Below are 286998 nucleotides of genomic sequence, written 5' to 3' on the forward strand. Positions count from 1 at the left end.
CGCCGCGCCCCATCACCCCGATCTCCCGGCTCGCTCGCTCGCTTTCCCAAAGCTGCCGTCACCTGGAGCTCGGGAACCTCCACGGGGCCCCGCAGAGTGGTGGGAGCGCGGCCGCCCGCTGTCCTTGGGAAGCCGGGGCTGGGAGGCGGGGGGCGGGGGGCGCCGGGGCAGGAGCCGGGCGGCCGGGGCTCCGCGGCTCGGCGTTCGGACGCCTCCCGGCCCTCTCCAGGGCTCCCCTTTGGCCCCAAACCGCTGACTTCAGCCCCGCGGCCGCGAGGACGCCCAGAGGGTTAGAGGCGGGACACCCCGGCCAGACAGGTACTGGGGGAGGGAGCGGGAGGGGGGGAGCGGGGGAGGGCGAGCAGACGAGAGAAAAGGGAGAGCGGAGGCTTGGGGGGAGGGAGAGCCGAGGAGAGAGGCGGCCGGGAGAGCGCTGTTCCCAAGCAAGGCGGACTGGGAGGGGGGGTGTCTTGATTTTCTTCCCTCTCCACTTCCGATCGCAGCCACAGAGGCGGCGGCGGCAGCCACAGGGAGCTCGGGCTCTCGGGCCCCTCGCGCTGGGGACGGGACCCACGGCCAAGGGCGCCCCGCCGCTGGCCGCGAGGAGCGGTCACGGAAGCCGGGGCGGGGAAGGTAGGAGAGCAGCGGAAAGCCGCGCGGGCCGGGGGCACAGGGAGGCCCAGGGAGACCCCGGCGGCCCCTGCGCGGCAGCTTCCCGGCTCGCGCCCCGAGGGGCCCAGGACAGCGGGGCGCTGAGCGGAGGGCATCTGCCAGCAGAGAGCCGAGCCCCGCAGCCCGCGCTCGGCGCCCCGAAAGCCGCTTCCCCGCTTCGCTCCGGAGTCCCGGCGGCCGCCGAGGCAGCTGCGCAGCGCGACCATCCAGCCGGGAGCAAGCCCCGGAGCAGCCGCTGGCCAGGTGCGGGCGCCGGGCTCCGGGGGCACCTGCCCGAGGGGCGCACGGGCCCGGGGGGAGGGGGACACCAATGGGGCTCGCCAGGGGCCCTCGGGCGAAGTGTCTGCCTCGCGGCCCCCGGCGCCCCCGGAGTCCCCGCCATGCTGTTACCGCCCCGAAGGAACCGGACCCTGTACCCGCCGCTGCTGCTCCTGCAGCTGCAGCTGCCCGCGGCGGGGGCCGGCGGGGCCGGCCGGGAGCTCCTGGGGCCGGCGCGGATAGTCACGGGCAGCCTGCTGGCGCTGCTCATCCTCTGGACCCTGCTGGGGAACGTGCTGGTGTGCGCCGCCATCATGCGCTACAGGCACCTGCGCTCCAAGATGACCAACGTCTTCATCGTGTCCCTGGCCGTCTCCGACCTCTTGGTCGCGCTCCTGGTCATGCCCTGGAAGGCCGTGGCGGAGGTGGCCGGCTACTGGCCCTTCGGGGCCTTCTGCAACGTCTGGGTGGCCTTTGACATCATGTGCTCCACCGCCTCCATCCTGAACCTGTGCGTCATCAGCGTGGACCGCTACTGGGCCATCTCCAGCCCCTTCCGCTACGAGCGCAAGATGACCCAGAGAGTGGCCCTGGTCATGGTCAGCGCGGCCTGGGCCCTGGCCGTCCTCATCTCTTTCATCCCCGTGCACCTCAACTGGCACAAGGACCAGGGGGGGTCGGCGAGAAGCCAGGCCCCTCCACCCCCCTCCGGCAATGCGACCCCCTGGGGGGAGGGGCCGGAGAACTGCGACTCGAGTCTCAACAGGACTTACGCCATCTCCTCCTCCCTGGTCAGCTTCTACATCCCGGTGGCCATCATGATCGTGACCTACACGAGGATCTACCGCATAGCCCAGGTGCAGATCCGCCGGATCTCCTCTTTGGAGAGGGCCGCGGAGCACGCCCAGAGCTGCCACAGGAGCCGAGCCGACTGCCAGCAGCACAGCAGCCTCAAGACCTCCATCAAGAAGGAGACCAAAGTCCTCAAGACCCTGTCGGTGATCATGGGGATCTTTGTCTGCTGCTGGCTCCCGTTCTTCATCCTCAACTGCATGGTTCCTTTCTGCGACAGGCCCGGGGACCCCCGAGCCGGCTTCCCCTGCGTGAGCGAGACCGTCTTTGACGTCTTCGTGTGGTTCGGCTGGGCCAACTCGTCCCTCAACCCCGTCATCTACGCCTTCAACGCCGACTTCCGCAAGGTCTTCGCCAAGCTTTTGGGCTGCGGCCGCTTCTGCGCGGGAACCCCGGTGGAGACGGTGAACATCAGCAACGAGCTCATCTCCTACAAGCAGGACACGGGACTCCCCAAGGAGATGGCCACCGCCTGTGTCAGCATGATCCCCAACGCCGTGGACTCCGTAAGTGGAAACGAGGCCGGGTCCTTTGACGGGAGGTCTCGGCTCTCCCAGACTTCCCCAAACCCTGACCCGGCCACGGCTTCAGGGTGCGAGCTGGACTGTGAAGGGGAGATCTCCCTGGGCAGAATCACACCCTTGACTCCAAACGGTTTACATTAAACTGCGTAAGGGATCTAGAATGGTCCTAATACTTAGTGGGGCACGTAAATCCAGACGTACACCTGCTGGCCTGCCTGGGCAGGTGCCCCGTGCCCTCCCTGTATTTCCCTCTGGCGTCTGTAGTGCTCAGTGTCTGGAAGTGAAGGGAGCAACTTCAGTCCCACCATCTTGTCTCTTCATCCCCAGGGAGGACATTAAAGCAGGGTTTTTCCACACTGGCCAGTGACTTGTGTTTCGATTGGTTTTAAAACACCGGAGACCCAAGGGTGCAGTGGGTGATTTGTCTCGGTGTGACTGGCTGTTGTGATGTGTTTGTGCAACCTCTGGCATTTCTTTATCGGCTACGGGATCCTTCCCGATTTGCTCCGAAGGACTAATAAATGCAGGTTATGCTGATAAGGGGTTATCTTTCCTTCACTGTTGGGATTTTCAGTGTGGGGTCCTTCCTTAGTTAGGATTCTAGGAACCAGTTTTTGTAGAGTGTTTTTTAAAGCCGTTTTCCTCGTCCAAAAAATCTGGCTTTCGTGTTAGCAGACAAGTCTGCCTTAAAGTTGTGCACAGGGCTGCATGATTGCTTTCCATCTGCCTCTTCGTGCTAGTCGCAGGTTGAGCTGGGGGCTGGGTGGGTTGCGATCTCTGCCGTGTTATGTGTCTGTGCTGTAGCTCTGAATTAGTGCTGCAAACCCATCTTAGATTTATTGTAGCAAATGCCTATTTACCAGGCGCTGAATTTTCATTGTATTTCTCTGAATTATTTCCCTGAAAAATAGTCAGAATGGTGAAGATGAATTGTTTCCTTGATGTTCCAGATATATGCTATTGATTCCCAAATTATGCTAAAACACTGCATTAAAATCAAGTATGATTAAAATGGTTCATTTGCTTTTTCATCTTGGTGAGTGTAACAATATTGTGACTTATTAATTGCTCTTTCGAAAAAGCTTGGGAATGGGTATGCTTATATAGTTTGAATAAAGCCTTACTGTCCTAATGGAACTTTTCCTTTGGAGCTGATGAGAATTGAAGGGCAGAGGGGGTAGACGGTGATTTCACCGGTACAGAGACCTCCTGGGTGAGGACATTCGCTTCCTGAGTAAGCTGCCACCTTCGATCCTTCAGTCCTTAGACTGCCTAAAGATCTGAGGAGTCAAATGAGCCACCCAGGAAGTATGGCTCAGAGGGGGATTTGAACACAGGGCTTTCCTGACTCCAAAGCTGGACCCCCATCCACTACCTCCAACTGGCTCCAGTGCTTGAGAATATAAAGTCCATTAAAAATAAGATAAAGGCACCAAAGATGAAATTTGGGTGAGAACATACAGTATTTGACAATCTTTCGATTGCGGTGCTTTAAAAAATTGCTCAGTGGCTTTGTTGGGCAGTGCTCTACGCAGGGAAGAGACTGTATTTCATCTCAGAATCATCCCGCTGGAGAGCAAGTTATTATTGTGATGGATGATGAATGCAGGTGTTATTAATAGAAGGAAGTGAGATGTGAAGGTGTAGCTTCCACATAAATCCCAGCGTCGAATCAGTCTCCTGGAAAACAGATAATCAATTTCTTGCCTTTTTAAACAATTTTATTTTCAGCCTTTGAAAGTGCTACCCCCCCCTCTCCCCCGGCTTCCTTAGCATCGGGGACAATCCTGTTTTCTGTTTTATGCATTTACTTTCAGAAAACCTTAGAATGGCAGAGTAGGAAGGTACCTTAGAAGAAAGAACACAGAGCATCAGAACTGGAGGTAATAACCGATATTTCCGAAGGAGGGACCTTAGGGATTATCTGGCCCAATCCTTTTATTTTCCAGATGAGGATCCTGAGAACTGCCTTGTTCAAAGGCACAGAGAATTTGCTAGGACTGTCAGCAGATCTCCTTATCCCAATCCAGTGTATTTGTATTATAAGACTTTCAGGAACCCCAGGACATGCTTGGGTTGATTCTATCACCTGTTTTGGTCTGGGAAAAAATATTATTCAGGGGATTTTTCCCTTCTGGTTGTTATGGCAGAGGGAGGCTCATTTCAAGACCCCGGGAGACATTTTTCTTTAGGGATGCAGAATTAGCTGCCCGAGAACTCGGCAAACCTTGCCATGAAGTTGTTTAAAAAATGAATATTGCTAATACTGCTCCTGCAGTTAAGTGGGGCTCCCTAAGTGCACTTGTTTGTTCATTCAGCAGATATTGATCAGATGCCATTATTTCTTAGCCCGGCGGAGTCTGATGCCGACTGTGGCTCAGTGCAGCCAGGCTCCAGCATTTTACTCAAAGAAATGTTGCGATCGTCCTACCCTCTCCATTGGGGCCGAGCCTCAGCCACCTCTACGGTTCTTAGAACCGGTTTCCAAGACGGCTGGAGGGGAACTCTTGTTGACTCATGGTGTGGACCCCACCGCCATCCTGCTCGAATGCATGCAAGATGCTCTGGGGATGCAGAGGGCACGGGGCACGGTCCCTGGGCCCAGGGAGCATGGAGTCTATTTTAGGAGCGAAGACCCATACGGACAAAGTACGTAACGGCCCAGCATCTGTGGGGAGGCACACAGAGGATCCTGCTTGGGGTCTCCCGGGGACTAGTGTCAGTCACACAAAAGCCCATCAGACCACGCCGAATGAACACGCTTAGTAGATGGAGGCTGTTGCAGGTGACTCGGACAGGAGATCACAGGGTAGAGAGGGAGCTGGGGAGAAGCTTGGGGAGACTTTGAAAGAACAGCAGTGGTGGCAGTGGTCTTAAGCTCAAATTGCTTTTTGTTGCAAATGTTTGCATTATGATAAGCTATTTCTCCAGCCCAAATCCTGTTAATACTATTATTTATTTAAATTTATGTTCAAGCTCCAAGTCTAAGAGTCATCCCTGACTTTTCCCTTCATATTCTCCACCCACCCACACAACCAGTTAGTGACTAAATTCTTTGGGTTATAATTGCCAGGGTCTCCCACAGGTACCTCTGCCTTCCGTCCAGTCCTCCACCCCAGGGTGAGCCCTCTATCCCTCACCCCTGTCTTGTAATGGCCTCAGAAAGGTCTTCCTAGTCTCTGACTGCCCTGACCTATTCACCCCACAGCTTTCAGATTAGCCGTCCCATGGCACTTCCCTGCTCCCGAATTGTCAGTGGTTCCCAGTGATTATTTAGTGAGGCTGCTAGAGCTGGGGAGAGAGTTGGGTCTGGAGGCAGGAGGACTCGAACTCACATCTGGCCTCAGACGCTGACTGGCTGCGGGATCCCAAGCGTAAGTCACTTTTTACTTACCCCCAGAGAAGGAACGGCGGCCCACTCCCAAATCCTTGCCAAGGACCGCTCACAGACCGTAGGGTTCCCCGGCTCATGGAGAGTTGGATACTAGCCAACAAGCACCAAACCCAGTTATTACTCAGGCTGGGGAGGGGTAGGTGGGGGCTTTCTGAATTCAGAGTGGGGAAACTCAGAAAAAAATTACCCATCACCCCGCCTTGTAAGGGCTGAATTACAGAGCTGGGCGCCATCTTTTTTCTGGCAGGATTTCCTGTTGTTTCCCTTCAGGCCCTTTCACCTTCCAGCCAAACTGGACCCCTGGGCCTTCCCTGGAGAGGTCCCCCATCCTCCTGCCTCTGTGTCCCTGCAGACCGCCCGCCATCTATGCCCATGCCTCCTACCCTGTTTTGGCCTTTGATGTCCTTTTCTCCCTTCCAGGCTCCTCTGGGTCGCCCCAGGTTGCATTTTGCAGCTGAAGGTGAGCTCTCCCTCCAGATTCTCCTCGAGCTCTGTAGCCCAACCTCTCCCGCCCAGACCAGTTCCCCTTCCATGTGCTCACTGGGGCACACGCTGCGTCCTTCCGGCCTCTGGTCCTCTTAGACCATGAGCTCCTCCAATGGAGGGACTCTCCTCCTTTCCCTTTTGCATGGCTAGGACTTAGCACAGGGCTAATGACTAGCGCTTGATAAATGTTTTCTGAATTGAAGCTGAGGGCAGGGAAAGGGCTGCCCGGGTGGCTTGGAGATGCGAAGCTTGGGTGCAGACTGAGGTTGGAGATCTGATAGCTACGTGGGGAAGAGGAGAGTGCGATCCAGGTAAGGGCCAGCACTGGGACAGGGCCAGAACCTGGGGGGCGAGTCCTGTGGAACTCCCAAATCTGAGCCGGAAGGTTCCTCAGGCCGGGAAGCCCAATTCCAACTTGAACAAGTATCCTTTCCACAGCCTGGAAACCCTTCAGTGCTGGGGACTCCCCCCCCCCCAACAAGCCATTGTGCTTCTGGGCAATTCTACTTTGTAGGCAATCAAGAACATGGGGAAGTGTAAGCTGGAGAAGAGAAGGTCTGGGAGGCAGGAGAGGGACCCAGCACTCATCTCCAAGTTCTACTAGGAAGAGGGACTGGACTTGGTCTGTGGGACCTCAGGGACAGCATGATGCCCATGGGGCCCCTTAGTGTGGAAGGTCTTCTGGTCCCCAAGCCAGCCAGCGTCAAACGCGCGCCTCAGTGGGGCCGCTTGCTAGAGAAGCAGCTGCTGATCTTTTACATCCCAATAACAAACTTCACTGGGCTCTAAAGGAGTCCGGCTGCGCACGGTCCACTTTGTTCCAGCCCGTTCTTGCTGTGTTAGGGAGCAGTACCCAGAACGGCGACTGCTTTAATCAAGCTGCGGGCGCCCGGGGGCTATACAGGACACACACGCTGGGGAAACACCAGAAGGAGGGACCCAGGGATGCTCTAGTCTGCAGAAGGTCCCACTCAGAGGGAAACACTCCTGTCTTCAAGCTCTTGAGACCGGAGAGAGAGGGAATGGATTTACTGTATGTAACATCAGAGGTGAGAAGTAGGAGCAGCGAGTTGGAGCTACAGCAAACCAGCACAAGCTGCTTCCCAGCAAGGGCAGCCTTGATTCACACCATGACAGCTGATGCTTTTACTTCATTCCGGGGCCCACAAAGTGCTTGACAGATTTGTGTCATCCTCCCAACAGCCCCGGGAAGGAGTTGCTTTTATGCTCCTCCTTTTAGAGTTAAAGAAACTAAAGATCAGAGAGGTTGAATGCTTTACCCAGGACAATACAGCCAGGGAATGTCTGTGGCAAGATTTGAACTCAGGTTTTTAGGACTCACTTCCTCTACTGTATATGCTGTATCATCTTGGTGCCTTTAATAGGAGCCTGCTCTACAGCTTTACCCCAAGAAGTGGTTACCTAGTTTCTGCCTCAGTGATGGGGAATCCACCACCACATGAGATAGTCTATTCCGTTTTTTTCTGTTTAGGCAACTGGGGTTAAGTGACTTGCCCAGAGTCACACAGTTGGGAAGTATTTGAACTCAGGTCTTCCTGACTGCAGGGCTTGTGCTCTATCTAGCTGCCCCTTATTCTACTTTTAAGATAATTTCTATTATCACAATTTTTTTTTTACTTCTTTCTTCCTCTCCTTCTTTCTCTTTCTTTCTTTCTTTCTTCTGTTAGAGATACTAGAGAAGGGATCCCTTCCCTTCCTAGAGACTCGGATTCCCGAGGAAGCTGGGGGGATCCCTGTATTCAAGGAGATTGGGTCGGCTGACCCCCAAAGTTGTTCTGGACTCCGAGTCCTCTGATTTGCCTCCAAGCATTGCCGATACTCATTCCATTTGAGGTTAGATGAATCAGTAAGTTACATTATGTTTTCCTAAGGGTGCGACTATGGACCTAGTCCTATTCTCTTTCCCAAAGCCCGTTGGCCCCAGCTGATAAATGTCACTTCTTAGGAACTCACTCCTCCTTCCATCCACCAAATAGGCACTAATGACCTTAGAGCTGACATCCCGTACGACATTAGGGAAGACAGACCAATCACAGATTTTACCCACCACTTCCTCCAAAGCTAAGATTGCTATTTATCCTTAAATATGTCTGTTACTCGTCTTAGCTTCCTTCTGGCAGGACATGTCACCGCATCCAAGAGGCCACTGTGGGGGCAGCTGCCATAAACATTTTCGTAATGTGGGCCATTATTCTTCATTTTCTGATTTTGTTGGAGTTCGAGGCCTGTTAGGGTCAAAGCATGTTCAAGGTTTGGCAACTTTCTGGACAGAAATTGCTTTCTAGATTGATTGGACCAGTTCACAGCTTGTGATCAGTTTTCAGTCATTAAATCGCTTAAACGAGTGTTCACTAACTTGGTGAGGATTAAATGAGACCGTCTAGAAACAGACTTTCCTATGTTAGCTTCATAATTTCTCCAATGGAAAAGTGGACAGCAAGTAGCAACAATCGCCCATTTTTCCATTGTGAGGAAATCAAGGCCATAAGCAAAAAAAATTGTTCCCGAGTGCCCAGACAGGATTATTGTAAGATATAGAAAAAGGCAGGTAAAGGAGAGTTCACCTTTCCACCACTGTCTGGCTGAGCTGTCCATCGACACTGGATGGATCTGCGAGAGTTTTAATTGGCTGCAGCAAATGCTTGTTAATCAGATGCTGATGGACAACTCTGGGAATTGTGACAGAGCATCCGAGGAAGCTGGGGGGACTCTGGCTGCCTCTTCCCTTCAACTTTCACTTTCTTTTTCTTGGGGGAAAAACGGGCACCAGACTGTACTTAGAGTCTGAAAAGTGGTCACAGTTCTAGAGATGGTTCACAAGAGATGGCTAGGAGGTGTAGTGGACAAGGCACTAGACCTGGAGTCAAAGAGACTTGAGTCTGGGATCCTACTTCAGATAGTTATTGACTGTATGATCTTGGGCAAATTATTTACCTGATAGCTGCTACTTCAGTTTCTTCATCTGAAAAATGGGGATAGGCAGGACTTTCTTTCAAGAATATAGATTATAGGGGTACATGACTATAATTAGCAGTGTTGGGAAAATATATCCAACTTGGCAGTCAAGCCATTCGTTCATTCGATAAATATGGATCGACTATTGTGCGAGGTCCTGTGCTGGGACGCCAACATCGATACTGGCACCGAACGTGGTTGGAAATCATTTATCTTGCTTGTGGTTTGATTTCTGGGACTGAATCAACCCAAACAGCATTTTGGCTACAGCAGTGAATATACTATTTTTTCCAGCAATTAAGAAATAGCCAAGATTATTACAGATCTTTTGAAGCTAAAAACATTCGTTTGCCAACCAAAAATAATTGAGAGCTGTTCATCCCCTGCCGTTCACCTTTTTCAAAACTGTACACAAATGCGATGAAGATTTCTTAAATACTTATGTGAAAATATACTAGTGCTGAGGGGACATGTAAAACAGTCTCTATCCTTGGAGATTTTTTTATTTAATAGGGGGAAATAGTATTCAACAGTTAGTGAGCTAGAAAAATATAATAAAAGAAGAGCTATCCAGGCAGAGGGTTGTTAAAAAAATTTGATAAGGGAGAGGAAACTTTATCTGGGAGGAATCGAAGGAAGTGGAAAGTCAGCTGGGCTTGAAGGGGCGATGATGATACTTGCTAATATTATTTATTTCAACATAAATAAAACATTGCAAGTCCTATCTGTCAGATTTTATTATGTTAAGAGATTTCTGTAATATTTTGGCTGATAGAAGGGCTCATGCCATTGCTTTAGGAGATTAACTTCCAACCTAACTCTGTTCAGTTGATGTTAGTGAAAATCAACATTGTGCTGGCCAACACCATCTAGGCACTGGTTTTCAACACAGATCTTGCTCCCCTCCAAGTACAGAATGCAAAGGACATTTTAAGCACCTCTAAAAATCAATACTGTGAGTAGTAGTGTTGATGTTGGGAGATTTGTATAAAGCTCGTTAAAATCTCTGTACACAACAATCTGAAAACATTAATTGCTGACACTAACTTTAAAAAGACATTTCTCCGTGTTCCTTCTTCTAGACTTAGAGAATCACTCTGTCATTTTTCCTTCTCTAAGAACACTGTTTTTAGGAAATCAGACAAATACACTGAAGGCTCGTTAATCCAAGCCCAGCATGACACAAATATCTCCATTCCTCTTTTCCTCATTTACAACTAGGATAGCTTATATTTTTATTAAAGCTTTTTTTTATATGAAACATATCCATGGGTAATTTTTCAACACTGACCTTTGCAAAGGCTTCTATTCCAAATTATCCCTTTGTTACCCCCCTCCTTAGATAGCAGGTAGTCCAATACATGTTAAATATGTTAAAACATATTAAATACAATATATGTACACATATTTATTCAGTTATCTTGCTGCACAAGAAAAATCAGATCAAGAAGGGAAAAAATTAAGAAAATAAAATGCAAACAAACAACAACAAAAGGAGTGAAAACGCTATGCTGTGCTCCATCCTCGGTTCTCACAGCTCTCTCTGGGTGTAGACGGGCTCTCTTCGTTCCAAGACCATTGGAACTGGTTTGAATTATCTCAGTGTTGAGAAGAGCCACGTCCGTCAGAATGGATCGTCATATGGTTCTATTGTTGCTGTGTACAATGATCTCCTGGTTCTGCTCATTTCACTCAGCATCAGTTCATGTAATTCTCTCCAGGCCTCTCTGAAATCTTCCTGCTGGTCGTTTCTTACAGAACAGTAATATTGCATAGCATTCATATACCACAAGTTATTCAGCCATTCTCCAGCTGCTGGGCAGCCACTCAGGTTCCAGTTTCTTGCTCTACAAAGAGGGCTGCCACAAACATTTTTGCACATGTGGGTCCCTTAAGATTTCCTTGGGATCTAAACCCAGTAGGAACACTGCTGAATCAAATGCTAAATTCGATAACTTTTTGAACATAGTTCCAAATTGTTCTCCAGAATGGTTGGACGCATTCACAACTCCACCTACAATGCATCAGTGTCCCAGTTTTCCCACATCCCCTCCAACAGTCCACATTATCTTTCCCTGTCATTCTAGCCAGTCTGATAGGTGTGTAGTGGTACCTCAGTTGTCTTAACTCGCATTTCTCTGATCAGTAGTGGCTTGGAGCATCTTTTCATGTGACTACATATAGTTTTAATTTCTTCATCTGAAAATTGTCTGTTCATATCTCCTTCGACCATTTATAACTAGAATATCTTAGAGCCAGACCTGGAAAGTACCTGGACACATTGACAGTTAAAGCTAGAAATGATCTTAGATATCACTTCAGTCACATCTTCTCAATTCCCAGTTAAGGAAGCTAGAATTGGAGAGATGAAGGGACCAAGCTCAAACACTGAGATGTTAATAGAGCTCCAGGATCTGGGCCAGTTCTAGTCCATGTGCCACCATATATTCCAGCCTGCCTTCATCATGAGTATTCTTGAGTTCTTATATTAAGGGAATTTGTAATATTCCCCCTTCCCTCATCTTGAAAAGACCATAATAAAGTAGCTTCACATTAAATAGGTACATAGTATTTTATGTATTTCACTGGAGAAATCACTGATTTTATTAGTTTCTGTGCACAGAGATGCAGACATTAGTTGTATGATCTTGGGTAAGATGCCAGCTGTGTGATCATTTAAGCTTGTTTGCCTCAGTTTCCTTATCTGTAAAATGAGCCAAAGAAGAAAACAGCAAAGCACTCCAGTATCTCTGCCACGAAAACCTCAAATGGAGTCACAAAGACTTAGATGTGACTGAAAATGAAGAACAAAAGTGCATAGAGAGGAGAAAAATGGGAGAAAAACAACAATTTAGGTGGAAGAAATGTTGTTTCTTGGGTAGGGAATGTTGTAGCACAGTGGGGAGAAAAACTTGTATTTGGACTCAGAAAATTTGGGTCCCAGTCATGACTTTCACACTTATTGGTTTAGATGAGTGGGTAATTCTCTTCCTTTGCTGAGCCTTCGATCCCTCATCAGCCAAAAAGGGGAAGTCGAGTCTGGTGTTTCAGTGAAGTGTTGGGGAGTGAGAGGATGTAATGACCTCAAACTCGTGAGCATTATTATTATTTCCCCTGAATTAAAGCAAGTGCTTATTTGCTAAGTGGCAGTTAATAATGGGGTGCCAAAAAAGAGACAAGAGGAAGGAACGGGAATAGAAATAACAGCAGTTGAAAACAAACAAAAAGACTCTCAGACGAGGTAGAAAGTAAAGGGCTCCTCCTCTGTAGTGCTTTTTCTTACTCATCTTTCTCCCTTTTTTGTCAGCTTTTTTCTCCTTTCATGTTCTTATCTCCATTTTCACAGCCACTGCTCAAACTCAGGCTCTCACCAGCTTTGACCTGGACCGTTGCAATCCTATACTGGGATATCAAAATAATATCCAAGGCACAGAACAATTTTACCCTATTCCCACCCCCATTCAAAGGTTTGGCTCTTTCTCCGTCACCTATAGGAAACAAGTCTACAGGGATTGTCAGGGAAGTTCCCTGATCAATGAGAGGAACTTACAAGGTGATAAATCTTGATTTGGGACTTAGATTGTACCTTTCAATGGAGGATGTCCCTGTGAAACTCAGGGAAAAAACAGAAAATCAATCAACAGAAAAATATTACATTAGCTAGTCGACTAACTGTAATTTATACCATACTTTGGATAGCAGCTCTCCTTTTGAAGGGACTAGAACCATGCCATACGTGGAAGAAAAATGGCAGAATTAGCCCGGAGAAGGGAAGATTTAAATGCTAAGTATTTAAGATAAGAAAATTTAGCACTAGGAGAGGTCTTAAAGATTATTGAAGGAATTAGAAGAAACTGAGGGCCTCAGGGAGGCAATCCCTTTGCAAAGTCACACAGCCAGTAGCAACAGAGCTGCCCACATCTTCAGACTCTAAATCGGCCGCTTGCCCGTGATTCCACACAAGCACACAGTGTTAAAGCTGATGCACCTTAGGCATCTCAGAATAATGTTTTTAAATGCATAAAATCACGAACTACAGAGGATTACAAAGGAAACTGATTATGCTGAAATACAGTCGCCAAACTCTCATATTTTTAAAAAAATCAAATTCACAGACAGACAGCAGGTCAAGAACCCCTAATTTGCCTGCCCATGTTTCCTCTGGAACTAAGAGGGATCAAGGAGTCAGGCTGACTCGCTGAAATAAAGTTCCCTCAAAAATTAAGACATCACATTGTTGGAGGGGATGCAGGAAAACTGGGACATTGATGCATTGTTGGTGGAGTTGTGAATGAATCTAACCATTCTGGAGAGTAGTTTGGAACTATGCTCAAAAAGTTATCAAACTGTGCATACCCTTTGATCCAGCAGTGCTACTACTGGGCTTATATCCCAGAGAGATCATAAAGAAGGGAAAGGGACCTGTATGTGCAAGAATGTTTGTGGCAGCCCTCTTTGTAGTGGCCAGAAACTGGAAACTGAGTGGATGCCCATCAGTTGGAGAATGGCTGAATAAATTGTGGTATATGAATATTATGGAATATTACTGTTCTGTAAGAAATGACCAGCAGGATGATTTCAGAAAGGCCTGGAGAGACTTACACGAACTGATGCTGAGTGAAATGAGTAGGACCAGGAGATCATTATATACTTCAACAACAATACTATATGATGACCAGTTCTGATGGACCAGGCCATCCTCAGCAACGAGATCAACCAAATCATTTCCAATGGAGCAGAAATGAACTGAACTAGCTATACCCAGAAAAAGAACTCTGGGAGATGACTAAAAACCATTACATTGAATTCCCAATCCCTATATTTATGCACACCTGCATTTTGGATTTGCTTCACAGGCTAATTGTACAATATTTCAGAGTCTGATTCTATTTGTACAGCAAAATAACGGTTTGGTCATGTATACTTATTGTGTATCTAATTTATATTTTAATATATTTAACATCTACTGGTCATCCTGCCATCTGGGGAAGGGGGTGGGGGGAGGGAGGGGAAGAATTGGAACAAGAAGTTTGGCAATTGTCAGTGCTGTAAAGTTACCCATGCGTATAACCTGTAAATAAAAGGCTATTAAATAAAAAAAAAATTAAGACATCACCATGTGTCTGTCTCTCCACGGTCCCATTTGGGGTTTTCTTGGCGAAGATCTGGGAGTACTTCACCATTTCCTTTCCAGCTCACTTTACAGGGGAGGAAACTGAGGCAGACAGGGTGAAGTGACTCACCCAGGGTCACACTCGGGGACTCCAGGTCCAGCGTTCTGCCCCAGTCCCTGTCACTGCCCCAGTGAGGAAAAAGTCGGGCCAAAATGGGTGATGTCATGGGTCCTCTTGGAGAGAGAGGGACAAATAACAAAACAAAAAGTCAGTCAGCATTTATTAAGTGCCTACTGCATGCTGACCACTGTGCTGAGCAGAGGGGATGGCAGCACTCTCGCAGTAACGGGGAGGGGAGGAGAAGCCCGGTGGGTTTGGAGGCAAAGGTGGCAGATTCCTTTGGGATGTCCAGACGCCCGGTTTGCAGCATCTGGAGATGGGAGAGTCGTTAGGAGGGAGCCAGGACCGGACTTAGAAATCTGAGAATCCTCGCCCAAAGACATTAGTGAAAGTGGAGACGCTGAACACCTCGGGGAGGGCTGAGGGAAGAGAGACACTGAGGGCATCTCAACCAAGAAAGGGAAAGAACACTAGCTCATGCTACAGAGGAGGAAACCGAGGCAGTTGCCTAACTTGCCCAGAGTCACAGAACCTGTCTGAGGCCGGATATGAGTTCAGGGCCTTGGGCTCCAAGCCACTGTGGCACCTGGCTGCCCGCAGAGGTGACCCCTCATGTCATCCTGCTCGTGATCTCTCCTCTTGGGCCATGTCGGGCGGGGGCCCTGCCTTACCGGCTCCCCACAGGGCGGCCGATTCCCCCAGACTCTTGGGACTTGCTTTTTCAAACCTTTATGAACTCCAGTTACTCGGCCCACACTCGTGAGCACCTTATGCCGGGGCCCTGTGAGAGCGAGCACAAAAACCAATCCTTCGGCCAATTTCAGGGAGCTAACGCGTTCTGCTTCCTCTCATGCTGAGGTTCTGAGCACGGGAAGTGACCGGAGGCCCCCAAGGGCCCAGCTCCTAGGTGACTCCCGAGTTGCAAACAGTCTTGGGGCGATTTCAAAAGAGCAGGTGCCTTGGGGAGCTGTCTGCACGCCAGCACGGGTCACGGGGGGGAAAGGGGAAGTGTCTCCCTGCTGTCCCCGAGGGCTGGAGGTTACCTCATCTCCCCCCTTATTTCACAGATGAGGAAAGGAAGCTCCGTGCGGCGAAGAGCCTTCCCCAAAGTCGGACAAATGGCCAGTAAGAGCGCAGGGACACGGGGGAGGGGAGAGACTTTTCTGCTGGCCCCAAAGCAGGACACAGCAGACTTCCGACAGAACTCAGTTATAGGGAGAAAGGAAGTCCAGGGGAGGCAAGCCTTGGGTCAGAGACTGCCATGGCACGCAAGCGCCAGACACGGCTTGTGGTTCCCCCCCCCCCCCAAGCTGAGGAAGTGCTTCCGTGACTGTCACTGCCCTTTCCCCACAAGTACAACCAAGTCGGCTCCTCTGGTGAAAGTGCTCAGTGCCCGCCCTTAGAGAAGGGAAGGCCCACCGAGGGCAGAAAACAAAAGGGGAATAAGGAACCATCTCCAGGGAGTCCCTTCCTCGAGTTCTGGCCTTGCAGGGAGCAGGCTGGGGCTGGGGCTGCCCCGGGATAATGGGCTCACCTCCCACTCTAGAAGCTCTCTGACTAAGAGCCTGTTCCCTCACGGCTAGTTTCCCCCAGAGTAGCCAACAAGGCCCCAGCCAGTGCTCCTAGGACAGTGGGGATGCTGTGGCTGGAACAGCTCGGATTGCACTAAATAAGACATGACAGGCCAGGAAGAGAAGATGATTGAAAAGCCCCCGACATTTCCACACTGGCTGGGGCCGAGGACCTTGGTGGGGCGGCCCGATCCACGTTTCCCATCTTCCCTGGGCACCGTCCGGGCCATTCACCCTTATTGCATGAGGTGTCAGGGGAGTCCAGAGCCCCTCGGCCCGAATTTTTCCTCACCGGGGCAGTGACGTGGTGCAGTGGATAGAATGCCGGACCTGGAGTGTGACCCCGGTCGGGTCACTTCACCCTGTCTGCCTCAGTTTCCTCCCCTATAAAGTGAGCTGGAAAGGAAATGGCCAAGTGCTCCCGGATCTTTGCCAAGAAAACCCCAGAGGGACCTGGAGAGGCAGACCCGACCCAGTCACAACTTAATGCTCTGTGGAGGATTCACTGCTCACGCTCCCTGGGGAAACCCAGTCAGTCCCCACTTCTCAAACTCCAGATTGCCTCCCCCCCACCCCAGTCAGCAAGTGGCCACTCTCAGGAGCAGGAATCCCATGTGCGCTCAGGAAAGAGAAGAGAAAAAGGATAAAGGAGGGGGGGCGGGAGCCAGATTGCCCACACACAGGCCTCCGCCTCGCGGGCTTCAGTGGGCTGGTCTCCGCCAGCTCCCACCAATGTTTTAAGGCACAACTTTGTGTCCCTGGGATTGTCCGCTTTTCCCAGGCCATTTTCCTTCTGCAGCCGGAGCCTGTGCCTCTGCAATAGCCATCTCTCCCCGCCAATGCCATCTCCTCAGGGGCTCCTCCCAATGCCTTGGGATTTGGGGGGGCTCCTCCTTTGACAGGGCTGCGGGCCCTGCCGATGACTTGCTCCAGGATGGAATCAGGGGCCGATTCACTGTAAATGCTGACCCTCACAGTACCTGGCAGCTCACACAACCATTCCTCCTCCCTCTTCTCTTTAAGAGGCGACTCACGGGGTCCGTTCATAAGGATTCCAAGTGACTAAATTCATGCCACTAAAAAGGGCAGAGGAGGGTTCCGGAAAGGAAAGGCTTCTGGGCCCTGGGACTGACGCGGCTGGATCCCGCTCCGTTCAGTGCCTGGTCTTGGACCGTCTCCCCTGGAGCAAGAGCAGGGACAGCGGCCGGCAGGCGGGCAGATGCCCTGGCTTCCACTCTCCTTTGGGTCACTGCCAGTTGGAGCTGCTTTTATGTTTGCAAACGCTTTGAGTGAATGGCGGTTTAAAAGAGTTGACACTTTTCTGTAGGAAAAAGTTCATTCACAAGGCAGCTAGGCTGACGTGCAGCAGCCAGAACGCTGGGCCCGGGGATAGAATTCAGACTCGGACCCACTCACTGGCTTGTGCACCCCTGGGCTCTCTGCAGGCAGACACCGTACAACGGACACAGTAACAGCATTTACTGCTGGGGTGGCCGAGACAAAATGAGGAAACTATTTGTAAAGTGCTTAGCCCGGTGTCTGCTCTATAGCAATTGCTCAATAAAACCTTTTTCCTTTTCTCTCCCCCCCTTCTGCTCCTTCTATGCCCTTCTCCTTCCTTCTCTTCCTCCATTTCTAGAGTACTCAAGGCTTAGAAAGTCCTTTTTTCATGATAGCCTTGGGAGTTGGGTATTTTTTTCCAAGAACATTTCATTTTTCCCAATCCACGCAAAGATAGTTTTCCACATTCTCCTCTGCAAAACCGTGGGTTCCAAGTTTTTCTCCCTCTCTTTCCCCTCCCCCAGAGAGCAAACAATCCACTATAGGTTAAACATACATTATTCTTCTAAACGTATTCCCAGGTTCATCTCAGTGCAAAGATATGGCCCATTTTATAGAGCCGGAGCTGGGCTTAGAGAGCTTAGAACACCGTCCCAAGTCTCACTGCTCACTGTCAGCCAGACTGGCAGTCCTCGACTCCAACGGAGGTCTCCCGACTCCAACTTTACAGCTCTTTCTCTTTCAGAAGATACAGGCCCTGCCCCTTGGAGCCATCAATGGAACAGGGAAGAAAAGGTCTCTACACGTAGCCCTGGTACAGAATCAAACCTAGCAAGGAAATGGGAGAAATGGGACAAAACGCGGCTAGATTCTCAGGAGGAAAAGATCAGCTCTGATAGCGGTGAGAGAAAAGAGAAAGGTGCTGCAGGGAGGAGAGGGAAGTCTCCGGGGAAAGGATTTGTAGGGGAGGTGCTAGACGCCACAGTGGATAAAGGGCTGCACTGGGAGTGAGCAAGACCCGGGGCCGAATCTTGCTCTAGCTGGCTACTACTGGACGGCTCTGGACATGTCCCTTAAAGCTCCTTCCATCTAAAATGTGGGTGGAATAGCTCCTGGCCGGCAGGGTTGGTGAGAGAATCAGATGAAATAATTTTAGAAATAAATTGTAAAGCACCATGTAAGTATGATGTGGAGGAAGAGGAGGAGAAAAAGGAGAAGGAAGTCTTAAAGCATGGGGAAGCAGTGTTTTAGGAGCCAGAGGAGCTTTCCACTCATGTATCTGTCTTGTTCTATACCAGCTGCTCTAAGGCAAGAAAAACAACATCCCAGTTCCCTTAACTACTCTTTTGTAGTGGAGATCCTTCCCAGGCCCGGTGATCTTACTGTGGATACTCTCCAGCTTATCTCCACCATTCCGAGGCTCAGTTATCTGTGGTCTCTTCTCACTATTAAGCCTCTTAAAACCCTTAATTTCCTCTGAGGACTCTGCCCATTCTCCACCTCTCATGTGAAGCCTTTGTAGAGCCCCTTCCCCCAGCTGCCCCTCGAATTCTGTGGTTGTTCTTCAGTTGTTTCACTCGGGTCCAATTCTTCATGACCCCATTTGAGGTTTTCTTGGCAAAGATCCTAGAACTGTTTGCCATTTGTCTCCAAATCATTTTATAGATGAGGAAACTGTCCTCCTCCAATCAGAGGAACCTCTCTCTAAGTCTGACCTCTCAGAGTTCACTGGTAATGGTAAGCTGGAACACCTGTTAGTTCCCTCAGTATTTAGGAATGAAGTTCAGCTGGATCAGGTGACTTGAACTCATTAAAGGCAGCTAATTGCTCCCCTACTATCTCCTTACTTATCTCAGGTATCAAGTCCCTTGTAGTCATTTTTGTTCTTTTTTTTTTTTCTCATCCAAAGATCATTCTCTTTGGCAGAAAAACAAGAAAAATGGGTCGAGTGGCTCTGCCTTGTCTCCTCTCTCTCTCCTCAGTTATTCTCATTCCACCCAAAAGATTCTATCTAACCTTTCTTTGATCTTCCTCCTTGAATGGGTTTAATTTGGGATATATTAAATCAGAAGGAACAATAAAAAATCAAGTGGAGATATCTTTTCGTAGCTGGAAATACGGGAGCCCAAGTGGCAGATTTTGGTTTGGGGGTTATGTTTAAGTATAAAAGCCGATGAATTTTAAGAGATCATACAGAACTTCTCCGATGAGGGCAAATGCGCTGGCCATGGCTTCCTCAAAACCTTGAAGAAGTGATAGACAAAGCAAAGAGCCAGTAACAGGGGATGTGTGGAACAGAGGGAGGAGAGGGGAGAATTAAGGAAAAAGACATCACAAAGAATAAAAAAAAAAAGAACAGGAAGAAGTAGAAGAGAAGGAAGTAAACGTGAGAGACAGAGATGAATGAACGCTTCAGCAAGGCTCTGGCAAAATATTTACTTTTTCCTCTGTTTCAAATGTCACCTGCAATAAAGTGAGCATTTATTTCACTTAGGCGGATTTCAGGGCAATATAAGGAAGTGACATCTAGACTAATCTCCCGCTTAATAGCGAATTCCCTCTATGGCATCCCTAGTTATTCAAACACTTAATAACTCCGGTGATGGGGCCGTAATAAACTTGAATACCTCAAGGTATGTTTCCTTTGAAATTATTGCAAAAGTGACATCTCCCCCATTCTTTACCAGTGCTCTTGCTTTTCTGAAACCAAGTATACCTATACATTTAAAGTTTCATTTCACTAGATTTCGCCTGTATTTATTATCATTCAAGCTCTTTTTTGAGATCTTTAATTATTTTTGTAGAATATTCCATAAAGATAAAAACTAAGTCAAAGGTAACCTTTATATTGCTCCCAGAACCCAATAGAGTTCAGTGCACACTCTGCTTAATAAAATAATAAATCTGTTGTTGAATATTTCCATCAGGATGTCCCTTTGGCATCATTATTATAACAGTTCTCAAAATAAACTGGATTATTCTCCCCCTAGAATCTATCTCTTTTCTTAATTTTTTTCTTTTAATGTCATCAGCATTCTTCCTTTCATCTATGCTTTGGAGTCATAACTGTATCTTGCTTCTCCTTTATCTCACACATCCTATTACTAAATCCTATTCAATCTACCTTTGCTATATCTGTCATAATGGAAGAACTGCTCCAATTCTGGCCCTCGTTGTTTAATCTTCCTTGAGAAATATTCCTAATTCTCTACTCTGATAATGTCACTCTTCTTCTCAAATTCCTTCATTGGCTCCCTAGTGTCTACTGAATAAAGTTGGATGAATAAAAAATGGCTCATCACAATCAAGTTCCAACTTTAGTTGTTCGTTTTCCTTTCACATACTTTACATTTCAGATACACTGGACCGGCCTCCCTTTATCCCTTGTTCTTATTGTGCCATCTCTCATTTCTATGCCTTTGTTCATACAGGTATCCATGAACTACTTGAAATCCTTCTCTGCTGATGGCAAGCTTTCCCTTCTGTCAGGGTCCATTTCAGGTCCTAGTTCTCCATGAATTTCCCTCTTCCCCTTCAGCATGTTGACAGTGAGTTAGTCTTTCTAAAACTGACTGTAATGCTTTCCCCAGATCTCTGGCTTGTACTTTATCACATTTTGACTTGCATATCTATTTTGTGTAATGAAGTCTCCTCCTTTTAAATGATAAGATCAATGAGGGGAAGGTCAATGTCAAATCTGTCTTTTTATTATACACATCACACGCCTTACATGTGGTAGGGGCTTAATACTTCTTTGTTCAAAGGAAAGTGAAATGAAAGGGAACTGGATTTTGAGATCCAATACATTAACTAACTTTGTGTCATTTTCAGATTTGATAAGCATGCCATAATGACATCCAAGTCTTTGATAAAATTGTTGAATGGAAAGGGGCCAAGAATAGCCTCCCAGGACATTCCTCTAGAAATTTTCATCGTGGTTATCATCTCATTAATACCACTCTTTGAGTCTGCTTATTCAATTAATTCTGAATTTATCAAGCTATGCTATCCATTAGGTCTTATCTTACTGTCTGGTACATGAAAAACTGTCAAGTATTTGCAGAAATTGAGATAAATGTTCTATCTTTTAGTCGAGACATGCTGACATTAGTTCTTTCAATATTAAAAATCTTTTCACTGTTATTGTTTTTGTATAATCTTCATGTCTGAATTTGTCTCTCCTTTCATTACCTACCCAGAGAACTGTCCCTTTTAAAGAAGATTTAAAAAGAAAAAGGAAAATGCAGTTCTGCAAACCTGTCAAGTCAATTGTTTCTGACAAGATTCTGCAATCATAATCCGTTGCCCTCTGAAAAGAAAGGGGGACACATTTCCTTGATTCTTCTCTGGGGTCATACTTATTATTATTACAAAGCATTCAGTTTCATTTTTCCAGTTCTTCCCCTTTGTATTGTTACAGTCATTATGCATGATATTTTCTGTGTTTTTGTTTCATATTCACTTTAGTCTGCATCACTTAATGTAATTCTTTATGAGTGTCTCTGAATTTGTCATATTTGTAATTTCTTATGGTGTGATAATATCCCATTAAGTTTCTAAACTACAATTTGCATAGCCATTTACAATCAATGAGTATCTACTTTGTTTCTTATTCTTTGCAACTACAAAAGTGTGGCTATGAAAGTCTTTGGGTATATATAATGTTTTGTTCTAATCCTTAGGGGATATGACCAGCAATGAGATTTTGGGTCAGGGTAAAAACATCCTCATCAATTTAAAACATCATTTCAAATTGCTTTCCATAATCTTGGACCCTTCCATACCGACAATTTCTATCATTTTTGACAGTTTAATGAGTGTGAGGTAAAACTTCAGTTATTTTTTGTCTCTCTTATTATTAGAGATTTGGAGGAGTTTTTCATGTATTGTTTGAAATTCTTTCTTAGAGAATAGCTTTATATCCTTTGTTTATGCACTAGGGCATGGTTTTTGTGTTTTTTATATTTTTATTAATTTTTTATACAGCTATCACTCTTATCAGAAATAGTTCATACAAATTCCCTTCCCTCCACCCCCATTCTATGCTTTCTCTTCTTATCCCGGCTGCATTGATTTTATTTGTTCAAAAACTTTTCTGTTTCATGTAATTCAATTTTTGATGTAAGTTCTTTTTTTTGTTAAATCGTGTTAAGCTCCCTTCTGGTTTTAAGTGCCCACAATATATCTCTTTAATAAAAAGTACTAGAATTTTAACATGAATTTAAATCATATTCACCAGCCTATAGCTTATATAATTTTTTCTCTCCCTTTTAAAAGGGATGTTTATTCAACATTTGTCTAGCTGTAGTTCTGTGATAGTTTTCCACATATTTTTTACCCCAAAGATTACTAACTATAGCTCAGCACTCAGATTGCAACACTCTATGATGTAGTTATTCAGGGCCAGTTAGCTTCTTGAAGGTATCTTGCCATTTTCTCACTTGTCTTGGATTTTAATTTCCTGTTATTTTTGTTCTATTATTTCCAGCATGAGTTCCATTCTCTTGGCAATATAAGATTTGAATAGTTCTACCTTCTCTGTGTCCTTATTTTTCATCATTTCATCCACTCCAAATCAAAGTCTTATACCTTCTTTGAATTTTCTTTTTCTCCCAGAATTCTTAATAAAGCTTTTTTGAGTTATTCTTAGTATTTAACAAAAGTCTGTTGAATTGAGGGCTTTAGCATGCATGTCTAGCAGTTTTTTAAAATAAGGTTTTATTGATATTCTGAATTAATTACTAGAATATCCCATATATTCTCTTTCTTTGCTTGCCAGAGAGCCATCCCATATGGCAAATAATATTTTATTACAGAGGAAGGGAAAAAAAGTCAGTATACTTGATCAATACATTGGAGGAAAAAAAGCCTGGAAATATGTTGTGTGTAATATCTGCTGACCTCCCAACTCCACAAAAGTATGATTAGGGATGTCTTCTCAAATCTCCATTCACTTTTAATTTTTTTTGATGTGTTATTGTTCTTTTTCATTAGAAAATGAACAGTAACAATCGTTACTGTGTATATTATTTTGTTGGCTTTGCTCGATTCTCTCTGCAAGATTTGTATAGACCTTTCCCTGCTTCTCTGTATTCATCATATATATAATTTCTCCCGGAACAGTACTTTAGTATTCTATTACATTCCTGTGCCATAATTTGCTTAAACATCCCCCAGTCAGTGGGCATCTAATTTGTTAACAATTCTGAGTATTGCAAAAAGTGTTGTTCCAAATATAATATGGTTTTTTTTCTCCTTATTGATGACTTCTTTGTGGCATAAGTCCAGTAGCAAAGTCTTTGATTCAAAGGGTATGGACATTTTTGTTACATCATCTGCATAATTCGAAATTTCTTTCTAAAATGGATGTACTGCTTCTGAAATCTACCAACAGTGTATTAGTGAGCCTATCTTTCCACAACTCTCCAATATTGCTGCCATTTTTTCCCTGTCATTTAGGCCAATTTCAGGGTTTAAGGTTTGACTTGCATTTCTCTTATTATTAGTGATTTGGAGCTATTTTTTTCATGTGGTTGTGAGTATTTTACAGTTCTTTTGAGAACCGTTTGCTCATTTTCTTTGACCATTAATCTATTGGGTGATGGCCATTAGCCAAATCTATATTTATTATCTATCTATCATTTATATATCTTGGATGCCAAACCCTTATTAGAGAAATCTAATCAAAAGATTTCCCCCCATTTGATGAGGTTTCAAGTGGTCTAGATTCCTGGTGGTCTAGAGGTTAGTGGCTGTAAGAGAGTTATTGAGAATCCCCTTTAAATCGGCCGCAAGGTTTAGGAGTGAAAGAATTCACTCGTTCCTGAATATTAGTGGCAAAATGAAAGTTTATTGTTAGATAGAAATCAGTTTACCCAGAGACTGACTTCTAGAGTGGCAGATCTAGGGAAATGGAGCTTTGCACCGAGAATGCAGTTCTCAGTGGACAGAAAGTCTTGGCAGTAAAGAGGCTGCCAAGGTCCATCAGCAAAGACTTTAGTGGATGGAAGCTTATTATTATTATATTGGGTGTCGTGGTGGGGTTTGGGAAGCCCGAGCAGATCAGAACCATTGGGGGATGGGCAGTCCAAGCAAGTCAGAATGGGGGCTGGGACAAGCTTGGATCTCCTATTGGAATTCAAAGGGGTGCTTTTGACCAGGATTTGTGAATCAAAGGCCCTGCTTCCTGGACTGAAATGCCTCAGCCAGGAGGGGCTGGGAATCTGAAAGGAATCACAGATCAATAGGAAATACAGTTTCTTAAAGGGACCCCAACCCGCTTCAGTCTGAGATATGAAAGTGCAAATTCCCCTTTGTCCCAATTCTTTTCATAATTTCCTCTGGTATTCGACATCTTTTGTTTTTCCAGATGAATTTTTAAACTATTTTATCAAGTTCCAGAAAGTGTCCCCTTGGAAATCTGGTTGGTATAGCATTAAAAGTAGAAATTCATTTTGCTAGTATTGTCATGTTTATTATATCCACATGGCCTAGCTTTGAACACTAAATATTCCGTCAGCTCTTTAACTTGTTATTTCTTAAAGGAGCCTTTCGGAAGAGGAGCCAGGCAACTTTTTGTATGTGTGCTTTGGCAGATTAACCCCTAAACATTTTATGCATTTTATAGTTATTTGGAATAGAACATCCCTTTCTATTATTGTCTGGAGCTGGAGTCTATGGCATGGGATAGAAATAGGGAGAAGTGACCAGGGGCAGGTTTTAATATAAGTCCTTGGATCTGTATGCAGCTAATGCCAGTAGCAAAGGAGTTAGGGGAGAGATGTTGAATAAGTTCAGTCAGTGAGCATTAATTGCTGTATTTTTACCTTCTTTTGAATTCTGAGTGTCTTAGACCATTGACATAGCTAAAGCTGCTTTATCTTTGGTGCATATTTTCTGCTTTGCAGAAGTTTGAGAAGTTGTGGGGATAGAGAAAAATGTGGGGATTGTCTAGTTTGCCATCTTCTTTAGCATTATTCTTAAAATAACATGCTCCTCTTTCTATCTGTCCAAAGTGCACTGATTTTGCTTTTATTTCCCCTCCATATTTTTTAGGTCTGAATTTGTCAGGGAGGTCCCTCTGTCTTTCGTGCTCTAAAATCCCCTTTTTTGCCTTGATGCTGGAATACTTTTTTTGGTATTTTGCATAACATTTCTTTCTTGAGAACATACTGTTTCTCTTTAGCTTAGACTTCCCTCATAGAATCTTGGATTTAATGAGCCTTTTAAATCCAGCTTCTCAGAGTTTCTACCAGTGGGCTATAAGTAGCTAGCTGATTTAAATAACAAAACAGTCATCAATAGTCTGATTTCTTCAGCCATTTTAATACTGATTAGGATGATATTCTTGATCAAAACAATACAATTTGCACACAGTGGATTCTCAGTGCTCAGAAAAATATCTAGCAGACTGAACCAACCTCAATATAGGGGTCATTCTAGCTTCATCAGGTGAAGCCATGGCAGGAAAAGATTTCTGTCACCTCCTCTGTTCCCTCCTTTGAAGGAATTTTAGCCATTTTGAATGTCGGCTCTCTGTTATCTCAAAACTACAGCACTCAAACAGAATAATACGAGTCACCCATGTGTATGTAAAAAAGAAATATTGGCCAATGAATACTATCGTCTTGTATGTTCTGTAAAAAGACCCTGTAAAAAGCCAGATAGGACATAAGGATGTTCTGTTCTATGAGCAGGCAGTAAAAAAAAATCTACATAAACCCATTATCCCAAATATCCAATTTATGTAAAGAACTAAGACTGTTGAATTATAAATGACATCTTTCCAATCATAGGCAGGCAAGATCATTTACTTTATTAGCCATTTTCTAACAGTAAAATCCATATAGGGAGCAGACCAAATTTATGGTGTAGGCTATTTATAAAGGTCTTAAAATGGAAGTCACAATGTAAATGAGGAACAGATATCCCCAAGGATGGAAATTTATCCATGTCACTTAGGAGGCATCCGTGGGGTGGCGGAAAGAGCTCTGAATTTGAAGCTGCAATATCTAGGGGTTTGTAGCTTGACTCTGTGACTATTATCTGTGTGACTGAGTCAGAATCATTTCCTTTCTGGGGGCCTCAATTTTCCCATTTAAAAAAAGAGCTTGGCTTAGCTAATCTACATAGTTTCTTCCCATTCCAAGTCTCATAATTTTATGATTAGTCTACAGTATGAACATAAAGTTCTTAGATGGTGAAATAGTTCAGAGGTTATGGAACATTGTCAGAGGCAGAATGGACTTTATGCCATAGGATGTCAGCATTAAAGAAACCTTAGACAGAGAGAGATTACATATTTCAACATCCTTATTTTACAAAGGAAGGTAAGGTCTAAAAATGTAAATGCACTTTCCCAATAACACACAAATAGTCAGCGGGAGAGAAAGGTCTATGTCCCAGTTCTTTTGTCCCCTTTTGCTGTTGTTGTTGTAGTTTTAAGTCGTGTCTGACCATGACCCCCTTTAGGGTTTTCTTGGCAAAGATACTCGAGTGGTTTCCCATTTCCTTCTCCAACTCATTTTAGAGATGAAAAAACTGAGGCAAACGGGGTGAAGTGACTTGTTCATGGTCACACAGCTAGTTAGTGTCTGAGGCTAGATTTGAACTCAGGAAGGTGAGTCTTCCCGATTCCAAGTGTACTACCTAGTCACATGTGTTCCTCCAACATACAATCCTTTATTTATCTGCCTGTGGTGAGGAACTGAAACTTCAGATAGGTGAGAAGAAGAAGGAATTATTGCATTTCAGAAGATGGGAAAAATCCTATGATATCCCTATTCTGATCATTATTGTATGGTTGAAATTTCTGACTAAAAAGTTCCCTTTCCTCTCATCTCAAATATGGCCTAAGACATAATATGATCATTTGGTCTCGTGGAAAACTCCTCAAACAGGACCACTTTAGTAATTTAGTAAAGCCCACAGACTCTGTTTTAGAACAATGGTTTTAATTGTATAAAATAAAATACCTGGGCTTACAAAATAAACCAAACAAAATGTTTTCATTGAAATCTTCCCAGACCCCAGCTTCAGGGCTTTTATTCTGGATCTGTTAGTATGCAATTCTTGGTTCTTTCTGTATAAATCTGGCTTACTCTTTTAGCAAATATTTTATTAGTGCCCGTTGTTATTTTTGGCTACAAAAAGCTGGACCAGGAAAATAACTAGAAGTTGTCAGAGGAAGATTTAAGCATTCAGGTAGTCAGTAAACATTTGTTGAGGACTTATGTGCCGAGTACTATGCAGAACTCTGGGTATCTAGAGAAAACCTTCCTAATAATTAGAAAAGTGCAAAGTAGAACCTGTCCCACCTCAGGGGGAGGTTCCTGTTCTACCTCAGGAACTAGTGGGTGATCATACCTGGAGCTTTGCAAGTCCTCGGAGGCTGCATGAGATGGCCAAGGAAGTCCTTTCCAACCGAGATTCGGGGCAGAAGCCTTGGTTAGACACTGGGAAAAAAACAACCAATAAATAATTAGCCGCCAACTGCTCCAATGGTCAAAAATCTAATCCTTTCGAAGTTGAGGTGCCCCTCGTTCATCCTGGTGGTTATGGTTTGGACCTCGATGGTGCATGTTTGGGGTATGGAAGGGACTGGTGAGCAAAGCAGTGCCCTGGGGGACAACATCCTGCCCCTCCTGGAACTTATTGTCTCAGAGTCGTGGCACAAGGAAGTGGCTAAAAGATATCCTATAATGTGCTACAGTGTGACACAATATGGTACAGTGTGATATGGTATAACATAATGTGACAAAAGTGGACTGGGAAGTACAAAACGAAGGGCTGTGGAGGGAAGGTTGTTAACAATAGGAGACCCATTCTTTGACTATTTCCACACACAATTCCTCACCACACTTAGAGAGCTTCTTTTCAATGTCATTTCTCATTAGATGTGACCAGCTGTGGCTCTGATACCTTGCCTTACGGGGGCAGGTTTAATCAACCAAAGAATACTAGACAGAGCTTAAAATAGTAGAGTGTGTGTGAGTGTGTATGTATGAGTGATTGTGTGTATGTGATTGTGTGTATGAGTGTGATTGTGTGTGTGTCTGTGTGTGTGATTGTGTCCATACGCACACATGTAGAGAGAGACAGAGCAGGCAGCAACGGCATACACTACAAAAAAGCTGAAGTAGCAGCAGATGGGCTATTACACCTGTTCTCCAAGGTTCGGGGAAGTGGAAATGATGACTTAATGGCACCTCTTCTTTCCCATCCTACTTTCCTACCTCATTTGCATTCCAGTTTTTGCATGTATTAGAGTCAGGAGGCACACCTGCAGGCTGAGAGCACGAGGTCCACACTGACGCTTCTTCTGCAGTCAGACAGCCCACGACTCCTGGGACAGCTCTCCAGCCTTCCAGCTGTGGGGACAAAGGACCATACCTAACCACTGGAGGGTGAAAAGGTAGGTTACTGCCAGGCAGGTCCAGGGACAGGCAGGCCTGAGAAGAACATCAGTGACGCTATGGGCTGTGAGCAGTTTGACATATGGGGAAGGAGCCAGCATTGAGATAAGGTCAGAAATATCGCAGCGTTTGGGAAGCACCAACTTTAGTACAGTGCCTGGCACACAGAAGGTGCTTAATAAATGCTTATAGACTGATTGACCAAGAGCCATAAAACTTGAGAGAGCCAGAGAGAAAGACTTCAAGCTGGAGGTAAAGATGCAGAATCACAAAATCACAAAAAAGCCTTGGATTTGGAGCGGATGGAGCCGAGTTCACATCTCTCTATTACATGCTACAGAGGTGATCATGAGTCAGTAGTTAAGAACTAAAGGTCTAGAGAGCATTCATTTTCAGAATGAAGATTTTCTGCCAAATCCTAAAGCTGCTTTTTAAAAGGTACAGGTCCATAGAGCCAATTAGTAAGACATGAAATCCTGGAAATCTCATCTGACAACCCCAATTAGAGAGACAGCCTTTATTTTAATGCAATGCTGGTTCTTCCCTCTGACTCTCATTACATGTAGCATTGCTCCAATGACATGACATATTGAGTATCTACATAGTATCCATAGAGTCTTAGGGGCAGGACATTCAGAGCTTAAATATTTTGACTTTATATATATTCATATCCTCAGTCCAGTGGCTTTTGGAAGACAGTTTTAAATTTCTTTCTAAAATGGTGGAACTTTCCCCACTAGTGGGTTAGTGTACCTGTTTTCCCACAGTCCCCCTTTCATCATCATTGCAGCTCTGGTGGATGTGAGGTGGAACCTCAAGATTCCTCTGATTTGCACTTATCTAATAATGATTTAGCACAATTTTTCAAATGGTTGTGACTAACTTGCATTTCTTCCTCTGAAAATTGTCTGTTCTTATTCTTGGACCTTTATTTTTGGGAATTGACTCAAATTTTTTTTTTTTTTTTTTGTAAATTAGAACCAATTTCCTATACATCTTAGGTCTGTCAGAGAGACTTTTTGCCACATTCCCCCTCATTTACCTGTTTCCTTTCTCATTTTAATCACATTAGATATTTGTGCAAAAGCTCTTGCTTTTTATATAATTACAACTGTCCACTTTATTTTATGTGTTTGTTCCTCTCTCTCTTGTTTAGTCACGAACTCTTTCCCTGTCCATATATTTGAAAGGTAATTTTTTTTCTTCGCTCCTCTAATTTGTTGATTATATCTAGGTCATATTTCCATTTGTAGCTTCTCTTGGTAGATGGTGTCAGGTATAAATCTAAACCCAATTTCTCTCATTTCTGGTGCCTAGTTTTCTCAGCAGCTTTTGCAAATAATGACTCTTTCCCCAAAAAACTTGAGTCTTTGGATTTATCAGAGACTGTGCTGTTTATTTGCTTCAGTATTATATACCTAATCTGTTTCAAGGATTAATTGGCTTTTGGGTAATCCCAGTCATTTAACTGATTTTTTTTTGGTAGCCCAGTTTGAAATCGGGTCCTGATATCTCTCCCCCAACCTCCTTTATTCTCACTCCTTTCTTATTATTCTTGGATTATTGAGTTTTGTTACTATTTTTCTGTTCTTGGTAGTTTGGTAGGTAGTATTGTCATTTTTATCCTATTGACTTGATCTATCCACAAATAATTAGTGTTTTTGCCTGTTAATTAGGTCTGACTTTGTTTCTGCAAAGAGTGTTTTATGGTTTTACTCATAGTTGCAGTTTAGTAGATGTACTCATTGTCTCTTTCTAGCTTTTCCTTCTGGTTTTTTGTGGGTAAAACAAAGGAATGCTGATGATTTATGTGAATTAGAAAAATATTCAGCGCCTTTGCTGACTTTATTGTTTCAATTAATTTTTGATGGACTCTTTAGGGTTTTGTAAATGAATTATATTGTCTGCAAAGCGATAATTTGGTTTTCTCTTTGCTCATGCATGTTCTCTTCATTCCTCTTTCTTGCTTGGCTGTTCTGGCTAGAATTTCTAGTCACATATTAAATATTAATGTTGATAATGGGCACTTTTGCTCTACCTCTTTATTAAGAAAGCTTCTAACTTTTCTCCATCACATATGATGTTTGCTCTTAAATTTAGAACAATATTATTTATTTTTATGCTAAGGAAAGGTCCACTTTTTGGATCTGGAGGAAGGGCTCTTGGCTTTGTGTATCTGATCTGCTCCAAACTCTGTGATCTTAGGCAAGATATTTAACTTTTGTGGGCCTCAGTTTCCTTATCTGTAAAAATATGAAGTTAATTTCTAGAGTTCTTTCCAGCTTTCAACCTATGCTTCTATGGGCGGGACTTGATATCAGGACACTAGGTTAGAATCAAGGTTCTATTTTCTAACTATACAATGTCCAGTCCATGTCTTAACATTTCTGTACCTTAGTACTCTTATCAAGAAAACAAGAGAGATGGCTTGATGAACCTAGTTTTATTGTGAGGATAAAATACTCTAATTCATCTAAACTTTTAACTTCGATGTAAATAGAAGCTGTGATCTCCAAGATCTTTCCATGTGAACTATATGAAATCATGCTTGTTATATCCTGTATTTGTGCAGTTGGTTTCTAACCCAAACCTTTTACATTTATTCATAGTAATCTCATTTTTTAATTCAACTCATTATTCTTATTTTTAAAAAAACCAAGTCTTTTGTGACTTGACTGATGAATAGATATTTTCTAGCCACAATCTGGGACTGCTTAACTTTCCTTGCTATGATTCTTGCTTTCTTTGTAAGCAAAACCTCAAAGCCCCTGCCCAGAAAGTCAGTCTCTTATTGATCAGCTATGATGGCCTGAGACAAATGGTTCATTAAATGGAGTGATGTTCTTAAAATTGACGTGGCTGACTATGCACTTTATAAATAAAGGCAATGGGTTCAAAACTGGGGTGGGAGAGGCAAAGTGAGCAGACGCACTGCTGGGTACAAGGCAGGGGTGGAAAGGGCCGTGGACCTGGAGCTAGGAAAACTGGGATCAGGTATTTTCACAATGAGCGTGTTACTTGGTGAAAATTACAAAGGGGGCAGATTTAGGACTTTCCATCTGCATTTTCCCTCTACACAAGAGGGTGCTTTGCCTGATGGTGAAATCAACTCCTTTGTGTCTGGAAAACACTGACTTGTTTCTTGCAGAAGCAGAATCCCTTCTATGGAATAGGAAGTTAAATGGTCAGGCTGCCAGAGGACGCTCCCGAGCCTTACTGTTAGCAGGAACCTAAAATCAGGGCGGCAATGGGTGGGCCCACTGCAGACTCGGACTGGACCACACCTTGTTAGATTGTGGTGACGTGTGTGGCCCTCACAGCTTCATAAATTATCCCTGTGAGATTTCTATCCCATCTCTCCCTTTGAAGGGTATTTTTAAGGCACTCATTCGCGCAGAGGGGGAGACGATGATTCTCGTGACACCATTTGTTATTTATATGGATTTATGCCTTAACTGGATATTGATCGATGACTTGACTAGTTTGTCGATTGAAGCTATTCCATTACTGGGGCTTGGCCATGGTCAGCAGGACTGGTTATCTCCCCACAGCCACATTAACCTGAACAAACCTCTAGAGCAAGAGTTTCCAAGAGTTCGTGTCCAAGTGCAAGGTGATGTTGTTATAAACACAGAGGCCTATTTGTGTTCATTTGCTGCCCCCAAGAATGAAGTAATTACTTTGGAGAATGACATAATGCGACTAAGTTGTTATGGCTCCAAGTAGGAAGGGAGAGATCTGAGGTCTCAGGCAGTTGGGGCTGGAACAAGAAAGGGGGGAAAGAGTAAGCTTGGGAAGACATTGTCCATGAGATGGAAGGAGAGTCAGAAGGCAAATCTTCCTGTTTTTACCGAGAGAACACTTTTCTTAATTTCCACTTGTTACCGAAAAGGACAACGATCCCCAAGGTCACTTCTAGCTTTATGCCTTGTTACCTTGTCCTTGGGATCAGAGAACCTGAAGAGTCTGTGAGAAGGCCTGACGGGCTTCGGGAGGCAGTTGGCTCCTGGCTGTAGGACATTTGTTAGGGCTGAGCCCATGACCTTGTCTGAACCTGGTTCCTTTTCTGCATAATTAATAATAACATTTGCACTGCCTGCCTCCCAGAGCTATTTTAAAGAAAGTGCTCCATTCATGTGAGCTATTGGATTCGAGCCCTTGGAAATGCAGGAAGCCGCCTTAATGAGACTCCTTATCTTCTTTGTTGCTTGCCCTTCATCCTCAAAGAGAACCGGGACGGCAGGAGGGTGACGATGTCTTGACTTGTGTGTGAGCTGGCCGTGGCGGAGGCAGGGCCGCACAAACCCGGCAACCTCCCTGTCTCCTCCAGAGTCCAGTCAAGACCATGGCAGGGCCCAGAGATGCAGGGGGGGGATTTTGAGATAAGGGGGAATCCCTCAGTGACCGGGAGAGCCCTTTGCACAGGGCTTAGGAAATGCATTTTTGATTGATTCAAGAAAATTCATTTCAGTTCACTAACTACTAAGTGCCCAATCCACATGCGTCCCATTTTGAGATGATAGAGCTATAATACATAGAGGTTCAGGATTAGAATTCTGCCAGCCCAGCCCCGCCCAGCCCCGATGGTTATAGGATACAATGAAGGTTCAATTCTACAGTTGTTTTTTAACCATTTTCTTTGCTAGGTTCTTTAGCGGGAAGATTAGAGAAGTCATAGAATTTTAAGCATCTTAGAAATATCTAATCCAATCCCATACTTTAAAAAATAAGTTTTATTAGTGCCTTTTGTTTTTGTGTTACAAGTATTTCCAGACATTAGGAGGTAGGATAAGTGACTTGTCCAAGGTCACACTGATAATTGCTGAAAGTTAGAACCCAGTTAATAGTTGCCCAGTGCCATGTTTGTTTTTTTTTTTTTATTGCATCACTAAATTTAAACGTTCATTAAATGTCTGCTCTCTGCTCAGTGTCAGGGATACAAAGGCAAAAAAAAAAAAAAAAAAAAAAAAAAAAAAAAGAATGGGACTTGTATTTATCCAGGGAAAACTGATGTAAGTAGGTAGCTAAATGTCAAATCCATAGAAAAGAAACACAATGAAAAAGAAAAGATCCACAATGTAGTTTGGGGAGTTGGTAAAAAGTCTCTTGCAAGGGGTAGCGGTGGAGCTGGGCTTTGCTGGGAGCCAGTATTTGCGAGAGCTGGGAGCGAGAAGGGCCCCCTGCCGCTATGGGGACAGCCTGCGCGAGGTCGGGAGGGACATTGTGGGTCACTGAGGGCTCGGCTTTGGAAGCTGCGTGGAATGTGGAGGGCGGCGTGAAATCACTGAAACGGAAGCGGGTCGGAGGGGGAAGAGCTTTCAATGCCACATGGGAGTTCAGATTGCATTCTAAAGGTCCCGGACCCCTGGGACCAGGAGAGGGATGAGATGGGACTTGTCTTTGGGAACATCAAGTGGGCAAATGCTGAGGATGAGTTGGGGAGGGGCAAAGGAGAGGCAGGGAGACCGAGAAGTGCTGAGCACTTGAACTGGGGCTGTGGCCGTGAGGGAAGACAAGGGGGGTGCGTGTGAGAACTTGCCCAGGCAGACCGGGTCAGAGAGGAGGTGAGAGCGAAGGCTGGAGGGTCACTCCTGCTCAGGACTGGGTCTCAGGACACCTGTCCAGAGAGGACAGAAGAAGACAGGGCTCTGCTCCCTTGATTACCCCTTGATCACATGACTCATAAAGTCCAAGTCAAGAGTGAAACTCTAGGTCCAGTGTTCAGCCGACCACCCGGAGCTGCTGCTCAACGGCTGCCTGCCCTGGAAAAACCCATTGCATGTAGTGATTTAAGCTACACAAAGCCCTTTATTTCATATTTACAAAGACCAATGAAATCCAAGGAAGGATCTAGAATTCGAGGAGGAGAGTGAGTAATGAGATTTAATTAAATCTCCCAAAAGATGGCTTCTGATTGTATTAGGAAAGTGCTAGGGCAGGTACGGGGGAGAGTGGGGGACCTAGAATCAGGAAGACTCACTTTTCTGAATTAGAATCTGGCCTCAGATACTTCCTAGCTGTGGGACCCTGGGCACGTCATTTAGCTCTGTTTGCCTCAGTTTACTCATCCGCAAAATGCGCTGGAGAAGGAAACGGCAAATCCCTTCCGTATCTCCGCCAAGGAAACCCAAGTGGGGTCAGGAAGAGTCGGACATGGTTCACGACAACAACAGCAACAACAAAGGAAGGAGCTGGTTCCCAACTGAGAAAACTGAGCAAGACTGAAAAAAATTGGGAAGTTCCCCCATGAACAAACCAGAACACAGAAACGAGTCACCCCCATCCCTTCTTCCACTGATCCACGGAGAAGGCGGCCAGGCAGTGCCCCAGGAAGAGGCCACAGGAGGGCCAGCAAGGAGAGCAAGAAGGTTCCAGGGACCAGCAAAGAGCCTTTTCTGTCCCTCTTGCTGTCGGTACCAAGGAAGGTGTTTGTAGGTGGGTGTGTGAGAAGGGGAAGAGACAGAAGGGACCCACAGCTTGTCAGGGAGGGAGAAGTCCTTCTCGCACAGCTGGGAGAGCTTCAAGAAGTACCTTGGGACGTACGGAGAGATTGTCCCAGCCTCGGGGAGCTTGAGCTCATCGACTTAGCTTGGGTTCCCTCTGTAGAGAAAGGAGCTGGACCTGCTCAGGACTAACCAGGATGTCCTGCCCTGCTGGGGAGGGTTTATGTTTTAATGAGCAGATTTGTGGTCTTGGGTGACTCCTTGCCAAAGCGGAGAGAGGGGCTGTTTAGGGATTTAAGAAAAGAGAAATCTTTGATTTGTCCTCCCTTTAAATCACGATCCAGTGATTTCCATTAGTTCTTGAGCTTTCCATGAACTTTAGCAGCATTTTGGTTTGTCTTTCACGATAGTTCCTGACTCTGTGTTCTCCTGTTGGGATGAATGGTGACATCCGAAGGAACCTAGAGAATTTTGTCAAGGATCATGAAATCCCGAGCAAGTCACCGGAGACTCGGGGACACAAACAGTATTTTCATCTCGGCTGCATCATGTCGGAATGAGATTGGATTTGTTTTTCTTTCTCCCCGGGAGAAGAAGTAGGAGAAGTAGGTGAAGAGGGGATAATTTCATGGAAAGGGCAGTGGGTTTGGAGGCAGCACACCTGGATCTGATGCTGTTACTTGGGGGATTTCGAGCAATCTTACGTTAGCTCTTTGGGGCTCAGTTTTCTCATCTGAGAAAGCTGGAGATGATGCCCCTAAATTTCCCTTTACTTTTAAATCTATGAAATTCAATGGCAGAGAAACAGATTCATGTCAACATAAGGAATACTTCCATATCCATATGTATATATACATATGCATTCATACACACACACACACTCTGTACTCCAGAGTGCAGAGTTCATTTTAATAGTCATCAAACATATGTCGTATGCTGCAAGAAATGTTATTATTTCTCTTCCTGCTCATGGAAATAATAGCAAAAAGAGTTCAGATTTATAGTTTTAAGATTGAAAAATGCCTTTATTTTTAGCCAGCAGAAGACCTGAGTGGTGCTTATTTGCATTGTGAGTACTAATATTTCTCTGCTTAGAGATATCTTAAATCATCTTGCTTTTGCTGTGTGCATAGGGTTTGAACTTTTCTTTGCCTCAGTCTATCTTCTAAAGGCTAAATGTCTATCAACTTGCCCTTGCATCACAAGAAAAAAACTGGGTTTTTTTCTAAAACTGTTTTTTGCCTTAAAAATGGAATGATTTGTTTTATCTGCAACACTGGCAGTGGGGGGAGGGCAGAAAAATGAAAATCAGCAGCCTGCTAAATCTGCTGTGCAGATAGGAGCCCTCCAGAAGCCCCAGCTCGGGATTGAGGGCAGTCATCCTGAAGTATTTGAGATTCTCAGCCTTCCCCAGGAGAAGGAGATAGATGAATGATTAAAAAGCCCAAGAAAACATTCCAGCTCCCGATCCACAGTTTGTCAACTTGGAAATGAACTGGATTTTGTTCAGGGTTCAGAAGGGGAATGTCTTGGTCGCCCCTGCTGAATTCTACAAGGTCCCAGAGAAACGGGAAGGGGGGGTCCTCCAGGCCAGAGGAAAGATGTGGCTAAGATGTAGCAAACGGCTGAGCACCTCCTGGAAGGTGTCCATCATGGCTCCCGTGCATCATGACTTCTTGGGGAGGAACAACTAAGGCTTTTGTCTTGGTCTAAGTGTGTGTGTCCTTGTTCCCTTGCAAGGATTCCGTGGAGGCAGCAGTGACTGTCCCAGAGCTCTCCGCTAGGAGTCGGAGTCCAGGCTCACCCTGCCCCACCTCGTATCTCTTTGTCGTCCGGGTACCTTCAGCCAATCACCTCCTTTCTGTACATCACGCTTTTCCTCATCTGTTTGTCTTAAGATTTGTAACAAGAGTTTTGTTTTTCTTTTCTTTCCTCCCCCCAATCTTTCTGGAGGAGGGAGAGGAGATATACTTTTATTGAAAAAACATATATAACATTTTTTAAAGTAAAAATAAATGATAGGATTTGGATTAAATTACCTCAATGACATTCAATGATTCCATGAAATAGAAGGGAAAAAACCACCTTAGAGTAAGAATTTAGCCAAATGTTCAATAAATTGTCACCCCCAGATCTGGGAGAAGGGCGGCTGAGCCAAGGACCGGAGCCAAACTTCCAAGCGGCTTCTTGGGCGGCCGAGTTGGGAAAGGCCCAGCGGCTGCACAGAGAAAACCCCTTTCTCTGCCCTGAGTCCATGCCTTTGCCCTGTTTCATGTGGCCCCTATGGCCTGAACCTTGAATACAAAGTCAGATTTTTTGACGTGTCGCTCCATTTTTTCCCCTTTTTTATTCTTTATTATGAAAGCGATGACTTTTCCAAAAACCAGCCAGAAAATGTTTCTTTTCAATAAATGCTACTTGGGGGAAGGGGGTCGGGGATTTCAGCGGCACAGACACGCCCCTCTCCATGCCGGTGCTTCTGTCTCTCGGCAGACGGCCTTCTAGGTTGCTCTGTCGGAAGGACCCCTGACCCTGTGGCCAGTCCGGCAGTGAGTCTCTCTGGGTGCATCTGGGCTGACCTGCAGAAGCAGGTGGGGGTGAGGAGGGCACCCGAGCTCTGGCCGGGTTAGCAGAGTCCACCAGAGCTTTTACTCAGCAGAACCGAAGGAACTTGAAGAAGCAAGAGCTGCCTCCATTCCACATGGAAGGGCCCTTTGCTGGACAAATAATAACACAGTGCTTTCATCCTCTATGTGGACAGCATTTGTGTTATGGGGAACTCTCTGGCATGTTATTTCTGCTTCACCCCAGGGACTGTAATATAAAAAAGGGCCGTTGCCCTCAGAATCTGAAGATGTGTGTGATTCCTGACTGTCACTGGCTCAGTGACCTTGGAGAAGGCAATTTCCTCCAAATCTGTTTCTTTTTGTAGAAAATGGGGATCCTGAAAATGGCGAAGATATTGTGAGGGAAGAGGTTTGTGCATCCCAAAGTGCTACGCCAGTCAGGTCAGTCGTGGGGGCTCTAGGTCCAGGTGCGGACTTTGGGGCGGCCTCCCTTACACGATTACAAGTCGCTTTCCGGACTGTGAGTCCACCGTGGCTCTACCAACAATCCGTTGGCCAGAACCACAAGGATTATTCACATCCTTTTGTCTTCTCCTCCAGTTGCTGGTGTGAGGGAAACTTCAGAGCTGTTTTTAAATGTGCATTTCTCATAGTTAGCAGTTTCAGGGCATTCTTCGGGTGGTTATTAATAATTTACATTTCTTTAAAGGTTGCCATTATGAGGATGACATTTGAAGAAGCGTCGACTGGACTCCCCACTGTGGAAGCCAGCACCGAACCAGCCCTTCCAGAATTCGTTCTCATCACGAACGCCGCTCTCCCCACTGTTAATTAGCCACGTTTCAGATGTCACAAAGCCCCATCTGAGAAGGGCCTGTTATTCTGCAGCATCTTCTGTCAGGCTTCCTGACTTCTCTGGATGGCATCTTATGCTTCATCCACTCTCTGAAAAGTGCTTCTCATTAGAGCCCACTTTGGTGTCCAACAGTTTTCCCAGAAATGACTTGTACTCGCAGTGAAAGTGCCTCCTACAAACAAACAGAGGGTGAGGTGGGCTTCTTTCCCATTGGCGTGAAGCACAGCATCACCTCTCTCACAGGCAGAAGGGCTTCTTGCTTCTTTTCGAAGGGGGCAAAAATATCTATTTGGGCCAACTCAAAAAAGAGGTGGCAAGACAGTTCAAGAAGAAAATAGTAAAGGTTGTAAGATCCTTATGGGCAAAGACTCTGTTTTCTATTTTTAAAATATTCCATTCTAAAGTATTGAATATAATCTGATCACTTTGCAAATCAAGCAACAAGCATTTATTAAGTACCTACTGTGTGCTAGGTGCTATAGATGCAAAGACAAAAGGAAACAGTTTCTTGCCTGGAGGAATTTATAGGGGCTATCCCCAAACCTTAATCTTATTAAAGCTTAAAACGACACTAAGACAAAGTGCACAGAGAGCTTCCTTCCTAGAGGACCAACACTTCCACTGAAAGCCCGGATGTACGTACAGGCTTGTGATTCAGATCAGAGTTCTCCTTCAGCCTGTTGCTTCACTCCACGCGTTACTTTGGCCAAAGACTTCCCCCTGGGGATAAACTGCTTTGGAGCTGCCTTTGCCCACTCGTACCAACCACTGGATGGAAGGCTCCATCTTCCCAGGATCCTCTTCAAAGCCACTCTCACCTTTAGCTTCCTCAAGCTGTTTACAATGTGGGAACCCAGGAAAGTGGTTCTCCTTCTTCAAGCCTCAGTTTCCTCCTCTGTAGACCTGTCCAAGTTCCAAGTTCAGAGATTCTGAGCCTGTGAGCCCAGGTTATCTCCATGGCATGAGGAAAGACTTCAGAGGCAGAACAATGGCAGCAGCTCACTTGTGGGTGTGTTCTGCAGCTGGCTAACTGGTGCATCTTGGCTCTCCTCTAAGAGAAGCAGGGAAAGTGTTCCCCAATCTCATAGATCTGCAGGGTCTTACCCCCGGTGTGGACCCTCTTCTTTTTTCACTCTAGCCTCTTTAACTAGGATGGTCATCTTTGTTCCCAAGAGTTTGGTTATCATCTCTTGGTCAATGATTTGCAGATTCTCTCTCTGATTGTCTGTCTCTCTCTTTCTCTCTCTCTCTGTCTTTATGTATCTCTCTCTCTGTCTCTGTATCTCTCTAAATTGTTGTCTCTCTCTTTTTGTGTTTTTAGGCTTTTTAGAAAAATTGCCATGCCCAACTTTTTGTGATTCCATTTGAGCTTTTCTTGGCAGAGATACTGGAGGGGTTGGCCATTTCCTTCTCCAGCTCATTTACAGAGGAGAAAACTGAGGCAAACAGGGTTAAGTGCCTTACCCAGGATAATACAGCTAGTAAAGTATGGCCACGTCTCAGCCGTCATGGTAAACGACCCCCAGTATAACCCCAATGGCATCACAGGGCAAAGCTGCCATTGGGGTTTGGAGCAGCTACTGAACTTTAGCTCGATGCTCACTCAGAAAGTCCCGTTCTTGCCTCCAACTCCCCTCAAGGCCTCAGTCATCTCTTGGGGATTTTGTCTTCGATCATACGACACGAGAGCATCTGGGAACAGAATTGCCATCTCCGTGAGCCAAGAAAATTGATTTGTGTTCTCTTTCGTGAGCTCGACTCGCTGTGCTATTATCCTCCATTTGTTCCTATTTTGGGAACTGTCTCCCAAGTGCTGTCTCTTCTCTCCAAACCAGATAATATTTGGGAGCCACGAATGGTGGCTGAGAGAGGAAAGAGTGACGGGCAGGGACGTGACTGATGGAGGAACACAAAGATGATGCAGGTAGAAGCTGTCATTCTGGGCTGGCTTCGGGCACCACAACGAACATTTCCCAGACTGCCATGGCTCACAAAAGCTTTCTATTTCTATTACACGGCTCAGAGTTTGAAACACCCCCCCCCCAATACTGCTTTAGCTCTCTTATTTAAGAAAATTATTTTCAGTTCCAAATTCTTTCCCTTCCTTCAGTCTCTCTCCCACCCGTTGAAAAGGCAAGAAATACAAGAACCATTATTCTTGGGAAGTCCTACAAAACATGGTTCCATCTTAGATATGCTGCCCCCACCCCAATCAAGACAAAGACAGTGAAAAATATATTTCATTTTGTTTCTCTCTTACTTTTTTAAGGAAGTTAGGGTAAGAACTCTACATTTGGTGTTTTCCCCACAATCCCACAGTTTGGTGGGACTGGGGGATCTCTGAGGTCCCTCACACTGGAGGTGCTTTCAGGCTATCGTGTGTACGGCCACGTGGCGGCCATCCAGTCCTTCCATCTTCCAGAGGAGGAAGCTGAGGCTCAAGGAGGGACTGACTGAGTTTTCTGGGGATGGGGATAGGATGGCGACGTGCACTGGACACAGGAGCTCGGCCGCTGGGCTTCACTTCCAGGATCCCTGCATCCTGCATCCTGCTTCCATTAAATGGTGGCGGCAGCCAGTGGGGGCCCGCCCAGGATCCCCCCGGGAAAAGCCATTCCCATGGGGACGGGGTGCTGAATGTTTGTCTTAGAAGTGATGGCTCCAGAGGGGAAGCAGGGCTGGGCCTTGGCTGGGACCCTCCTGCTCTCCCCTCATTTACAGCAAGTGGGATGGAACGGCTCGGTCCCGGTCTGACCTTTTCCCCCTCAGCCTCATAACCCCCGCACGCCCGTCTCCTCCAAGTGCCTACTTTACAATGGCTCTGGGGCAGCTGGGCGGGGTAGTGGGTAGGGTCCCGGTCTGAGCACCATTTCCCTGAGTTTACATCTGGCTCAGAGATGGTGAGTGTGGTACCTGTCAGCAGGCTGACACATACAATTAAAGACGATCTCCTTGCCCTGGTCTTATAAACGGACTCAACAAATATTGCTATGTGACCCTGAACAAGTCACTTCACCCCGTGTGCCTCAGTTTCCCCATCTGTAAAAATAAGCTGAAGAAGGGAATGGCTCCCATTCCAGTGCCTCTGCCAAGAAAACTCCAACAGGGTCACGAAGAGTTGGACATGACCGAAAGGACTGAGCAATGGCAAGAGGAAACAGTCCAAGAAGCTGAAAAGCTTTTCTGAAGTCGCCCAGGCAGCAAACAGCAGAGCAGGACGCTCTGATGGCCACATGGTCTCACACGTTACCTTGAATCTTGGAGGTGTTAGCTCAGTGCCCCGTGATATCTCAGGGGAGTCCCAGGGATTGAGGACTGGCCTGCGGGGACCCTCGTGACTTAGCGGCTCCCAAGTCCGCTGGAGCTCGATGCTTCTGCTCCGAATGACAGTCCCCCTCGGCAGCTGGCTTTTACTCTGTCTCTGGGGAATGACGGGAAGCAGGTGGGCCGCACCTCTCCATGGGCTGACATGTCCCATTAAGGACAATCACTCTCCCTGTCCCCCACCCCGTATAAACCGACTCGAGGAATGACAAATGGGGATATTTCTCGCTCTGTTCTCGCAGAAGTTTGCTGGGGCTTTCCTTCTTCCTCAAGCCCTGGATGAATGGCTCCTTTTACTGGGGCACGTAGGAAAAAGCTTTCAAGGGATGAATAAATAGGCTTTGTTATCCTGAAGAAGAGGGAGGCTCCTCCTGCAGAGGAGTGAAGGATAACAGGCAAGGTGAATGTGGTTGTTTTCTTGGTTGGGAAAATACAGAACAAAATGCCCCCACATACATCAATTACCACGTCTGAGAGAGATCAAGGAAGGGCATTCTGCCTCTCACGCCTTAATGATAAGAACTTTCTCTTTTTTCTTTTCCCGTTTTCTTGGATTTCTCCGAAGGGATCTTCCAGCCCATGCAACGTGTCAAAGAATGTAGCCGCTCAATAGCTGGAAGGCTGTTGGAAGTCACTAGTCTCACTCACTGGACAGTTGGAGAAACCAAGTCACAGAGTGGCAGAAATGATGCTGTCCAAGTTCCACAGTGACGGCGTGAGTTGCAAAGCTCAGGCTGGAATCGCTGGCCTTCCAGTCCAGAGGTGGCTACCTTCTCTTAACCTTTCCTTTGGGAGTCCGTGTCTGGGTGTCTGCTGTCTGACACACAGTAGGCACCTAATAAATGCTTTTGTTGATTCATTGCCAGAGAGATGTTATTTGAAGTCACCAAAGGGAATCGTTAAGTGAGAGAACAGAGAGGGAAGACCTAACACACAACTTTATGCAAAAGATATTTAAAGAAAAAAAGGGAAATAGAGAGCCAGAAAAAACAGAGAAAAAGCTGCGAGTGGGGGGGGGGGGAAAGAGCCTCAAGAATGCAGGGTCAGAGGAGAAAACAGAGCCGAGCTTGGGGCACCACTGAGCCCAGCAAGCTGCGTTGCTCAGAAAAGGCTTGGAGCATATACACACCATATACAGAGGATGGAGAGATGGGAACTGAGCCCGGGGTCAGTATGGGGAGCCCCCCCCACCGACGGAGACGGGCACCCCCTCTACAACTCCTGGTCTTAAAGAATTGCCTACAACACCATGACTGGCTCAGTCAGATACGTACCATAGATATGTACACACAGACACACAGACACACACACAGACACACACACAGACACACACAGACACACACACACAGACACACACACAGACACACACACAGACACACACACACAGACACACACACACAGACACACACAGACAGACACACACAGACAGACACACACACAGACACACACACACACAGACACACACAGACGCACACACACACAGACACACACACAGACACACACAGACACAGACACACACACACAGACACACACACACACAGACACACACATACACACACACGCACACACATGCACACACATACACACACACGCACACACATGCACACACATAAATACAAGGGGATCATGACAGTTTGCACCTCTAGGAGGTGACAGGTAAAGTTTGCTCTGCAGCAAACTGTTTCTCAGAGCCAAAAGGGAGAAGGCCGTGGATCTCGGGAAATGGGGACAGTCCGTCCAAAGATCGGGAGATGGAGATGCAAGGGCATGGTGGAGGCCAGCATCCCGGGAATAACAGAGTTTGTGAAGGGGAATAAGGTGAAAGCAGCCTACGAGGGAAGGCTGGGCCTGGACTTCTAAGGCTTCAAATGGTAAATGGGGAAAGGATCTAAAATCTCTCTCCATCTGTGGCCTCCCTAGTGAGTCCCGGGGAGGTTCCGCCGCATCTTGGCTCTCTCTGGCAGGTCGTTCTGCAGCCCCTCAAGCTCCTGCCCAGCTGGGTCACTTTGCTCAGTTTCTTGCTACCCACCAGGCTCCAGGCATGTCCGGCACTTTCTTCTCCACCACCCCATGCCTCTAATGGCTCACTGCTCTTTCTGTCTGCATTATTCATTGCACTAGGACCATCCTCTCCACTCCCACCACATTAATCCCAATTCAGGACTCATCTCCTTTTACCTGCAGACTATTGTGAAGGTCTCAAAACTGACCTTGTCTCCAGCCTCCCTCCTTCTCCATCCCCCTCCATTGTTGTCTGAGTAATTTTCCTCATGTACCACTCAAATGACACTCCTCCTTCCCTGCTCACAAGCTTTCAGTGGCTTCTCATTGATCACAGAATAAAGCCTCAAGTCTTCATCTTGGTCTTGAAGGCCATCAGTGGGGCAGTGAGGATGCACAGGGGGCTGGGGATGGAGTCAGGGACACTCATCTTCCTGAGTTCGAATCCAGCCTCAGACACTTCCTAGCTGCGTGATCCTGGCAAGGCACTTAATACGTAACACTTGCCTCGGTTTTCTCAGCTATAAAATGAGTTGCAGAAGGAAATGGCAAAACCCCTCTGAGAAAACAACAGAGAGGATTACAAAGAGTCAAACACGACTGAAAACCCTTGATGGGTTAGCGAAGACTTGGACATGACTGAAAAATGACTGAAAGGCAACAAGTGCCTTAAACACTGGGATAACAAATTGAAAATAGTGGCAGTTTCTGTTCTCAAGGAGCTCCCACTTCTAATGGGGAAACAACAAACATAGGAAGTTTCAGTGGGAAGTCAGAAAAAAGGGCCGTGGTACAGCACCAAAGCAGATGGCCTGGATCTGCTTCAGTGACATTTCTATTGACAACATCATAGCTGTTCTGATTTGGACCCATTTCATAGAGCCAAGGACATTGGTGCTGAGGAGTCTTTCTGGGTCTTCAGCGGCTTGGGGTGCTGAAAAGGTGGAGGTTCTACTACCTACTGCAGCTCTCCTCTCCTTGTGGTCATTTTCCAGGATGAGAGTTGGGGGCTGGCGATCCAGTAAAGCCCCTGGAAATTCCCAGGCTCTTGGGCTTACCTGCCCAGCGGTGGGTGGTGATTTAGCCAGAGCTGAGCTCCTCTCAGTCATGGCTATGGAGACTAGATTGGGAGGAAGGCAAATCGACTGTGGATGATGGAGCTTGTTATTTTCAGGATTCTGGGTATCAGGATCTTGGGCCATCTCCATGGGAATCTAAAGGCAGAGGGTGATAGTGATTTTACTCCTTCCTGTTTCTCCCTTTCATTTCCTTTTACATGTTTTCCCCAGGATATAATTTTTTTATAGCAAAGACTCTCTTTTTTGCTTGTATTTATAATACTTAATGTATATTTGTTGCCTCAATGGGAGGAAAGGAAATAAAAGTAGGAGAAGTCTTCTGAGAGGAAATGGTGTTTCATCTGGGCCTTAAAATATGGATAGGATCTCAGTAGATAGAAGGGGGGTGTCCTAGAAAGAGCGAGCAAACATAGAAGTAGAGTGGGAGTCAGAGAAGAGTCTGGTTTGGGTGCAAGGCAAAGTAGTGGGGGATAAAGCTGGAAGATGAGGGCAGTTCCTCTGCGTGCCAGAGCCAGCTTGTTTGTGTTCACAAGAACCAGTTTTTAAAATTTTCAGTGTGAGCTTTTATACTCTGGAAGCTAGCCAGTACTACAGCTCCGGGCTTGATGCATTGTTTAGGTGATTGTCTAGATTTTAGAAAGTTAGAGATAAAATGTTAACAATACAGATTAAACTTTAAAGTGTGTCTTGGGTCTTTGTAGAGTCGGTTGTTAAAAATATTGCCCAGCAGCCTCTTGGATAGTTCTATTCCACAGAGGGTCTTGAAAGCTAGGTGGATGAAGGTGGACTTTATCTGATGGTCAGCGTGACTTTTGTCTCTTTGCTCTAGCAGGGGTAAGATCAGATCCAAGCATTAAAAAAAAAGTCTGGGTGAGTATAATGGATTGGAGAGGGGGGAGGCTGGAAGAGAGAATTGTTAGGATATAAATAGGGTTGACTGAAAGAACTTGGGTGATAACAATGGGGGAATAATAAGGAAGAGCTAGATAATGGGGAGAGAGAGTGGCGGTGGAATCAGTAACCGTAGGAGAATTTTCCCTCCGGTAGCACAAACTTTATCCACTTCAGGAGGAGCTGCATCAGTTAAATATTAAAGAGCTTAAAGATTCATAGAAGAATAAATCTAGTCTCCCCAGGCTTGGGAATGTCATTATTTCCTCCTACATAGGGGGAACCCTGTTGTTCTTTTCTGGGAAGGCGGAAAATAGTTCATGAGGAGTTTTCTACCCCCTTTTTATAGATCACATATTTCTTTGGATAATTTGGGCTGATTCATCAGCTGGAAGAATGTCTCTGAGGTATCTGATCACCTCTCGGTGAAGTGGTTTGAAAGGCAAAGAATATTAGCACTGGAAGGGATCTGGAAACAGAGAAGGGCTACGAGCCTTGTAGCTCATCTACTTTAATGCCCCTATTTCACAGATCAATGAGATATTGTACATAAAAATGCTCTGCCAACTTTAAAGCCCTCCCCAAATGTCTGTGCTTGCACCTCTCCATTTTCAGAAGTGACAAGTACAAGGTCACACGGTGCTTTGTTTAGGGCGTGGGAGAATCCAGTGCTTCTAAGCCCTGACTTTATATCGGGACATTTTTAAAGCAAGGGAAGTTTATTTTTAGAGTTCTCTAGTCCACTGTGGGTTCTTTTCTCTTAGCTTTTGGCCTTCGAGGTGCCCTATGCCTTTATAATGACTAGGTCGTGCAATGGATGGAGGTCCAAGTTCGGAATCAGAAGATCTGAGTCCCACCTTATTCACTACTAATTGTATGACCTTGGTCAATTCACTTGCCTCATCTTGTCATTTGTACAATGGGAACATACTGGAGAAGGCAGTAGCAGACCTCTCCAGTATCTCTGCCAAGAAATCCGAGGGATTGCGCCGAACTGGACAACAGGGAAGAAGACATCATGGTGTCTACGATTCCCTTCTTAGCCAGTCTAGCTCACACTGCCCTTTGTCTCGTCCCTGAGGTGACGCCATCCCGGGGAGACTGGCCACCCTGATGGGAGAAGCACCCGACACGCTGAGTTCTGCTGCATCCCCTGGGGCACGTGTCACACCGGCAACAGACAAAGCAGTCGGATGCACAGGGAGCCACAGGGAGCCACGTGCCCATCGCTCTTCAGGACCCGAGTCTGGGGGGCAGGTATCTGCAGGTATTAGAATGCTCCTTGTAGAGAAGGAATCTTGGGTTCAGAAGGCCTTGTCCATGTCTAGCAGGGGGGGGTTCTTTTTAAAATCATTTTTGTGGGGTCACAGACCCCTTCTTCAATCTAGGGAAACCCTTCTCAGAACAGTCTTTTTAAATGCATCAATATGTAGAATTTCAAAGACAACCCAAAGACAAAAACCATCGATTAAGTACCTCCTATGGACCAGACCCTGGGTTCAGCCTTGGGGATACAAGTCTGAAAACGCCTCTTATTTTCCAAAGGAGGTGACTGAGTGCTAGGACGTTGCAAGAGTCCGTAAAGAAGCCTCCTCCTGAGGTGTCATGTGCCAGGACAAGTGCCAGGCTCAGATGAGAAGTGAACCAGCAGAAATCCAATCTGCAGTCACCAACCAGGAGTCTTTTTTTTTTTTTAAAGGGAAGGCAAGGCTCTGGGATAGCTCATACCCCATTGAATGGGGAGGAAGTAGTCCCACCAGAGTGGAGGCAAGGGACCTTTTGGGATGGGATTGTCAGCCCCGATTCTCCACCCTGGCTGCAAACTCCAGGGGTCCCCTTCACGCTAGTTAGAAACATCATGGCATAAAAGGCTATTAAATAAATAAAAAATATTAATTTAGAAAGTGAATTTCCATGTAATATATGAGGATCTGTACTATTTAACATTTTTATTAATGACTTGAATAAAAGCAGAGATGAGAAAAAAAAAAAGAAACATCATGGCAGGTGGGAAAAGCACTCAACTCCGTGTCAAGGCCGACGTTCAAGTCCTATGTACACCTGCCACTGGCTGTGTGATCTCTGGCCTCTCTCTGGGCCTCTTAGCTGTCCAGTTATCCATTCCAGGTCCAATTTCCTACAAGTTGACTGGTTCACCTCCTAAATGTTCCTTCCGGTTCCAACATTCTCTTGTGTGTGATCCAAGGTTACTCAGGCTGCAATACTTCAGCCGTTCTTGGGGCTCTGGAAAATGTCAAAAAGGCTGATGATGGGCTGCCCGTGTCCTGATGTGCCCCACCCCAATTTGGCCCCATAGCCCCCAGCTATGGTCATGGTCTCTCAGATGGTTTTCCCATGCTCTCCTGCAGCAATCCCTCCACCAAAGGCCCTGGCGGCCTCTCCGGCTCTGGCGGAGAGTCATTTCTCACTGCCTGCACACGCCAGCTCGCCAGCCTGCCATTCAGTCACCTCATCACAAATGGCCTTCCCAGGCTGATCTCCTCTTGGGCTCATCCAAACCTGATCCCTCAGTCTCCTCTTCCCATCTGGCCCTTTTCTGCATTTGTGCCTTTGCTCACAGGACCATCCCCATGGCTGCAAGTGGCTGATGATCTCTCTCCAGCCCCAGCCCTGGCCCTGGCCTGCCCATGCAGCCCTCCCTTTAAGCTTTGACTCAGAGCTCCAGTATTTCCTTGTGCCCGAGGCTTCCCCTCCTCCCTTCCTTTCCTCTTCTCCTCTTGGCTCTTGCCCTGGACCTCTCTTTGGCCCAGTCCCACTTTCTCAGACTTCCCAGATTGCTCGGTCATTCTCCCCACGAGATCATGAGCTTGGTGACTCAAGAGCGGGCTCTGTGACTTTGCCTGTGAACTCTGTCCCATCTTGGGGATTCTTAATGAATGGCAGATTGAGCCAAAATTGTATTTATAAAGAAAGAGGCAAGTTATGAGAGCTTCATTTCCTCATTTTTTATCCAACCATCCATCTATTTATCTACTTCTCTATGTATGTATGTGTGTCTGTCTACACAACTGTCTATTTCCACATCTGTGTATCTCTCTGTGTATCTATGTATCTGTCCATCTAAAAACAAACTCTGAGGGGTCACAAAATAGTCTGGATGAGTCATAAACCTCACAAACAGGCCCAAGTTTAGGAAGTTGTGTCGATTCTTCTCATCGTGAGCTCCTTGAGGGCAGGGACCATGTTTTTGCCTTTCTTAGCATACTATTTGGTACACAGTAGATGCTTAATAAATGCTGCATCTTCTTGTTGATGATCATGATGATCTGGCTTCGTGATATTAATCAATTAACAAACAGGCACTTATTAAACACCTATTACACGCTATCCACCATGTTAGGAACTGGAGATCCAGCCACCAAAAGAACAAACAAAAAGAAACCATTCTTGCCCTCAAGAACTTTACTGGAAGTGAGGTCCACAATGAGTCTTCACTCCACTGGAAGTGAAGGGTAACCTTGGAAGTCACAAGGAAAGAAAATATCACTGGAGGGACCAATAATCCGGTGTATAAGTGCCAATATGTGAATTTTCCTTTACCTTTGCCCTTGAGAGATTTTCTATTTGAAATACTTGAGGTACAGCCTGGAGAGACCCTACAGAAAGACCAAGGTACTTGGCTTGCCAGGTTGGCTGATGGGTGGGCAGTGCAATGTTAAATGATAATGTAGCTGCTGCTACCCTCCCAGACCAAGAAGAGTGTGGGGGAGTCTGGAACCCAAGACCTGTAGCAGAGACACAAGATGACAAATCAGGATCTAGAATAGGAGTCTAGTACCTAATGAAAACCTCATTCACTGGTAAAAGGGCTGGAGGGAAGTTCCTTTTCATAGTATCAAATTTCCTTTGCTGTCTACTTGATTGAAGTCTTCTGAAACAAGGGCCCCCTTCATCCTTCTACTCTCCTTCTCCCTTTAGGTCCACACACATCCACACTCATAATTCCTTTCCTTAATTTAGGGCTTCCCACCCTTGGGACAATTTGCCTCCAGGGGGTACAAGAAGCTTGACAGGGGTCAATGTTTCCTTCTGCAAAAATAATCTTTTTAATATGTTTATATGAATGTTACAATAAGTATTTCATGTTAAATAGGAGTTTATTGAAAGCCAAGATCAGGGAATGAAAAGCTTGGAAACCTCTGACCTAATCATTCCAAGCCCTAGAGATCTGGGAGGGCCCATGGGAGATGGAGAATTTTTGTGTAATAGATGATGTGGCCATAGTACACTGATTATTCTGTATTATTTGGGGGCAAGGCCTGAGAATAGAAAATGTGAGAATCTGGCTGAGGGTTCAATGACCTAGCAATTTTTCTATTTTTAATTATTTTGGAAGCTTATATCACATCAAACCCTAGATGGGCTCTGAACCACACCAGCTTCTATTTTTGTTTCTTTCTGTTTGTTTTTTAAATTCACCAAACTCTCTCTCTCTCTCTCTCTCTCTCTCTCTCTCTCTCTCTCTCTCTCTCTCTCTCTGTGTGTGTGTGTGTGTGTGTGTGTGTGTGTGTGTGTGTGGCTCCTGATGGCAGGAAAGTAGAGTCTTTTGAATGTGCACCTGAAAGGCTCTGGCCCGGTATCTTCACAGTATCCCGTCTGATGGAAAGTTATACATTGTAATAATATTGTTGTTATTCAGATGTCGGGTCCAACTCTTTTTGCCCCCGTGGACCATGGGGTTTTCTTGACAGACACCAGAGGGATTTGCCATTTCCTTCTCCAGTGGATTGAGGCAAATAGGGGTAAGTGACAGCCCACAATGATCTGGATTTGAATTTAGATCCTCCTGCTTGAGGGCTCCACCCACTGAGCCACCGAGCTGCCATATTCTGTGGTCCTTTACGTCCCATGGACTTAATGAAAGTAACAAAGAATTGTGTGGCGACAGTGACCGAGATGCCAGGGAAGACAGAAAGCAGGCGTCACACCCAGCCCGTTCCTGAGTCACAGAAGTACAAAATACATCTCAAGTAAGCGAGACGGAACCTGTCATCTTATTACCATATGGAACTTTCACCGGGAAAATTTCCTCTATCAGCGCCCTTGATGCTTGTTCTGAAATTTATAGTCTTAGGAGATTGCTTGAGTCATCGAGAGGTTGAATAATTGATTAGGGTCACAGAACTAGAAATAGAGACGGAACCTGAGCTCGGATCATCCTGACAAGACCAGCTCTTTATTCGCTCCATCACATGAGGTAAATACAAATTTAGGAGCCACCAGCAGCTGGGGAGAAAGGGAGCTCTCGTGGAGGAGTTGGAGCTTGACTGAGCTTCCAAAGGAATCGGAGATTAGAAAAGAGGGAGAGCAGGGAAGGAGGACATTCTAGGTCTGGGGGCAGAAGCAGGAGATACTGTGGTGTAATGGACAGGAAGGAGGTGAGTCTAGTAGCATGCAGATTATATGGTGTAATTAATATATATGGAAGCTTAGGCCACAGCCAGATACTCCGAGCAAGGAGTCTGTGTTCAGTCTATCTATTCCTTGCCTCCTGGGGTTAACTGTTCCAATTCTATATTAATCATTCTGATTCTGCTTGAGCACATTTTTCAATTTTATGTAATTGAAATAATCTAATCAATTTTATGGATCTTTTCCAGTCATCTCTATCCCCTCCCCCCCTTTTAATAGATCTTTGTCACGTCCCTTCTCAATGTTGCTCTTTCCACCCTGGAATCTATCTATTCCTGTAGAAGCAATCATTTTCCTTTTGTCCTTTTGATCATTTAAATAGCCTCTGAGGGGGACAAAATGCTGGTCATGATAAAAAGGTGGATGTTTCCTTAGATGTCACAGCAAGAATTATAGTCTCTCAGAGTTGGGAGGACGCCCTAGATTATGTAATCCCCCAGGACATGGCTGCTGGGGGGCCAGTCCTCCGTACTTGGACAGCTTCAGGGAGGGGAAGTGAAGCATCCTAGGCAGACCCCGCTGCTGTGAGCCAATCTAATTAACTGTTACTGATACTTCAAAGCTGCTGGGACCCCAGTCCTTTGGTAATCCACTCGTTCCCTTATCACACTTGGCCATGTCCTCCTGTGACCTCTTTGCAGTGGGTTCGTCCAGAATGCTCAAAGACTTTCTTCAGTTCATTGACCAGGAGCTGACAAGGATCCCTTCATTTTGCAGATCTCAGATCCTCTTGTTCTCTTCATTTGTGGCAAGGGCAGTTAGGGCCACAGAGACAAGTGGGCTGGCACCCTGGCTCTGCAGGCTGTTCCTACCACTCCCGGCGGCTCCTTTGGTGCCGGGTGCATCCCTGGAGCCTTTGGGATTGCCCTTCACGTCTCTTGTTCTCTCCACCTTCTTTGCCCAGTAACATTCCTTTCGTATTCTTTGTGCTGTCTCCGGGACAATTTTTGGCTGAAAGTGTCCACTTCTCCCTCCTCTACCTCCCTGTGGTTTCCACTCTCAATTCTAGTTTTGCCCTCTGAGACAGATAATTCTTCTAAATCATAGATGGGTCGGCAAGGGGATGCCATAGTGCACAGAACACTGGGCCCAGAGTCAGGAAGGCTCATCTTCCTTCGTTCAAAGCCGGCCTCAGATGCTCACTGGCTCTGTGACCCTGGATCAGTCACTTAATCCTGCTTGCCTCAGTTTCCTCACCTGTAAAATAAGCTGGAGAAGGAGATGGCAAAGTATTCCAGTATCTTTGCCAAGAAAATCTCAAATGGAGCCATGAAGAGCTGGACGTGACTGAAATGATTGAGCAACAATAAAAAAAAAAAGACCTTTGAGCTATTTAAAAATGGCTGACTTATTTCTTACTCTCTCCCCTATACCTTCCCAGATTGGCCTTTCTAAGTACGGTTCAGATTTTCTTCATGGGACATGGTTTTGGTTCTTCACCATTCTGATCGCCTTCCCTTGTACCTACTACAGCTTATTAATATTTCATTCCTAATGTGTCACAGAGAACTTATACAACAACTCTATGTAATGTCATAATTTACAGCGTCTCCTTTGGAAGTTATTGTATTGCTTATTGTTTTATATTTGCAATACACTGTTTGGTCCAAATGGAGATCCTAGAGCAACGTAATGCAACCTTTCAGAAGCTGCTTTATTCAGCAATCCATGTCGCCCGAAGTGAATTCTGGGCAGATGATGGAACCTTTAGGTGTTGAGCCAAAAAAAGGGTTTTGTCTGAGATGAAGTCACATGGGTCACTCGGCAGAAATTTGGCAATCTCACCTTCCAGGCAAATGGGCGCTGAAAACAAGCCATCTCAGAGGCGGAGAGTGAAGTCGGGTCTGTGCTCTCCATGGGAAGGAGTGGACGAGGGCTCAGGGGACGAACGAGCCTGCTCCGAGTCACAGTGAAACGCCAAGATATCACCTAGACAAACGAGTGGCTCCAAAGGGAGCCGGCGCCTGTGAGGGGCCCTGCCTTTCATTGCAGAGGCCATGGAAAAGGAGTGTTTGAATTTTTATGAGCAAGAAATAAGCCAGTGAAGCAACGCCAGAGGCACGATGGGTCAGGGTCCTGCTGGGCCTGCGCTGGCTTTTTCCACTGGCCTTTTATAAGGGTTTGCTCTGAGATGGCCTTTGGGGAAGGGGAGCCATACTTAAAGGCAAATATGGGACAAGCCGGCTTTCAGCAGATAGTTCTAACCACTGGTTCAACAGCCGCCATTAGTGCGGCTGAGAAAGTGGCAGGGTGAGGTTTCCGGCTGAAGGGACTTCCCAGGGAGGACAAGCTGGCACTGGCTACCCAGGAGGGAGCGTAAATGGCCGTGGTCACAAAAGTCAGGAGAGACTGCCTGAGATCATTCTGGCTACTCTGACCCCCTGGTATCTTCCTGAACCGAATGATCACAGGGCAAAGCTGGCCCCTCGCTACTCCTTTTAGGGACCTTGGGATTCCTCCCCGGGCCCTCCTGCCTCGGAGGCTTTCTCTCCTTCTGGCCTTTTCAGTTCCACAACTCAGATGTAGAGTTCTTCATTTTGACTGGTTCAGACTAAAGTTCTGACCCTCCTCTGGGCAGGAACTTCCTGGCTCCAAATCCCAACCTCTCACTACTTGCTTCTGAGTGCCAGAGGAGGATTTTGATCCTGAGAGCCAGAGATCTTCCAGAGATCCCAAATCCAGGGACCCTCTGGGGGCTTAAATAGGCTGAGGCTCCCACCCCAGGCTTAACTTCCATTTGAAATGCTTGTTGGAACGTCTCTCGACTTCAGTCTGCAATCCCAAATTAAAGCATGAATTTGTGGCCGCCCATGTCAATCCCTCTGGATCTTTCTGCCCTCACAACTAGAAGGCTTACATATTGGACCACACGTCCCAGAATCCCATGCAGCTGCTCTCTGAGAGCCTTACTCTGTTTACAAGACCTTTCTTTCTAGTGTTCTATTACATCCAAACCTTAAAAAATAAATACAGAAAAAAGCAACGTACGCATTTAAAAGTATCTCTAGACTTTAACAAGTACACATTGAAAATTTCCTTTGTGATGAATACGTACCGTACTTAGAGAAACATGTTCTCGTATCGATGTCATCATAAAAACTCCCAAATGTCAACTGCCTCAAACTGGAGACCTGGGAGCCATCCTCCCCACGATGTTCCAAGCCTTGGGCAAACAAGATGAAAAGGCTCAGTGCCATATTGGAGGAAGGTCAGCGAGAAGGGGAATGGGGGGAGGGGGAATAGGGGCAAGGGCAGGGGTGCCATTGATATGAGTTGTTGCCATCAGGTAATCATGGCTGATTGCATGGCAGTGTGGTTTCACTGTCCGCTTGTGCCAGAAATCAGAGCAGGAGCAAAGGGTGAGAGTTGCGCTGAGACCAATTTGGAGGCTCTCTCCAGTAGAATGAGTTTTCTTAGGAGGCAAAAGATACTTCCTCATTAGCTGTCTTCAGGAAAAAAACACCCATGCCCAGATGATCATATATTGAACATTTTGTGTTCATTCAAGTGTGATTTAAACAGGAGGATCTCTGGGATCCTCCACCTCTGAGATCCTCCGATTTTAGGATAGCTCTGCCAGTAAATAACTGGGTTAGAAGGCTTTCCTTTGCAAAGCCTCAGGCTCCTTATTTGAGAGGAGGATGAGAAAGCTAGATAGGTGATATCTATGATCCCGTTTAAAATCTAACATGTTATTGAGACAATCTAGTCCAATGACCTCATTTAAAAGATGAAGAAATCCAAGGCAGGAGCAGCAAACTGACTTGCCAGTACCAAGCAAGTAGTAAATAAATAGCAGCTTTCAATGAAATGACAAAAACAACACATGCTCTGAGTGTGAAATGCGATTCTATACTGGAGCTTTTCTCTAGGAATTCAGATAGCCCGAGGATATTTTTCTTCATCTTTCTAAATATAAATAAGAAGGTGTGAGTATCCTAGATGTCAAAAAAAGGGGGGGGGGTAATGTGCAAATGAAACTCACAGCTTTGGTTTCCTGGAAGGGAGTAGGATGCAGTTGTGAGATTTCCCCCCATTCTTCCTGCACACAGTCATCCAGGGATGTGTGCTGTGTTATCTTGATTTATCAGGATGAAACTCTGACGGTACTTAGCTTATGGCCACGTCCACCAGCACTTTACTACAGTCGAGTAGAAGTCCTGAGGAGTCAAGGCTGCAGGATCTGATACACAGTAGGCGCTTAATCAGTGCTAGTTAACGAATTCTTTTTTCTGTTATACTTGCTGTTCTATCTCAAAATCAGTTTGGAAAAATCGATATGGATAGTTATTTCTTTCTCTTCTTTTCATATTCAAATCCTCTTGATAGAACTTTCGAGATTCCAAGAAAACACTGTCTCGAAGGTTTTGGTGCATTTATTCCAAGATTTCTCTCTTCTTTCCATTGTTTATAATGAACATTTCCATATTAGTCATGTTGTGAAAGAAAAATCAGAACAAAAGAGAAAAAGCGTGAGAAGGAAAAAACAAACACATTTTTCCAAAGGCAAAAATGATATGCTCCAGTCTGCCTTCAGCCCCGTATTCTCTCTGAATGTGGCCGGCATTTTCCATCCCAAGTCTATTGGAAATGTCTTGGATCAAGTGTATCGTAGTGGATCATCACATAATCTTGCTGCTGCTGGGTACAACCTTCTGGTTCTGCTCACTTCCCTGTGCATCAGTTCATGTAAGCAAAAGCTCGCTTTCTTTTATATGAAATCATAACAGATTCCAACTCAGGTTCGCCGATCTCAAATCCACTGTTCTGCTCTGCTGGGTCATCTCTAGTATGGATGCCTCCATTTTACAGAGGAGGGAAATGAAATTCAGGGAAGTGAAGGAAGGTCCCAAGGGCCTTACTCTTCACTAGTCACCTTAGCTTCTGTTCAGATCAGATCCATGCCGGGGAAGGAAATCACGCCACAGATTTCCATTGTCCAATGGCTCTTTGGGCTTTACTGCCAAATGGCAGCTCTTTTGCTCTCCTGTGATTGCTTATCAGAGCATTTCCGAAGTTTTCACTTCTTTTTTTAACCATCTACACCATCCATGTCTCCCCTTTTTCCTTTTAGGAGGTGACCTTGCCTCATTCTTTGCCGAAAAAAATTGAGGTCACCGTTATGGATGCTCTCTTCTTCCCACACCTAAAATCCACTGAGTATCAGCCATCAGCCCCTCGTCTTTTTTCTCTCCTCTGGGAGGAGGTGGCCCTTTCCTTGCCAAGGCCGATCATATAATGGAAGCTTAATACCATCTCTAATCTAATTACAACTTCCCTCCTCCTTTCCCAAGTCCACCCTTCTCTCCACTCACAGAGAGTTAAACTCTCATAGCACCTCATCTGGACTCCTGCAATAGCCTCCTAATTGGTCTCTCTGCATCGTACCTCTGCCCTCTCCGGTTGATCGTCCTGATATTGACCAAGCTGATATTCCTAAAGCCCAGATGTGATCTTGTCATTCCCCTGCTTAAGAAATGCTTCGGAGATTCCCTGTTGCTTCTAGGCTAAAACACAAACTACTTTGGTAGTTAAAACACTTTACCATCTGGCTCCAACCCATTTTTCCAGACTTATCACCTATGATTTCCCCAAATCCACTTTATATTCCAGAGAAAATGGCCAGCTTGCTGCTCTCCATGCACCATATTTCACCTCCTGTCTTTGGGTTTTGTATCCATGTCTTTCTTCATTGCTGGGTCAGCTCAGGTTTGGCCCTCTGTAAGGTCCGTGGTCCACCCCTCCCCTGGCTCATTTGCTTTTTATATATCTAATTCTGATTAGTCTATGTTGACACATAGAGTTTACCTGGACCTCTCTCTGCTTTTTTTCCCTTCAGTACGCTGTGGGTGAGTGGGGCGCTTTACTTTGACCCCCTCAGGGCCCAATTTTTAAGTACAGCTTAGAAAGAATGATTCTCTTCATTCCAGCTCCTTTGGGCCTGGGGTTTGTTTAAGGAGGAACTCTGATTTCCACATTTCTGAAGGGAAGGACTTAAAAGGAAGCTTGATCTTCCTGCAGGTTGGAAAAGGTTGTCTTTCCAAACAAACGATGCTTTTACTTCTGTGAATGCTTGCTTATGGTAAGACTAGAAAGTGGGGGAAAATGAAAAGAAAATACCCTCATCTATCAGCGCCAAATTAATTCAATTCAATAATTAAGCATCTACCATGTGCCAGACACTGTGTTAAGCACTGCAATAACTAACCCGAGGGCACTGGGGTTGGGAGTCTGCCGGTTTTTGGAAATATTCAAAAAGCATCAGAGAAATTAGGGGCAACTACTTCAAAATGAAAGCCTTTGTCTCGGAGTTGCACGGCAAGAAATTATTTCAACAAGAAGACTATGCTATACTCTTAAGTCTTCATCTTCTCCCAGAGCATATGTCCTGAGCAAATAAATAACCACTGAGCATAGACAACTGGGCTTGGAATCAGGAAGGTGTGAATTTAAATCCTGCCTCAAAAACTCATTAGCTGTGCAGCCCTGGGAAAGCCCCCTGACCTCCCTCAACCTCAATTTCCTTACCTGTAAAACTGGGATAATAATTATACCTCATAGGGTTGCAGGAGACTCAAATGAGAGTAATACACAAAAATATTTTAACTACTCCTGTTACCACCACCATTACTACCTCTAACATTGCTACTAATCCTCCCATTACTCCTCCGCCCACCGTTACTGCTGCTGCTGCTACTATATAATAGAGATAGACACATCGCCCATTCGACCAGCTGGAGCCCGGCAATGATGAAATCTGCTGACTCGGAAGGGAGAAGCTCTCCATCAATGCTCTTCTTTAAGCCAGGGCCAGATGATCCTATGCAAGGGGGCTGAAGTGGCCGCCTCTGACCAAGATTGTTGAAGTCCATGTTTTAGCTCTTACCAGTTGACATCCACAGGGAAAAACGAGAATTCGGGGAACCACATTCGGCTCGGGCAAGCACTCCGGAAGGAATTCTTCAGGCTGGCCCGGCACCAACACGACCGCACAGTGGGATGTTGCCAGCCGATACCGTGTCTATCTCGGATCATTTAAAAAAGTCCAGGCGGCTTTAATTCTTGCGGACAGAAGTCATAGAAACATGACCCAAAAGGCAGCAGGGCCGGGCCTGAACCCATTGGCCTTCTTAGGGCTCTGAATGCTCCCTGAGGAGGATTCGATGCTTTGCATCTTCTTTACGGTTACAGGAGTAAATTAGATAATGAGATTATCACCTGGTCTCCTTGTCTGCCACTGGACAGGCTCAGTCTGAGAAATAAGCTTAGAGAGCAGGTGAGTTACTGTGTCCTCTAGCAATTGGATCACACCGAATATTGAGCTTTATGGATGGGATCACACCGAATATCGAACATAGACCAGATCACACCAAATACTGAACATAGACCGGATCACACCAAATATCGAGCTTTATGGACTAGATCATATTGAACATCGAACATAGAACAGATCACACTGAATATTGAACTTTATGCACCAAATCTCACCAAATATCAAACTTTATGGACTGGATCACACCTAATATCAAACTTCATAGATTGGATCACACCTAAAATCGAACACAGACCAGATCATACCAAATATCGAACTCCATAGAGCAGATCACACCAAATATTGAACTTTATGGACTACATCAACTTAATATTGAAATTTGTGGACTGGATCACACCAAAAATTGAACTTTATGGACTGGATCACACTTAATATCAAACTTTATGGACTGGATCATACCAAATATCAAACTAAATTAAGGTTTTAATTAGTAAGGGCACAGTGTCATTATTTAGGAATGGAGATGATTATGAGCACAATTAGAAAATCAATTGTCTGGAGCCAAGAAGAAGAATTAGAAGATTAATAACTGGGGTTTAGCGTTATGTGAAGCATAATCATGGCTTGGCTTAACTGAGACTAAAATTTGATGACAGGTATCAGTGCTTCACTGGCTGTGCCTGATTCTACAATGAAACTTAAAATTTTCACCAAAATTCAAATCCACTTTCATTTCTTATTGCTTTTGTTTACTTGTTCAATCACTCGTTGAGTCACTCACCACATTTACTGAACTCCTTCCAAGACCCTTTAGGGAAAATAAAGATAAATAAGACCACTAAGGAATTACAGTTTAGATTTAAAATGGACCCTAGGGACCACCTAGTCTAACCTAAAACTTAAAAGGAATCTCTCCTAGAAAATACCCAAGAGGTGTTCTTCCAGGCTCTGCTTGAAGACATCTCAGGAGGGGTAAGCAATGCTTCTTGTGGATGTAGTATTTGTGGACTGTTCTCATTAGGCAGTTTTCCCCTGCATCAAAAGGTTGCCTCTTTGCAGCTTCTGATCATTGATCCCGCCCTTTGGGTCAAACAAATACATTTAATTTCTCTTTCACATGACAATTTCTGACTTTAAGGAGTTTACAGATTTGCAGCCTTGTTGAATTTCCTTCTCTTTCTCTCTATTTGTCTGTTTCTGTCTCTCTTCCCTCTCTCTCTATCTCCATCTGTTTCTTTGTCTCTCTCCTCTCTGTCTCTGTCTCTCTTTCTTTCTCTGTCTCTGTTTCTTTCTTTGTCTCTTTGTCTTTCTCTTCTCTCTCTCTGTGTCTGTGTCTATGTCTGTGTCTGTCTTTTGGAGTATAGGCTTTTGTTCAAGATGCGGGCATCTGGTTCCATATCGCTTGGATGTCAGCATATTTACATCATGTCCCCATTAGCCAGCTATCAAATGAAAGACAACTTTCAAAAACTCAGTTTAATATTCATCACTTTATTTGGTTCCATTTCTCTGCTTACATCCATTTCTTTGTATACCAGGAAACAAGGTTCAGTTTGACGAGTCAAATAGAATAATGGTCATCAAGTGCAACGTGTTTGTACATGAGAGAAAGGCAAGTCTATCATCAGAACAGTTTACAAAGAACAATTAGCAAATTAATTACTCAGGACTCCAGTTCAGATAAAGTGGTGGCAAAGCAAAGCAGGGTATAATTTACCCGTGGACGGTTGGAAGAAAAATTAAATGACCCAATTTTTCTTTTTGCCCCTGAAAATGGAATTCTGGGAACCTTGTCTAATTCTAGTCAAAGGATATGTGCCCACAGCAGGTTTTGAGGGCCCGGTGATTTCTGAAGTGGGGAACAAAAAATGAGTTTCTGGGAAGTCTCTGAAGTGGTTTGCCCCAAATTGTTACAGGAGCACGCAAACACGTGGACATCTGGTGCAGGACTGAGGTCAGGGCCAGGTTCATTTCTTAAGGTGACTGAGAATGGAAAGGGCCCTAGGCCAGCCCAGCCGGAGAGTCTGTGCAATCTAAGAGAGCAGCAGCTGCAGCGTGAGGTCGAAAACCACAGTTCCCCCTCTGTGCTCGGTCTCTGAGCGGTTCTGGACACCGCCTTTGGGAAGCTTCCGGCTTGGGGCTGACTGGTGAAGGGGAGGGATGGTCCCCTTGAAGAAGGGGGGACTCATTATTTATGGAGGCTGGCTTGGTTTGTGGATTGCTTCGATTCTACCTTTTTCATTCAGATCATTTCATGCTTTATGGTGAGGGGGCACGAGAGCTCTTGTCAAATGTCTGAGGAGCTCACAGCTAGACTTGTCCTTCTTGGTCTTAGTGGACAGAAGTAGGATAAAAAGAGGGAAACTGAGGCGAGACAGGAAATACCCACTCAGCACCTAGACCAGACAATCACGATGGCCGACCCATATGGCACTTACTATGTGCCAGCATTGTATTAAGCACTTTACAATCATCTCATCTGATCTTCCCAGGGACCCCGGGAAGCAGGTGCTGTTGTTATCCCCATTTTACAGATGAGGAAACTGAGGAAAACTGGCTGAGTAACTTGCTCAGGGTCGCAGAGCGAGTAAGTGGCTGAGGCCACATTTGAACTTGGGTCTTTCCAGCTTCAGGTCTAATCGTCTCTTCACTGTCCCAGCTAGCTGCAACATTCTTCCCAAGAGGAAGGGAGAATGGGTCACCCACATAGTAGGCACTTACCCTGCAGGCACGCCGCGAAACCCTGTCCAGATGCTGCCCCATTTCACCACGGCAGCGGCCTCTCCGTTTTGTCGGCAAAAATGAGCCAATGGTTTGTCAGGGATGCCGAAGAAGAGACGGCTGTGTTTAGGGATGACCATGTGTGAATTAACTTCTCCTTGGAGTCTCTGGAAGCCCCTTAGAAATGGATGCTTGGGATCCACCCCACTAGAACATGGGGCAACACAAAAATCGAACTACATGTGGATGGAACCCCGCTTAAATACATACTCCTGCCCCCGCTCCTGGTCTTTTATTCTAAAACAGTCACCGAGGCAATTGCAAATATCTGCATCGGTACAGTCGGGGTTTTTGTATTATTCTTTACCCCCAACAAAATTAATTTCTCGGAAATTTGGCAAATGTTGAAATGAAAGTGAATCTTCATTCCCTGAGCTCGGAAGGTGGTGCTGGGTGAGCTGGGCCAGGAGACCAAGCAGGGGCCAATTTAAGAATCAAGCCGATCTGGGTCTGCTGTCCCCCCAGAGAATGGGGGCGACACCTCCTTTGCTGGTGGGCCCTGGTGTTTCTGAGAGACAGCTAGAGGAATCCTGGGGCTCCCATCCACACAATTTAATTTCTCCTCCAAGATGGGAGGTGCCCCTCGCTTCCCTGAGAGTCCAGTTTGCCACTTGGCAGAGATGTCTCATTGGACAAGCAGCTCTGAAGTGCCTGGAGGAGCCCCCACGAGCAGCTCATCCCCAGGAGCAGCCTGGTCACGGGCCCCAATTAGCCCGAGGGAGAATGCTCCTGAAGACCCGGCTTATCCTCAGCCCGTCAAAGGGACTTCCTTCAGGACCCAAGTGCCCAGGAGTTGACTTGTTATTTTTAATGTTCATCTTGTGCATTGCCTCAATTTTGCTTTGAGACCAAGCAGTTTGCCCAGAATGCTCCGAGGGAGCGCTCTCTGTGGCCCCATGGGAAGGGGAAAATGCTCTGAAGGAATGGGCCGCGGTGGCGGGACAGGGAGGGGACACGGGGCAGCAGGGTCCGCTTTCTGGACCCCAGAAGGTCAAGAATCAGCAGCCACAATCCCATGGGAGAGGTTATGGCTGCTCATTCCCTGCAAGTGAAGGCCTGAAAATCTCCGTGGGCAGAGAAGCTTGGCCCCCGAGTCTTCCGGGAGGACAACGACCTGCAGAGCCCATCCCAGTTAAACGATCTTGTTCTGGACACCGTTGTCCAGTGTGGGAGACTCCAGCTCCAACTTGCTGCTGGCTAGTCCGTTGGGTCTGTCTTGCTCCGCCTTCTCCCCGGGCAGGTTCTCCTTGTTCCTTTTGGCGAACGCTTGGCTGATTTCCGCGTAAGTCTTGTTTTTGGTCTCGGGAAGGACAAAATAGAAGTAGGTGGCTCCCAGCAAGCAGATTGCAGCAAAGACCAGGAAGCAGTAGGTCCTCAACCCTTCCTGCAGGCAGACAGAAAGGAAAGCCGCATTGAGAAACAGCACAAGAGATCATCGGCATTTGGGGTTTCGGAGCGGGCGGAGGTCGGCTGGTCTGCAACGGGACCAACATCGATCGGAACCACGGCCTGGTTCTGCCCAGCTCCGGAAGCACTTCTCCTGCTGACCACCTACGGGCTAAACAAGGTGTGGGGAAGAAACCTGAAGTTTCCACGACATCTGCTTCTTATCTCAGTTCCTGACGGCAGAATGTGACAAGCAGAAGCTGCCCTGGATGCACCCTTGCGACCACGATCTGCAGTTCCCGAGCACCTCCTAGGAACGGGATGCTGCGGGTCACGGAGTAAAAATGAGCCCCGATCTAGTCTCCCACCGCCTCAGCCCTTGCCCGGCCACTTCTGGCAAGCTCTAATTAGTGACCAATGCTCTCTGAGTAATGGAAGCCAGGCCCCTCTTTTATGGGAGAGTAATAAAAGTTGGGGTTTTTAATTCCATTTTCACTTGCTGCCCCTAAAGTCCTTCCTTAGCTGCAGAAACCTTATCTAATTTCTCTTTAGGTCCGCACCTGTACAAGGCAGGAAAGATACAGTCTCCATTGCCACCGCCATCAACAACCACAACTGCTGCTCAGTCTTTTCACTTGTGACCAGCCCCCTGGGATCCACTTCCAGGTTTTCCTGGTAGAGATGCTGAGCTGGCTGGCTATTCCCTTCTCCAGCTCATTTTACAGATGAAGAAACTGAGGCAAACAGGGTAAAGTACCTGCCCAGGTCACACAGCTAGTGAGTGTCTGAGGCTGGATTTGAACTCAGGTTTTCCTGATTCCAGGCCTGGCACTCTGTGCACTGAACCACCCAACTCTCACCACCAACAACTAGCATTTACATGATGCCTTAAGCACTTTACCTAGGGAAATATAGACCTAGGTAAATATTGGGGGTCAAGTCACACCTCTGACTTATATTCGATTTGAGACTATGAGTAAGTCACTCAGTGCTGGAGGAAGCTTTCGTCTAAGTCTGTCTCTGTCTCTATCTCTGTCTCTGACTCTTTTGTCTGTCTCTTGTCTTTGTCTCTATCTCTGTCTGTCTCTGACTCGTCTCTGTCTCTTGTCTTTGTCTCTATCTCTGTCTCTGACTCTTTTGTCTCTGTCTCTTGTCTTTGTCTCTATCTCTGTCTCTCTGTCTCTGACTTGTTGTCTCTGTCTCTTGTCTTTGTCTCTATCTCTGTCTCTGACTCTTTTGTCTCTGTCTCTTGTCTTTGTCTCTATCTCTGTCTCTCTGTCTCTTTTTATTTAAAATTTTGAGTTTTAAATTATATTCCTTCTTCCTTCTTCTTCCCCCTCCCTAAGATGGCAAGCAATCAGACTTGGGTTATACATGTGCAACTATATACAACATTTCCAATATTAGTCATTTGGCATAAGAAGAAGCCACTAAAGGAGGGGGAAGAAGGTAGAAAATAATGCACTTCCATCTGTATTCAAGCAATATGAGTTCTTTCTCTAGAGGCAGAGAGGATGTTTCATTGTAAGGTTCTTACTATTGTCTCAGCTCATTGCATTGCTGAAATGGCTAAGTGATTCCCAGTGGCTGAGTCGCTCCCAGGGCTGAGTCATTCCCAATTCTTCATTATATAATGCTGTGGGGTTACTGTGGACAACGTTGTCCTGTTCACTTCACTCTGCATCAGAAATCTTTCCAGGTTTTTCTGAAATCATCCTGCTTGTCATTTCTTGCAGCCCAATCACCTTCCACTGCAATCATGTATCACAACTTGTTTAGCCGCTCCCCAACGGAAGGGATCTCTTCAATTTCTTAGTTACCAGAAACAAAGAGCCGCTATAAATGTTTGTGTACAAACAGGTCCTTTCTCCCTTTTTCATTGTCTTTGGGGTACAGACCTAGCAGCGGTGCTTTTGGATCAAAGGGTGTACCCAGCTTTAGAGCCCTTTGGATGTAGTTCCAAATTACTCTCCAGAATGGTTGGATCAGTTCACAACTCCACCGACAATGTATTGGTGTTCCACGTTTAGTGGAATGTTACTGTGCTACAAGAAATGACAAATGACTTAGCTATTCTCAGCAATACAATTTAGTTGTTTTCTCATTATTGTCATTTTCTTTAATGAAATTATTAATTGTTTCTGATTGGTTCTTTAACCCACTTTTTTAAAGGATTCAATTATTTAATTTCCAATTAATTCTCAATCTCTCTTTCCATTATTGAATGGGATTTTTATTGCATTGTGATCTAAGAAGGATGCATTTACTATTTCTGCTTCTCTTCATTTGGTCGTGAAGTTTTTTAGGTCCCAAAAGAAGGTAAGATTCTTGCTGTTTTATTCACTGTGCCACCCAGCTGCCCTGTTCTTTTAGTACCTGTGACATTCAGGGAAGGCAGGGATCATGGCCACCTCAAACTTTGTACCTCCTCTGCCCCCCAGCATGTGATAGAACTTCCAAGCGGACTCGATGCAAAGGTTGTTGCTTAAATTGGGGTTGGTAATCACAGCAAAGGCAAAACTCAACTTCCCTAAAGGGTTTTAGGTATGGATCTGTCTGGTGGAGAGTGGGAGGAGAAGGAACAACATTCTGAGACCCTCTAGGATTGATTCCATGTGACGAGTCTGAGGCGGAGCCGACAAAGCAGGAGCCAGAAAATGTCCCAGCCAGTCTTGGAAACCCCTGAGCACTAGCCCCCTCGCTGACGGAAGCAGTCTCCTTTCCCAGTATCCTTTTACAAATCCACACAAATGCTACCAGAGGCCCTCTCATCATTCCTCTGAAAATATCTGGGACTTATTAGAAATGATCATGAATTTCCCCCCTGACACAGGAAAAACGATTCCTTTTTAAATCCTATAGAAATTCCCAACAGGGCTAAAATATGGCTTCAGTTTTGGCAAAGGGTCCTTCTTGGGAAAAGCCATGGCTTTTATTGTGAATGAAGAGGCTCAATTAAATCATCAGTAGTGTCCCTCTTGTTTTATTTAGTGACGATAAATGAGTTTGAAATACAGTGACGAGAAACTTCCAAGTCACTTTCTGGCCCCAGAACAGTCACTACAGAGCCCCACAGTTCTGAAAGTGGCTTTTTTTCCTCATCTTCTCTCCAGGATTTTGTGCTCCCTTACAGACTTTGGATCAGATTCAGAACCGAAAAGGACCGTGGAAGTGACTGTTTGGGCCTCCTTACTTTAAGGATGGAGAAGCATCAAGAGGTCATGGCACTCAAGCCCCCAGTTGCCCTGACATTTCTCATCTTCACTCGTCATCGTGCAAACTCGCCCACATCCCCTGACTCTCAGCCCGACGTCCGGCCCCAGTAGGGGCTTACTATCTGCTTGTGCCACGTGCTGACACCTGCACAATCCAGAGCTTTCTTATCTGGGGCAGCTGAAAGTTTCTAAGCTCTGGTGACTTTAAAATGCACAAAGACTTTCCCCTGTGATTCTTTTGGTGAAACAGGCACCTTTACTAGCTTCTGGATGAACCAGTTTGGAGAAAATCGGAGCCGAACATGTGCAAGCGGTTATGGAGCTTGGACAAAGGGCGCGAAAGCATTTCCGCACAATCCCTCACCCTCATTTCCTCTCGGGGGCTGGACCAGCCTTACAGGAAGACCAGCATTTAAGTCAGTGATCTGCCTTGGCAGCAGAAAGCTCCGCGGGGCCCCTCACTGTAGTTGCTGGCTGTCCCTCCTGGCTGGGGACAGACTGTCCTTGCGAGCCTCCTCTCGCCAGTTGGAGGTCAGAGCCTTGACACATCCGCTCCATCGCTCTCCCATCAGCCCGGGATCCAGTCTGGGTCCTCACACAGCCCGGGGCAGATGCCGAGGAGCTGACCGGGGACGCCGGTTCTCTTCAGACAGAGCGCTAGCAGGCTGATGCCTATCTCCTCGGACAGCTGGGGCCCGAGGGATCAACAACAAGGAGATGTTAATGGAGCTCCCCCGGTGGGGGTCCAGGGCTGCTTGGCGTCCAGATACAGGCGGTGTCTGTCCGTGGCGTGGGGAACAGCAATTTACACTTGGGATTTATGGGATACTTTCCACCCCCTTATTTAATGATCACAGTCACGTTGAGAGGGAGGCAGCAGAAGGCTCGTTATTCCCATTCTACAGATGATGACACAGGGTCTGGGGGGGCTAAGATAACTAATCGGGCTCCCACCATCGCTTTTCTCAGAGGCCGCTGGGCAGAGAGCACTCACATGATCGCCGCTTGCTCATTTCACTTGTTTGTGGCTCTCAGTGACCCCACTGGCAAGAATCCTCAAAAGGTTTGCACTCCTTTTCCATCTCATACCGAGAGTCAGGTCTCCTTGGCCTCAAGGTCAGAATCCTACCAGCCAGCAATCCCTCTCATATAATCAGACGCCAAATAATTACAGAGCGGGGCTCTTGGGAGCAAACCTAATGACCATAGGAATAATCACAGAAGGAAAGTGCTCACAGACCATACACATAAACCCTCTCGACAATATTCCCAATTAATGGTTATCCTAAATGAAGCCCCTTAACATGGGGATCACGGTCTCGAGATAACCGGCTCTTCTGCTTTTGGGGCAATCCTGTCACTCATAACTTTTTTCCTTCTATCAAGCAGACATTTTCTGCAAAGTCCACCCATTATCCTCTGGCCCCAAGCGTAAATCTAATCCTTTTTTCTTTTTTTCTTTTTTCTTTTTTAACATGGAGGCCCTTAGCCTCCCATAGCCTTCTCTAGATGATGATGTCAGTTGACCCCCTGCCCCCGCCCCACAACCACCTTCGTAGCCCATGGCTCATAGAGAAAAATAGCTTAGGACTCTTGTCCATGATTAACATGTCCTAGTCCTTGAACATCCTTTTACCTCAAGTTTATTATTAGTGGGATATCTCAGGGGACACTTCATGGGACATTGTCTTTTTGATTCTTACCTAAATATCTATTTTCAGTTTTTAGTTTATGAAGATAAATTTAAAAAAAGAAAAGAAGGGTGCTGGGTGGCTCAGTGGACAGAGTAGCCGGTCTGAAGCCAGCAAGACAATTCAAATGTAGCCTCAGACACTTGCTAGCTGTGTGACCCCGGGCAAGTCTCTTCACCCTGCTTGCCTCAGTTTCCTCATCTGCAAAATGGAGATAAAAATGGCACTTGTTTCCCAGGGTTGTGGTGAGAATTGAACTAGGTCATATTAGTAAAGGAGCTACATCAATGTAAGCTATTGTTATTATTAAATCTCAGGGGCAGGGATTGCACTTGGAGCCTTCCTGCCTCCGTCCCCTGCGCCCCAAGGTCACGTGCACACTCGGCCAGGTTTGGTGATTCTGCAAGTGCCCAGGGTAGCGACAAACTAACTTACCAGACAATTCAGCTAAGCAAGCAGCTTCATGGAAACCATCAGAGTGGTGGAACGCCAGCGGCTCGGTGGCTTCATCTTGTTTCTTTTGGCAAAATTATCCAAATAACCGCATCGAATCTCCATTTTGTTCGATGGGACTTGAGCCAATCATTTGTAGTTTTAAAAGGCGCACCCCTGATATTTTATTAAATCCAAGGAGAAGGTTGCCATTCAAGCAAAGTGTGTCCTGCGCTCTGAACTAGCCAAGAGAATGCGAGCTTGAGCTGGAGAAGTGCCCGTGCTAACCAGATGTTCGCAGGAGGGGCAGCCGGCCAACGGGAAATTGTCGGCTTCCTCTGGGATTTCAGTTTGGGGGCAAAGAACGGGGGACAAAGCCCGGTGGAGCGTTCAGGCAGGCTTCCTGAGGAAGGCACTTGCTTAGAGTTTGTTCCTATGCTCTTGGAAGCTGTCTTTCCAAATGATTATGTCCTCCTTGGTAGCTCCGGCTCTGGGCTCCTGCTTCTGATGAGGACGCCGACCTCCACAGCTGGATGGGTCCTTTGCACAAGAACAACTATCACTATCCTGATGCTGGTAGTGTGCCATAGTGCACTCCCCAAGTTCAAATCCAGCCTCAGACATTTATTACTAGCTGTGTGACTCTGTGCAAGTTACCCAATTCTGTTTGCCTCAGTTTCCTCACCTGTAAAATGAGCTGGAAAAGGAAACTGCAAACCAGTCCAGTTATTTTTGCCAAGAAAACCCCAAATGGGGTCACAAAGGGTCAGACAAGACTGAAAAATAACTGCACAATAACCACAAAACCCACATTTCTATAGCACAACTGACAGTGTTTTTTCCTCACCCTATGAGGTGAGTTGTATAATGATTAACATCTCCAGTTATAGGTGAGAAAAGAGATTCGGAGAAGCTTTGCTCTCCCTGGAGCTGGCTGCCCTCCTATTTCTTCCTGTTGCCATCCTTCAAGGCTGAGTATGGGGGACACCTCCATGAAGCCTCCTCTGACCATCCCCTTGTTGCCATCCTCAATGACTCAGAGGGATGCCGTCTCTCAAAAGGGATAATTTCCCCCTAAATACTCCTTCTTAGTTGTAATCCTTTGTAACCCTCCTGTCCACATGCAGTGTCGTAAAGGATGATATATTAATTTTGTTTTCTCTCCTTGACCAAACTATAAACTTCTCTAGAAGGACTGAGTTTTATACTTGCCTGTAGTTCACTAACACCTAAAACAAAGCTCTGCACATAGTAGGTGCTCAGTCAGTGTTTGCTGAATAAATCAATGAGTGAATTCTGTCTCATACTGTTCTCTTTCCCATGTGTGCTTCCGCTGACTGTAAGCTCCTTGAGGGCAGGGACTATCCATGAAACTGCTTTCCGTCATTGAAATCCCCTAAACGCCTCGCCCAAGACTTAGCTTGGAGTAGGAACGAAATAAAGGCTTCATTACATTGCCAACAACACTTCTCACGCTTGGACAGTCTGGAGGGCACTGGAAGAAGCCCTAACTTTGAGGTGGTCTCTGTCCTGCCGGAGCACGGAAGCGTGGGGGGGGGATACAGCAAAATAACCCCCCCTTGATACCCAGGGGAAGCTGATGAGGGAGATGCAAAGGGCTCGGTGCCATTCTGTTAACTGCTTCCCACCCCAGCCCCAGAAACTGCACTCAGAACGAGAAATTAGCTTGAGGAGCATCTCGGTCTAAATGTTAAATCATTCCTGATGCTGGCATTCAATCGCTGGTACATTCCTGATGTCAGCAAGGTCGGGAGCGTGGCCGGAGGCTGGGCGCTGACTCTGGTGGCTTAATAAGCCTGTCAGAAGGGCCATGATGGAAACTGCAGACCTGACATCTTCCCATCTCTGCAGAGCGGGGAGGCAGCAGGAAAAGGTCACGCCACAAGCAGCCCCTCGGGGGATCGCAGCTTACCTTAACTAGAGATGCTAAATCATAGGGGACAATCTCTTTTTAAAAAAGCATTTCCCGTTTCTAAAGATAGTCCCGGCTGAGCTGACTCTCCAACGGTAACCCCGTCTCTGAGAAGGTAATTAATGAGACATGCATTCATTTTCTTAGGATTTGGCTTTGGCGTGTAACATTTTACAAAATGTCAAGATGCAGCCGCCGTCCCCGTCTTCCAAAAACAGCTCCAGCCTCATCCTTCCCAGCCTTGGTCAGGACTTCCCACTGTGGCGTGGTGGTCATGGAAGAGGCCTTCAGAGGCCAGGACGGGAAGGCTCACGGTTCTGGGGTCCTTCCCCCGGGCACGCCATGCTGAGAGCACCGGTTCTGGTTCTCGGCAACCCATTTTAGGAAGGACACAAGAGGATGAGGATGCTGGATGGGCTGAAGGCCACGCCACACGAGGATTGGCTGTAGGGACTGGGGATGGTCAGCCTGGAGAAGACTCCTCTATGAGAGGGAATGGATTTGCTCTGCTTAATCTCAGAGGGCAAAACCAGGAGTAGTGGGGGGAGGCAAAGGGAGGCCGGCAGGAGCCTCCTGACATAAGGAAAGGGTGACAGTTTCCCAACAGTCAGTGAAGCACAGAACAGGCCGCTCTGGGGAGCGTTGGGTTTCAGGGCAAGGCAAGAAGCAGTTACGGAGGGCTCGCTGTTTCCTGGGAGTTGTACTGAGGACTGGAGCTGCGGAGAGGAAAAATGGTCCCTCTTCCCCTTCTGTGGGGGAGGACGGCACGCTCATGGCCATGCTTGTGTGAAACACGCGGGCACACGGAGCGTTGTCTCGGGGGGAGGCTCCAGTGGTGGTGGCTGGGGTGGGGGGAGAAGGAAAGGCCGAAGTGGGACCCGGGGAGGCAGAGGTGAAGCGGAAAGGCAGGGAGCCGGGCAATGGGGTGTGCCAGCTGTAGCCAGAATGCCAGCCTTGCCGGATCGTAGAGGGCTTAGACAAGAAAAGTGGGAAGCATGTGAGGGGCTTTAGCAGCCAAACAAAGGCCCTTAATAGTGGTCCTGGAGGCCTTCAGGGGCCCCTTCCGTGGAGCTTTTAAGCCGGCTCTTGGGCTGTGGGAGAGGAGCACTGCCATGGCCCTGGACAGCTCCCTGAGGGCAGGTCCCAGCATTCCTTCTTGCTAGACTCTGCAAGAACTGCTTTTCTGAGGGTCTTTCCCCAAGGGAAAGGATTTGGGCTTGATGTTGCAGCTCTAGTACTCCCCAGCCTGCTGATTGCACAGAGAGGTCATTACACCCTGGCTCTCCCAACTGCCCAATGGGATGATACCCACCGTAAGCGTCATTCAGGTTGTCAGGAGAATAGTGAGAGAAGGCATTCAAAATGGTGCTTGGGAGCATCGACTGCCCTGTAAATCTCGGCAAATATGTGGGGGGCCAGTGCGACTGTGCCAGGAGCCCTAGTCTCAAACTCTGAAGACGTGGCTCCTGTCACTTAGTAGCTATGGGGGCCTTGGTGAGGTCCTTTCCATTTTAATGTCTTCATCTTTAAAATGTGGAAGAAGTCAGAAGAGAACTTGAATCGGTTTGACTGAAAGTCAAGTGAAATAATGGGCTCTTAAGGCATCAAGCAAACTTAAAAATGCAATATAACGTCCCCAGCACTTAGCCTAGCGTCCAGCTCACAGTAAGTGCTTCATAAATTGTGTGGGCTATCGTCTGCCATTCAGGGGACACAAAAAATCCCACTTGGCTCTCAAGTGTAGAAATAATGGAGGCTGGTTACAACAGACATGGTTGGAAAGACTGAGTCACATTAGAGGCCGGTTTTGTGAGACAGGATTGGAAAGATTGAGCGGTATTAGACTGAGGAGGGCCCAGGCCAGAGCAACTCCCCCATCTAGCTTTCAGGGTCATCCCAAAGATGAATGAGACTACTGAGAATGCTAAATAAAATGTCTGCTATTAGGATAATTGCTACCCAGTTACTTTGAAAACTGCAACGTAGATTTGCTTTGCAAATGACATTAATCACAACCTTTCCCACACACGTCTGGGGACATGATGACAAGTTATGGCAAATCAGACTCTGGGGTTGCTGGGTAGGGTTGGGGCTGACAATTATGCTCGTGTCTCAGGAATGGATCAGGATCCTCAGCTCATTCAAGCAGGAGGCGTCCCAGTCCGGCGATTCCGAGACTCACATTTTCTTATTCCTGGCAAGAACCACTGCCGGACAATAGAAGAATCTGTGGGAATGACTGAGGCCAGGAGCCAGGAAATGGAATTAAAAATGTACATCCTGGACCTGCCCTTCCATCCCAAAATCTCTGATTATGGCTGTTAAGAATTTATCACCTGCCCCCCATAAAGAGGGCTTTGAGATCTTTTTTTTAAATCTAGTCAGCCATTCCTCATGGGGGGCTCTCCTTTATGCTGTGTCCCACCTGCTGGATGCATGGGGGTCTTCCCCGATCAGTCAAGCTGTCATCCTGTCCCTGGGTGACTCCCATTCTATTCCTAACTTTCCCAAGACCATCACTGAAGAACTGGCTGCAGTAAATGGGGATATCAAGGCTTTCAGGGAGCTCATGTGTGGACTGGCCCACCATCTCCCCAAACTCACAACTTCTCCCCAAACAACTGAGACACCTAAGTATCTCCTATCACATCTTTCTCCAGGAAATTTTGCCAAGTGACTGTGAAGAGAGGGCTAAGAGACATCTTCTTCCTGCTCTTGACAAATCTTGGAGGAAGCAGACAAGCTTTGCTCATCGAGATGTTCTAAAAATGGGCTTGAGACGTGGCACGTTCCAGGTTTAATTTGGATCTCAATAAAATTATTCTGAATGTTTCTTCTCTCAGTCCCGTCTGATTCTTGGCTCCAAGTGTGATTCCAAGGCTATCTAGCTTCTCTTTGAGTGTAATTTAATTTACAAAAAGAAAAACTCAAATCAATGAGTTGTTGAGGGTCTACCGCAACGCCCCTGTGTTGTGTATCTGTCCAGCCTCTGCTTAAATGTCTCCAGGGACAGGCAACTCACTTCCTGATGGAGCATCAAAAACTTGTGCGTTACAGATTGAAAATGGGCAGTCTAGAAAAGAAACTGAAAAAATAAAAGGACTGAATCATCCCCCATGGATAGGTTAATGCTGTTCTAATTTGAGTTGAGAAACCTGAATGAAATGTCTACCTTTGTCCATGTTCTCTTTCTTCCTAAGATACGCCTTGAGAACTGGGACTGTTTCACTCTTTTTAAAAAAAACCCAATCCTGTAGCATAGTGCTTGGTATACAGTAAGCATTTAATAAATGCTTGTGTGATCACCATTCACAGACTCACTGACCGAGGGAGCTGGAAGGGCCTTGAAGGGCCCTGGTGCTGGTTCTGAGGATGGCCTTGTCCCAGCCCTCCCTGGGCCACATCTTCTCCCCCTGCGGTTGAGACTGTGTTGCAGAGCAGCTATTAGCGGGTTTGTGTGGCCAGCCAGGATGGGGTGCTCCAGTCTATCAACGTTCTTTTGACACAGATTTTCTGGGCCCCCCTCGCCGTGTCGTGCCCACGGGTATTTTCGAGTGGGGGTGTTGTTTTAAATGATCTGAAGGTCTGTGGCAACCCTGCGCTGAGCAGCCTTCGGGCCCCATTCTTTCAGTGCGTGTGCTTACACTTTGGTCGTTCTTGTAGCGTTTCAGGCTTTCTCATCATTATTTTCTCTGCTGTGGTGACCTGTGATCCATGACCTTGGATGTTACTACTGTGATTATTTGGGGCACTCCCTGGTAAAAGTTGTGTTCTGACCGGCCGGCCATTGCCCGTCTCTCTCCTTCTCCTCAGGGTCCCACTTCCCTGAGACATGGCAATATCGGAATTAGGTCAGTTAATAACCCCGCAATGACCCCCAAGTGGAGGGGAGAGTTGGTCCTGTCTCACCATCCAATTTTGTTCAAAGATCAATGAAAAATTACAACGGTTTTTTAAAAAATACCGAAATATTATTTGTAAGGGCTTGGTGACTGGGTCTCCTTTTCATCTCCTCATTTAGATCACTTAAACAATCACTTAAATTTTTAAGCCTCAATCCTCTACTTGTAAAGTGGGGATAATAATGGGTATACTGCCTACTTCTCCAGGTTATTGAGTGGAAAGTCCTTTGTCAACTTTAAGGTACTGTCGAAATAGAAGTATTATTAGGACTATATTGGATTTCAACTGCTTCATAAGCATTTTTGGTCTACATCACTCTGTGATGTACTGGAACATCACTCTCCTTGAGAATGCAAACAGAAAAGAAATAAAACCAGTATTTCTGCTTTCTTTTCATTCTCCCAACTGCCTCAAGTAATGGTTTTCTTATAAATATGACATAGTTATAAATACATAGAAAGAAATGATGAGGGCAAAAGAAGAATCCATAAAAGGAAAATTTAAGGAGAGAGATATTCTGCTCAGACTGACTTACTGTGATACTAGCTAACCTTTCTGTAGCACTTAGGGTTTGCCAACCCCCCGAGACTGTTCCTGGTGTTGTCCAGTCGTTTCAGTCACGTCTAACTCTTTGTTGATTCTTTTGGGGGTTTTCTAGGCAGAGGCCTGGAGGTTTTGGCCATTTCCTTCTCTAGCTCATTTTACTGAGGTGCACAGGAGGAAGTGTCCGAGTCCAGATTTGAACTCAAGAAGACAAGCCCTCCTGCAAACCGATTCTGGCTCTCTAGCCACTGTGCAGCCTGGCTGCCCCTCCTGTGAAATAGGTGTGATGAGTGTCATCCTCGCCTTTAGATAAAGAAGCTCTGGCACACAGAGTTCAGAGGCTCACCTAGGCTCTCACGGATAGGAGATGTCTCAGGGAGAATCTGAACTCAAGTTTTTCTGACTCCAAAATGAGCCTTCTGTCCACTACGTCACCCAACTGCCCACTTCCTTCCCCCTCCCATCCACAGACCTACCATTTTGGGAGAGAGGGAAGAGAAGATGTGATGGTAAGCTGAGAATGGTTCCTATGTACTGAGAAGTGAGTAAACCCTGCCACTCTGGAGTCCACTAAAGACCATAGGGATAACTCGTTTGATCTCTCCCCAGAACTCCCTGGAGTAACGATCAGTCAGTCATGGGTGTCCAAGCCAGCGCTCCAGAATCATTGTCCAGGAGCCCATGGCTCTTTCCAGTATTATACATCCAGTAAAATACGGCTCATTGCCAACTAAGTCTGATGAAACATATTGCACAAACACTGTTAAAATCAAAGAGGAAGCAGGGAACGTAGGAGGGGAAGGAGATCTTGGCAGTTCTTCAGGGGCGTGCACCGGCCTTCAAGTGACAGACAAGGAAACAAAAGACTTTCTTGGTCTGTCCCTGTCTTATAGGTGGATGCTCCCGTCATATGCAGCAACTGAAGAATGAGGAGAAGGGGCTGGGATTCTGCCGAATTCTCAGGGAAGATCTAAATTGCAACCTCCAGGTCATCCTGTGACTCAATTGAATTAAATTTGTACAAAATTATCAGGCCTGGAAAAGTCATTTCAATTTGACTGAAAAGACAATGAGCCATTTTATGAGTTCGGCTAAGGGAGTTTGTTTGACTCCAGGAAAATACTGAATGAAATTGGTGACTACCTCAGTCCACATCCCTAGGCACACACCTCAATTATATGGAGCAGTGACGGGCCCATCTGAAGCGTCTAAGAGAAATTCATTTACAAGCAGAGAATGGCAAAGCTGGCAGGCCCTTAGCAGGAGAACTAGAATTCAATTTGAGCTTCATTAAGTGACCACGTCTGCAAACCGAGCCGCCTGCTCTCTTGTGCCTTCGTCATCCTCATTCCCTTCCTTTGCAATGTGGGACCCTTGGCTTGGAACGTTGGGCTGCAATAAGGGAACTTTCTTTTTCTTTCATCTGCAACGACTTGGTTATTTCCAAACCGTGCCTTTGTGTAGTCTTTGACCATTAGAATATACTGTCTTTATGGAAGGAATTATTTTTCTTTCTTGCAGTTGCTTTCCCAGTGCTTATGCTAAGCCTTAGTCAATGCTTTATCAGTCTCTCAATCAATGGCCCTCTACTAAGCACTAATAATTAAAACAAATGATAATCTCTTTCCTCGAAGAATTTACAATCAATTTTTGGGAGTGGGGAAGGCATCTGGACATTTATATAATAATACTGGTTAATAATGATTGATATTCAAGCATAGAACTGCTGGGAAACTGGAGGAGGAAAAGAACTGGAAGGAACTACACTTAACACAAGGTAGAATGTTAACAGTTTGAAAGGACCTTAATATCATTTGCACCTTTCATTCTATAGGTAAGGAAACCGAGGCCCAAAGAAAGAGAGGTACTTTCCAGTGTCAAAATGGGGAGCAAAGAACCAAGTCCTGGATCTGGAAAGAAGCCCAGAGACCCTCTGGTGCAACTCTCATTTTATGGAGGAGGAAACCAAAGCCCCAAAAGCTGTCAAGGTCATACAAGTGACAGCCACAAGTTCCACCTCCTGGACAGGAGCAGGGTGAGATCCGAAGCCCGGACCTCTGCCAACGCTCTTCACTCTCCCTGGCTAAGAAAGTCACCTTAAGTACAAATCTGAGCAATCCGGAAAGATGGATCACCTTCCTGCAAACTTCTTTCATCATTATTTCTTCTCTCATTGGTTGTTCCTTATCCCCTTTCCTTAGAGGTGCAAAGATCTTTAGGAAAAGTGGAAGGAAAGTAGGGACCCCAAAACATACCACAATGTAGGGGAACAGGAGCCCCACTGCAAAGTTGGAGAGCCAGTTGACCGTCCCTGCGATCATGAAGGCTGCTGGCCGCTGAGCCTGCTGGAAGAACTCTCCGGTCAAGATGAAGGGGATCCCACCTGAAATGAACCAGACAAGATGCCAGGTTAAGGAACGCCCCCCCGGTAGCCACTCCTGCAGTAGCCACATTCAGAGCCAAGTCTTTGTGTTGGAAGGAATAACCCAAAATCCTGCTCCCTTTAATGAACGTTTACATCATCCACACAGCACTGGAGAGCTCATCCCAAATCCCAGTGCTGTCCAAACAAAATGCCCAGTGCTCTTGATGCTGGGTGGGTCCTGCCTGAGGGGCTCACCAAAGAGAGAGATGGATATTAAAAATTGCAGTCTGAAAAATGCCTTGGGGAGCTGCCTTCTGTGGGCTGAGGGCAAGATGGGGAGATCAGAGACCAGCCGTGTGCCCAGCGGGACAACGAGGAGGCTTTCCCTCGGTTAGGGATCAGGTCGTATCCAAGGTCCCCATCTGCTCCCACTAGCACGCACCCCTAAGCAGACAGAGCTCTCCCCAGTCTGAGGGTGGGAGCAGGGCCTACCACTGATGGTGGCAGAAGGAGGATGGCCCCACAGGCAGGTCAGCCTGCAACCAGAATCTCCTCAGCGCATCGGAGAGCCAGCCCTGGGGAGTACCAGCTCACTAGATTTTCCCCGCGGACTACCCACTGTCAGCAAGGACTTAATACACTTTTATATAATAAATAATATTGTAGTTTTGTATCCTTTTCTTCTACTAATTGTAAGCTCTCAAGTCAAGGATTCCACTTTCTGTAAAGTTTACTAACTAGCTTTGTCAAAATGGGCTTTATTAAAAATGCATCGCAAATCCTCCCTTCTCCGAGAACCCTCCCTAACTTTACTAGCATTATGCTTTCCTCATGACCCGTAACTCTCTCTACCACCTGCTCACTCCCCTACTCCAGTTTCCAAAAACAAAAATCCAGCACACACAGCACCGAAAGCCATGGACTGTTGCATAAACACAAAGCTATTAAGTACTGTCCATTTTGTTTCATACATGTTGAAAGAACCTGTTAGATGGGATTGTCCTGAAAACTTATGGGGCTGTAGAGACGCTTTACCTATGAAGATAGTGGGGTACATCTGGACACACTGGTATATACTCCCTCTCTCTCTCACACACACTCTCTCGCTCTGTCTCTCTATCTCTCCTCTTCCTCTCTCTTCTCTGACTCTTTCTCTGTGTTTCTCTCTGAGTCTCTGTCTCTCCCTCCTTCTGTCTCTCTCTCTTTTGTCTTTCTATGTCTCTGTTGTCTCTCCACCTCTGTCTCTTTTTGTCTCTCCCTCTGTCTCTATGTCTGTCTCTCTCTGTGTGTCTCTTTCTGTCTCTGACTTTCTGTCTCTTTTGTCTCTTTCACCATCCCTGTCTTTCTCTGTCTCTTGTCTATCTCTTTCTGTGTCTCTTTTGGTCTGTCTGTCTGTTTCTCTGTGTGTCTCTTTTTGTCTCTCCCTCTGTCTCTGTGTCTCTGTCTCCCCCATAGGAGACTCTGCTACTAACTTGTTGGGCAAGTCGCTCCACTTGACCTATCTGGCAGTGACGGTGGTATGGCATCAGGCAACCAGGAAGCTCTTTTCTAGCTTGAGCCAGAATTGAGACTTCTCTGTTTTCAGACTCTTTCCCAGCTCTGACCTTCTAAAAGGAGCCTGGCTGTTTTATCAAACTCTATATATGATAAAACCGAGATGATGAGAAAGCAAATGGCCACGTGCAGTTTGGAGTAGAAATTGCTTTGCCAGCTACTCGTGCCCATGCCCATTAATTGATTTCGGAGCCACGTGATGCTGTTCATTATACTGAACTAGCTATCTGGAATCACCTCATCAGCGTATCTTCTCTTTCCACAGCTTGGCTCACTAAACAATTCTCCTGGTGCCAGGCAGCAACATTAGTGGATGGCCTCCAGGCAGAGAGAAGGCTGCTTTTTACTGCCAGAAAAATAATCCCCCCATGAGATGTGGGAGAGACTCGGAAGGCTGTGGGAGGGCCACAGGGAACTTTGCTGTAGCATCTCCCATTCAAAGAGCAGCCTGAGGTGTGTTCTAGGCACTGGGCTTCCCACTTGGCCAATTAAAAAATGCAGACCTCAGGTTTCAGAACAGAAAGAGCTCTGGGATTACCTAGCCCAGGCCCCACATACTACAGATGAGGAAAGTGGGGCTCAAGGAGGTCCAAACAATGACAGTTCTCAACTATAGGGAGAAGTTAGAAACAGTTCAGAAAATCGCTAGTATTAATTTCACCTGTCACTTTGTGCTCAGTATGCTGCCAGGTGTTGGGAAAAGTGGAAAGACAAGATGGAGTCCTTGTTCTAAAGAAAATTACAGCCCCAATGAGGAGGTGATGCAAACTTGGAAACTTAAAGAGCACCAGCACCAGCACGATATGAGAAATGACACAGGACATGCAGAGCATGCGCAAGCCTAGAATCCAACTACGGAAGGGGAGATGCTGACGGGGAATCCCAAGCTAAAGTAGCCGGTTCTGAATTTAGGATTGTACCATGTTCAGCATTACAATGGGGAGAGGAAGTACAGGGAACTCATCACATTAATGCTAGAGCAAGACAGAAATGGAAGGAAGGAAGAGAGGGAGGAGGAAATGAGGGAGGGAGGGAAGGAGGGAGGGAAGGAGGAAGGAAGGAAGGAAGAAGGGAAAGAAGGGAGGGAGGAAATGAGGGAGGGAAGGAGGGAGGGAAGGGGAGAAGAAGGAAGGGAGGGAAGAAGGAAGGAGGAAAGGGAGAGACGGAGGGAGGGAGGGAGGGAGGAAGAAGGAAGGAAGGAAGGAAGGAAGGAAGGAAGGAAGGAAGGAAGGAAGGAAGGAAAGAAGAATAATTCAAACTCATTTCAAGCCCATTGGAATAAAACCACTAAGTCTTGTGTATTCAGTTCGATCTAGATCCTTGAGTAGGAATGAATGATTAAGATTTTGTCCCAAGGAATCAAAGTTAAATAATTAAACTTAGCAAATAGCTAGCAAGAAGAGTAGTTAAAATGGGCAGCTAACAACAGCTTCCTTCTCCCAGAAGTTGAATCTAATTAAAGTTCTTCCTCCACTTTTCCTAACCCACTGTTCCTCTCTTCCCAACAAGAATGCCTTTAAAAGCTGACTTGGGGACATATTCTGTGCCAGTTGCCTGGGGCATATTTTGCGGCTGTTTGCTTATGTCATAAAAATAATTTATTATGTCTCTGGTCCAATCCTTCCTAAGGAACTAATATTTCATGTTTACAGGAAGCTTTCCTCCAAGGAGTTCACAGAATCATAAATTCTATATCCAGTTGAGACTTCAAGAGATCATATAGTCCAGCTTTTGCCTTCAGGCACATAATGTACCAATATGCTCATTTTGATGAGGCTTCGGAGCTCAGAGGGGTTAAATTAGTTTCCCAGGATTAAAACTAATGAATGTTGGAGAGAAGATGAAACCCATTTTTTTCTTCTGCATTTTTATTCTTTTCTCTTGACTTGCTAAAAAAAGACTCAAAGCAAGCTCCCGGTATCATCCATATTGTCCAGTGGGAACATTCCTCTCAGACTCACCTAAGCACAGTCACTGTTAACTTAGTTTGAACATTGTGAGCCATCTATTTTAACTAAAACTTAGTGGTTTTATCAGAAAATGAAACATAGAATATTAGGGTCTTAAAGAAGGGCAGAGACTTGGGATCCTTACACCCGTAACCTCACAGGGGTGTCATGAGGAAAGTCCTAGGTCAGTCATCCTCAAAGTGTAGTCCAAAGAATTGTTGGGGTCTCTGAAATCCTTTCAGAGGGTCTACAAATTCAAAATTATTTTTTATTTCTAATATAGTAAATAGCTATAAATATAACCCATGTGAACAAAAACTCTTTAAACAGATCCTCAATAGTTTTTTTTTAACAACATGAAGATACTGAGAACAAAAGTTTGAGAGCCACTGTGCTAAGCAAATTATGAAATACAATGTGTTAGTGAGTTTAATAATCATCTAGTGTAATCACCTAGTTTTGAGTTCCAGAGAATAAGCTGATTTGCCCAATCCCCATGAGTGGTTCATAGAAGTTCAGCTGTTCATATCCAAAGAACTGATGAAGTCTGAATGCAGATAGAAACATACTCCCCCCTTTTACTTTTATTATTCTGAGGTTAATATGGGAATGTTTTGCCTGATTGCACCTGTATAATCTACATCGAATTGTCTGCCTTCACAAAGAGGAAGGAGAGAAGAGAGGGAGAACTCAAGATTAAAAAAAAAAAAGTAAACATTTGTGTTTATATATAATTAAAAAAATAAAAAATTGATGCAATAATAAACAAAACACAAAAAATGCTCCTTCGTGGGTTATCTAGTAGAACCCTCTACTTGCCATGGGAGAACTGAAGCCGAGAGACCTCTCTGAAATTTTCTGTCCTCTTAAAAAGTCCATAAAGTCATAACCCCTGACTGATCAAGGAGATCATTTCCTGATTTTTATGTAGTCCTGTCATTCAGACATGAATCATGGCTGAAAGTAGCCAACAAGTCTGTTACCTCTGAGACAGCCCATGTCCCTAGAACCTCCCAAGTCTCAAGGGGATCTTCAGCACAAGCTCCCTAGAAAGGCCCAGTCCTTCATCAAGATGAGAAAAGCAAGATTACAGGGAACAGGCCGAGCTAGAGCCGATTCCAGACCCACGCTTGGTCTGTTTACTTTGTTCTTCCCCCTTCCCCTTCCCCAACCTCTTCTGCTACCCCTTCCCCTCCTGCCATCTGAGATAATGGGAGGTTCCAGCGAAGCGCTAACATTCCCTGGCGCGTACTTGAAGCCGGAGGTCCGGACTCTGCTACTTGGTCTGCATGTTTTCTTGACCAGAACCTTGGAAGCATCTTTATTGACCCTGACCCCCATTTGTGACTTGTTTCTGCTCCTCCTTCCCCCTGCCCAGTCTGGCCTCGAGGCCCCAGGATCAGTCAGGCAGTGCTCAGTTAACTTGGAGAATTTCTTGCTTCACAAGTTGCCATGGCCAGGGAACCCACCCGCCCGGTGATGAGGGCCCTTGGTCAGAGCTGTGCCCCGTGATGCCCAGCTCCTTCGGAGGAGACACAGCTCGGATGCTTCTGGCGCAGGCTGCGAGGGCTCTGGGTCGCCTCCCTGCCCTGCAGGAGCCACCAAACGGACCGTGGTACCAGGCAGACACAACACTCATGCTCTCTGTGTCCCCGGTCTGTTCCTGAGGAAGGCTCTTCACACCATAAAGCCCCAGAAATGCCAGCTTTGGGGCACACAAAGCCGGGATTTCAAAGGGCCTCCCGGCTTCCAAGCTTACTCTGCTGGCTGCTCTCGAGTTCTCTCAGCATTTTCTTTTCACATGCATTTGAAAGCTTTCAGTCTCTGGCCCATCCATCAATGCAATTTCACAAAAAGCTGGCAGACGTTCTATCTTACTTATATAGATAACATCCTGGAGTGTGGTGGTTTTCCTGGAGGCAGCCTTAGGCTCAGCTGAAATAAATAATTATTCCAAAATCTCAGCCAGCTGGTAAAAATTACAAAGGTTTATTTCTCCTTCCAAATTAGCCCGGTTAGTTGAGGCCTATCTCTCTGCCTGGCTCCAAGAGGTCTTGCAGCTTTGTCCTTGGCTTCTGCCTCTGCTTTCTTCAGCCTCCAGCCAGCTCCGACTGGTGGCTTCTCAATCTCCAGTCTGTCCCAAGCTCCAAGAGCTCCCTCTATTTATGTGATCTCCCAAAGGTTAACTCCGCCTTCTGGAGGGAGAGGGATTCTGGGTTATCTCCCAGAGTGCTCTCTGGTCCTGAGAGAGGTGTGAATTCAGACTAAGCCCTACACGTGAACTCCATTGAGTACTTAGATACTTATGAGCTCTCTAAAGGTGTGAACACAAGCATTGTTTCCATCAGTTGTACTTAGTACCTAGTTCAAGTTCTGGCCCAAAATATCTCTTTCTAAGATTAAATCAACTCCAATGGCTTAACACTTTGTAAAGATTCCAACAGAAAGCCGCCCCAGTTGGGTTAGCTTCTGGTTCTGAACCAAGCTTTAAATGCGGACCAAATGATTCACCAGGAGGCCCGGCCCTGGCCTGGGAACCACAAGCCTTGGCACTTTAGGCCTTCAGAAACCGCTGCTGGGTTCAGTCCGTAGTTTCGTGGCTTTGGAGCTACAGGTCATCTAATGCACTGCCTCCATTTTACAGATGAGAAAGCTGAGACCAGAGGCGTCGGCTGACTTTGTTAAACGTTGTCCAGGGAGATTGTGGCAGAAGGAGGCTGGCCCGGACCTCCCCATGCTAAGCTGCCTTTCTGCACCAGCCAAAAGTCAAAGCCCCTCGTTATTTTGTTTGGCAAATGTTACTAAAAACCTCCTGCACATCTGATGCTGTGGAGGGGGACAGAGACTGTCCAAGGGCAAAAGAGAGCTGAGATGGTCTTCAAGGACCAGGAGGAGGCAGCCCAGCAGGGCCGGGCCAAGGCCTAAGGACAATGACAATAAGGAGAAGCCGCATCTTAGGGGTTTTAAGGTTTGCTCTACCGAGGTCACCTCATCTGACTCTAACAGCCAGAGGGAGGTGATATTCCCCTCCCTCTTTTACAGATGAGGAAACTGAGGTGGAGTGACTTGTCTAGGGTTACACAGCTAGTGCCCGAGGGAGGATTTGAATTCAGGTTTCCCTGCCTAAGTCCAGCGTTCTCTACCGACCTACCCCTGAGGGCCCCAAATCCAGTACTCTCTGCCTACATCAGGCAGCAGACGCCTGTATTTCTTACAGCTCTTTGTTTCAATGTCCTTTGGGTTTCTCCCTGTTTCCCATATATTTCATACTGGATGGGAAGCTTTCCAAAGGCCGGCGGGATGCTGTTTTTTCACCTTTGCACCTTCAGCACCGAGCTCAATACCTTTTACCAGGGAAAAGCTTAACAAATACCGGTTGTGTCAAATGCCCCTTTCCTATAACCACTTCTCACATGCTGGATTTCCCGATTATTTTTGTCCTTCAGATCACTCTTTATTCCTCAACAGCTTTGATAAATTAAGGAACCTGAAGATAATATTCCAGTTACGGCCTGGCCAGCAGAGGGATTTTCAGTATAAAGTTCTCATCTCTTTGGAGGATCATCTGGATACATTCAAAAGAAACAACAACTGGCAAATGGAAATTGAGCAGCACCGTCACATTGGGAAGTGACCCCCGTGAACAAGGACTCTGGCCACTGATTCTAAGAAGAGATCGCATGGAAATTCCTGAACTAGGGACTGGACTTCGTCTAGATCCGAGTCACCCAGGAAAAGCCTCCCCGAGATACTGTTCGGTGCCGAGGCTTCACACTACAGGTGCTCTGGCCAGATTGGCTTCCCCTTAGCAGAGGAATTCAAATGGACCATCCTGGCACTAGGAAGCTAATCCCCAAAAATTTACTACTCCCTAAAACGAGTCCCTGGGATTTGCCAGCAGACCGGTAGCTGACCAGATGTGGGATCCACTAGTCAACTAAAAAGCATTCATTGCAGGACACACGCTCTGTGCTATTTTCCCCTTCTCTTTATCCCATATCTACTGCTAAGGCTCCCAAGTAATTCTCACTGAATGGTAAATAATGGTCCCAGTGAAGCACATTCATATAATTTACTATCCTCTGAAACTCAGAATGCTGGGATATGGCCCAGAATCTTCTAGGGAAGGAGGAAGTCCCAGAGGCTACTTATTCAATTCCTTTCCCCTAGTTGTGAAGACCCTCCACAATCTGACCCTGATTTATCTACACAACTCCAAGTCCCTCTCTGGGTGGTGAAACCTACAGATTTCTTTTAGCATAGAATGTTTTAAAACATTATTTAAAAAATACTCGGGATTACACAGAAACTGAATGTACTGAAATACAGTTTTAAAAAGATTGAATTTCTGATATAGTAATATTTGGCAGGGCAATGAGGTTGTTTAGTGGATAAAAAAGCACTAAATCTTTAGTCTGGAAGATCTGATTTGCAATCTGGCCTCGGACACTTGCAGCCATGTGGTCCTGGGCAAGTCACTTCACCGTCAGTTTCCTGTTCTGTAAAATGAGCTGGAGAAGGAAATGGCAAAGCCCTCCAGTGTATTTGTCAAGGAAACCCCAAATGGGATCACAAAGAGCTGGATACGACTGAAAAATGACCCAAACTGAAAAACAGTTTTAAAAATATTTTTTAAAAATTGGATTTCTGATAAGAGTGATGTTTGGCAGGGCAACAAGAATAGTAACTACAGTGATTGTAAAGGAGTAACGGGAATAAATGATATTTTGAAATATCTACAACAATTAAAATGTGACAGAAAAATGCTTCAGCTTTCTATCAGTGATAAAGTCCAAGAAGTGTTCCTGGGTTTTGTTGCCTCACATTCCCAAGGAAAGGAAATGCTAAATTTCTGTTCGAGATAGTGAAAAATGAAGACATTATTTTTCTCATCTAAGTTCATAGACCCCTTGAGGGAAGGAAATGACATTGAGATCACCATGAAATATGAAAGCAGAGCGGTACAGAGGAGGAAATACCGTGCAGAGATCTTGCCTCTCATTTGGCCACTGGCAGTAAGTAATTCATCTCAGGCAGACCACCTGAGAGTGCACATCCACTTCCAGTGCAAACTGACAATGATTCCAGCAATCCTCCATCTGGCATGTGTGTATGCATGTGTGTACATGTGTGTGCACGTGTGTATGTATGTGTCTGTGTGAAAGTTTATGCTCGCCAAAGAAAGCCCCTCATTCCTTGCTTTTTACTTAAACATCTCGTCCCTTTCCCCGTGTCCTGGCAGAGAACAGACCTGGGCCCCCGGCCCTTTCAGTCCAATATTAGAAGAATGAGGCGACAGAATGACGATGTAATGAATACCCATGTAACAGTGGTCTCGTAACTCAAAGACCCGTGAGACTTTTCTAAAGCCCGACGCTCTGCACAGGAGTGACTCAGGGCTGGAAGCGCTCTCAGAAATAATCACGTGCACCCCTGAGCCATCATTCATTAGATGGGGATGCAGTAGCTAATCATAGTGGCTAGCATCTCTATGTGAAGCACTTTACACAAATTATCCTATTTTATCCTTACAGAGACCCTGGCAACTTTGTACTGTTACCTCTCCATTTTACAGGTGGAGAAACCGAGGTAGAGTCTTGTGCAGAGCCACACAGCTAGTGAGTGTTGGAGGGATTGTTTGAACTCAGATATTCCTGCCTCAAAGTCTAGGACTGTATCCACTGGGTCACCTAGCACCTAGAAAGCGTCCTTGAATATGAACTTGACTCAGTAAGAAATAGGGAACAGAAAGATTATGCACCTAGAGAATACACCTTTGTATAGTTAGAGGGAGGAGGACACTGACTTGATATGAGAAATAAAACTTGTGAAAAGTAAGGCATTTTCCAAAGTAGGATGGAGGAAGTGGTGGAGCCTTTCTACGTGGAAGATGCCCACTTTGGGGGCTCACTACTCACACAAGAGTTGGTAAGGTGGCTCAACGCTATCCTTTCCAATTCAGCTGTTGTGATTTGGTGATTTTCCTACAGCCACCTGGTAGAAAGGGTCACAACTGGATCCCAAACACAGGCCTTCGGAATCCTGGGGAGGCTGGCACCCCTCGAGTTCTGGTAACTAGGGAGAATTCCTGAGAAATTCTGAGACCACCTGAGAACAGTGGTTGTGTTGATATTCAGAGTATACACGAGGGGATTGGGGAATGGGATTGAGACTGGGTGGGAAAGGGTGTTAGAACAAAATAAAATGAATAATGTTTTCCAGAAAGAGTACAATATGAGATGCCGTGGAAAAATATCATTATTTTCCATTTCAGCCTCTGCTCCCATGTATTTGAGCACTTGGGCAAATGCATATATAATTAAGAATACCCAGGGAAAAATAGAAATATTTGTAAGGAAAAAACCACTCTTCCTTGTTTCATTAATTAACAAAGAGCTAATAACCCACACTCTGTGTATCCAGCTTCAATTTGTCTAGGATTAGTCATAGCACTTATTTAAATCATCTAAATGAATTCTTCTTCACTGAAGTATAAAGCAGGCCCCCTTTCTTGAATACTAATTAGCATATTTTGATCCACACTGAATTCCAATGTAATTTCTTTGGATGATGCTTTTAGAATGAGTTTTCAGAATAGTATTATGTGATTTGGATTTTTCCATGCCGTGCTTTCCTCTCCTTTCCCTCCAAAAAAGCAAATGCTTAGAAAGGATAAGAAAAAAAAATCTAAAAACAGATAGTTTGACCCTACTAATGGCTATTAAAAAAAGTAAATTTTTCATTTTGACTGCTGATGAAAATGGAAAATAAATGTGTGGGCAAAACAACAGCAGCAGCAGTTAAAATATATCAAAGTACATATAGCAGGAATCTGTCTTGTTCAATCATTTTAGTCACAGGAATTGGCTACATCATTATATATCAAAGGAAGAGAGCAAATGTAACTAGCGAATGTTCTAAATCCTGTAGTCCATGAGAGAAGAGATCCTGTGTGAGTGAGATTATTAGAGACTAGGACATATCAACCATCATCCCCTTCTGGAATGAACTTCCCCCCATTTCTCCTGGAGGAGGCTAGCCTAATCCATTCCTTGGCAAATTTCTCTCTGAGTAGTCTTTCTTTTCATGCCTCACGAAGACTTCCAAAGATGGACAAAGCACTCTAAGACATCGGTGAGGAGTTCTCAATATTATCTCAAAACACTGTGAGGTACGTGCTATTGTCGGCTTCATATTTTACACATGGGAAAACTGAGCCTCAGGCTTGTTCAGTGAGAAGCCCAGAGACACAGCTGGTAAATGCCTTCTAGTTTGCTTCCTGCAGAGCCTGGCTCCCATGTTCTGTCACAAGCCCTCTTACACCCGATTCTTTCTCTCATAGTCCCTCCATGCACCACGCACCCCCCCACCAGGAGATTTATTTTCATCCGCATGTTTGTATCTCCTATGCCTACCATGTAGTAGACACTTCATGCAAGCCTGTTGAATTAAACTGAATATTCTACTTGAGGGGATGCTGTTTAGGTAAAGAGCCAGATTACAGCAGTTTGCACTTTGTAGATGTTCACATTGGTAAATAAATAAGAGTTAAAACAAAAGCCAGGTTAGGCTGGTAGCAGAATCTTGTCGCCCTGAAGCCCAAGATTCAGAAGTGAGAAATCAAGGTTGAGTCTTCAGCCCAGAATTTCTATTGTACTGGACTAAGTGACAAAGTGGAGGAAGACGGGGAAAGTTGGCCATCCATGTCTTCACTTGCCTTCTCCCAAAGGCTGATACCTTCTGCCCTGTCCCCAGTCTGCTCCTACAATTAGGGACGAGATTTTCCATGACTCCTCATGACTCAATCATACTTTTCAGGGTGTGGGCTTGTAATCAGATCTTCCGTGGCCCTTGCAGAACACAGCAAAGAGAGTCCTGGGGAGTCTGAAGTCCCTTGCTTTAAATGTCACTGAATAGTGTGATAGTACAAATTATGAAAAAGGTGTCGCTTCTCAAAGTATATATAAGACATGAATTTGGATCCCTGCACCTTTCAGCATATTCCAGCTTGTCACTATGATTGTTAAAATGGAATAAAATCCCTTAAAAGACAAATGACAAGCATGGAGAAACCTAAGAGGAATTTCAATTCCATCCCTTCATTTGTCAGTGAACAATTTTAATATACTCCAAGGATGAAAGTACAGATGTTTTTATAATTGTCAAATATTGAGACACAGCCAGAACAGTCACATTTGGCAAGACCATTTATTGAAGACCCTTTTAAACCCTCTGATTCTAAGAAAAGATTCCATCTACATGATGAAAAAGGACATTGATTGTTATGAAATAGTTTTTCATTAAAAAAATCACTAAGGTTTTTTTTTTTTTGGGGGGGGAGAAAAATGCATTGCATTTAATGTCTTTTGATACTCATAGAATATGGCATCAGGAGGGCCTTCAGAAATCAGAGTTCATCCCAGAGCTGGACAAGAATCCTTAATACTTTATCCCTGAAAAGGATTCAGCCTCTCCTGAAAAACCTCTAAGGAGCTGATGACTTCCCAAGGTGAGCCACTGCACTTAACTCTGTTTTCATTCTTCCTGACCTAAATCTGCTTCTCACCTTTGGCCCTAGCTCTGCCTCCCAGGCCAGGTGGAAAATTCCTTGGTCTTCTTCCACTTAAAAGCCTTTAAGTTCTCTGTGTTGTCTGCCTTAAATCTCCAGTCCAGGGCCTCAGGTCATTTGCTCTATCCTCATGCACTTTCCTTTCTCCGAGCTCCTCCCTTCTCACATTATCTTCTCTAAAAGTTGGTCCTTCATTGAACTGAACATAATGCTCAGCTGTGATATGATGGGGTAAGTACAACATGGATCTGTATCCCATGCTCTGGTAATGTCGCATATGGTAACATCATGTCAATGGACCGGCCTAGAAAGGTAAACACTCCCATCATGGTTTCGGTCCAAGTGGCTTGTGGAGGACTGGGGGAACTTTTCTCGTTGGCTGCTACAGCCAATAGAAGTGATGACTCAGTGGTTCCTGACCTAGAAGGAGTTGTAATTACTAAAGCCATTTTGTCTCTCTGCTTATTGTCTTTGAAATGGGCAGAACCAGTAGGATTACCTCTGGAGAGCCAAGAAAAGGTGCGTGTGGCTGCTTGGTCTCCTGCACGGCCTAATGGACGCCTCAAGCGCCCACCCTGCCGAGATAAGCCCTCTCTCCAGTGCAGCTGCTCCCCTTCAGTACTGGCTCTTTTCCACATCATTGATGTGAATGAGTATTCCAAGGTGGGAGTGCTCAGGTGATCTGTGAGATCCAGGGGCTGTGAGATCTATGAGATCGAGGTCCAATCAGTAGTCTGAACTGAATGGCAGCAGTGCAATAGCCACCAAAGCAGTACGAGCTGATGGTAGGAGAAGGGCAAAGACAGTCACTGCAGGACCGTCAGTAGCTACAGGTATCTTGACCTTTTGTGGCAGAAAAAACTAGTGTTTATGGACTTCTAGGAAGGTACTGATCCTTGGATCATAGCAGAGAATTATAGAGGGGGGTAGCCTACTAAAACAAAACAAAAATTAATATTAAAGTTAAAAAATAGAGCTTTTCAACACAAATTGTGCTTCTCTCCTCCATCTTTAATGAAAGTGCATAGAGCTTTACATTTATCCTGATACACATGTGTGCGCACATGCACACACACACATACACATATGATCAATTGGTATTTTTTAGTAGACCACAACAGTATATTTCTCTGTAGCTCTCTGCTGAGACTCAAAGGATTTAGAGAGTTGCTACCAAATAATCCTGCAAAATAGGACTGTTCTGGCTGCATTTCTATATATATATGTGTGTGTGTGTGTGTGTGTGTGTGTGTGTGTATATATATATATATATATCACTTACAGAAGCATTCTTACTTTTGCTTTTGGAGTATATTTGAATTGCTCACAGATAAAGGTTTGATTTGAAATTCCCTTTGGATTCTGCCATGCTAATTATTTGTCTTTTGGGGCTCTTTGTTCAGTTCTGAGAATGACGCTGACATATACAATCTATATTTTATTTACAAATAAGTAAAATGTGTACTTGTATATTTACAGGAAGTATATTACTTATATTGCAAATTATCTGAACTATGAGATTATACACACACACACACACACACACACATATAACTTTTCATTATTATTGTTGTTGCTGTTACCAATGGTCACTCATTAGGTCAAATTAAGCATATGAATGTAGATCTCTTAAGTTCATATGAATTCAAATCCATTATTCTTTTCACTATGTGACTTATAAATTTATCTCTTATAGAGTGTGAGAGCTGAATTAGAGATCTTGCCATGGGAAGAAATGCCTCTGTCTCTGCTATATTGTCATTTAAAGAAATAAAACTGTTTTTGAAAGAACACTGAGTTGCTTCCCGTCTCCCCTGGAGTTTTTCTCTTCATAGTTTAGCTTGCTCTTTCTTGAGTTGCTAAGCAACTTTACCCTGATATCCATGCAGTAATTAGTACCTGCTAGGGATAGACCAGGGATAGACACCATTTTTTCCAGTTTCTCTCCCAGCAGTTTTTCTGTGTTACATTTCAGTTCTTACATTTTCAGGTGCCTTTGGGTGCCTATCCTCTCATCGGCAATTTAGATCTTCATAAGTAAAAACTCCCTCTGGAGGTCTGTTATCACTTTCTTCCCACTGCCAGGTTGTCACAGCTGGGATTTCATTTTCCAGGCTGAGGAAAACTTGTTAATCCTGCCCTGGGCCTTAACAATGTTGAAATTAAAAGATTCGGTCCTTTCAGGCTCTGCTCATCAATCATTCCCTGAGAGTGGAGGTAGAAGAAACTTTCATGTCAGTTTTAATGGAGAGCTAGCTTTAGGAGTCTTAAATCCTTCCTGCTAGTTTCAATTGTGGTCTCTCCCCGGGGAAAAGAGAAATCTTCAAATCAGACTACAGACAGAAAAATAATCAAGTAGCTCGTTCATTCACTGTTATCCTGGGCTACCATCAGTTGTCTTGACCTTTGTCCTGCCACTGGACATTGATGACTCTGGAAGAGAGGGCAAGGGCAAATCTTCCTCACTTAAATCCAATACTTGAGCCAAGACATTACCCTGTATTCCCTGGTCCTCTTCAGAAAAGCAGGGAAAGCATCTACCACTGGCATAGGATGGCAAGTTAAAAAGAACTTGCCAAGAGCCAGATCTACGGGTGATGGAGCTGTCCACACTAACAGTGCTGATCCTCAGAGCTGAGATGAAGCATGATCCCACCCAGAGCTGGGACCAAGCTTGCATCATCCGACTTCAAAGCCAGTTCTCACACCAGATTTGACCTTGGATACCAGCCCTATCAGATCATGCCTTGCTGATCCACTTCCTCTTCTTGGACCCACTTTAAATCCTCATAGGATCAAAGAACCTCACAGTTGGAAGGGAGTCAGAAACAAGTTTTTCTAGAATGAAGGAATATTCCTAAGAATGACCTTCCTTCATTGGAATGAAATGCTAACATTGTTACAATCAGGCAGAGGACCTGGCTTCAAATTCTGGCTCTACAACTTACTGTGTGTCCTTAAATCAGCCAATTTTGAGAATAAAGAAATTGCAATGGGTCTCTACTGATTTCTAAAACATCTTCTAGCTATAAATTTGTGGTCCTAATCAACTCTAGCCTCCAAGTGAATACCTCTGGAGATGGAAAACTGAGTATCTTTTAAGGAAGACAGTATCCTTGTTGGATAATTTTATCAGAAATATTCTCCTTAAATTTCCTGACATCATTTTCTTGTGCAAATTTATGTTTTCCTCTAACTTCTCTCTATTGGTCCTAGGACTGCCCTTTGGTGCCAAGCAGAACAAGTTTAGTCCTTCTTCCACATGACTTTTCTACCTTCTTCCACATAACTTTCAAATACTTGAAACCAATTATTATGTCTCCTCTCATTCCCCATCTCCCTGCCTACCACCCAAGTCTTCTCTCTTTAAGATTAAAAATCTCCAGTTCCTCTAACTGATGTTCATAGTATCTGGATTCTAGTAGTCTCACTGTCTGGGTAACTCACTTCAAGATCAGGTCCAGTTTATCAATATCTTTCCTCAAATGGGAGTGCCAAGAATTGAAGACAATACTCCAGATTGAGTCTAGGACTATTCTCCTAAATATTTATCATAATTATTACTTACATGTGGACAATTTAATTATAAGTGACCTAACATCCCATGGAATGATATTTCTTATGGTCTTTTGATTCACAATAAACCCAACTCTACCTATTTCTTTCTTTGTTTCTCCAAGAACTTGGAGTGGTTATATTGCCTAGGTATATAGCATCCCTCTTTCTTCTAGTTTTGTGAATAGTGCAAATATCAAGACTGGTATGATTCAGCTCTTCTAGCTATATATCCATTTACTGGCCACTGAATAAGAATGTCACATTTGGAAGACCAACAGTCACATTCAAGTTTATATAGCTAGTCTTTTTTAAAAATGTGAATCCCGTATGCTTTGCTTTTTCTATAACTTCCCTCCATTTTCCTACCATTCTGCCACTGTTATGGAAGAAATGAAAAGATGTACTACATGATTTAAGGTCACTTTGTATTTTTCTTTGCTTTGACACTTGCTGTGACCAAAGAATTAATTGCTTAGGACCTATTCTACTGGTGATGGATCTCTCCAAACTTACCAAGACCAATACTCAGAAAGTAGATCTGTTGCCAGGACCACACTTGAAGCATTTCCAAGATGGAAGAACCTGATAAAGTTTATGTTCCACTTACATAGCCTTTAAGAACCCAAGGTAATCTTCACATCATAAGCTATCGAGGAGGATTCTGTAGAGGAATTTTTTCATCTCATTTTTTCAGGGCTCACATTGGGGAAAAGTCCACCTTGAAAAAAATTTGTGATTTACCTGACATTTGTTGCAAAGAATAAAGAGAAAGAGAATTTTATTCTTCCTGCTAGTTTCAATAATGATAACATATTGGTTGGTTTCTACGTGAAAGTGAAAATATACAAGAAAAACATTGGAGAACTTAGATTCAGGATAAGGAAAAAGCAAGGTCAAACCTCCAGCATGGTGCCATGAAAAGAAGCCTGTCTCTTGAGGAAGAGGGCCAATGTTCAAATCCTGCCTCAATTACTACCTCTGTGACCTTGGAAAAGTAACTAAACATCTCTGTGCCTCAGCCTCCTCAATGGTAAATAAAATGAAGAATGTAGACTACGAAGTTTTTTAAATTAAAGTTTCAGAAATCAATAAGTTAAATACATTATTTTAAGACATTCTAAATCAAGATTTTCTCTGCCCTGGATGATCAGTTTTTATTGTAATTCTTCCCATTACAAACGACTTTGCTTCTGCAAGTTAACTGCAGCGATGTCTATAGAGCAAAACAATCAGTCAACAACAATTACTGCTTATTTTGTGTCAGCCTTGGGGCTATAGAAGCAGTGGGGATAGAAAGAAAAGCAAAAAGGTGATCCCAAATATAGTCCTTGCCCCCCAAGAATTCTAAAAGGGAAGACAACATGCAAGTAATTATGTACATAGAAGAATTAAATAAATAGAAACATAGAATTTCAGAGTTGGGAAGGACCTCATGGGTCATCTTAGTTCAACTCCCAATCAAAACATAAATACTGTATACAACAGGCTGATTTCAGAAAAGCCTAGAAAGACTTACATGAACTGATACTGAATGAAGTGAGCAGAACCCAGAGAACACTGTCCACAGCAACAAGATTATGTGCCGATTGTCTGTAATGGACTTGGCTCTTTTCAACAAGGAGGTGATTCAGGCCAGTTCTAATAGACTTGTGATAGAGAGAGCCATCTGCAGCCAGAGAGGGGACTGTGGGAACTGAGTGTGGATCACAACATAGCATTTTCACCTTTGTTATTGTTTGTTTGCTCGTTTTTTCTCATTTTTTCCCCTTTTGATCTGATTTTTCTTGCACAGCATGACAAATATGGAAATATATTAAGAAGGATTGCACATATTTAACCTATATTGGATTGCTTACTGCCTGGAGGATTGGGGGAAAGGGAAAAAAATTTGGTACACAAAGTTTTACAAAAGTGAATGTTGAAAACTATCTTTACATGGATTTGGAAAAATAAAATATTAAGAAATACTGTCTATAACATCCCCAAAATGGATTTCCAAGCTCTTAACAATTCCAGTAATGGCTAACTCACCATCTTATGAGGTACTTCCAGACAAATCATTCAGAAGAGAGGAAAGAAGACAGTGGGTAGGAGTGTTGCAGGAATTAAGAGAGCAAAGTGGAGCTTATCTGGAAAATGGATTTCAAGAGGACTTGAGTGAGAAGCAGAGTTTTTGATTAGGAAAGGCTTTTGTAAAGAAGAGAAGGACATAATTTCAGTTTAAAGTATCCTACAGATGATTAGGGAAAAAACCAAACTGTGCAACTCTGGGAAATGTAAATTTACCAGCAGCAAGAGAGTGAATCTTGTAGCTAGTTTAGTAATTGCAAGGAATAACTAAGTGATAATTTTCTAGGTCTACTATAATCAGAAATATAGCATCTATTAGCCACTGAAAGGGAGCTATAGACTCAGAGCCATTTTATTGTATTCAGAGAAAGACAGAAGCTAGAACCAAATTTCTTTTGAAAAAAGACACTTAGAAAATAGAGAACAGCCTCCAAGAAAACTGTTCCCTTTATAGGAATGCCCCTGAGACAGCCTCCCTTTCAAAAGTGGTTTGAGAAAATGTCACCAAGAATACAATAGCTTTTTTTTCTCTACATTAAATTTTCAAGAGATAAGCCAATTGATTAATTTTGTCTCAGGCTGCCTGGAAAAAGATAAGTGGAAACTCTGCATATTTTTCTCAAGATTAAAGAAAGATGGGTAGGTTGAATGCATCCTATCTCCTTAGAAATGGTCCATATATCATGGAAAGCTGTTCAACTTAGATGACTGCCCTTTGGCACCAAGAATCCCATTGATCTAAATTCAAAAGCTTCTCTGAGCTGAAGCTGGAAGAATCTTGAGAATGCTTTCCTTACATCCTCCTAGCCCTATAGTCCATCAGTGAGGGAGGAAGAGAGGAAGGAATGAGCAAATGAATGTTGATTTACAGAAACATAAAAAATGACAACATAATCAAGATAATGTAATAATGGGAGACATTATCTGGAGAACGATCCTTTTCCTCATAAGCTGGTCTGGTGCTCTATTCAATTTTTCAGTTTTCAAGAGCGAGAGGTGGTAGCAAGGCTAATTATATCTATTGACATTTAAGATATTAGAAATTAAAACTGATGTTATGTAAACTTTGTCAACTTAAAAATAGCAATAATAAACTATTACATGCTAACAAAAATAACATTATTTAAATCAACTATAATCTTCCAAAACAAAAATTAGTGAGAAGTATCATTGTTTCATAGAGATATCAACTATGAAATCTCTGATTAAAATAAATTCCTAACCTATTAATTGAAAAAAAAAAGATTAAATTTTCTTTTTTTTCTTTTTGTTTTTTTTCTCTTTTTTTATTTTTTATTTTATTTTATTTAATAGCCTTTTATTTACAGGTTATATGTATGGGTAACTTTACACCATTAACAATTGCCAGACCTCTTGTTCCAATTTTTCACCTCTTACCCCCCACCCCCTCCCCCGGATGGCAGGATGACCAGTAGATTTTAAATATATTAAAATATAACTTAGATACACAATAAGTATACATGACCAAACTGTTATTTTGCTGTACAAAAAGAATCAGACTCTGAAATATTGTACAATTAGCTTGTGAAGGAAATCAAAAATGCAGGTGGGCATAGATATAGGGATTGGGAATTCAATGTAATGGTTTTTAGTCATCTCCCAGAGTTCTTTCTCTGGGCGTAGCTGGTTCAGTTCATTACTGCTCCATTGGAGATGATTTGGTTGATCTCGTTGCTGAGGATGGCCAGGTCCATCAGAACTGGTCATCATATAGTATTGTTGTTGAAGTATATAATGATCTCCTGGTCCTGCTCGTTTCACTCAGCAAAAAGATTAAATTTTCAAAAATTATTTAATTTTTTCAATTACATATTAAAGAACAATTTGTAATCATTTTTTCTCTCCTACCCTCCCTATTCTCTCATCTCATTGAGAAGGCAATTTGCTAAAGGTTAGACATACCCAGTGATGCAAAACATATTTCCATATTTGTCAGGTTTTCTTTGACAACAAAAGAATAAAATCAAAACAAAACAACTCTGTGGAGTCCATTGATAGCATTTTTCATCATAGGTGATGGAAAATTTTAATGGCTTTTCCTTTTAGAGTAATGTCTCTTCAGTCAAGCTTTATATCCAGTTTACATGCATAGAAACACATTTAATTGAGATTCTTTGGTCTGTATACATTGGCTATAGGTGCCTGCGCTTGCTTTCTCCCTATTTCTTTGTCCCCACCCCTACTTCTCATTCCGTGTCTCTGCATCTCTTTGTTTAGCTTTCAGCCTCTCTCGGTTTCTATCTCATCCCAATTTCTGTTGCCCAGTCTGTCTAATTCTAGCTGTTTCACTTGTTTTTCTGACAGAGCTTAAAAATAAAATGAAGTCAAGAGAACATTAGTGACATATATAATCAGAATCTGCTTGGTGGTGGTATAATGCATACATACATACACACACACACATATATGTGTGTGTGTGTGTATGTGTGTGTGTCAATAATGTTTAATTTTCTACTCAATTTAAACCAAAATTGTTTAAATGAAAAAATGTATATTCTAAGGGTTCTTTTCATCAGATGATGGATTAGTTGACTGGGATGTAATCGTGAGCCTGACTCCTCAGTCAATGCACTGGTAATCACGCTAGCATAAATCTAGGAGAGCTAATGGGCTTAAATGAAAATTCTGACTCAGGTTGGGTTTATTCACTCTTTCAGCTCTTCTGAGAAGCCACTTACTCTTCTCGCTCCTTTTATTGCCTGTATTTAGTATTTAGACCTGGATTATGTTGAGGAAGCAGTAACAGCTGCCCAGTATCAAGCCCATTGCAGACCCATAGCGATTCTCCACACTCTAGACCTACGTTAGCAGCCGAAGGCTCCCCCAACCAAATCTAGACTCCCTAGCCTGATAATCAGGCCTGAGACTGCATGTCTGCCCCTCTCCCACCACTCCTCATCACAACTCAACAATTCCACCCAAATGGACCTATTCTTAAAACACTCCCCAGGTTTTTCCACCTTTGTTTTTGGCTCACACTACTCCTTGTTCTCATATCCCTGGACAAATCCCTCTCCATTCTTTAAAATTCAGTAAAAAGGCCAAGGAGTCTTCTCTATCCCAGTGTGGAAAAACTTCTTCCCTAATTCTTATTACAAAGAGAGGCCGAAAAGTACTGTTCCTGTTCTTAAGGAGCTTATGTTTTAATGGGGTGGGGAGAATAACATATATATATATATATATATATATATATATATATATATATATATATATATATGATATATGTGTATAAGCAAATATACATGCCCACATGTTGCTGTAACTTCATTCTAGATTAATCTTAAGAGTACTATATATATGACAGATAAAAAAGTGAAAAAATACATGTGGTCTAAGTTCACTTAATGAACTGATATGGGAAAGATTCCAATCTTTGATTCCCAACCCCTGGTAGTTAATGTAAATTACCCTTTGACTCACAAATCCTGGTCCCTTTGAATTCCAATAGAAGATCCAGACCTGTCCCAGCCGCACCCGGATCTGAGCCAACTTTGGGGCTATACCCAAAAGCCCCTCGAGCTAAGTCTCCGACTTAAAAGGGCCACACTGGGAACCCCTCTTGGCAGAGATTCCAAACATGGTCGCCATGTGAGGACTCTCTGTCCACTGGACCCTCTGTCCGGTGCCCTCCTTGTCTCTCCCTTCACCTATCTCCTACTTCTAAACTCAATAATAAACCTCTTTTACCAATCTAGCTCTCGGGCTAATAAATGCTTTTATTGGGGACTCGTGCTGCTACTGGACCTCATTTACCGCCATATCCTTGTGCCGAATCCAAGGGGGTTTCAGGGGAGTTCTATTTGACTCCCTGTACCCCAAACCTGCCACTAGACCTCAACTAAATCCTAATTTCATTTAGGTACCCCAAATCTAGACCTCAACATTCGGTCTACACCTCAACAAATGCAAAAGCATTTATGAAATTTTTACTCTGTGTAAAGCAGCAAGCTAAGTGCTAGGAAATAGAACAGTGACAAAGCTGCAAATTTCCTGACAAGAGAACTAAATAATAATAATAATGATAATAGTTTACATTTAAATCCTGCTTTAACTTTGCAAATTATGTCACAAATTTTGCCTCATTTGGTTCTTATAATCTTATATTATCCCTATTTCAGGAGAAAAATGAAGCAGGCAAGTTTAATAACTTGCTGGGGTCCTACAGCTAGCAAAAATAATATTTAAAATTAATAGATAACATTTACATAGCACTTACTATGTACCAGGCCTTGTGCTAAGTCCTTTATAATTATTATCTTATCTGATTCTCACAACTACTCTGGGAGGTAGGTGCTGTTATTATCCCCCTTTTTCAGATGAGGAAGCTGAGACAAGCTAAGGTTAAGTGATTTGTTTAGGGTCACTCAGCTAATAGGTGTCTGAGACCACATTTGAACTTGGGCCTTCCTGACTTGTGTTTTATCCATTGAATCACCTTGCTGCCTTGATAATGAAACAAGCATTCTGAATGAGACACTTGGAAAATGGAAAAAAGCAGGGATGTGTTTGCAGGATTTTTTCTTTTTTTTCATGGTGGGGGTGGGGGTGTTAATAAGGAGATAAAATAAATGCTTATTTTTAAAATTAATCCCAGAAAAATCAGAATCCAAATGGAATGGGATTGTGGCTGGAGTATTTTCCTTGCCTCCTAGCAATACATGACTCCAAATGAGTCTTGGAACTTTTTCTATTAAAAAAAGAATTAAACTTTTCTCAGAAAGCATTGAGTAAACACAATTTCTTTAGCAGGGGGAGACTGAGTCAGAACCTAGCTGTTTCCTGAAGATGGGAAATAACAATGGGGAGCTTTTGGCCGAGCTAAGCTTTGGGGATCCAGAAGGCACCACGGTCTTGCACGCAGGGCAAAGTGACAGAGAGTGCCCAACAACTACATTAAGGGAATCCTGGAGAGGTCCTGGCTCATGAGGAAACACCAGGCTGTTATTCCTTAGGAGGTGGAGAATGCTAGAGCTCTGGCAAAGGCCAAGTGTCAACTTGTGTGCTCGAGAACACTTGCTGCTCTCTGACAGCCTGTCGTCATTGCCCTCATTTAGCCCATCTGGGCAGATGGATTAGAAAGTTAACCAGCCAGCTAAGTTAGAATGTCAGTGCTTTAACGTTATCCCCAGGAAAAGACATGTTACACATAAGGATGGCGCAAGATTCGAATCAAGTTCATTCTCAAATGAATAAATTACTTCAAGCAACTTGCAGATCATCCATGAAAAACCCTATGTATTTGTGTAAGAGGCAAGAGAAAGAAGGAAAAAATATTGAACTTGGAGACCAAGAGAATTAGAATTGATTCCTGACTGCTGTGGCTGTGGCATCTTGGGATAATTAAAAAACACACTCACATACACACATATATCACGTGCACACACAGATATACACACACTTACACACAGAGACACACATGCACATACACATTTTAATGGGCATCACACAATTTTTTGAACTGCCTCATTTTACTTTTTTTTTTTTTTAATTTCTATAATAAGTTCTTCCTTATATAGCTAGCTAGCCTCTTTTTCTCTATAATTCACTCTCTTATTTTCAGTTTCTGTCTTTGGGGTAAAGCAGAAAATAGATATTTTATTTATTCATTATATGCATGATTACACATGTAATTACTCCTTAACTTTTTGAATATTTGTGAAAAATCCATCCTATGTTTCCCCAAATCTCTTTTCCGCCAGAGAACATTAATCTTTCTATACACATAAAATTAAATATTCCCAGATCCTTCTTTGATGCCTTATAAGATTTTCTAAGTCTCAATTTTTTATCTATAAAATGCACCTATAGCGTTATTGTAAGAATTAAATGATTATATGTGTTTATGTGCATATATGTATATAGACACACATCTATGTAAGGCACTCTGTAAAACTCAAAAGTTCTGTGTAAATGTCAACTCTTGGCCTCTCACTCCCTACCTTCTTTTGCATATTTTTTCTATTAAATGTCTTATTAGTTAAATAATTAAATGTCTACTAAAGTAAATATTAAGAGTTTCATAAACTCCAATGCCTTACATTTATTCAATTAATAAACACTTCGTGTGGATCAGAACCTGTGCTGGGTGTTTGGAGCCCAACAGGTCCCGCTCTCCAGGCTTACAGTTTAAGCAACATGAAGTTGGGGAGGGCAAATAAAGTATGACATAAAAAAGAATGACATGAGGGTTAGCTTCCTGAGCACAGGGTCTATCTTACTTTTATATCTGTCAACTTAGTCTCTTGCAACCTTCTATGGTAGAAGCCTGAAAATAAGCAATGAATGCTTATTGATTGTCAGTTACTGTAAAAGACAGGTAATGTGCTGCAAGGAATTTGATGAGAGTCACCACCTGAGTTGTTAATTATCACTAATTCTGGGTTCAAAACTACCCCATCCGACGCCAGTCCCTTAACTTGGTGCAAATATTTTTTATTAATTGAATCAAATGATCACATCTGAATGTGACCCAGACCTCTACAGCTTTTTGGATCACTAACAGTCACAGTGAAAGACTGCTTCTTGAGTGTGGGCAAACTGGAGTGGAGGCTCCAAGATGAGGGAAGGCTCAAGAGAAAAGGTGCTTCTTTCTCCAGCTTCCATCCCAGTGCTATTTGTGCACACAAACTATAATATTTTCTGCTGTCTAATTACCCGAATGTTTCCAGTAAATTGAATGTTGCCTCAGGCACAGAGTCCAGATGTTAATTCGAAATATAAATGTATGGGTAAGCAGAGAACTCAACTTCTAGTCTGAGAGTAATTATGGCAGCACTGAGAACTTTTCACCTAAAATAAGCTCCCTACTGCCTCCTGTACATAAAATGAGATAATTACAGTAACACGGTGCTATGTCAGTGCCCGTATTTCCTACTCTCACTGAGCCATGCTGCCTCCTAATCCAAGGAAGGTTTCCCTCACTTCCACCTTCTGCTCTGTACTATTTTTTCTGGCACGCCTCATCTCCCCTACAAAGTGCTCCCGGTCCTGAGGACCACGTCCTGGTTAGTCCTGGGGTGCCATACAGTACTTACCGGCACAGAACATGCATTAGTGACTTAAAATTGAGCGTTCCCAGCTCAGGCATCAGTCCCACTTCCACAGTGTTCCTCTCAACAGCGGAGCACAAACGCACATTCCCCATGCTATCAGGTCTAGGTTAGGATCGGGGGCATCTTCTCCGTGCTGACCACCAACCTTGGCAGAATTGGGGGAATCAACATGAGCATCTGGATGTGAGCTCGAGGATGAAGGGGCATTTTAGCCCCTTCTTCTTCTACCTTCCATTTTTAGGAAAAATCATCTTTTTATTATACTGCATCATGGAAATGCTTGTTTTATTCCATAAATTAAAAGAAAATAAACTAAAAGACAGACAGAGAGAAAAAAAGAAAGAGAAAGGGAAAGAAAGAGAGAAAGAAAGAAAGAGGGAAAGAGACAAAGAAAGAGGGAAAGAGAGAAAGAAAGAAAGAGAAATGTTCCCTGGATGGGGAGGGAGAATCAGGTTTATTCATTCTATTACTGCATTTGGAATAATGCCTTTGTCTACCTGTGTAGCATTTTCCTTCAGCGGGTCTCACTTTTGCTCTTTTTTCAAATGAAGGAACTGGAGGAAATACTTTCTGCACTGCTTCCCCACTCATGTTCTGAGATTTCATGAGAAGTGACATCTTGTGTGACTCTGTGCTGCTAATTAGTCCCTGTCTGAGACTCACCAAGGACAAATTTGTACACTGCCAACGAAGTGACAAAAGGAGTGCCCACCTCGGTGCAAGGTGAAGGGAAGCAAGGCAGCCAGATGGGAGGGGGCATGTCTGCCAGCTCTAGCAAACGCATTTTCCCTACATGCCCTGGGACAAAGGCTTTCTGGAGCAGCTGACCCTCTCCTTTCCTGCTCTACAAGGCCCTACAATTGGAGCCTTCAGATATATTTAAAATGCAGGGATTGGCTCTTCTTGAAACACTAAAGCATTTTCTCCTAGGTTTCTGGGGTTGTGACAAGTATTCTCTGTGACCTTTTGCTTCTCTTCATAGCAGAGAGCTGATCAACTCCTCAGTCTCTCCATGTTTCCCTTGACAGCATCTCTCATCTAAGCCCTTCTTTCTAGTCACTTAGTCACCTCCCAGTTTCAGACTCTCAGCATCTTTCACCTTGGTTATTGTAAAAAACTTGACTTTTTTCTTTTTCTTCTGTTTTTTTCCTCTCATGGTTTTTCCCTTTTGTTCTGATTTTTCTCTCCCAATATGACTCATGAAGAAATATGTAAAAAAAAATTAATGTACATGTATAATCAAAAAAAGTTCTTTTCTTATAGATAGCTAGGGAAAATAAGAACTTAAAAAAAGACAAAAACAAAAAGTCCTCTGAGTTGGTCTTGATTCCCAAGCCTCTCAACTCTCCAGGAGATCCTCCCCCGAGCTGCCAAAAATCAGTTTCCTGAGGTGCAGATCTGACCAAGTCACTTTTCTTCTCAAACCCCAGGGAGCCATTCTTGCCTCAAAGATAAAGTACAATTTCCTCTGGTTTTTAAAGGTTTTGAAAGCCCTTCTCAGTCCAGCCCCACATCTCTTTATAGTCTCATTCTGCAGTATTCATTTCCCCCTCTTTGGTCCAGCCAAACTGGCTCTGCTTGTGTTCCTGACCCATGGCACCGTCTTCATATGCTTTTGCACTGGCCATCTCCTAGGTCTGGAAGGCTCTCCCCCCTCCCCTTCCTCTTAGAGCAGTCCTGTCCTCCTTCAAGACTCGGACATCACTGGACAGGAAAACTTTTCTGCTGATTCCTTAAGTGCGAGTACTCTCCCCCCCTCACATCTTGTGTTTGTTTTCTTGATGTTTAGTCTGTATGTAATTATATATATATGTATGTCTTGGCCATTAGAATGTAAGCTCCTCGGAAGAGTGATTATTTCTTTCTTTGTATGTAAATCCTTAGTACAAAACCTGACCAAGGAGGAACAAAGGAGATGGCTAATTAATACTAGTTGATTATTTGATTGATGCTTGTAGAAAGTACACCATTTTAGAGAATAAAAAATGGAATGGTATAGGCCGTAGATTGTTGAAGCACAGAATGGCTGAGCTGGCAGGGCCTGAGAGTGCAGAATACCCAAAGAAGTGGGTCTTCTGGGTATTTAGACTGGGGGGGCTGGGACTTTAGAACCAAGAAAGGGAGAAAGCCCCTTAGAACACTGAGCTTAAGAGTATGATCTGCTCGGGACCTTCGAGTTTACCTAGTCCCATAGCTTTATCTTGTGGACCCAAGGCCCTCGACCCCTATAAAATGGTGTTTTAAAACAACAGCTCTGGCCCAGGTGCGGCCAATTTTTCTCAGATGCCCGGTGCGGGCCAAACTTTCCCAGGTAATAAGTAATACTTAAAGAACGTGCCCCTCAGATTCCTGCTGGGACCCCACCTTAGCTCCACAACCACTGAAGCCTGCCCCCATTGCATAAGAGCCTTGGTGCCTGTAGAGAAGGAAATGGAGGCAAAAATGTGGAGAAGGAGCCCTAGGGAAAGATTTGGTAAGGGCCGACCACCTGGCAGGTCTGTGTTCTATACTTTTATATGGGATGTAGTTGGTGGTGGTTGTTGTTTTTTTTAAAAGGAGTATTACACGGGAGTAAGAACTCAAACTGAAAAAGGGTGGGCAAAGGTGGTGGGTGGCAGGGTATGGGAACAGGAGAAATGAAAGTCTTCAAGACTCCAGTTCTTCAACTGTGTGTGTGTGTTCAGTGAGTGCAGCATCCCCTTCACTGATCATTTAACAAATACTTATTTAGTGCAGGGCCCTACATGAAAGTGCAAAGACTAAAAGGAAACATCTCTTGCCCTTGAGGAGTTGATGCTCCCTTGGGGTAGACACCCAAAATATGTGCAAAGGTAATGCTCATTGCAATGTGCATTTAGGTCTTTATGAATCTCTGGGTCCAAAAATAATCTGCCCCCTGCTGGTCAAACTTGTGATGAGGACACAACCCACAGTTTCCTGAACGTGGAATGGCAGATACTTGGGCCCTTTATCTGGCCCAGCCACGGACCTGCTACACCTTCTAATTCCAGATCAAAAGCCTTCGAGAATCCAGAATCGCCAAGATAAATCCCAAATAGATAAAAAGTGACATTAGAGGACCAAGGAAAAAATAACATTTTAGACTTATGGACAAGAGAAGAGTTCACAACTAATTAGGGATCACAAAAGAGTAAATGGACAGTTTTGTTCCTGTGAAATTGAAGACTTTTTCCCTAAACAAACTGAATGTAGTTTTTACAAGGGAAGGGAAACAGGCAACTGGGGAAATCCTCTCTGTAGCAAGTTTCTTTGATAAGAGTCTCATATTCAAAGTATGTAAAGAACTGCCCAGAATTTATAAGAATTCACACCATTCCCCATTGAACAAATGGTCAGAGAATGAGCAAGTGATTTTAAAAGGAAGAAAACCAAATTGTCAACAACTATATGAAAAAATGCTCCAAACAATTATTAGAGCAATACAAACCAAGGCAATTCCTAGATTCCATTCCTCAGTGTCAAAGATGACAAAAGCAACAAATGACAGCTGGGGAAGAAGCTGGAGGAAGTCCGGCTACTCTGGAGAACAAGCTAGACATGCTTCCAGAGGTAACTAAATCGTGTACACCCTCTGACCCAAGGATCTCTCCTCTCCCTCAAAGAGATCAAAGGACGGAGATGTACAAAAATCACTGTGGCAGCCTCTTTTGTAGTCGTCCCAAACTGAAAACTAAAGGCCTGCCCACTATCGGGAAACGGTGGGACATTTTTGTGTCATGAGAAATGACAAAGTGAGGTTTCTGAGGAAACTGGAATTGCTTCTATGACAAATGCAAAGGGGAATCAATTATACGACAACAGCACCATAAAGAAAAATTACTTTAAAAGACTTTAGAACTCTGAGCGATGTAATGACAAATGGTGAGTGCAGAGGACTGAAAATGGGATGTGTCATTGAACCCCTGACAGGAGAGCGATGGGCCACGGTTTGGGACAGGGCCGGTGTGGAAATTTGTTTTACTGGATTACGCATCTTTGTCATGAGAATTTTTTTTTATTACATTGTTCAATTAAGAGCATGATGGTAAAGGGAGAGACATTAAATAAATGCTTGCATGAGCAAGCAAATGAATAAATGAATACATTTTAAAGACCCCCAGGATCTCTTAGCAAAGCCTTCCCCGAGCTCTCAGGTGCTAGTGATTTTTCCACCTTGTACTCTCCTGGTTAATCACAAACTCCTTGAGGTCAGGAAATGCTTATCATTTTGGTCACTGTATCCCTAGGACCCAATTCAGTGCCTTGCATGTCCCAGATGTTTGATAAATGCGGGCTGAGCTGAATGGAGTGCCCATGCTTTTGCGAATGCTGGAGCTGGGTGCTGAACAATAACAGATTTATTAGGGGGAAGAAGAGCATCTTACCTGGTCCGCTGCAGAATGAGGCAATTATGCTCAGGATGCAGACAATGCTGAGGTAGGGGATCCAGGGAGCCTTGTCCTGAAAGGAAGCATTGACAAAAGTCTCCAGTGAGGAAGGATGAGATGAAAGAGCTGAGTCTGCTTCTTTTCCCAGCAAGACTTTGAGTTAAGGCATGTCTATGGCATGCTAAATTATTGATTTAATGGAAAAATTAGAGCATGAAAATTAGTGAGAAGACAAACTCCTCCAACTGCTAGTTGGCCATCGTGGGGACGTAGCATTTAAGATTTTCATTTTTTAACTTAAGTAAAGACTGTCTCCTCTCCAAAATCCTCAAAGTACTTCACTGAGCTCCTTTGATCAGGTACATTCTTGTTTGGAATCATCGTTTTCAAAATGTCCCTTTGCTGCTGGTACAAATCTTGCTCTGAATTTTCACTGAATTTGGCTTAATATTTTGCAAAATCAAAGCCTTCTATCTTTGGGCTCCATCCTCCTTTTCCATTAGTCACACATATGCCTTCCAATATACACTCCATATATACTATATACTTTAGCCAAATTAGATTTTACCCAACCAAGCACTCCATGTGCCCTCCCGTATATACCCATGTGCAAGCTTTTTTCTGTATCTCCCTCCACCTGATTTACTTGAGGAATCCTCACTCATCCTTTAAAATCGAACTCATCCTTTGCCAAAAAGCTTTCTGCTTGGAAACAATCTTTCTCCCTCAGACCTCACACCCATTTTGTCATCCACTTCTCTGCTACATTCACCCTGTGTTACTGTGTATTGTAGTTGCCTATATTATATCTTTGAGTCCCTATTCGACTCGAAGCTCCATGAGGCTCATCTCATTATCTTGATTTTCCCCCAATGTCTACTACAGTGCTCCAAAGACTGTAAACCCTTAATAAGTATCTTGAATTGAATGTATTTCTCATCTTGGCCTAGAGAGGCCACTTGACATTTCTGTTTTCCTCATAATGAAGGAGCTTATTCAGATCTGGGGATGTAGCAAGATTGGGTTTCTCTTATACCAACCATACCTTAACTACCTCAGGTTGTACTGAAGGAGTTGGAATATTTCTTGCTCCCCATTCCAGACTTTGTCTCTATCAACATCATTCAACAGCCTTTATTCCTTTGAAGTTTGTGCTATACAAATTTCTTTCCAAATCATTTCCTGGTGGACATTATTGCCCTCAGGTCATTCTCTCTCTTTTCTCATGAATTTAGTGGCTGTCCTTTATACCCAACTTCTGCCCTCATTTCAGAGGACTTCTGCCTAGAGATTGATATTCTTTCAAACTGCCTAATTTTCCAGTTCCTCAATCTACTCAGTTTCCCTGATGAGTTCTTTCACTCTATATCTCAGTGACACAGAGAAGGTCATATATATTCTGACCATCACCCATAAATGTTCCACTTCCACATCAGGGAACTCCAAAATTCCTTTATCTGATGATAATCTTTTATCATTCCATATTTTTCTATGCCTTTAGATTCCAAACACTATTCTTCATCCTCACTGGAACTTCCACCCCTCAATACTTTCTCAAGGCTATCACCCCCAAACTGGCTAGCCTTCATGCACTTACTAGTCTCAACCAGCCTAATTGATTGCATTGTCTTTTCCCAAATCCCTTGGCTCTTTGTCATGCAAAGTTAAATCTCAATCCTGGACTACTTCTGCCATCCATCTCCTGTGCTCCTATTCACATGTTGCTAACAGAGCCAGCGTCACAGAACCATGCTGACTGGGGTCATTAAAGATTGACGTTCCTCTGTCTTCCTCTGGGAACCAGCGGCATAAAGAGAGTCCTTCTGCTCCTTTCAAATGGATTCCCTGTTGCACTCATCCCACAGCTCTTGTGGGCATTTTCAGCATTCCTCCAGCCTTTACCTTTGTGGCTTCTTGTGCCCTTCCCATCATCCTCCTTCTTTCTCTAACATCCACTCCGTCTCTCTCAGCTTCTCCCCTCTCGTCTACAATATTCCACCTTCTCGTCCTACCTTCTCCACGAGCTGTTGTCCTCTAGCTCTTCTTCCTTTTCCTACTAAGCTTGATCAATGCTTCCACTTCCACTTTTCTAAGCCCAAGATACTCTGGCTCTCTCCAGCGTCACCAGCTGCTAAACCTAAGAGCTTTTCTCGGTCCTCCTCCTTCTGAACTCCTACGCAACATTTGATTGGTTAATGGCCTTCTCCTCCTGGAGACTTTTGGTAGTATTGGTCTCTCTGCTCTAATGAATTGGTTCTCCCGCTCTAATGAATCTTTCTCAGTGCCTTGCTGGGCCTTCAGCCTTGTCATGCCCCTAGCTATGACATATATAAATATAATGACTCTGGTTGTCCCCCAAGCCTCTGTCCTGGGCTCCTTTTCCTTTCTCTCTACAGCGTTTCTTGGTGCTCTCACCAGCTCCCACGGGCTCACTGATCTTTATATAACTAATTCCCCAGTATATTCCACTGGTATATATCCAGGTCTATAGACCCAGTCCATCTTCAAACTCCTGTTTTTGCACTGACCTTTCCCCTCCTTTGGAATATTCTGCCTCTTCTATATCAACTCTTGAGAGATCCAGCTTTGTTTATGACTCAGCTCAAATGTGATCTTCTGTGGGATGCTTTCTAATCCCCCTAACCATTCGACTTTTCTTTCCCTGGGTATCCTTTCCCTCTACTCTCTAGGTAGCCTACATGTAACTTTTAATTTCTCTGTTTGTCTCCTCTCTTGACATGAAAGCTCTTTGCTGATAGGAACCGCTTTTGCTTTTCTTTGTATCTTCACCTTGCAGCACAGTGCCTGGACTAATGCTTTCTGACTGATTGGGAGATGGATTAAATTGATCTTGGACCTGATAAAAAACAGTAGCAGTCAGAGATCTTTACTATGCTTTCCAAGCAAGTGGGGAAGAATGATGCAGAAAAATGGATGCTAGAGATAGACTCAGAGGACCATGAATGAAATCCCAACTCTGCTGCTGAGGATGGGAAAAGATTTAGATTAATTCCTTCCACGATGCAATAACCACAATTTCCTTCCTCCCACTTATTCTACTGAAACCTAATGAAGGCTGAAAAAGATGCTGTTGTATCCCAATGATGAGAGCAGTTTTGCAAGCAATGGGATCATGGTGTGGAGGAAAGAGTATGTGATTTAGAGTTAGGAGATCTGGGTTCCAATGCCAGGCTGGTAATCTATTAGCTGCATGATCTCGCCTAAGTCTTTTGGGCAACAGAGCATTTAACCTCTCTGCTTCTTGCCTTCCTCATCCACAAATTATGAGCCTTAGTTGGAAGTTCTGAACAATTCAAAATTCTATGAAAATCCTTGAATTGAAAGTACCTGGACTTGTGGTCAGTATAAATTTTGGCCGGCCACCTTACTAGCAGTATGACCTTGGAAAGGTTACTCATTTCAACTTTTTTCCTTATCTGCAAAGCACTTTATAAATATAAGTTATTATTAACAGACAGTAATGATTCTGAATGGTTTGGAAACTCACATGAACTAAGATTTTAGTCCTTTGGAGTCCTTATTGTGAAAAGAGTTGACTGCATGCATCAGAAAAATAAAGACCCCAAAGATCTTCGTCTCTTGCCGATTCTAAGTTCCCTTCTCAATCTTATGGCTCATAGCCCCAGGAAAATGAAAATTAACAAAGTTGACCTCCAATCAAACTGCGCTTGATGATAACCTTTTATGTCTAACATAATCAGAGGTTAAATCTGTCACATCACATTACTAACAAGCAGCTGATTTCTGCTTCATGCATCACTGTATTGTTAACTGTATGATCACATTGCTTCATAATTTCCTTTCATTAAATGGCAATATTATCAGTTTTTTTTCATCAGATACTGCCGCATTATGATTGCCTTTTCCTGAAAACATCAAGAACCTGAGGGGCCTTCAACAAATGAGAAATAATCATGACTTTCCTTTTAGGGATTTTAGCCCAATTATTAAGATCAGCCGGGACTTCTGTCTCTGGGGCTTCTGTTGTGTATTTCTTTTTTACCCCACAGTGCCCAGCAAAGAGCAGAATGTACAGGTGACTCAATAACACCTTTGGTTCCGTTTAATTCCACAAGCATTTAGTAAGAAATCAAGGGGCTTGAGGCTCGGCATTAGGTTCTGAGCATCCATGAAAATTCTGGGTCTCAAGGACCCAAACCACAGAACGAGCATTTCTGAAGATGCATGTGTGAGCCCCGAGGAAGGCGCCGTGGATATGAGCAAGGCCACTTTGTACCACCGAGAGCTTGGGGGGGGGGGGCATGCAGGCAGCCAATGGGGGCGGTCAGCTTTGCATTCCCAACCCATCTACTCATATCATCTACTACAATGAGCTGCTGCTGTGCCGGGGAGCAGCAAGGACCGTTCAAAATTAACTGAATTAGGGGAGGCGAGGTCTTGGGCATCCTGAACTTGTCTCTGAGGTTGGGACAATATTCAAAGGACTGGAGTGGCTGTGACCTTGTGGGAGCATCAGGACTGCCTCTGGCTCGCCCCCAGCTCTTTGCATTCTCTCTTCTCCTTCAGTGACTCTCTGTCCTGCACTGTCTGAGCCCAAATGTTGGCTTGGTAAATGGGTGGCTCCAGCAGAGACAGGGAGTGAGTAATTGTGTTGCTGATCTGGCACGTGGAGGCAGCAATTAGTTAGGGTGGTGAAGGAGAAAGCCGGGTGGCTCCCGCACTGGTGGGAGCGAGCCTGGTCACACGCCTGGAGCAGGACACAAGGCAGCATTTCTCATGGAGGATCGGCTCGCGCTCTCAGCCCAGTGCTACAATGAGGCAGCGAGGGATCTGGGGTCAGAACTCACTTTGGATCCCAGTCCTGCATGGTGACCCTGGCCTAATGACTCATGCTGCTCAATCTCAGCTTCCTCATTTTTAATATGCAGATCAGACCCGCTGCCTTATTTCCTTGGCGGGGCTAGGGTGAGGGGAGGGCTCATAAATTACTCCAACAAACACTACAATAAATGGTTTCATCCTTCTACCCGGGCTTTCCATCGCTGTTCCTTTTGCACAAATTGATCACGCCACTCGAAGGCGCGAAAGAAAAGTGAAAGGCATGAAAATAAAAGTATATGATCGCCTAGACCCTTTTATATGAACTCCTGAAGGCTGCCTAAGGTCAGACAGCTCTTCTTCTTCACTACAAGGCCTCAGTAAGGCGACACTGAAGAACCTGCTCTGTAGCCAAGTCTTGGGATCTCTTCTCCTTCCTGGTCTCCTTTCAGAATCCCCAGGTAGACGACATGCCTGTGGGCTGGCTTGGAGACCCCCCTCTCTGAGGCATTTGTGGAGGGGACTCAGGCCCGGGGATTCCAGTTCATGAAAGTCCTTACCCAACAGCCCTTAGAGAGCCAAAGAAGCTTTGCAGGTTGGGGGAGTCCTGATGCCCCCAGTCCGGACAATGCTCCCTCAGGCACTGCTCAGCCTGACTCCCGAGGGAACCGACAAATCCCAGCTGACGGTCTCTGGTGTCCCTGCACTTTGCTTCAGTGCACCAACCATGAGCTCCTCTCACAGCCCCTCTGCTCTGCTGGGCATCGAGAGCACAAAGAAAGCCCTCGATGGACACCCCCAACCTCACCTCACTGCAATCCAAACTACCCACTGTGGGCAAGGCAAGTTTTCTCTGGGTCAGCTCCATCTTGGAACTTCCACCCTCTCTGCCTGGAGGCCATTTCTTCTGGCTTTCCTCCTCTCTGTCAGGCTGTTCCTGGATGGTCTCTGGTCACTCCTTCATTGCTCACATCCCCTCATACCAGCTTTTCTCCTCTCAGGCTCTTGCTCGGTGAGAGCCAAGGAGTTTATGATCATCGGAGAACTCCCCTGTCGGCAGCCAGACCAGTCTCTCTCCTGAGCTCTACTCCAGGACCAACAACTAGCGGACATTTGCCCACTAGAGTTTCAAGCTAGACGTCTCCTAGAGCCCTGGATGGTGAAAACAACTTGTTATCTGTTCCTTGACCCCACAATTCCTTCTTTCCCTTTTTTCTACTGAAGGTCTCACCATTTCCCCATAAGGTTCATAACATTCACATCCTCCTCAATGCCTCAGTCTCCCTTGCCGCACACATCTAATCAGCTCTTCTCAGCGATGCTTACACCTCTTACATCTGATTTCTTCTCTTCGCTCCCACAGCCACAATCTATTTTAAGACCTTTTGCTGGATTAATGAGATGGTTTCCTAATCACTAGGCTGCCGTCTGTCTCACAGCTGCAATGGCAGCCAAAGGGATTTGTTGGAAGCACAGGCCTGACCTAGGCACTCCACTACTCAATAAACTTCACTGGCTCCCTAGGATATCCTGGAGGGCAAAATGAAAACCTGAACAGCTGCTCCTGAGCATAAGAGACAATCATAGTCGGGACTGCACCGGGTTTTGAAACCCTCACAAATGCATTTCTAATTCTTCAAATAAATGATTCTATTCAAAGTCCCAAGAGAACATCCTCAATTACTGATTCTAACTTGCTACCTCAAACTCTGTATTTAATACATAATATATACTTGAAATGTACTTATTACATAAAACTTGTTTCATTAAGGCATGCAATGTAATGTGTGTGTATATACATACACACACGTATATATGAATATATATTATATGTAGGTTATGTATGTGTATTATATTATATAGCTATAAATTCTGTATAAAGATCTCTGTGAGACTTCACTCGCTACCCAGCTCAGAGTTCCCTGTGACGAGGCGGCCTGGGGGATCATTCTAAAACCCTTGGCCCCTCTGTCTTCCAATCCCCCAGTCTGGGGAGAGAACTAATGGTGCCATCTCCCACACCCTGGGCGGCACCTGCCCTATCTCAGGGACTCAGTCTCTGCCTCTGAGGGGGACGGCCCTCTCCCTCGGCGAGCTCTCCTCAAGCTCTTAACGTATTAGGTGCCCCTCAATTATACCATTCTCCAGTCTGGTCCTCCGCCTTCCCCTCCCACTGAGGTTCAGCTGCCATCACAACTCCCTTCAGCTTTGGTTTCCCCTTTTGAGCCCTTCCTAACATCCCTTCCTCCCTGGAGGTTGCTGGTCATCATGGAGTCCAGAACTAGGAACGAACTTCTGGCTCCTAGCCACAGCCCCTCCTCCTGCAAACCAGGAAGCTGAACCCCAGTTCAGGAGCCCACGGGAGGGGAAGCAGGACAGGCCAAGGAAGCCGCCCCTGGCCCTGCTGCCCTGTCCGGGCGCCTCTTCCCCCAACACTCAGAAGCCTTCTCCTCCTCGGGAGTGTGTGGCTCCGCTTTATCCGCTATGATCAGTCGTCCTGCAGGCGACTCTGCCATCTCTCTCAAAGAGCCACCGCGCCAGCGGTTGGCAAAACTTAGAAGGACCGATGCCGGCCGTTACTCCGGCTGAACATGGCGCTTCGGAAAGCCCCTGGCTGGCAAGTGGAGACCAGTACGCCCAGCTTTGCCATCCCCCTTCTCAGCAGGCTGCCCCCCCACACATAGAATCCGTCCCGTGACCCGGACCAGTGTGATTGTACACCCCCAAACAGCGTCCCGTACCTGCAGCGTCAGAGTTACGGTGAGGATCCCAAAGAAGAGCGTCATGAGCCCAAAGCCGCCAATGAGAAGAGGTCTGCGCCCCAGACGTTCAATGACCAGGCCCTGAAACAGAGGGGAAAGGCAAGGGATTAGGCTTCAGAGGCCATCCACAGGGAGCCGTCCTTGCTGAGGCTGTGGAGAGCGGGCAGCTCCAAGGTCCCAGTTTGTGCCAAACATGGCTGATCCCCGAGGAAGGAAGGAAAGGGAGAGGGAAGGGAGGGAAGGAGGGAGGGAAGGAAGAAAGGAAGGCGGGAGGGAGGGAGGAAGGAAGGAAGGGAAGAAATCCTCTTTTCTCCAGTGCCTTTTCCCTGATTCTCTGGGGAGCTGCAATGTGTGGGGCTAAGATTTTAGGGACCCCCTCATTGAGGAAATTGCACTTATTTGGATGGAGAAAGTTTTAAGTCATAGATGAAATTTCCTCATGCCAAAATTTATCCAATACTTGATATGTTTGTCCAAAAATGGCTCATTTGAATTCTGCAGGCTGAAGGCTACTTCCTCCATCCAGTTTTTGAGGCCGATCTGTGAATGTGTGCTTCAAAGGGCACAATGAGACAAGTGACTTTGCTTCTAAGGGCAAAAGAGCCTTTGGTTTAAAAGAGAGTTTTGCTAAATAGCCCTTTTTCTCTCCAGGTAGATCTTTTAGGACAGGTACTAATTCTTGTCTCTCGGTGTATCCTACGGAGTTGGGTACAGAGGAAACATTCACAAATACATGCTGAATTGACTAGTTCCTAGAGAAAAGTGTCACTCTTTTGAAATGTCTGGGACCATAGAAAAGACTTTCTATTAATCGGGATTGGATTCACCAACAGTAAGTCACATTGTCACAAAGCAGGAAATGCGACATGATGCAGTGCAAAGACCCCTGAATTCCAAGCTGGAAGATCCTAATTCAAATTCCAGACCTGCACTTGTGGCACCTGAGGCAAAGCACATTCCTTTTCTGTGTCTCAGTTTCCTCATTTGTAAAACAAGGACACACATCTCATCTGTAAAGTCCCTTCTATTTATCATCTGGATGACACCATGAAATAGCCATTGTCTGATTTTCAGCATATACTTTATTGAATGTTATACTTTTTCTTCTGCCTTTGAGAGATTTAAATGACCTGTTGCTGCCCATTCTCCTGATGACCTGGGATTTCTAAGTAAGAAAATGAATCTTACTCTGCAAAGGGATAAGAGAGGAGATTTTTATGCAGCTTATGGAAGGAGTATTTGTATATCCTATTCAGGGTTGTGTCCAATATGATATTTTGTCCAATGACCATTTCTTTTCTTTTCCTTCCCCACTTTGTAACAAATATAAACAAAACCAATTCCCATATTGGCCACATCTAAAGCTGTCTGCTTCTCAAAGCATTTCATCCATAAAAAATAAAAAAAATGATATTCTGAAAGGCAAAAAGATATAGGCTTGCAACCAAGAATCACTTCCAGAAAATAATCCTGTATTGGAAAAAGCTGCCCCCTACTTGTCACTTCCTTCCTTAGGAAGCTCCCCACATGGCAGACAATTTGGCTGCTTGTGACTAGATTTTACAGTGCCCAGGTTTCCTCTTGCTGCCCTCTCTCTCCCTCCTGGCATATTCTATCCTGGGTCTTGCCTACCCTCCAAGGTGGCTCTGCTCATTTCATCTCCAGGGACAAATGTGCAGTTGGAGGGAGGGCTGTGGGGTCTGGCAGAGGCACTTGAGCATCTATTTTCTGACAGCTTGTCTGACCAAGCTGGTCACCGGCATTGGCTGGCGGGGAGAGAAGGAGACTGTCCAACGGAAGGTCACTCCCCCAAACCCCAGGGGGCCCAGTGCCATCAAAGTCAGCGCATGTGAAGGCTGTCAAACATGAGTGTAAGGAGACCCAGCCTCTGTGGAGGTCTTTACAGGCCAGTGGGAAGGTCTTGGGCAGGAGATCCAAGTATACAGTGGGCTCAGGGGCTCCTCTAAAGCAGTAGAATGAGTGAGATTCCCTTTATCTGTGAGCTTTATGGCTATTAAGCATTTATGTTTTTTTTTAAGCACTTATGTTCTAAAGGGCTTTCCCACCTATTATCGATTTGACCCTTTATGCCATCCATGGAGGTAAATAGGATGGCTACATTATCATCTATGACTTAGAAACTGAGGCACATGGATGCTGTTGATCTGTTTAAGGTGATTATTAAAAACGGAATTACTCACCATTATTCATTACTCTGTGTTAGTTCAACTTTGCCATCTGTACCACTTAGGTCCTACATCTGAATTACTGGTTTAAATCAACTTTTGAACTGGAAATTTGCACCTCTCCCAAAGCCTGCCCTAATGCATAGCACAGAGTGGATTCACATGTGAGTGTGTCATTCTAGGGGAGTCATATGTACGTATATTTGCAAAAAGAACTGGTCAGTTCTATGCATCTGAAACAAGCCTGTTGTGTTTAATTGAGAAGTGACATTGAGGAGACAGTCGGGAACACGATACTAACACAAACACTTAAGGACAAGTTAAATCAGGGTGTTTAGATCCCCTTCATTTCCATAGGAAATAACATCATCCTCTGAGGAAACTTTCCCATTCTCCTGTCACATCCAAGTTGATCATGTCAAAAGGCATTAGAGGAAAGGGCTCACTTCAGTCAGTATTAAAATCTTAGCACAGACACTAACTCGAGACGAATTCCAACATCGAAGGTTATTAATGTAAACTCTCCACTCCGGTCAGATTCTGTGCTTGGGCCAGGAAATCACCAAAAGAGGGTTAGGCGGAGGGACAAGGGACATACGGCTCCAAACCTAGCTCTGTTACTGACAATGTTACTGTTAATGCTGGTTTGACTTTTACTTTTCTGGACTTTAGTTTGCTCCTCTGTAAAATGAGGGGTTTGAAGTAAATGACCTCGGAGGCTCCTCTGTAAAATGAGGGGTTTGAAGTAAATGACCTCGGAGGCTCCTTCTAGTTCAAAATCTGTGACTGTGCGATTCCCGAGTATATTTACAGATGGAGCACCTCTGGCAGTAAGCAGGGGGAGTGACTTGAAAGCGCTGGGGAGGATTTTGCTTGGAGAGCTGGGCTCCTGGATTCCTCATCTTACTAGTTCTTAGTGCACAAGTCTACCTTCGTCACCTCTTTGATGTATGTGGCTCCTTTCTGAATAAGGCACGATCTTCCACAGCTGCATTTAAGTCTCCTGGGTTAAATTCATCTTACTGTGCTAAGATGTCTACTTCTGAATCTGAACTCCCTCTCTCTTGTTTTTTGTCCATACTTTGTGTCCATATATGAAGTCAGGGGTCTTAAAGCTAGTTTTCTTCTCGGATATTGGGAATTACTTGTTTTTTAGGGATAATCTTTGTCATATGTTGTTCTTGTTGTTCTAAAGTACCTAATTTCACAAATATTTGTGGGCAATGTTCCACCTCCCTTCTCATTTTGTATCCCTTTTAATTGAGGAGTCTTAAATTATCTTGCTATTTTTAGTCATGGTCCAGAGATTCAAATCCTATTCTCGGTATTTTCTTAGGTATTTACCTCACAAATCCTCCTTTCTCTTTGGAAACTCTGCAACCTCCAATTTCCTGTGCTCCAGTTACTGACCTCTCAAACTTCCTTTAAGTCCCCCAATTCCTTTTAGTCCTAGTGCCTTCCTTATGTAAATTATTTCTTATTTATTCTGTATATAGATTGCTTTGTAGATTTTTTTTTGCGTGTGTATGCATGGTTTCTCTTCCATTAAATTGTCAGTTCCTTGAGGGCAGGATCTTTTTTTTTTTTACTCTTTTTGTCTGTTTTGGGTTTAGCCTTGTGCCTGACAAGATTAGGTGCTTAATAAAATTTGATTAATTGATATCCAATTGGCAATAGTCAGGAATATAAGAGACTATGCCATTAAGGTTTTTAGTTTTGAGCCAGGACTTCCAAGTTCCTGGCAACACTTCCTAGCTCCCTTCTAGCAACATCCTTTGTATCCACATGAATCTCAGGGAATGCAACGTTAGGTATGACAAGTCTCAAGGAGTCTAGTCTATGAGGTTCTGCAGACATGTCCTGTGGAGAAATCAGGTTTCTTGTGTTTATTTCAAGTTGACAGGTAGCTGGTTCAGTGATCCTTAATAGCAAGTCAAAAATGAAGAAATATTTGAGAAAGAAATACATATAATACAGGAATACCTACAAGTAAGAAAGATGAGGCAGAGACAGTACAAAAGGAAGAATTCGTTGAGGGGAAGATGACCAAGACATTCAGGAAGCTCTATCAGAGGCTGAAGGAGGTCAAGGTCACGCAGTCATGTGCAATAATGGAGCAAAAGCAGGAGTGGAAGGCCACGATGTCCAGACAAAGCATATTTCTAACAAATAAAATCAGACTTGGAAGAAAAGATCGAGAAATCAAATTTGGAACTCCTACGGGATTTTAGAGACTGTTGGAAAGGAGTTACAGACAACTGAATTTAAAACCTTTCCTTCCAAAGTGGTCAACTTTGTATTTAATTGTGGCATCTGAGTATTTACAACTCTTTCCAATGATTTCTCTCTCTAGCATCAGGCCCATCAGAGCTGCCATGGCTACGACTGGTCTGGAGATAAGAAATCTCTCGTGATTGCCCTTGGCTTGTCAGGAGAGACATACGCCTCTCCCATAAGCAGAAGTGTTCCCGCTGAGACCATCAGACAAACGACGTTCTCCAGAGGACTTAATGCCAAGGATAATGGTTGAAGAGAAATGGCATTGTCAGAAAGCTTTGACGTTGTCTGAGAAACCAGACCTGCTGCTTAGAGACCAGATCTGTTAGATGCTTAACTCAAGACAGATTATCTACTCAGAACCCAATTAGAGTGAAGACTGAGGCAAGGGGTGAGAGGAGTTTTTTCCCATGACAATTTTATGATGTTATTAAGTTTCTAATTTTTCTTGTATTGAGATTTTGGAGAAATCATTCCACAAGAAATGATGCTAATTTGAAAATAGATACCCAGGGACTGTTAGAATTGTATCATTAGAAAATGAACCCAATCTTTGATAGAGACTGTGGTCCTTAGATTTAAAAACAAAACTATTAAGTATTAATAGTTTACTTAAAATGAATAATGTAGTAACAAAGAGTTTGGGAAAATACCATAGACTTTGAAAATATCCAAATAGTCCTTCAGGGATTTACGAGATTTTAAGTACTCTTGGTGAGGTCATGAATCTTATTAATTCTATGAAATAAGATGCTGAAAGAATGTTGTGATATTAAATAATGAAGTGGTTTAAAAGAAACTAGAATCTCTCATAATTGAAGAAAAGGGGCTTATGGTTCTTCTCTGACAGATTGTTTTATCATTGCTTTTTAAAATTATGAAAGTACATTTAGATTAGTATGTATTGAAGTTAGATCAATAGGCAACTTAGCATCAATAGATCTCAGATTTAAAGATTTTGGCCTTGGGGATTAATTTGTAATATCTTCAGATTCAGTTGTCTGTCAGCCTCAAGACTTACAGTAACTAGTGTTTTTCCAGATTTTTGTATTCTTTGGATATAGAATGTGAATACTATTTTCTTAATTTTCAATTACAGATGTCAATTAGAGCATGAATTGAAACAAGAAAAGATGAGGAAGAAAAAATGTTGTATGTGTTTATTGTTAACTATTATTGTAAAAAATACATAATAATATTAATAGAAGCACCTAAGCTGTGATTAGAAATCTGAAGAAAAATCTCTTAGGACTGTAATTTGCTATTGTTCTGAGTTTTGATTTCAAGTATGATTGTCTGAATTGTCGTGAAGACAATATTCCACTGTTTAAAGGAAATAGTAAATGCTGCTAAAAGATAGGGTAATCTGAGAACTCCTAGAGGTTAAGAGGATGATGACCTTGCATATGGGATAATAGGAGCCTCTTGATTCAGTTTCCCCATTGCGCTATTTCTTTCCAAACAAGTAATTTGCCAACTGTTTAATTCTGAGCCTGAATACAGCAGAACTTTACTCCGTTCTGTAAAACCCACTGTGGAACATTGCTGAATGAATGGATATTCCAAAATAAAGGCTCACTATGACTCTTACCTGGAATCAAATAGAGTTAAGGAAGCTTTTTCCTGCTTTGCTTATGTAAGGTCTGTCTTTTCCCTTAAAGGGAAAGTTTCGATAGTATAACCATTTCCTTTCATAGGCAAATTTCTCCAACAAGAGCTGGTAAACTCTAAAAGTTTATATATTTGAGGACTCCTATTGCTGTGAGGATACAAATAAGAAAGATCTTACTGGTTTTAACTTCTATTCTGAAACTTGTGGCCACTACTAGTTATGTATTCATGTATAAAATTAAATCTTTAAAGTATCTCATTCTTCTGGAAGATTGGAGGATGAGTATATATCCTCACAGGGGGAGGATGATGTGACAAAGATGTTAAAAGTTGTCAATTTTAATGGAGGAATAGACTTCACGTGGAGAAAATGCAAATGAAGACCAAAAAGATGCAAACAAACCCACAAAACTCCAAGCCTTCTGGACGCCTTCCCTTCCTTCTCTGTTTCACTTTCTTCCACCCTCTTGATAATTCAGAATTTCATTCTGCCTCCTCAGCTTCTGTCCTTGGTTGTTTTCTCTCTGAAATACTTTTCCTTTCAAAGAATATACACCTTGTCTTCTAGATGAGAGCTCAAGCTTCACACTGTGTATACAGAGTTGTTCCTTGCCACTGAGAAAAATACTGATACAGAACACTCTTACAAATTAGTGCAAAGTCTCCAAGCCATCCTTCTACAAGCAAGACCTTTGTCCTGAGCCACCCTTTGCTGTAGCGCTTGTGGTCAGCTTTTATAGGGGAACTTCCATAGTGTCCAGCTTCCTTGTACCCTGTGTTCAAGGCTCATTCGCTGGGCTTGCTACATAAGGTTTTATTCTTCCTAGTAAATTGCCTGCCTTTCCTTCCAGTGTTTGTATTGCCTTGTTCAGTTGTCTTTTGATTGACACTTTTCGGATTGCAGTCAAATCCTAATAGCCAACAATAACTGCCCCCCCCACTCCAGTAGAAATCTAATTACAAAGAAACTTTTATTTTAATCTAATTACCTACCTCTTCATTCAGATATCCTCTCCCCACTATTCCGGCTGAATATGCTTCCTCTCTCAAAATCGGGGGGCTAATAAACTGAATTGCTCTTGATTAGCAACTGGCTCGTTACGTCTAACAAGACCTAATTCAGCTAGACTTCATTTTTTCAGGTGACTTCTATTTAGAAACTTGTCTTTTCCCCATCATGATCTGTAAAGCTTTCCTGTGGTATTGTAAAGAAAAAAGATGTCAATATCATAGAAGCAGATAATGTTTAAACGTTGATCCTTCCTAGGAAAACTAAGCCATCTCACAAATGTTACCATTTTTCTCTGGAGATTAGGTTAAGAAAGAAAGAGCAAGAGCATGAGTCTTCATTTTGTGCTATTTTTATAACTGGTATTTATAGACCTCTCTCAGAATTTCCTCATAGAGGAGCCAGATGGGGGAGTGGCGATGACTCGGGTCTATGGAGAAAAGCAGCCATATTCTGGAAATCATTCATAATAACCTGACATTGCTTTTGTATTTTACTCAAGAGACAGGACAATTCAGAGAAAGAGTCTGGAGCCTTAGATGCAGTCCTGGGCCTGCCTCTCAGGTTCCACATTACCAGAGGTTCAGTGACCTCCCTGACTCCCAGCTTCCTCAGCTGTCATTCAGTAACTCAGCATTCCATGATTGGTTGGAATAGCTTCTCCCCCCAATAACACGGACTAGAATCCTGCTTCGATGTGACTTCAGAGTTCCTGTGCCTAAAAATGCATGACCCTATGATTGGTGAGGCGATGGGCTCTCCGGATCTGGCCAGGCCGGCCTCTGCACGACAAACACACACAATGTCCCTCATTAGACCCGGCCTTGAAACCCTTGACACTTGGCGGAATCCAACAGAGCTCCGCTGATGCATCCTTTGGGGATCCAGAGTTAGCCTCCTCCACTAGAAGGCACGGGGGTAGACTTTAGATCTGGAGATGAGGGGACCTGGTGGGCACAAAGGGTCTGCTCTTTACTGTCTGAGTGGTCTTGGTCAAGCCATTGTCCCTCTAAGGCTTCCTTGTCTGGAAAACCAGTGGACTGGACTAAAGGATCTTTCAGACTTTTTTGTCTGTAAAGAGGATGCTGTCTGCCCCTCTGGCACTTGTAGAACACTTCCATCTGAACCCAGCTTCTGCTGATTGTTAAAACTTAGAAAGCTACAGAAACACCAGCTGCTATTATCACTATTAATACCTTATTACTAGCCAAACAATGAAGCTGACACAGGCCAATTGGTCAATAAATCAGAAAATCCCAGGAAAAAATGAACTTGTATTGTTACAGAAGAGAACCTGGCTTGTCGTCGTCATTGTTTGTCCCTTGTTCTCAAAGAGGGCCGGTGTCTTGATTTGTGTGTGAACTGGCGTCGAGTGAGGAGGAATTGCACCAAGACGTCAGCCTCACCCTCTCTTCTACAGTCATCAAAGTCCAGAGGGAGGACCAAGGTCAGGATGGCTGGGGATGGCCTGGGCTGCAGGGTGACCCTGCCACCTTCGGAGTCTGACTGAGTCCTCAGAGTTTCCCGGTAACTGCTTGGGCCACCTTCGGGGACACTGGAACAAAGTGTTCTCCCTGAGCCCTTCTGCTGGGAAAAGCCGGCACATGCTTGGAGTAGCCATTGCCCTAAGTCTCCAGGGGAGGCTGTTGGTCCCCCTTACGCTGAGACCACCCTATTAGGATGTGGCTGCTACCATGCTAAAGCTTCCCAGAGCCCCCATGAGAGTTGGGTCCATCGGGTGGACACCACAGGGAGCACAGCAGCCCTGAAAAGACTGGCAAGCCTTCATACCACACGTTCTAGTGCTCCCTGAACACCGCATATACCTAGAGTCTACCTCTCTCCAAAAAGCTTCCCCAACTCCTAACATGTTCCCTGTTTTCTAGAATAGGAAACATATTTGCCAGTCATTTGACACCCATATTTCTTATCGTCATCATCGTCATCATTCCACGGGTTTTTATTGGGAGGCCACAGTGGGTCATGGCTGAAGAAGCCCTGGAAAAGAAGTCCCTTGTGGAATTCCAAATGTGTCCAGAAAGGCTAATGAGGAGAGGCAGGAAGGACCAACCTAAGATCCCCCTGGAGCTCATACACCCAGGAGCCTCCCATGTCCATGCTCCTTTCACTGCACCATGCTCCGGACCAAAGCTTTCATACACAAGGCTCTCGAGAGCGTGGACAGAACTTGATTAAAATATAATTGGGAAATAAGAATCCCCTAAAACACAATGTTAATGTGTGGTTTTCTGATTCACTCCTGTCCTAGGGGTCCTTATCTGTGGCTTAGCCGTTTTGTGTCCAGTCGAGCCTGGTACCGCCGGTTTGGTGGACATTCAGAAACTACCCTTCCTCAGGCACTGGGCTGGGGCTCGAGGCGGATTCAAGACCTAGACAGTGCTCTGACTCCTATTAGCTTCATGATTGCATAGCAAAGCATACTGTGGAAATGCATGCCCATGATTTATCTTGAAGTACATTTCCACAAACATTTCTTTTTCTATTATTGCTTGTTAATTTAGTGGATTTGAATTAATAAGCTTTTATTGCCATTAATTCTCAAAATCTTTTAACTGTGGAAAAAGAGTGTTGCCAACCGTTCTCCTTACTCTCAAAAAGACCAACGTGTACATGTCCCAGGCCCCAGTGGGTTGGAGAAATGCCCCTCCCTCTTCCTCAGGCGATCCCAGAGCTGTCCCCGAGAGCCCACTCGTTATGCTAACTATATGAGCCACATGCAAAGACTAGTCATTTCTGTGCTGCGGGAGGACTGCAAGATTTTGCCGATGGATAAAAGGGTGCTCCGTGGGCCTAATGGGTAGATCGTTGGGTTTTGTCCAATCCCGTGCTTAAGTTTAGATTTTTAGTTCCACAATTTGCTTGAGGAACAAAAATAATGCTCTTGGTGGTGGAACATTCAACAAATGATCTAAAAATCATTAAAAACTTTTAAATATTTTTTAAAGGTTTTCTTGAAATGTGCTAGGTATTCTGTGACTAAATCCCTGCCCAGGAGCTGTTTGACTGTGTCAGAGAAAGTGAATAATGTCCTAATTTTCTCTACATTGTGAGCACAAGGGAGAGGCCCTTTGTCCTATCCAGGAGCATTTCTCTTATCCAGAAATGACAGAACACCAGCTGCTGAGGAGGTCGTGCAGAGAAGTCCTCCAAAGAGCCGGTATATGTGGGTGCCCGTCAGTGGAAGGAGCCCCATGGCCCAAGTACAGGAGAGTACTTCAAGGTTTGCAAAGCCTGCACCTTCAAGCAGGGACTCTTGCCCCTTCCTCACGGAGCACAGGGCACGAGATCCTCCTCAAAACAGTGGTTCACAGAGCGCTTTAAGGGGGCGATGCACTTGTGCCTCTGCTGTTTATTGTCCTGCTTCACCTCACACAGCCCTGTGCATTAAGATGCATCAGCTCCACTTTACAGATGAACACACTGGGACTGAGAAAGGGGTACAGGCTGAGGTGCTGCTGGAGCTCCCAGACGCCCTCTCCACCAGGACCTCGGAGCCGTGCTCAGCATCTGTCAGTCAGCTTCCCCCAGGGCCCAAGCCAGTGCTGGGTGCTGGAACAGGAGAGGATGGAGAAGCTCCAAAGGGAGTGGAAGGGCCAAAGGGAATGGGAAGGAGGAGGGAGCAACGGGAGAGTTTTGTGGCTCTGGCGCCCCTACTACCTTCACTCTAGGCTGTCTCTGCCCTGGCTTCCTATATGGCTCACACTAGTAATTTCCCCTTCCCAGGATGCTCTTCTGAAAAACAAAGAGCTCTCAACCTCTCAGAGCCTGTTGTTGGCTTGGAAACTGTGAACCTCTGGAAGCTGAAGTCCTCCCCACCCCATTCCTCAGATAAAAGCCCTCCTAGTCTCCTTCTTCATCTTTCAAACCACATCAGAAGGATCTCCCCATGTTCTCATTCCCACTGGTCATGAAAGAAAGACAGGAAATGGACAATTATTGTCCGCCACGTGCCAGGGCACTGGCGCCTCAACAAAAGCCTCTAAATCCCTAGTATTTTATTTTCCCCACCACACATAAAACACTTCTTAGCCTTTTGGATGATTCTCCCTCTGAATCCTGCTCCGTCCTGCCTTTTCTTGAGGAGGCGAGCAGTCTGATAAGTTCTACGTGTGCAGTCGTGCAGAGCCTTTCTCCGCTATTCTCCCCGCCCTACATTGAGAAAGCCAAAGCAGGCTGAGGGGGAGGGGCTCAGCCACTGAGGAAGGGAGGGCACATTTGGACTCTGCCCAGCAGGCCACCTGCTGCCAGGGCACCCGCAGCCGCCTCCTGGCAGGGGGCACTGTCTTCCCAAGGCTAATTTCCTCAGCCTTGCCCCCTAGGGCTGGGGCCAGCAGTCATTTCTCCTTTCTGCATCTCCAGGCTTCCCCTTCTCTCCCAGGCTCAGCAGTCTTTCCCCGACCCTTCGCTCAGTCTGCCACTATCTCCTTTCTCTCCTGCCCCTCGGGGCCAAAAGAGCAAAGCAGAGCCACCGGAGCTTATTGGATGGGAGAGGGACAGAAAGAGAAGGGCTTTGGGGAAGAATTTGGGGTGAAACGGGATCAAAGGTTTTGAGCCAAGGAGCTCCTTAGGGGGTCATCAAGCCCAGCAACCTTATTTTCCACAGGGATAAACCGAAAACACACAAGAGCTGGGATTTGAAGACAGTTTATCCATAGTCAGCGTTCTTTATGGGATTCTGTGCTGAGATTTAGCGCCATGTCTTCTACCTTCTACTTCCGTCCGCAGAGACCACCAAACCATTGGACTCTGGGCGCGGGCAATGTCCTTCCCTACCCTAGTTCACTGGCTGTGTGATAAACCTCAAACCAATGTTGGAAATGGCTCCACTTCCCTCTTGTTCACTCAGACGCTTTCTATGTTAAACTCTCCTCGGTGTTGTGAGTGCTCCCCAAGGATCCATTAGAGTAAAAGTTAATGAAATGAGGAACAGTAGAAGCTCCCAGAATCATAATCCGGGTGCCCCAAACCCAGAGTAGTTCTCTTTGGGAGCCCCAGGAAACCCGTCAGTCCTGGGGGGAACCTTTGTCTACCTAAAGCAGAGTCACAGAAACAGCAACATAAAGACAAGCCCAGATAAGAGTCCCTACTTCTTTGAAGCCAGAATTGACCCTGAACGCCAATTCTTCCCTCTGTAGGCCCTGGACAGAGACTGCCCATTTCCATCATTATTGCCAGTAAGAATGAGTGAGGGAATGACTGCACTCCTGACAGAGGGGATGAGCTCGGAGAAGAGACTGGCACATGTGTGATGGGCAGTAGATGCCCAGGTGGATAGAACACTGCATCAGAATCAGAAAGACTCATCTTCCTGAGTTCAAATCCAGCCTCAGACACTTGCTAGTTGTATTAGCCTGAGCAAGTCACTTCACCCTGTTTGCCTCAGTTCCCTCATCTGGAAAATGAGCTGGAGAGGAAATGGCCACCCCCCCAGTATTTCTGCTAAGAATTGGTCGTGACTGAACAACAACGTCAATGTATTTAGGTTTTGTTTTTCTTTCTTTTTCACATTTAGGGGGTTGAGGAAAGGCAGGAGGAAGAGAAGTTTAGTCTATCTTTTTAAAAAACAAAGCTTAACTCAAAAAAAGAACAGGTAATAAATGTGAGAGACTTGGACTGACTCCTGATGCCCTTTCTGCTTTGCCACCCTCTTTGTTAAGTTTTTTCTCAATAGTATTCCCCCCCAATATGTAAAAATAGTTGTCAACATTCATTTTTGTAAAACTTTGTATTTCAAATTTTTGTTCCTCCTTCCTTCCCTCCTCCCTTCCCAAGACAGCAAGCAATCTGATATAGGTTAAATATGTGCTATCTTTTTAAGCATATTTCCATATTTGATGCTGGGCAAGAAAAACAAATAGACCAAAAGGAAAAAACCAGATTGAAGCATGCTGGGTTTTTACTCTTTATTTTTCTTTCTTTTTTGTCCGTGTTTTCCTTCACAACATGGTTAATATAGAAATGTGTTTTGCATGACTCAACATATATAACCTTTATCAGATTGCTTGCTGAATTTGGAACTCAAAACTGTAAGAAATTTAAGTTTAAATGTAATTTAAATGTACATATAATTAGAAAAAAATATTAAAACAAAAAAGAACTATATTGAATAAGCTATGGGTTGAAAAGAAACAGAATCCATATTTGGATATGTTCAAACATTTAATAGCCTTATGACATTGGGAAAATTTTTATATGACAAATGAGGGTTTTTTTTTAATAAGAACACTGTCTTTGACTTCTTATGGGCTGGTATATGATAACTTCATATACTAAATGAAGGATACATGAAAGCCAAATAAAAGCCAGTGGTGTATTTAGGCCTGAAAATATTTGCAACCCTAACCAAGCTCAATTAAAAGCAGCTGAATGGAGCAAGGGATCGAAGGTCGGCAGAAAGACCACTTAGGAGCCTGTCGCAATGCCTCAGGTAAGAAATAATGAGTAATCTGACAGACACAGAAAGGGCAGGAAGGGAAGGAAGCGAAGAGAACATGAGAGAGCAGAGGTTCTTAAGCCAGGATTCAAAGAGTCCACTGACTGACAAGCTTCAGGGTGTCTAGGATGGAGAAATATACTTTGGTTTTCACTAGCTTCACACTGAAATTCAGTATTTCTTTTAGTTACAAATGCAGGCACCAAATCCTTCTGAGAGAGGGTTCACAGCCTTTACCAGACGGCCAGAGGAGTGCACGAAATACAAAAGATGAAGGCCCTTCTCTTGTGGAGGAAGAGGAGATATAAGTGGCAACTGACTAGAGTGGAGTGAGATGGAAGAAGATGGCTGAGGTTTTGTTTCTGGGTGATTAAGAGAACTGTGTAAGAAGAGACTTCCCAAGATGGACTTCCATATCCCAGTGTTTGCCAAATAAGGGAACAAGAGAAGTTAAATAGGAAAAAACAGTAGGCGAAATAACAAAAACGGTGGAATTTATCCATAGGAGAAATGCACTGGGATCCACAGCGCTACAGAAGAAATCATGTCCCGCAAGTGAAGACAAAAGGCAGAAAAATGGTTTTTGTCCCTTCTAAGGTAAACATGAATCTTCCAAAATGCAAGGTCTCCTCCGTATGAACAGGGCATCTCGACGGAATACCCTATTTTTTCTCAATATGTATTAAGAAAAATTTGCTTTGCTGCACTCCCTGAGATAGGTTTTCATTACATAGCTGCAGACGGCAACATACTCACCGAAAAGATGGCAGCCAAAGTCTCGATGCCCCCCGTGCTCAGGGTTATATATGGGATCTTCTCAGTAGGGATCCCTGCCGTGGAAAAGATGTTGTTTGTGTAGAACCAAATCTAGACCAGAAAAGAAAACAGGGCTTTGTGTCAAAGGCACCTGCCATGTGAAATCCAAGCCCAGCTGCAAGCCCCAACCACAGGAACATCCCTGGAGCAGACATCGAGAGGTGGCTACCCCACTCCTGGCTCTGCTGTGTGACCATGACCAACTCGTCTCTCTTCAATCTGTTCATACGTACGACAAGGGGTTCAGGACTGGATTATCTCCAAGGTCCTTTCCTGGATTTTCCCAGCTTTCTCTCTCCTCCTCACAAAAACAGCCATCCTTTCTTGGCTCTATACCTTTGGACAAGACTTCCCTCATGCCTGGAATCCACGTTCTCTTTCGTGTCGCAGTCCCTCTCTTCCTTTAGGATGCATCCCAAGCCTTGTATTCCACATAAAAGCTTTCCTGATTTTTCCCCTACTAGTCTTCTCTATCCCAATGCCAAAATGGGGATAACAAAAGCACCTTCCTCACAGGATCACTTGAAACTCTGCATTTTAGCCACTTTACCATTATTATTTTTTGCAGAGCTGGAGCAGAGGTGTGAGGTCCTACTATTTGCTAGGAATTTTAAGAGCACAGATCTAGATGCAGAAGGAAATTCCTAGGAAACTACCCCTTCATTCAATAGATGAAGAAACTCTAGCACTGGAAGAGAGCAAGCAGTAAGCACCTACTATGTGGCAGGCATTCCACCAAAGCTGTTAGAAATGCTCTCTGTAGATGCTCACACCGATCCTGGGAGACGGTGCTATTACGACCCCCATTTTACAGATGGGGAAACTGAGGCAGGGAGGGGTCACACAGCTAGTTAAGGGTCTATGCCTGGATTTGAATTCAGGTCATCTTGACCCAGGACCAGTGTTCTTGGGTTCTCTGATTCCAAATCTGTCATTCTGCCATACTGCCTAGAAGTCTGGAGTTATGCTCAATGCTCCACATTCTCCCTTCATGCATTTGGAGATGGGGCTGCCTGAAGCAGGGAAAAGGCTGAGATTGAATTCTCTTCCCTCTATGTCACTTCCCCTCCCCTGGTCACCACGAAGACTCTTAAAGTCTCGGGCAGAATTCCCAGTGTCCTTGCCTCAGGACCTGGCTCAGAGGTTAAGCGGCTCACTCTGTATTCCACTCATGTTGGAAGACTCCTTTATTTGTCCTAGCTGCCCCCAGAGACACGCAACAGGACGATGCCCTCGGGGCTAGACCCTCACTCAGAAAAATGGGTGCAGAATCGGAAAGATGCTAAGAATATCACTCCTTTCCTCCAGGAGGAGGATTCAGATCTGTTCCACCTTGCTCACTGCTTCAAATTTCTACCCTCCATGACCGGGAAGCCAGAGTCTTTTTTAGTGAGTGAATGACTGAACAAACATTAAGCACAGCCTTAGGTGCAAGCCCTGGGCCGGATATGAGGGATACAAAAATGAGACACTGCTGCTCTCTAGGAGCTTGTACCCTAATAAAGAGGAGACAACATATAACGGGGAATGGGGATAAAAGGGGGGATTGGGGTCTGAGGCTAAAGGGCAGTGAATTTACACACTCTTTTAGGAACTTAGGTGCCACCGATTGTTATTTCCAGAACCTGGGGTGAAAATCAGTGGTTCAGCTGGGGAAGACATGGTTAAGAATAGAACGGGACAGCTAACTCAAGTTGGAGAAGCCCTGGTCTGCTGATCCTGGCAGGGTGGGATACAAAGCTTGGTACGGGGTTGGCAGGAAGCTGTGCATTGTGTGAGTTTTCCCCTATTCACCCACCAATCAGGATAGCCCGGCCCAGGGTAAGGTGCCCAAGCTAAGCAAATTAAGCCCCAGAGGGTGAAGGCTCTTGCTCTCTGGAGATGTAGTATTTGCACATCTACTTAGATTTCAATACCCAAATCAAGGTGGTAGCCATTTCTAAGGGGTCTTTGCGATCGTTTTGGTGGATTGATCACCTTCTGTCCAAGTTGGCAATCAGGCTAATCATGACTTCTGACCTTGAGGGCTAGGTCACAACATATGCCAGCCCCGCAGTCCAATTCTTGCTTGGACCCCTCTCCTGATCTGTGGTTGCACTACTTCCAGTCTCTCATGTAGTTACCAAAATACTAATCACTAGATATGTTCACATCTTCAGCTCCAAGCTCATCAATGGCTCCTGATGGCTTAGGGGCTAAAATACCAGTGTCTTGTTCTGGCACATAAAAGCTGGCATGAGCTGGCTCCAATGTATTTTTCTAGCTTTTCTTTCAAAGATTGTTTTCCTCTTTATTGACCTCTTCCACCCGATGTGACCTGTACCATCTCTTTGCTAGTGGGAATCTTTATCTTTCAAGTCTCATCTCGGATGCTGCTTCTTCCATGAATCAAACATTTTAAGGAACATAAGTGCTTGGGATGGGAAAGATTCTGCCATTTCTGCCCCCTTGAACTTGTTTTCTTCCTTTTAAGCATTTCTCGTATCATCTTAACAGCCTTCTTTGGAGCTCTCCTGGACTGCATTCGATATTAAGGTTACCTATATAATTTATATACCATCACTCCCCTCTCCCCAAGAGACTAGCAGCTGCTTAAAAGCAAGGACTGTGCCATTTTTCCTCTTGGTGACCCATGACTGAGCAGTGCCTTGTGCACAGCAGTAGCCTGCTAAAATCCCATTATGCACAGACGCTAAAGCATTTCCGTCTGTGGGTGTGGACAGACGGGGGTGGGGGGGGGGGCACAAAGTTCAGGTTGTAGAGGCGGTCTGTCCTTGTGATGGGTCACTGCTCGTGGAGCCAACAGCTAGTGCAGGTCACTGCAGGTGACCCTCACGGAGCCCCTGGAGTCTCCTTGGACACCGGCCTCGTCTTTGGCCAGGCTGCCCGTGCGCTTGAATTCACTTGCATGACAATCAGCAGTTGGACAGAGCATTCCTTCTCACCGGGGCTGGGCAGGGATCAGAGAGATAATGGAAAGGAACGACTCCGAAAACAGAAAGAGGATGGACCCTTCCCAAGCTGGAGTCCTGCCCAGTCCATCTTTCCAACGGCTCTCCCTGGTGCCTGTGGTTATCAGATAACCCTAGTGCACCCATACACGACTCTCCTATTTCCACAGGGAGGCAGATCACAGGCCCACTGCACCTTGGGAAATGCTTTCTTCTCCCTGATCACTAGCTCTCTAAGCAGGGCAAGGGAGAGTGGGACAATCTAGACTGGAAACTGTGACTCGGTTCAGCCCAACATTTAACCAAGACGGTTGACTGTAGCAGCTTATCCTAGGGACGTGAGGCCCACTAAGACCAATATTTCTTTTTTTTAGGTGACTAACTCTTCATCTTCAGATAACCCTTCCTCATCTTATACTTGTACAGTCACTTTTCTGAACCTTCTTCCAAAACTGCGGATTCCTCAATTTTCCAAATCTGACTATGAAGGAGATCGAATGCCCTCTTGTTTAAGGATTGTCTCATATCTTGAGGAATCCTGGAAACAATCTGCATAAAGCAAGGAAGTACTCCGTAATCTTTTGTGTTTGTATGTACTGATAGAAAAATGTTTTTATTAGTTCAGAGGCTCTTAACTTGGGAGGCTACAAACTTTAAAAAAATTGGTAACATTTCAATAAAAATTGTTTTCCTTTGTAATCCTCTATTTAAATAAAGAAATTTTTCCTAACAGGGATCTATAGATTTCGCCAAAGGCGTCCATGACACTTACATACACACAAAAGGTTAAGAACGCCTCACAAATATTTTGTCTATTTTGGATAAACTATCAGTATTATCTAAATATAAAAAGGGAGGCAGTGTGATGTCTGCCATTACCTAGTTGTGTGACTTTGGAGAGCTCATTTAATCTCTTTAGGATTGGATTTCCTTGTTTATAAAAGGAGAAGAGTGAAATTGTTCACCTACTCAGGAACTAGGCCCCAGTTTAACCGTGTCCCAATAGAAGTAGATCTATAGCTCCCAACAGCAACCAAAATAACTGTCTGCACCGAGAAAAACCTGACAGATGTATAGAATCATTCTTATGTGTATTTGCGTGTGCATGTGTGTGTGTATGTATATGTATATGTGTATGTGTATTTACATTTATGTCTAACAGTAGCCATCTCTAGGGTGGGGAAGGGGAGGAACAAAAAGGGGGAAGGGATTTGGTCGATAACTTTGTTCTATCTGTCAGAGGAAAAGCGAATTGTACACAACCGAGTTGAGTTTTGTGGGCAATTGTTTTTATTTGGAAGAAAACCCCAACTACTTCTCAGTTCTATTTTTTAACTACCAGTATCTATGATAGCAAAGCTACCGCACTAGACAGCGAGCTTGAGAAGCACATTCTCCAGCCATCCCACAAACACTGAATTAATCAAATGGCAAAGAGATGGCACCTCCGCGATCCTGTGCATTGGAAACCTGTCCCCATGTTGGCTGGCCCTCCCAGGAGTCCATTCAGCTCCTGTACCAGTAGCCAAAAGCAAATGGAGCTCGGCTGGTTGTGGGCAGTGAGGGCACTTTGAATCCCCAGGGCGGGGCCTTCCCTTAGCTTCAGTGCTGGGGTACAGCCCCAGCCCCTTGTCACAGAGTTAGCCAGAGAAAGGGGAGGGGGAGCAGTGGCAGCTCAGAGGAGCCGGGGGCCCAGCTCTCCGCGTGAGGCACTACCTGGGGCCCACAGCCTCTTGAGAGGCTCCCGTTTAAGGTCTCCCTCTTCCTTTTCCTCCTTTGTACGACAGGCTGACGGATGATGACGTCGAAAGTCCTTGCCATCTGGCTTCTCAGTGAGTGTTATCCCCCACGTGCCAGACACCAAGGACATGGAGAAAGGCCAAAGATGGTCCCCGCTCTAATGAGGCGATAACATGCGATCAGAGAGGCCAGAATTCCCAGGCCCAAGGGGCCCGCTTCCTGGAGAAGAAAGATGGGGTCCCAGCTGGGGCTTGGGCACCGGGAGCCCACTGCCTGCTTGTCTGCTCTGCTCCCAGACCTCCTCTCTGGGCTCCTGAAGTCATTCTTTCCCTTTGCCGGCTGCAGAAACGGGCACCTCGCTGAGGAGAAAGGTCCCCGGCTGCCCCTGGCACGGCCTCACCTGGTACCGCCACTGAGTAACTATGGTCACGGAAGTCACTCCCATCCCACTTTATCCCCAATAAAGAGATGAAAATGACCTGAAGCTCCCTTCTCTTGCAAATCCCATGATTTTCTGAAAATAACTTGGGGTTTACATGGCAAAGCAGAATAAATATTAGACAGGGGGGTCCAAAATCTGAGTTCTGGGGTGAATCAGTGGGGTGAGTGTGGGCAAATTCTCTGAGTCTGTTTCTCCGTGTATAAAATGCCAATGATAACTGTGCTTCCTAGCGTACAGACGTTGTGACAAAAACCTTTTATAAACACTCAAACACATCACAGAGACGGGAATTAGCTTGTGATTCATAACCAAGAGCAATAGAGATGGCATTAAGCTGGGTGATACACAACTGGACAGAACGCCCCAAACTTGGGGCAGTCAAACCTCCGGTGCCAGAACCAAGAACTGGGCCTCTGCCTCGTCTCCCCACCAGTGAAAAGAATCCCCGGGAGCATATCTGTCAAACAGTCCATAAAGCACAGGATCGAATGGCGGCGAGTCTGGGAAATCACAGATCGACTTTTCCCTTTCCTCCTTACAGTCTGCCCCAGGGCAGAGGTGACCTTTACAAGAAGGTGGGGACCGGCACCTGTACCAGAAACAGAGGCCAAGACAGACACCGCTGCTGGGTGGTCACCCCTTAAAGTTATTTTAAGCTCACTGTGCATAAAGGCCTCCAGCCTCTCATCCCCCCAGAAAAGGAGAAAGGACCCAAAGAAGGGCCCAGATGGAGGGAAGGCTCCGGAGGGGAAGAGAAACGACGGCTTCTTGGGCTCATTATCTTGGATCAGTTCTCTGAGGGCTGATGCTGTCTTCAGCACACGGAGCAACGAGGGACCGGCTGTCTAAGCAACGCAACTTGGGGGTTCCTCTTAAAGCAACATATAAACAGCCACCCTTGTTACCTTTCCACTGGTTTAGACTTAAAGGCTGCACAGCGAGCAGTACAAGAGGCCGAGCGCCGGGTGCGACTCCTTGTCCGGCTCTTCGCCGAGAGCGCAGACACAGCCCTGGCTTCCAGGACACCCTGTTCTGCATCCGCTCTCTGCCTTGGGTCACTCCCACAGGTGCCCCTCGCTGCCCCTGCCTCTTTGGGGCTCCATCTCCCCACTTTCGACTGCCAACTCCTTGGGGGCAGGAACTGTCTTTCTTTTTATTTGCTGTACCCTGGCACACAGCAGGCACCTACTAATGTTTGTGGGATTACTTGGTGTGAAACGTTTGTAATTATAGGTGTGGATATTTTTATAGCACCTAAAAAGCTCCGGGATAAGTATGTACCATCCATGTGTAAGAACACCTGCACACCAAGCCCTCAGCTCCGACACATCTATGTGTACACAGGACCAAGGCTGGTCCTTGTGAGGCGCTACGTAAATATTTGCACACACTATGTGCAGATGCGTGTATGGTAGCGACACGGGGACTCATAGGTACACACATGGATCCACCTTGCTCCCAGGGCCAAGCAGAGCACAGGGACATGAAGCACTCTGAGAACCAGTGACTAGCATTTCCATAGAGACTGAAGACTCACAGGCCGCTCACCAATATTATCAAATCTTGTCCCACGTTCGCTCCTAGGGTTGAGATTCGGGCCGAGCACGGAACGCCCCGTCTGGCGCGCTTCTGCGATGCGCGCTCCTTTCCCCCATTCTCCCGACACTGCGGGCCCCAGGCTACTCCCCACGGTCATGGGGCTGAAGCGTCTGCGGCCAGATTTGACTGAACCTCTTCGAGCCGAAGGTCCGTCGCCTCAAGTGGGTGGACCCCGGCCTTCCCGACCGCAGGTTCCATCGCAGTGCTGCGCAGCTGCAACCACGATCCCCCTCAATCGCAGCAGCCGTCCAGGCTCGGAGTGGCTGGGCCAGGTTGCGCTGAGAAGAAGTTTCCTCTCCTCCCCTGGACAGGCGAGCGCTTGCCTTTACCAGCGAGAAGGGGACAAGCTGCGCCATACGCTCCTTCAGAGGGGCCCCTTCAGGTCAGTCCTGACAACGCCAGGTCCTGTGGGCAGTCAGGCTCCTCCCTGAGCCTGTTCTCCGAAACTAGCTCTCAGCCTCAGCTTCCCAATCTGTAAAATAGGGCCAGCGCCAACTTCACACTCTTGTTCTGAGGGCATTCCATAAATACTGGCTATGATTTTTCCCTGTCATCTCCACAGCACAGCTCACATTTCCAGAGTTCTTCAAAGTTTAACAAGCGGCTTTCCAGAGAGCGCTTTGGAATAGGTGGACAAATGACATGCAGCCCATTTTACAGATAAGAACACAGAGCTGCTCAGGATCACACGGTCCCAGAGCTGGAGCGACAATCTGCATCCTTCCCTACGCGGCCTTGACTCAAATGTCAGCTCTTCAGGTCTGCCTGCTTCCACCCCATGGATCCAGGCTCCAACCTCCCCGCCTCCATGGTGAAGAAGCCCCAAGGAGTCAGCTCCTTGGCCCATCTAGACCAGCTTTTGGAGGCAAAGGTGGGGAAGACATCGAGCTCACCCACGGGGTCCACAGAGGGTCTCCCGTGTCTCCTGCCCACCTCCTGGGCACATGACAGCTAAAGCCGTTCAGGAGAGAGCTCCAACCCTTCTCCCTCCCCTGGGAGCAAGGAAAGGTGGCCGGGTGGGCACAAAGGCCCGGCTTACCGCATTCAGGCCGCAGAGCTGGTAGCAGGCCATGGTGATGACCACGGTGATTATCTGCCAGCGGGCCGAACGCTGCTTCACGAGCTCCCAGACCGACACCAGGCGGATGTTCCTCTGAAGCCGGATCTCGGCAAGGGCCTCGGCCATTTCCTGAGATATGTCTGCTTTCCCAAGGAATGTCTGAAAGGCTGAAAGCAGAAAGGGGCAGGTGAGAGGCTCAACTCGGACTCCAGGGTCCTACTCCTAGCTCTTCCTCTGGCTGGGTGGTCTTAGGGAGAGAGGGAAGAAGGGAGGAAGGGAGAGAAGGGAGAGGAGGGAAGGATGGAAGGAAGGAAGAAAGCCAGGAAGGCAGAAAGGCAGGAAGGAAGAAAGGAAGGAAGGCAGAGAGGGAAGAAGGGAGGGAGAGCGGAGGGAAAGGAAGAGGGAAGGAAGGGAGGAACCGAATAAAAGGGGAAAAAGTATCCCATTTTCACACATTTCCAACATGTATCCTTTTTTTCCTATCATATTAGTCAAACTGGTATATATGAGGTGGTACCTTCAGAGTTATTTTTATTTGCATTTCTCTAACCAATAGTGACTTAGAACATTTTTCATAGACTATAGATAATTTTAATTTCTTCAACTGAAAACTGCCTGTTCATATCCTTTGACCATTTACCAATTGAACAATGACTCGGACCCTTTTCAATCTGACTCAGTTCTTTGTTTTTGAAAAAATGAGGCATTTATCAAAAAAAAAAAATACTGACTATAAATTGTTTCCCAGATTTCTTCTTTCCTTCTAATCATGGCTGCATTGGGTTTGTTTGTGCAAAAACCTTTTTATTCAATATAATAAAAATGATTACGTTTGCATTTCATAATGCTCTCAATCTCGTGATCATAAATTTTTCCCTTCTCCATAGATCTGAGAGATAAAGTATTTGTTGGTCTCTAAATTTTCTCATGGTATATAGCCCTTTATATCTAAATCATTCCTTGTTTTGGCCTTTTCTTATTATACAATATGAGATGTTAACCTATGCCTTGTGTCCGCCATATTATTTTTTGGTTTTCCCAGCAGTGTTTGTCAGAGCGAGTTATTAATTGTATAGTGTTAGATCTGGGATGGCTTAGCAACTTCCCTCTGCACTTTTTTCCCATTAATTCCTTTGATATTTTTGACCTTTTGTTCTTCTAGACAAATTTTATGATTATTTTTTCCTAGTTCTATTGGATAGAATTTGGCAGTTTTATTGGTATAGTACTAAATAAGAAAACTGTTATAAGCAAATTGTCACTTTCTATTATATTAGCTCTCCCTACCTATAAGTAATTGATATTTTCCCATCATTTAGCTCTGACTTTGTATGAAAAGCATCTTATTGTGTTCATATAGTTCCTGGGTTTGTCTCGGCAAGGAGGCTATTGTTATTGTTCTGGTCAATTATGCTGACAGATTTTCTAATGTTGGGCCAGCCCATGTTCCTGGTATAAACCCCACCTGGTCATAGGGTTTTGGAATTATTCTCTAAATGTCTGAGAGAATTCACTCATAAATCCACTAGCTGGGGAGATTTTTGTCTCTTCTAACACGAATCTTCCAAGACCCTCTTTCTAGGGTTTTGTGCCCTTTTTGAGTACTTAGATTCGTGTATAGGAACAATATATTCATTCATTCATTCATTTCCTAAATATTTAATAACTATCCATGATGTTCATCACACTATGCTAGAGACTAGGAAAGACATAAAGATAAATTACATGAGCCTAGCCCTCAAGGAGTTTATAATTTAGCAGAGACAAAAAAGCATCTGCTCAAAAATGGATACTACAAAGAGTGTGGAAGTGCAAACTGCCATGAGATTAGATAACAGAAACATGGCTTCCAATGGGATGGCAGCCACGCCATCTTCCTCCACTTGCCCTTGTCTTCCCTACTTTGGTTTTATCTGTCTGGCTCCATTGCTCTTTAACACTCACTCATTTGTACAAAAAAGGCAATTACTGTGCACTGCTCTTCTGAAGGCATGAACATCAGAATGGATCGACTACATAAAAAGCAAGACTCTTCATAAAATAAAATATGGTGCAACTGATATTTAGTTCAGCAAATTAACCAAGTGACGAGCCTACTACATCCCAGGCAGGATGCTGAGTCCTGGGGACCCGCACACACAAGCAAAAGCACGTTCTCTGCTCTCAGGAAGCCAGTCTTATGGCAGAGACAGCCCGCAAACAACTACGTACACAAGCGACACACAGCATAAACTGGGGACAGTCTTAGAAGGGAGGTGCTCAGATTCAGTAGGGCAAGAAAAGGTTTTAATAACAATCATAATAACTAGCATTTGTGAAGTGGATTAAAGTTTGCAAGGTATTTTATGTAAAATCAGATATTTCATTTTAATCTTTATAAAAACCCATGAAGTAGCTATTGTGATCTTACAAATGGGAAAACTGAGGCATGCAGTGGTTGAATAAGTTTCCCAATCACCTAATAAGTGTCATAGGGGAATTCAACCTCTGAACTTCTTGACTCGAGTCCAGGGCTCTATCCATCGGACACTTCCTATACAACTCAGCTTGCTAGTACGTCCAGAGCTTGCTTTTCCCTCACCTGGCCCAAAAGCACCTGAGATCATTTCAGCAGCACAATGAGGCATCCGACGGCTTCAGTGAAAGATGACGAGTATATGTTGTATTTTAAAATACAGACAGCGTATATACATTAGAGGGCCAATCAAATGGGAACATTTAGTGCAAATACTAACCACGTCAACCTTACCTCACCCCCAAAAAGTAGTTAGAGAGATTAAAGAACGTCCCCTAGGAGCTTGCACAGACCCTTGGAAAATGAGAAGGTATTCCCATAAATGAAAAACAATTCCACCAAAATGACTGCAGCACCCTCAGTGCCTATGGAATTGACCCAAACAAAAGAAGACGTCATTTAATAGCACACTGAGTGATCTGATGGCAAAAGAGCACTCAGCTCAAATAACTACAAGCCTAGAAAACTTATGGATGTCAATCAAGTCCAAGTCTTACTTCCTAGAAATACAAGAATAAAAAGAAAGAGAGCAACCTAGGAGGCCACATCTGCCTCCCTAGGTCTCCTTTTTAATCTTCCCAAGAGTTCTCCAGATTCTTGGACCTCCCGTACTTCAAGAAGTAAGCTCGTTGCCTCATCGGGCATTTTTGCACCAAAACAGGCTGCTACTTTTTAACAGTTTGGTAGATGGGCTTGAAGAGCAGTTCTGGCGCAAACAAATGGCATCCTATTAATAGGCCAGAATCTCCCTTTTCAGCAAGGCTGGGTCTCATCACCTCTGGATGGGTTTTGGAGGGTTTGTGCCTCTCCTGGAATAATCTTGGAAGCCCCCGGTCACCTGGAAGCTATTTGTCAGTGCAAAACAAGTGGCCAAAGTGCAGAGGGCAGGTTTTCTCAAGACAGTAAAGACCACTATCAATAAGGATCATTGGTCAATTAGGATTGTCCGGGAAGTGTGCTAAGGGAAGCCTTGGGAGACAAGAATGGGAAAAATTCCCTGCTCTCAAGGACTCAGATTCTAGTAAGAGACACACATGTGAACAAGAAAAGACAGACCTGAGGGAAGGTCATCTCACAGGGGAATCACTAGGAGTTGGGGGGATCAGCAAAGGTCTTCTCCAGAGCCAGAGAAGCTGAGAGGTGAAGAGGAAGAGCAGGTCAGTTATCAGTGACAGCCCGGACAAAGGCGGGGAGGTGGGAAGGGCTGTGCTGCGGAAAGAACTGCAAGATTACAGCTTCAGAGAGTGAAGTATAAAAACAGGACATGTGGGAGCAAGCTCAAACACCAAAGGACTTCTTTGGGTCATGGAGGTAGCAGAGAATCAGTGGCACTTATTGAAGGCAAAGAGCGGAAAGCAGGGAGAGAGACCTGGGCTGTAGGAAAATCACTTTGGCAGCTCTGTGGCCACCTCTAGGCTTGCGAGGGAGAGTAAAAAAAGGGAAAAAATTACACAATAACTATTATATTTTTTAAAAAGAATAGCAAAATGGACATAGTAGATTTGCAGTTTCCTGTTGATTATATTGTTTAATCCCATAATTTTTGTTTTAATCCCATAAATTAAAAATAAATGTAAGGGCTGTATTGATTTAGGGAGAAATGAGAACCATTAGAAGCCTCCTGCTTCTGTCCAGGTAAGAGGTGATAAAGGACTGAAATAAAGCAGTGGCCATGTGAGCAGAGAGAAGGGCGTGTATCAGAGATCTTCAAAGAGAAACGATGAGATCTGGCCATCGGGGAACTCGCTGGGGCGAGCCCAAGTCAGCATGATCCCAAGCTGTGAGCCTCTGTATGCAGCAAAAGGGAAGTTTGGGCTTTGTAGAGAAGGTGAATGGCTGGGGTTCAGCCGCCTCCTGGCATCCAGTCTTGAGCCAGGCGAGGGACCGGTTACGGCTGCAGCGCTGGCGCTCAGGAGAGAGACTGGGGCCGACACACAGAGCGTCCACATCAAGTCCATAACTGAAGGCGTGGCAGCTATGAAATCACAAGGGACAAAGTATACGGGAAAAGGACATAGCCTAGGATGGGCTTTGGAGGATGCAAAGGGAGCATATGACGTAAGGATGAAAACTCCCGTCTTCCAGATAGAAATGATGAGTGATGCTGATGACAGAGTAAAAACACAAGACAAACTGATTGCAGAATACATTTTGTGTGTAGAGTATATTTCCTGTTGTGGAGGAAAACTACAGAATGGTTTGTTAAGTTAAGTTGCTCGAGTTACACCGCACCGAGTTCTCCACATCCAGTACAGAATGACAGTTAGGAGTTGGCTTCAGTTATAAAGCACAGAATGTTAGAGCCTAGAAGAGCTTTCAAATCTAAAACCTGGACTGTCAGAGCAGGAAAGGACCCAGGAGGGAGGGAGGGAGAGAGGGAGGGACTGGCTTCACTAAGTTAATAGCAGAAAGATGGCCTAGGAGATGGAGAGGTGGCAGACAGTCAGAGCCGGTCACCGAGTCACAGATAAACAGTCATGAAGATCACTGATTCAAATATTTTAGTTTAACAAAGATTAAGTGATTTCTCCTCATCTCTGAGAACACATTTTAAACAGTTAGACTTTCTACATTACGACTTAAACTCAGCGTATCGTGAGTCAGCATGAAAAATTAAATGGGAATTTGGGGGGATTTTGCAGAAGCTACAGATGATATGCAAAGGCCTATAGACAACACAGAAAAAAGTTTAGAAACTCGGAAATGCATGAAGCACATGTATATTCTGGTATAATATCAACATGTTGAAAATATGCAAACATCCCCAAAAAGAAGAACAAATTCAGAATTCTTTTCTGGTGGGAAGGGAGGGCCGAAAGATCTTATGTAGATTTTCTAGACTGCCAGGGTGTCGTGCCCTCACTCCCGTGACGTGTCAGGTTATGTGAGGAGAATAAGCTACAAAAAAATCAGATCCACAAAGATCGAAACGCCAGGATTTGGCGATCGATGAACTCTGTGGGGCGAGCCCAAGTGAGCATGATCCCAAGTTGTGAGCCTCTGTGATTCACAGGATGACAGCGGTGAAGGGGAAGTCTGGGTTTTGTAGAGAAGAAAAAGTTGTATTGTGAATCACGGGGTTTCAGCTACCTACTAGAATCCAGTCTCGAGCCATGCAAAGGACCAGTTACGGCTGCAGCGCTGGCACTGGAGAGAGATTGGGGCTGGCATATAGAGCGTCCACATCAAGTTAATTAATTGAGCACAGGGCAGCTAATGAAATCACTGAGAAGTATATAGGTAATTCTTAGAGAACTAGAAAAACGAGAATCTTCTAAAAGTAAAGCCTCTGTGCTGAAAGGTTTTTCAAAGAACGAGTGTGCACCCAATTCAAATGATTCAGTCCTTCTTCAAAGTGACAGTGAAATCTATCAGTCTCAGAAAGGATCTGTAGGCTGTTCCTTGAGATCGTATTGAGCTCTTAATTGTAAAACCCTGCACAGATGTCCAGTCTATGACAGTTGTCTGGTTAAAACCTCCTGAATTACCTTATCCTGGGAGGCAGGCTTTAGAATGGGAAGTTAACATGCACTACTCTTGCATGAATTCTCCTACAGGGAAATCTGACTTGTAGAAGCCAGCGCAGCCACTCCATTCCCAACAGTCAGCGTCATGCTCAAAAACACTGATTTTCACAACAGGGCACATGAGGTTGCTCCTTTCTAAGCAGTGAAGAGTTGCTAGAAAGCCTCCAGTGTTTTGAAGAAGCAGGAAAAGCAGGTTGTACTTAGGGCAATGCACAGGAAGAAGAGTTCACCCAACGCCTTGGAAATGAAATAGCAATGACAAAAACCACTTTTCTGACGGGAGCAAAATCGCACTGATCCAATTAGACAGACCAGTGACGGGAGGTTAAGGTTGCGCTGTGGGCCCAGTGGATGAATAGCATACATGAAGCTTCTACAAGGCGCCCGGGATACAATTACGGAAGAGAATAGCCGCCACTTTTAGGGAGCTCGGGTTGGGGGGTGGAGTTGGGGTAAGTGATCGTCCTATCTGGGGGAGAGAGGGAGATCGGGGAGGATGACAGGCTGCAGAAGGCCACCGACCGTGGGGGAAGTCTGGGTGGGGTACAAGGGAACCTGCCGACAGGGTCTGGGTGGGCTCCCCGCCTCCCCGAAGGGCTCTGGGTCTTCCTGAGGAGTCGGGGCGGCGACAACCATGGGGAGATGAGGCAGAGGGACAGCAGGGGGCAATACAAGAGTTTATGTGGCCCCCGGGGGCGCAACACACCGGGGAATGCCGCTTAAGGGCGCGCGGGCGCAAGGAGGGAAGGCCTTGGAATAGGGGCGCCATTCCCGGCCACCCCCGGGAGCCCCCGCATCCCTTCGTGCTTCTCCACTAAGATGCTCTATTTCAATCGCCGCGGCCGGGCTCTAGAAAGGCCCGCACATGATGAATTGTGTAAAACGTGAACCAGCCTTGGGGAGACCTCGCTGAAGCTCAGGGAGGACACGGCCCGTTAGGTGGTTCAAGCCCCAGCGCGCAAAAAGAGCACGCGTCAAAGTGGCCAAGAGACGCCTGGGGAGGGGGAGGGGTTGCTGTCGCTGAGGGGCTTGGGGGGGGATCGTGGGGGAGGGGCGATCACCCCTGAAAAGTCGGGTAAGGGAGGGGAGTCTTCACGGGCGAAATCCCATCACTTTGCAACTCGACGGGAAATGCGCGCTGCCGGCGCTAGAACCGTCTAAGCAGCCGTTGTGGCTGAGTGGTCCTCAAGGGCCACGGACCAAGCCAGAGAAGCCCGGGAGGGGAAGGGCTTCCAAGCCATCGGGTCTCCTCTAGAAAGGAGGGAGAGCCGAGGGCCGGGGAGCTGCTGCTGCTGCTGCCCCCCCCCGCCCCCCCCCCCCCGCGCAGGGTCTGGTTAATGGAGGCACAGCCCGGGGGAATGGAAGCCAAGGGGAGCAAGGGCGCGGGGGGCGGGACCAGCGCGCGCTTCGCAGCTCCTCGAGGCCCGGGAGGCCCAGACTCGGAGGCGGCGGAGGCGCGTTGATGACGCGGACCAAGCCCGAGCGGGCCGCAGGGCCGGGGCTAACGGAGGCCGGCGCGGCCGGCTCTGGTCGGGGGGACTAGGCCCGGGGGCCTTTCCGGCCCCAGAGCGCCCGCCTGTGCGGCCCTTGCACTGCCTTGTCAGCGCCGGCAAGTACCTTACAGAGCGCGGGCTCCCAATCCCCCGCCTTCCCCACGGTGGGCGGGACCACGGGCGCGGCCGGGGCCGCCTCCCGCTTCTCCGCCCCCCGCGCTCCTCCGACCAGCAGCCCCAGCAGCGCCCGTGGTCCCGCCCACCCAGGCCGGCCGCGTGCTCGGGGGCGGAGCCTCGGGGCGGGGGGGGGGGGAGGCCTGCGCCGCCGGCTACAGGGGTCCTTAAAAGCACGTGCTTTGGTGGCGGGAAGGTTGGGTTTTTAATAAGGAAAAACCCGGAAGGAAATCAAAACTCCTCTGCCTGGTGCCCCCGCCCCGGGCCACACTGTGGGGGGCGCTGCCCGGGCCGGCTGCCGGCACGGTTTACGGAAGGGGGGAGGGGCGCCTTCTTCCCCGAGGGCCCTTGCGCAGCCGCCCGGGCTCCAGCCCCCTCCCCTCGTCTCCCCTCTTGTGCCCTGGAGCCGCCCCCCCCCCCACCCCAGCCTCCTCCGGCCTTCAACTACAGTGGCTCCTCTGGGCCCCACGGAGGGGCCGGCTCGGTTATTGCCCTACAAATCCCATCCTCAGTGGCGGCTGGAAGCTGGGGCGGGCCCCTCCCGGGGTGTTTCAGAGGAGAAAGCCGGGGTGGGGCAGCGGGGCGGGGCGCGGCGCCCCCCCCCCCCCCGGGCGGGGGACAACCTCCGCCTCTGCCCCGTTTGCTCATCTGTAAAATGAGCTGGAGAGGAAAATGGCGGCCCTTCCAGTATCTCTGCCTAGATGACTCCAAGTCGGGCTCCAAGGGCCGCGGCGGCCAGCGCGGAAGCTGCCCCCAGGGCGAGGCCTCTCCCGGACCCCGGGGCCCGACCCCGGGGCTGCCCGCGGCTCGGCTGCGCCGGGAGGGTCCGGAGGCGGCCCCGCCCCGTCTCCGGGCCCGCAAAGCAGCCTGGGGCCCCGGGGGCCGCCCGCAGCGGCTGCCTGGGCCAGCTCCGGGGCCGGGCCCCAACTCCCTCATCTGTGAAATGGGGACGCTGTTCCCCGCCTCGGCCTGGGAGGGTCCCGGGAGGCAAAGCCTCTTCGGAGCATGGGGGCTGCCCGCGGGGCTCCTGGCGGCGCCGGGGAATTGCCAAACGGGGCCTGTTGAAGTTGGGGGCGCAAATCCCAGTGACGTCAGTCAGACAGCAAAATGGCCCTTTGGGAAGCCGGAGCCCGGGACGTCCTCCCACAAAGCAAAGCGTGGCCCCTTAAGGAGGGGCTTGTCCGGGAAGCCCCCGCCCCCCCCCCCCCCCCCATACCCGCAAAAATAGCCCTGGAAGGCGCCCGGTGGGCCTTCCCGGTAACTCTGGGAGAAAGGCGCGCTATCATTAGGTGCGTTTTACCGAGGAACCCAGCGGGAAGCGGGGTAAAGTGACTTTCCCAGCATCACACAGCCAGACAGTAAGTGTCTGAGGTTTATAACTCAAGTTTTCCTGAATCCAAAGCATTCACACACTCTCCATCACCCTTAGCATCCCGCAGGGACCTGTGGGCCCAGCGGCGGCCGATTTGAAGGCTGTTTATTAAGGCCTCTGACACATAAGGCATAAAATAGAATAGTGAATAAATATGAATAGCGGAAATGGCTGCCTTCGGGGCGCTAGGGTCTCGGGAGGCGGGGAATGTGTATCCACGTGGTCCTAAGGCGTTCTCAGAGGGACCTGAGAACACTATGCAAGCTGAAGGGAGAGTGTGCCGCTTGCACACCCATACTCAAAGGTTTGCCTTTGCCAATGAGGCAATTCGGAGGGGAGAAACGTGTTTAAATCAAATATCGTAGCAAATAAAAGGACAAGAAAAAGCCAGCCCCCGCCCCCATCTACACAGGGCCTATAGAAATAGGCCACCCCAGCTGGAGGGGGACCCAGAGGCAGTCAGGGCTTGTGCTGTGCTCTGCGCCGGAGCTGGGATAACCATGATAGATTATGGGCTCATTTAGGCAAATGGCTCCCTGCAGACACTGGGCAGCAGGGACCCGTATAGTTTACACGGACCCTCTTGGTTGAGGGACAGAAAACAAAGATTTCGCCAACACCCGTCTGAACAAAGTGGTCACTTCCCTACCGATAGACAAGTCTAAGTCAAAAATGTGGATGCTGATGACTTCACTGTTCCAATAGGAGCTGCTTTTGCGAATCCGCTGGGAAGAACCTGGGGAGAGAATCCTCTCGGCCCTGCCTCTTAGGCAGGCCCCAGGTTATCAGGGGTTCGGGAAGGAGAAGAGTCTTGGAAGATGTAAACAATTGGGATCTCAATAGGAATTCAAAGTCACAGCCTAGGCTCAAGCCTCCAAGTCTTTGGTCACAGTGCCATCCTCCCTGACCTTGAGTAGCATTAGACACAGGCAGTCTAAAAAGAAATCGGCATCCTCACCCTAGAGCACTCTTCTGGATTTGTTCATGGCCTGAAGGGACAGGCCGCCCCCCAGACCTCTCTCCCTCCAAGAACTTCGGCAGCTTTTGTGAGAAGAGGGAAGGGAGAGAACAACAAACACAGCAGAGAGGTAGGGGGAGGCTTATAGGAAGTGACACAAAATGAAAAAAAGAATGCACACACAATGACCAAAACAATATAAAGTTAACATAAAGAGGCGAAAACCCCCAGCAAACTCAAATCTCTGTTCAGTTACAAAAGTCAATGTCAAACACAAAAGCGCTTCCTTCCTTCCTGATCGTGTCGAGGTGGCTATCTGGAGGCTTGTTGGAAATGGCCTAGTAACATCAAAATGTGTGCAGAAATTTTAAGTCCACTGAGAAACTTAAAAGCGCAGTGTGTTTCAACATGTTGCTCAGTTATACTGGTTTTTTCCTCTTGATTTAAAAAAGTATTTGTTATGTAGGATAGCTCCCTGGAGTAATGAGGTTGAACTCTGGCACCAGATGTTGGGGTTAGGCAACAAATGATAAAAGTTGGGACCGCGTGATGAGGTTCAGTCATGTGACAGATTCACAGTGGCTTTCTCCTTGCCAAAAGGGACATTTACTCATGAGGTAATGACAAAATGAAGAGGTGAACTAATGATCTGGAGTGGTGAATGTGAAATAGAGCTGGAAGAGGATATAGTCAGCAAGGAAAGGGGTTCTAACAATTAACAATGGAAAAGACAAATTCCCCCCTTCGTGAGGGGGGAGCATGCCCCTAACTGGAAGGCTAAGTCCATAGAGTTGTTTAGCACCCTCGACAGCATGAAAGAAAAGACAGCGGGAGGCGGAGCGCTGTGGCAGGCTCACCCAGAAGGGGTTCGGCAAAGATGGCGCTCGCTATGGACTGATTTATAGGGGAGAGCTAACCAGAGGGTCTGACATCCTAACTGGTTTTCGGATTAGATGCGGTGAAGTGGGATCAACCAAGACCTTCAAGGGTCTGAGCTGATCCCCGCTGCCCTGGGGGGGGAGAGAGGGAGGGAAGTAATCTTATCAGCACTTCAGGCTTTCTCTGCTAACCAAACCTAATGGTCCAAGACTCCATCAGGAGGGGGAGGAGAAGGGATACTGGGAATAACTATGATGATATAAAAATAGAATATATAATAAAAACATTTAAAAGATAATTTTAAAATATACATTTTTTTAAAAAATATATATGAATATCTGCTATTATAAGATTCACTAATTAGATTTTAAACCTCTTCAGGGCAAAGGTTATGTTTTATACTTTCTTAGAACCTTAGTTCCTACATAGTGGGATCTCGATAAATGTTTATCAAAACTAGGTATAAATGAAAGCATATCAGTCAATGTCCCAGAATTTCAGTCTCCAAATTATATTGTACTAAATAAAAATGGTGCTGGAATAAATCTCAAGAAATGAGTTCTCTTCTTCTTTTAGGTCCTTCCCAAACCTAAATTTGCTCTGATTCTGACTTTTATCCCAAATCTCGTGTTAACTTGTTCTAGGACAAATACTGAATCTGTCGATTTTTAAAAGGGGTAGTGAAAATACTAATGCTACTTACCTTTTTAATAGATTATTTTGAGTACCAAACCAAATATGATCATCAGTATAAAATTGAAAAATCACATGCAAATATAAAAAAAATGATTGAGTATAATTGCTATTAGCTTTCATATAAAACAGAGTGTGCTAAGTATGGAGCAGTATGAAGACAATTAGCCCAGGGATCTAGAAATATGACCTCTTTTATCTGTCTTTTCTCATTTGCTCTGGGAGTTCAAACCAATCATTGAACCTCTTTGGGCCTCCAATGTAGTCATTTATCAAATCAAGGAGTTAAACTAGAGGGTGTGTGTGTGTGTGTGTGTTCACTCTATGGGTTGTTTTTCCCCTAACTTTGCCAGTTAAATTTAATTTACTAGATTCCCTCTAGTTCTTACTTTCTACAATATTGTTCAGCTTTGATTTGATAATCCATGGTCAGTTTGTTTAAAGGTCCTTTTCGCTTCTAGCTTACGTCTTGGAAGTTTCACTCCACTGCTAACTTTTGGCGGCTTTACCAAAGTGATCTGTCCCTTTTCTTGTTTCAATTTAAACCCATTAGTTGAGCAGCTAGTTAGCAGTTTTCCCAAGCACCTACCTTAAATGGCTTAGGTGTTTAATTTTAAAAAATGATCAAGCCATTTTTAGGGGCCCAATGGAGGAAATTCAGACCTACAAGGTACAATGAAGGAACCCACATCTCTGTTTGGTTCAGTGAAGCTTCAGCAGGAACATATAAAACCTGCCCTAGTATCAGCCTCCAACCACACCCAAGCAAGTGGTCCCCACCAGGCAAAGGGCCGGGAGGATCCCCAACCAGGACAGAATCCATACATCTTTGATGGATTCAGCATCACCACCACATTATGAGTCTCATTCTGGGTCGAAAAGTTGAAAGGGGGCATTTATGAGCACAGTATATGAGTGATAACTGGATTTTTTTTCATTCTGTAAACAAAATTAATGGCAGAAAAAAATCTGCGACATATAAGGTGATGGAAAACTACTGTATTTTGTCATCTTTGCGAGTCTGATGAATGTGAAGTTGTTTGAATAAGCACTTCTCATGTGTTCCTATGCTTGAATTTCTTGATCGAAGGCCAATCCTGGAGTCATTGCCCCTTTTAGCCTTGACTATCAGACTCTGGTCAGAGATATTTGCCATTCCTAAACCGCTTCCCTTTCCTACAGTAGGTGAATTTTTTTACTTAAAATTCAAATGCACATCCATGTTTTCACTTCATCCTATCGAATAAACGTCACATGATCCTTCTCCCTTGGAAGTGGGAAACCTGGTTCTGTGTTACTGTTCATTTGTATTCCTGTCCACATGATAATGCCTATCTGAGGACGACTTGAAAAAGGCATGAGAATAAAATTAACATTTTCCATCTGAAAAGAGACCCTTGAGGGGTCTGGCTCACTCCTTTGTGGATCTGGCTGAAAAGAAACCATTACATAAATCAGACTTTCCACACAGGAAGAGAGACACATACATCCTAAAGAGAGGGACAAGAAAGTGGTGCTATCACAGAACTCACAGGCTTTAGGTTTCTGAGTCCATGCATTTAACAATCTTAATCAAGTGACTACTATTGGCAGTGGAAGAGATTCATAGCTTTTTAAACTGTGGGTCACAATCCAATATGGGGTCTCACAACTGAATGTGGGGGCAGTGAAAAATTTGTCAACAGTAAAAGGTATCAAATATTCAGCAAGATTTAATTCTTTATGTAAAAACAAATAAGCATATCCATCGCAATAGATATATTTTTATGAACACCAAAAATTGTTTTAAAATAAATTTCTTTCTGATTTATTATCAGTGAATGTTTGATTTGTAGACCTATCTTACATCCCTATATGCCCAAGGGTCATGTAAAACTTTCTCAGATGAGAAGGGGGGGCAAGTGGATCAATTAAGAAGCTTTGGCCTAAGTAGAACTCAAGGTCCTTTCCGGCAAAGAGCTCACAGTCCGATAAGCATCCATGATTGATAAGCAACATTTCTTTCAAAAATTCATTGGAGTTGAGTCAAGAAATAATTCTGTAAACAAAGTACTTCTGTCTGCTTCCATTTTCCCAGATAGGGAATAGTAGTAATGATATCTACACTACAAACTCTTCAGAGTTAGATCACTCCCTGCCATTTGTCCCTGTGTACAGCTGAATAAAAGTGGAGGACATTAGGCAGCCCTCCTGATTGGGGTCCTCCCTGCGGCTGGGCAATTCTACCATCATCAATTCATGCTCCCTTCTCTTTCTAACTTTCTTCCCTCCTCAGACCTCTCCCTCCTCTCACTAAGAACTCCCTGTTGTCCCCTCTCGCTCATCATACCCAAAGCTTGTGTCATGTTCCCCTAGTCTATGCATCTCAGACAGGCAAAGGACTCACTCCTTGCCAAACCCACCGTCTCTGCTTGTTTACGTGATCCCACTCCATCCCATCTCCTCCAACTGATGGCCCCCCTGCTCCCTGCTCTTTCCAATCTCCTCTTCTCGAATCTCTCCTCCTGTGTACAGACAGACCCATGCCTTCCCACTGGCTTAACCTTCTGCCCTCCCCCCCCCTCATTCTGTAGCTTTCCCTTCTCAGCCTCTTCCAATACGATTTCCAACCTTGGCCCTCACACATCACTGAGGATCAGAGTTGCCATACCCGTGGCCTTTGCTCAGGCTTCATGCCCTTGACCTCGCGGGAGCCTGGGAACCTGCTGAGTAGCATCTCCTCCCTGACACTTTCTTCATGCTAGCTCTTAGAACGCCACTTGTCTCCTGGTTTTCCTCCCACCTTTCAAACCACCCCAGCAGGGGTTAAGGGGGAAGCTGACATGCATCTGCTGATGCTGAGGCTTGATCAAAGTTGGTTCGTTCAAAGGTCATTCCCACATTTCTGGCCAGCACTGTTTTTCCTGGGTTTGCTCTACAACCCTATACAGATGTCCTATGTTAGATAGCATCAAAGTTTGGGTTTGGGACATTATTTTTTCAAGAAATCTTTGATTTTCCTCAGGATTTTGTTTTAGTCTAGCCCCCACAACTGAAGGGGGTTTGCCTGTTTGGATTCTTCACTTACATTCTGACTATTTGGCAAGTCGAATAAGCTCATCATAAAGAAGAAACAAAGATAAAGGTTCTGTTAACTTATGAAGATGAAGAATATTTCTGATATCATAAGCAGAGAATTCTGTTGATTCCTTTCAATCTTTTCCATTTTCAAAGGATTTGCAGAGGATGTTTTTTAAACATTTATTTAGCATTTTATTTCCCCCAATTATATGTAAAAACAATTTTCAACATCCATTTTAAAAAGTGAGTTCTAAATTCTTCCCTCCCTCACCCCCCTTGTTGAGAAGGCAAGCAATTTTATACATAGGTAGTCATATTTCCATATTGTCGTGTTGTAAAAAAAAAAAAAAAAAAAAAAAAAAAAAAAACTAAAACAACCCAAGTATAATAAAGTTTTTTTTTTTTAAAGTAAGTTTTGATTTATATTCAGATTATCAGTTCTCTGGGGATGGATAGCATTTTTCATTATTAGTCTTTCAGAGTTGTCTTGGATCATTGTATTGCTAAGAAGAGCTAAGTCATTCTTAATTAATCATCTTATAATATGATCGTTATTGTGTACAATGTTCTCTTGGTTCTATTCATTTCACTTTGCATCATTTTGTGTAGGTCTTTCCAAGTTTTTCTGAGAACATCTGGCTCATCATTTCTTAGAGCACAATAAATAGTATTCCATCATAACCAGAGACCACAATTTGTTCAGCTATTCCCCAATTGTTGGGAATTCCTAAATTTCCAATTCTTTGCCACCAGAAAAGAGCTTCTATAAATGTTTTTGTACCTCTAGGTCCTTTTCCTATCTTTTAAAATCCTTTTTGAGATACAAACATAGCGATGGTATTGCGACTAGTAATAGTTTTTAAGTTAAATTAGGATATGCATGATTTTACAGAACTTGGGCATAGTCACAAATTGTTCTACACAGCGGAACATATCTGGATCAGTTCATAACTCTACGAACAATCCATCAGTGTTTTGGTTTTCCCACATCCATTAAACATTTGTCATTTTCCTTTTTTGTCCTATTGGCGGCCGATCTAATAGTTGTGAAATAGTCCCTCAGAACATTTGTATTTCTCCAATAATGATGAAGAGCTTTTTTTTCATGTCACATATGGATAGTTTTGATTACTTTATCTGAAAACTGACTTCATATTTTTGATCATTTATCAACTGTGGATTGGTTCTTGATTTTACAAATTTGACTCAATTCTCTATAAATTTGAAAAATGAAGCCCTTATCAGAGAAACTTGCTTCAAATTTTTTTTTCAGTTATGACTGCTAACTGTATTTCACTCTATTATATGCTCCCTGCTCCATTTATTCCTCAAAAATGCTTTTCTATGGGTAAGATTTGGATTTGTTGAAAATTGTATATGATTGTATATGTTATTCCCTCTTTGGACCAATCCTGATTAAAGAAAGATTCATGCATTCCCTGACATCTACTTCACAGTAAAAGATCCTTGTTCTCATTTCTAAATTTTATTTTTAGATATTTTTATCTTATCATATTCAACTCACACTTCTGTCCTCTCTCTCTCTATATATATATATACTCCTAACTGCTCTAATAATTAAAGTCCTTAGGAGCTTCAAGTAATCATATTTCCATATAGGAATGTAAAGAGCTGGATTTCATGAAGTCCCGTATGATTCTTCCTTCTCTTGAGTCTTGTATTTGTATTTTTATTTAGCTCTGGTCTTTTCATCAAGAACACTTGAAAGTTCTCTATTTCAATGAATATCCATTTTTCTCCCCGAAGGATTATAGTTTTGCTGGGTAGGTGAGTCTTGGCTGCAATCCTAGCTCCTATGCCCTTCAGAACATCATCTTCCAACCTCTCCAGTCCTTAATGCAGAAGCTGCTAAATCTTGTGTGTGTACATGATGGCTGTGGCTGCATGATGCTTGAATCGTTTCTTTCTGTCTCCTGGTAATAATTTTTCTCCTTTATCTTGGAGCTTTGGAGTTTGCTTATAATATTCCTGAGAGCTTTCATGTTGGGATTTCTTTTAGGAGGTGATCTAGGAATTCTTTTGATTTCTGGTCCTAGAATATCAGGGAAGTTTTCCTTTGATAATTTCCTGAAAGATGGTGCCTAGGCTCTTTTTTTTTTTTTTTTTTTTAATCACAGCTTTTAGGAAATCCCAATAATCTTTAAATTCTCTCCTTTGTTTCCAGGTCAGTTGTTTTCCAGTGAGAGATTTTACCTTCTATTTTTTCATCCTTTTCATTGTGTTTTGTTTTTTAATGTCTCATAGAGCCTTTAACTTCTACTTACTCAATTCTAATTTTTAAGGAATTATTTTCTTCAATGATCTTCTACACTTATTTTTCTTTTGGCCAATTCGGCTTTTCAAGGCATTCTTCTCACTGGATTTAACCATTTGGCCTAGTCTGTTTTTTAAAATATTATTTTAAATTTTGGGGGTGGATGCCTTCTTTAAAAAAAAAAAACAACAACAATCTGTACACTCTTTTTTTCATGATTTTTTGCATCACTTTCATTTCTCTTCTCAATATCTCCTCTCTAGACTTGATTTTCAAAATCCCATTTGAGCTCTTTTCCATATCCTGAGACCAGTCCATACTTTTTGGGAGGCTTTGGATGTGTAGGAATTTTGACGTTTATCTTCTTCTTAGCATGTGTTTGGATATTATCACCACCACAACTTTCTGTAGTCAGAATTTTTTTTTCTGTTTTTTCATTTTCCTACCCTATTTCTTGACTATTAACTACTAAGGTGGAGGGGGGGCTCTGCTTGTAGGGTGGAGGGTGCATTGATTGTCCCAAGCTTCAGGGTTTTTGTGTACCTGTTTTCAGAAGGGACCTTCAAGTTTTCAGTTCTTCCAAGGTGGTATGGTCTAGGAGAGGTATGTTTACTACACTCCTGGCTGATGTTCCGGTCTGTGGATGACCAGAGGCACTCTTTTCTGCCTTAGAACTGTGAGGAAGGAGAGGCTGCGAGCTCTGGAGTGCTGGTGCTCCTCCTGATTGTGGCCTCTCCAGCCAGAACTGTGACCTTGAAGGCAGAACGGGCAAAGCAAAAGAGTCTTCTCTGTAATCTCGACTTCTCTCTAGTTCTTGGATCCTCTTCCTATCTGGGAGTCACTGCTGCTCCTGCTGCTTCAGTGGCTCTCAAGGCCTGTTCCTGGTTTGCTGGGGCCCAGTCTGCACTCATGGGCCTTGCTCACGATAGACCTTTCCTTCTAACCTTCTAAGGTGCGTTGGGCTAAGAAACGGTTCCATCCCACCCTTTTGTGGGATGTGCCGCTCAAAAATTTGTTTTAGGGCATGATTTAAAGGTGTTTGGAGAGGTTCTGGGGAGAGCCCAGGGCACTCACATTTGCCATTTTGGTTTTCCTCGTTTGAGCGCAGGGCACTCAAATCCCCCATTTTACATTTCCTCTTTTGAGCGCAGGGCACTCAAATTCGCCATTTTGGATTTCCTCGTTTGAGCGCAGGGCACTCATCCCCCATTTTAAATTTTCTCTCTTGAGCGCAGGGCACTCACATTTGCCATTTTGGTTTTCCTCGGTTGCTGAGTATTTTGACTCTGTTTTTAGTTCCATTCACATGGCAGGATACCCTGCATATCCAAGGCTTGGCTTTCGAAGTCTGAGGTACATTATTTTCTAATAATGAGGGGCTTGCCACCAGGGGTATTTTTAGCAACGGGAGCAAATTCCACACCAAATAAATGTAACTTTCCATGAAGTTTCTTGTGCCCACATTGAATGACCATGGCTTCCAAACAAGTTTTGTGACAAGCAAAGGAGCACGCCACACATTCTGCTTCATGCAATATGACTAAACTCTCAGGATCCCTGCATTTGGATGGAGTCTTCAGCTGTCATAACTTTTGACTTGAGGGCATTTCTAAATGGTCAGGGGAACTGGTAATTTCAGGCACATGCTCATTTTAAGCCAGTCTCAGAAAAAGAAGGTGGTTTTCTTTCATCTGGGTCATCAGCAGAAGACCTAGTCCCCATTGATGGTGTCTGAAGAAACCTGCATTAAAATTTCCTAGCCTGGCAACAGGAGCATCCGAAGGCCTCCGTTCTTGTCCTTCACATTGCACTACCTTGATTACCAACTAATCATGATCTGAAGGGGGAAGCCCCCCCCCACCCCCACCCCTGACCGCTGGGATATCAGTGCTCTTATAGGGCTTCTTTATCTCCAGTTTTACAGGATGATAAACAAACCTGCAATATCCTCTGACGAATGAAGCGGACGGTCTCCGGAGTTCTGAAAGACATTTCCATGTGATCTATGTTGATTATTTGTTGATCCCTTATTGAAAAGTTCATCAATTTTTGAATTTTCCAAAGAACTAGATCCTTAGGTGAAGTTTTTGCCTTCACAAATTCTGCAAACTTTCACCTGGGGTCATATAACTTGGCATTCTCACAGAGATACTCGTAGTTAATGCGAAGAGAGACAACCTGCCTAGAACGTGTCCATGGAGCTGAACCGCTTCAGCTTTAAGAGTTAGATCACACTGGAAAACAAATTCACAGAGTTGTCTCCAAATTTCGCTTTGGGGGGGAGATTCTGGGAAAATGAGGGAGCCGATCAGAAATTTCCAGGCTCTCCAGATTTCCTCCAAAAAACTCCCCCAAATCGCCACAGAATGAACGCAGAGCAGCAAAAATAAAAGAGCCTCTGGAGGCTGAGGGTTGGGCCTGAGTGAATTGTACACAGACCCCGTCCTGGCCAAATCCACTGGGTCAACAAATGGCTTCATTGGAAAGCAGGCGAGGACTTTTACCTCACCAAATTAGATGTGAGGAAAGTTTGCTGAGGAGGGAAAGACTGAAGTTCTCCTTCCCTCCTTCCCCTCAACCATTTCCAGAGGCTATCCATGTGAGCCTAGTAGTGCTGACCAGGCCCTCGGCCATGGATGGGAGCACTGAGCATATACGAATGTGGTACTGCTGGGAACAATATTTTGGGGCAGCTTGACTGGGGGTCCTAATGGCGATGTAGAAAAGGGAAAGGAAGCCTTGAGGTTGAGCCCTGGACAGAATTCAGAAAATACAGAAATTCAGAAATAGTGGGGCCGAGGATAACATTACCCACAACTTGGGATTCAAACTTGAGTATATTAAAAATAAAATGAAACAAAATAAAAAGAATGACTGAGCAAAGGAAAAAGAAATTATTAACCACTGATAGCTACTTTGAAATAACAGAAGATCTAATTTCATATTCAGAGAGAGTAAAATAAAAGAACAGTCCTACCCCAAAGAGTAACATCAAATGTCATAAGATCCAAAGAGTTCTTAGAAGAACTTAAAAAGAAATTTAAAAAACAAATAAGAGAAACAAATTAGAAAAAATATTATCAGTTCTAAAAAATTATGAAGAGAAAGTTTATCAAATTGAAAAAAGGTCCCAAGTCTTAAGGGAGAAAATAACTCCCTGAAAATATAGCTAGAAAGAAGAATCAAATGACAATATTAAGGCACCAGGAAATAATAAAATTAGAAAAAATAGAAGAGAATTTTCTTCAGAAAAACTGATCTGAAGAACAGATTGAGGAAAGATAATAGCTGAAAGTTATGACCAAAAAAAAAAACCCATAGATACAATACTGCAAGAAATTGATTTAAGAAAAATTGCCCTGAAAATTCTAGAAGGTAAAGTAGAAATAGAAAAAAAAATTGACTGTTCACCACCTGAAAGAGATCCCAGGAGGAAAATTTACAGGAATATCATAAGTCAGTTTTCAAAATTCCCCAGTTAAAGGGAAAATTATTGCAAAAATTAAATACAATGGACATAGAATTAGGATTTCACAAGATCTAGCAACTTCTACCTCAAAAGGCTATAGATGTTGGAAAATTTTATTTCAAAGAGTAGAAAAGTGGGAGTTGAGTCCAAGAATAATATACAGTAAAGTTAAGTACAATCTTGAATGAAAAAAGATCAGACATTCGACAAACTGAAAGACATTTGGATATTTGTAACAAAGACCAGAACTCAATGGAAAATTTGATACAAAAGTTGCAGAAGAAATAAAAGAAAACCACTAAAGACTGGTTAGAAGGCAGTCATTAAGATCAAATTGTTTACTTATTATATATGTGAAAATGTTATCAGTGTTCTTAAAACTGTCAATATTACTGAGAGACATGATTATTTCTCTCTCATTAATAGTCAAGTATTAACATTGGGGAGACTTAAGTTTTTTGTTTCCCTGGCCTGTTTCCTTGTCCAGTGTCTCAAGGACAGGACTGCTATAAGATAAAATTAACAGTCTCTTCATTCTGGGTATTGCTACTCTCCCCAACTAGCTCAGGCTTGAGTGGGGAATAAAGATTCTTGGTCTAGATTGCCCAAGGCTAAGGGGTGGTCTGGATATAGGGATAGTTTCTCTGTCCAAGAATGACATGGTGTCATGCTCAGCCCCTCACTGAAAAGAGCTCACTTATCTTTGTGAAGTCCAACTCTTTTTAATAGTAAACCTAATCAGAATTGATTGCAACTCTCATAATCACTCCTCTTCCATGGGCATGTAAGCCAGGAGCATGCTGCTAAGATGGCCTCTGGCACCTGAAAAGTGCTTTGGGCCCACTTATTAATGCTGACATTATTATTAAATGACCCAGAAATGAGGTCTCTTGAATTTTTTAGACTCCTTATTACTAAGGTAGTTTGAAAAAAAGTTGGGGCTGGGTGGTGTATGATGAGGGTGAGTCTAAAAAACAAACTGGATTGCAAAAAGTAAAAGGGAGCAATTAAATTTTAAAATTGGCCCATGAAAGGAGGAACTGATAGAGAAGAAGTAGGTGGGGGCGAAGAGTTGGTAATATTGGAACCTTACTCTTATCTAGATTGACAAGGGAATTGCATGTATATCTGGAAAGATGCAGAAGTCTTCCAAACATGTAGAGAGATGAGAAAATGGGACAAAGTAGAGAGAGACTTTTAGAGGGGGGTCTGAATTAAGATTGTGGAGTAGAAAGAGGGAATTGGTGAAGTGAGGGCATAGGAAGGTGGGGGAAAAGATGAGGCAACAGGGATAGAGCTGAGAAAGAAAATAGTGAGTAAAAATAAAGATGAAGGGACATTCACAAATAGTGATTATAATTTTGAATGTAAATGGCATGTCTATAGCACTCTTCTTTGTGTTGACAAAGAACTAGAAATTTCAGGGATCCCTTGCAATTGGGGAATGGCTGAACAGGTCCTGGTGTACAACTGTTATGGAATACTACTGTGGTATAAGAAATGATCAGCTCAATGATCTTAGAAAAACATGGATAGACGTGCATGAAATAACGAAGAGTGAAATAAGCAGAACCAAGAGAACATTGTATATAACAGCAATAGTGTTTTAAAAATGACTTCGAGTGAATAGTCATTTTGACTACTCAAGCAGAACCAAGAGAACATTGTATATGTGATAATAGCAATAGTGTTTTAAAAATGACTTTGAGTGAATAGTCATTTTGACTATTCTAGATGCCCACATTAACTCTAAAGGACATATGAAGAAAGACACTATCTGCATCCAGAAAAAGAGATGACAAAAAGAAGTATATGTAGAATAATTTTATGTATATTTACTTAGAGATGGACTACCATTAGATATAGAGTAGGGTTGGGGGAAAGGGGAAAAAAATAAATTTTCATGTAACTTTAGTATATTTAAAAAGAACAGCAAGTTGGACCTAACAGATTTGCAGTTTGGGTGCAACTATCTTTTTAAAAATTATACTTATGATATAGAAATGCTTGTTTTATTTTACAAATTAAAAATGAAATGAGCAAGCAGCAGAAAAAACATTGTACTTAATTTAGAATTATCTAAATCATTTCACCTATGTTTCATATCTATCATAAAAACTTGGTAGTGTTCATTCGCATTTCCTACTTTTTCTAAAGTTAATTCCTCCAGGCTTCGCTTTTTCTCTAACTGCTTGCTGGCCTCTCTCCCAATCCCTCTACTTGAGCTCAGATGCTCCTTGTCAGCCCACACTATGGAAGACTTGGCTTTTTCATATTCATTCTGCTGTTGTATACACAAGAGTTTTGCCTTTTTGAGAGATGCCTCTGATGCTTGCATTTTCTTCTGTTCTCCTTGCCAAAGCTCTTTAATTTCTTTCCTCTCTTTATCCAATTCACTTTTTCTCCCAAGAAGAGTTTGAACAAATTTGTTGCCTTGAAGAGCTACTGCTGTTTGTTGTGAAAGCTGTCTGCTCTCAAAATCATTATCAAAAGAATTTATGAATAAAGCCGGGAATGGCGTCAATTCCCAGAGCCCAGTGATGACTTCAGTCGCTTCTGCCATTTTTGTAATGTTTCTAACACATTCCCAATTCCCAGCAAAGTTTTTTTTTTTTTTTTCTAAATCCACGCAGCTATATCCTTGGTGTATTTTGACCATATTTTAGCATATGTCAAAAACAATTCGATTCCATTGTCCTTTCCCAGAAGCATGCTATCCACTTCTTTGGGCCACAGAGGTCTGGAAAAGACTTAATTTTCATGTAGTAATCCCACTGGTTCCACAGAAATGTTTTCCAAGGACTGAATTTTTTAGAGACACAGAAAGTTCCAATGATGCACCACGGCCTACCTTTCCCATCAGAAGTCTGAAAAAATGTTATCCAAGACGGAGGTCAAACGTTTCACTAGAAGAAGTTTTTTCCCTGACAAGATGTCTCTCATTTCCTTTATTAACGTCATTGAGATCCACAGCTTCCATTTTTGCAATGACTGCTCCTGGAGCGCGAAGAAGAGCAGCTGAATTGAGGGCTTCGTGTTTTGTTTGTCATGATCTGAAGAATTAGCAGCAGCTCTCCAAGGGGTTCATGAACTACATTATGAAGGCAATCTTGACTTTCTTCTGAGAGGATAGCTTCTTTCAAACAGAGCAGCCCCTCTGTAAACCTTCTGACATTGTTGACCACTTCACATACTCCAGATCATTAATGGGGTTGCCAGGGTCCTCACAGCAATCCGGAGTGCAGTTTGCTCAATGAGTTGCTCTGGGAGCAATGCCCCATTCTCTCCAGTTTCCAGAATTAGGAAGAGCAAAATGATTATACCAGGAGAACTGGGCAAATGATAAAGCATACTTGTGGCTTCTACCATGCTGCTACAACATCCCAACTGGGGCAGAGTCCTAAACTCCTTCAGTTAATGCCCTTGTAGTAAGAGAAAACAGAAATCCGGGAAGCCTCCCGGTGCCAGTGTAGGTACAGAAGGGAAACTTGAAGGTTGAGTCCCGAGCCCACTGCCCACAGAGAACAGTCTGCCCTTTCTGGCTGACGATTCTGCAATCTACCTGTCCTGCCCCCCAGTCCCTCAGCTGCCCTCCAGGCTCACACCTCCATCTGTCCTTCAGATCTCTCCAGATGGAGGCTCAATAGACATCTGAACCCAGACTGCCCAGAAGAGAATTCTGTATTTTTTCCTATAAATCCTCCCCACCTCCTGTCTTCCCTGTGACCCTAGATGGTAATGCCATCCTTCAGACATTCAGATACACAACCTACGAATCATCCTGGATTCCTCACCAGCTCATATCCAAGCTGTTGCCGAGTCCTACTGATGGCACCTTTGCGCTCTCCCCTAACCCAAAGCAACCCTCATCACCTTTTCCCTTGACTGTGTGCAACAGCCTCCTGCTAATGAACAGCCTCCCTCAAGGGCCCACTCCAATGCCTTCTTCAGCCACTGAAGTGATTTTCCCCCAAACCCAGGTCCAGTCATGTCACCTGTCTACTCAATGAATTCCGGTGGCTTTCTACTGTCCATGGGAGCAAATACAAAATTCTCTGCTTGGCATTCAAAGCCCTTCGTAACTTAGCTCCCTCCCATCTTTCCAGTCTTCTTACGCCTTACTCCCCGGCACCCACCGTTTGGTCCGGGGGCGTCGGCGACACCCCCTCTCTCTACTTGGGACACTTTGTCTGGCCGCGTCCTGTGCCTGGGATGCTCTGCCTCGGCACGTGCACTTCCTGGCTCCCCCAGCTTCCTCTGAGCCTCCGATCCAATCTTGGGCGGGAAGCCTTCCCAACCCCCCTCCTTCCAGTGCCTTCTCTCTTTTGGTTATTTCCCATTTATCCTGTATTTAGCTGGCTTTGTAGATAAATTGGTTTGCATGTTGCCTCCTTCATTAGACCATAAGATCCTTGAGAGCAGGAACTATCCCTCGCCTCTTTTGGGTCCCTAGTGCTTAGTAGAGTTCTGGAGCATAGTAGGTGCTTAATAAATGTTTGTTTATTGATTAAGAAGAAGAGATCCCCTGAGGGAGTCTACGAGTAAATTGAAAAGTTTCTCCGAAGCCCAACAATACCGACTTTCTGGTTTCCCTCTGTACCACCTGGAACAGAGATCAGAGGGCCCTCTCTGGAGTTTGGGCACCTAATGGTGTGCTCAAGTCAGCCCACCCATGTACCCAGAGCCCAATCTCCCCATCTCCATTATCGATTCCTCATGGCTCCCTTAAGCGATTCCTGATCTCCCTTTGTTGATAGAACGCAAGGTCCCTGAGAGTCAGAAGGGTTCCATTTGGTGGATTTGCCTCCCACCCCTAACACAGGGTGGGGAGGCGACTGGCTTATGGATACCACTACTTTGGGCAACGAGACGTGATGGAAAGAGTGCCAAACTGAGCACCAGAACACCCTTTTCTGTGCTCTGCCATTCGCTTCCCGCACAACACTGGGGACACCCCTACTTCCCCACTTTGGGCTTCATCTGGAAAATGGAAGTGATGATCATATGTGTCCAGACTCGAGGTGTCCCAAGCTTATGAGGGAGATCAACTAGGAGAAAAAACTGAGGTTAAAAGTCCCAAAATCTACTAAATGCATGTTTAAGGCTGGCTCTCGGGAGGAAGCTAGAGCAATTTCCCGCGCCCGTTTCTTGGTCGTTCAATGATATTTAGAGGGCATTCCAGTGCCCTGATGATACCACTATTGCCCTAGTAGTGCTCCACTGGTTGCGACATCCCTTTCCACATTCGGTCCGTGTTAGCCCATCCCAGCTACTGCAATGGTGCCTGTATTTGCAGGATCGCCTGCTTCCTTAGTGAAGACCCTTTGAATGCCCCCTCCCCACCCAGAAGCAACCAGAACACTGGTCAGCAATTAGTCCGGATCTGCCTTTCTGGGGTTGTACACGTTTGTGAGTGTGTTACCTCCTGGTCCCCAGTGGTCCAACTTGGTGAAATGAAATACCTTTATAATCAGGGCACAATGACTGGGAGTACTTAGGCTACTGATGAAATAGTGCCCATAGTCATAATGAGAGCAGTGGAGCACAATGGAGGGCGCTCACCGGCTTCAGAACTGGGGTACCTTAAAAAGCTGAACATCCTTGAACCTGGATGATGTTGGGCAAAAGCCCGACCTCTACCAAGAAGGAATAGAGACCATGATGTTCTAGCATAGGGAACTCCTGGAGGAGAAAATCCCTTTATATAGGTTGGCAGCTTCTCTACAACTGACGGCATTGCCCATACTCAGTACACGTCAGAGGCGGGACTTAACTCCCTGATCCTCCTGCTCTGATGTCGGCTCTCCATGTGGCCCTCTGTTATAACATTCATAATAATAGCGCTTTTGAAAGCAGGGACTTGGGACACAGGGTGGAGAATGAGTGATCCTCAGCTGGAAAATGGGTGAATAAATGGTGTTATAAGAACATACTATATTATTGGGAAGAAGGAAATGATGAGTGTGAGGAATTCACACTTGAAGACTTGGAAAAACTTAGACATAATAAAATCAACAAACAAAAGAATGCACAACTTGTGCAATGTCAGCCATCACTAAAAGTAAGGAAAACTCTCAAGCAACCCAAAGTCAACAAAACTCTCCATATGATAAGTAACAGGAGGGAGGGTCTCTGAGGACAGAAGGTGCTATACACAATCACACTCGCTAATTGTTAGTTACTCTTTAACAAACTATTTTTTTGGTAAAAGGGAGGACCTAGTTCTAAAAATGACTGGGATGGGAAAAATGGAAAAAGAAAAGGAATCCATAAAATACTGTATCGTAAAAGTTTTTTCTTTGGACAATCATGGAGTTTTATTCCACTATCATGGTATAGAGAGAACCCCCTCGATTATGGAAGGCTTTGTCGCGTAGCACCTGCTACCACAGACCCTACAAGCCTGGAACTCCTTCCAGGATGTGCCTGCTGGCAGATCCCGCCGACTTAAGTTCACCCAGGCTCAGCAGCAGCCCGAACCTAGGGTTGTTTTTGTTTGGACACAGCAAATCATGGACACTTTAATTTCTCGTGCTTTGGAGAGGGAGGAGTCTGCCTGAGCGGAAAGAGTAGCATACGGCAAAGAAATGACAGATTTCCAAACTGTGAAATACTTTCATGTAGTAGTTTTCTTTTAGCCCAGGTCCCCATTAATCTAATCAGTATTTTCAGCACATTCAAGACTCCCACTGCTCAGAACCACGTTCTAGGACGCGAGTTTGAGGAATAGCCGACCAACTGACCCTTGGGTCCCTTGAAGCTGCGAGGGAGTAGCATAGTGCACCAAGCCCTAGGCCAAGACCCGAGTTCAAATACGGCCTCAGATGCTACCTATGTGACACTGAGCAAGTGACTCAACCTCTTTTTGCCTCCGTTTCCTCATCTGCAAAATGGGAATAACAGCACCTACCTCCTTAAGTAAGACTTAAATGAGATTTTTGCAAAGTGCTAACCAAAGTAGGTGCTATATAAAGGCTTATTCCTTTCCCCACCCCCTGAACGGCTGGGACGGTGGGCGGAGTGCAATACAAGACACAATCTTTACATTGACCGTGGAATTTACAGTGAGAGGGACTTATAGGAACGTATAGTGTAGGGACAGCAGGAATGATCAGCCCTCCAAGACTCAGGTTATGAGATTCAGGGAAGGGAAAAAACATGGAGAGCCGGAAGGCAGCCAGGAGAGAGGGACAAGAGCTTAATTAACTAAGAGAGACGATAGCATGGCGGGTGGAGCACAGAACGGGAAGCCACAAAGGCCCGAGTTCAAATTCCATCCCAGATCAGATTAACTGTGGGATTCTAGGCTCGGCATCTGTAGCCTCAGTTTCCTCATCTTTAAAATTGGGATAGTCATCCAACTTACCTTCCAGTGTTTGTATGAAGATCAGAAGTAACGAGTGTAGGTAAAAGTGTCCTGCGAACGATAGGCATTAGTATTCCCTAGTCTGTGCCCTTCACTCCAGAGACGAGAACATGGAGAGGGGCGACAAGTATGAGCCGGCATCCTGGGCTCCAGGAACAGAGCCCCCTTGCATCGTCCCCCACGGGGATGCGGGACGCTCAAGCCGGAAGAGACTTTAAAGATCTTAGGACTCGGCTCCTTCCTTTTTGCAAGTGGGATAAGTGATATGGCAGGCCTAAGTACAAGAAGTCGGGTCTCCTGACCCCCGGGCCGGCACTTTCCCCAACCCCTGGGGAAACAAGAGTTGATATGTTTGTTAACGGCTAAGGAGCTCGGGACTGGAGCACTGCGGGGGGAAGGACTCAGCATATGACTTAAAGGGTATTTCCCAAGGGGAAGTAACAAGTCCAACTTAATTACCGTGGCGCAAGCATGGGGCACTTAACCTCCCCCATTCTGCTTTTCCTGTGAAGCCTCTAGTGCTGGATGTCTCATAAAACATTGAACCGGGCGGATCTCATGTTTCATTACATGCCCACAACAGGACGAGCTGTCTCTGCTATTTTTGCATATTTTTGCATTCTAAGATCTCGGGGTCCCCACCAGGCGTGTTAATGTGAGACCCTTTAGAGTTTCATGTTCTCCATCTTTTAATCCCCAATTGGTGCAAGGGGGAAGGAGGGGCCTGAGAAGACTGGTTTTTTGCTGCTCTGTCCTGGAAAGTGACTGTTCTGGAAGAGTAGAAGCCATGACTGGCTTCTCTGGCACTGCCACCATCCTTTGGGACAAAACTGAGTGCTTTCCTGGAAGAAAGCCCGTTATCCTTCTCCGTGAAACACGGACCGGAGGAGGGCCGACCAGGGCCAACAGGGCACACACACACAAAATGATTCGTTCTACTACTTCCAGAAGCATAACTTGATTTGGGGGTTTTTTGAAGAGTGTGAGATCTGCACTTGTGATTTTATCAATTTGGGGAATTTCCAGGGTGAGAGTTGTCTCCATCAATAGAGCAGCCTCCCCTTCGAAGCTTTCGGTCTTAGCGCGCTTCCCTTCTCCTGTCCCAGGAAGTCGAGTCCTTCCAAGAGCCAATGATTATGAGACTGCGCAGAGTAGACTGAAGTCGAAAGGTCTGAGTTCCAAGCCTGCTTCTCCCGGTTCCTGCCTAGTATTTGGCAAGTATCCTCTCTGGTGTTTATTTTCCTCTTCTACAAAATGGGGGAAGGCGTGAGAGCTGGATCGACTGCTGCAGGACCACCCAGTTCTTCCGAATCCAGGCCCAGAACTTTTTTCTTCCACTCTCAACCAAGCATAAGGTTAACATTTGACTCCCACTTAAAAATGAGCAGGTTCATTGTAGCCAAAATAAAATCAAACCTTGGCCCGATTCATATTGCCTTGCATCTCCTACACCTTCTAGATTCACATTTATACCTGCACCTCCACTTAACACACACTCTGTGTTAGGGACTCCCCTGTCCAGTTATCCTTGGCAATACCAATGGCAGTTGACACTGGATACCCAAATACTTTGATATTCGGAACGGAGGCAGAGAGGACCACTTGGCTCTCGCTTAATGAACCTCCAGCCGGAACGGTAGTTCTGTGCCGAAAGAACGGGTCTGTAACGAGTTACGGACCGGGGGGTTTGCAAGCTGTTTATTAATGGGGTAAGACCTCTTTGACTCAACTCTGATTCCCCACATGTCATGTTGGCTGGGTTATCAACGAGAAGGACCCCAGCAAGCGGGCAGTCCTCGAGCCCTCAGGAGGGAGGAGCTGAGTGAGCCTGAGTTCTGGAAAGGAAGAAGATTCCCAGGCGAGGGAGACCCAACACAACTGTACCGATGGGAGCCTCGAGACCCAGCTTGTCACAGGCCTCTCCCTTTGACTTGACTCATTCTTTTTCCTTCTTTTTATCCCCAAGAGGAACCTCTCCTTGATTCTGCTTCCTCTTCTCATTTCAGAAACAAATAGCCTCCCACTTGGGTATTACTCAGAATCTCTGCTGGGTTACAGGGAAATCATTTGATAGATAAGAAACTGATGGTCTATCCGTTTGGTGGGTCTCGACTTCAACTGACTTTTTGCTACTGGCCATGTAGCTCCAGCGCAGGAAATACTGTCTCTCTGTCTCTGACCTTTCCCCCTCTCCTCCACTTTCTTCTCCCCATCCTTCTCCTTTCCCATTTCCTCTTCCTCCCATCTCACTCCATTTCTCTCGCTCTCTTTCCTTTGTCTCTCAATATTTATCTTTGTTAGAGAACTCAGGGGTTATATTAGCCAATGTTTACATGATCATAGCGGTTCTTGCCTTAAACAAATCGAAAGTCTGTCAAGTTCTGTTAAGAGAGAGCAGTGATGGTCAAGTGACTGACGAGATACGGGCCTACACATCGTCTCCAATCCTCCCAAATCCTCAACCCTCCCTAAAATGGTAATTATATGTGAGAGAGAAAGCAATGTTAGCCGTTTCCCCAACCCGAGACACAACATCCCAAACTGTGGTTCCGGATCCCCCGTGGGGTCCCGTAACTGAATGCGGGGGTCACAGAATTATGATTTATTATTAGTAAATGTTTGATGTGTATATCTATTGTATATACCGATATACCTGGGGTCATGAGTGGAAAAAGTTTAAGAAGCCCTGGCCTAGACCCAAATAATCAATCACTAATTAGGACCACCAGAGCTGCGCGAGTCTGCTTTTCCATGGAAAAGCAGAAGTTTGCCTCGGCTGGAAGAGAGGTGCAGAGACACAGAAGGCCAGCAGGGGCTCGGCCAAAGGACGGATCGAGGAGCTGGGAACCCGAGTGGAACCCGCAGCTGGTGGCGTGATAACTTTGCCAAGCATCCGGCTGGGGCCCCTTCTGAGCCTCCACCCCAGCAGTCGCTCGTGGCCAGATCCAGCCCGGAGGCCCCAGGGAAAGCACCTTCCTCACAGGGTTGTTGTGAGGATCCAATGCAAGATTTTTTAAAGCCCTTAGCGTGGCGCTTGGCACACGGTAGGTGCTTAGTGACTGCTTATTCCCCTTCTTCCAAACCCTTAACTGAGCGTACGGACAAACTTCAAACGCAGGCGCGGATCTCTTATTCTTTGCGTTCTGTGGCGGCAAGCACGTTTCTGCACGTGCAGCAGAGAACATGGAAGCCAAGCTTACCGTAGCTTCATAATTAGTCAGCATACGTGCGCGTCCTTGCACCGTAAGGTTCCCTGCCACCTACTGAAACAAAGGCTAACCTCCCAGGCCCTGGAGCGCTGCTCCCAGCTTTATCTCATACTCCTCCTTTAGCCTTCCAGCTAAATAAGACGACTTTGCCGTTCTCCGTGCAGGTCCCACGTTTCCCTCTCTGTGTCTCGGCTCATACCCTTCAGGGTCCGCTAGGACACTCCCTGCTCTGTCTCAATATTTTCCTGGATCAGTTTAATAAGTCATCGCACACTTCCTTTGGACATCCTGACAATGGATGTGCATATAACTTATTTTGTACTGTGATGTTTAGGCCCCGCGGGAATCTGAGAACTGGATTTAAAATCCCGTGACCCTCAGTTTGGCCAAGTGTTATGTGCGAGCGTGGGGCCAGAGGAGCCCTCGTGTTCCTCCTGAGCTGTGAATCTCTTCTGAATGTCCAGCCCAGAGGCCGCCTCCTTCGGGAAGCCCTCTCTGATCACCCCAGACCTCCAAGAGCCCTTTGTACTCCTCTCATGCTCCCGATTGCTGTAGACATGTGTCTCACCTTCCATGTTTGGTTCTAAGTTCTTCATAACCGACACAAGATGGTTTTCCTTTTCTTTACCACCCCCTAATGTTTGCCCAGTGCAGATCTCTGCACCTAGCACTTAATAAATATTTCTGCGTTTCCACGGGGAACAAACATTTTTCTTTTTATGGTTTTAACTCTGCAGTGGAGGAGATATCCCCCCACCTAGGCCAGAAACACAATTGCCCATTTCCCCGATTCCCTCATTCTCTTTCCGTTACCACGTGCAGGCTGGCCACAGGAGCAGTGTTTAATACACGAACTGACTGTAAGTAAGTTCTTGCGGACGGTTCAGAATTATTCTTCCACGTCTTGAGAGGCCATAGCATTAGTAACCTCAGCTTCCCAATAACACTATTCTCTTCTGCTTTCAAGAAACCGCTTCAACTCAGCCAGCTTTCTCATCTTGTTAAAATTTTCCACAGTGCTATTATTTCTCAGAGCGCCCTTCGTCCCCCCACGCCCACCCCAGCTCGCCCCCTTCGGCAAGCTTCGGTCGGCCTGGCAAGCGGGCTCTCTGGATTGGGGTTTCGTCTGTTCACTTGGTCCTGGGCAGCCACCCCCCCCTTTTTTTTTGAAAGCCCAAGAGTGATGAAGCCCAGTAACTCCTTGGCGTCTTTCCTTTCTTGGCAGAACCTTTTGATTTCTCTTTTCTGTTCCTTCAGCTTTAATTTGACTTCTCCCTTGACAGTTCATGGGACTTCACAGACACTTGATCGGTTGGCGATGTGCTGCCGAATCTGATCAGTGCTTTAGGACGGACTGGGGTTGAAAGCTCCTCTATGGGGTCAGCTATAGCGTGCCTCGGGGGAGTGGAAGCCCCTGAAGCCAAGGACTGTTTTGTTTTTATCTCTGTATCTCCAGAACTTAGCATGGTATCTTATGCTTGTTTGATTGGCTGAATCGCGATTCTCAGTGTCCTGCGGTGAGTTGAAAAATCCGTCGCTACGTGTCGCCAACATGCATAAATAAGAACTCGCTCAAAACACTCGACGACGACTACAACCATCTGACGCTGGGCTCCGTCCTCTCACGGGCTGCAGAGACGGTTTCCCAAGAAGTATCTCTTCTGATTCCCTGAAAGGCATAAAGCTCACCTCATAACCCTTTTGTAGCAAAGAAAGTGAAAGCTTGGACAATCACAGAGAGAAGGAATGGTAGAGCTTGGAACACAGGCCTCCCGGCTCCAAGTCCGGGACTTTTCCATGACACCACCTTAACAAGGTCCAACCATTCTTCGAAATCATAAAAATTAAAACAAAAGCATGTTGGATGCTTTAAAAAATATATATTCTCTGGCTCTGGCAAATCATGATCTGCTCCAATTGTTTACGTTTTGACCCATGACTGTGGAAACCGTCTCTGAGCCTGCAGAAGCACCTTTGGGGCGCCGTGGCAGCAGCGTGCTTCTAGAGATCCTGGTGGTGTCGGGGCGGGGGGGCGGTCCATGGGACCAGAGATTTTGGATGGCCGCCTAAAAAGTGAGCGGGCAGCAGGCTGCACCAGGGCTGCCGGGCGGAGGAGGATGAAGGGGCAGCGCCTGGTCTGAACACCACGTGGCCGCGCCTGCACCTGCTCACGCTGCCCCCCCCCCCCCAGAGCATCTGGTCAGCCTCAGCTTGCTCATTTGTAAAATAAGGAGTCAGACCCTGTGGCCCTCATCGCCCACAGTCCAGGTGCTCACTCCCCCTCCAGGCCCTCTCCATCCCACGTTCTAGGTGCTGCAGCATTTGAGCAGTCTAGATCCAGGGCTGCTGCTCCCAGTTGGTTAGAAGTCTGGTGCTGGGCCTGGAGCTGGGCCATGGGAGGGAATCGGAACTGAGCTCGGCGTGGGCCCTTCTGGGCAAGACAGCCAGCCCAGGTTTTGATGGGCACCCGAGGCAAGCACAAGTTACACAGGCGGACAGCTGGAACCTTTTTTAAGAGACAAGGGTCCTGTGAGGGGGCTAGCTTGAATTTTACCCAGGAGGGGATCTCCTGTGGGTTTCTTCCTCAAGCTTTTCCAGGGCCCTTTGGAACCGAGGGCACCTGAGCGAGCCCCATGAGCTCCTGAGGCCTTGGTGAGCTTTGCCTTCGAGGCTGTGGTGGTCTACTCTCTGAAGTAATCGGGACCCGTGCTGCTGTTCAGAGACAGAAGCTGGGGGGAGGGCTGGTTAAATCCCTTCTTCCCGGTCACCCAGTTAATAGCCAAGTCTGGAGATCCAGCGCTTGTTCTATTCTACCAAGCCGCAGTAACTTGTCATGGTCCATTCAAGTCGGCAGGCATTGTGCACCAGCGTCCCAGATGTGCTGGGGACTCGGAGGGAAAACAAGCTTGTAACACGACTTGGGGGAGAGGAAGGGACGCAACAGCCACCACGGGGTAAAGCCAGAGCCGGGCCCAGCGAGTGCTCAGTGTTGGAGGAGCAAGAAAAGCTTCCAGCAGAGTCAGAAGAAGGCAAACGGCGGAGCCTGGACGTGAGCCTGAGTCTGCAAGGATGCCAGAAGGGCCTGTGCTTCGGGTAAAAAAAGGCTGGCTTAAGAGGCTAAGAGAGGGCCAGAGAGATGGCCACAAAGACCATGGGTTGCAGCATGAAAGGAAGAGAAATAAGGTCCCGACAGCTGAGCAAAGAGGCCGGCACGGGGCACCGGCGTGGGCCCGGCTGGGGCCTCGTGTGCCAGGGACACCATCGCTGAGGAAGAGTGCAAGGGAAAGGAGCAGGAGGAGTGCTTCCTACTAATGACCAGGACTGACGGCAAATGCGATCAGAGATGGCCAGGGAAATCCATTGTCACCCTTGCCACGTTTCCCTGGGTACCCGCTACGTGTTCCTGCTCCCTACACCACAGTAGTCATCACCAAAGCCATCGATAAAGGCTGAAATGAGCTGGGAACTGGAGAGACGTGCAAGCGCGCCTGCTCCACGCCGGCCCCCGCGAGCCCCGGCCCCCAGCCCCACATGCCCAAGCAGGCGTACCTTTGCGTGCTCCCTCCTGATCGTGCTTTTCAAAGAGCAGATAGCGCGGGGACTCTGGCAGGAACGGGAGGCTCACGAGTTGGATGGAGGCGGGAACCACAATCACGCCAAACAGGTAAGGCCACAGGGACTCCTAGGAACAAAGCGCAGATGTTAGTGGGACTTGTCCCTCGGGCACCACTGGAAGACTCGGGCTGAGGGAGGGGAGCCACGTGCCCTCCCCCACCCTTGACCAGCTGCCACGACTGCCGCGCATCCCCACCCAGCCAGCCAAGAGCAGCTCGTGTTCTACAGTGGAGCTCTTCACCTTTCTCAATCCCAATTTGTTGATCTGCACAATGGGTAAAGGATACCATTTACACAGTGCTGTGGGTATTACATCGTCCTTTCTCACACCTCCGGGAGGCTGGTAACCCAAGCTTCTATCCTGATTTCCCATATGAGAATACTGCAATCTTTTTAATTATAGATGTATGTTCTTTAAATATTTCCCAAAAACGTGTAAAAATCAACATTCATTTTCTTTTTAATATTTTAATAGTATTTGATTGTCCAAATATGTTCAACTCTGCAAAACCTTGTGTTCCACATTTTTCTCCCCCCCTGCCCTCTTCCCCCTCCCCTAGATTGATTAAACATGTACAATCCTTTTAAACATATTTCCATATTTGTCATGTTGTGCAAAATAGATCTGACCAAAAGGGAAAAAAATGAGAAACAAACAAAAAAAGGTGAAAATACTCCCCTTTGCTCCCCATGCAGCCTCCATAGCTCTCTCTCTCCATCCCAAGTCTATTGGGATTGCCTTGGATCACTGCCTTGCTGAGAAGAGCCGAGTCCATCCCAGTTGATCGTCACATAATTATCTTGGGCCGACCCCTGTGCCTTAAGCCACGGCGGGCTAAAGCCGGACTGGTTTTTAGAACACCTCTCTGTTTTTACAGATGGTGCGCACTGGGTGGGGTTCAGAGAGAGAGGTTATGGCTGGGGACCCAGAGCGCCGACCCGATCCCCCCATGTTCTGCGCTCAGTCGCTCGTGCTCAGGCTCACATTTAACAGGTTCCCACCACATGGGAGTCAGCAGGGGGCCACGGCTTGAGCAGAGCAGGGCGAGGGAGGCGGGGGGCGTTCTTCCCAGGTGGATTCCCTTTTGACTTTGGACCCCATGTCTACAGCATGAGATGCAGAGATGGGAAGATCCAAGTTCCAGCCCTGCAGAAGCCTCCCCTCCGCACAGGCATGTAGGCAGGCGGCCCAGCCATGCCCATACTCGGTGGAGGGCAGCTGGAGCCTCCGACTCCCGCAGGCCGGGACGCAGCTGCTCAGGACAAAGGGGCTGGACTCCTCCGCGGCCGTCTCTGACGCTGGGGATACAGACTGACCACCTCTTCTTTGGCGACCTGAGGCAGCCTGACTTCACATCACCCACAGACTAAGCAGGAGGCCCAGGGTTTGAAGCCTAGATCCTGCGGGGCAGAACGTCGGCACTGGAGGGCAACCCACTAGTGCTTTAGTCTAAAGCTAAGGTCTTCACAAGTCTGGCTCACCCTCCACGAGGTGGCAGAAGGGGTGCCTGATGGGGAGAAGGCCCGAGCGTTTCCCTCGGGACGCCTGGGCAGCATCTCCTCGAATTCGGCTCCATTTTCAGTGGCTCTCTGTCCCGGAGGAGGCTCGTGCTCCTCCTGCTCGGGGTTCTCTGCCGGTGATCCCTTCCCTCCTCACTTCTGCCTGGCAGCTCCTATCCACCCTGGAGAGCCAGCTCTATGCCCTGGGCATCCACCCCATCAGGACCAGCACTTCCCTCAGAGAGCACCAAGCCGTTGCCTTATGCTGGTACCGGACTCGAGTTCCATGCCGGGTGTCCGTGTGTGTGACCCATCTGGTTTCTCTCCCAGCATGCAGCAAAGTGCACCGTTACACGGACGCGGGAAGGAGGGCGTTTCTGAAAGCTTGGGTCAGCGTAAGCATTAGCAGCCAGACCGGGCACTGAGACTTTGGGAATATCCTCCGTGGTGAACTGGAAGCACACAAGGTCCAGGTTCTAATCCTAGTCTGATCGTCACGTAAATCTGGGGTGATTTACCTTCCTTCTTAGGACCTCAGTTTCCTTTCCGGGAACACAAGAAGCTTGTGCTCAATGGCAGAGATGACAAAACCCTTCCAGCTCAAGCCTTTATGGCTCTGGGCCCTTCTCTGTTACCCTTCCCTTTCCCCAGCACACTTTTGGACACCTGGTCGGTACTTACGGCTCGAGTGAAATAGAACCGCTAGATTTGGAATCCAAAGGTTCGGGTTCAAATGCTCACTTGGCATTCTACCAGTGACCTTGCAGAATCTATTTTCCCCACAGGCGTTTCTGTAAAACAAAGGGAGGGGACCAATTCAGGAAAAGCCTTCTGCTGGCTCTCACCACCTCTGCTCTAGTCGTCCCCAACCTTCATTTCTTGAGTAGAGTCGAGTTGGAAAATGGCCTTTAGCCAGCAGGACAGAGGCACAAAGTGTCTTCTCTAAGAGCAGTGAAGCCTTTAGGATCTGTGATGAGACCCAAAGAACATGGTGTTGGAAGGGCTCTTAATGATCTGCTGATGGTTTTCCTCCCGTTCGGAGCCCTGGCCAACAACACTCCTGGAAGTGGAGGACAGACCCGGGGGCAACACACGGAAAACCCGATTCCACATCCAGACACTCAAGGCCCTGTGCTAAGAGCCAGTGTGGATTGGGAGGAAACGTGCATAAAGTCACCGACTGTTAGAGATGAAGCCCGTACGCTTGCCCAGGCAGGAAACCGAGGCCCAGGTAACGGAGGGCAGAGCCGGCCTGGCACGTTCGGCCCGCCATTCTCGCGCTCGGGGGTCTTGTCTGCACCAGCCGACAAAGGAGACAGCTGTAAGTGCTTTGTAAACTCTCGTTAAGGAGGATTGTAAACGTGGGCAATAACGTCCTTACTGTGTTTCCTTCACAGTAGGAATATCGAGCAGAGACGATTGCAATCTGCACGGGATTGTGCACAGGACAGGCAAATGTAGTCTGAATGCTCCCATGCCCGGGAACCAGGAGGTTTGAATTCTGGTTCTGCCCATCTGCCAAATTGGGGCAGAAGTTCACTTCTCTGAGCCTGTAAAAGAGGCTCACTTAATACTCGAGCTACTTACCTCCCAGCTTCTTTGGAAGGACAAATGGAGTACTACTGCACACAGAACGCTGTGATTGGAAGCCACCGAGTTAATGAAACGCCTATTTTTATCCTCATAACCATTGTTAGCTTAAAACACAGGAGCTAAGAAATAAGCACTAAGCATAAAACACAAAGGATCGTGGGCCAGTGATAGGGAGATTTATCTAGCTCCAGCTTTAAAGCTCTCCAGGACAATTCCAAAGCTGTTGTTTATCTGGGACAGGGTAGAGAACTGAAAGATGACTGGAGCTGCTTCTCCAATGGAACAGGGAGAGCGTCACAGGCTGGTGGGCTCCGATTACTTCTGGAGGAGGGCTCGACTTCTCCCGGGAAGCAGAGCCGCCTCCTCAAAGACAAACTAAAGATCATTTTAATCCACTTCTTACAAAGCCCTTTATGCATAATGCAGCTGGAAACAGTGCAATAAAACCCCGTGATTATAAAACCTGAGGCATCCTTCTTCCTGATCCATTTTCTATGAGAATTACAAATAAATGGACTGTGGGGCTGCCTGCAGAGACTTTATTACATAGGAGGGAGAGAGAGGAAGGAGCCAGGGAGAGAGAATAGATGAAAGGCAGGTAAGTCAAGACAAAAACTCTGACCCATTTTATCTGTTAAGTTAAAGAAGATGGCAAAAGAATCAGATATTTAAGTATGAAAGGCATTATATAGATGGGAACTTCTGGATAGTTGGAACATTCCTAAAGGATGAAACAAAGGAAATCATCTTCAAAGAAGGGGATGAATAAGAAGTCTGAGCCAGGATCCAACTGCTGGGTCAGGGGCGAGAGACCCCAAATCCCAAGTGCTCTGGAATCCAGAAGTCGAGAACAAGTCAAGGAAACCACGCTGGGTCAGCAGACGGGGGCCAGGAATTTGGGCCAGCTGTGTAGAGCATTCCCGTGTGCTCCTCACCTTCACTCTTTGCTAAGGAAGGGTCCAGAGCTCAGTCTTGGTGACTCTTCCAAATCCGGGGGCCGGGCGGGGGGGCCCCCTGTACGGAGATGTTGGGACTCTTTCCCGGGCTCACTCCAGCGGCCCATTCAGGGCCAGCCTTGGGGAATGCAGCTCAGGAGAGGAACCTGGAGGCTGGAAGGAACCCTAGAAGCTGTCTCCTGATGGGAATCTCCTCAACAGCATGCTTGGCTAACGGCTTTCTCAAGGAAGTCTTCCAGCTCTCAGCCAATGGCCCTTTTGATCCCACGTGAAGGTTCCTCTCTGCAATGGCAGAGCACGCCCAACAGTCTTCAGAAGAGAAAGGGCGACAGATCTCTATACAGCCTCCATCTCTCAGGCAATGGACGGAGCGGGGGGAAAGGGGGGGCAAGACATGGCCCTGAACCATTTCTCCAGTTCCCCCACAGCTGGCGAGCTTCCCAGCAGCAGCCCAATTAAGAAGGTAACTAGGTCACCTTCTGGGCCTAAGACTTTCACTTTTGTAGCCACAGAGCATGGGTTTCTTGGTCCAGACCCATTATCTGAATTACCACCAGCAATGTGATGCTCCCAAAGTGCTCACTTTCTTTAAATGTCTCTAAAATCTGGGTCCTTCCTACACTTCCTTTTTCTCACCCCTTCCCCCTTTCCACAGCCGTGTGACCCTGGCCTCCTAGCTGCCCCCACCCAGGTTCTGCCATCTGACTGCCTCACTGCTGGCGGGGGGGGGAGGCAACCCTCCAGCCCCCCAGCCTCCTTCCCTCTGCTTCTCTCCTTCCCTGGCTTCCTCCCAGACTCCCAACCCTCCTCCTCAGACTTCCCTCCGAGACTGTCTCCAACACATCCTCCAGTCTGCCATTTGTACCCTCTCTCATTAGATGGGGCACAAGCTGCCACAATTTCCATCCCAGGGCCTGGCACCTAGGGGCATCTGGTAAATGCCTGCTGGCTTGCCCTGGAGCCCAAGTCGAGTTCGTAAAGCCGACTCTGGCTCTTTTCCTAGAACTGACTAGAGCCAGAGACTTGGGAGTTGCCTTGGGGAGCACAGAGGGGAGACAGAATGGAGCAATGGTCTGGGAAAGGTGAGAACGAAAGTCCACATCTAGGAGCCCCTCCCTGGCCAAATGAAGATCATGGCTGTGGTGCGGTAAAGGGACTACATGGGACACATCACCAGTCTGCCAAATCACGGCCTCGGTCTGAGTCCCATGAGATTAACTGAGTCGTCCTGAGGCACGGGGCAGTGGCCATCACTCAGAGTCACAAAGACCGATTCTTCTGAGTTCGAATCTAGCCCCAGACACTTATAGATCTGTGACCCTTGCCCCAGTTTCATCTGTAAAATAGTTAAATCTACCTCCCAAGGCTGTTATGAGGATCAGATAATAGTAATGGGTTTAGCACAGTTCCTGGCACACAGTGACTGCTATACCAAGACATACTAGTACTGTTATTCACATGGCCTTCCAGGTTCTGCTCACTTTGCATCTTCATGAGCAAACGGAAGAGCATTGACGATGACAATATGAAACATTGCTCCAAAACAATAATGAAAGAAAAGCCCATTAAAACCCCTTTGAGGCTTGCCCTCATAATCAGCAAGTTGGAAAAGACAAATAGAGACCAGTCAGTACCGGAGGGGCTGCAGGAGGATATTGGCAGGTGAGCTGGAAATCGGAAAACTAGTTGGAATTAGGCAAGTGGCTGAACTATGGATAAACTCTTTGAGCTAGATACCTCACTGCTGGACAAATATCCCCAAAAAGGCTAAAAATAGGAAGAAAGGCCCCTTATGCCCCAAAATATGGAAAATTGGGGGGTTTGTTTGGTTTGGGCGATCACAAAGAACTGGAAACAAAGTGGTTGAGAATGGCTGAACAAATTATGGTTTATGAATGGATCAAGGATAGGATCTGGTGACTTTTGGACAACTACGAGGGGACAACCTCATTCTTTATTGGAGACATAAGAGAACGTTGGCTTGTCTGAGGACCACAGCATTCAGAATTTGCAGCTAAGCTGAAGAGTTGTTTCTAATCTTTGCTAGGGAGGGAAGAAGACCCCTTTGGCCCACCCTCCAGGCCTCTTTCTCTGTTGAATCAACTTCCCAGGGGAGTGATGACAATGGATGGTACTTACTTGGGTTACAACTGCGATAGAAGAAATGGTAAAGACGGGACGCAAACGTGAAAAGACTTGTAGGAACTAATGATAGTAATAAGGATATTATCACTGCTTGCCAAGCTCTGACACAAAAGGGAAGGCAGAGAGAGGAAGTGCCCCATCAGGAAGCGGGAGACAGCAGTCTCTGTGCACTGACAGAATGACTCAGCCTGTTCTCCCAAAACCTCAGCCTTCCAGTGACAGATTGGGTTCTCCGCCCCCACTACAAACCATGGCCCCCGGCCTGCTGTACTGCTTCCTGATTCAGCGGTACCCAGGAAGACTCTGGGCTCTGACAAATGCTGAATTCCCTATGGATTTCGTTCCTCTATGAACATTTGCTATAAGCCTACAAAGGAGGAAAAATCCTCATTAATCTCCTTTTAGAGACTGAGATTTTAGCTAGAAGTGAGAATGTCAAAAGTCGAAGGAACCTCAGATGTCACTAAATATAACCTTTTTCCCCCTGATTTTTGCAATGACTAAATTCAGGCTCATTGAATAGAAATGATTTCTCCAAGGTCTCAAAGCTGAGACTTGGGCTGGACCAGGGTGCTCTCGCCGTACCTCTTCTGGGTATGACCCAACCCAGGGGAGTTATACTTCTGTTCTCTGGCAACAACAAAAGTCAAACCATGAAACACGTGCTCTTATTTTATTCTAGAAGACAGAGATGAACCATTCAACCAAGGGAGCCTAGAATCTCCTTTGTTTCATCCCAGTAATGTCAGAAGAGGGACACGGCTGCTATAGTTGTTTTATCCCTTTACTACACACATAAAAGACAAACATATATGCATGTATATGTATGTGTACATGTAGACATACAAAAATATACGCACAAATATCAGAAAACACTAAGGGCAAAAGTTAAGAGACAGAAGTCGGCAGACTAACCCGGCATATTTTCCGAGATTTTTTAAGTGACTGGCTCAGAATACCCAAGAATACAGATATTTGTACTTTAGAGTTAGAACAATCTATTCCAACCTCTTTGTTTCAAAAAGGAGCCACTTCCCACTTAGGGGAAAATCGGAGGACTAAATTGACTTCTAAGGTCTCTTTCAGATGAAAAATAATCATACGATCCTTTGATGCTGGAATTCACAGGACTACTTAGAAGCAAAGCTAAAAATCAAATTCTCATCTCGGCTTCCGGGCCAAATTTCACCTATAGCTAACTATTTGCTAGTGATTCGAACATTTCAAGTAACTATTTAGTCTACAGAGATTGTGAGATAAACTAACATCCAGCCTCTGAGGGCCACGTACAGCTATATGCTTGTGCATGTAGAGGTATAAGCAAAGGAGGATTTGGATCCCTGCCCAGTCCCCCATTCAGCTGATACAGAGGAAATATGAAGAGATGAAGGGAGAAGGGGGAGAGGGGGAAACGGAGGGAGCAAAAGAGGGAAGACAAAAAGGGGAAGGAGGCGGAAACTAAAGGATGAAGGAAGGATAGGCGGGAAAGGAAGACAAAAGAAGGAAGGGTCATTTATTACATGTCTATTACCTGTCAGACACTGTGCTAATAAGCTTTTTACAAATATTACTTTTGATCCTCACAACAATCCTGGCGAGTCCGTGCGATCATTAGTTTATCTTGAGAAATCTGAAGCCGAGGTTAAGTGACTTGGTAACCTCACACAGACATTGAGTGTCTAAGGGCCAGGCACAAAGTCCGCTGCCCAACCACTGCCCCAGGAGGGAGTAATTACAGGGATGGATGTGTCAGCAGCCAGCAAGTGTTCCTCCGTATGTCACTAGGAAGTCTTCTCTCTGCCGGAGTCATAAGGGAGGCATAAGATGCACGATGAACAAGATGCAACGTGGACAGTGGAAGGAAGAATCCAGGACGAGTGTAATGTGCTTGTACCAGCGTGATCTCCGGACACACGGCTTCCCGATGGCGAGGCTGGATCTCTAACCATCTGGCGCACTGCCTCTGCAGAGTGTCTGTCTATACCTGTCTTCAAACACGTATTAGAGTCTTTGTATTTTGTTCCTGTTCACATTAACCCTCAGCCACTCCTGCCACCTGGATTCCATTTTGCCATTCTAATGAGAGCTGGTTTCCATATTGGCAACCCTTAGTACCTTCTAAGTCAAAGCTGCAGGTGACGCCTGACCCGCTGATCCAGACAGCAATAGAAGGACAAATGCATAATGAGTTGAGCAGGCAGTGTGCCCTCCCCCAAGCAATCCTGGTGTACACACCAGAAGTGGAATAAAAGAGATTTTAAGGACAAAGGTGGCCAGAAAACCCAGCTGATCAGGAAGAGGGATGGTCTGAAGTCTTGTCAATCTCCTTGCCCCAGTCAGAGAACCAGAGAAAGGCCTCTCTTGGTTTGGTGGCGAGGGATGTGCTCACATAGGACAGCAGGGGAAAGCACTGGACTAAGAGTCCAGAGAACCGAGATCAAAAGCTGGCCTGAACCCCCAGCATCTGTGATAGCAGAGTGGGAATAAGCTTTAAATCACAGCCCATTGAGTCTCGGAGCTAGCGAGAGCCTGACCCAAGTTCTTGGCCAGTCCTTTGGGAAGCACGACTCCCTTTATGTTCATTCCAGAGAATTGTCAACCTGTCTCAGCTCAAAGCCAGTGATACCGAACCCCCAGCTGTGTGTCCATCGCTGGGGCACTGCTTCCTGAAACCAGGCAGAAGGATTTCCCCTGAAACCAGAATCCACAGCTAAAGGCTAAGCCAGTCTTCCTGGAAACACACTCAAAATCATTGGCTTGTGTGTAGTTCATCTCAGAGACTTTGCCAGGCATATGTGGGGCTCAGCACTGCCCACCCGATCCTTCTCTTAATTTATTCTTTTCCCTTTGCCCTGCTTCCTTTCCCAAACTTACCCTTCCTCCAAGCACCATCTTTTTTTCCTTCTTGGCTTTGAAGAGGTATGATGAGGGGAAGTATCACAAAGTGGGGGTTAACATCACATAGCAGAGGGAGAATTTTTGAACTCGGTCACTAGTTGTACAATCCCTGGGCCAACAACTACTTTCTCAGCACAACGGAGGCGAATAATCTTGCTTGTACCTAATTTGTATCCTGGCGAGGAGGACCCTGGTAAATACCGAACCAATCACAAGTGGCAACATCTCCTGAAACGACTGTTATTACATGTCTGTCAGTGCTGTGTCCAGAAGATTGTGAGCGGCTGAATGTGCTTAGTCACAATGATGGTTTGGCTTCTGTATATTATGGGTGAGTTCTCGGGGTATCGTGAGGTCTTTAGTTTAGTATTTTGTCATTTGTCCTGGAGTCAGATCAGTTCAAATCCTAAGATATCTACCAGCTGTGTGATGCTGGGAAAACACATAATCCCTCTGATTACTTTCTCATCTACAAAATGAGAATTAAAAATTGTACCTACCGCCCAGAGCTGTTGAGATGATCAAATGATATGATACATTTATGCACTCTGTAAACCTGAAAATGCTAGTTATTGCTGTTAATAAGATCATTGTTGCCATCTGTCAATCCCTGAAAAACATCTCGACATATAATTCTGGCCACCAGGTGGTCTTACCAGGAATTAAGGAGGTGCTGAATTTCCAGCCTGCTGCAATGCTAGACTGGATCCATATTCTTTTGCGTGATAATCTATATTGATCCCAAAGTCCACATCTCTAAGCGTAACTCTTCTGTATTTTCCTGTAATAATGATCTAGTCTGGAATTGCTATTACAAACCTCCGCTTCCAGAAGAAAATCTTCATGATGCTCATGTGTTCCAACTTCTTCGTCAATATGTTATTATGGACAGAGTTCCCATAGAGATCAGCTGCAGAAAGCCTTTGGACTCCCCTCCTGAACGCCCTTTCTTTCAGTGGCTTGACCTGGAGGTGAGCGATCTCGGTTTACATCTGACAGATTCATGGCGCATGCCCATTGTCAAGCCTTACTATTCCGTAATGAAATGTCTCCTTATTTCTGTAGGTTTGGCACAGTAAAGACTATAGATTTTTTTCCTTTGTGCTGTTGAGTATCAATCTTTCTATAGCTGCTTTCTGAGGATGGGCTTTAATATTCTATAGGGTTTTATTAAGGTACTATTTATTAAAGTACTATTTTATTAAGGTAACTATTTTTATTAAGGTACATTTTTTATTTTAATTTTCTTTTTAAGATATTTATTAAGGTACTATTAAGATCTGTTCTACTCTACATAGCAAGACCAGTATTCTGTAGGAACTAATTGCCTGAAATGTCTTCTTATTCACCTTTTGATTTTAACAGATGCTTAACAACTTCTGCCGTAACATTCACCTTGATGATTTTTTGCTCAGAATGTCTTCGCTAAAGGAGACCAAGGTATTGATAGATATTATCCTCATCCTTTGGTCTAACAGAACCTTGAGATTCTGGCACGAAGCCTATTTCTAGCTTTCCTTGACACATGTTGAGAATTTTACTTATTGAGTAAATACCAAGTTGGTTTCATGACAACCCAAATCCAAAATGACTTCTCGAAAACAGCCTAAGTGAGCCCATGTCCTTGAGATAGTGGAGCTATTTTGCCATCTATGTTATTAAATATAATTTCCAAAATTCACAATGAAGATTTTCAAAGACCTTGGAGTCTTCAGCGTTTTCCTTTTTAGGTCTTATTAGCTAGTCCATTTTACTTCTTACTTCATCTATCCAGATTTAAAGACTTTTTTTTAGGATTGCCCCATAAAGGGGTTGAAGCTGGGAAGTCTCTGTTGTAATTCAGTCATTTCAGTCAAGTCTGACTCTTTGTGACCTTAATTGGGGCACCCTTGGCAAAGACACCAGAGTGGTTCGCCATTTCTTCCTCTAGCTCATTTTACGGATGGGGAAACTGAGGCAAACTGAGTGACTTGCTGAGGATCCCCGGCTAATGAGTGTCTCAGGCTGGATCTGAGCTCACAAAGGTAAGTTTTCCTGACTCCAGGCCCAGAAGCTGAAGCCAATGTGGATAAAATATGGCATGACACCCTCGAACACATTGAGATCTCTTTTCCTCCGTGGCAACAGCACTTTGACCCATCGTGAAGGTGTCATTTGGCTGCTTGGGCAGTCAGGGTCACTTGCCCTGAAGCATTTCCAGTGGGTAAAGGTATTGGTATTTCCAATTTACTAATTTCTGATTAACTAAGTTGGGCGCTTCACATGAGAGGTCTCCAGAGAAGCTTAACAGGGAGGAGACATGTTTCACTAACATGTACTTGTGCACTCTGCCCTATAGTCAGATTTTAAAGCTTACAACAACAGCGGCTCCCACTCATGTGGGACTTTATCGTTTTTAGAACGTAGATCTCCTTTGATCTTTACAACAAATCTCATCAGGAGAGAGCTTCATCACTTTTCACTTTACAGAGGCAGAAAGGCTCAAAAAGTGGAAATTGGGAAACGCTCATGTGGCTCAAGTTGCAGAGGCAACTTGATGAGAAGCATCAGAAATTACTGGTCTTTAAAATACCAGCAGGCCACAGCCTTTAAGGGACACATTCAGAATTCAAGGTCTGCCCGTGATACTTAGGATCTGTGCAACTCAAACACGGATTCACTTCCTCCCAACCTCAGTTCTGTAAAATGTGAAGTAATAATACTTGTACTACTTACTCCACAATGCTTTTTGTGAGGAAAGTGTTTTTTTATAATAACTTTTTATTGCCAGAACCCATTCCAGGATAATTTTTTTTACAACATTATCCCTGGCACACACTTCTGTTCCGATTTTTCCCCTCTCTCCCTTCACCCCCTCCCCCAGATGGCAAGCAGTCCTATATATGTTGAATATGTCTCAGTATATCCAAGATACAATATATGTGTGCAGAACCAAACAGTTCTCTTGTTGTTCAGGGAGAATTGGATTCAGAAGGTAGAAATAACCTGGGAAGAAGAACAAAAATGCAAACAGTTTACATTCATTTCCCAGTGTTCTTTCTCTGGGTGTGGCTGCTTCTGTCCATCATTGATCAATTGAAACTGAGTTAGGTCTCTTTGTCAAAGAAACCCATTTCCATCAGAATACATCCTCATACAGTATCCTTGCTGAAGTATATAATGATCTTCTTGTTCTGCTCATTTCACTCAGCATCAGTTCATATAAGTCTCTCCAAGCTTCTCTGTATTCGTCGCGCTGGTCATTTCTTACAGAACAATAATATTCCATAACATTCATATACCACATTTTATTCAGCCATTCTCCAATGGTGGGCATCCATTCATTTTCCAGTTTCTAGCCACTACAAACAGGGCTGTCACAAACATTTTGGCACATACAGGTCCCTTTCCCTTCTTTATGATCTCTTTGGGGTATAAGCCCAGTAGTAGCACTGCTGGATCAAAGGGTATGCACAGTTTGATAACTTTTTGGGCATAGTTCCAGATCGCTCTCCAGAATGGTTGGATTCATTCACAACTCCACCAACAATGCATCAATGTCCCAGTTGACGAAAGTGCTTTTTAAAAAAATGTTTTTAGCAAAAAGAAACTCAAAAGGGAGCCAACAGAGCAATTGTATTATAACTTTGTTAAATTAACTTCATGTGTAGCCCATCTTATGAGACACAGCATTTCTGGGAGATACAGCAAACAGATGTTTGGGGAAAACTCTGGAGGCCATGTGTGAGTGGCCGGGATTGGTTTGCAGAGATTTCTGGGAAGAAGAAAAGAAAAAGTCATGGTGCATCTAAGAGCCAGAATTTGGGACTTGCCTCCAACGTGGCTCTTTCTCCATTCTTTCCTCTTGAGCTGCCTCATCGGGCCTCCAATGGACACGCCATTCTCTTAACAGCTGTGTTTTGATCGGAATAAATAGTTCCTGGAATACTTTGGCTTTCTAGTTGGGTCATCAACCTAATTGCGGGAGAGCGGCCTTATGCTCCTGTGAAGATGGCACCCGCCGACTTTAATGGATGTGCTCACATTAAAATACAAACAAAACATTCCATGTGATCCCACTCTCCAGGACCTCCCCTGTTCTCTCCTTGCATTCACAATACTTTTATCTCCTAACTCAGTCTTTGCTCTTCTGAGCTGTTCCCCAACAACCTTAGACATTTTCTAGCTTGAGAATAAACCACAAATCTCATCTAATTTAACAGATACAACAACTGACAGCTACAGAGTGGATATTGCTTCCCCAAGTTCACACAGCTGGCTAATTTTCATCTGAAACATCAGGTGGTCCACTGAGACCACAGTGGAATTGTCTCTTCCTGGGCAGCGTGGGGAATCTGAATGGGACACTAAAGCTCATCAGGCTGATCCAGGGGGACCTCTGCACTCCAGCTTCAGTGGGCTCCACTCCAGTTCAGTAAACTAAACTGCGCTTCAGTAAACTTCAACTCTTTACCCTTCAGATAACTGTCTTAGAAGAATCTTTGTATTATTAATACGTGGCTACCCGGCTTCCTCCACTAACATATGGGATAGCTAGCCTGGGGTCAGGAAATCCTGAGTTCAAATCCAGCCTCAGACAGTTACTGTTGGGCAAGTCCCTTCACCCTGTTTGCCTCAGTTTCCCGATCTGTAAATTGAGTTAGAGAAGGAAAAGGCAAAATACTCCAGCGTCTTTGCCAAGGACACCTCAATGGGGTCACCAAGAGTCAGAAATGATTGAGAAGATCGAACAAAAAATTCTCTATTTGGATATTACAAGAACAAATGAATGTCAATCAAAAGGCAGTATCAGGAATATGATAAAGTGGGATCTAGCATTCTTTGTTGCTAGGGCCTTTATTTTTATTTTTGCAAAAACCGAAAATGTCTCCTTGCCTGTTCTTATCAATTTTTTATCCAGAATTCAACATTTTGTCAATTCAGGAGAGGATTCCCAGGCTCCAATTTTAGCTAGATCATCGTTGAACTGTCCGAATGGGAAGAAACGAGAGAGCCTTTTTATCTTTCCTTTTAGTCTTACACTGAAAGAAAACTAGAGCAAAATCCTAGGGAAGAAGAGGGAGTAGTTTCAGAGTCACAAAATCAGAGATTTAGAGCTCTGTGTGAGCAACACAATGCTAAAACAAATGAAAGCCAAGAGAGAATATTTATAGGCAAATACTGCTTTGCTGCTGTTCCATCATTTCAGTCATGACCCTATTTGGAGTTTTCTTGGCAGAGACACTGGAGGGTATTCTCTGTTATGATTCTTACAAGACAGTAGAATTGATCTGATCCTCCAAGAAGATGTTATGGGCCAGAACTTGAAAGAAGGTGCTAAATGGAATTGAGGAGACAATGGTTAAATCTAATTTAGCATTGATTTAATCCTACAACAAATAATGGTTTCCTAGTGATGGAATAACTGATGTATACTCAGTGTGGGCATACAAGCAAGAAGCTCTCAGGGCCAGACACAGAAGCCCACTAGAAACTCTCAGAGGAGACAGATTCATTTCAACTTCCAGCTTTGTGCTGGCTGGAGGCTTTGGATTCAGAGAGAGCTGGAGGCTGAAGCTGGAAGAGACAAAGGACAAGCTGCAAGAGCTCTTGGAACCAAGGAGAGAGAGAGGCTTCTAAGAAAGCTAACGGGGCTATTCTGGAAGAGACAATAAAGGATCTGAACTTTTATCAGCTGGCTGCATTTGAGGTGATAATTACTTTGAACCGAAACTAAGGCTGCCTCCAGAAGCCCCGCAAGAAATCTGCTCCCAGAGAACAATATATTTTAGGGAAGAGAACATTACAATTCTCCAGCTCATTTTACAGATGAGGAAACTCAGGCACACTAGGTGAAGTGCCTTGCCCAGGGTCACCCAACTAGGAAGTGTCTGAGAACAGTCATGAGCGTCTGGACGAGGGGACGTGAGCCTTCCGGACTCCAGGCGCTCGGTCCACTGCGTCCTCCTCAAACTCTTGGTGCGCAGGAAAAGGAGAGGCCGCCCTGCCCAGAGCTGAGCCATCCCAGCACTGCCGCTCATGGAGCGTGACCCAAGCAGGACAGTTAAGCTCTGGGCACCTCCGTTTCACAGACAGCCTAAAAAGGCGTCCTTCTCCTTTGTGAAAGTTGGGGGACTTGCAATGCTCCCCCTACCCCCAAACTGAGCTCCTTGAGATCAGAGACTGTTTTTGCCTTTCTCTGTGTTCCTAGTGCTTAGCACAGTGCCTGGCACATAGGAGACACTTAATCAGTGCTTGATGAGCTTGACTTCTTAGAAATTATTCATAATTTTGAAGAACTGAATGTTCTAAATGCCTCACTACTTCCCATATTCCATCACTGAATAGAATATAGCCAATATGCTCAGTTAAAAAAAATCAATATTCAAGAATAAGGATCCTGTTCCTAATTCTAATGGTACAGCCAATGAGTCAATGATTTAAAAAGAGTTGTTCTTTCTGCCTTCATTAAGTTGTTGGCTATGAAAAAAATTAAAATGTGTTAGAATTGTGCAAGCACATTGGAAATCATCTTTTTTTTTACAGCAGGGACCCAGTGTAACCCCAACATTTTCTTGTGTTGAAAACTGTGCTTCAGCTGCAAGGCCAACTAGAGCCCAATTCATGTAGAATGAATGGCTTATCTCTGTTAACTTTTTTTGAATTCCTCTCTTTCCCTAGAACATCATATAACTGGCAGCTCTCTTCCCTGCACCCCCCACACATGATAATTTTCAAGAGAAAAAATCTGCTTTCTGAATTACACTTGGTCACTTTCTCAGCAAAACTGACAACAGAACCATATATTTTTCTAAACATAGGATACTATGACTATTGGCTATCAGGGGGCCAAAAACTTCTGATAAAGGTATATCTGAGAGGGTAAAATAGAGGAAGTAGGACTTGTAAAAAAAACAAAACAAAAAAAAACATTACTGCTCCTGACTTTCTGAATTATCTATCTAGAGCTTCCTAGTGTTATAAGAAGCCTTCTAGACAAGTTTAGGCAGACACAAAGGCTTCCTAGCAGCAGCTGCCACCTTCTGTTCCCACAATCCAACGTTTCTGCCTTTCTGTTTGTGGTACCACTAAAAAGTCAAACCATCTAAAGGCAAAATTCTAATATAGCATTTAATATAGAGTTATAACTCAAAGGAAGAATATTTTACTTCAGAGGAAGCTCTCAGGTTACAGCTTTTGACCCAAATGAAGACACTTGTTTTTCACTGTAGAAAAATTGGGTCATGACTAAGAAAGTTGATGTTTAATGCCTCAGGGAAATAAAACAGCTATTCACAAATCACTGAAGTATGAAAATCATTTTCAAAGGACAGAAATAATGTTGGATTCTTCAGGGCTGATTGCATTTCTTTTCACAGTCTTGACACAAAACAAAATATTCCTAAGCTAAAATGAATCCCAGAGAAACTACAGACCCAGATGCTCCCATGAAACATTGTGTTATGTAACCCTCCACTTGGATTGGATGTGCTGAAAGCTAGAGAAGAGTTTGATCCCTCCTTAATAATTTAATAAAATTATTAAAGCGTAGTCTTCCCAGTCTTGGAAGGACCTGAAGCCCTCATGACCTTTGAGCTTGGGGACAATATGCTCATGGAGGCTGGATCTTGGAAGTTACTCTTTGACAGAGTTAGTGAAATAGGAAATCAGAGAAAAGTCAGAATTTGTGGAAGGCTATGATGAATCTTCCAGAGAAATAAGAAGCCAGAAGCTAGAGGGCAGCAGTACTGGTGCGATGGAGGATATCTGGCTCATACACCAACAGTAATGTGTTTTCAAAAAGGACCATGATGTCCAGGAGGGATGCGAGAAAATGCAAGGAACCTGGAATTAAGTGAGGGAGGGCTGTGCAAAGTCACCAGCTTCTCTTCCTCCTCGCAAGCGATCCGGTGGCAAGATATAGATCTAGGCTGGAGATGCCCTGGATGCAGAAGACATCTTGGCCTTTCTTCAGCAGGTCTTAGTCTGATGGAAGCAATGACTAGTGACTAACACAAGGAGCACTGAGGTGGAAGGAGTTCCTCTGGCTCTCTAATCAATCTGTTAAAAGGAATCTGGCATTAATGCATCATTGGTGGAGTTACCAACTAATCTTACTATGTTGGAAAGCAATATGGAGCCGTGGCCAAAGGGCAATCGGATCCTTTGATCCAGAAATATCACTCCCAGGTTTGTATCCCAAAGAGATCAGGAAAAAGGCAAAAGGGCCTATTATGCGTACAAAAATGTTTATAGCACCTCTTTATGTGTTGGGCTGGAAATTGAGGTGATGCCCATCTGCTCCTGCGGAAGGGCTGACCAAGCTGTGATGTGGGGTCGCTGGAACACTACTACGCTGTGAGAGATGATGAGCAGGAGGATTTCAAAAAAACCTGGGAAGACCCATGTGAACTGATGTTGAGTTCAGCAGGCAGAACCAGAAGTCTGAACACAGTAGCAGCTCCACTGCGCGATGACTGACTTAGCTCTTCCCAGGAAAGCACTGGTCCCACACTTCCAAGGCTCATAATGGAAAACGCTTTCCACGTCTCAAGAAAGAATTATGGAGTCTGAATGCAGCTCGAAGCAGACTGTTTCCTTTTTTTTGGTGACTTCTCCCTCCTGTTCCATTTCTTCTTTCACAACGTGACTAATATGGAAATATGTTTACATAATTGAACACACATAATTTCTATCAGATTGCTTGCCAGCTTGGGAAAGGATTGAACGGAAGAAAGGGGAAAAAATTGGAACTTAAAATTTTATTTTTAAAGTGAATGTTGAGAAGCTAAAAAAAGAAAAAAAAATAATCCAGTGGAGAAGTGTAGCTAACTAACCTATTTCTTCCCAAGCATAAGCTGCAACTGGTGATATGTCAAAAGTCTCCATTTATCCTCCATTTTAAACCAACTGCAAATGGTGGGGATTTATGGCTAAATTTGCATATCATTCAAGTTTATTTTGACTTGTGACTCAATTTGAATCTTTGAAAGGGCTTTCCATTTATTTAAAAATCCTTGATTGATCAGGATTAATGCGTTTTGCAGGTGTGCATGTATCATTCCATGCCAGGAAAAGGGAAGATAGTGGCAATCGGTGAATACTTGGAAAATAAGTCTAAATATGGGCTCTGTCCAAATAGTAGGAATTTTCCTAACTGAGGGATCAAAGGTATGAAGATTTTAAGAATAACTTCGTGGTCTTATATAAACTGCTTAGCCTAGCAGAGAGAGAACTCAAGCGAATCAAGGACCATTTCAGTCCTAGGCTAAAATGCATTTCTTACAGCCAAGCTAAGTCACTTTGAACACTAATTTAGGTGCCTTAAGCATAACTTCATCCTCCAACTGGAAAAGAAAGAGTGAGACAGAGGCTGCAAGGAAAGGCGAGATCGTAACCCTGAGCGGCTCAGTGGGAGGAGAAAGGCATGGTTTTCTAGAGCCCAGATCCTTTTAAAAATTAAATTCAATAAATGATCATGGACTAATCACTTTAGTTTTCTAAGCCTGAGTTTTTTCCCTCATAAAATAAGAGAGTTGGAGGATATTTCAAATCCCTTCCAGGTCTATGTCAATGCAGATACAGACTGTATCACTGTAAAATAGTTTACCGTAGATGATCACATTTAGTTTTCAAAACAAACTTTTGAGATACATAGAGGGAAACTTTACAAAGAAGGAAACTAAGGTTCAGAAAGGGAATATGATTTACCAGCAACACATTTTAGTCCATCAAGTCTCAAATTAAAGGCAAATTAGAGCCTTTAAATTCCTTTTATTTACCAACAGGCAGATAGACATGAAGATCCTGGGAATGGCAAAAAGCTCCAGACCACCAGAGCTGCTTCCAGTCCAGCTCTCACCTCACCTCTATAATCCAGGGAGACAAATGGCCAGCCATCCTCCCCAAAGCTGACCAATTGCCAAAGAGAGCAGGAAAGGCAGCCTGAGAGAATGAGTACCTCGTGCCCTCAGACCCGGAGGAAATCCTTTGGATCCCAAAGCCTTTGGAACAGCAATATCTCCAGCTCAAAGCTCTCAGCCATCATCCCAGAAAACAACCTTTGCCGAGATGGAGCCGACATTACTGAAGACCCAGAAAGGAGAGTTCTTTCCATCACTGTCAAATGGTTTGGCATCAGAAATTGGGAAGATTTTGCTAGTGGCCAGGACATTAAGGAATGGGACATTTGGAGGAACAATTTATAATTATGCAAATAAACTGACAAAAATGTCCATACTCTTTTACCCAGAGATTTCACTATTGGACTTAGACTCCAAGAAAGTCATCAATATAAAGTCCCTGTGTACAACAAAATATTTATAGCAGAGCTTTTTTGTGAATGCAAAAAATTAGAAACAAATTAAGTGTCATTAATTGGGGAATTGCAAAACAGATGACCACCAACTGGGGAGCAAATTATGGTACTTAAAGAATATTACTCTGCTGGAAGAAATGATTTGTCTGATAAGTTAAATAGGAAAAACCAAGAAAATAATATACACGATGACTACAACAATACAAATGGAAGGAACAATCACATGCAAATCACAAGTTGAAAAATTATAAAGAACAAGAAAGGTTCCAAAAAAGAGATATGAGAGAAAATTCCCACCCCTCCTTCCTGCTATAGAAGGTCTGCAAAGGTTACATTTTGCATATATTTTCAGTTATATTAATTTTTTTTCCTTTTATTGTTCCTTTTTTGCTTTTAAAATAGTATTTATCATATGGGAACAGGAAGGAAAGGGGGTAGAATGCTATGTGAAACTATGGTAACAACAAAACAATAAAAATTTATTTAAAGAAAGAGGAAAAGCGTCCTTTCCATCTGCTTTGCTGTCATATTCTACGGCTCACAGGATCCTTCCTTCTGACTTGCATCTGATACTTTCCACATGATTTGCTCCCGCTATTAGAATGGAAGCCCTCTGAAGGCAGAGACTGTCTCACTTTTCTATCTATTCCCAATACTTAGAATAGAGCACTGCACATGGTCTATCCACTCATTAACTCACCCAACTGTGAATTCTATTACTGAGGCAATATATGGGAAAGTTCTCCTCTTCCTAAATTGCAAGGTCACAAAGCGACCTATTTTGGCCGTCATGTAAGCATCTCTCCTTGCTCATTTCCTCTGCGGGACACCCCTGTGTCGGTGCTCACAGCTCCACTGGCACACACGGTACTCTTACCTGGGATCAGCCCAAGATTTTCTATTAATGCAAGAGCATAAAGGACGTGTCTCCATAGGGAGAGGCAAAGCTTTGGGAAGTAGAGAACATTGGACCAATTCCAATTCTGCTAATTCTACTGGATCTCACAGAGCCCTGTTTGGCTGGAAATGTGCTTTGTTGCCAGCTTCCTTACTTGCAACACAGCCTTTGGATTCTGGTGGTTCTGAGAAACTTTGCCTTCCGACCTGGTCTTGCCCTTGGTTTGCATTCATTCTACAACGCAGTTTCCTTTAGATCCAGAGCTATCCCTAATCTCTGTGACATTTTGGGACCCTGATAGAGAAAAGATACCAGCTAGTTTGATACTGATGTTCCCCGTGCACATAAAAACTGACTTTTTGAGCCCTCAAGACTACTTTTTGTCACATCTCAATCTTTTGCTTAAAAGCATTATTGATTCTTTTTTTAGTTTTTATCCTCTGAAATTATATATATATATATAAATATAATGAAAATGATTTATAAAAACTGTGCCAGCCTAAAGTCTGACATGAATGTTTAACTACTATAATCTGTGTTTTAATTCCAGCCAATTTTTTCTCTAATTCATCTTCTGACTGCCATAGCCAAAAAGCTCCTCACTCAGCTTCCTCTGTCTATGGAAGTTCTAAGGAAGGCTAGAATCAGTTTTGATCTAGTCTCTGTTCTGTCTTTTAAAAAATTATTTTTAAGCTCCATTGTCTTTCACTTTGAAGATGAAATGTGACTGAACAGAGAAAATAAAAGCAGCACAATTTTCATCCCTTGGAGATAAGCGGCCTCTCTCGGGATTGAGGCTCAGACATTATAAACCCAAAAGGAGTTCAAATGAAAATCTCTCACTTTAAGTTCTACGTGAACCCAGCAGCCCACTCTCTACTTTGTTACCGCACAAATTTGAGAAAGCAGTTTATTGAAGGTAATTTCATGCTACCTCACCAAGTGCCCCGGGATCGAGGAAAACTGAATCAGATGGAGGAAGGGAGAAAGCTCAATAGTGTAACTACATCCAGTTCTTCCCACATTCTAGTTCAATACAAGATTGATTACCCTCCAATGCTCATGGCACTGGGGATGAAAGAACAGATTGTCCCTGTGCCCCAGCTTGGGGACAGGGAATGAGCACGGCCGAGGGTAACGAAAGTCTTCCCTTTACTGTCGGTGAAAAGTATCTGCATTATGAGCGCAGTGGAAAAGAGCTAGGCTCGTGTGCACTAACCCTCCCTACAACACGGACAGGTCCCAGGTTAGAAACTATTTTAAAGAGTGAAAATTTCTCCATAAATCACAACAGATGTTCGTGGTTCAGACTTTGTACGTCTGTGTATGTATGTGACAACTGTATATACACACACATACGTGCCCACATTTGTGTACATGGAGGAGGCAAGGTGGCTCAGCTGGCAGAGCGCCGGGCCTGGAGTCGGGCCCAAATACGACCTCAGATGCCCAGGTCCCAGCCAAGCCACTGGATCCTTTGTGCCCGAGTCTTCTCATGTGTGAAACAAGCTGGAGAAGGAAAGGGCCCTGTCCCTCTGCCAAGAAAGCCCTCGAGACAGGCGGTGGTCCCCAGGGTCCCCCAGAGCCGGACGGGGGTAAGCGGCTCGGCCATACGGACTGTGTGCACAGATAGCTATGTATGGGGGGGGGGTCCGTACATACACACACACACACACACACACACACACACACGAGGCCAGGAGGCTGTCCAGCACAAGTACCGTGAGGGTTTGTTTGGGGGCTCCAGCGGGACACAAGAGCTGTCTCCAGGCTTGTTTCCCCCTCCCCGTTTTTTCTGAGGAGCGGGCACTGGGCCAACTGCCCTCCTCGGAGGTGGAGGAAGCCACGGAGGAGTCTTTTGGACCTGGCAGTCAGAAGATGAACTAGAGAGTGAGGAGAAATGCTCACCTCCCTTTGTTCTTTCCCAAAGTCCTTGGTTCCTGGGATGGTGTGTGGGTAGAATTCCGGTCAGCTCACCCACGTCCACATAGGAGAACAAGAAAATGCAACAGAGCGGACTCTAAGGAGCAGAAGGGGTCAGAGTACACAGTTCAGAGAAAGTTGGCGCTAGAAGCACATAAAATATCATAAGGGGAAAGGCCCTTCAGAGACGATAGAGGGCTGCAGTCAAAAAAGTAATTACAGATTTCCTAGCCTCACTCACTCATTTATAGATGGGAAAATGAGGTACAGAAGATAAAATGACTAGCTCAGGGCCAGAAAAGAGATTAAAGATGAAGAAATCTGGAGGAACCTAATGGAGTGCTATTCAAATGGCACCAGCGAGGAAAGATAGCTAAAAAAAATCCTAAATATAAAACACTCAGCTTTCAAGTCAGAATTTCATAATTTATTCTTGAAGGTGAAAAGTTGTTTTGGCTGACTTTAAAACGTATTTTTATACCAAAGAGGAGGGAAAGAAATTGTTATTTTTATGTGTGTCATCCAAGTAGTGTTTGTAAAGTTTTTGTATTTAAAACAAAATCTAAGAGGGTTTTTTTTTTTTCATCAAAACCAAAGAGATAGACTTGAAGATGTTTTTCCTTTGACTTTTCACTCAGACAAGGTCTATTTTTAAAAGCCAGTTAATCATGGTGTTTATTTTGTACCTGTCAGGTGAAATTAAAAAGTAGTATTTGATTTTGTAATATTAGTAACTGACTCACATGACAGAAATATGTGAAGGGGTCATCCATCATCATGACCTTACCTCTAAGGTAAGGAGGGAGACAACCTCTACACATAGAGGCATCATCTCAATGACCTTATGTTCTACTGACGACAATCCCTCCATGTGAAGGGGTCATCCGTCATTGTGACCTTACCTCTGAGGAGAGAAACAACCTCTACACATGGAGGTATCATCCCCAATGATCTTAAATTTGAATGAAGAGGAAAATCTCTACATACAGAAATGGGACAAGATGTAGCAAATCAAAAACAAGAAAGGCAGGAGGCTGCTTGGATTATGGGTACCGTGAAAGAGCTCACTTGAGGCTGTTCATGAAGGAAACCAGGATTTCAGGAGGCTCAAGGAAGGCAGCAGGAATGTCAGACCGGGAACCTGGCCTTTTCAAAGGTTGGAAATTGGGAGCCGAAGCCATCATGTTTTATTAAAAAGAAATAGGTCAAAATGGCCAGACAGCCAAAGAATGGAGGGGGAAATTCTGCACATCAATGGAAAGGTTGAAGAGGCCCAAGTTGTGAAGAGGTTTAAACGCCATACAAAAGTGTTTAGATTTGATGCTTGAGGTAATAAGGAGCTAATGCAATTTACTGAGTAGGATGTAAGATGCTGACTTGGTCAGACCTGAGCTTTGGGAAAACCATTTTGGCAGCTACGCAGAGGATGGTTATGAGTAACGAGGGGTAAGAAGCAGGGAGTTTGGAGGTTATTGCAATAGTCCAGGGAAAAGATGATAAGGGAATAAACTAGGAAGAGCTGGGTTCATGTCTCACCCCTGGAACATACTGACTGTAAGGTGAGCCTGAGCCAGTCACTTAGCTTCTAAATGTGAATGTGTGCATCTCTCTCTCTCTCTCTCTCTCTCTCTCTCTCTCTCTCTTTCTCTTTCTCTCTCTCTCTCTCTCTCTCTCTCTCTTTCTCTCTCTCTCTCTCTCTCTCTCTCTCTCTCTCTCTCATATATATATATATATATATATATATATATATATCAGATACATACCCAATATATATATCCCTACTTGGGTATGTATCTGATCTTCCAAAGTGGTCTCACATTTCTGTAATTCTATAATGCAACTGTCATCACCTACTTTGATTTGTCTATCAACTCCCCATTGATTGATATGTGTTCTCACATTTAACCATCTTACACTAATTACCTTCTTTATGGAGATCAATGCACTCAATAAAAAAGGAGAAGGAAGATATAGTTTTCTGTCCTCAAGTACTTTATAGTCTAGGGCGTCACGTATCTGAGATCAGCCACACTCCAGTATAAGATATTCCAACCAACTTTTGAACACTGAATTTGTCATCCAGCTTTAAAAAGTTCCTTCTCTCCTCCAGATTACTGCCAGTTCCTTCAATAATTCTCTCTACCCCATGTCTTCTTCTCCACTGCACGACACATAAACCAAGTTTATCACATGGTAACAGAAATCTCAACTAGTCTGTCAGCAATACAGGGATACCTCATTTTATTGCACTCCACTGTTATATTTTGCAAGAGCTGCTTTTTTTTCTGTTTTTTAACAAATCAAAGGTTTATGGCAACCCTGTGTCAACCAAGTCTGTTCACAGTATTTTTCTAACGATGTGTGCCCACAGGTCTCTGTGTCACAGTTTATTAATTGCACTAATATGTTAAACTTTTCATTTTCATATCCATTTTGGTGATTTGTAACGGGTAATTTCTGATGTTACTATCGTAATTTTTTGGGGGTACCATGAATAGGGCCCATATGAGGCGATGACTTTAATGGATAAACATTCTGTGTGTTTTGCTTGTTCCGCCATCCAGCAATTCCCTTCTCTTTCCTTCTCCTCCCGCCTCCTACTTTCCGAGTTGCCACAGTATTGAAAGTAAGACAACTGGTAACCCTACAATGCCTTCTAGATATTCAAAAGAAAGGAAGAATCAATCATTGCTGCAAACTTCATTGTTGCATTATTTTAAGAAATGGCCACAGCCACTCCAGCCTTCAGCAACCACCCCCCGGATAAGTCAGCAGCTGTCTACACTGAGGCAAGAAAAACAAAAAGATTATGACTTCTGAAGACTCGGATGATGATTGGCATTTGTCAACAATTAAGGTATGTACGTGTTTTTAGACCCAATGCCATTGCATAATTAATAAGCTATAGTATAATATAAAAATAACTTTTAAATGCACTGGGAAAGCAAAAAAAAAATGGCAATATTTGCTTTATTGAAGAGGTCTGGAGGCAACCCAGAATATCTCCAAGGTACACCTACGTATTGAGTACAGACTACGGCTTTGTGCTAGACACTTTGCAGAGAGTCCATGGAATTAGAAAAGCTCAGAAGAGATTCTGGAGCTCATTTAGTCCAAGTTGCACCTCAAACAGGGGCAGCTAGAAGCTTTTCTGTAGTTTCAGTGGTCCCAGGAGAAATGATTGCTCCAGGGAAGTCTTAAAGGACCCAGGTTTATTTTGTTTAATTAGGCAATGGTATTAAGTAATTACCATGTGTCAAGCGCAGTGCTAAACTCTATTTGCTAAGGCCAAAAAAGGAGAAATGTTTTCTGCCCGGAGTTCTAACGTAGCTGCCTTCCGTCATTTTGCAAATGATATCACAATAAATATAAAAGTGGATTCAAGTCTCCTTTCAGCTTGATGCTTTGCAACCAATCAAAAAGAATGTATTAACCTCTTTCTGCCTCCATTTCCTCAACTGTAAAATGAGGATAATAATAGCATCTGCTCCCTAGGATCATCATGAAGATCAAATGCACTAATATGTGTAAAGTGCTTTACAAACCTTAAAGCACTATACGAATGCTAGCTATTATTGTTTATCATTATTATTATTACTGCGACTACTACAAAACTGGAGGCAGGGAGCCAAGCTAGGAAGCTATTACAGTGATTCAAGTTCCAAATGATGAGGGAGCAGTAGAGAGGATGAAAAGTGGGTCATAGCAAAGCTGCAGGATCTTGGGAAAGGTCAAGAGGGAGGATGAAGATTCTGTCTGCCTTCTTTCTCCCTGTCTCCCCAGTTTCTGCCGGTCCTTCAAGGACCATCTTTGGTCCCATTTATTTTCAAAGGGGTCTCCCTGAAAAACTTCAGTGGGTCCCTTTGTCAACAAGCCTTACTGTGCGCCGGGCACTGTGCTGACCACCGGGGATGCCCGGAAAGATAACACCCGTCCCTGCCCCAGGGAGCGCCCAGGCTAAGGGGAAAGAAGTCACACAAACAACTAACTCCAAATAAGACGTATACGATAAACTGGGGAGCATCTGGGGGGCCTCCAGCGGGAGCCGGCACAATATGACTGAGCAGTAAACTCAATACCCAAGGGTCTGAACTGCTCGTGTCGGCCCCAGCTCCCTCCGGGTATCATGGAGAGAGCCTGTGCATCCCAACAGAAATGGGAGTTGTCGTTCTTAGAGCAGAGAGGCCGTAAGTGCTGACTGGGTCAGTGATCCCTTTTAAACTGGCTGCTCTTGTTCTCAAATATGAAAGGCAAGTGGAGCCTTTAGAATTAGGAAATCCTGCCCAATGGCGGTCTACGGCGCGCTTCTCCTTCTGGCCTGTCTTTCTCCAGGTGAGGCCCCCTAAAGGGATCCGAATCCTTGGAAGTCACGCCGGGAAGTTTGCAAACAGGAGCTAATAGAGAAGCCGGACCTGCATGTTCTGCAGACTTTACAAAGGGCCCGAAAGCACAGCAGTCATGCTCCCAAGGAGGGAGCTCTCAGGAGCAGCACGTCTCACAACTTCCCCAAAGACAGTCATGAGAGCCTGCCCGAGGGGCTCCCCCTTCCATTACTAACTCTTAGATTAGGGTGGAGACCCAAGGGGCCCCAAACAAGCCCCTGATGGAGCGGGACCCGTCCTTGCTCATCCAGCCTCCGATACATCCCCCTTTCAGGTCTTGGCTTTCCTTCCCTCCACCCAGCTTTCAGGCCATCTGGACCTCAGTAGTCCATCTTTAAGTCACGGTGGTGATGAGCCCATTCAAGCTTGCTTTGGCTTTGGCTTTGGCCATGAGACACATCATGATACCCTCAATCCCAGCCCCGAACCCTTTCCAGAGCTGGCGGCCGTGTCCCAAGAAGCCGGGGCACCTCTGTGGGGGGGGAGGGGATTGTGCCCCGAGGCACCAATCAGGGTTCTTAAGTCTTTCAGAGCCGTCTGTCCTCACCGCCACCAGGGAAATTGTTCTGGTTTTCCCTCACATTAGCAGACATGGATTTATAAGCATCTCCTTGGCTTTCCCCAACCGTCCCTCTTGCTTACATCAGACAGGACCCTCTGCATCCATCTGCCACCCCCTGCTCAGAGGAGCCCCCCTCAGCGGCTAACTTCCTCAGGAAGAGCTGCCATGAGTAACTGTGTTCACACCCGCTTGTTATTTGCTAGATTTTAGCCCAGCCCTTGGATCACGTCATCTCTCCCTCGGCCCCCGGGACCAGCGCTCCCCCCTTCTGGCAGAAGCTCGCGACCTCGGAGTTGAGGACTGTAATGGCGATCAGCATGGCTCCTTCAGCATCCCATACACTCTCTGCTCCATGACGTCGCAGGCGACGTCTTCCCCTGTGTGTGGACTGGCTAGGAAGGGAGGTTCAGTCATCAGTCTCACTCCCTCCTCCGGACTCATCAAAGCCCAGTTTCGGAAGTCAGGAGACTGGCGATGGCCCAGGATGCAGGCGAATCCTCTGGGCCTTGGATGTCGGATCCACGGCGCTTCTTCATGGCATGGAGCGGCTTCTTCTCCCGCGCCTGCTCTTCCAGCAAGTCCTCCCGTGCTGGGGCCGCTCTCCCTAACTCCCCAGTTGGTCTGCGGCCCGCCGGTCACCCTCAGCCTGGCTTAACCAAGGCCCCGACAGGCTTGTGGCCACCACACACGCCGCTGCTGCACGAGTGCCAGTGCGAGCTGGTGGGTTTTTCGGAGCTCTTCATGCAATCCCTGCTTGAAGCCCTTGAACGATGGGAGCACGGCGCCTCCTGCGTAGCCCCTTGCCCTGCTGGTACCCAACGCACTTCCCATAAGACCAAGAAAAGGTATTTCTCTTACCTGTCCCAGAATTTCAGGCAGGCCCAAGAGCTGACCAGTAAATACTCCAATGCAAATGAATATGGCGGTGACCTGCCCCAGAGACCCCCGGATCTCTTTGGGGGAGATTTCACTCAGGTACATGGGGAGGGCGCTGAGAGCGATGCCTGTGGAAGACAACTACGATTAATGACGGAGACGCCCTGGACCCCGCCGGGACATCTCAGAATTCAGCTGCCCAGACACAAAGCAGGGAGCCTTTTGTAACCTTCCCCACAAGCATCCATCCACCCAGCCTCCATATTCTCTTCCCAATCCTAGAAAAGGGGGAAGGAGGCAAATCTCTGTTCAGTGGAAGAAAGATCTGCTTCATGTCTACGGTCGTTCAGTCACGTCCAGCTCTTCTCAGCCCTGCGTGGAGTTTTCCCAGCAAAGACACTGGAGCGGTTGGGGAGTTCCTCTCCAGTCTCTTTTAGCTCAGAGCTATCTTATAATGGAATCGGCTCCTCCTCCGATCACTTCGTAAGAGTCTGTGCTAAGAGACCTTGGCCACCAACGGCTCTTCCCTAAATGACATGCTCTAAGCCACAAAGTGGGAATTCAGGTTCTTGGATCCCGGGTCCACTTCTTTCCGGTGGGCTGTATTTCTTTTTCCTGTAAGTGTTAAGTCGAGAGATGCTATGGGTGGGATTCGTGATGCAGGTGGGGGTGTAGAAGGGACCACCTTTGGTCTGTTAATTCTCAGATCCAGCCTAAAACGTGACAACAGTCTCAATGTGGAAAGAAAGCTTTACTTCCTGATTGTCGGAGGCAAAGATCTTCCTTCCATTCCACAGAGATTTAGTCAGATTTAACAGCATGAGGTGTAAGGCTATGAAAGCCTCAGGTGTTCCGGGAGGGGAGAAGAATCATCATTTTATATTCCAGGCTCTTTCCCTTCCTTTCACGGGTTCTTTATGAACACGTCCTGGGAACAATGCGTGGCAGGGTATCTGTTTGGAATCTTTGCTTTTGCAACCACATCTATCTTTAAGCCAAGTATCTCTAAAGGAAGAACGACAGCCCCTAGTATGAGAAGCAGACACGTCCCCAGAACAACGAGGTTTCTGAACAAGACAGGCAAAGGCTTTATGTAAGATGCTTGAGGGGATGCAGGAGGAGGCCACTGCAACAGAAGGAGACAATCGGATTCAAAAAGGAGCCTTAAGGATCATCTAATTCACAGGGGTCAGACGCCTCCGCCAATGTTCCTTAAGGAGGGTGAATCAGAGAAAACTGTAATGGGGAAGTACTTCAGAAAATAAATAAAAACACGATAAAAGGTAACATTAATATGTGGTCTCCTCATCCAGTATGTGGCCCACAGGGATCCTTACATACAGCTGAGCGGCCGTTTCTATTTAAGTTTGAAGCCACTGATTGATTAACTTCCCATCTAATGTAGGAAATGCTTCCATATCTAACAGACAGCCCAGGAGTCTCTACTAAGTTACTACTATGGTTACCTCACCACCTCCCCGGGCAGCGATCTAGACTACTGAATCTATACTGTACTATTGTACATATCCTATACTATCTATCGGACATATGAATGCATCCATTCTATGCTGTACTATACTATTATATATATACTATACTATACTATACAATTGCATACATCCTATGCTACAGCATACTATTGTATATTATATTGTAAATATTCGGTGTACCGTGGAACAGTTCTGAAGCCAGAAAGCCCTTCTTCCTTTACTTGACGCTAAGTCTCGCCCTGTGTGGCGCAGACTGGTTCTAGTTGAGCCCTGTGAGCCAGACAGAACAGCCTCACTTCCCTCTTCCACACGGTCGTTCTGCAAACGTCTGAAAATGGAGACGACCTCCTGCCTCTGCTCCTGGCCTGACCCCCACCCCCCCCCAGTAATGATCCCAGGTCCCGGCTGTCCTGGTCAGCAGCCTCTAGACCCTGGAGTTTGCCGGTGGCTGGGCCTAAAAGTCCAACCAAAGGGAAGAATCCCACATTTAAAGAAGGGACTTTCTTTCTGTCCTCTTAGAAGAGAAGTGCTGAGAAAGCTTCTCAGAAGTCCCTTCTGAAGCCGCCGGCTTAAGGCACATTGGGATAGCAAAGCTTTAGGATGACTGAAAAAGCTGATAAAGCAGAGGACTTTACGGCTTGGAAGGCTTCTTCTGCGGAGGCCTGACTGCCTCTGGAGACCGCCTCCGGCCATTACTGCAGCATCTCCTGGGGCCGGTTAAGGACTGAACAAGCTTCTTCTCATGCCTCTCACTCCACATCCCAGTAATGGGCAGTTCACGTGTAACAGGGGAAAGGGCGCAGACTCTGAAGTTCTGGCTTGGCCAGTGATTCAGCCGTGAGCCAGTCACTTCCCCTAAATCACCGCTTCCTCATCTGTCCTATGAGGGTCGGGCCAGGCGGTTCCCCAGGGTTCCAATCTCCAGGGTCGTAACGCCCGTCTCAGGGAAGGCATTTTCTGTGCCCAACACTTCTACAAGGCGGTAGTGCACGGACCTGAGCTGGGCCCGAGGTCTGTAGCTCACACAGCCACTGAAACAGCACCAAGGGCCTCTTACCTCCGTCAACGCCCATGATGAAGCGCCCCAGGATCAGCATCTCAAAGGACCCGGCCTTCTGGGAGCAAGCCATGAGCAAGGCTGCCAAGATGGCGAAGGCGTTGTTGGCCAGTAACGTGTATTTCCTAGAACAAAGAGAGAAGCAGCGTGAGTCGTATCCCACTCTCCTCTCTGCGTTATAGCACCGAGCAAGTGCTCGACGAATCAGGTAAAAGAAAGCGAGACGGAGAGTCAAGAGTCTTAGGCCTGTCTCTGATAGGGGGGCCGTTTATTCATCTCTCTGGTCATCCGTCTCAATAGAATCAGGGAACTGGTCTGGAGAACTTCTTCCTCTTCTAGTTCTGAAACTTTGTGACTCCGGTCCTGGAGCTTTCCACGTTATAATCTCACTGCTAACCCGGGCCACGGAGCCAGACTGCTGGTCCCAAAACGGGCCGGCAGCCCGAGCAGGACGCCGGGGAGCCGGGCAGGCTTCTTAAGGCGAGGGTGTGGAGGGAGAGGGGGCAGAGTGAGGGTCTGTTCTCCGGGAGTTCCAGGCAGACAAAAAGAAGAAGCCCCAAGATCAGTTATCCCCGAGCTCTCAGGCAGCAATGACTCGCCGGAGGTCTCTGAGCCAAGACAAAAACTGCACCCTTTCTGTCCAAAGGCACGTCGTGCTTTGGAGCTCTGGGGTCCCTGGGAAGCCTGCAAGTGTGTGGTTTTGTGTTGGGGATTCCAGAAAGAGCCAACACAGGGTGAGCCTGACTTGTGGGAACTCCTGGAAGAAGTAGCTGTGACATGTGGACAGACTGGACTCCAGCAGTGGCCAAGGGGTCGGGGGCACATGGTTAATGGGACCAAAGGGACAGCGCCTCCGGGGAGAGGATGGAATGAGGATGGTGATGATGATAACTTGTGAAGCACTTTAAGGTTTCCAAAGCCATATATATGTAGACTATATAACTAGCATGTATATCCCATATAGGTCATAAATGTGTCTATATGTTCATGCGTGTACACAAACATATGCATGTACATACACATGCATGTGCTCCTGCATGTATATACCTGCATATAAAACCTCATTTATCCTCCCAACAATCCCAGAAGCTAGAGCTATTATTACCCTCACCTTGTACATGAGGAAGGCTACCTGCCTGTGCCCTGAAAGAGGACAAATCAGGCCTGAAAGAGGACAAATCAGGCCTGAAAGAGGACAAATCAGGATTTCTTCTGACCCTTTTCTGACTCACATCCAACGCTATCTATCAGCCCGCCCAGCTGTTTTGCCCACTTATCTCCCCTGCTGTTAATTAAGCAAAGGGTAAGTTATTAAAAACATACAATTGGATTTGCATCTATACATAAATCACAGATCAACTCAGCACAAGGCAGAAAAAGACATTAAGGGGAGTTTTACCTTCCTAGGCACACAAAGGTATAAAAAACCCAGGTTCTAACCCAAGAAAAATCATATAGACTCAGTACACAAGGGGACAAAAAAGGCTTCCTATTTGCCAGATTTTGTAAGACATAAAGAATGATTCCATTGAAAACAGATCCAAATGTGTGGGGTGGGCAGAAAGAACTCCCAATGCATTGGACCCAAATGTGTGGGTTTGCGTTGTGGGACCCTGGCAGAGAATCCATGCAATAGAGTTCCTTTAGCAATAAAAACCATTAGGGAATGAGTGCTGTGCATCTAGGAGTGAGGGAATCGGGGTGAAGGGCAGTGTAGCATTTGACTAATTATCTCTATCTCTATATTCACAAGTATGACTGGAAGGAAGTGGGGCAAGAACGGGGTGAGGCATTCGGGGGCAGAAGCCGGAGAGTCTGGGAGTCCCGGGGAGGACCTGGTCAGTAGGACTGAGCAGAAAACAGGACAGGTGATTGTAGCAGAGAAGGCAGTTCGTGGTTCAGACTTAGTTCCAGATGGTGCTGGGATAGCTGCTGGGGTCCGGTGTGGACCCTTGCTAGTGGATAACTAAAGAAAAATGGAGCACGAGAGTGGGGGAGGCTGATGGCCTTGGCTATTGGGAGCCATAGGATGCACAGGGTTTGGGCAGGGGAGAAAGACTTTGATTCACTTGCTGAAATACTTAAGAAAGAAGGGAGTAAACAAGGGCCTGAACAGGTTCGTGGAGCTCAAAGGCAGTGAGTTTGCTTAGTGGCGGTGGCGAAGGACAGGGCTGACCTTCACAGTGGGGAAAGGTCAAGTGTCCCCTCGTTAAGAAGAAGCCGACTGACTAACCTGCCTCTTGGCCCCGGGCACTTTGAGAGTCTCACTGGTTTTGGAGTTTCCCAAAGTGGTCGGTTAGTGTCCTCTCCGGCCTCCTTTGCTTTCTCACATTCCAGGGCCCAATGAAATTAGTGAGTTTCCTGTAAATTTTCCTTCCTTCTCTTTGATGTCGTCCCCTATGATCCCATCTGCTGTAACTCCAGAGCTGCACATCTTCGTTAAATGTTTTCTAACAATTAGTAGTAAGCAGCACCCCGTATTCTCTGTGACTGTTATGTGTACGACTAAGGATGTGGCTACAAAAAGTTATCTGAAGGCATTTGCGCGTTCCTTTCCCGTGCCCTTGCAAAGTTACCCTGAATGTACAACTTACTCCAGGAACACTAAAGATAGAAGGAAGGGGACGCAGAGGTCACTAATGCTCACGCAGTCCTGAGTGTTTTATCGGGGGTTAAACTATCATTCAAGAATTGATTCTTCATCACTGCGTCACCTCCAGCGTGAATTTCTTCTTTACGAATCTTCTTTACACGCCATTCTTTCTGATTTCATTTCTTCCGGGCCATTTCCACTTCCTGAGATTCATTTGTTGCCTTTGTTGTTGCTGAGTTGTGGCCTCACTTGGGGTTTTCTTGGCAAAGATGCTGGAGCGGTTTATAATTTCCTTCTCCAGCTCATTTTACAGATGGGGAAACTGAGGCAAATAGGGTGAAGTGGCTGGACCGGGGTCCCACAGCTGAGAAGTGTCTGAGGCCAGATTAGAACTCAGGTCCCCTTGACTTCAGGGCCGGTGCTCTACCCACTGCGCCACTGAGCTGCCCCCTAACATAACTTTTTTATGGCTTCCTAAGGAACTACATTCACTAGGAAGTCATTGTGTATCAAGATACAGGCTGTTAGTTTGGAGCATCGTTTTGGTTTTTCATTGGGACTTTTCTACGTCGTGGGTGCCTCCCACTGATCATGGGGTGTTTGCTCCTGCTCATATAAACACGGCCACGCAGGACGACCAAGCGCCCACGACAAGATGTGTCCCCGGCCGTTTCACGGATGAAAGCCCGGCCAGCGAGGCAGCTCACAGAAGGGTTTTGAGGCAGAGAGGTCACGCGCTGTGACTCTACAGGCTCTTTCGGAAATTTGTCAGAGGAGCCAACAGAAGCTTCCTTACCTTCCAAGAACCTTTCCAATCAAAGTCACCACCATCGTCCCCACCAGGCCTCCAATGGCAAAGATTGATACAGTCAGGGACCAGAGCAGCATCAGGGTATTCTCATCTATCGAGCGGCCTTGTCTTTTTGGCCAGGTATCATTGTAGAAAGTCTTGATGTACTGGAAATAAATGGAATATTGTCATCTCTTTTTCTGGAATATAATCCACAGCCACATCAGAAAAGGTCCTTCTTGGATAACATGCAAAATGTATAAGCTGCCAGATTTCCAGAGGGTCAACCAGGGAGAAAAAGGTTCTAAGGTTTTAACCCCGAAAATTTTAAACCAGATTTTGAAAAGTTTTCAAACACATTCAGTCTTTGCAGGTCCTAGAAGACAGTGGTCCCAATGACCTGATCCTTATGGCTCTTTCTCTCCTTTTCCCTATGATTTAAAGGCGTCTTCTGAACCGGGAAAACCTTTCTCCCTAGCTTTCTCTCCCTGACCCACCCACATCTCTCCTTCCCCAGAACAGCCACACTTCTAGTCTCCCCACGTTCTCTGGCCCTCCTGGGCCCTTTCGCCCAAGATTTCTCCACCTCAACTTCTCTCCATCTCCTCCAGGGCTCTACCCTGCAGATGCTGCACCCCCTGCCCTCCTCCTTTGGGTAGGAATGGTCCTTGTCCATACCCTCACCACCCTAGACCAAGAGGAGGAGGAAGAATCCTGTACTATTCCTTTTTCCCGGAGTGTGACTACATCCCCCTCTGGTTCTCTTCTGGGAGGTTCGCTTCATCTAGTACCAGGCTCACAATCTCCCAAACCCTTCCCTCATCCCCAAGGATGCCAGTCAGAGCAGCATCCCCCGTCCTGGGACGGCCAGCTTCGTCAGCCATTGCTCACTGCACCGTCCCACCAAAGCCCCCACTTGGATGATCATCACCAGTCAGCCCAGCCAAGAGCAGTTGTTATTAGTAACCATAACTCTGGGGTCTGGAGCTGTACAATTCCCCCTTGTGATTATAACCCCCTGTTCTTCCCTCTCCTGCCCCTCCTCCAAGACAACCACTATTCCTTAGTCAGCTACTGTGGAGAGGGCAGCCCCTGGAATAAGACCCTGGGCTCCGTGCCTACCTCTAGTAACAACTGCGGGCCCTGGGGCCGATCAAGAAGCCTCCCAGGCCAGAGGTTGCTCGCCTGTGACTGGAGGACTGGATGACCAATGACCCCCATCCTGGACTCACTTCCCTCCCTCTGTGGTCCTGACTATGGTTCTGTTGGTCCATCTTGTCTTGTTCCGTTGCCCCTCACACTAAGCTTGCCCCAACCCGAGGTTACCACAGCCAAACTCTGTCTTCTTGTTCTTCACGTGCTCTAGCGTGTCACCTTTGTGCTGGCTTACCCCCGGCCGGAGTGCCTGACCCCTACCCAGGAGCATCCTTGTGTCCTCCAGAACTGTCCAAGTGACCCCCCCTTTCCTGGTTCCTACAAGGCTCTGGGATCTTCCTCTCAAAAGGTCTCTCCTGTACTTATTTTAGAGACACTTGTTTATGGGCGGGCCGCTTCCCCTGAGAAGGGATGGTTCCGTTTTGGGACTAATAAAAATCAGGGCTGCTAAGAGTTAGAAGCGAAGGGGAGATTGTGCACTAAGCATCTTTATTGATAGGCTGGTATCCGGATCATAGAGGGAATTGTCACAATAAGTAGGCAAGGGACAAGAAGAGTTCTAAAAGAAGGTTTCAAGTTATCAGCATCAACATTGCCGCATGAAAAAGGCTCCAATTCGCTAATGAGGCGCACACATAAAAACAACAAAGCTTCCACCTCATGCTATTAAATTAGCAAAGATTGCCAAAGACTACTGGAGGAACCAGAAGAAAAACAGACACCATCATGGCCGGTGCGGACGTGAGTCAGCCCAGCCATTCTGGGAAATTCAGAATTTGAAAAGCAGAACACAGTTAATGCATTTGGGCCCAGTGGTCTCACTAGTGGGCATTGTAGGGAATCACGGGCAGACAAAAAGAAGCGCTGCATTTGCACCAGAAGGTTCAGAGAGGTACTTTTAGGGTAAAACATGGCGGGTGTCGTCTAACTGACTGGAATAAAGCAGAATATGGTGCAGCAAGAGATGATGGGTGTGAAGGGCGGGGAGAAGTTGGGCATCCCTAACTCGGAGGCCTACACCTGGAAGACACCTCACGGACCATTTGATCCAAGCCTCTCGTTTTACTGAGGAGGAAATGCGGAGGTAAGCAACAGGAAGGACAATCCTGAGCCTGCGTGGGGGCTGGTGCCTCCCGCTGGCAGGGCGGGGGGAGCGGGTGGTCTGCGTACGACAGTTCCCAGAGGGCCCCGCGGCAAGGAGCCCTCGTGGGAGCTGCCGAGCTGCCCCAGAGCCCTCTGGGGAATGAAGTTCTCTGGCGTTCGTGTTTCTCCTTTCCCAGAATCCTGCCAACAGGAGTGGGGCCGCTGCCCTGAACCTGGGGCCTTCCCGAAGCTGCGCTCCCTGGGCTCGGGCCGAGGGCATCCCCCCCTCTGCCACTTCCCCGAGACGTCCTCCGGTGACGGGCGGGAGGGAACAGGGAGCACGCTGGCTCTGGGGTGAGGGAGGGAGGGGTCCTGGCTGGGGCCGGAGTGACAGCGACGTTTACCAAGCGCTTTCACAAAGCGTTCTCCCCTTCCCGCTGACTGGGCCTGACATTTCCTTCGGGCTTCTGCTCCCCCCCTTCCCTCTGCCAGTCTCAGGCGGGGCTCCCGAATGACCCCGAGCGGCGGGAAAGCTTTCCCCAGGGATCGCCCACAGTCCTTTGGGGCCCAGCCAGAGCGCGCTGGAGTTTTTCCTTCCCACCCGCCTCTGGGTTGTAGGAGTCCAGAATGAGCGACATATACAGTACGTAGTCACACTGTATGATGATGCTTGCTCCAGAGCAGGAGGATGCCGCAGAGGAAGGGTTTGGAGCCAAAATGGTGGGGTGAGAGCTGGAAGGGACTTCGGGGCCAAGAAGCCCAGTTTCTCTGATTAGAAAAGAAAGAAGAAGAGCTGCTGGCTCCATCAGCGACGCATGGTGAGCGTGGGAAGCAGCATTCCTGACTTGGAGCCCAGTGTCGCATCCGTTATGTCAGTAGTTTTACAAGTTTATCCAGACCCCCCCAGCTCTCCAAGCCTTTTAAGGGCTTCCCTGGATCGGATGCGTTCTCAGAACCACAGTGAGATCTTTTCTTTTTGGATGTGACGAACATCAGTGGGTAGAACCCAAACCCACAAAAGCTCTGGCGAGTCCTCGGCAATGCTACACCGTAGGAAATGCCCACTGTGAAGAATTCGGGGACACGGGGGACAACTTGTAGGGACGGATGCAGAATGAAGCAAACGGAACAGGCCTGAAAGGCACGTGAAGGAAAGAGTAAGAACACTGGCACCTGGAAAGCAAGGAGAGAAAACCTGCCGTGTCCTGAGGAGAAATCTCCCTTCAGATCTGCCGCAAGGAAAGGAGAACAAAATACAGTTGCCCAATGCAAGGGAATCAACCCTCAGCTCATATTGCTGGAAGACCTAGGCCCAAGCTATCTTGTGGGGGAAGAAGACATCACTAGGTGGGATTATAGATACAAAAAGTAAGGAGAGATCAAAACAAATTGTATTTATGTTTTAAAAAGAAAGAAAGGGAGAGACCAAAAGTCCTGAGCTCTAGAGTCATTGCTGCTGTGCACAAGTAGGAAAAACCAGGGGGAATATCAGCCTATACCCCTACTGGAGCAGCTAGAAAAAGGAATTGACCCCCTGGGTTTGGGGTTTGTTTTCCATTAGTGGCTTAGTATGAACCTGAAGAGTCTTATGAGGATTGAGAGGAAATGTCCACATTAGGGACATTAATTAAATAATTAAAGAGTCATATACTCTGGTGCCTTTGTAAATAGCTTCCATTGAAATGTAGTAGTAATGAGACAAAGGAATAAGTTTAGGTGAGGGAGGGGTTAATGATAGAATTAGATAAATATACTCCAAACCCCTAGAGTCTAGATTAAAGAAGAAATGAGAAGAATTGGGGACTTTCCTCAAATGATAAATGGCCAAAGGATATGGACAGAAATGTTTCAGTGAAGAAATCAAAGCCCTCTATCTGTACATGAAGAAGTGCCCTAAATCACTTTGGATTGGAGAAATGCAAATAAAAACTACTCTGAGGTACCACCTCACACCTATCAGATTGGCTAATGAGAAAAAAATTTAAATGATAAATGTTGGAAAGGATGTGAAAAAATTGGGACACTAGTGCATTGTTGGTGGAGTTGTGAATTGATCCAACCATTCTAGAGAGCAATTTGAAACTCTACCCAAAAGGCAACCAAATTGTGTATACCCTTTGATGTAGCAATACCACTACTAAGTCTGTATCTCAAAGAGATCATAAAAAAAAAAAAAAAAAAAAAAAACAGACAAGCACCTACATGTGCAAAAATGTTTACAGCAGCTCTTTTTATGGAGGCAAAATATTAGAAACTGAGAGAATGCACATCCACGGGAAATGACTGAAGAAGCTGTGATATAAGGATGTAATGAAATATGATTGTGTAATAAGAAATGGTGAGCAGGCAGGTTTCAGAAAAACCCGGAAAGATTTGGATGAACTGGTACAAAGCAAAAGGAGCAGCACCAGAAAAACAGTATACACGATATCAGCAACATCATTGCGTGATGATCACCTCTGAGTGACTCGGCTCTTCTCAGGAACACAAGTACAAAGAACTCACAATGGAAAATGCTATCCACCTCCTGAAAAAGAACTGATAGACTGAATACACACAAAAGCATTCTTTTTTCATTCATTAATAACTTCATTCTTTTTAAATTTTTTTTCCATTTTGACCTGTTTTTTCTTTCACAACTGTGACTAAGATGGGAATATGTTCTACTTGCCTACTATTTCAGGAAAAGGAGAGGGAAGGGACAGAGGAAGAAAAACTTGGAACTCAAAATTTTGTAAGAAAAAAATGCTATCTAAGTTATATTTTAATATATTTAACATCTACTGGTCATCCTGCCATTTAGGGGAGGGGGTGGGGGGGGGTAAGAGGTGAAAAACTGGAACAAGAGGTTTGGCAATTGTTAATACTGTAAAGTTACCCATGTATATATCCTGTAAATAAAAGGCTATTAAATAAAAAAAGAAAAAAAAAAAAAGAAAAAAAAAAAGAAAAAAAAAGAAAAAAGAAAAAAAAAAGAAAAAAATGCTAAAAATAGTCTTGACATGATTGAGGGGAAATGCCATTTTTAAAAAATTAGGGATAGGGAGATCTCCCTCTGTTGAAGGGTTGGTAATATTTCAAAATAGTCTTCTGGTGACTGAAAACAAGAGCTCAGTGAGTTCTGTACCGAGATTAAAAGTAGGATATATAATAGCCGTTGATTTGTTATATTAAGGAAAAGCAAAGAAAATCGTCATGATTTTAAAGATCCAAGATTCCACTGTTCATTCTGAAGATGCTATTTGCCTGTGACTCAAGAAAAATCAAAACTTCGAGTTCGCCAAAGAACAAGGCTGAAGCATGTCACCAATGAAAACTTAAAAAAATAAAAACAAATAAGAACCCTAACTTGGAAAGAAGGCACAACTTGCGGATGAAAGTGGCATTATGGGCTATCACAAGGCTATGCATGAACAGAAAAGTCAAGTCACGGACCGAAAATGAATCACGACAAAGTTTCTTGTAAATCCCCAAGGACCATGGAAGGAACGCCGATGAATTTTCTATAGAGGATTCATTGAAAGACTCACAACTTGTGGGACTAACAGAAAGAACGGAGGGATACGCTTGACTTTCTAGGACAAATGGTTTCTGGCAGCATCACTGCGGATTTATTCTCCCAACCTCCCCTCTCATCAGCAGGCCAGGCTCCCAAAGGGCTGATGGCCCCCTGCTCACTCTGATCACGGGGGAACCTGGGATGTTGGGGCGGACGGCACCGTCAGATGCGGCTCTCTGCTCCACTGGCTCGATAAAGTGTTCTCCTTTGCCCTCCCGGGCACAGTGAGCTCCGCAACACTCAGGTCCAAAGTGGCGCTCGCATGAGTCTGAAGAGCCGCGTGGGGCAGGAGGAGACACTCGCGGCAGGAACACTGTGTATGTTACACAGACGCGTAATGACAATGACATGTGTTCTTTTCTAGTGTTATTAAAGAGCCGCGCACGGTGGCCTTGGTCAATATCCTTCATTGACACGCAGCAGGGCTGAGACAGAGGAGTGAGCTCAAGCGGGGTAGAGGATAAGTTATCTCATTAAATAAATCTCCGCCAAACTCCTCCCCCCGTCAAGAAGACAAGTTCCAGCGCCGGTGCTGGGCGGTCTCTGACACACAGGGGGGCCTAAGAGATGTGCTGACCCACTGATCACCTCTAAGTCCTGCGGTTCGGTGTTTGAGGCCCTTCCCACCCTGTCCCCAGCCGCCGCGTTATTCCAGGTCAAGAGGCGGCTTCTTACTCCTCCTCCCAGACGGAGCATCCTCGGCCTCCCCCCGCTGCCTCCCACGCCGCAGGTCCCTTCCTGCCCCGGTTTCCCTCCGGGAGGGAGCCTCTCTGAGCGCCGCAAGGGCCTGCTCTCAAAACATCTGACCTCGTGTCCGGCCAGAGCCGCGGGAGCCGGCTCCGCCCCGCGGGGCGCCTGCCCGGCCTCCGGCATACAGAGGGAGCTCAATAAGTGCTGACCCACTGGGGGGGGGAGGGACGTAGCCTCGGATAAAAGCAAAGCGCAGCAGCGCCGTTTTCTGCTAAGAACCAGAGTAACACGAACCCCTCCGGGGGCCCCCGGGCCACGTCCGCCCCCCGCGCCCGGGCTCGGCTTCGGTCCGCCGTCCCCAGAGCCAGCGCGCGGGGCCTTGTGCGCGGCCGCCCTCTGGCGGCGCCGTCTTTCGGGACTTACCCGGGAGGGGGCGTTGACCACAGACAGGTTGTATCCGTAGAGAAAGGAGGAGCCCAGAGCCCCGACCAGGGACGCGGCGAGGAGGGCGCACGACCAGTCCTGGGGGGAGAAAAGGAGATTAGGTCTCAGCCGAGCGTGCGTGGGGACGCCCCCCGCGCCCGCCGAGTCACGGCCGAGAACGGGGAGCCCCGGGGCTCGCGCCGGCCTTTCCCTCCTCCCGGGAGGACGGGGCAGCCTTGAACCGCTCTCTGCGGGCTTTCAGAACCGCTTCGCTATTTGCATTTCCCGACAGTTGGTTTCTTTGTGCCCTGAGGACCGCAGCTTACACCCTTAAGAGCACTGTTCTGAGAAGGGTCTTCTGACAGCCTAAGAGCCTGTGGAGCGGCCAGTGGATGAAGCCCTCCTCCTCCCAAGCGCTAGGGGCTCCTCCCTAGCTCTAGGGGCTCCTCCTAAGCTCTAGGGGCTCCTCCCAAGCTCTAGGGGCTCCTCCCAAGCGCTAGGTGCTCCTCCCAAGCTCTAGGTGCTCCTTCTGTCCCGGAGTTCTGGGTTTTATGCCTACATCTCTGCCTGCCCCGAGCCTGGCAGGGGGGTTTCCGGGCTCCCACTGACATTGCCAGAGCATTCCTAGTGGCCAAATCCAGGGCTTTTTCTTCTTGAGCTGCTGCAGCCTCTGACCCTGCGGGTCACGCCCCTCTCTGGGCTTCTCTTCCCTTTAGGTTTCCCCTGTACCCTCTGCCTGGCTCTCCTCCTACTCGCCCGACCCTTCTCCTCAGTCTTCTTGGCTGGATCCCCATCCAGATGTCGTCCTCAGATGTCCCCGAGTCATTTTCTCCTCTCCCTCTCTACTATCCCGTTGTTTCATTTGATGAACCCGACAAGTCTCATGGATTTAGTTATCATCTCACAGCTGATGGTTCCCCAGTCCATCTGTCCTGCCCCGGCTTCTCGGCGCCTGTAACTGCCTTTCAGACGTCTTGAGCTGCATGTCCAGAAGATATTTTAAACTCAACACACTGAGAACAGACCTCGGTGAGTTCAACCCTCCCCCTCCCCTGCCCTTCCCTGACACTGCAGAGGGCAAGGCCATCCTGCCTGTCTTCTGGCTCCAACTAAAATCCCATCTTCTACAGGAATATTCATGCTGCGCCTTCCCTCTGTCAAGCATTTCTCTCTTTTGTTCTATATAGTTTGCTCTGTGTGTGTGTGTGATTTGTTTGTGGTCTGTCTCATTAGATTTGTAAATTCCTTCAAGGCAGAGACGGTCTTTGCCACACACTGTGAGCTTAATAAATCCTTGTTATTTGATTGATCTACTGGTCATATGTTCCTTCCAACTCTGGAAATCTGGGTTCTGAGACCTCAGTTCCCTTGAGCCTCTAGTTTTCTCTGGTTTACATTCTCTTTTTTCCCAACAGTCTTTTCCCCCAAGTACATGAAAAATAGTTTTCAGCATTCATTTTTGTATGTTTTTGTGTTCCGAATTTCTTCTCCCTCCCTCGGTCCGTCCCTTACCTCCCCTTCCCCAAGACAGCAAGCAATGTGACTAGCCTCAACACGGACAACACTTTTAAATGCACTTCCATGCTGGTGAGGTTGCGGAAAGAAAAATCAGAACGAGAGGGGAAACCACAAGAAATAAAAAGGAACCAAACAAAAGGGTGAAAATAGCAGGCTTCGATCCACGTCCAGTTGCCAGAGTTCTGAGCGTGGAAGGCGTTTTCCAGCCCCTCTGTTGGAACTGTCTTGAATCCATACATTGCTGGGAAGGACTCAGGCTATCATAGTGACCAGCACATCATCTGGCTGCCCTAGGTACAAGTTCTCCTGCTTCTGCTGCCTTCACTCAGCAGCCGTTCATGAAAGTCTGTCCAGCTTTTCTGAGCTCCTTTCCAGGAATTCCTGAATTCTGCTCATCTTTTCTCATAGACCAATATTCCATTACCAGCCATAGCACATTCAGCCCTCCCCAACGGGTGGCCATTAAGGTCCACATTCTAATGCCCCTTCCTCCTCTCTCATTTGATTGCACTGGGATCATTAGTGTCTCCATTAGACTGATGAGAGCGTGTGCAAGGTCAAGTTCTATTTCTGGAGGCAGACCAGGCCCTCGGTATTTCCAGGCACACGGCTCCTCCCAAATGACAAGGCTCAGGGAACCGTGGCAATCTAGCTCTAAGTTTTGCTGAGCAGCTACCACGTGTATTTGATAGATGAAATTCTGACAGAAGAAACAAGTACTTGGCTACCAGATGATCCAGCAGAGAACTGCGGCTCCAGCTAACCAGTCTTTCTGTCTTGAGGCGACAGCTTAATTCTAGCCAGAGAAAATAGCTGAGCCAATAAATGACCCAGTGGACTTATTTATTGTTGTTCTCCGTGACTCAGAATCCAAGAGCGCCAAGGAAAAGTCCCTCCCACCGCCAGAAAGCCCTGTCAGCTCACCCTCCGCCTGCCTCAGTCTTTCCACACTCAGATCCTTTCTCCTGCGCTGTCTTCCCCTCCCGTCGCACCCTGGGCAGCCTTGTTGTTGTTATTCCCCGAATGCTAGATTTTTCTCCATAGCTTGTTCCTTCCCCTTCTTGCTCTCATGGAGGCCTCTGTTCCCCTGCCCCCCCCATCATCTTCTCAGACTGTCTCACTACCATCCCTGCCCTCTCTCTAGTCTTCGCCGTTTCCCTCCTGATTCCTCCCCGTGCCTCCTCCCTGCCAAAAGCCTCCGCAAGAGCCCACCCTTCCCGGCTAAAGGAAGGCTTGACTAAAGTAGCTTTGCCAGGTGCCAGCCAATATTAGAAGCCTCTCTCCGACTTGGCTCTGACCTCATCACTCAAACAACACTTTGTGCAGACCAGCTGTCACTTATGAGTTCCTGGAAGCACCGGACCGCCGGCCCTTTCTGCTCCCGGATAACGTCTCTTCTCCGGGGTCTCCTCCTCCCTCTCCTCCGGCCTCCCAGGCCCCGTGCTCAGTGGTGGGGTCTCCTCCCCGCGCGCCCAACGGAGTCCCCTTTTACAGAGGAGGGAGGCCAGGGGCTGCCCGGGGCCACAGTAGGTGTCTGGGCCGGACAGGCCGTAGCGGGCGCCCTGACCCCTCCGCTGCCCCAGGAGTCTGGCCAGGGTCCACTCAGGCTCCACCAGGCGGGGGTCTGGGCCCGGCACACCGAGCTCCGGGGCCCCCCTTAGGTCCCAGCGCACTATCAGAGAGGAGATCGCGGCACCCGGCGCCCGGCCCGGGGGTTCCCTTTCCTCCCCACCCCCTCCGGGAGCTCCAGGACTCAGGCGCCCCCGCCCTCGCAGCCGGGGCCAGGCCGGGCTGGGCGCCGGGAGAGGAGCTGCCCCCGAAGGCCCATTTCCGCCCACAGGGCCGGGCTGGCCCTTCACTGGCACGTGTCTGGCTCTGGGCCGAGGCCCGGGAACGGGCGATCGCTGGGCGTCCCTGCCCGGTGTCCCCGCGGGCCGGAGGCCACGAGTCCCAGGGCCAGCCGCGTTAGGGGGCGGAGGCGCGCAGGAGCCGGGACCGGAAAAGGGAACCAGGAAAAAGACTAGCAGAGGGAAAGGCCGAAGGGGGGCGCAGAAGGGGGGCTTCGGGTCAGTGCGCCGGGCGCGCTGCCGGAGGGACCCGGGGCACCCAGCAGAGCCCCCGGCGGGGGGTCCCGCGGCCCCAGGCCGGCAGAAGGTTTCGCTCTCGTCTCTTGTCCGGACCCCCCACTGCCTCTGGCGCACCCCCTGGTAGGCAGAGCGCCGGTAGCCGCCCCCTCCCCACGGCGAGGCTCTCCCCAGCCCCGACCCGGTGCCGGGCGCGCTGGGCAGGAAGGCGCGGGAGGAAGACACGGGAATCGCCCGCCCCGGGAGCCTGGCCGGGTGGGTAGAGGGAGAAAAAGCCTTCCCGGCCCGGCATCGGCGGGAACACTCGCAGTGGGAGCTCTGACCGCCGGGGGCAGCGGGACAAAAGCCGGGGGAAGAGCGTAGAGAGACAGTCTGAGAAACCCGACTCCGGGAGGGGGAAGTGGAGCCCGGCTCCCTCGCTGTGGCGGGCCAGCCCCGGGGGGCGCCGGGAGCCGGGGGGCCAGCCCCGGGGGGGGGGTCCGGGGGCCGCGGCCTCGGGCCCTCCTCCAGCTGGGGGCTTTACCTGGCCTTTTCTCCCCCTCGGGACTCTTTTCCTCAGGTGTTCACAGTCAGGCTGCTGCCTCTCGGGAATGAGAAACACGCGGCCTTCCTCCCCTCGGGGCCCGAGGGCCGGGGGAGCTAAGCTCTGGGCGGGGGCGTCCATCGTCAAGCCGGGGCCGGGGGCGGAGGGCTGGGGGGCCGGGGCTCTAGGAGCCGGGGGCCGGCTCGGTCAGGCCCAGGCCGGAGCCAGAGCTGAGGGCGAAGGCAAAAGCAACGGCTCCCTTCCCCATTTAGCCAGAAGGCAGAGTCCACAGGAAGGCCGGCAGCGAACCAACAGGAAACGTGCCGCCTGCTCAGCAGGGCGTGGGCAACCTCCCCTTCTCGCCAGACTGGCAGCGACCGGCTGCAATGGCGGGCCGAGCCCTCCAGGGAAACAGGCACCTCAGAAAGGGGCACAAGCTGGGCTGCGCTCTCTCTCTGTCTCTCTCTCTCTCTCTCATCATTCTCTCCCGTCTCTGTCTTGTTGTCTCTCTCACTCTGTGTGTCTCTCTCTCTTTCTGTCTTTGTCTCTGTCTCTCTGTGTCTCTGTCTCTGTATGTGTGTCTCCTCTGTGCCTATCTCTCTATCTTCGCCTGTCTCTGTGTGTGTCTGTCTCTGTCTCTGTGTGTGTGTGTCCCTCTGCCTCAGGGAAACCCCATTTTTCTTTTTCAACTAATGAAATTCACCTTCTTGCCCTTCCCCCTTCCCCCACTGAAGAAAAAGGAAGAACAAAACTTTCGTGCCTTGGCTCCTGTTATCAGACTTTCCCCTGGCGGCGGGAGATGAGGGTCCGGAGGAGTCTGGACAAGGAGGTTTAGATTGGTTAGAAAAATAGGTGGCTTCCAGTCCTGACATTCTCTAATTACATTTTACAGAGTTTGAAGCGAGCTGTGGCACAGAAAGCAAATAAAATGGCTCCCTCCCCCGCCCAACTCCCGTTTTAATGACTTGCTCGGGGCAGAAAACTTTATAGCTGTTGACCAACTAAAGATGAAAGTGCACATTTCTCCGGGCCAGGCCCGGAGGGCGGCCGTGTGATCCATCTCCGAGGTGTTCCCGCAGCCTTTTCTGCTCGGGCGGAGCTCCCGGAGTTTGCCCTCTCCCTGGCGCTGCCACTGAGGTTATCTCCATGACACCGTGAAGAAGTACCAGAGGCGGACTTTGGGGCCGGACCAGATGAAGGGATGCCCCCAAATTACCGGCTCACTGTGTGACTCGGAGAAAGACGCGGGCCCTGGCTGGCTCTCAATTTCCCAGCTGCAAAATGAGGATTGTACACACCTCACCCATCTCGCAGTGATGGATGGATGCAATGGAAGGAGCATGATATTGCCTTTTCCTTTCAACAAATGGAAGGAATTATCAGTGGTTTAATTACATTGAATTAATAATTAATACATTTAATTAATTACATTAAAATTTAATTCTGCATAAAATATATAATGAAAATCTTAAATTGATGATCAAATTTCATGATAAATGTGGTGACTATCTGACATCTAGAATATATACTATCTAGTGGATATATGTGTGTATGTACGTTTGCATACACAAAACTACTGAAATTTTAGAAAGAGATCCCAGTCCACAACGGACAGATTGACAGTTTGTCACGGACAGAGAGCGTCCCAACGAGAAAGCGCAAATCACTGATAATCATTTGGGGAAAATGTTCATCAAATGACGTTTCCCCACCTCCTGCCATGCTTCAAATGGGCAAAAAGCATCACAAACAATGAAATGCCGCGGCGGCAGCGTTACAGAGGGGTGGGTCCACTGCTGTGGGGATTGCAAATCCGGGCGATCTGTTGGGGAAACAATCCGGCAGTGCAGAATCAAAGGTGCCAAAATAATCGTACTGAGAAAGCCGACATTCAGAGCATGAGGGCTGTGGAGACGAAGGTCTCGGGGTGCATCTGACCCGGCAGCTCGTTTTAGCAACAAGGAAACTGAGGCCCATCGGGGTGAGCAATGACTCGTTCAAGGTCACTTAGAAAATTAAAAAACACAACTAAGAGATGATGCTCTGACTTCAGCTCTCTTGTGGAGAATATATTCTGAAAAGGGGGGGGGGGTCTAAGAGAGACAGGCAGAGATGAGGAGTGAGGAAGGGCCTAAGAGTAGAAGGAACAGGCGCGCACTGTAGAGAAGCGAACGAGCACAAGGTCGTGCTGCTCCGTAAGCTCAAAGTGCCCATTTCCCGCGGGGAGAGTCACCGTCTGACAAAACTGCTGGGAAAAGCCTGAGATCCAGGCGCGCATCTCCTGCCACAGCCCAGGACAAGCTCTAAATGCTCCCGGACCCTGGCACAGTCTGAAAGCGGAGGGAGGGAGAAGCTCGGGCGACAACAAAACCGAACCAAATGCGTTCTAAGAGCCCCTGGCTGGAAGCCGCGCAAAATCACCCAAAGGGAAACCGCCCGCAGCAAACTCAGCGCCACCCCCGGGAAACGGGGCAGGGGCGGCCCCCGCGCTGCAGGGGGCGCTGCCGCAAGGTGACACCAGTGAGGCTGAAAGGGCGGGGGGACACCCGGGACACGCCCACGAAAGGCCCGGGGGGAGGGCCCCGCCCGCAGAGAAGCGCAGGGCCCAAAGCCGCCCGCGGGATTCAGGGAGAGGAACCGCGCCGCGGGCCCGACGTCACTGGCTGCGGACCAGTCCCACGCGCCTCTGCGCGCTGCCATCTCTGAAGCGTGGCCCGGCCCGGGGCTGCCAGGAAGCGGCGCTGGGGGGGGGGGGTGACTGAGGGGGGGGGCCGGGCCGAGGTCCCGGGGGGGAGGGCGGGGCAGCCGGCGCGGGGGGGGGGGGCGGGGCAGCCGGCGCGGGGGGGAGTGGCGTGCCGGCGCGGGGCAGCAGCCTCCCAGGCCTGGGGAGGGAGCCCTCCGTGACTGAACTGCAGCCCTGGCACCTGGCGGGCTGTCTCCGCGTAACCACCCCCCCCCTCCCCCGCAGTAACCGTCACTCAGGGCCCGCCCGCCGCGGGGAGCAGCTGCCCCGAGTCCCGGGAAGCAGGAAGCAAAGCCGGGCCCCGCCCCCGCCCCCGCCCCCGCCCCGGGGCCGTTCCGCGGTGGGACGGAGGAAAGCGGGCGGGGGGGGCGCGGCCCCTCCCCCCGGGCCCGGCTCCGCCTCCGGCTCCGCCCCCTCCACCGTGCGGTGTGACCGCAGCCCCCGGGAGCGGCGCCGGCGCCCCTCCCCCGGCCCCCGCCCCGGCCCCGCCAGTCCGGCAGCCCCGGGAGGAAGCTCCGAGCGCCCGCTCCCCCGGCCCGGCTTCCTCTCCTTCCCGGGGCGGGGAACCTCCCTCCTCCCGCGGGCGGCCGCCGGTCTCTCTTCCCCGGAGCCAGGCTCTCCCCACTTCTTCCCACGCCGCCGCCTCCCCCCCCCCCCCCCGCGCAGAAATAGGGAGCGGCGGCTCCCCAGGGGCCCGGGCCCTGCCTGAGCTGCGCGGGCCGCCGGGAAAAGGAGAGAGTACCGGCCGCTGCCCCTCCCGTAAAAGTAGGGGGGGAAACATACACACGCACAGACACACTCACACTGACACACTCATACACACTCACACTCACACACACATACTTACACTGACACACAGACACACACACACACATTCACACTCATACACTCTCATACTCACACATAGACACACACACTCACACTGACACACTCATACACACACACACATACAGACACACTCATACACACTCACTCACACACAGTCACACACACACACATACAGACACTTGCACTGGCACACTCATAGACACACTCACATACACACACATTCACACTCATACACACACATACACACATTCACACTCACACTGACACACACACATACACACTGACAGACACACTCTCACACTCACACTCACACTGACACACATACACACACGCACTACTCATACACACACATACACATATTCACACACAGTCACACACACATAGACACCCACACTGACACTAGACATTCAACTATACTACACCTCACATACAGACACACACTGACACACACATACACACACTGACACTCATACACACATACACATATTCACACACACACTCATACACACTCTCACACTCACACTGACACACATACACACAGCATGAACTATACACACACATAAAATATTCAAAATTCACACACTTCCAATACCTTATTTAACACACACACACGGACACACACGCTCACACTCACGCACCATCTGGAAAATAAGGAAGACTCCCAAAGTTGTCCCGAACATTTGGGGAGAGGTTTGCGAGGAGAAGCCGTTCCCCGGGTATTTTGAGAGTGGAAGCGAGGAGTAACCACAGCGACAACTGCAATAATACGATGTACTCGCCAAAAGGGCAGGGGCTGGGGGGTTGGGGGCCACAGGCTGCCCCCAGCCCCCTGCTGAAAATGGAGGGGGAGGGGGGCCCCGGCCTCCCCTCCAAGAGAGGCCGGGGACCAGCGAAACGGGTGTCCAGCTGGGAACACTGGAGAGTTAAAAAGCGCCCAGCCCCCTGCCTCAACAAGGAGCCCTGGCCAGTTTGCAGAAATCACCTTTGCCGGCATCCGGCTCCTTTGCCCCCAACGCTTTCTTGGGCCTGGAATTTTGCCTGCTCCCAGATCCTCGAACATGCTTCCTCCCCCCTGATCTCTGGGCCCTTCCTCAGACTCCCCCGCGCCCCTCCTCAGTTCTCCCCCCGGCCCCCCTCAGTTCTCCCCCCTTTTCTGCACTGGCTTTGTTCCCTGACAAGGCCCTGCCCTCCTGACCGGCAGCCCCCCCCATTTCCCCAGTTCCTCCTTCCCGGCTTCCTTCCGGCCCCAGCTGCCCGCCTTCAGGAGACTGCCGGGCCCCCGCCCCCCCTGTGACTCTGCATTCGGCTCTGGGGTTTGGGCAAGGGCCCCGTGATTCCCCTCCAAACATCTCCCAGGCTGCCCGCCCTGCGGGGAGGCTGGAAAATGTTGGCTGACTGACTGGTTCCTTTGTTACTCCCGCTAGATCCGGGGGTGTCCCTGCATCTGCCTGAGGGCCCCCGGGGCGTTTCAGGCCCAGCCAGGGAAGGCAAAGCCGGGACAAGTCAATCGTTAGCCCCGTTTTGTGCATGGGGACCCAGGGCCCGGAGAGGCAGCTCCCTGCCCAAGATTCTGTCCCGGGCCGGAGCCGGGCACTTAATCCGGGGGGCACAAAGCGGGTGTTGCTCGCTCACCCAGCTCCAGTAAACAGCAAACACTGTTTAAGGGGAGAGTGAGATACCGGGGACGTCTTTCCAGCCAGACCAAGAGCCCGAAGCAAACCTGCAGGTGCCTCCGCTTGCCTTCCCTTTCCTTCCTTCCCCAAAGGGGCATCGCTCCCCCAATGGGGGGACTGTTCCCTGAATACCTCCCGAGAGTCCCCAGGAGCCGCCCTCCCCGGACCCTGCACAACTCTGACCTCCATCCCTCAGAGGGAGAAGGGAATGCTGGGAAAGTCTGGAACCCTGGGCTCGGTCCCTGCCCACTGGGCCAGGCCAGGGGAGTCTCTCAGCACATGTCCCTGCCTCTCAGCCGCCCTTGGGGAAACGAGGAGGAATAAGGGTCCTTGAGGTCATCCGGCTGTGACCCTCGAGGCCTGGGTCCTGTGCCTGGGAATGGGGTCACCGAGCTGTGGGAGAGAAGCTGCCCCTCAGGTGTCCCCTTGTGTGCTCACTGAAATAAGGGGCCCCTGCAGCTGGGCGTTCTAGGCTGGTCTCGTTTATCTGTTACAAAGGCTTGGTTTTCTTGTTTTCTTTCTCCTTTGGAGTGGAGGACTGAAGGGAGGGAAAGTCATTCTTACTGACCCAAAAAGGCGCCCTGGGCCTCGGTTTCCTCCTCTGTCAAAGGAGCTGGAAGGGCAGGGCCACCTATGCCGGTATCTCTGCCAGGACCCCCCCCCCCCAGGGGTCACGGAGCCGCACCCACCACAAAACCAGCCGGTACTGACCAGTTTCTTCTCCTCGGCCTTCGCTTCTTTCTGGTCAGCTTCGTCTTTCATGGCGGCGGCGTCTGGGCGTCCTGTCAGAGGAGAAGAGGGCACCGTCAGACGCCGGGGGGTTCCTGGGCTCCCCCAGAGCAGCCGGCGGTTCCCCGGATGGAGAGCGCCTTTGGGGGGCAGAAGGGGGGATTAAGCACTTATGGAGTGCCTGCTGTGTGCCAGCACGGGCACCCTTTGGGAAGGTGATCCCACCCCATCTGCACAAAACCCTGGGCCGTGAGTGCTGCTCTTAGTCCCGTTTTACAGATCAGGGAATGGAGGCAGAGGGGTTCAGGGAGCTGCCCCACAGCCAGAGGGAGCGGGCCGGGACAGGCCGGGGGCTCTGAGCTCTGGAAGGACCAGAAACGCCAAGGAGGGGGTCTCAGCCTGGAACAGGGAGGAGTCGGGGGATCCTCCTGGAGCCCCCAAGACCAAGGGAGAGGCCCAGGGGCAGGAGGGGCCTGTGAGCTGAGGCTTGGCCCCGGACCTCCCCACCCCATCTCCCCAACCGGCAGAAAGCCAGCCTGGGGCTCAGCCAGACAAGAGATCGGGGGCGTCCTCGGCCATACGTGCAGGCGCTAAATTAGCCAAGTGCCCCCCTGAGAAAGCCCGGGCCTAGGGCGGGCGGGGGGGGGGGCCCTCGCTGCAAGCAACAACGCTCCCTTCCTCACACACACACACTCACACACTCACTCACACACACACACACACACACACACACTCACACACTCACTCACACACACACACACACACACACACACCACTCACACACACACACACATACAGACACACTCACACACACACAAAAACACACTCACACAAAAACATACTCACACATACACACACACACTCACACAAAAACATATTCACACACTCACACACACATACAGACACACTCACATACAAACAAGGCAATTACCAGCAGTGGGAGGGACAAACACTCCAGCTGAGCCTTGAGGGAAGCCCAGCAAGAAGTCCCGGCCAGCTTTGCAGGAGAGCAAAGGGGCCAACTGGGAGGCCTTGGATCCCCAAGGGTCTCGCTTGCTCCAGGAGGCCACAGACAGTCCCTGCAGCTAACTGTGCCCCCTAGGGTCAGGGCGTGCCCACCTTTCCTCTTTGCAGTTTGAGGTAGGGGTACTTGGCAGAAGAGCAGGACAGTTTTTAAAGTATTTTATAGAATTGATGATATACTTAAAAAAAAAAGTCATATGAAATGGGGATTCAGTTTCATATATATTCTTTCTGTTTTCTGTTCTGTATATGGAAATGTTCTTTTTTGTGTTTAAGCTTGGAATAAAAAATAAAATTTTAAAATCAAGTATAAATACCAAATTTAACAAAGTGGTGGCAAAAATTGCCCTTGTGTGCCCTCTCCTATCATTCTTTTCATTTAATCCATTTTTTAAAATTAGGGCAGTTCTGTATTTTGTATCTTCATCATCATAAGTCCTGGGCCTAGCACATGTTCTTGTTGCTGTTCAGCGATTTTCCCATCATGCCCTCCTCTCTGTGACCCCATTTGGAGTTTCCTTGGCAGAGATCCTGGAGTCGTTTGCCGTTTCCTTCTCCTACTCATTTTTCATTTGGGGAAACTGAGGCAAGCTGGGGTAAATGGTGTGCTCAGGGTCGCACGGGTAGTCAATGTCCGAGGCCGGATTTGAACTGGTTTCGGCCCTGTGCTCTACCACCAGCCCAGTAGCTGCCCCAGTGATTACATAACAAGTGCTTAACAAACACTTTTTGACTGGTTGAAGAAAATGTGATTGTTTATGGTTAAATTCACAATAAAAATTTAAGTCATCATTACAACAAAAAAATGTGATCGCCAAATTACGCATGCATGGGGCTAGGCTGAAGCTTCACTGGTACGAGGGAAAAAGAGGGGCTGAGCTCCCTCTCCCCTCCTGGGGCTCCCCCTGCTCTGAGCCGTGGGGGATGAGGGCCGCTCAGAGCCCCACGAAGCCGGTGACTTGCTCAGGGCCCCACGGCCACCGTGAGTCAGAGGCCAGACCTGCAGCCGGCTCCCGAAGCCTGCTCTTCGTGCACTGTCACAACTCCTGGTGCTGATTTCTTTGCCATAAGCCCAAGAGCTGATAAAGTAAAAGTCCAGGGATCTCGAACCATAAAAAGGGAGAGGCTGTAGAGATTCCCGTTCCCATCAGGTTACAGATGGGCCCACAAGGTAAAGTCCCCCCTAAGTGGGCACTAAGCCCCGACTTCCCCGTCCAGTGTCCGCTGCACCGAGGGCAAGATGTTCGGGGCCTGTGACCTCACGAAAGGTTCCTTTGATTTCCAGGGGACCCCCCACTGTCTGTATTTCTGAAGCTAGTTCAGGAGTGATAGAAGGGAGCTATATGTTGTGAGGAGATTAATGAGCTTGGACAATCCTAAGAGGTAACATAGACTGAAAGGTAACATAGCTTCCCCAAAGTCACTGATAAATTCATGGGTAACAGATATTCACTTCTGGTAAATGAAAAAAAAAAAGAAAAAAACCTCCATCCCTAATTCCAAAAGATTCCAGCTAATTAACCACTTTCTATCATTTTTTTTAAATGGCTGACTCCCTTTCAGGTCACTACAGGTGATGATGAAGAAGAGATCTTCGGACTGGTCACATAAATGTTGGAGCTGGAACGGAGCTTAGAACCAGAACTCGGAGGTTAGAGCGAGAAGAAGCTCTGAGCCTCTGGGCCAGCTCCCTCATTTGACGGGTGAGAACGAAAGTTTCTTTAGTAAACAAAATTAAAGAATCAGGCAGAGTTGGAGTAAGGCTCCAGAAAGTAAATTGTTGCAAACCTCATTTAAAAGATATATTGCTAGCTTTGGAAACTAACTTCTGGGTGCCCAGCCTTTAGAAGGAACCAGATCAGTTATTTTGGTTCTTCTCACAGAACACCTCTGGTCTATGTGGGACTCCACACGCGGGCACACGCATACGGACGGATCTCCCAAGGAACGAGAATCACTTACCGCGTATTCTGGGGGCTCTTCTGTCACAGTGCAAAGAACAAGCCAGCTTGAGGAGCCGCCAACATCATGATGTGTAAACTTGGGAAATTGAGGGGAAAAAATCCAGTATTAATGATTAAACTGATCCACCCACCATTTCAAGCTCTTTTTTTGATAGAAGTCTTGATAAGAGATAAATGATTAATGGTCGGCATGGATGGCCATTTCAACCTCTTGTCAACCCAGCCGGGAGTGTGTCAACACTTAGAGAGGGCGAAACTTTGGCAAAGACCGGAGGGCGAGAGGGTAAAGGCCTGTGGAAGAACCACCGATGGCTCATCGGAGTAAAAGTTCAGCGTCAGCCCGCAAGGAAACTGCAGACTCTCCCACCTGCCCTATCAAGTTCTCCTCGAGTCCGCCTTCTTTCATCGGTTGTCTTCCCTTCCCTCGATCCCCACCGGACTCCCTATCGCTCGCAGACCATCCAGAAGAAGTGCATGATCTTTTTTACAGCCTTTTTTTTTTTTTAGTTACAACCAGGTACCTGTAGTTTAGATATTCTAGAAAGTAATATTGCTCCTCTTACTTTTCTTCTGGTATAGCGTTTTTTAATACTTTGCTATTGTGCCTCTGGATACTTTTGATTATTCAATAATCAAATGGACAATTTTGATTATACAATACACCCACGATTAGAAGGTGAGGAGAAAGCTGGGGGGGAAATTTGTAGTCACTCTTTCCTCATTTTTTAAATATACAGAGAATTGAATCAAATGAATAAGAATATGTTATTCTCAATTTGATAAGGATCTAAACAGACAATTTTCAGATGAAGAAATTAAGGCCATTTCTAGTCATATGGAAAAATGCTTTAAATCACTATTGATCAGAGAAATTCAAATTAATACAACTCTGAGATCCCACTTCACAACTCTCAGATCAGCCAAGATGACAGGAAAAGATAATGACAAATTTGGAAGAGATGCAGGAAAACTGGGACAGTGATGCATTGTTGGTGGAGTTGTGAACGGATCCAACCATTCTGGAGAGTAGTTTGGAACTATGCTCAAAGGGCCATCAAACTGAATACCTTTTGATCCAGCAGTGTCTGTGTCTGTGTCCCAAAGAGATCAAAAAAGAGGGGAAAAGACCCACATTTTGCAGCAGACCTCTTTGTAGTGGCCAGAAACTGGAAACTGGGTGGCTGCTCATCATCTGGGAGATGCTGAATAAATTGTGGTATCTGAAAGTTATGGAATATTATTGTTCTGTAAGAAAGGAGCAGCAGGAGGATTTCAGAGAGACCTGGAGGGACTGACAGGAACTAACCCTGAGGGAAGTGGGCAGGACCAGGAGATCATTGTACATAGTAACAAGATTACGTGATGATCCACTCTGATGCACTGGGCTCTTCTCAGCAATGACAGAAGACAGTTCCAATAGACTTATGATGAGAGAGCCATTCGTATCTAGAGAAAAACCTATGGAAAGTGAATGTGGCAATGTTTTCATCTTTTTGTTTGCTTTTTCTTGTGTATTTTTTCCTTTTCTGGTCTGAGTCTATGAGCAGGGGACTGTCGTTTCTCAAACTTTGGGTGAAATAAGGGTTTTTAAGCTCGGCTAAGGATCAAAGGACTCCTTCTAAAGCGTCAGCGCCTGGATGCTGGGACACTTAAGATGCTCCAGGATTTGTGCTTCCTTGCAATGACTTACAGCCCCTGGAGCAGAGCCCGGCTCCTGGAAGCCCGACCACCTGAGTGACGTCTCACTCGTGCACTAAGACGTGTCGGTCTGCCTCAGGTTAGGGAGCCACTGTGACCAGGAGATCTGCCCCGGGCGCCCCAGACTTCCCCTTGGGATGGTGCATCTGGGGGGACTTCTCGGAGCACCCAGACACCCATTTCTTGTGTTTCTCACTACACTGGCTCGTGCTCTGGTGTTATAGGTAGAAACGACAGGAAAGGCATCCCAGAGTGCTGCCGGGGCTGACCAACTTAGGAATAAATGTCCTGGACTGGGAACATCTGGGACGTAGGGAGAGAAATTACTCCCAAGTCTGTGGAAGGGAAGGGGGCCTTTTCCTCCCACGTAAGAGCAAGGTTCTCGCTAGCTTGGAGCGTGTCCCTGCCCCGGCTTCCTCTTCCTCGATAACTTTCTGTGGTTCTCCTGACTAGATCGGAGAGCGCTGCAGAGGGGCAGGGGCAGGGGCAGGACCCTTGGAAGGCCGTCGGGGACAGCTTTTGGGATGGGATGGACGGTACCCGCTGTCCTTGGGGCCCCAGGACTCGCGGCTTCCTCGGGCCTGTCCCTCTGCAAAGTGACTGGTGAGAGCCCCAGGCTCCACGGAGAAGAGCCAGCCTCTCAGAGCCCTGGCGTTCGCTGGGGACGTGGCTGCTCCGGCTCTGAGAGAGCCGGTGCTCGCAGGGAATCGGGGTGGGGGGGGGATCGGGGGGCTCCTGTGAGGGCCCTTTGCCTTTCAGGGTATGAGCCGGGAGGCAGATTAGAGGAATAATATTTTGAAAACATAAAAGAATATCCAGGTACTAAATTATGAGGCAGAGACGTACTTCAAGTAATTGTACTGGAGAATCAAATCATAATTTGATGCGACTGTAATTAGTTGGATCTAAGAAGAGGTGGGAAACACGCCAGCCTTCAGTGGCCAGGGCCTGAGGAGGAAGGATGCTCGAGCAGTTCTCTGCGGGCCAAAAGGCAGAGCCAGAGTCGGGTGATTACGGGAGGGCACGGCTGCAAGGACAAGCCAGAAGACAGAGGGGTCTCTGGCGGGACTCAGAGGCTGGGGGACCGGGATTCTAGCTCTGTGCCGGTATGGAACCGCAGGCAAGTCAGCAAAGTGCCCCTGGAAGTCACTCAGGAGATCCGTGGAACGTCCGGGGCTCATCTGAACTGGCTGGAGGCGTCCCCAGCCTAGCAAAGTGCAGATGGGGATTTTCTAAATTGTGTTGTGCACACACACACACACACACACACACACACACGTCACAATTACAACTGCCCAACCACAAAATAAGATACCAAGTGGGCTCAGCTCCCTCGCGCTGGAGGTGTTCTGGCAAAGGCTGGCCTCGTGTCCGGGTCAGCAGGAGGGAGAGTTCGTGTTCTCACAGGGACCCGGACCGGACAAGCAAGAAGAAGCATTTCCAGAGCACCTCCAGCATCATCCTGGGCACTCAGGGCACAGTTTTTAAAATTTAAATTAAAATAAATTTAAAGAGAGGAAACATTTTCAGAAAGGAAGAGAATTCCAATTCTCAGATTTCTATGATTCCTCCCACTGCAAATGTTTGGTTTGAAAGCTAAGTTTCTATGATGCTAAAGTATCCCATGGACTAGTCAGGGACAGCCTCATGGGGAGACAAGGCATCCATAAATACTTCCATCTAGCAGGCGCCCAGAAAATGAAGCGATAAAGGGCCGACGTCCAGCGTTCTTTCCACCAAATCATAACGAATCCCGTGCTATAGCACAGTCGGAGGCGTCTGCCAGGGAATCCGACCCCACAAGCACTCCTTAAGCACCTCCTATGCCCCAGGTTCTGTGCTGAGGGATACAAAGCCATAGGGACAAAAAAGAAGCATCCTCCACCCAAAGGGTCTTCTCAAGTTAGAGTCAAAAGCTGCATATTTAAGCACCAGCCCTAAGGGCGATGGATGGAAGTCACAAAGCTGTGAAGTCCGGGCTGGCTCCCTGGAGGCCTCAAATCAGCCGGAGGCAGGATAAGCAAAAGTCCTTGGTCTTTGGGGGAGAAGTGAAGGGGATGGACGAACGGCCACAAGCTCTCCATCGACCGACCTCCCTTCTCCTCGTCCTCCTCCAAAGTGGCCCTGGCTTGTCTTACCCCACCCCCTAATCCCCCTGCGCTTCTCTGTATACCCCAACAGATCGAGCCAGCACAGAAGGTGGGAAGGGCCATTCCAAGCATAAGCTAATGGAGTCTTGTCCAGTAGGTAATTAGCCTTAAGTGCTCGGTTGTCCGACCCCAGTGCACCTCCAGAGTTTCAGCCCTTACACAAAGCGACTTGGCTCGTAGGAGGAAAGTGTTATTTTTCAACAATGGAAAATGCTTGGAACATGGCCCGTAGGCTCAGGACGAGCTGGACATGACTGGAAACAGGCCGTCACCGGCCGCCACAACCACTTGGGGAAACCGAGGGAGACTTCCTGCAGAAAGCAGGATCGGAGTCAAGCAAGAGGCGGAGAAACGGTCAGCGTGTGTTTGCAGATGAAAGAATGAAATCGCCTTTCCTGCCGCACAAAACTGCTTTGTACGGGAGTGGCTGACCCCCCCCCCCCCCCGTGGGAGTGGGATTTCACTGATTATTAATGGTTTCCAATAGCTAGAATAACTCATTTTTAAAAGGAGTGCAAGCTTTCGGAATCAGATTGAGCAAGAATTAAAGGTCATCGAAGCAAACATTGAAATCATTAAAATAAAAATCTTACCTGAAACGTGTAAGATAATTGAAAGCTTACAATCTAATTAAATGCTCTTAACCCAGGAGAAAAAGGGATCACAGAACAAACCCCGACATGACCTAATGCTTTCCCAGACACTCTCCAAGGACCTAGAAGGAGTCTTCCACGTGGTGGAAAGCCAAGAAGGGAGAGGAGTTCTTTGGGAGGCCATGAGGTCTCGATGTGGGTGAGAAGAGCCTGCTGATGAGGGAGGAAAGAATGCCCCAAGAATCTTTGCCCAACAACTGCCGCCATATTGATTCCTCTTTTCTGAACATCTACACATTTTTAGGGGTCTCCTTGGGAGGGAAAGGGGAGAGGGAGTGAGGTGTGGAAATTCCCACACACACACACACACACTTCTGCCGTCCCTGGCCATGGAGAGCTAAGTGGGGGTCCCAGAAGCAGGACCCAAGCCCAGGTCCTCCTGACGCCAACCTTGCCCCTCAATTGCCACCCTCCAAGTTGTTTGACAGAGTTGAACCCTTAATTGTGCCCCGTGTAACCCAAGATCGCATTATGGCCATGAAGCACTGTCACCCAATTAGCCCCATGATCCTGTGAGTGGGCAGTAGGAGGATCAGCCTTACTCCCATCTTATAGACTAGGAAACCGAGCCCCGGAGAGATTGCCGCCCCTACAATCACACAATTTAGGAAACATAGGCCCTGGGACTCAAAGCCAGGAATTCTGACCCATCCCTCCTTTCTGCTTGACCCCCGTCTCTAAGCGTTCCACTTTTTCACTTGTCTTTTGTACACAGAGACAGGTGCTCTACGATTGGTGGGCCCTGAAATGCTCCCTGGCTGGGGCCGGGTGGTCTCCATCTGCCCCAAAGGACAAAGACAGGTTGAAGAAGGGGAACGTCTCCTGAGCTGCCCCCCACTTTGCCCCTAGGACCCCGTTTGGTCATGGTACGGTGGCGGTCAGCTCGTGGGCCGCGAGACAAGGCACCCACGGCCTGGGGTTCCTTCCCTCCCTGAGCCACGCCGGAGCGCCGAACAGCAAAGCCCTACGTAGTCAGGAGAGCCTACAAGGAGAGCCAGAAGTCTGCTTTGTCTTCAGATCCGGTCCAGCAGGCGCCTAACAAATGCTCGTTGAACTGAATTAGAATTGCCCGAGAAGTCTGAACAACACTGGTGTTGGAGAGCGAGAGGAACAGTCCGAACTCCCCCTCCTCCTTATGCCCCCATTTTTGGTGCCCTGGAGGGGCAAGCCCCCCGGGCTCCGAAGCTTGGCCAAGGGCGCAGGTGCCCGGGCCCTGGAGCACATTCTCGGCTCCCACCGCCTGTGGCCTTCGTCCCCCTGGCCGCCGGCCTTCCCACCCGCTCCGCAGCAAGCCCAGTATTTCCTCCCTTCCTCAGCTCGGAGCGGCACAACTGGCACCCGCCCGGGCCAGAGAGAGGCCGTTGGAGCCTCCCCTCCCTGGAAAGGCCACTTTCTGCAGCCCAGAACCCTGGGCAGAGGCAGGGGCAGAGGGGGGGTTCTCGGGAAGGAGCCTGGCTCCATCCCTACCTTCTCTGGGGGAATGAGGTTCGGTCCCCAGACTTCCTGTCGGCCTGCACCTTATTCTTCCTTGGGTTATAGTGATCATTAAAGTTAATAGGGCGATTTAAGCTTTCCAAGGCGCTCCATAACATCCCTACGAAACGGGTGCCCTCTCTATCCCCATTTCCCAGATGAGGAAACTGAGGGAGCTCTTTGTACTTGCACTTCCTGCTCCCAGCTTCTCAGCTCCCCTGGGCCTTGGTCCTGTGCAGAAATCCCAGGGAGCATGTTGTGTGGGTGCAGGGAGGAAGGCGTGAGTAATGGCGCCCGTCCAAGGCGCCTTATCCCCCCGTTACCTGAGCTGACCCAGAGAGGGACGGCCCGGAGCCGCTGTTCTCGTTCCCTCCCGGGGAGGGGGGAGGGGGAAATGGAAGCTCTGCTCGCTCCTCTAGGCCCCCCCTTCATGAATTTCCTGCGCCCCATTTAGCTGCGAAGTCGGGCCTCAGTCAGCATCAGGAAGCGGGTTGTTATGGAGTGCCTCCATTGCTCCGTCCCCCACCCATCACCCGCCTCCCTCCCAGCCGCACCAGGCCGCTGCCCGAGCCTGTTGCCACGTGGGAGTTTCCAGTGGGAAAAATGCCAAGTGCACTCTATCCTGGCAGAGACGGGCCGTTTGTGGGGAACCTTGATCTCAGGCCTATCTCGGGAGCGACGGGCCCTGGACCGGGACCAACTCTGTATCGGACGTCGGGGTCTCCCCCGGAGCGCCCCGGGCTCAGACATCAGGGTCTCCCCCAGAGCGCCCCGGACTTGGACATCAGGGGCTCCGCCGGAGCACCGGCCCAATCCGGCCCCCCGAATTCATCTACGGATTTTTTGGCCACCGGACTTGGTGCCGGGGAGAAGGCCGCACTGCGGGCAGCTCTGTCTCCCTTAAATACGGTTCACAAAGCATCCAGGCGCCATCCAAACGTCACCGCCCTCTGGAAAACGAAGAACAAGCAGCAAAGCGAGCGGAAACTCCCCCTTGGAGTCCGGTCAGCAGCAAAGCAAGGCCTTTAACTGAGGCACTGAAGTCCCCCAAAGGCAGCCAATGAGAGCGACACCGGGACCCTCCCCAGGAACCCTGAACTTCCAGGCTCAGAGAGAGGTGGTCAGCGCTGCCGCTCGTGCCTGGGATGCTAAGGGGTGCAGAGGAAGCTCGTTGGGCAGGCCCTCCACGGAGTATGTGCATGGAAGAACCTGGATGGGACCGAGTGGCCGGCCTCCCTCCCGGGACGAAAGGGCCTCCCTCCCAGAAGGAAAGGGCCTCCCTCCCAGGACAAAAGGGCCTCCCTCCCGGGATAAAAGGCCTCCCTCCTGGGACCAAAGGGCCTCCCTCCTGGGATGGAAAGAGCTGGTGGAGCCCCAAGTCACTCCTAAAGCCTCAAGGTCCCGGAGCAAGGCCCAGAAGCGACCCACTCGGTGGGCTTGAGAGTCTGGCGCTCCTGCTGGGAGGGGCTGATCATTCACCTGATTACTCCAACCCAGGGACATGACCTTTTTGCCGTATTGGGGATTTTCCTGAGGCAGACAGAAGCCCTGCTGCTCTGCAAGCTCCCCCTCTTCCCCAGTATGAGCTATGCCTTGGACTGACCCGGAAGAACCAGCCTCAGGATCCTCTTGTTTCTCTATCTTGGGCAGGGCCTTTTGATAGTGAACTCGAGATTGCTCCATGTTTATTGATCCCCTGGCGCTGATCCTGTTAGGGTCACTTCCCTGTTAGCCTTCACCTGAACCTCCAAAGGTTTTCTCAAGCCAGCTTCTTCTTTCGTGGCTCATGGGGAAATCTGCTTTCTTCTTAAAGGCGGAGCTGGCCTCCTGCTGCTCAGCTTCCCCTGCTTGCTATAGTATTGTAATCTGTCCTCCTCCTGTGTTCTGCTTCTCCATCTGTAGCAACGTCATCCCCCCAGCTCCAGCCAGCCAGTGGCCTTCCAGCCTTGTCTTTGACCCTGCCCACTTCCACACACTCCTTACAAACAGGGGCCAGATCTAGATTCTGCTCCAGATTTTCTCTCCAATCCGTCCCATTATTTCTGTATTCCAGGACCAGACTCTAGAGCAGCTACCATCACCTCCTCAGAGCCTTGCAACAACTTCCTATTTGTTCTTCTAAGGCAGATAAACGGGCAAGGAAAGTTTTATGATGCCACTGTGTTCTGTAGAAAGCATCCGATCCCCTAAAAGACTGAATGCAAATTTCCAAAAAGAGCTACTTCAAGAGCAGCCATGTCCCCCAGAAGGAGAGGGGACGGAGCGTAAAACACCGTGGCTCCCCTGGCCCACGTTCCCCAGAAGGAGAGGGGACGGAGCGTAAAATACAGTGGCTCCTCTTGCTGCTCCATCACCGCAGCATCAATGGTGACATCCCAAGGCTTGAGCAGAAGCGAGCCCAGTACCCCCAAGGATCCTGTCACTTGGGTGGGTGTTTGGTAGGTTGTCACCCCTTCCATCTGCACGCACACACACACACACACACACGAAGTTCCTAAGGCCCCGTCCTGAGAACCTGGCCAGACACAACAGGTCACTCCTGCACATGGAGACTTATCTCCAGCACAAAATCCTGCACTAACATACTCCTCCGACGCCTCGTTTTGTTATGGTGACAAAGACCTTGCTAGCGGAACCCCAGATCTGGTGGTTAAACTGGAAAGGCTGGACTAGCAATGACTGTGGGGACTAGAGGAACAGCCTAGCCAGTTTTGTTAAAATGTTCCGTGATGTTTGTTTAGAGCTTAACAACTCAAGAAAACCATTGACTGGAATATTGGGGGGCTGGGTGGGATTCTTTCACTGAAGGGAATCGCCACCCGGACGAAAGTGCAGCTAATGGAGATATGAAATTCAAACCTTGTATGCACATGTCCCCCAAATTCAGACAGAAAATAAAAAGGGGGGAATTGGGTGTTTCTAAGGGTCCTGCTGGACCACTGGGTCTCTAGCCCCGGGAACTGGAATTTCCTAGAGTGCGAATATTGCTCACCTCGACAGGGCTCAGCTCTAAAGACTCTCTCCTTTAAGTGAAAAAGAAGAATTCTACCCTAATTATTCAGTCTTTCTCCCTCCCCTCTACTTCCTTCAAGACTCCGGCATTCCTGGCTTAATAATTATAAACCTCTGACTCAACAAGAGCCATGGCTCTCTCACCAACTCCTGGTACCATCATTGAGGAGATGGAGGCTTAAGGAGAGATGTGGACTCCCCTCCTCCACTGGGGCTCATCTCAGACTGCAGCTCTGAGGAAACGACATGGGGAAACAGGAGAGAAAAACTGATAAGGAATAGAGATATATTTCTAATCTTGGTAAATATTTATTTAAAATAGATTTATTTTATAATATAAATATATAAATAATAAATAGCAATTGCCTAAGACTCAGCTCCCTGATCCTGGTGTTTTTTCCTTCAGGCCGAGCCCCCTTATGGCTCTCCAGCCCTTCCTTGATGTCAGGGCGATTACATGGGGGGCTCTTTCCACGACTTGCTAAGTAACTCAACATTTACTTACCTTCTGTTTACTTAGAGGCGCTGTCCTCTTGTAGAGAGTTAACTCTCTGAGAGCAAGGACCGCTGTGGGCTTTCTCGGTGCCAGGATTGCTCGGCACAGTGTCGGGCACAAAGTAGGCACTTACTGAACGCTGGGTGACTAGCCCGGGTCGGTAGAAAGTGTGATGGAGCCCAGAGAGCCCCAGAGAGCATGAGACAATCTCCTGAGTTTTGGTCGACAAGTGGGATCATATGCCCTCTGCTGTGGTTCTACCATCCTTTAAGCCTCTAAACACCATCATGGAGTCATCCAAGCTGGCTGGACCAGCAGAGAAGCAGCTCAAAGGCATCCCTCCCACTCCGAGAACGACCCAGAAATCAAAGAGCCCCCGAGCTCCTTCCTACCTTTGTGCTTCCAAGCTGCGGATGAATGAGGTTGGCTCCTTGGAGGGAGTTCCTGGAATCTATAATTAGAACCACGTGACCTTCCTGATGGCCACTTTCAAGTCAAGACACATGTCTCCTTGTGCTTTGTCATCACAGGAATTTTTCAGGTCAAGTTTTTCATCTTATACAGCCCTGGGCTGTATTTCTTTTTCCACATTTGGCTTTTGCTGGAATCGTTGGTTTGCTTGATAAAAATTAAGAAAGGCCGCACTCCTGGGTTACCCATTGAGCGGAAAACCCAAGAAAATCTGTCCCAAAATGTTAGTCTTGCTTAGCCCGGAATCCCGGGAATCTGATATGGAACGCAGATAATAGTAATATTAAATAAAAGTAATATAATATATAATAATAATACAAAATTTCTTTTTTCCCCTCTTTTTTAACTTTTTTTTTCTTTATTAAAGGTTTTTATTTTTCAAAACATATGTGTGGACAATTCTTCAACATTAGCCTTTGCAAAACCTTGTGTTCCAATTTCCCCTCCCCTTCCCCCATGCCCTCCCCAGATGGCAAGTAGTTCAATACACGTTAAACATGATAGAAATAAATCCAATATATGTATGCAAACTTATACAATTATTGTGCTGCACAACAAAAATCAAATCAACCCAGTAAAAAAAAAAAAAAGAAAAAAAGAAAAGAGAAGCAAAATAAAATGCAAGCAAACAATAACAAAAAGAGTGAAAATGCTATGTCGTGGTCCACGCTCAGTTCCCACGGTTTTCTCTCTGAGTGTAGATCATCATTAAACAACTGGTTTGAATCATCTTATTGTTGATGAGAGCCACGTCCATCAGAATTGATCATCGTATAATCTTACTATTGCTATCTACAATGATGTCCTGGTCCTGCTCACTTCACTCAGCATCGGTTCACGTGGGTCTCTCCAGGCCTCTCTGAAGTCATCCTGCTGGTCGTTAATGAATTTCCATGTCAAGAAAATCCATATAATAAATACTATGTATTGAGCTCAAAGTTGCCCAGCTTTTCTTTGCTTCCTCATAGATTTTCTTTGGTTCTCTGCTGTGCTCTTTTTATTCTATTTTGCCTTTCCTCCCCCCACCATCTAAAGAAGTTAATTACAATTAATTAATATTAACAATTAAGTTTGTATATATTACATACATAAATGTACATATATCTATATATCTATAAGCATACATATATACACTCATACACATATTTATAAGGCTATAATTTCCTCCTCTCATCTGATTCTCTGGATTAGCATCTTTCCTCATAAGTCCAAGTTTTTCCATATTTTTCTAAATCAACCAGCTCATCATTTCCTACACCACCACCACCATATTCCAACCCAATCACATCCCATCGGACAGATTAGCTATGAAAAGTTTCCCAGTTTTCTGCATTCCTTCTATTCTTGGCTACATAGATTTTATTTATACAAGAAAACTTTACTTTAAAATAATCAAAATTATTCTTTTTACACTTCAATGATACTCTCATCATAATATAGTTTAAGTCTGCTGCTGCTGCTGAATTTGTTCCCTTTACATCCCCCCTCCCTGGTTTCTTTGAAGTTCTTGATCTTTTGTTCATTTTTTTCTAACCCAATAAAACACGTTTTTAATAATTTAATTGGGATGACATTGAATACATAGATTACTGATTATTGAATAAATAGATTAGTTAGGTAGAATTGTCATTTTAAATATTATATTGGCTTTACCCATGAACAATAAATATTATTTCAATTATTTAGATCTGTTTATTTGTATAAAAAGTATTTTATGTTTATGTTCATATAGTTCTGTGTCTCTTTTGACAAGTATTTCTTACCAGAAATATATATATTACCGTCAAGGTATTAGAAATGTCCCACAATACTTAATGACGTTGCTGACACATTATAGTTTCTGTTTTTATGATCCTATCCCTGCTTTTAAATATAAATTCTAGGCTTGCTCTTTGTTGTATGTGCGCCTTTCATTTTTATAATGTTTCCCCAAAGCAGCACAATTCAAACTTTCCATCTTCATTTTCTGGGTGTTTGTCCCACCCACATCCTAAGTTAGAATTTTTCCCTCAGTTCCTTCTCGCCCTATTCAGCGCCCCCTCCTCACTCCTCTGCCACACTTTGCTTCTCTGCCATTGCATTGGATCCCCATTCCATAATCGGTTGAGCCATTACCTGTCTCCACGGCCCGGAGACTTTCCTTAAAATCCGGCCCAGTGCCACCGAGTGCCCTGCCGAGCAGGTTCTTTGTTCTGTGTTTGCAGGGTCAGGCTCTGGCAGAACGTGTGAGAAAAGAAGTTTGGGAAGAGCAGAAATCATGCACAAAACAGGCTTTGAGAAAACTTGTTTTAAAAATTAAAGAGATGGGCGAGTAAATATAATAAAGATGACAACACTACCTAAACTAATCTATTTATTTAGCGCTATATCAATCAGACTCCCCAAAAACTATTTTGATGACCTCGAGGAATAACAACAAAGTTCATATGGAAAAACAAAAGGTCAAGAATTTCAAGGGAATAAATGAAAAAAAAATCAAATGAAGGTGGCCTAGCTGTACCAGATCTAAAATTATATTATAAAGCAGCGGTTACCAAAACCATCTGGTATTGGCTAAGAAATAGACTACTTGATTAATGGAATAAGTTAGGTTCAAAGGGCAAAACAGACAATAACTTTAATTATCTAGTGTTTGACAAACCCAAAGACCCCAGTTTTGGGGATAAGAATGCATTATTTGACAAAAATTGCTGGGAAAATTGGAAATTAATAAGGCAGAAACTAGGCATTGACCCACACTTAACACCATACACCAAGATAAGGTCAAAATGGCTTCATGATCTAGGCATAAAGAATGAGATCATCAATAAATTGGAAGAGCATAGGATAGTTTACCTCTCAGACCTGTGGAAGAGGAAGGAATTTATGACCAAAGAAGAACTAGAGAGCACTATTGACTACAAAATAGAAAATTTTGATTATATCAAATTGAAAAGTTTTTGTACAAACAAAACTAATGCAGACAAGATTAGAAGGGAAGCAATAAACTGGGAAAATATTTTTATAGTCAAAGGTTCTGATAAAGGCCTCATTTCCAAAATATATAGAGAATTGACTGTAATTTATAAGAAATCAAGCCATTCTCCAATTGATAAATGGTCAAAGGATATGAATTTTCAGATGATGACATTGAAACTATTCCCACTCATATGAAAGAGTGCTCCAAATCACTATTGATCAGAGAAATGCAAATTAAAACAACTCTGAGATATCACTACACACCTCTCAGACTGACTAGAATGACAGGAAAAGATAATGCGGAATGTTGGAGGGGATGTGGGAACACAGGGACACTGATGCATTGTTGGTGGAGCTGTGAATACATCCAGCCATTCTGGAGAGCAATTTGGAACTATGTTGAAAAAGTTATCAGACTGTGCATCCACTTTGATCCAGCAGTGTCTCTATTGGGCTTATACCCAAAGGGATACTAAAGAAGGGAAAGGGCAAAAATGTTTGTGGCAGCCCTGTTTGCAGTGGCCAGAAGCTGGACAGTGAATGGCTGCCCATCAATTGGAGAATGGTTGGGTAAACTGTGGTATATGAATGTTATGGAGTATTATTGTTCTGTAAGAAATGACCAGAAGGATGAATACAGAGAGGCTTGGAGAGACTGAGATGAAGTGATGCTGAGTGAAATGAGCAGAACCAGGAGATCATTATACACGGCAACATCAAGACTATACAATGATCAATTCTGACTGACATGACTCTCTTCAACACTGAGATGATTCCTACTAGTTCCACTTGTGCAGTGATGAAGAAAGGCATCTACACCCAGAGAGAGAACCATGGGAACAGTGTGAATCACAACAAAACATTTTCACTCTTTTGGTTACTGTTTGTTTGCATTTTATTTTCTTTCTCATTTTTTTCCTTTTTTATTTGATTTTTCTCATGGAGCAAGATAACATACAAACATGTATGTATATATTGGATCTAACATATATTTTCTGCCATGTTTAATGTATATTGGATTGTATATCATCTAGGGGAGGGGCGTGGAGGAAAGTGGGGAAATTGAAACACAAGGTTTGGCAAGGGTCGGCGCTGAAAAATTATTCATGCGTGTTTTGAAAATAAAAAGCTTTAATAAAAAAATCCCTGGAATAAAGAATTTTGAATAAAAAAAAAAATGAAAGAGAGACCCAGAGAGCAGGAAAGGATGTAGAAAAACAGCAGTGAATCCCCTCTCCAAGGGTGGGCTCGCCTGAAACGGGCAGAGGCCGGAGCCGCCTGGGAGGGTCTGGTTAAGGAACCGGGACTCAGAGCTGGACCACCTGAACCCTGCCAGGTCTAATCCAACCCCCACCTCCTGCGGTTCCCATTCCGTGAGGCTCTGTGCAAAAAGCTGGGAGAGACACAAACCGAGTCAAAGGGTCCTCTCGGGTATTAACAATACTCAAAATGACTTTCTTGTTCAAAGTCGTTTTCCGCACTTGGCTGTTGACCGTTTACAGCTTTCTCTTGCCCCTGCCCGGTTCATTTTCCATTATTTCATGCACGTCTTTCCCCACTTTTCTAAATCACTGAGCTCATCATTTCTCATATCAGGGCAATATTCCACTACTATCGCACACTCCACCGACGGGCATCCCTGCAATTTCCAGTTCTCTGCGCCCACAAATTGCGGCTATAAATATTTCAGAACACAGATTGTTCTTTCGCCTTAATGATCCTGGGAAACGGGCCCGATCGTGATATTGCTGGGTCAAAGGGCAGAGGCAGTTGAATAATCTTTGGCCGCAAGTCCATGTTCCTCTCCAAGAGGCTTGGCGCGGCTCCCATCCGGTTCCCAAAGTCTGTAAATAAGAGTTGCTGATCTGGTGGCAGCTCCTGTGGATGTTTGGGGGAACGGCAGGATTATCGTATTATGGCCTTTATCTTCCAGATGAGGACCCTGAGGCTCAGGGAGATGAAACAACTTGCTCCAAGGTCACAGAGCTGGTAAATGACCGGTGTTCTGGTCTCGGAGGTACATGCTGTTGTGTTTCCCCCGTTACGGTGTGACTTCTGTTGGCAAGAACTATTTTGGCCTTTCTGTGCAACCCCAGTGCTTAGCACAGTTCCTGGCACATAGTAAGCGCCTAATAAATGCTCGGGATTTGACTTGTTATTGCATCTTTCTTTTGTATTTATTTGCTGAGTCACAGGAACCGCTAAGAGGAGATGAAGTCTGAAATTCATCGTACTGACTTGTAAGCATGTTTCTGGAAAGTATGGCTTTAGAGGCAAAGAGCCAAGATTCAAATGCTATTTCCGTCACTATTTTCCTTCCCCCCCCCCCCCATCTGTCTGTCTGTCTGTCTGTGTCTGTCTCTCTGACCAAATAGCCTCTAGAATTTCTTCTACCCCTAACTCAATGCTGGTGAACGCTTCTCTCAATCCCATTCTGATTTCTGCTTCTCCTTAACCCCCTTGAACAACACAAAGTATAACAATCCCTCAACATAAAGAGCAACTTGTTTTGGTCTGAAGGCTCTGATGGGAAAAAGGAGAAGAAAGGGGCTGTTTCCATAGTGAGAAAGCCAGCTGAATCCCAGTCAGTTCATAAAACTGGGGGCTTAGCTTCCTGTAGCAACTAGTAAAGCTATGAGTCAATTAAAATATAAAAGCGAGCTCCTTTATGGGACACAGTTTCCTCCCTGTTGTTTTCCTGACCTCCGCCTTAAAAAAAGTGAAGGTGCAGGGCCCGGGGGCCTCCCAAGGGCTCCAGGTCCTCGGCGATTTCTGGCAGAGCTGGGTGGGAAGGGCTCTCCCTGCCTGGCAAAGTGAGCAAACTGAGGGAGATATTCCAGCAAGGAAAGATGTCGTTTTTCCTCTCAGCTTTTCGCTTTCTTGCTCTTTCCCACTTGTCTCTGTGTCTGTTTGTGTGAGAGTTGCCAAGATGAAAAAGTGGAGGGGGCCACCCCCGGAGTTAGAGGCAGAATCAGGGTCTCCTCTGGGAGCACCTCCTAGCGAGGCCCAGTTTTTATGGGGCCCCGGAGTGGTGGAAGTGGGGCTGGGCTGCTGGGGGAAAGGGGCCTGGGACCTTTCGAGGGCCAAAGTAAGTGAAATTCAAAGGCATCTAAAGTGAAATTAAACAGCCACCCAAGGGGTTGTGGGCAAACCGGGCAGCTGCGGGTGAGGCAGGAGAGCCAGGACCTTCAGCTGAAAGGGAATGTTTCCCGGGAGACCGGTCAAAATCCTAGCCGGGAGACTGGGAAAAGGGGGAAAGAGTCCGTCTTGGCCACAGAAAAGATGGGGTCTTGGGTATTTTAGCCAGATGGCCATTTTACGCTTGAGTTGTAGCGAAGCCCGGGCTGCTGAGGGGGCTTTCAGACACATGCTGCCCTCCCTGATTTAAGGGGAGAGTTAGAAAAAAGGGGGGGGCAGAAAAACACTCCCAGACCCAGCACGGGGCTGCAAACAGGGGAGTCTCCCCTCCTCTTCTAAGCAGCTCCGTGGGGAGGCAGAAGCCGCCCTTCCCTTAGGTGTCTTTTACCGACAAAGGGAGACCCCCGCTTCGGCCGGGCCCGCCCGTCACCTTGTCCCTTTCCTACCCGGGGCATCCTCCGTGAGCGCCAAAGGTGAGGAGCTCGGGGACTCCCAGAGGAGCCTTGTCCCCTCACTCCCTTGTGCTTGTAGCGAGTTATTGCATCAGATCAGTTTGTCTCCTTTCCCGCTTCCTCAACCTCAGGCTAGAGGGAGACCCAAGAGGCTCCAGACCAGAGGTTCCCGGCTACCCCAGCTCGTTGCTTTTGCTCAGGCAGAACCAGAGGCTCTCCCCACGGTGGAGAAGCGGCGGGAGAAGCCGGGCCTCTGAGCGGCCCGAGTCATGGGCCCAAGCCAGCCCGCTGGAACGGGGAGCCTGGCGCCCCTCAGCAACGCCCCCTTCCCAGGGCCCAGAGCGGCCACCCGAGCATCCTTTCCTTGGGAGCCCGGCGCCCCTCGGCAACGCCCCCTTCCCAGGGCCCAGAGCGGCCACCCGAGCATCCTTTCCTTGGGAGCCCGGCGCCCCTCGGCAACGCCCCCTTCCCAGGGCCCAGAGAGGCCACCCGAGCATCCTTTCCTTGGGAGCCCAGCGCCCCTCGGGGACCCCCCTTCCCAGGGCCCAGAGCGGCCACCCGAGCATCCTTTCCTTGGGAACCCGGCGCCCCTCGGCAACGCCCCCTTCCCAGGGCCGAGCGGCCACCCAGGCATCCTTTCGCTTGGGAGCCCGGGCCCCTCGACAGCGCCCCTTCCCAGGGCCCAGAGCGGCCACCCGAGCATCCTTTCCTTGGGAGCCCGGCGCCCCTCGGCAACGCCCCCTTCCCAGGGCCCAGAGCGGCCACCCGAGCATCCTTTCCTTGGGAGCCCGGCGCCCCTCGGCAACGCCTCCTTCCCAGGGCCCAGAGAGGCCACCCGAGCATCCTTTCCTTGGGAGCCCAGCGCCCCTCGGGGAGCCCCCTTCCCAGGGCCCAGAGCGGCCACCCGAGCATCCTTTCCTTGGAGACCGGCGCCCTCAGCCCCTTCCCAGGGCCCAGGCGGCCACCCAGAGCATCCTTTCGCCAGGAACCCGGCGCCCCTCGGCAACGCCCCCTTCCCAGGGCCCAGAGCGGCCACCCGAGCATCCTTTCCTTGGGAGCCCGGCGCCCCTCGGCAACGCCCCCTTCCCAGGGCCCAGAGCGGCCACCCGAGCATCCTTTCCTTGGGAGCCTGGCGCCCCTCAGCAACGCCCCCTTCCCAGGGCCCAGAGCGGCCCCCCGAGCATCCTTTCCTTGGGAGCCCGGCGCCCCTCGGCAACGCCCCCTTCCCAGGGCCCAGAGCGGCCACCCGAGCATCCTTTCCTTGGGAGCCCGGCGCCCCTCGGCAACGCCCCCTTCCCAGGGCCCAGAGAGGCCACCCGAGCATCCTTTCCTTGGGAGCCCGGCGCCCCTGGGGGGGGGGGCTCGGCTCCCCAGCTCTGCCTCGGGGAGGACCGTGAGGAGGACTCCCTCGGGAATCTCGGCCAGTGGCTCTCCAATCCGATCCGCCCGCTCCTGCGGGAGCACAAAGGTCCCCACTCACAGGTGGGTGAGGAGCGTGCCCCAGGTGCAGAAACCGGGTGCAGCCTGTGGCTGGGTCTTACCGCAAGCCTCAGGCTCCTGATTCCAGGGCCGGGGCTCTATGGGGGGCCGCCCCCCCAGCTGCCATTTCCCCACTAACTATAGTCTTTCTACTGTGCACATACCCCTCCCTCCTCCCCCCCCCCAGGCTAGAACCACAACCCAGCCCACTCTGGGGGCTCCCCGGGGCCCACAGCCTCCTGCTTGTGCCACCTTTTCTTCAGAATGTGCTCCTGGAAGAGAGGGATTATTTTACAGCCAGACTGGGAATCCCCAGGAGCCGAGTTCAAATCCAGGCAGAGGCACTTAACATCTGTTGGGCTCAGTTTTCCCAGCTGTAAAATGGGGGTAAACGCGGGACTTACCTCCCAGGGCTGCCGTGAGCCTCCAACATGAGAGAAATTATAAAGTGCTTGGCCCAGTGCCTGGCACAACCTGCAAAGTTGCTCAGAAGCTTTCGTTCCCAGGCGAAGATGAGCACGGTTTGTGTGTGAGATTCACGCCGGTCAGGAAGGAAGGAGATTCTTCGCGCAGCCCAAGGACCTCCCACTGCCTCCAGGTGGCTCCCGGAGAGAAAGGTGACCTTGCCCAGCCTCCCTCACTTCATTCCCACTTGAAAAATCCAGTTCAGACCCCTCCCAGAAGTCAGGGGCCTCTGAGAACGAAGGGCAGACAATGGCCTCCCTCCTCTCTCCCTAGAGGGTGTTACAGCCTTAGCTGAGGGCGCCGATGGCTGACACCCCACAAGGTGTCTCGGGCTTCGAGGGCTAGATTCCTTTCTCACGGATCGGCCCCAAACCCTAGTGGCTCTGGTCCTCGGGGACTGGCCAAAACTGGGACCCAGGCCGAGCCCCCCCGGCCACTGAGTCCCCTCTGCCCAGGGGGAGGGTAGACAGCACTGGCCATTCGCCCTGAGTGTCTCCCCCTGCCCCCCAAGGATTTTTGTTGATTCGGAAAGACCCTCCAGTCGTCCTGATCCATCTCTTGTCACTGGCCCCAGCAGAGAGAGTGAGGCTGGTGATTGCTGAGCCCTCCCTCACTGAAGTCCAATTCATTCACGTGTCCAACCCGTGTCCCCCCCCAAAACCGCAGCCTCACCCCGGTAAATAATCACACATCCCCATTGCTAGGACTCTACATCTGGGGGGAGGGGGGATCTCCTTGGGGAAGGAGAAGGTTCCCTCCTGAATCAGCTCGGGGAGTCTCTTCACCTGAGAGCTCCCCACACCGTGATGTCCCAAATCTAGCCCACGTTCAGTGTTTAGAAACCACAATAATTCCCCTTTCTACTCAGCTAAATTTGTGTTAATTGACTTCTTATATTTTCTTTTTTTGGTTGTTTTTTGTTTGTTTTGTTTTGTTTTTTATTTTTTTGACTTCTTATATTTTCATATTATGAATTACAAAGTTCATTTAAGGGGAAATTACCCTTTCAGGGAGCTATTTTTCAGCCCTTTTTGAGTCTCCCATATAAGGGAGGCAGTTCAGGGAATTCATCTTTCAGATGAGGAAATCAAGGTTGAGAAAACTGAAGTGATTTGCTTCAAGTCCACAGATCATAAATTATAGATCGGGAAGGTGACAGCAGGTCACCTCACAATTTTCCCATTGCTCAGATTTTGATGTCTGCAATTCCTACTAGTTTTCCTTTGCAAGATGAATTTGATCGAGTCTTCTATCTTCTGAGTGGGATGATGGAAAAAGCATTGGCTGAGGAGTCAGTGTACCCCACTTCCAGTTCCAGTCCTGTTTCTAAGTAGGATCATAACAGAGTCCATCTAGTCTCATTTTACAGATGTGGAAACTGAGGCCCAGGGAGGTCTAAGTGACTTGCCCTTTCAATTACAGGGAGGGATTTATAATAACCAGAGATCAGACTTACACAGAACTTTATTCTCGAGAAACATATGCTGGCTTAAATCTTGCTTTCAACACTGTGCTTCTTAGTTGTGGGGCCATGGCGACATCATTTACATCCCTGTATCTGTTCTTTATCCTTAAAATAGAGGTAATCACACCTTTAGTGTTGGACTAATGAGATCATTGGCATAATCAAATAAAGTGTTTTATGAACCTGAGAGCACCATTTCAATGTCAGCTCTTATTGTTATAAAAAGCTTTACACCCATTAACTCATGGGTTTACAACAGCATTCCAGGAAAAGTAGACAAGGGATTGTAATCCCATTATACAGATGAGGAAAACAAAGCTCAAAGCAGTTACAGTTGTTCAGTCAAGTCCTACTCTTGGTGGCCTAGCTCTTTGGGGGTTTTCTTGGTAAAGATATCAAAGGGATGCATCACTTTCTTCTCCACCCCATTTTACAGTGGAGCAACCTGAGGCAAACAGGATGAAGTGAACTGCCCAGGATCACACAGCTAGGAAGGGTCTGAGTCTGGATTTGAACTTGAGGAGATGAGTCTTTCCAAGTCCAGACCCAGTGCCCTATGGCGCCCCTAGCTGCCCATCAGGGATTTGTCAGTGAGTAAGTACCAAGGCCACAGCCACCACTTGGACTCAGGTTTTTAAACAGCAACAACAATTACTACTACTACTACTTCACTACTACTATTACCACTACTGCTTTACTACTTTTCTATTATTACTAGTACTTTACTACTACCATTACTACTACTGCTTTACTACTTTACTGTTATTACTACTACTTTACTACTACTGCTTTATTACTTCACTATTATTACTACTTTACTACTACCAATACTACTACTGCTTTATTACTTTACTACTATTACTACTACTACTTTACTACTACCATTACTACTACTGCTTTACTACTTTACTACTATTACTAGTACTTTACTACTACCAATACTACTACTGCTTTATTACTTTACTACTATTACTACTACTACTACTTTACTACTACCATTACTACTGCTGCTTTACTACTTTACTATTATTACTAGTACTTTACTACTACCATTACTACTACTGCTTTATTACTTTACTATTATTACTACTACTTTACTACTACCATTACTACTGAGGCAGGAGTGAGTCAGGATAATTAGGGAAACTGAGTCAGGAGAATAGAGAGAACTGCGGCATAACACTTTATGGCTGGGATCATCACCTTTGTTTTTGTAAGTCTGATAGGGGCAATCCTGAAACTCTCTTGACTTTGGAGTAACCGCTTAAGAAACTCCTTCAAGGGGAGAAATTCTTGAACTCTCAGGCTGAGAAAGACCAGCCCAGGGAATCAAGATAAGTAGTTTCATTCTGTGACACCCTCCACCCTCTATTGAATTGAAGATTAGTCCAAGGACACTCATTCAATTGGAAATCTTCTATTCAATTGGAAGATTTGGGTCTGATTTCAACTCAAGCTGCCCCCAGCTTCCCAGGCAAGACAAAACAGAATGCTGCTTGCTCGTCTTTTTTGCAGAGGACCTAAAAAGCAGGACCATGCCAGGCCAAGGGACCTCTCCTTGGCACAGCTGCCTGCCGGGACCCCCTACCCTTTTTTATTTTTCTGCCAGGACTCTTCTGCTAGGCCTTTACTTCTCTGTCGGGACCTTGCCCCTGAGGGAGCCAACCTCCAAGCACAGGCTGACTTTCCAGTAACAATAAACTCCTCTTTCCCAGTCTAATTTTTCGGGTTCATAAATTCCTTTACGACGGACCTGCGCGGAGCAGAAGGGGTTCCCACAACTCTCTGCCCTGTGCCAAACCCCATTAACTCCATCTCCAGTAGGTATCTAAATGCATGACGAATTTAGTTGAAGTCTTTTATTTCTTCATTTGTTCCGTTTTATTTCTCTATGGCACCTTTGTTAAATCCACTTTGCCTTTTAGTTGCCTTTCCAGATAAGGGAAGTTTCTCCCTTCTCCCTCCCCCATAGTTTGGACCTCTTAATCATCCAAAATCCCGGTCCAATAAAAAAGGTACTCAGTTATGTCAACACTGTGTGACTTTTCATTCCCGCCGTCTTTAGAAAATGGCAGATCTCCGCTTTGCGGCTTTGTGTTTGTGGAGGTTGTTGCTTCTCTGACAAAGCCCGTGTGCCACTTACGGGCGTTGCCGCTTAGAGAAGCAAGGCTTCCCCCTGTGCTTTTTCTTCACTGAAGTGCACAGTTAATCCGCACATCCAAGGCTTCAGCCTTTCCTCCAATTTTTAGAGTTCTCCTGGGTTAACTTGCACATCACAAACCTTACTGTAGATTTGCTTTCCCTCTGGAAGCTGCGGAAAACTCCCAGAGAAGGAATCATTTTTCTATTTTGGAGCCAGCCCCGTTTGGCAAAGCATCTCTTCAAGATAAGGCCCAATGGCTCCGGATTTTCAGTGTCTCCTCCTCTTGTTTTCCATCTTTTATCGAAAACTCTGCCATTTTTGCTATAAAGTGGTTGCGACTTCTTGTGCTTGAGTTGTCCCAACCGTCCCCTTGGAAGTGCTGTCGGAACCCGCAGGCCCACGAGGCCGTTTTGGGAATAAATGTTGCCGGCAGCTCCCTTCGCCGTGCGGGGTTCTGCTCGTAGGGGCCCTTAGCAGACGATAAACTGGACTGGGGCATTTTCCTAAGGTGGCCCTGCTGCCCTTTCCTCGGGGGTCCCACCGATGGCTTCTGCCCTGCACCCCCTCCCCCACCAGTCACCCCCATCCCTTACCTAGGGCCTTCGCTCACACAATTTCATTGCAAAGGACGCCGGGAAAGCATTGACTTCAGCCCATACCTGCAGCGAAGCCCTGCCTGGGGGTGACAAAGGGTTAGGCAAGACATGGAGCTTCCTGTGGCAGGGGAACCTTTGCCCGCCCCGGGCGTTACTTTGATAACAATTGCTGTTTTTATTTTATTTTTTATTTTCGAGTTTATTCTTTCACAACAGAACATCGTTTCCACTGATGTCTCTTTCCGTTTTTCCTCCTCCTTCCCCCTTTCCCCCCCTGCCAGCGGCGGGGGCCCCACCCTCCCTTGCCCGCCGGGGTCTTTTCCTGACCGTGCCACCCTGGCTGCCCGGGGCCCGGAAGCGCCCCTAGATATTCTGGGCACTACCGCCCCCAGCCTGCCTTTTCCAGGCAGGCGTCTTTCAACCCGATCCTCCAGAGGACCGGCTCCGCCTCAACCTGGCCGCCCGGGCCCCACCTCCGCCTGAGACCCGCCCGGGCGCAGCCTGCCAAGGGACGGAGGCCCCCCTCCCGGGAGCCCAAGGGTCCTCGGCTTCCTGCCCTCGGGTGGGCGGCCCCTTTCAAACCCTCCGCCGGGGGTCGCCAAACTCCCTCGTATGAACACCGCATTGTGCTGCCAAACCGGGCATACAGGGGGAGTGCGACCCGGTCACGCCAATGCCTTACACGCAGCGGAATGGAACACAGCAGGGAGACCCCAACCCCCCGCCGTCATGCCCCACGCCCTGGCGGCCTACCCGGTTACGGCTCCCCCACTAGGCCGCCTGCACAGCGCCACCCCACACGCTATCAAGATGGGTTGTTATAAAAAATGTGCTGTTTCCACACAGGTGTTCTCTATGTAAAAACGGTGTTAGCGGTTACCCCCCTCCCGGCTAAGGGCCGAGCAGAGAGAGGGCCGGAGCCGGAGGCAAACGCAGGAAACCAAGGACGCCAGGCAGAGGAGGCAGCTTTAATCATCGTTATTATGAACAACTCATCCAAGGCACGGGCTCCGCGACATTTAGCGAGGGTCTGCGGCGGGGCGGGCGTTTGCAATTGTGACACAGACCGATCGGCAACAGGTGGGAGCGTTCGCCTTCGAGGACCGATGGGCTGTTCGGAGTCCTCCCACGACGGACCGGGCTCAGCTCCCTCAGTCGGGGGACACCGAGGCTCTAACCCGGGACTAAACGCCGGGCCCTGCGCCTCCGGCGCTTTTTGGATGTCCCCCATGGGGCAATGCACAGCGTGACAAATGGAAGGCCCCGCTTTATGGTTCCCGATGGTTACGAATGATGCCAGCAAATCAGTCGACGATGAGCGACCCCCTCCGAGTCGGGGAGCGAACGGGGAAGCAGGGGCCGTCGGGATGACAGCGTTCTATTTTATTAAAGCACAAAACCACTGCACAAGAAGAGAGCTTGTCTACGATTGCCATTAGAATACAAATCTCCATTTTCAGATAAAAATAGTTTACATCACAGTGACTGGCGAAGCGTCCTCCCACCGAGGCTTTCATGCAGGGGTCCCGGAGCTCGGCCCGGGGGAGCCTGGGAGAATCGCCAACTTTACACGAAACGGAACAATGACCACGCAGATGACCGGTGGAACAATAACCCGACGGCGAACCGTCACCTTAATCAAGAAGCACCGCGGGTCCCAGCACCCACGCCCGGGTGGAAGGGGCCGCGGGGTCCAAGAACCACAAGTTGGGCCCAGGGCCGCCCGTCCATGCCCAGCCCTCCCGGGAACCTCCCGACCACGGGCGAGACCCAGCCACTGCCTGCGGGCCCCAGGGAGGGCTTCGAAGCCGGCTGGCCTGGGATGTGGCGGGGGGGGGGGGGCAGCAACCCCCGAGGGAGAGGGACCTCGAGCCCCATCTCCAACCTCCCCGACAGCCTCGGCTCCGTCCCAAGGGGCTGGTTCGTGCTCTAGGAGGAAGTTATCTGGGCAAGTGTGTGTGTGTGTGTGTGTGTGTGTGTGTGTGTGTAGGGAGAGAAGGGGATACAGCAGGACAAGAGCCAGCGGGGAGAACTCGAGACAAAGGGAGAGAGAAAGAAACGGAGCCGGGGGGAGACAGCTGGCAGGGCGGTTAAGGCAAACGCTGAGAGAGGGAGACTGTGCAAAAGGGAGCAAGGGAGCTAGCAAAGGGAATGAGAGCCGGCCAGCGAGAGCAAGGGAGCAGGCGAGCGCGGGCAAGAGCCAATGGGAGCCAGAGAGAGCCAGACAGCCGGAGAGCAAGAGTGAGAGCCAATGAGAGCAGGCAAGACAGCTGGGGAGAGTAAGAGCCAATGAGAGTAAGGGAGCCAGTGAGCGAGAGCCAATGAGAGAGAGAGCAAGAGAGCCAGTGAGCAAAAGTGAGAGCCAACGTTGGCGAGCAAACCAAAGAGAGCAGAAGCAAAAGCCAGCGAGGGCAAGGGAGCTGGTGAGCAAGAGCCAATGAGAGCCAGACAGCCGGAGAGCAAGAGTAAGAGCCAATGAGAGCAGGCAAGACAGCTGGGGAAAGAGTAAGAGCCAATGAGAGTAAGGGAGCCGGTGAGCAAGAGTGAGAGCCAATGAGAGAGAGCAAGAGAGCCAGTGAGCAAAAGTGAGATCCCAACGTTGGCGAGCAAACCAAAGAGAGCAGAAGCAAAAGCCAGCGAGGGCAAGCAAGGGAACAAAAGGGAGCAAGAACAAAACGGACCAAGGGGGGGCCCTCCAAGAAGCACCTTCTACTTTTGAGATGAAGGCAGGGGCAGGGGAAAATCTCCCAGGGTCTCACGCCTTCGGACCCACCCCTCGGGCTTGGCACCCGGCCATAGGGCTGCATGGGCGCCCGGGCTGGGCAAGGCGGACCCAAGGTCTCCCTACCTGGCACCACCCGGGCGAGGGGCGCTGCACTGACGGCCCCCCGCTCCTGGGGGAAAGGTGGCCGTGGAACGGGAGCCTCCCCTTCCCCCTTCCCCAAAACCGGCAGAGGCCGCCCAGCCCGAGGCCTTCCTGGAGGCCGGGCCTGAAGAGCCAGCTTGGCTCCGGGCACAAGGTCTTCCTGCTCCAGTCCCACCAGGTGCGAGGGCGAGAGGGCGCTCGTGGTGCCCTCAGATGGCCCACACACCAAGAGCCAGAGCCCCTCCATCTCTCTCCAAGGGAGGGTCCCTTCCTGCCCCCGAGGCTCATCCTGGGGGCACAGACTGCACAGCAAAGGGCCTCAGAGAGAACTGAAACTAGCCCCCATTTCACAGGAAAACAAACCGGGGCCACACAGAACGAGGGGCTCACCGTGGGGCCCGAAGGACTGCCCGCTGTCCTGAGCGAGCTGAGGCCGGCTGGCCCCAGAGGCTCCAGGAGCGTGGCTGTGGGGGCCCCTGCCCTCCTCCTCCCTGGGTTCAGGCTCCATGCCCTGGGACTCTGCCCTCCGGTCACATTAATTACCGGGTAAAAGGGGGAGGGGCTGCGCCAGCTTCTGAAATTTCTGGGTAATCAGAGCGGGACCTTTTCCATTTTGTAAGAAACTAGATACCTCCCCCCCCCACCCCACATTCGTTCCTCTGAAAAGGGGGGGCGGCTTCGGGCAACAGCCCACCTCCCCCCAATCCAGGGGCACCTCTCCTTGGGGGCACCCAGTCCTGGAAGGTCCCTCTGGGTGAGGGGCCCCAGGGCTGCGCCTCGGGAGGACCCAATGATGTAAAGTGCTTCACAGTCAGAACCACGTCCTTCCCCGCTGGCCTGACAAAGACCGTGGCTCTGAGCATCTCCCGCCGAGCCGCCCTCCAAGGGAAACCCCCTCCCCCCGCCACAGGAAGATGGTGCCGAGGCAGAAGTTCCCCCCCAGAATATGGTGCCAAGGCAGAAGTTTCCCCCCCGGAAGATGGCGCCAAGGCAGAAGTTTCCCCCCCAGCATCAGAGGAGGAAGGCCCCTGCCCCCAGGGTCGGGGCCACGGGCTCTCGGACAGTGACCGATGAAAGACGCTGGCCAGCCGTGCTGCTTCGTACTTTAATTTCTGCACTGGAAAAGGTAAGGTGGGGGCCAGTGACCAGCTTACAGTGATTTCGTTTTTGAGCCTCAGGGGAGGCCGAGGAGGGGCGGAGCCGGCCGGGGGCGCAGGGAGCCCGATCCAGGGATGGCACTGCGACCGCCACCGGCCCCGGTGTGAGGACAGAGGGACAAACCACGTTTGCATCTTTAGGATGAAGCAAGAGCCCGGAGGTGGAGCCGGCGCCCGCGTCTGCCCCGCCCATGGGCGAGGGGCTCTGGGCCGGCGCGGTCCCCACGAGGAGCCGGGGCGGGGTGGGCCTGCCCGGATGCCCCAGTGCCCCCGTCTGCGCGGCCGGCAGCCCCGGGCCCGGAGGGCAAAGAGGAGGGCCGGGGGCGAGCCCCGTTGGTGGCCCTTCCTTCCGGAATGTTCAGCAGTGGAGTTGGGCCCCCCCGCTCCCCGGGACCCTTGAGTGCTTCTTTTCTTTTTTAAATGTGCAAACCGTCAGTGGCTAAAGCTTTCGAAATACACGGACAGACAAGAACACCCTGTAGAGAGAGGAGGATAACGGCTGGCGGTCCTGCTCCCCGAGGCCGCGTGGCCGAGGAAAGTCCCTGATCGGGTCCTTCCGGATAGGGCCGGGCGGCCCCGGTGCTAGTAGGAGATTGTCCACTCTTTGACCGAGGCATCGTGGGAGGTGGTGACCAGCGTGTGCTCGTCCAGCCAGGCCAGGCTGCTGACGTGGTGCAACCTGTGGGCGTCTGGGGAGAGAGCCCGCGGTCAGGGGGCCCCACGGCCGAGTCTCCCCCCTCGCCCCAAGGCCCCCTCTGGCCGCTTTCTCTACCCAAGGTCCCGCAGGGGCTCCCCTTGCCGAGGGCTCAGGGCCTGCCTGACTGGTGCCCAGCAGCTTTGCTGAGACTCAGAATGGAGCCTCAGGCTCCCCTTCATTTGACGCTCCCCCCCACCCCCCAGAAGCATCAGGGAGCATTGGGACTCCCTCCCCTACCTCCCCACCCCCCCCAAGCTGCTGTTAATGAAAGAGCCATTTCAGAACTGCCCGGACCGGGGGACACGCCGCCCAGCTCGGCCTGACATGAGCCCTCGCCGAGCACCCGCGCCGGGCGGTTGTCAGCGAGGGCGGCGGCTCCAGGATCTGCCCGGCCTCCAAGGGGGGGCTGTTTGGTGCCCACGCCGTGAAGGGGGTCCCCGATGACCCAACAACTCACCTTGGATCTTGACCCGAGTCTCTGGGTCGCTCAGGGTCCAGACGTAGACCATCATGTCCATGCCCCCCGAGGCAAAGTGCTCGTTGTCCGGGGACCAGGCGATGCAGACGATCTTTGCGTGATGCCCGTAGAAGACATTGTTCTCCTGCGCGAGACAGAGCCAGGTCAGGGGCTTGTGCTGGAGGGCGCCCTTGAAGGCAGCTGACGCTCCCCCGGCCCCCTCCCCCTCCCTAGCAGAAGGGACCCCGGCCCAAGCCCTGGACCCCATGGAGAGGCCGGGTTAGTGACTGGCCCACACTCTGACTGCAAGGTCAGGATGCTTGGACGCCACCTTTTGTACCAAGGAAAGACTTCGCACCCGGGCCCAGGGAAAGCCGCTAGTTAAGGGCAGGGCCGTGGGAGCCACTCTCTGGCTGCAGGCCCGCTCCTCCAGAGGAGCATGTTGGGCCACGGCCGGCCCCGCTTGCGCCCCCAGCCCCGGCGCCCGGTGAAGCTCGGGCTCTCCCAGGCTCTGCCCGCTTCCCCGAGGATGGGGGTCGAGGCCGTGGGGCCCTCGAGCAGCTGCCCCATAGATGTGCTGAGCAGGTGCTGGGGGGCAGAGGGCCAGCAAAGGGACAGGAGGCTGCACCGGGGGCTACAGAGCTGGAAGCGCCGAGCTGCCCGGGCTGCAGCCCAGAGACCCCCCAGCCTGGGGCGAGTCCCCCCCGTGCCGCGCCGAGGCCGCCCCTTACCGAGTAACCGTCGGCCACACTGAAGACGGTGACCACCTTGCTGGCGTCGCAGACGGCGAGGAAGGCCCCGTCGTGGGAGTAGGCCAGGTCCGTCACGGGCCCCTTGGCCTCCAGGAGCTTGTCCTCGCGCTGCAGCGCCGCCCCCTGGATCGTGTACAGCCGGACGTTCCCGTCCTGTGGAGAGTGCAGCAGGTGGGGGGGTGAGGGGGGGGGGCCAGCCTGGGGCGCACTCAGCTCCTGGCCCTCGAGGCCCAGAGCGCCTTAGCTCCCAGCCCTCGCTGCGTCCTTCAAGGACGGCCGTGAGATCCCCCAAGGGGTGGGAGGCAGCACCCCCCAAAGCCCACGACCTCAGGCCCCGAGAGGCCGACCTCCGTCCCAAGGCTGGCCCCAGAGCCGCGGAGGCTCACCCAGGGAAGGCCGGCGGGCGTGGGCTCGGCTCGCTGCCCTGGCATAGAACGGCCCTGGGTGACAGAGGGAACGCTGCAGGCGCTGCCCCCGTCACGGTCGGACAAGAGGGCCGGAGGCGGGGCTCCAGCTTGTGGGGCCGCCGCCTTTCCCCTGCCCGCTGGCCAGCCTTGGCTCTCGGCCCTTCCGGCTCTCTGTCCTGGGCCCGAAGGGCTCTGCCCGGAGAGCACTCAGGGGAGTAAAGGCAGGGCACCCAGAGCGCGTTGGTCCCGGGGCTCAGATCCCGGGCCCCTCCTCTGAAAATCGGGGAGGACTCGACGTCCCTTGGGGTCGTGAGGAGCAAGGGAGGAGCTTCAGGTGCCGCCCCCTAATGGTGGCCGGCAGCGCCGTGAGCGCCTTTCGGGAAGGCCCTGCGAACACTCTACAGGGAGTGGGGGGGGGGGGTTGCAGCCAATTAAACAAGGGGGCTTACTGCTCCGCCCACGGCCGCAGTGCTTCCTGACGGGTGCACAGCCACAACTTCGGGCTCATAGCCGGGATCCTCGATGCTGAAGCACTTCCTCTGGTCCTTCATCAAGACGATCTGTGGGAAGATGAGAGATGAGGGTCCAGCGGGGCCTCCCGAGCCCTTCCTGAGCTTCCCCTGCCTGCCGGGCACCATGCCAGCTGCCGGGCACCATGCCAGCTGCCGGGCACCATGCCATCCTGGGCTGAGGAGCACCCTCTCGACCCCCCCGGGGGCAAGGTGGGGCTCTGCTAATGGCCCTCTCCTCTCTGGGCTTACCAGGCATCCGCAGGGGCCTCCCCACACCCCCGGGGGCACCTCATGAATGCCCTGAGGATGGCATGGTACCCCCTGCTGTGCCCCCCCCGGGAGCGCCCGGGTGCAGCCTCACCTGGCCGATGCACACGACCACTGCATAGCCCCCAGGCCCGACCGCCACACACTTGGGTTGCACGTCCAGTTTCACGACGCTCTGCCCACTGGGAGAAACAGGAAGGGAAGGCCGTTAGGTGCGCCCACCTTACAGCCCACGCCACGGAACCACAGAGAATGTGACGGAAAAGCTTCCCCATCAACTGCACGGGGGAGGGTGAGCGGGCGGTGCACGGAGCGGGGGCTCGGATGCCCAGGGCAGGGGCTCGGATGCCCAGGGCAGGGGCTCCAAGCCCCACCCCCAGCGTGGACAGTCATCTCTGCCTCTGGCCCGGCCCCCTGTCCCGCAGGCCCTCTGCCCCGCAGACTCTGAACCACCAGGGATTTTTGGTTTTAAAATGGAATTTCAATCTAAAAACCCTTGGCTGTTCTGGGTCACAGTTTGCTGACCCTCAACTGTCAGTGCGCTCCGACCTACGCGCACCCTTGTTTCTGGCCGCATGAAGCCTTTGCTTTCCCCTGGCACTCCACACACATATATCAACATGCCCACACGTGTCCATCTACTTGCAGAGAAAAGACGTGTGTACATGTGCATGCCCCGGTGCCCGACGTTTGCCAACGGTGTGTGCGTGGCACCCCCCCCCCATCTCTGCCAGCGGCCCGGCCCCCACCTGTAGTCCCTCAGGCTGAGGTCGGTGTAGCGCACGGTGTCGTCCATGCTGCAGCTGACCAGCCGGCCGGCCTCGTCCACGGCCATCCTGGACACCTGGTTGGTGTGGCCCTTCCCGGCAAAGGAGTCGTTCTCGCCCGTCTCAGAATCCCAGTAATGTGCCAGCGGCGTTAAGGGCAAATGTTGAAGGGTGTGCGGGGGGAAGGGGACGGGGATGCGCCTGGAGATGGGGCTCACTGCCCCCCACGGTGCTCCTCAGGCCCACAGGCGGCCGACCAGCACTGAGGGCGTGAGCCCATCCCCCCGGCCCTGCGACGGGGGGGGCGTTTCTGGCAGACTCGGGGTTCCGCTCAGCCGTGGGACGTCCCCACCTCTAGGGCATCCTGAACAAGGGGGGCTGAGGGCTTGAGTGGGAGTCGGGGCTCCTGAGCCCGGCTCATCTTCCAAAGGATATTGATGTGTCCATCGTGGCTCCCCGAGTAGATGTACGATTTGCCACCGTTTTTATGAACCGTCAAGCACTGGATGGACTTGCTGTGGCCCTGGAAGGGAAGAAAAGGGCCGGAGGGTAAGCAGGGTAGGACATCACTACTGGTGGGGAGGGCGAGGCAGAGACTCCGGTACGGAGCCTGAAGGCCGGCCCTGCCCCCACACGCGGGCCCCTGCTGAGGGTGGGAGCCCCGTCCCCACCTCGGGGGCAGGGGAGGCCGGTGTCCTGAGGCCAGGGCTCATCAGCAGCAGAGTCGGACAAAACCGGGAGGCTGAGAAACGGCTGGAGAGCCCCTGACAGCAGAGCAGGAGGCCCCTGGTCCCCATAACTGCCCAGCAGAGCCGGCCCACACACCGATCCCCAGCGTGGCCCACACAGGGGCCCCTACAGGTGGGGGTGGCGGTTCTCCCCCAAGAGCCACCGGCCAGGACTGGTGGTTCTCCCAATGGCCCAGTGGGCCTCCGAACGGCCCGGCCTTACTTGTCTATCACGTTGTTTTTTGGAGGACAAGGGGGCAGGCCTTTGTCCCAGAGGCCGAGATGCCGGGGCGCGGCGGCTGACCAGCTTCCTCCCTTCTGAGCTGGACCCTTGGCCCGTCCTCCCCCCAAGCCTTCATGGCAGGCCCGAGATGAATCCTATGAAGCCCATCCAAGGCGGCCGCTGCAGCCCCGGAGCCCCGGCCTGAGGACCCGGGTGGTGCCCCCGCCCCTTTTCCCTGCTACCTCCCCATGTTAGACTAGTCTGTCCCGTGGGGGGGGCTTAACGACCCCTTCCTCCCCAGACAGTCAGTGTTTCTTGGGAGCGAGTGAGAGGCTCGCAGAGCGGAGGGGCTGATGCTGCGGGGTTGGGGCAGAGGAGGACTACGACTTTCCAGGCCCATTCACTGTGCTGAGGCCTTTGGGGCTAAGTGACTTGCCGTGGCTCACACAGCCAGGAAGTGTGAAGGGTCCCAGACCAGACCTCGGGGCCTCCTGACTCCAGGGCCGGGGCTCCTTCCACAGCACCAAAGAGCTGCCCCCTCAATCAACGTTTACCGAGCGCCTCCCATGGCCAGGCACATTTCTGCCCTCTAGGGACTAAGTGGGGAGACAGTAGCTCGGGGGCCCCTCACCTTGATGACCCGCAGCGGCTTATCGGGGTTGTTCTTGTCCAGGTAGTTGATGTAGCCCGAGAGGGAAAGGCTTATCAAGTAGTCCTTCTGCCAGAGGCAGCCCAGCTGCTGGTCCAGCACGGTCGAGCCCATGGCGAAAGTGTTCACCACCGAGTTCGCGCCCACGTCCCACATTTTGGCCGTCTTGTCTCCGGAAGCGGAGAGCAGGTGGCTGCCGTCGGGGCTCCAGCTGATCTGCCGAGTCAGGAAGGAAGGTGGCGGCCGCTAGACCTCGGACCCCGGCCAGGCCCGCACCCCCCGAGCGCGGTCCCCGTCACTGAGGAAACACCCCGGATGTGCTGGACTCGGGGCCTTGGTGGGTTCCAGTTACCGACACTTAACGTGTCAGAAGAGAGAGCACTTTATCACGAGGAAATGCATCTCAACCAGGTGAGCCCCTGGCCGTTAGTGCAAGGCCAGCCTGACTCAGCTTCAGGAGAAAGCCAGGGGCCTAGGCCGGCGCAGGTAACGGGGGGGTGGGGGGAAGGAGGGGAACCCGAGCCCGTGCAGAGAGCAATGTTGGGAAGTTGTCCGAGCCCGTGTTTAAAAAACAAAAAGCTTTAACGAGCCAAAAAAAGGGTGCGTAGAGCTCGGTTGCAGCTAACTGGGGGCAGAGCTCGAGGGGGATGCGGCCTCCCACCCCTCCCAGGGGGCGCCCTGCTATCAGCGCAGACGCCAGAGCTGCTCCAGAAACGCCACCAGGAAGAAGGCGGGACTTACGGCGTAGATGCCCCCCTCGTGAGCCTTGCTTCCTCCCAGGGCACAGACTTTCTCTCCCGTCTTCCCATCGTAGATGTAGATCTGGTGAGACAAAGCAGAAGCCCCCGTCAGCGCCGCCCTCCCGCCGTGACCAGGCCGACCCCCCGCCGAGAGCCGGCTGCCTCACACTCGGGCGTCCCGGAGGAGCGCGCGCTCGCGGTGTGCTCAGAAGTGACCGTCTGCGGCTCCGGGACCTCCCTGGCCCCGAGCCGGCCTGGCCCCTCGTCCCTAGGGTTTCCCAGCGGGTAAAGGTTTGCGTGAGATCGCTCCATCGAGGGAAACAGTCAAATCCCCCCTTCCCCCTACAGCAGCTTCCTGGAAACAGTTTAAAGAGGTTTTTAAAAAGCAAGCTCGCGAGGGGCCCGTACCTGGCCGTCGGCGCCCGCCGTGGCGAATCTGCTCCCATCCGGAGAGAACCTGACGCAGTTGACGAATCGGCCGTGGTCCTGCAGACAAGGAGACAGCCGCCTGAAGCGCCGGCCTGCGCTTCCCGGAGAGCGCGCTTTTTAAAAAAGAAGTGACGCCGCGAGAGCCCGGAGAGCAGGGACCCCATCAGGTGCCCTCCCACCACGAGGAACGGCGGCTGCGACAGGCTTAAAACCTAAAACGAGGCCCCGGTCACGCAGAAGAGGGGTCAGTGGGGCTCTCTGCGTCTCCTTCTCCGGCCCGCCGTACAGATAAGGGAACTAAGGCACATGGAAGGAGCGGCTCGCCCGGCGTCACTCAGCCAGGAGGCTCCAGGCCCTGCCTCCCGTCTTACAGAAGAGTAAACTGCACGGAGCTCGAAGAGGAGCAAAGGAAAACAGAGAAACAAACAGAAAACGTAAAAAGGAAACGTGGGGAAGGAAGCGCCAAGAAGCGCATCTCGCTTGGCTGGCGAGGGTCCCAACGGGGTCCTCCTCCCTCCTGGGCACTGCACGCCGGGGACGGCCACCTGGGGCCCGAATGATCTGTCTCTGGGAAAAGACTCACTCAGCTCACGGCCCCTTTACAGAAAGGGGAAAGCACCATGGCGGATTCTTCCTGGCGTCGGGGAAACTCGCAGAAAGCCTTCCCTGACCTCCACCCGGTCCCCAAAGTGGGGAGCAAGGGGCTCTTCCCATCCCCCCACGCCTGCTCTTCCAAGACCCAGACGGCGGAGACCTGAAGGAAGTGGGCACCGCACCGAGAGGCAAAGAACGTGACCCAGAGCGCCAGGGAGGAGCAGCGGGCACCGTCCCGGAGGACGAACATCACAGCATCGGAGACAGCAGGACCAAAGGCCCCCGTTATGAGGGAGCCTCGAACTAATGGCAGGGCACTCAGCCAACCCTCCAACTTCCACCTGTCTCAGTTTGCCCAAGTGCATAAAGGAAGAGGGGACTTTTCCTAGAAGCTTCCGGCTTTGGGTCTGACTTCCCCACCTGCCCCCTCAAGCTTAGGGACCCTGCGAGGGCTCAGGTGAGCCCAGCTGTGAGCCACAAGGGCACTGCTCTGGTCCTTCCTCCTTGGGGATTCCCACGAGCCCAGGGCTGAGGGGAGTGGAGCTGAGTAACCATGGGACTTCCCGAGGCAGAAGCTAAAAGGAGGGGTCTTGCTGTCAGGAGGGGCGGGCAGAAGGGGGGGGCAGTGGGACCCCAGCTTCCTTCCCCTTGAGGTTCCAGCCCCATACTCTGCCCGGAGCAGCTCACTCCAAGAGGGAAGGAGAGCGATCCTGTGGTCAGGGTGGCAGCTGGAGGGTTGGCAGAGATGAGCTCTCTCCCGGGGTCTCCCCTAAAAGCCCTGGGGGCTCAAGGCAGCAGGGCTGGGTGCTGGGCCTCCTAACCTTAGGGTGGCGGGCTAGGTGCCCAGCGGTTGCCGCGGAGCCCTGCCCTCGCAGAACTTTTTATTTTTAAATAAAACAAGCCCCACCTGCACGGACCCGGTGCTCAAGGAAGCCCCCTCCCCTCGTCCTCTCCCTCACATGTGGCAGGACCCTGACAAGGGTTTCCGGGTCGGGAGATGTTTAAAACGCCAGTGCACATGACACGGCCTGCAATCCTCGGAGGCAAAATGGGGGCGCTACCTTCAGACTCCACTCTCCACTCGGGGGTGGGGTGGGAGCAGAGACCTCTTAAAGACCAGAATGAGGGGTGCAGCCCCCATCATCTGACCTGGCCTTCTGCCTCGCTGGGCCCCGCTTTCTCAGCGCCCCACCCCAGGAGAAGCAAAATCCTTCCAGGAAAAGGAGGCTGCCCTCGCTGCTGCTCCCCAAAATAAATGCGCCTGTGGAGGCTGTTCACAGGTCGCACCTCCCGGAGCCCACAAAACAGACTCCTGCCTCCTTAGACAAGGTGGGACTTGGCAGTCTGGGCTGGACGGGGACCCCCGGGCCCCCACCCCCATTCAGCCAAACATTTGGCCCCACTCTCGGCACCCTCGTGCCCCCTGGAAACCCATCCCCCCTCCTTGCCCTTGGGGGCTCAGGTCAGCCCGCTTCCTCTCACGGCGCGCCCCCATTCCCAGGATCCCCCTGCCACAGTCTGGGGGCTTGGGCATTGAGCGCCCTCTGCTGGAGGGAGCCTCGGGGCCAGGTGCTTGCAGTCCCACATCCTGCCTCCCCCAGCCTCCTCTGGGGCCCGGAAGCCTGACCCTCAGCCCTCTGAGTCTGGCCGTCCCGGGGCAGCTCGGAGAAGCCGTGCCGTGCGCTCCCTCCAATGTTCTGGGGGGCAGCGGACGCAGCCCCTGGGTTTGAACCCAGACACGACTAGCTGTGCGAGCCCGGCCGCCACGAGCGCCTCCCCCAAAGCCCCAGCTGAGACCCCCGACTTCTTCCCGCCCCGACAGCGCCACGCCACCAGCCCCCACTTACGCCGATGGTGAACTTGAACTTGAACGGCGGCCCCTCGAAGAAAGCCGCGCAGTTGTCGTCGCTGCCCGTGACCAGCCGGTAAGGCCTGGTCTGCTTGATGTCGACGCTGTTGATCACTTTGTTATGTCCGGTCACCTCCCCGACGGAGGAGCCGGTGTCCCAGAGGAAGACCGCTCCAAACCTGGCCGAAGGACACGACCCCGTCACCGTGGGAGGCCCCCGCCAGCTGCCCGGGCCGGCCCCTCTCGCTTCCCTCCCCTTGGGCAGAAGTCACCCGAGCTTTACAGAGGGGACCCCGAGGCAGGGCGAGGAGCCCGGGGCAGGGCGAGGACCCCGAGCAGGTTATCTCCCCAAAAGGTGCGAGGGAGGAGAGTATCTCACAGGAGGGGAGACGGAGGTCCCCCGGACCAGACTGAAAGACCATCGGAAATCCCCCCAAACTGCCCAGGAGGCGCCAGGGGATGCGCTTCGGGGTTTCCCAGGTCTATGGCTTCGAGGCCGCAGGAACACCGTCCTAGCATCTGGCAGGAGCCAGCCACCGTTCCCCGGAGGCCCAGGCCCGGGGCCTGCTCCAGCTCCGACCCCCAGGATGCCGCGGCTCAGCTTTTGTCACCCCCCGGGGCTCTAAGATACGACTGGGATCCACACGGGAACAAAAACATGGCAGAGAGTGACTGAGCTCCGTGTGGGAGTGTGTGTGTGTCCATCTGTCAGAGTGAGAGTGAGAGACCATCTGTGAGTGAGTGTATGAGTGTGACTGTGTGAGTGTCCATCTGTGAGAGTGAGTGTGAGTCCATCTGTGAGTGAGTGAGTGTCCATCTGTGAGTGTGACTGAGTGTGAGTGTCCATCTGAGTGTGACTGTGAGTGTCCATCTGTGAGTGTGACTGAGTGTGATTGTGAGTGTGACTGAGTGTGTGTCCATCTGTGAGTGTGAGTGTGAGTGTGACTGTGTGAGTGTCCATCTGTGAGAGTGAGTGTGAGAGTCCATCTGTGAGTGAGTGTCCATCTGAGTGTGACTGTGAGTGTGACTGAGTGTGAGTGTCCATCTGTGAGTGTGACTGAGTGTGTGTCCATCTGTGAGAGTGAGTGTGAGAGTCCATCTGTGAGTGAGTGTCCATCTGAGTGTGACTGAGTGACTGAGTGTGTCCATCTGTGAGAGTGAGTGTGAGAGTCCATCTGTGAGTGAGTGTCCATCTGAGTGTGACTGAGTGTGACTGTGAGTGTGACTGAGTGTGAGTGTCCATCTGTGAGTGTGACTGAGTGTGACTGTGTGAGTGTGACTGTGAGTGTCCATCTGTGAGAGTGAGTGTGAGAGTCCATCTGTGAGTGAGTGTCCATCTGAGTGTGACTGAGTGTGACTGTGTGAGTGTCCATCTGTGAGAGTGAGTGTGAGAGTCCATCTGTGAGAGTGAGTGTGAGAGTCCATCTGTGGAGTGAGTGTCCAATCTGAGTGTGACTGAGTGTGACTGTGAGTGTGACTGAGTGTGAGTGTCCATCTGTGAGTGTGACTGAGTGTGACTGTGTGAGTGTGACTGTGAGTGTCCATCTGTGAGAGTGAGTGTGAGAGTCCATCTGTGAGTGAGTGTCCATCTGAGTGTGACTGAGTGTGACTGTGTGAGTGTCCATCTGTGAGAGTGAGTGTGAGAGTCCATCTGTGAGAGTGAGTGTGAGAGTCCATCTGTGAGTGAGTGTCCATCTGAGTGTGACTGAGTGTGACTGTGAGTGTGACTGAGTGTGAGTGTCCATCTGTGAGTGTGACTGAGTGAGTGTGACTGAGTGTGACTGGGATCAGCTTCCTGCCGTTTTAAGGCTCAGAGGGGAAGCAGCTCAGGGACGGGGAATTGCACAGAAATCAAGCCCCGGCTCCTCCGAGAGGCCGGGGCAGAAAGAAAGGCCCGGGCGGGGACGCCGAGGCCTCCCGGAGGGGCCAGGACCCAGAGCCGCTGAGGGGCCGCCGCTCACTTCTCTCTCCCCTCCCCGACCACCGCGATCCTCTTGCTGTCCTCAGTCCAGGCCACGTCCTTGATCTTGCCGGCAAAAGGCTGGTACTCGTACTTGAGGAGATGCTCCTTCTGGGTGGTGTCCCAGATGCGCAGCTTCCCGGAGACGTCTGTGGGAGAAGGAAGGCCCGATTTCAGCGGGCGGGCGGGCGGGCCCTGGAAGCCCCCTCTCTGAACCAGCTTCTGCAAAGGGCCCGGTGCGGAGTCGGTCCCCGCGGGCGGAGGGGTATGGAGGGTCCCGGGGCCGGGGAGGGTCCGGGGGCCGGGGAGTGACCCGCGTCCCTCCCACAGCGGGAAGGAACCATTCTCGGGCCTCCAAAGCTCTCTGGCCGGAGCTCGGCTCCCACGGAGCAAGAAGAGGGCCGGGTCAGCGGGGACCACCAGGATCCCCTCCCTGCGGCAGCGTCTCTCCCAGGCACACGAGGCAAAGCAACGAGAATGCCGAGACCGACGCGGGTCTCCCCATCCCGGCCCCGGGTCTCCCCATCCCGGCCCCCTCCCTACCGGGGCTGCGGCCGGACCCCGGGCTCCCCCAGGTGGGGGCGCGGGGAGATAGCCCGGGCCCTACCTCCGGAAGCGATGTAGAAGCCGCTGGGCGCGTACTTGGCCACCACCACCTGATGCGCGTGCTCCGTGTAGATGTCTGCGATGGCCGGGTTCTGCGGGGGAGGGGGCGGGTCAGTGGGGTCAGCGCGAGGCCTGGGCTCCTGCCTTCTTCCCGAGACAGAGCCGGGAGGGGCCCCCGGGCCCGAGGCTGCAGCCGCCGCCGCGCCCTCCTTGGCTCCTGCCCTGGGGAGGCCCGGCCGCGGCCCAGCCCGGAAGCGGGGGAGGGGAGAGACACCCAGCGCTCGCCGGGCGGGGAAGGGCCGAGACTCCCGCCAGGGCGCCCCGGGAGGACCACGGGCCCAGCGGGTGCCGCGCCCTGAGGCCGGGTGACTGACAGCTGAGGGGGGGGCGGGGGCACGGGCCCGCCCTCCAGATTCACCTGTCCCAGGTGCGGCCCCTTCCCCTTCCCGCAGCCAATGTTCCGCCGAGGGGCGGGGCCGGGGACGCGGCGCTAACAGAGTCCGGCCCCGCCCCCGCCAGGCCCCGCCCCTCTCTCCGCAGGTACCGCGTCCTCCTCCCGGCCCCGCCGGCCCCCTCCTTCCCCGGCCGCTCCCCAAGCGGGGCGGAGAGCCGCGGGAGGGGGGAGGGCTCAGGCGGCCCGGACCGCCCCTGCTCCGGACACGCGCTCCCCCAGCCGCAGTCGCAGAGGAGACCCCGCCCGGGGCGGCCCTGACCCAGCCCCCCCCCCCCACCGCCCGACCCGGGAAAGGGGAGAAGCCGGGGCCAGGCCGTGGGCAGCGCGCCCCCTGCCGGCGGGGCGGGCCCGCCCGGGGTCCCGGGGTCCCGGGGCACGCACCTCCAGGTTCCGGATGATGACGCACTTGCCATTGGTGTAGAGGAAGTTGTGACCTCTGGGGTCCCCGCCGAGGATCTTGGAGGCGCCGCGCTCCACCTGGGGCAGGCTGGCGAACACCTGCTCTGGGGGAGCCCGGGCGAGGGGCGGGTGAGAGGGCGGCCCCGCGGCCGGGGGAGGGGGAGGGGAGAGGGAGACCCCGCACCCCGCCCGGGGAGACAGCCCGGAGACCCAGGCCCGGGGGGAGGGGCGCGCTCCGGGGGAGAGGCGCCCCTCCGGGCTAAGGGCGCGGGGAAGCTCCCGGGGCGCGCCCCTGCAGAGAGTCCCGGGGAGAAGGGGAAGACCCCGAGCCGGGCTGGAGGAGGGGGCGCCCCCACTTACTGATCTCGTACGGCATCCTGGCCCTGGCGGCGGCACAGCGCTCGCGCACTCGGTCCGGTCTGGCAGCTCCGCGGGCGCAGGCGGCGGCCGAGTCTCCCCAACCCGGAAGCCGAGTCCGCGAGCCGCCCTCGCCCAGCTTTGACCATATATAGTCAAGTGCGCGGCTTCGCGCCTGCGCGCACCCGCGGCCCATCCCCCACCCGCGGCCCCGCCCCTCCGCCGGTCGTCGCGGCTCCCCGGAAGTGACGCAGGCCGCCCGCCCCTCGCCGCAGGGGTTAAAAAGCGAGCTCCGAACGTTCCCGGGAGCAGAGAGGAGGGTGTGGGGGGCGGGGGTGCGCCTGAGGCCGGGGCTGGGCCGGGGCGGCTGGGGCGGCTCCTGCCTACTTACCTCGGGGCAAAGTACACGGAAGATGGGGCGGCTCCCCCCTAACCTGAAGGCTGTGAGGGCCTCGATCCCCCCCTCGCTTTTTCTGCTCACTTCTCTGTCTCTTAAGTAACTGGGGGCCGCGGGGGGGGGTATCTAGAGGCTGCTAGGGCCCCGAAGCCGCGACCCCCCCTTCCTTTCTCTGCTCACTTACTTCTGTCTCTTAAGTAACTGGGGGCCGCGGGGGGGGGGGGCTGTGTCCTGGCTGAGCCGCGGCCCCCGCCTCCTACTTCCGTCTCTTAAAGGGGGGGTATCTGGAGGCCGTTACGGGGCATAAGCCGCGACCCCCCCTTCCTTTCTCTGCTCACTTACTTCTGTCTCTTAAGTAACTGGGGGCCGCGGGGGGGGGGGGCTGTGTCCTGGCTGAGCCGCGGCCCCCGCCTCCTACTTCCGTCTCTTAAAGGGGTATCTAGGCCGTCAAAGATGCCCCGACACTTCCTTTCTCTCCCCACTTCTGTCCTTAAAATGGGGCCGGGGGCTGTTCCTGGCTAGGCCCGCCCCCCCCCCTTCCCTCCTTAAAGGGGGTATCTGGAAAGGTTACGGGGTCCCACCCCCCTTCCTTTCTCCTCCCCTTCTTCTCTTGTAACAAAGCGGGCGTTCCTGCTGAGCCGGCCCCCTCCTACTTCCCTCCCTTAAAGGGGGTTCTAGGAAGGGGCAAAACCGCCCCACTTCCCTTTCTCCTCACCTTTGTCCTTAAGTAACGGGGCCGGGCTGTGTCCTGGCTGAGCCCCCCCCCCTTCCCTCAAAACTGACCACAAACCCAAACCCCCTCCTTTCTCTCTCACTTCTCTTCTCTTGTAACTCTGGGGGCCTACTAAGGCTCTAGGAACCCCCGCCCCCTTCCTTTCTCTTCACTTCGTCTCTTGAACTGGGGGCCCGGTGGTATCTAGGGCTGCTAGGCCCAACCGCCCCCTTTCTGCTCCCTTTGTCTCTTAATAACTGGGGGCCTGGGGGGTTATCTAACCATTGGGCATAACCGCCCCCTTCCTTTCTCTGTCACCCACTTTCCTGCCAAGAACGGGGCCGGGGGGATCTCCCAGCCTTGGGAGGCAGAGCGACCCTCCCCCTGCCTCGGCCTGTTTGTCTTTCTGTAAAAGGGGGCGTCCTTGTAACTGCGGGCCGTGGGGGGATCTGGAGGCCGTTAAGGACTCTGAAGCAGCAGCTCCTCCCCGCCCGCCCGCATTTCTGGGGGGGGAGCCCCTGTAACTAGGAGTGGGGGGCTCATCTAGAGGCTGCTGGGACTGGGGAGCAGCGTCCTCCTTTTTCCTCTCCTTTCTCCTGCTATTTGCCCTTTTCAGAAGGGGGATCCCCTATAGCAGGGCCATGTGGGGGTGTTGTCCAAAGGCAGTGGGGACTCCAAAGCTCCCTGTTCTCCCTGCTGGGCTCCTGCTGTTTCTGTCACTTAGAAGGCTGTGTGGGAGACTCGGAAGCGGTGAATCCCCCGTTCTCTTTGCTTTGCTCCTGATGTTTCTCTGACCACTTAGGAAAGGAGAGCCCCCTGTAGCTGGGGGGCTACTAGGACTCTAACTAGAGACCCCCTCTCTTCCTTTGCTTACAAGGGGGGTGCACCTGTGGGGACTACAAAGGAGGCCCCCCTTTTCCTCTCCTTCCCCTTCTACTTTTCATTTCCTGGTTCTTTTTAGGAGGGAGACCCTGTAGCTGGGGGCTAATAGGAGTCCAAACCAGCAAGTAGCTGAGGTATTATTCCCAGGGCCACATTACCTAAAGGTTACTTGGAATCCCAAGCAGGACCTTCCTGCTGTTCTGCTGTTTCCCTTGTGTAGAACTGGGGATCCCCGCTTGTAGGGGCCATTACCTTAAGGCTGTTCTGACTCCCAAGAGGCGACTCCCTCCTTTCCTGTAGTTGGGGGGCTGCTGAAAGAGGGGCCGCAATCTTTCATGTCCCCTCTTTATAAAGGGCGAGTCTGTAGCTGGGGGCGACCCACACACACCTCATCACTAAAAACCACTAGTACTCTGAAGACTCCAGGCTCTTGTTCTCTGCTCAGTCGCTACTATTGACCTTTTCAGACGAAGGGGGGCCCCTGTGGTTGGGAGGATCTCAGTAGAGACTGTTAACTATAGCTGTTGGACTGTACCAGTGACGCCCCCCCGCTCCCCGTTTCTCTACTTCCATTTCTCCTAGAGTCCAGGCGCTTGTTTTCTGCTTGGCTGATACTATTTCCATCTTTCTCAGACGGGGAAGGCCCAGCAGTTGGGGCGATCCCGCTTTAGGTGCCATTATGCAAAGGCTGCTAGCACTGAAGCAGGGACCCCCTCCTTTTCCTCTACTTCCATTTCTGTCTTTCTAGAAGGGAGAGCCCTTGTAGTTGGGGGACACTCATGAGACAGGAGCTTTGATGGCTTAAGCCTCTTATAATCTGTTCCCACATTCCCTTCGTGGGAGCCAGAGGCCCCGCATCCCTCCAGGAAGTCCTGGCTCCTGGAGAGCCTCCCTGAGTTGGTGAGGCCCCCAAAGGTCTCGAGCCTTGCCCAAAGTCACAAGCGGGTTCCCTGACGGTCCTGAGGAAGGTAGCGGCAAAGGGCAGCTTGGGGGGGGGGGTATCGTCTTCATGTGAAGATGGCGACTAGTAGGGAATTGTTTTACGCGATTGTATGGATTTCTTAGGACACAAGCACAAAAGTTGGAACAAAACTTTAAAAAAATTAGTCTGAAAATGGTTTTACTTGTGAATGGAGGAAAATGAGTTTCAAAGCCAAGAATTTCTTTATTTGTGCTTTAAAAAAAGAGGGTTGAAGTGGAACAGTAGCACCTCAATACAAGCAGTAGAAGCTGAAATAAGCTCGGAGTCCCACGTAAGGGGCTGCAGGAAGAAACTTTAGGGCGAAAATGAAATGGGACAAGAGAGGGAAGAAGAAGCTGCGCCCCTTGATAACGGAGAGAAGTGGGAGGACTTGGACTCCGACCGTGAGAAGAAGAGCTTAAGAAAGTTGCCTTGCTGTGCGCTGCGGGCAGCCGTGGCGGGCACCGGGGGATGGATGGCTGCAGAAGGAAGGGGAAGAGGCGGCCGCGGGAAAGGAGCCGCGTCGCTGGGGCCCGTGGGGCTCTGCTGCCCTCTGCTGGCTCAGGCCGACTCCATCGTCCTCGCTTTCCTCTGGGTTTTTCTGTTGCACTTCAATGGAAACGTTTAAAAGAAAACAGGCCCCCATCCGGCGGCACCTGCTCTCCTGGTCATGAGGGAGGCGGGGTGGGCGCCCCGCCCGGCCTGGGGGGCCTGCCTGCGGGCGGGGGCATGGGGGGAGCCGGCTCTGCGGGAGGGGCCCGGCTGAGCCCCCCTCCTGGGGCCGACGGCATCCGCCTCCGAGGCAGCGCTGGGCCTTTCAGCCGCCCGCGGGCGCCGAGAGCTCGGCCTGGGCCGACGCCTCGGGCGAGGGTTTTTCCAGATCTCAGTTGGCTTCTCTTCTGAAAAACTTGCTCTTCCTCCACAGCTTCTTAAAAGAAGCAACCCCCATTCACTGACATCCCTGACAGAACAAACCCGTCGGCAGGTTTTCTTGCCGCAAAGTTGCTTGATTTTTATTCCTTGATGCCAGTTTGTAAAATGAGGGAATCGCATTTGATGCCCCCTAAGCTGTCACCCCGATGCCTTTGTTGCTGCGCAGACTTCAGGGGGAGGGGAAAGAGGGACCGGCAGCAGGGAGAAAGGGAGAGAAACTCCCGGGAGGAAAGCTGGGGATGAGTGTCTGACCACGTGAAACCACCCGAAGCCTAAAGAACAGCGTCCGGGGGAAAGCCTGCGGGATAGATGAGGATCGGCCGGTTCTCTCCAGCGGGGGGAGGCTGGTGCGGGCGCTCGGGGCCTGGAGAGGGGTCTGCGGGGGGCGAGCCCAGAGCCCCGAGGCTCCCAGAGCCCCAGAGCCCCAAGGCTCAGAGCCCCGAGAGCCCCGGCCAGCTTGCTGCTGCAGGGGCTCTCCCCGGCCGGAAACCCCAGCAGGAGAGGAAGGCAGGGAGGAGGCAGGACTAGGCGGGCCTGAGCAGCACCAAGCTTGGAGGGGGTGCTGAGGGGCCCGGCGGCCAGCAGCCCGGGGAGATGCCCCGCTTGCCTAAACGCTGCCCCGGCTTTGGCACTGAGGCTTAGCCCAAGAGAAGCTCTCGGCGTGGGAGGGGTGCGTCCCTTCCTCACTAGCTGGTCCCCAGACCTTGTTCCGACCAGCCCGAGGCTGCAGTGGGACCCCCAGGGCTCGGCCCGCTGCGCCCCTAGGCGGGGAACAAAGGCGGCTTGGTTCCTTGCCCCACAGCGCTTTGGGGCTCCTTGTCAGGGGAGCGAGGAGCCAGCTTTCCGGGGTCCCAACGCCCGGCCTTCTGCCTGCAGCGGGGGAGCCCCAGCGGCTTTCACCATGATGGGGGTCCCGGGGCTGTATAAGGAGCCCCCGCAGCTTGGGGCCTGAGGTAGGGTGGGCTTCTGGGGGGGCAGAGCCCAGGTGGGCAACACAGAAGCAAGTTAGAAATGTGAGGAGCCTAATGGGGGGCTTTATGGTGGGAGCTGAGGCAGAGTGTGGCCCCCGGGTCAGCCGTGGGGGTCCCAGGGACAGATAAAGATCCCAGGGCCGGACGCGGGGGGGTCCCAGGGCCGGACGCGGGGGGCCCCAGGGCCAGGCACTGCCGCCCGAGTTGTCTTTCCAGGAAGCCGCGAGCCTTTGGTTCCCCCGGCCAGCGAGTTTGGCCCAGGTCTCTGATAAAGGGCGCAGACCTCGTACCTTTAAAGGAAACAAAGTACAAAGGGTAGGGAGAAGGAATCGGGTTCCTCCCTTTGAGAATGAACTGTCCATCTGGAGGCCTTGACCTTCCACCCACCCATTGGTGGATCTGAACCCCCCACTCTTGGGTTAGCCCTTTAGCGTCTGTCGCCCGCCCCTCGTGGGGGGGGGGGAGGGTCTCTGATGTGACCATTCCCCATAAGGAGTTTGATGACTGAGGGATGGTGGCCATGAGCCCGAATGAGAACTTGGTCGCCTCTGCCTCGGGCGAGCCATCGGCTTTTGTCGGCCTCCTTGGGGAGGGGATGTGGCCGTTGGAGAAAGGGAACAAGAACCTGGGGCTTCAGAGAACTGGAAGTGGGGCCCCGGCGACGGGCTCCGAGGCCCTTCCTAAACCAAGGGGGAAATGGCAGCAGAGGAAAGGGAGGAGGTCATTGCTCCAGGTTCCTGCCGGCCTTTAGATAATGATTCCTACAGTGGGAGCCCAACTGTGGGCTCCCTGTTCTCTCAAATAAAGGAGAAATGGGGGGAACAGGAACAAGAGGGGCTCATTGCTGCAGCTTCCTGCCGACCTTTAGATAATGATTCGTGCAGTGAGAGCCCAACTGTGGGCTCCCTGTTCTAAATAAGGGAGAAATGGGGGGAACAGGAACAAGAGGGGATCATTGCTGCAGGTTCCTGCCGACCTTTAGATAATGATTCCTACAGTGGGAGCCCAACTGTGGGCTCCCTGTTCTCTCAAATAAGGGAGAAATGGGGGGAACAGGAACAAGAGGGGCTCATTGCTGCAGGTTCCTGCCGACCTTTAGATAATGATTCGTGCAGTGAGAGCCCAACTGTGGGCTCCCTGTTCTCAAATAAGGGAGAAATATGGGGAGCAGAAGAAAAAGGAGGGGGTCATTGCTCCAGGTTCCTGCTGACCTTTAGATAATGATTCCTACAGTGGGAGCCCAACTGTGGGCTCCCTGTTCTCAAATAAGGGAGAAATATGGGGAGCAGAAGAAAAAGGAGGGGGTCATTGCTCCAGGTTCCTGCTGACCTTTAGATAATGATTCCTACAGTGGGAGCCCAACTGTGGGCTCCCTGTTCTCAAATAAGGGAGAAATATGGGGAGCAGAAGAAAAAGGAGGGGGTCATTGCTCCAGGTTCCTGCTGACCTTTAGATAATGATTCCTACAGTGGGAGCCCAACTGTGGGCTCCCTGTTCTCAAATAAGGGAGAAATATGGGGAGCAGAAGAAAAAGGAGGGGGTCATTGCTCCAGGTTCCTGCTGACCTTTAGATAATGATTCCTACAGTGGGAGCCCAACTGTGGGCTCCCTGTTCTCAAATAAGGGAGAAATATGGGGAGCAGAAGAAAAAGGAGGAGGTCATTGCTCCAGGTTCCTGCCAGCCTTTAGATAATGATTCCTACAGTGGGAGCCCAACTGTGGGGCTACCTGTTCTCAAATGAGGGAGAAATGGGAGGAGCAGAAGAAAAAGGGGGTCAATGCTTTGGACTACTACCAGTCTTTAGAAAATGATTCCTGCAATGGGAGCCCAACTGTGGAGCTCCTCCCCCGTTCTCAAATGAAGGGAGAAATTGGGGGAGCAGAGGAAAAGAGGGGGTCATTGCTCCAGGTTCCTGCCGGCCTTTAGATGAGGAGCCCTCGGCTGCAGGGGCCACCGCCCCCTGCGCACAAGGAGTGGGACCAGATGGCCTGATTCCAGGGGTATTACTCTCGCCCTCCTTGAGAGGCTCCTCCTTCACACTCACCCTTCAGGGCACTGCTGGCCTATCCCAGGGCCCGTGTTTCTCCCGGGAACCTTAATCCTTCTCGTTTGTCCAGCACGGCGTTTTGCATGAGGGTCCCCTGCATCGGCCTAAATGAGGTTGCAAGAGTCCCTTCCCCTTCCCGGTCGCGAACCACCTGCCTGTCTCCCCGCGTCCCCGGGTGGCTTCTTGACCCGCTGAGCCAGGGAGAGGATCCGGGACTTGGCGCGCCTGGTCAGGATCCGCAGGGGCTTGAGTAGCAGCAGCAGATGCTGTTCGGGGTCTCCCTCGACGTCTCGGTAATTGGCCAGCGCCGGCAGTGGGGTCTCTGGCCCCTCGGGCTCCTGGCACCGCCCTTCCCTCCGCGAGGTCCCCCCGCCTGAGGAGACCCGGCTCCTGCTTCCCCCGGGTGCAGCTGTGCTGGCAGAGGAAAGGGCCCACTTGGTACGGCATCGGCACGTGCTTGGGGCTTCCTCCTTTGGGATCGGGAAGCGGGCTCATCTCGCCCGGGGGGTTCCCCATTGGCCGGCGTGGCCACGGCATCGCCTCAGACGTGTCAGAGTTCAGCAGGAGTCGTCGCCTGCACTGGCCTCAGTAAAATGGTGCCTAAAGCCTGGAGAACCCCTGGTCTTGTCGCCGCTGTTCTTGGGTGGGAGCCTTTCCCGGAGGCCGGCCCGGCACGGGTGAGCTGAAGCCCTTCCCATTGTGTCGGTGACCACGGATGCTGCTTTTCCCTCAGCATCGGGACCATGGACACGTAAGGTCCCCTGTCCCGGATTGGGCGGCTCTGCCCGGAGCGCAGGGGCTGCAGAGGGGCCGGAGGAGGAGCCCCCTCCTGTCGGGGGGCCCAGCTGGGGTGCTTCCCCTGTGGGGAGCGAGTTCTTTGCGGGGCCACCTCCTGCTCAGTGCTCCCTCCTGTCCTTTGCTCCTTCCATTTCTCCCCTTTTATAGAAGTGGGGGCCCCTGGAGTTGGGGGGATACCACTGCAGAGGTCTTCATTTAGTCCTTCTAGGACTCTGAAGCAGCGCCCCCGTTGCCCCCCTGTTCTTTTTCCATTTTCCCATCTTTTTCAGAAGCGGGACGCCCCTGTAGTTTTGAGACTCCAGGTGGAGGGGCTGTTACCAAATGGCTGCTAGGACTTACAAGGAGCAAGCCCTTCCTTTTCCTCTTCCATTTTTTCCTCCATTAAGGAAATGGGGAGCCCTTGGAGTTGGGGGCTACCCCTGGAGGAGCCATTTTCTAAAGCCTCATAGGACTCTAAAGCAGCAACCCCTCCTGTTCTTACGCCTTCCGTTTCCGACTCCCCAGCAGTGTCGCCCTCCTTTTCCTCTACTGCCATTTCTCCCTTTTGATAGAAAGGAAATCTCCTGTAATTGGGGGTATTCCATGCACTTGAGGGGCTCTTGGAGGAGAGGTTATTATCCAAAGCCTGCAAGCACTCCCCAGCGGTGACCCCCTGCCTCTCCTCTTTTTTCACTTGTGTATTCTTTTTAGAAGGGGGGCCCCCTGTTTCTAGGGGGTGCTTATAGGAACCCCTATTACAAAGAAATTACTAAATTTTGAGGAGGCCAGGTTTTTCCGTTTTCTTCTCAGTTGCTACTATTTTCCCTTTTTCGGATGGGGGGAAGCCCAAGCCCCTGTAGACAGGGGGCTCATGATGGAGGGGCCATTCTCTAAAGCCTACTGGGACTTTCAAGCAGGAACCTCCTCCTGTTTTTCTGATGGGGGAGCCCCTGTAATTTGGGGGATACCACTGGAGCATTCATTATCTAAAGCCTGTTAGGACTCTGAAGCAGCCGCCCCTGCTGCGTCTTCCATATCCTCATCTTTTTCAGGAGTGAAGATCCCCTGTAATCGGGGGATTCCACTGGAGGGAGGGGTCCTTATCTAAAGCTTGCTAGGTTTCTGAAGTAGGGACCACCCCTGTTCCTATGCATTCCCTTTCCAGTCTTTTTCAGATTTGGGATTCTGTTTTGGGGGAGTTACGTAACTGGAGGAGTCATTCTCTAAACCTGCTAGGACTCCCCAGCAGTGACCCCCTCCTTTACTTTTCCTCCTTTTATGGAAAGGGAATCCCATGCACTTGGGGGATACCACTGGAGGAATCATTATCTAAAGCCTCCAGGACTCTGAAGCAGCGAGTCCTCCTGTTCTTCTATGCCTTCCATTTTGGAATCTCAGTGGGGGGGATTCCAATTGTGGGGTGCTTTTGGTGGAGGGGCCATTACCTAAAGGCTACTAGGACTCCCCAGCAGCAATCTCCTTTTTCTCTACTCTTTACTTTTCTCCATTTCTTTTATCGAAAGGGGATCCCCTGTAATTGTGAGGACGCCACAGGAGGAGTCAATCCCTCCTGTTCTAATTTAGAGAAAGTGGATCCTTTCAGTTTGGGGAATACCACTGGAGGAGTCATTATCTAAAGTCCAGAGCAGGGAACCCTCCTGTTATGTACGCCTCCATTTCGGCATCTTCCTCAGATGGGGGAAGCTTGTTTTGGGGGTTCTCTGGAAGGGGCTGGCTATTACCAGCTAGGGGGTACATGGAGAGAGCACTAGCCCCAAAGTTGGGAGGATGTGAGTTCAAATTTGGTCTCGATCACTTAATGTCCTGGCTGTGGGACCCTGAGCAAGTCATTTAACCCCAACTGCCTCAGGAAAGCCCCGCTGCGGTCCTGGAGCCTCCCGGTCTCCCCACGGGCTTTGGGGGATGCCATTGGCTCCACTCCTCCAGTGGAGGAGTCATTATCTAAAGCTTGCCAGGACTCGGAAGCAGCGACCCCTCCTGTTATGGACGCCTCCGTTTCGGCATCTTCCTCAGGGGGGAAGCTTGTTTGGGGGGTTCTCTGGATGGGGGGGCCGTTACCTAAAGGCTGCTAGGGTTCCCCAGCAGTGAACCCTTCCCTTTTCCCCCCATTTCTCTTTTATAGAAAGTGGATCCTTTTAGTTTGGGGAATAGCACTGGAGGAGTCATTATCTAAAGTCCGGATCTGGGGCCCTCTTATTCTACACCTTACATTTCGGCATTTTTTTCAGATGGGAGTTGCATTTTTGGGGTGCTCTTGGTGGAGTCCTTATCTTCAGGCTGCTAGGACCCGTAGCAGCAACTCCCTCCTTTTTCTAATACTCTTTCCTTTTCTTCCCTTTTATAGAACGGGGATTCCCTGTAGTTGGGGGATAGCAGTGGAAGAAGCATTACCTAAAGGCTGCTAGGATTCCCAAGCAGTGACTCCTTTTTTCCCCTCTACTACATACAATCCTCTCTTTTTCAAAAGGGGGAATCCCTTGTAGTTGGGGGCTCCTGGAGGAGAGGGTTTAAAGCCTGCTAGCACTCCAAAACAGTGAACCCCACCCCGCTTGTTCTTCCCGTTCCCACCTTTTTCAGGAGTGTATTTGGGGGGGATACCACTGGAGGAGTCATTATCTAAAGCTTGCTAGTGTTGGAAAGCAGCCACGCCTCCTGTTCTTCTACACCTCCCATTTCTCCATCTTGTTCAGATGGGGGAAGCTTGTTTGTGGGGTGTGCCCTATGAAGGGGCCATTACCTAAAGGCTGCTAGGATTTCCAAGTAGCGACCCCCTCGTTTCCCTCTATAGCATCCATTTCCCGCTTTCAAATGGGGATCCAGTGTACTTGGACAATCTCCTGTGGTTGGGGGGCTCCCGGAAGAGGGTTTATCTAAAGCCTGCTAGGACTCCAAAGCAGTGACTCCTGCTTGTTGTTCCATTTCCTCATCTTTTTAAGGACTGGAGAACCCCCTTTATTTGGGAGAACCACTGGAGGAGTCATTCTCTAAAGCCTGCTGGAACACAGAAAGGTGTTAATGAGCCGCAGGAGTCATTGAGACACAAGGGATGGACACGAGATGGCTTTTGGACTCTAGCACTGAGGGACGTGTCTCATTCCTTGTGAAGACTCTGGATGCGTTGGGAGGGTAAATCTTTAAAACTGCCGAGGGGCAGCTAGGGGGCACATGGAGAGAGCACCAGCCCCGAAGTCGGAAGGATGTGAGTTCAAATCTGGTCTCGATCACTTAATGTCCTGGCTGTGGGACCCTGAGCAAGTCATTTAACCCCAACTGCCTCAGGAAAGCCCTGCTGCGGACCTGGAGCCTCCCACTCTCCCCACGGGCTTTGGGGGATGCCATTGGCTCCACTCCTCCAGTGGAGGAGTCATTATCTAAAGCTTGCCAGGACTCGGAAGCAGCGACCCCTCCTGTTATGGACGCCTCCGTTTCGGCATCTTCCTCAGATGGGGGAAGCTTGTTTGGGGGGTTCTCTGGACGGGGGGGCCGTTACCTAAAGGCTGCTAGGGTTCCCCAGCAGTGAACCCTTCCCTTTTCCCCCCATTTCTCTTTTATAGAAAGTGGATCCTTTTAGTTTGGGGAATAGCACTGGAGGAGTCATTATCTAAAGTCCGGATCTGGGGCCCTCTTATTCTACACCTTACATTTCGGCATTTTTTTCAGATGGGAGTTGCATTTTTGGGGTGCTCTTGGTGGAGTCCTTATCTTCAGGCTGCTAGGACCCGTAGCAGCAACTCCCTCCTTTTTCTAATACTCTTTCCTTTTCTTCCCTTTTATAGAACGGGGATTCCCTGTAGTTGGGGGATAGCAGTGGAAGAAGCATTACCTAAAGGCTGCTAGGATTCCCAAGCAGTGACTCCTTTTTTCCCCTCTACTACATACAATCCTCTCTTTTTCAAAAGGGGGAATCCCTTGTAGTTGGGGGCTCCTGGAGGAGAGGGTTTAAAGCCTGCTAGCACTCCAAAACAGTGAACCCCACCCCGCTTGTTCTTCCCGTTCCCACCTTTTTCAGGAGTGTATTTGGGGGGGATACCACTGGAGGAGTCATTATCTAAAGCTTGCTAGTGTTGGAAAGCAGCCACGCCTCCTGTTCTTCTACACCTCCCATTTCTCCATCTTGTTCAGATGGGGGAAGCTTGTTTGTGGGGTGTGCCCTATGAAGGGGCCATTACCTAAAGGCTGCTAGGATTTCCAAGTAGCGACCCCCTCGTTTCCCTCTATAGCATCCATTTCCCGCTTTCAAATGGGGATCCAGTGTACTTGGACAATCTCCTGTGGTTGGGGGGCTCCCGGAAGAGGGTTTATCTAAAGCCTGCTAGGACTCCAAAGCAGTGACTCCTGCTTGTTGTTCCATTTCCTCATCTTTTTAAGGACTGGAGAACCCCCTTTATTTGGGAGAACCACTGGAGGAGTCATTCTCTAAAGCCTGCTGGAACACAGAAAGGTGTTAATGAGCCGCAGGAGTCATTGAGACACAAGGGATGGACACGAGATGGCTTTTGGACTCTAGCACTGAGGGACGTGTCTCATTCCTTGTGAAGACTCTGGATGCGTTGGGAGGGTAAATCTTTAAAACTGCCGAGGGGCAGCTAGGGGGCACATGGAGAGAGCACCAGCCCCGAAGTTGGAAGGATGTGAGTTCAAATCTGGTCTCGATCACTTAATGTCCTGGCTGTGGGACCCTGAGCAAGTCATTTAACCCCAACTGCCTCAGGAAAGCCCCGCTGCGGACCTGGAGCCTCCCACTCTCCCCACGGGCTTTGGGGGATGCCATTGGCTCCACTCCTCCAGTGGAGGAGTCATTATCTAAAGCTTGCCAGGACTCGGAAGCAGCGACCCCTCCTGTTATGGACGCCTCCGTTTCGGCATCTTCCTCAGATGGGGGAAGCTTGTTTGGGGGGTTCTCTGGATGGGGGGGGCCGTTACCTAAAGGCTGCTAGGGCTCCCCAGCAGTGAACCCTTCCCTTTCTCTCCCCATTTCTCTCATAGAAAGGGGATCCTTTTAGTTTGGGGAATATCGTTACCTAAAGGCTGCTAGGGCTCCCCAGCAGTGAACCCTTCCCTTTCTCTCCCCATTTCTCTCATAGAAAGGGGATCCTTTTAGTTTGGGGAATAGCACTGGAGGAGTCATTATCTAAAGTCCGGATCCTGGGTCCTTCTTATTCTATGCCTTCCATCTCCCCATCTTTTTGAGATGGTGGATCCCATTTTTGGGGTGCTCCTGTTGCAATGGCCGCCACCTAAAGGCTGCACCGCCCTGCCCTCTGCGAGGTCCCCCCGGCTTGCAGAGACCTAGCTTCCGCCCAGGTGGGGTGAGCTGAAGCCCTTCCCATTGTGTCGGTGACCACAGCTGCTGCTTTTCCCTCAGCGCTGGCCCAGGCCACTCCGGCCAGCAGCACACGGGGCATGATTTGGGACTCTGGTCCCAGCTTCTCCAGCTGCTCCTTGCCCAGAGGCCCTTCTGGGGGCTGAGCCTGTGTTTTCTCCCGGACCTTAATCCTTCCATTTGTCCAGCCCCGTGTTTTGCATGAGGGTCCCCTGCATCGGCCTAAATGAGGTTGCAAGAGCCCCTTCCCCTTCTGGGTGCCCGCCCATCCCGTCTCCCCAGGTCCCCGGGCGGCTTCTTGATCCCCTGAGCCAGGGAGAGGATCCAGGACTTGCTGCGCCTGGTCAGGATCCGCAGGGGCTTGAGTAGCAGCAGCAGATAATGTTCGGGGGCTCCCTCGACGTCTCGGTAATTGGCCAGCGCCGGCAGTGGGGTCTCTGGCCCCTGGGGCTCCTGGCACCGCCCTGCCCTCTGCAAGGTCCCCCTGGCCTGCGAAGACCCGGCTCCAGCTTCCCTGGGGTGCAGCCGTGCCAGCAGAGGGAAGAAGGGCCCACTTGGTGCGGCATCGGCACGTGCTTGGGGCTCCCTCCTTTGGGATTGGGAAGCGGGCTCATCTTGCCCGGGGGGTTCCCCATTGGCCGGTGTAGCCACGGCATCGCCTCAGACATGTCAAAAGTTAAGCAGGAGTCGTCGCCTGCACTGGCCTCAGTAGCAATGGTGCCTAAAGCCCCCGTATCTTCTCTCCGGGCTGTCCGTTAGAGCCCTTTACTCACTTAGGGGTTATCATGTGGACTCCTTACCTTTGCAGGTCTCCGGACGTCTCCGGTGCAGCCCTCCTCCACCTGCGTTCCCCCTCACAGATCTCCCGTTACCGCAGACATTTCAGTGTGACAAGCTTTTATTGTGTGCTCTACATCTCTCCGGCCTCTCCCTCCAATGGCACAGTTACCGTTCTCTCGTAGCCCCGATTCACGTGATTCCCAACCCGGATATCCTCGTCCTTTGCCCTGCCACGTTGCAGGCCACTCTGTCATCGGTCTTTAGGGAAACATTTTTTGAAATTGCTTAATTCGCACACGCTGTTCTCCGGCCCCGCACAGAACCACATCTTCATGTTGCTGGAATTTGTCCAGTTCTGTGGAATCTTTCCATCTTTATTTAAACAAATAAAATTTTTATTTTTTGTAACCTCCCCCACAGGGGGAAATTACACTTTAAGTGTAAGACTTAATTAACCATCTCGTTCATGCGTGTTACTGTCGGACCTTTGTAAAGTTTTAGAAGACTTCATGCTTAGACAGGAATATTTCCATCCCGAGCATTGTTTTCAAAAATGTCTTCCAGTCTTTTACAGATACAAATTGTTAGCATTATTGGAAGGAAAGTATCCTTGATGTACAGAAGAACACTGCACTTTTTGACTCTTAGCTATCATATAAAAAAATCTGGTATCACTTTTTTTTTTTTAAAGATACATTAAAAAAAAAATCCACTGTGGCCATTTTTTTCCCCCAAATCCGACTTCTGTTCGGTCTTTATCACGTCCATGTTTGCATGAAACATTTCCTTGATCTCTAATTTTCTAGAAGGGATGTCATCTTAACCATTGTTTTCTATCTTTGCAGGGCTCATTTAAGAAAACCTTTCCGTTCTATTGTCTGGAATTCGGCATTGAGTCGAGCACAGCTTTTTCCTTTGCTTTTCTTTCACTCTTTGTAAAGCCTCATCAGAAAACCATCTCGTTTTCTTGCTTTTATTTTTTTGGGGGTATTTTTGTTGCTGCCACAGTTCTTTGGGTGCTTTTTACCAGATGTAATCCTTGACACGCTTTCCTCCCCTCCATTACATAGGATGCTGTTTAGTTTATCCCTATGTGGTCTTTTCCATTCTTCTTCACCTGGTTAAATTTTTGTGATAAGAAACCCATGAACTGTATTCAGCTCCAGATCCTAAGTGACTGCCGAGAGCTGCTCCACCTTTGGCAGCAAATGAAACGATGGGACGATGGAGACGACCATCTGACGATGCCCGTGTCAGAGTTGCCTTTGGGTTCTTGAAAAGAATCGTTGCCTCTGGCCGGTCACCTCGACAAAGCTCTCGTCGTCGCCTGGCCGGGTTTGCTCATTATCCAGTTATCTCTTGACGGCCCACTTGGGCATTTGAATCCCCCATAAATCTCCTTGCTGGGTGTTGGGGGGGGTTCCCAGGCCTCTGCTTTGGCCTTGGTGGGGTGGGGGCGAGCCTGTGCTCCTGTGGGTGAAGGGTCGGCACAAACGGCATCGGGCCCTGTTGGTTGTGCCCCAGGGCTACTTTCTGGCCCTGTCACTGACTGAAGGCTGTTCCATCTCTTCCAGAGGGTCCTAGGCCACAGACCTAGACAAGTCACTTGAAATGACAGCCCCCATTCCCATTGTTTTAAGCTCAGGAATTTCCGGACTGTTTAATCTCTCCTGTTTGGTCCAGGTTATCTTGGTTCATGGATCTCATGTTCCAGGCTTCAGGGTAACGGTGACGGTCTCCACAGCCCTTGGCCCGTCACAGGCCGTCCTGGACGGCCCTCGGCCCTTCAGGGGTCACCTCTGTTGGCATTTTCGTATTGTCGCTGGGCTTTGAAGGTGCTGCGACGTCCGCCTTTCCTTCTCCAGAGTGGGCCACGTTTCCTTTTCTTTGTTCTCTATCTCGTCAGACTTAAATTGTGAACTACAGGGAATGACCTTCAAATGCCGTTATAACTTCAGGGTATTCCCCAAGGGGTTTCATGTTTCATATTCTGTGGAATTAAAAAAAAATCTCCCTATAACACGCTGGGAAAATGTAGAGAGCCAACCATCAGGCCTGGCTGCCGGGAGCATGCAGTAAGGCAGCGGAGCCGGGCACGGGCCCAGGAGCTGGGTGTTCTCCGGGCTGGCTCCCAGGCTCCCTGACGGGGTCGGCCACAGAACGCCGGCCCCGATCCAGAAAGGAGCCGGATAATGAGTTAATGGAGGTGCCAACGGAAACAGAAGTCTCTATGATTCTTTTATGCCCGGATCATTTGCCATGAGCTTGCCCTTCCACAAGGACGAGTGGCTCGCGAGTCGCCCTCGCAATTACAATTGAACATCAGAGTGGGGACGCCTGGAAGCACGGCGGCCCTCAGAAGCTGCTTCTGGCCGGTCTGAGCCCAGTGCATTGCGGGTGGAAAGGAAGAGGCCGTTTCTTTTGCTTGCAGAAGTCCTGAGCTACCCCAGGCCTTGGGCAAAGAGGCAGGCAGTCCAAAGTCACCCTTTCAGGGCCGTCTTTGGGCGCACTGATGGCAAGGGGGGCCCCTCTGCTTGAGTGTAGGGGGTAGGGGTGGGGCAGGAAGAACCACTGCCAAACATGAAGTTAGTGGTCCTCAAGGAAGGGCGAAGGCTGGGCGGTGCCACAGGCCACATCCAATGGCGCGTCTGCTCTGGAGATTTCGGCTGCCAGCCGGGGTTGCGTGGTCCCCAGGAGGGGGCCCTAAGTCCTCGCGGTGGTCTCCCATGGGCTTCGGATGCCACGTGTTGGGGCAGGGCTGCAGGGCCTGGTGCCTTAGTTCTTGAGCCAAGGCTGAATTAGGCCTCTGAATCTCGAGGAGAAAGCTGATGTTCTGCTGTATTAGCTCATCCACATGGCTCTGCGATGTCCCGTTCCCCATGGTCAGAACGCTCGAAAGTCCTCTATTTCACAGAGTATCCGTCCCACCCAAAGGGCCATAATTACTTTGCCCAGGTTGATGGTTCTCGGTTATAATCCTAGGTCTTGTGCTTTCTAGAATATATTCTAAACCCTCCAGTTCTTTAACGTAGATAGAAACTAATTTTCTGCTGAGATTGGTCTGGAGCCTGGCTCCATGACTTTTAGTTTCTTGCTTCTTGCAATATTTTCTCCTCCTGGGAGTTCAGGAATTTTGCTGTGATACTCCTGGGAGTTCCCCATTTGGTTACAATCAAAATTGGTTATACCCAAATTTTGGTTACAAAAGACCTAGGTCTTAAAAATGTCATTCTCCAGTTCTTCTTGTGCCACAAGAGAACTGTATGGTTCCTCACGCATATATTGTATCTAGGAGATACTCTAATATATGATATATAAATGTTCTTCCATTTCTCCCCTTTGATAGAAGTGTAGTTGGGGGGATACCACTGCAGAGGTCATCACCTAAAGCCTGCTAGGATTCTGAAGCAGCCCCCGCCCCCGTTCTTTTTCCATTTCCCCATTTTTTCAGATGGGGGGAGCTTGCTTTTCGGGTGCTCTTGGTGGGGGGGGGCAGCCTGTGGGACAACAGGGAAGAAAAGAAGAGGGAGCTGGGGAGAGGAGACATGAATGGAATGGACATATATGGAAGCCTACAGAAAAGTGGGGGTTTCTGCTGGTGCCTTTGGGGTGGGGTTGGAAAAGATGGCTGAACCACAGGATGCTCTGTTAGCAGGGGTTGTGCGCCCTATTCTGTGTAGTTAAGGGCAACGGTCACGCTTGTTTGCCTTGGGCTGGGGCTTTAAGAGCTTGACCCTTATTGTTTGGCACTGGCCGCCCCCAGGTCCTCCTTTTGGCTTCTATAAAACGTGGAGAGCAAATAAAGGGCGGGATGAATTTATGGGACTGGGGGGGGGCTTTGGTAGCACCCCCTGCCCCGAAGGTGCTGGAAAACTGAATTTGGAGAATAGAACCAGTGGGCACGTTGTTGGTCCGGGGCGGCGCCAACAAGCATTTCAAAGGGCCCGCCAGCACCGGGGCGCCTGCCTCAGCTTCGCCAGTGTTTTCCTTGCAAACCTCTTTAAATTCAGATTCCCTCAGCACAGAATCTCCCTCACAAAGTGCAGCCCGCGTAAGATGGGACCAATTAATCGGAGGTCTCGTGATAGAGTAAAAGGGGCAGCGGGGCTGGGGCAGCGGGGCTGGGATGGAAAAGGGCAGTTCCTTTAATAGCCAGGCGTTGATGCACTCGGGGGGCACAGCGTCCTCCTTGTCGCTCTCTGACTGTGGGGCTGCGACCCAAGACAGGGAAGAGCTTGCAGGGGCCAGCGGGTATGGACGCGGGGACTTATCGGGATGGGGGCTGATACGGGTTTTGCGGGTTCTGCAGGAGACTTGGAGAGCTTGAGATCCGAGAGCCCAAGTTCTTTTATGAGGTGGTTACGTTCTCCTTTGAATTGTAATGTTTCACGGAGCAGTTGGATCTCGGATTTCAAATCTCGGAGAAAGGCGATGGGGGCGGTGGCAACGTGAGGGGAAGCGGGGAAAGGAGGCAGGATACAACATGGTAGCGGGTGCAATAGCGGGTTGGGCTGCACAGGGAAAGCATGAGTTGGGATCATGATACCACCGATTGGCTTCCTCTTCTAATTGGCCGAGCTAGTGGGGTCCTTGTTTGGGGAAGTTGAAGAAAGGCCGCAGAGGGAGGGGTAGATGTTTTACAAGCAGCTTCGGGAGGAGGGTCATTCAGAACCCTATCTAGGGGAATGGTAATTGATACAGATTCCGTTACCTCCTCTTCATTGTTACGGGGGCCTAATTCGAGCCTAGAACTGGTGCGCTTCAGGGCACCTTTTAAGAAAGAGTAACTCCTGAACAGCTTTGTCAGCATCATCGTCACCGTGCGGTGGGCATCAAGAGGGCCGTTGATGCAGCTCCAGTAACTGAAAGCTGAGATAGGGACCTTCTCGGGTCCGACAGTTCTCTAGTGTCATTCAGACATCCCCCACTCTTTTCCATCTTTTTTCGTCAGGGGTTCCTTCTTGCGGGAACCACGGACAGACACCTTCTAAAAACTTAAAAAATGTTACAAGTTCTTTTTCCTTAACCTCCACTCTACACATCCTTAACGAGTCTGAGACCCTCAACAAACCTATGGTGAACACTCATGTCCCGCCCCATGGCACTGACGCCTCGCTTACCTCTGGTCTCTGTTCCTGGGGCAGGCGGCCCCGGCCGCCTTTCTTCCGTTTCAGATGAGGCCGTGGTCCGTTCATTTAAGGCCGATCTGCCGGTGCCGTGGCCGACTTCATAAGCCCTTCGGGCGCCACGTTGGGCGCCAGTTGTCCCGGCCCATGGGACAAGAACGTGACTCTGGGGGAGAGGAGACGCAAAGAGGGGAGACAAGACGGGCTTTCTGACCGAGCCTCGTTTATTAGGAGCTTAAGCAGAGGGACATATCAGAGCCGGCAGAAAAGTGGGGGGTTTCTGCTGGTGCCTGTTGGGGGGGGGTTGGAAAAGATGGCTGAACCACAGGATGCTCTGTTAGCAGAGGCTGCACCCCCTGTTCCATGTAGTTAGGGAACGGTCATGCTTATTTGCCTTGACCCTTAGTGTCAGCACTGGCCTCCCACATAAAAGCTGCTAGGATTCCCCAGCAGGGACCCCCCTCCTTTCCTTCTTCCTCCATTTCTCTCATAAAAAGTAGATCTTTTACTTGGGGGAATACTACTCAAGGCGCCATTATCTAAAGCCTGCTAGGACTCCAAGCAGTGACTCCATCTTATTCCCTTATGGCTTCCGTTCCCCTATGTTTTTCAGCTGGTTTGGGGGTGCTCTTGGTGGGGGGGCCATTACCAACAGGCTGCTAGGACTCTGAAGCATCAACAACCTGCTTCACCTCTTCTTCCATTTCTCATTTTTTGTAGGAGGGGGTGTCCCTGCAGCTAGGGGTGTACTTACAAGAACTCCATTACAAAAAACAATTTGTGTTCTGAAGAGTCCAGGTTCTCTCTCGGCTCAGTTACATTTTCTCTTGTCTTTTTCAGATGGCGGAACCCCTGTAGTTGGTGGTCTCTGGTAGAGAGGGCTAGGACTCCCCAGCAGTGACTCCCTCCTTTACTTTTTCTTCTATTTCTCCCCTTTTATGGAAAGGGAATCCCATGCACTTGGGGGATACCACTGGGAGGAATCATTATCTAAAGCCTGCTAGGACTCTGAAGCAGCGAGCCCTCCTGTTCTTCTATGCCTTCTATTTTGGCATCTTTTTCAGTGGGGGATCCCAATTGTGGGATGCTTTTGGTGGAGGGGCCATTACCTAAAGGCTGCTAGGACTCCCCAGCAGCAATCTCCTTTTTCTCTACTCTTTCCTTTTCTCCATTTCTTTTATCGAAAGGGGATCCCCTGTAATTATGAGGATGCCACTGGGGGAGTAATGAACCCCTTCCTGTTCCATTTTGCTTTTAGATAAAGTAGATCCTTTTAGTTTGGGGAACACCACAGGAGGAGTCATTATCTAAAGCCTGCTAGGACTCCAAAGCAGCAAGCCCTCCTGTTCTACACCTTCCATCTCCCCATCTTTTTGAGATGGGGGAATCCCATTCTTTGGGTGCTTCTGGTCTAATGGCCGCCACCTAAGGCTGCTCTAGGCCTCCTCTATCAGTTTCTGAAGGGCGTGCCCCTGTAGTTGGGGGTCCCAGTGGAGAGGTCCTTCTCTAAAGCTTGCTAGAACATAAAAAGTTCTTAATGAAACTGCTGCAGGACGTCAAGAGCCGCAGGAGTCACTGAGACACACAAGGGATGGACACGAGATGGCTTTTGGACTCTAGCACTGAGGGACGTGTCTCATTCCTCATGAAGACTCTGGATGCGTTGGGAGGGTAAATCTTTAAAACTGCCGAGGGGCAGCTAGGGGGCACATGGAGAGAGCACCAGCCCCGAAGTTGGGAGGATGTGAGTTCAAATCTGGTCTCGATCACTTAACGTCCTGGCTGTGCAACCCTGAGCAAGTCATTTAACCCCAACTGCCTCAGGAAAGCCCTGCTGCGGTCCTGGAGCCTCCCGGTCTCCCCACGGGCTTTGGGGGATGCCATTGGCTCCACTCCTCCAGTGGAGGAGTCATTATCTAAAGCTTGCCAGGACTCGGAAGCAGTGACCCCTCCTGTTATGGACGCCTTAGTTTCGGCATCTTCCTCAGATGGGGGAAGCTTGTTTTGGGGGTTCTCTGGAAGGGGCTGGCTGTTACCAGCTAGGGGATACATGGAGAGAGCACTGGCCCCAAAGTTGGGAGGATGTGAGTTCAAATTTGGTCTCGATCACTTAACGTCCTGGCTGTGCGACCCTGAGCAAGTCATTTAACCCCAACTGCCTCAGAAAAGCCCTGCTGCGGTCCTGGAGCCTCCTGGTCTCCCCACGGGCTTTGGGGGATGCCATTGGCTCCACTCCTCCAGTGTGGCTGAGTCATTATCTAAAGCTTGCCAGGACTCGGAAGCAGCGACCCCTCCTGTTATGGACGCCTCCGTTTCGGCATCTTTATCAGATGGGGGGAAGCTTGTTTTTGGGGGTTCTCTGGATGGGGGGCCGTTACCTAAAGGCTGCTAGGGCTCCCCAGCAGTGAATCCTTCCCTTTCTCCCCCCATTTCTCTCATAGAAAAGGGATCCTTTTAGTTTGGAGAATAGCACTGGAGGAGTCCTTATCTAAAGTCCGGATCCTGGGTCCCTCTTATTCTACGTCTTCCATCTCCCCATCTTTTTGAGATGGGGATCCCATTTTTGAGGTGCTCCTGGTGCAATGGCCGCCACGTAAAAGCTGCTCTAGGACCCTCCTATCAGTTACTGAAGGGGCACCCCTCTAATTGGGGGGGATACCGGTGTAGGAGCCATTCCCTAAAGCTGCTGGAACAAATAGTTGTTAAAAGAATTGTTGCGGGACTTCAGAACCTGTGGGAATCACTGACTCCCCGAGGCAGAAAGGACAGACAATAGGTTGCTTTTGGACTCCCTAAGGCCGAGGGACGTGTCTCCCTCCTGGTGCTGACCCATGTTTGTTCCCTCACTGCTTGTCCGTGTCCATTTCCATGGGCTTGTCTCTTACCTGGGCTGAGGGGTTTCATGTCATGTCATCACCTAAGTCCTGCTAGGACTGAAGCAGCCCCCCCCGTTCTTTTTCCATTTTCCCATCTTTTTTCAGAAGGGGGGGAGCCTCCAGGTAAAAGGGCTGTTACCTAATGGCTGCTAGGACTAAAAAGGAGCAACCCCTTCCTTTTCCTCTTCTTCCATTTCTTCCTCCATTATGGAAGTGGGGAGCCCTTGGAGTTGGGGGCTACCCCTGGAGGAACCATTATCTATAGCTGCTAGGACACGAATGCAGTGACCCCTCCTGTTCTTCTACACATTCCATTTTGGCATCTTTTTCAGATGGGGGAAGCTTGTTTTGGGGGTTCTCTGGGGGGGGAGGGGCTGTTAACTAAAGACTGCTAGGGCTCCCCAGAAGTGAACCTCTCCTTTTATTCTCCCTCCATTTCTCTCTTTTATAGAAAGTGTATCCTTTTAGTTTGGGGAACACCACTGGAGGAGTCATTATCTAAAGCCTTCTAGGACTCCGAAGCAGCAAACCCTCCTATTCTACACCTTCCATTTCTGAATCTTTTTCATATGTGGGATGCTGTTTGTGGGGTGTTTCTGGTCGAGGGACCATTACCTAAAGGCTGCTAAGATTCCCAAGCAGCGACTCTTTTTTTCCCTCTACTTCATCCAATCCTCTCTTTTTCAAATGGGGGAATTCCTTGTAGTTGGGGGTTCCTGGAGGAGGGTTTATCTAAAGCCTGCTAGCACTCCAAACCAGTGATCCCTGCTTGTTCTTCCATTTCTCCATCTTTTTCAGGCGTGAGAGCCACCTGTATTTGGGGGGATACCACTGGAAGAGTCATTATCTAAAGCCTGCTAGTGTTGGAAAGCAGCGATGCCTCCTGTTCTTCTACAACTTCCATTTCTCCATCTTTTTCAGATGGGGGAAGCTTGTTTGTGGGGTGCTCCTTATACAGGGGTCATTATCTAAAGACTGCTAGAGTCCCCAAGCAGTGACCCCTTCCTTTTCCTTTACTCCATCCATTTCTCTTTTTCAAATGGGGGGATCCGCTGTAATTGGACAATCTCCTGTAGTTGGGGTGCTCTTGAGGAGGGTTTATCTAAATCCCGCTAGGATTCCAAAGCAGTGACTCCACTTTGTTATTGTTCCATTTCCCCATCTTTATAAGGAATAGAAAACTCCCTTTATTTGGAGGAATCACTGGAGGAATCATTATCTAAAGCTTGCTAGGATTCCAAATCAGCAACCCCTCTTATTCTACGCCTTCCATTTCCCCATCTTTTTCAGGAGTGAAGAGTCCCTGTAATTGGGATTCCACTGGAGGGGTCTTTATCTAAAGCTTGCTAGGTTTCTGAAGTAGGGACCACTCCTGTTTCTATGCATAGTCTTTTTCCATCTTTTTCAGATGTGGGATTCTGTTTTGGGGGAGTTACCACTGGAGGAGTCATTCTCTAAACCTGCTA

The 286998-nt window shown here is 48.1% G+C and overlaps 3 protein-coding genes and 1 long non-coding RNA gene across 7 annotated transcripts; 2 read left to right on the plus strand and 2 right to left on the minus strand.

Moving 5' to 3' along the window:
* Positions 1 to 1052: 1052 nt before the first annotated feature.
* DRD5 (dopamine receptor D5) lies at positions 1053 to 3959 on the plus strand. The gene has a single exon (XM_012552332.3). The coding sequence runs from the start codon at positions 1053 to 1055 to the stop codon at positions 2445 to 2447; it is 1395 nt and encodes a 464-aa protein (XP_012407786.2). The 3' UTR covers positions 2448 to 3959.
* A 56041-nt stretch (positions 3960 to 60000) lies between these two features.
* SLC2A9 (solute carrier family 2 member 9) lies at positions 60001 to 232063 on the minus strand. 4 transcript variants are annotated; one of them, XM_031942313.1, is made up of 14 exons: positions 231784 to 232063; positions 224205 to 224282; positions 221202 to 221272; positions 211122 to 211220; positions 204218 to 204378; positions 200829 to 200953; positions 198264 to 198409; positions 170186 to 170318; positions 135626 to 135813; positions 127795 to 127905; positions 113481 to 113582; positions 105937 to 106012; positions 76669 to 76796; positions 60001 to 62694 (listed from the first exon to the last, which is right to left on the minus strand). In XM_031942313.1, the coding sequence occupies exons 3-14, from the start codon at positions 221250 to 221252 to the stop codon at positions 62443 to 62445; spliced, it is 1572 nt and encodes a 523-aa protein (XP_031798173.1). In that variant the 5' UTR covers positions 221253 to 221272; positions 224205 to 224282; positions 231784 to 232063; the 3' UTR covers positions 60001 to 62442. The 4 variants fall into 4 exon arrangements, 3 of the variants coding, with proteins under 3 accessions (XP_031798173.1, XP_031798172.1, XP_031798174.1); XM_031942312.1 differs by lacking the exons at positions 221202 to 221272; positions 224205 to 224282; positions 231784 to 232063 and adding an exon at positions 215247 to 215738; XR_004230192.1 differs by lacking the exons at positions 60001 to 62694; positions 221202 to 221272; positions 224205 to 224282; positions 231784 to 232063 and adding exons at positions 101534 to 101696; positions 215247 to 215738 and having other exon boundaries at positions 76728 to 76796.
* LOC116419867 lies at positions 170220 to 178877 on the plus strand. The gene is made up of 2 exons (XR_004230193.1): positions 170220 to 170300; positions 171362 to 178877. It is a non-coding gene; the product is annotated as an uncharacterized LOC116419867 (long non-coding RNA).
* An 18746-nt stretch (positions 232064 to 250809) lies between the features above and the next one.
* WDR1 (WD repeat domain 1) lies at positions 250810 to 263876 on the minus strand. The gene is made up of 15 exons (XM_031943939.1): positions 263729 to 263876; positions 263351 to 263472; positions 262517 to 262607; positions 261911 to 262058; positions 259948 to 260128; positions 257486 to 257563; positions 257079 to 257159; positions 256320 to 256553; positions 255173 to 255260; positions 254720 to 254876; positions 254065 to 254152; positions 253641 to 253751; positions 252764 to 252937; positions 252033 to 252177; positions 250810 to 251567 (listed from the first exon to the last, which is right to left on the minus strand). Exons 1-15 carry the CDS (start codon positions 263742 to 263744, stop codon positions 251461 to 251463), a joined length of 1821 nt encoding a protein of 606 aa, XP_031799799.1. The 5' UTR covers positions 263745 to 263876; the 3' UTR covers positions 250810 to 251460.
* Between the last annotated feature and the right edge of the window lie 23122 nt (positions 263877 to 286998).

The sequence above is a fragment of the Sarcophilus harrisii genome, chromosome 6 (assembly GCF_902635505.1).
Source record: "Sarcophilus harrisii chromosome 6, mSarHar1.11, whole genome shotgun sequence".
NCBI classification, from domain to species: domain Eukaryota; kingdom Metazoa; phylum Chordata; class Mammalia; order Dasyuromorphia; family Dasyuridae; genus Sarcophilus; species Sarcophilus harrisii.

Bases quoted from the DNA above. Each gene is read 5' to 3' on its own strand.
- DRD5 (XM_012552332.3), top strand. From the start codon at position 1,053: ATGCTGTTACCGCCCCGAAGGAACCGGACCCTGTACCCGCCGCTGCTG.
- SLC2A9 (XM_031942312.1), bottom strand. From the start codon at position 215,387: ATGGACGCCCCCGCCCAGAGCTTAGCTCCCCCGGCCCTCGGGCCCCGA. The intron at 135,814-170,185 runs GTACGCCTGCTT...TTCTGCTTTCAG, and splicing joins TCAGGAGGGAGCACGCAAAG to CCTTTCAGACATTCCTTGGG. The intron at 113,583-127,794 runs GTGAGTATGTTG...CCTCTGTTTCAG, and splicing joins CTTTGGCTGCCATCTTTTCG to GGCCTGGTCATTGAACGTCT.
- WDR1 (XM_031943939.1), bottom strand. The intron at 262,059-262,516 runs GTAGGGCCCGGG...CTTCTCCCACAG, and splicing joins CTTCTACATCGCTTCCGGAG to ACGTCTCCGGGAAGCTGCGC. The intron at 255,261-256,319 runs GTGAGGGGCCCC...CTTCCCTTCCAG, and splicing joins AGCCGCTGCGGGTCATCAAG to GGCCACAGCAAGTCCATCCA.